The following is a 276,870-nucleotide window of genomic DNA, read 5'->3' as shown; positions in this document are numbered from 1 at the left end:
TCGTGACCTCACGGATCTCCAACGATGAGGGACTGTTCATGTGAGCAGATGTGAGGAACCATGTGACACAATCTGCTTTCTTGAGTCCTACTTCCTGTTTATTTGGGTTCCTGATGGTTTTTTTTCTCTTTCTTTTCTAAATCAATTGTTTCATTTAGCTATTCATGGACCCGCATGTGTGCTCTCCATATGCAAATCGGGTGATGGTGAAGGAACAGAACCCGCGCATCTGCACAGCAGAACGGTTCCACGGGTTTCAGGGGAACCGTCCTCCGCCGGCTCTAGTTCGCCCTCCGGGAACCTCAGCTGCTACCTGCCGGCCGTTCGGCGCTCAGAGGACCGACGTGCGTTAAGAAAGCGGCAGAAAACAAATTAGCTAGCGGGCTTTCTGGCCGCACACCGCGGGGCTCCACTGACTTTTCCCCGCATGCAAAAACATGCAAAAGGTAAATACCGAGGCGGAGGGATACAAACACCAGTACAGAACATGGCCGTCACCTCCGTCATGTCCTCTCCCAACACCGCCCCCTTCAGACCTTCTACTCTGTGATTGGTCCAGCCATTCAACGCCAGTTTCCTATTGGATTAGGGACGTGTCAATCACAGGGTGACGTCACTGACGTCGATCGTACAGTGGGAAAGCTGTGTCGCCTGGGTGGACAGTATAGTTACATCAACAAAAGTGGAATAAAATGCCGCGGATTTGTGTAAATAAAGAGGCCACTTCAGCGTTTTTATTTCCCGCCTTTTGATTGAGTCGGCTCGTCTGTGGAGTGAGCGGCGGCGGGTCCAGTGTCCGTGTTTCTCAGGAAAATATCGGGTAAGTACGTGGAGTGATATCAGTGATACATTTCCTTCCTGCGTCTTCTGTCCTCTCAGGGGCGCAGAGCCGCTTAATTATCCATGTATAACAAAGTCATGAACAGCATTTGACAGTTTAGTAACGCGGAGGCTCGTTTTTGGTGGTGAAAGCAGACGCTGGGTGTGTGTTCGGAAGTGTTTCCCGCTCGCCTCGCCGGGTTACAGTCGGACGGTAATGGCTGTCGGTCGGACCCGTAGAAAGCGGTGAAAAGGCCTGCTGCGTTCAGTCGCGCGGGCTGCTGCCTCGACGCTGTGAAGCGGCCACACGTCAGCGTCTCCGGGACGTTCGTTAGCTGTGACGGGGACTCGCGACGTGTCGGCTGCCTCCGACATGTCCGGCGGGACCGTGACGGTGCCTGTCCGCCGTCAGAGGGCCTGCCGTCCGCCGCGCTGTCATCCCGGCGGAAGGATGCGGCCGGATTCCGCCGCGCGGCTCTAGCCTCGCGCGACCTCCGCATAGCAGATCTGACAGACGCCGCCGCTAGCTTGATGACAGGAGCCGTCCTGCTCCGACAGGGCCGTCGTTCCGCCTCCCCCTGCTCCCGGGGGTTCTCCTGAGGAGACCCGGAGGAACCAGCGTCTCCTCCGCCTGTAGTTTGTGGACGGAAAGTTTTTGGTTTCCGGGAGGTTTTGCGGGAGGTTGCGGGGACTCGCGTCCCGGCAGCAGAGATGCGGGGACTTAAGTAGGCCACCTGACGCGGAGATCCGCGTCTCTGCAGACGGATTCATGTCAACATCTGGAGCATCTGCAGACCCAGATCCGAGCATCTGCGGGTCCTGCACTAAGCTCCCGCTTGTTGGAGCTAAACCTTCGTTTCTTCCCTTTAAATTCAGGTGACTCCCCTGGTCACCCAAAACCTTAATATCAGTTTTAAAATGGCACAACAGCTTGTAGCGTTTTCAAAGATCGTTCCTCATGTTCTGCAAAGGTTCTGCAGAGGATCAGGTCCAAATGAAGCAGAGCATCCGGCTGCCATCATCTCTTGATCCAAAGCCTCCCGGTGCTCTTTTCATGACGATGATGCTGTTTTTAGACAAAATCTAAGAATCTGTGTCGTTTTCTAGGACATAGTTTCTGCAGAGCGGCAGGAGTTCAGTAGAAATTCACCTCTGAGCTGTGGGACTGTTTTCATGGGCAATCCCGCACCCACTTCCCATCATCCATCTGTTTACATGCCCTCTTGCTAGCTTACAGCCCCTCACTCCCTCAACCTAACATTAGCGGAGCAGCGAGAATGGCAGCAGTATCGGATCTATCCATCCGGACTGGATCCAGACTGGAAAACCAAGACGTTCATGGATGTGTCTGCAGGTGGATGATCAGAATGGAGCAGAGCAGGAAGCTCAGTGCTGCTGCTGTAGGTCTGACGTCACACCTACAGCTTACCTCACCTGCCCCCCTGATTCACAACCATTTAAATGAAGAAATACTCACAAATGTACTTCATCCATTGTGAGAAAACGCTACAAGAAGATGTTAAAACACCGGAAAAACAAGAGGAGGAAGGCTTTGCATTGTGATTGGAGCGGCTTAAAGAAATCTTGGTCCAGTTAACGTTGCAGTAGCTGAAGACGTTGAAGCTGAAATATTTCCTTTAATTTCTTTAAAATGTACACAAAAGATTTGGGCAGGCTTTCATTTCCTGTTAACCCGGATGTCTAGAACTAGTTTCCCGTCACTGCTGGTTCCAGATCAGAGGGCTGGCCTTGAATGTGGACCGCCTGCTTTGACCCGTTCTCACCTTTGGTTCTGCAGCATCTACTCTGTCTTCATCTGATTCTTTTCTGTCAAGCAATTTCAAAAAACCAGAGAGAAAAAGGACGATAACATTGAAATTTAAGCTTAAATCAATATGTATCTATATATGTGTTTAAGATATCAATTTGTTACGACCCCTAGTAGTTGTCTGCTTGTCTTGTGTGTGCGTGTGTGTATGCATATGTGTTCTCAGCTCCTGTAGAAGTCCAGCTCCTGCACAGCTGCTGACTCCGCCCCTCTGCAGAGCTGATTGAGGCTGCTACCTATCGCCTGGCTTGGAGGGAAGCTTAAAAGCTCCGAGGATCCTCTGCTCCAGGGGCGGCTGCATTCCTGAGTGGGAATTTGTTCTTCAGCCTGCCCCTGCTGTCTGCCTGGCCTTAGCTTGAGAAAGCCTCTGGTTTCCCGCTTAGCTTTGATTCTGGTTTTGTCCTTTTGTTACATTTACTCTTGTGGTCTTTTGTTTGCATTTTGAGTAATTTGGTGCCTTGCTTTAAAGCCTGAGAATTTAAGTTATCCCATTATTTATTGCACCTTTGGTGTGGAGTTGATTATTTCTCTTTTAGTCCCCTATGAGTGTTATTTGTCACTGAATAAACGGCTGTGTGGCCAACTTTAACCCCGCCCGGTTATCATAATTTTCTTTATGTTACACATTTCTCCCTCCTCTCTGAAGAGGGACGTAACAAATTCATAAACTGATATGAATAAGTTAACAATATCAGTTATGTCAAAAATATGAAGTGAAGCGATTTTGAAGGTGTCTTTGATGACCCTGGAAGCATGTTTTGTTCGTCAGAGTCACGGGGTCGTCACGTGACCGAACAGCCCGATCCACGTCTGACAGGCGGACATGAGTCATGACAGCTGTTCAGAAGCCCAGTTCAGGTTTAGGTCTTCTCCTGGAACTCGTGTTGACAGAACCAGACCGTTTGTGTCAAGGTTGAAGAACATTTAGTGGTTCTGTTTCAGAATTTGGTTCAATTTCAATTCGATGCAAATTTTTAATTTCAAAACTAACTTTATGACAATCAGTTTTGACCTAACGGGAGATTTAATTTAAACAACAGTGTGGCTTTTATGATTGAAATGATGAAATATTAAATCCGGATCAAACTTAGAAATCTGCTGAACATCACAGCACAAAAAAAGAGGAATAATTCCCTTTACTGACCTCTCACTCTTATGAAAAATGATTAAAGGTTCCCCAAATGATTCATTTTAAGGTTGGGTCATTTACGGAGAAACATTTGAAATTGTGAGTCATGTGATGCTTTTCAAATGTCCTCCAGTCACTAAAATTCTGCTGTGACTGTGGAATAAACGGCATCATTTTCCTCAAACCCGTCAGACTGAACATTTGGTAAACCAACCCAGGTTCATGTCAGTGACATTCCCATGAGCTCGCTCAGTTTCCTCTGACTAGTTCCTACACGTCTGTGCTGGATGGTAATTGTAGGCGAGGAAGTACTAGGAATGGAAGCCACCATGTAGTACGCCCCCTAGTGGCTGCACTCTTTTAAATTTGAGTGTAGCCATACTGCTGAGCCTGCGCTCATGGAAACCCACCATAAGTTCCAGATCCACAAATCTTTGGCTGCAGTTTGGCAGCGATGACGTTTTTACCAATGACTGACTGTATCAGAGAACTGGAGTAAGCCAGTGTGATGAGTCAATTTAGTCGCCATTTCTTTTGCAATATGGAGACCGCCACGTTGGAGCCAGACGTTGTCGGTAAGCAATGATTGGTTCAAGCCAGTCTGGGCTAATGTTTCTATGGCCACCACTCTGGCCAATTAGGAATGAGTTTGTTGGAAAGCCACACCCCTACCAATTGAAAGCTGGCTACAGGAAATCTGTCAAACGTTTTGAATGTCGGACTTGGGGGCCAGCAGGCTCCGCCTACTTTCATTGAGGCATCTGATTGGTCAGTTTATAACATGAATAACTTGAACTACAGAAAAATATAAAAAAGAGGATTATTAAGAAGATTTAAAAAAATGTGTCAGATCCAGAATGGTTGTTCTGACCAATAGAATGACTGAGGAATAGCTGTTTATTTCTCTATAGAAGTCTGCAGGATTTTGGCTTCTTGGAGCCACTTCCTGTTTGGAACACCAAGAGGGAGGGGCCACAGTCCAGTTCTAATATACACCCATTGGTTTGAACATTTAGTTGTTGGTGGCACTGCCGTTTTCCTGAGAACAAAAGCTGAATTTTGCAGTGAAGATTGGCATGACGTCAATAAAGCTTTATGTCCCCAGAGCGCGGCTAGCCTGCAGCTCACCGCTCCCCCCAGGGGATGGGTCAAATGCGGAGAAAGAACATCCCCATTGTGGGATAAATTAAGTAAAAATATTATTATTATTATTAAACTTTTGGGCTTCCAGATTCCACGTTAACAATGAGGAGCACAATTAGTTCAGGATCTGGAAAAGTCCCTGTCCACCCCAGGAGAGAACCTCATGCCAGCGGTTCCTAAACGGGTCTTCTCAGAAAGGAGGAGGCGGTGTCTGTCTCCCCAAACCCCCAGTCTTCAGGATGGACGAGTAAACCCGTTTTTTTTTCCTGCCCTCCATGTTAGCCAAACCTCATTACTTTTGTGTCTGAGCAGTCCTGAGGCTAGCTCTCATCTGAGCCGTCACACCCGTAAGGGGGGGGAGGGGGGAAGGACGTGTCAATTACAGTAGTGAGGGGGGTGAGGTGGGGGGGCAGAGAGGAGCCTTTTAGCTGACCCCCCCCCCCCCCCCCCCCTGTCATTTCAGGACTAATCAAACATTTTGTGGACCAACAGAAGTTCCCCTAAATGATTAATCTACTTTTAATTCTTGTTCTTTTTCCGCCATCATCACAAACCGATCTGATGTCATCATGTCTGGGAGAAACTCTCCCTAAAACACATGATGTAGGCTACACGACCCCCCCCCCCCCCCTCATTTTCAGCACAGCCAATGGGAAGTCTGAGGTGGGATGGGGGGCTGACCTTAGTTTGGTCCATTCCTACCTGCCAATCAAAGAAGGCGGGTCCTAATGTGCATAAGTGGAAAAAATCAAACAACTGATCCGCCTCTAACGGCCTGGGGGGTATTCCAGGAAGCACGTTTAAATTAGCCTGACTTTAACCCTGAACTCTGGCTGAAATCTGCCTGAACTTGCTTACTCTGGGTATGTCGGTTCCAAAAGACCAGATAAGAGTTAGCGTAATTACGCTCCACTTGGTAACCCTGGGTTAATGCATGTGCACAGCAGGTACATAAAGACATTCTCAATAGATCACAGACTTCTGGAGTCACCATGGAAACGCGTGGTGAAAAAAAAGAGAGCGGTATACTTTAGTGAGACGGAGTCTGAGATTTTAATGACGGCGTATGAAGATTATACGTCCATCAAAAAAGTAACATCATCAGCAAAAGAAAGAGTTTCTGCTTGGAGAAAAAGAACAAAGTAAACACACGAGTTTCTGATCTTATTTTCATTGTGACGCGTATATATATATATATATATATATATATATATATATATATAACTTATCCAACTTAAATTAATTCAATTGGTAACAAGTAATTGAGTTAAATGTATTCAACCTAATTTCTTACGTCTATCCAACTAAATATTTTTTTATGACTCAAATTTACATATTTATCTAACTAAATGTTAAATTCCTCCAATTCAATTAACGTTTTTCCATCTTAATTTATTGTAATTCTTGAACTCATATGTCCAAGTTTGAACCGGCAGATATACTCATTTTTATAACAATAAAATGAATGAAACAAAACAGATCTGAATTATGTAATCATAAAATATATCTCTCTGAATTTATCATAACATCACTACACAGTAAGTGTGCCAAATAATCTCATCCTCCACCCTCTCACTCATGGTGCAGAAAGAATTAAACATAACAGGACAAATAACTAGACAAAACACAGTGAAACAGCTAAACAACTAAACACATTTGGTCAAAAAGCCACACTTAAACCCAAATCCATCCAGACAGGCAAAGGGAATGGTATCCCACAATCCCTTGCGGTGCCGATCTAACAGCAGCACCAAAGTCACACCTACTTAATTGAATTAATGTGAATGAAAGTAAAATAACTGTCTGAAAACTACGTGTTATTTTTAAGGTGACTTAACAAAAAAATGATTTATTTTAACTGAAGCAAATAATGAAGTTAGATCAAAGTATAAAGTTTATCTTTCCAACATCCATATATGGTCTTATCACCCTCTCATGGTGGAAAAAGTATTATCTGAGCTTCTTCATCCACTAAATCATCTTCAAATGGACACGCCATGCTGCTTCACCTCTCTGAAAACAAACTAACCTTCAACTAAACCTGCTCCAGAACAGGTTATGTTCAGAGCATGAGTTGCCATGGCAACTTGACCTACCCTGAAACATACCTCCATTTCTGGAACAGAAAGCTGAGGTTATCAACTTCCTTAGCCTCAAACTTACCGTGGGAGCTAGCAGAACCTGCTTTCTGGAATATATACCCCCCCCCCCCCCCCCCGTTCTGTTGTTTTTATTTACTGAACTGAAGTTTCAGCTCTGAGTGGGATTATGACTATTTGAACTGATCTTCCTTTTATTGCTTATCGATTTGGCTTTTTATCATATATAAATAGAACATTTCCAGCAGATTTTCTCCTTGATTTTACATAATGAATTAGTGAAAGCAAAAGTGTTATAAATAACGGACGTCAGCAGCTTAAATCTTTGATGGAATGAGCGGTTGATTCCCTCATCTGAACCGTTTTTTTGTGGGTACAGCTCTAAATGTCTGATTCAGACTCATCCAGGTCAGATTAGTGTGGGACTACAAGCTCACCTGTTTACGCAGCGCCTGAAGCTTTACGTCCTGTAGGCTGAAAGAGCTGGACGCTTTTAGTCACGTTGATCAGGAAGCAGTTTCTCCAGCTTTCACGGCCGTCGTCTGAGGTCATGCGGTCTGAGTTTGTCCGGTAAATCTGAGCTAAACGTGATGACGCTGGAGCGGATCCAGTAATGTTTTTTTCTTTCTTAATGAGGTAGAGATGAGTATCGTGTTAGTAAACCCAAATATTCAACATTAAAGGAAGAAGTCCGGTTGTGTTCATGCGTTCGTGTCGTTGAGTTTGGGTTGGGTTAGGGTTTAGTGGATCCTGCTGCTTCCTCCAAAGCTGAAGTTGGGGTTTGGCTGGGAACATTGGTGGATGGGGGGGCTTGAGTCAGTATGTTTGAATGAGTTCTAGATCAATTGAGGAGAAATGTGATGTTGGAGAAGATGGTTTGCCAGTCAAATGTTTCTGCAGACGTCATGGTTCATTTTGCATGCATAGCAATAAGCTGGAGATAAAGAGCCGTGTTCTCTGATTTCTGTAGAGGAACACTGACGGCTGCGTGTTCTGCCTGAGTTTAGACGCTTTAACGGCTTTAACGGGAAGTTAGACAGCAAGCCTCAATGTGGGCGGAACCGACCAATCAAAAGGCTTCCCTTAAACTCAGAGACCGGGTTCGGCTAATCAAAACAGTGCTGTTTGTGTTTCATGTTACAGTTCCTCTTACTCTTTCAAATTAAAAGCTTGACTGAGTAAGTTTAGATTCAATGATTAATTATCAAAGCCTTTTGAAATCTAAACACTAAAGCAGCCAATAATAAAGCTGATATTTTGGTATTTTAGAAAAAAGCAGTAAAGAACGGTGGTTCTTTCCTGCTGAGGTTAGCAGGTCATCTATGGTTCTCTGCTCTTTGGGTTTGCTGCTCTTCTGCTGTGTTTTCAGGGCGAGAGTGCAAAAGCTGGAAGTGGTGAAGGCAGCGGTTTGTGGTTCACAAGTCTTCTGAAGAGTCTGGCCTTTTTGTTCTTAATTTCAAAAATGTTTGTATCTGAACTTTTTTTGCTTTTACTTTCTAATTTTGTTGTTTTCACTGATTTAAATTTAGTGAAATATATAAATGTCTTGAAGGGAAGTCCTGAAGTCTTTTTTTCTCACTATGGTTTTGCTTTAATGCAATAAATCTTTATTTCCTTTATAATATTTGAAGTTGTTATTTGCAACTAAAAACCAACTATTGTTTTTTTCTGTTCATTATTTAATAAACACATGTATCAACATTTTTTTTAACAAATTATTTCAAAAATGTCTTTTAAGGTTCAGATTAGGCTCTGATTTAGCTTTGAATTAGGGGTTTTAAATAATAAGTTTGTCCATTTGTCGTTCACACTGGAATAGTTGAAAATGTTCAGATGCATTGTGGGTCTGTCAGTCTGATCACCTGAGGTAACGGCCATGACTCACCTGTGTTTTGTGGTAACGGAGCTCATCAGACGGGAGGCGTGTTTACGTCGGCAGTGTTTGTAATGATCCCTTTCACTGGAGGCTGTTTGTTCTGGTCAGGATGGCGGATGTAAACAGACAGCAGGTCAGAGTCATTCATAAAAGCTGCAGTAAACATTCACGCCGTCATTAAAACACACATTTGCTTACGCCTTAAGTGCCCACTTGAGATCCAATCATTTACTCCGTGTGCACACAAACATGAAGCTCACTCCAGTTACAGTCAACTATTCCAACAAATACAAACACGTTAAGTAACCTGTTTGTCTTCAGGTATCCTGGATTAAATGTTTCTAACCTGAAGTATTAAAAACCCAATTCAATAAAAATCCTGTTTTTGGTGTTTCTAACAGGTTCTTGTTGCATTTTTCTGATGATGGAAGAGATTTAGAAAAACAATTATTAACTGCATTTCTGAGCATTTATTTATTCAAATCGTGAATCAGGATCAGACTAAAAAATGCAGTTTGACAGAGATCGTATTTGTGGCGTGGAAAACACGCTGGGCGGCGCCACAAGCTCCATTCTGCAGACGAATAGATCCGTCTTTGTTTTCCTCATCTGAGCTGGAACCTCTACGGCGGGATAGCTCTGATATCGCTCGCCATTTCTGCTGCGCCGCTAATGTTAGCGTTGGCAGATGGATGATGGGAAGTGGGGGAAGACTTGCCCACGACTCAGAGGTGAATTTCTGATGAACTCCTGCCGCTCTGCAGAAACTATGTCCTAGAATCTCCATGGAGAAATTCCATTATTGTAAACAATGGAAAAAGAGAATGTCGGAAATTTGAACGCAAATGGAGAAAATTTAAACTACAGGTAGATTATGACATTTATAAAGAGAAACTTCACTTATATAATTTACAACTGTGCAATGCAAGAAAGTCCTATTTTTCTGAAATTATTAGCAAAGACTCCCATAATGCTCGGGTCCTATTTAATATAGTCGACAGGTTGACAAAACCCCACTTAACTAGTCAAGTGGACCGGCGGAACGCGGACTTACAGCTTTGTGTTTGAGGGGAAGGGGGGGTTGCTTTGTTACGTGAGTGGTATGTGGGAGATTTAGAACTGCGATCCGTTCCGCAGCTCTAGGGGTACAGAACGGGCTACCGAACTCAGAACCGGGTCTAAAAGTGTGTGTTTGAGCAGAGGATCGTGAGCACACACACAGCGCTTTGTTTGGGGCGGTGTAAGCTTCAAAGCAGAAAGGCCGCTCAGTCCTTAGAAATCGTTCAAACAATCACGTGGATTTGTGTTTCGAGTCGTGTCCCGACTAAATAAAGGCTGATGTTATTCCCACATGTTTACATGCAGCCAAGATGCAGATTGCAGCACCACCCAAAGCTAATGCTGTTAGCCCGTGTTAGCATACTGCTAATTCAGGCTTCTTTCCGGCTCCGTTTTCCAACAGAAAAAGCAATGACCACACGGATTAAAAATAAAACGATGAGCGAACAGGCGTTTCATAATAATCGTAACATTATTAAAAGCACGTTTAGAAGATCGTCTTGTATATTACCGAGCTGACATATCAATGTATAAAGCCCCTCGGCAACATTGTTTTGTATTGAATTGTTCAATAAAGTTTGAGAAAAAAATAGCCGCTTGATAGAGTCGACCATGCAATACTACTCAGACGACTGGAAGGCTGGGTGGGTCTCACTGGGCCAGTATTAAACTGGTTTAAAGCGTACTTAGAAAACAGGAAATATTTTGTGTCCATTCACTTCTGAGCCAATAGAAATCACATGTGGAGTACCCTAAGGCTCCATCCTGGGACCACTTCTATTTAACATCCACATGCTCCCACTGGCCCAAGTGATAAAGAACAACAACATTAGCTACCATAGTTATGCAGATGATACACAGATATATATTAGACTGACACCAGGCGACCAAGGCCCTATACAAGCTCTTGGTAAATGCATTGAGGACATTAATGACTGGATGTGTCATAATTTACTTCAGCTAAACAAAAACAAAACTGAGGTTATTGTCTTTGGGGCTTAAGAAAAAAGGTTGGACGTCATTACAGAGCTTCAATCCATTCAACTAAAAACTACCAACCAGGCCAAAAACTTGGGTGTATTGATAGACCCAGACCTAAATTTTGATAAACACATTAAGGCAGTTACAAAATCAGCCTATTATCATCTCAAAAATATCTCAAGGATTAGAGATCTGATGTCTAAGCAGGACCTGGAGAAACTAGTGCATGCTTTCATCTTTAGTCGACCTGATTACTGTAACAGTGTGTTTACAGGACTGCCAAAAAATCCATCAGGAAACTGCAGCTTATTCAGAACTCTGCTGCCCGGGTTCTCACAAGGACCAAGAAAGTGGACCACATTAGTCCAGTTCTGAGGTCTTTGCTGGCTACCTGTCTATCAGAGGATAGACTTTAAAGTTCTGTTACTGGTTTATAAAGCTTTGAATGGTTTAGCACCAAAATACATGGCTGAACTCCTGACCCAGTATGTACCAGCCAGACCTCTCCGCTCTTCTGGATCCGGTCTTTTATCAGTCCCTAGAGCCAGAACTAAGCATGGAGAAGCTGGATTCACTTTTTATGCTCCACAGATCTGGAATAGACTTCCAGAAAAGATCAGATCTGCTGAAACACTTAGTGTCTTTAAATCCGGGTTAAAAACTTTCCTGTTCTCAGCTGCATTTAATTAATATGTATTCAAAAGTTTATGTCCGCACTGTTTCTCTATTCTTTTTTTAAATTCAAATCTTGTTTACTATCTTTTAATTTTATTTTAATGATCACATTTGTTTTTAATTGTTTTTTAAAATTTTTTATGTAAAGCACTTTGAATTGTCTCTGGACAGGAAATGTGCTATATAAATAAACTTGCCTTGCCTTGCCTTGCCTAAAAAAAACACAAGTTTTCGGATTTTGTCTTAAAAAACGGTATCATCATTAATAGAAAACCTCTGGGAACGCTTTAAAAATGGAGCAGAAGATGTTCGGAGCAGGACTTTAGTGTCGCAATGAAATCTACTTTTCCTTTCAGCTTTTCAGGGGTTGTCTCAGCGAATCAGCTTCCTCCATCTAACCTAGGTTAATACAGTAATTAAATAGTTTATCAATAAAAGTGATCCCTTTGGCACTAATGCTTCAGGCTGACGTCTCCTCAGTTTTATGCTGTGCTTTTATTTTCTCAAAACAACAATGGCGTCCTTTGACTCGGTTTCCTCTCGTCTCTACGTTCTGTAGGACGGACGTTCCCACCGCAGCAGCTGCTGGAAAATTGGTCTCAAGTCCCTTTTGAATAAGCGACGAACTAAGGGCCGCCGCTGTCCGCCTCGGCTGGCTCTCACCTGTGCTGCACCTGTCTTCACTGCTGCCAAGCGGTCTCACCTGGAGAGAGAAATGCGTCTGACAGTGAACCCTCAGATGGTCGACTGTGCCTGAGTTTCTCCTGCATCTCCATTCTCATCTTCATCAAGGACTTCTTCACCTGACCCACATCAACATTTGTTTTAGCAACTGCAAAGCATCATGGGTAGAAAAAAGATCCAGATCCAAAGGATCACAGATGAAAGGAACAAGCAGGTGAGTCAGAATGAAGCATCAAAGAGTTTTTTCTTAGGTAACAAACTAAATTCTGCTTTGTTTTGTCGTCTGGCTTTACTGTCCTCTTCACTACCTGAGAGTGAAATGTTTGTCCATTCAGACTCTTTTAAATCCTCCACTACAATTCCCAGAGCCTGCCCCTTCACATTTCATCATTGATAAATCCCAACAATCTTCTGTAGAAACCATGTTTAAATGCTATTTTTTCCTGTCACAAACATGTGAATGTCGTCGTTTTGTGTCCCAGGTAACATTTACTAAACGGAAGTTTGGGTTGATGAAGAAAGCCTACGAGCTGAGCGTGCTGTGTGACTGCGAGATCGCGCTGATCATCTTCAACCACGCCAACAAGCTGTTCCAGTACGCCAGCACCGACATGGACAAGGTGCTGCTGAAATACACAGAGTACAACGAGCCGCACGAGAGCCGGACCAACGCAGACATCATCGAGGTGAGTCCAGCTTTACCTGAGCTTTACCTGAGCTTTACCTGAGCTTTACCTGAGCTTCACCTGAGCTTCACCTGAGCTTCACCTGAGCTGTACCTGAGCTTCAACTGAGCTTTACCTGAGCTTCACCTGAGCTTTACCTGAGCTTCACCTGAGCTTTACCTGAGCTTCACCTGAGCTTCACCTGAGCTGTACCTGAGCTTTACCTGAGCTTCACCTGAGCTTCACCTGAGCTTTACCTGAGCTTTACCTGAGCTTTACCTGAGCTTCACCCGAGCTTCACCTGAGCTTCACCTGAGCTTTACCTGAGCTTCACCTGAGCTTCACCTGAGCTTTACCTGAGCTTCACCTGAGCTTTACCTGAGCTGTACCTGAGCTTTACCTGAGCTTCACCTGAGCTTTACCTGAGCTTCACCTGAGCTTTACCTGAGCTTCACCTGAGCTTCACCTGAGCTGTACCTGAGCTTTACCTGAGCTTTACCTGAGCTTTACCTGAGCTTTACCTGAGCTTTACCTGAGCTTCACCCGAGCTTCACCCGAGCTTCACCCGAGCTTTACCCGAGCTTTACCTGAGCTTTACCTGAGCTTCACCTGAGCTTCACCTGAGCTGTACCTGTGCTTCACCTGTGCTTCACCTGTGCTTCACCTGTGCTTCACCTGTGCTTCACCTGAGCTGTACCTGAGCTGTACCTGAGCTTCACCTGAGCTTCACCTGTGCTTCACCTAAGATTTACCTCTGTTTTACCTGAGATTTACCTGATTGTTATCTGAGATTTACCTGATTTTTACTTACTTACTTACCTGTGCTTCACCTGAGCTTTACCTCTGTTTTACCTGAGATTTACCTGATTGTTATCTGAGATTTATCTGATTTTTACCTGAGATTTACCTGATCGTTACCTGAGATTGACCTGATTTTTACTTACTTACTGACATGTGCTTCACCTGAGCTTTACCTCGGTTTTACCTGAGATTTACCTGATTTTTACCTGAGTTTTACATGAGTTTACCTGAGCTCTCTTTGGGCTCCCCCCTTAAGCTGGTTCAAGTTTCAATGAGATTTTCCCCAAAATAAATGTACAAAACCTCAGAAAACCATGAGTTCTTCCCAGGTGAATCACTCTGTGTCAGAGATAATCAATTTTTAGTCTTTAATCATTCCTTTCCTCAGTAAAACAGATATATCTAATATTACAGTGTCTGCAGTTCTACAGGATACAGTCCGCTGACTCTTTAGCTTGAACATGTTCTCTATATTTTTAGGAGTTCCTCCATAAGCGGCATTAACTTCTGCTCTTCCCACAGACTTTGAGAAAGAAAGGCTTTAACGGCTGCGACAGTCCAGAACCGGACGGAGAAGACTCTATCGACCAAAGTCCGCTCAATGATGACAAGTTCCGCAAGACCACAGAAGACCTGGACGTTCTCTTCAAGCGCTATGGAGTAAATAGCTTCACCTACACAACAATAGCTTAGATGTGGCTGTGTGGAATCACAGCGTGATCGCCATATGTTTTATTTATTTATGTTTAGGAAAAGAAATGCGGAGGACCAGAATACTCTGAGTTATATAGGAAGTTTTACATTACCGGTACTTTGGTGCTGACTTGAATACAAAATAAATTAGATTTTTTCAGAAGGACAGTACTGTTATTGTTTTTAATTTTTGTCTGTATTTTAAGCTATAGCACTGCATCCATAGAAGTCAATAGAGTTATGAGTTTTTGCAAAAAATAATATAAAGTTAGCAAAGTACAACATTTATGTCAGTCATCAAAGCTGTTTTTACACTTTTGTTTATTTAGCGAGAAGTCGACTTGCTCATTCCAAGCTAACTGGCTCACATAGAGTCTGATGCTTTTATCGTCACTGATCTAACAGCGACAGATTCTTCTAAACTGATCAAACTCTTAAAGTACACGGCGATAAATGTGGTTAAAACGTCTCATCTTTCCGCAGCAGTCAGCAGCTCCGCCCCAAACCTTCTCCATGCCAGGTGCAGTCCAGGCGACCAATCAGAGCCCGCTGCAATTCAGTAACCCTGGCAACGCGCTGGTAACTACCTCCTACGTCACATCATCATCGCTCACGGAAACCCATCTCCTGTCGCCACAGCAACCTGCACTGCAGAGAAATACGGTCTCTCCTGGGTTACCACAGCGACCAGCCAGTGCAGGTGAGCAGGACATTCAGCCAAGTCCAGGTGTGAGGAGAACCACCAGAAACCCAGTCTGAGGAACTTTGGTCTGTTGATAGGTGCTCTTCTAGGAGGTGATCTAAACAATTCAAACGGAGGATGTCCAAGTCCAGTCCGTAAGTGCTTTGATTCTCTTTAATCCGTTTTTTTCTCACAGCTGATCGGTTTTCTGGGATCTAAAGATCCAACATCAGCTGACATGATTAGAAGTTCTTCTGGATCAGCTGATCCGATGTCTCACATCTGTAAAGTCAAATCAATAAATGTGCAATAAAGTCTAGAAAAGGATGTCAGCATGTTTTTAAATGGTGGCCCTGAGTCTCAGCTGCCTTGGTGTGACCTCCCCCTCTTTGAGTTCTTGGTTCTGTGAGCAGAGGAACCACCAGGAACCCGTGGAGTCTTTTCTGCCTTCACCTGCACGCCGTCTGCTCTCACCTGTTTGATTTTTTTTATTGATTTCCTTTCACCTCTCCCCAGCTAATGGATACACCAGTGCCAGGGCCTCCCCAGGTCTCCTCACCGTTTCCAACGGCAACAGTCTGGGAAAAGTAGCCCCAGCCAAGTCACCACCGCCACCTCCCAGCCCCCAGATGGTCAACAGTCGCAAGCCAGACCTCCGAGTCATCACCTCGCAGGGCGGGAAGAGCCTGATGCAGATGGTGAGGAGCAGCCCAGCACACATCTTCATCCTTTTAGCAAAGGCTCTTTATGCAGATGAGTAGTTCAGGTTCATGAGAGGAAAGAGGTGAAACAAGAGGAAGAAATGTTCTTCAGGAAAGAACGTTTGTTGCTCTTCAGACAGAAGTATCAGACAGAAACCAGCGGCAAATGTTTTATTTGGATTGAAGCTTTTAGATGAAACTCCTCAGGTGTCTCAGGATAATAAAGGTTTGAGGTTCAGTATCAGCACAGGGGAAAACAGCCCTTACAGTTCAGACAAATTAGGCTTTTGTGTTACAAGCTCCAAATTAGCCATGAATGTACCTGAAGATCCTTTCGCTACAAGGAAATCCACGGCAGCCATTTTTAAAGATGGCTACCAGACAGTGAATAGTTACAAACATGTTTGATTTCTATTTGCTCCAGTTTAACACTATGAGCTGTTCATGGACAAAATACAATGTTTTGACTTGAGGGGTACCCACAAAGTACTATTATATTTATACTAAATATACAGCCTAAATACTGCATTGTCCACACCGCACTGTCAGTGAATGGTCTATTTTCAAAATAGTCGTATATAAGACGCACCAAACAATAATGCGCGTGAAGCGAGACAAAAGAGTCAAATATGCTCAGACTGTATTATAGTAATTCTATATAGTTTGTGACACGATAAGTGGAAGCCTTGTTAGTCGTTTTAGCCGTGTTTGTTGTTTAAGCCTGGTTTGTTGTGTGAGTCGTGATAGCTGTGTTTATCGTGTCAGCCATGTTAGCCGTGTTTATCCTGTTTGTTGTGTTTATTGTGTTAGCCGTGTTTATCCTGTTTGTTGTGCTAGTCGTTTTAGTCGTGTTTGTTGTGTTAGTCGTTTTAGTCGTGTTTGTTGTGTTAGTCGTTTTAGCTGTGTTTATCGTGTCAGCCATGTTAGCCGTGTTTATCCTGTTTGTTGTGTTTATTGTGTTAGCCGTGTTTATCCTGTTTGTTGTGCTAGTCGTTTTAGTCGTGTTTGTTGTGTTAGTCGTTTTAGCTGTGTTTATCGTGTCAGCCATGTTAGCCGTGTTTATCCTGTTTGTTGTGTTTATTGTGTTAGCCGTGTGAGTCGTGTTAGCTGTGTTTATCGTGTTAGCCGTGTGAGTCGTGTTAGCTGTGTTTATCGTGTTAGCCTTATTAGTCGTTTTAGCCGTGTTTGTTGTGTTAGCCGTGTTAGCGTATTCACTATGCCTGCAATTCCCTGCCCGTGTACTCATGGAAAACACGTGAAAAAGAGACAGATTTTAGTCAAACAAAAGTTACTGTGACTCTCAACATGTTCAGTAACACCTAAAAAAAAGACAGTGCGACACGCTGCATGTTAGCCGCATTAGCGTATTTGCAATAAAACCCAAACTTGTTTACAGCCCGTAAAACTGACAGACATTTTGACAGAGCGCCATGAACCTCTCAGAATCGCTTCGACATCAATAAACACAACCAGAATGAATCCATAAAGAAGACGCTCCAGGTTAACACGCACAAAAATGCGGAATTTTAGAATTCTGGATTTTCTCGTGGCAAACGTGCTTTTCTGAAACGGAAACAAATTTGGTGCTTGTACCACGAAATGAACAAATTGTTTAATAATCGGTTCCATTATTGGGTAAAGGATGGAAATGCTTGTAAAAAGGCTGCTCTCATTGGCTCATGAAGGTCACATGACCGCTCACACTTTCAGGTGAGTTTGAAGCCGTCCGTATGGACGTCCTGTTGTTCCTGTGAAGTAAACAACAGCAAAGGCAGGTTCGTTGTGGTTGATGTCACTTCTCTGTTACGATCTTTGCAGACAGAGGATGAGCTGGAGTTGGTAAATGAGGTGATTTGTTCCCACCAGTCTGTGGCATGAGTCCATGGAATCAACCGTCCACACGCTGTAGCATGAGAGAGAACGGCGTTTGACCTCACGTCTGCGCCTCCTCCTGACTGCATGGGCTCACAGTTGTGTTTCTGCATCGATTATTCCAACCTTTATCAGTCATTTCCAACAAAGATGGTTCCGTCCCCCACGCGCTAGCAGAACCTTCTGGAGGTTCTGAGAAGGTCCATTTCCTTCATCGTACCGTGTGGTGCCTCTTTCAGCATGGGTGTCCTCCTCTCACCTCCCATCGTGGTGCAGAGCTCTGCAGAGCATGTTTCCCTCCACCGACACGCGTGTCCTCCATCCACCGGAAAAGGCGCCTCTTTAGGACTAACCGGAATTACATTAAAGGCATTCCACCGTTTCATGGAGTTTCTTCAAGCAAAGTGCTTTTAGAAACGAAAACACTAAACATGGATTCTTTGTTCTTTATGAAAAATGGTTTATTTTAAAGAACCACTTTTCAGGAAAAGCACTAAACTAGATAAATGGGATTATTTTAAGAGCTGCTACCTTCATGAAATCCTAACAGCAAGAGCAGGAAGGAGGGATCCGGTCAGGAAAAACATCTCATTTGAATTTCAGATTAATTCACTGAGGAAGGATCAAGGCCTCGTCTTCCTCCCCGTTTCACGCCTCTCAAAGGTTGACAGGCAAGATTCTCATTTTCCTGAAGATGGTGATTAATTTTCATCCCTTTCACCTCGCCGACCTCCTCACTTCTCCTCACAGGCAGTTAATTCAATCTGGCCAATCCTCTTTGGCGACGGCTGCTCCTCGCTGTTAAAGCGCCGCTGTTTGCCGTTTCCTCGCCGTTTTCAGCTTCTCATCACTATAACAGCGTATATAATGAAATGAGACTATATAAGGAATGTAAACCTTTCCATTTTACTGCAGAGGGACGTCATTAGGTCAATCAGGTATTATTTTCTGTTGCTGTGGATCAGAATATTTGATGATCCGATTCATATTTCCTTTTTGTCATCAGGTTGGATTAAAGTTCTTAGAAAACTGGCTTTGAAATAAACGTCAAACTAACGAGGATCACATCAAAAACGTGTTTTCTGCTTAAAAAAATACAAGTAATTACACAAAAGTCTTTCATTCAAATAAAAATCTGTTTAAAAAATGTAATTTGATCATTTTGTCCACATAAAACTGCATTAAAACTAGAATGCATTCACTTTACAGGTGGACCACTTCTGCTTTACATTCCAGTCTGAGAAATAAAATGTTAACGGAAAATACATTTAGAACTCACACGCACGCACACACACACACACACACACACACACACACACGCACACACACACACACACACTGAAGGAGGAGGGTTTGGGGAAGAGAAGGAGGGAGGTAAGAATGTGGGCCCTGTCTAGGCTACCCCACCTTGGTGGGACACAGCCTGGGTCTATAGATAGACATTAAGATCTGCACCACTGTTTTGTTTGGTTTTCCGCTAAATGAAATACTTACATGTTGACATTTATAAGTTAGAGTTGAAGACTAGAATCCCAAAAACCTTCAGAGACTCCAGCATGTTCCAAACTACCATAAAACACATCAGCTCATCATGTTTTGCAGACATTCTTGTCATGTCAGAACCGCAGCCCGATTGCCTTTGATGTAATTCTCCCACGCGTGTTCCATCCAAACGAGAACCCTGTTGTGATGCATGACGGCGTCCTGAGATCCACTCGGCGTGAACGTCACGGCGAAGCCATCGTCATTCCCAGCATGGAAGTCCTCTGAGCGCGGCTCACCTGGAAGACGCCCTCTGTTAACGTGCTGCCTTCCTCTCCGGCAGAACGCCCAGCGGCTGGCGGCTGGAGCGCAGGCGACCCAGACCCTCACCACGCCGGTGGTCTCCGTTGCCACGCCGAGCCTCCTGGCACAGGGGCTGCCCTTTTCCGCCATGCCCACGGCGTACAACACGGGTGAGGAAAGCGCCGCCGCGAGCGGAAATACCTTCACGTTCCATCGAGAAAACAAAACTGAATCGTTTTTTTCTTCCTTTTAGAGTACCAGCTGACCAGCGCCGACATCAGCGCGTTACACGCTCTGGCGTCTCCTGGCGGCTTGCTGCCGACCAACGTGTCAACATGGCAACAGCAGCAAGGCGTTTCCCAGCAGCCTCAGCAGCAGCAGCAGCAGCTCAACCTGGCGTCTCTGGGAAACCTGGTGTAAGTCTGTCTGCGGCTGCGGCATCCGATCCATACCATGACCTTGAATGCGAGCAGCTCACATCCTCTTTCTATCCTCCAGCGGCTCGCCATCGCATCATGGCGCCAGCAGGAGCAGCTTCCTGTAGGATTAACACGGATTTAGCTTTTGGAGATTTAATTTATTAAACGTGCTGTAAAACAGTTTCATGTCTCAAAAACATAAATAGAAAGTTACAATGAACTCAGAAATTTTAGTATAAAACGATTCATTCTAAGAAATGTAATTATTTCATGGAGTTTTTCTTACTGACCCGGGCTCCAGCCACGCCCTGCAGCGCTTTAGGGCCGCTGCTGCGCTTCACTGCTGTTGTCCTCCAACAATCAGCGACCGTGGAGGAGAAACGTCTGCCCCCCAGTGGAGAAGACGAAGGGGCGGGAAGGCTTCTCCTGCCCCTAACCCTTGTGCTATCCTATGACCCTCCCTTACATTGACGTGTTCTCCCTACCACGACAAAGGTGGAAAGATTTCATGTAACATCAGTGAGGATCACAAATCTTTGAAGAAAAAAGGTTCAGAGCACTGTCTAGTGGGTCTAGATGACCCCACTCCCAATGTTAACGGGGCTAGGATAGAACAAGGGTTACAATGTTTTTAAGGGGTTCAGAGGGAAAGTATTTGATAGGAAATATTAGTTGATTGGATAAAAAAAGTGCATCCGATGTTTTACCATTTGCATCAGCAGCTTCTGTAAAGGCAGGAAGCCCCGCCCCTAAAATTAAAACTTTATTGATTACTCAATATCCAGACAACACGTGAAGACATGAGAGTGCAGAGTTCATAGAAGTGGATATGATGAGAAGCACTTTGCTCCAATAAACCAAACAAAAACACGTTTAAGACCAAATAGTTAAGACCAATAAGAGAAAGGGGGAGGGGCTAGTAGTTAGACGTAATACATTCAAAGATTCTCTACAGTCTAATTATTGTTGATCATTTCCTGTTACTCGCTTTTAATTTTCTGTGGAGACAGAACATGTTTGTAGAAGCCCCGCCCCCTGAAACGCCGGCGGCGTGGGCGGAGCTTGGGGTTCCGGGTCAGCAGCAGATCCTGAAGTGTGTTCTCTCCTGTCGTCCGCAGCATGTGGGGCGTGGACAAACAGAGCAGCGAGCTGTCTAGCCAGGTGTCCAGTCTGGCTGCCAATCTCAGGTGAACGACTAGGGTGTCAGAGGTCACCGGGGGGATCCGGCCCCCTTTGCAGCACATACACTCGGCATGAGCCACCAACACGCTCTTATTTTGAAATTCTGTCTGCTGAAGTGGATCGTTTTAACCAGAGAAGGACGGTGGCCCTGAAGGCCAAATCACATCAGCGCAAAAACATTTTAAAGATCAAAACCACAATTAAAAAATAATTTAAAAAACAACATTTGTGGTTCAAATGTAAGAAAATAAAAAGGAAAATCTAAATCAGGGATGTCACTGATGGCGAAACTTCATTCTATCAGTGACATCCCATAATACCTACTTTTTCTGGTTTCTTGTTTCATTTATTAACATTCATTTTGATTTCTAAAATGTCTTTTTAAATGATTTCTTTTGCTCTTTTAATTGTGGATGTGATCTGTTAAGTGATTTGGACTTCAGGGCCACCGTAGGAGGGCAGGGATGACTGGCAGCAGCTCCTGAGCCGCTCAGGCTCTGCTGCTTGAGTGACAGCTTCCATGTCAGGCGTTGAACCTGCACCTTTTCATGCATCAGCTGCTCTGACGTCTGTCTGCTGAGACGCAGACAGCAGCTCAGAGGAAGCTGGTGTGTTAGGCTCCGCCCCCTCCACGTTCTGCATGTTTGTGGATGAGAACCGTTCTTCTTCTTTGGTTCCGGCTCCAACCTGTCGTTTTCTCCCCACAGTGTTGGTTCGCCGTCCAACCTGCTCTTGGGTAGAGATGAATGGTTGGGCCGGTACTGTACCTCACTTCCTGTTCCTGTGTGTCTGTGCTTCTGGCTGCCCCCCCCTCCAAGCATGCCTGTCTGCAGTCAAACAGATGTAGTTCCGGGTTCTGCCGGGTCCTCTGTGGCCCGGGTTCTGTTGGGTCTTCATCGTGTCCCACTCGTCATCTCGTTTCCGGTTCTGAGTGAAGCTGCTGTGGAAGCTCCTCCCTGTCAGTGCTCTGCTGTGTCCCGTCGGGTTTTGTCAGAACCGTCTCCGGGTTCTGCAGCTTTCTGACCTGTGTTTCCCCCCCCAGGCCGGTGACCCACATCCCTCAGGGCGCCATGCTCACCGTCAACACCAACTCCGGCGTGAGCATCAAGTCCGAGCCCGTCTCTCCCGGCCGGGACCGCAGTACGCCGTGCACTCTTGCTCCATCGTCCACCACGCCGTCCTCCACGTCGGGGGGGGCCACCATGACCGCTCCGCCCCAGTACCCCGGCTCTCTGCTGTGCCTGGAGCCCCCCACCGGCCGCTCGCCTGCCGACAGCGTGAGCAGCAACGCCAGCTCCTTTGACGGCAGCGACCGCGATGACGCGGGCGGCAGAGCTGGGGGGGGCGGCGGGTCGGAGCTCCTCAGGGCGGCGGGCGAAGCGGAGCAGGACGGAGGAAACGTCAAGCGCATGAGACTGGACTCCTGGGTCACATAGAGGCCCCGCCCACACCAGCTTCTCTTGAACTCCTGGAACACGCCCCTCACTCCTTCTCCACCCCCAGCTGCCCCAACACCCCCCCCCCCACCACCACCACCGCCACGTGACACTATCATCACCCCCCACCCCCACCCTCAGCCGCTAATCCCAGACTTTTCAGGGCTTTGCCAAAAAAACTTGACGAAGTAGAGAGAATCTGGCGTGGAGGCGGGCGTCTGGCGTGGAGATGGGCGTCGCCCCGCTGTATCCCGCTGGATCCCACTGGACCCCGCTGCGCTTCGTTTGGAGGACAGGAGATTTTTACCTCCTTGAAGAAACTCCTCTGTTGTGATTGGTTCTGCTGGTAGGAATGTTTTCTACTGCAGTCACATCAGGCCACGCCTACTTTCACTTTTCACATGCTTTATGCCTCGGGTCGTGACCCGCCGCCGTCACTCGCCGCCTCCCGCTCCTGCCAACCTCCTGTAATATCAGTGACGTCCATTTTCACCGGAGCTGCACTAACGGAAAGAACCGGGAGGGTCACGCCGACCGGGCTGGACGAACTCCGCCTCTGCAGCGCTGGAGTCCAGCATCCGAGCCGGGCGGCGGCGGGCCTCCCCGTCTGCGGGGCGGCTGCTCCTCCTCCCGGCTCCGGAAGCATCAGAGCTTCTCGCCAGGAGGAGACGCCATTCTTTGTACCCACAGGAAGTTGAGGAGCCTTTTGGCTCTTTCAGTCTGAACTTTCTTTATCCGTTGATGTTTTGAAAATCGTCCAGAAGCAGAAACTCTGAGTCTGTATGAAGCTTTGATGTCCTCTTCAGCTCCATCTCTCTGTAGCTCTCGGTGTTTCTCAGTGAGAGGACGGCGTTTTCTATATTTGTACCGCGTCCAGTCGGCGGGACGCTCCCGTAGCTTTTCAGCGTGTGTACATATGAATCTAGTGGTGTAGGATTCGCTCGTCTCCATACAAGCGAGCGACGTGTTGATCTCAGTGGATCTGTTTGCATATTTGAGTGTGACTTTGACGTGTCGTGCTGCGGCGCAGGGGCGCCGCCGCCCTCGGTAGTAACGCCAGACCCTCTAGTTTCTATTCTCGTGTTGATGGTGTGCACACGGCGTCCCCGGCGAGGCGCCCTGCTTGTGGACTCGTCTTCTAGCCACAGGTTTTTTACGGCCCACAATCATATGGAAGCTGTACGCGGTGATGTAGTCCTTCTTCTTCTTCTTCTTCTTCTTCTTCTTGACGCTCTTCTTTAGGACACTGCTGGTCACTTAGTGTAGTTATTTAGCCATGAAACTCACTTTAAGGTTTCACGCTGCCACGGAGCAGACGGAGGCGCCGTCTTTAAAATAAGGTAGTCACGTGATGTGTTTAGGATTATTGTATCTTCTCATGAACCATTTGGAGTGTATGACCCCCCCCTGAGTGGAAGCGGGTCGCCCTGACCCGGGCTCCAGCCACGCCCTGCAGCGCTTTAGGGCCGCTGCTGCGCTTCACTTCTGTTGTCCTCCAACAATCAGCGACCGTGGAGGAGAAACGTCTGCCCCCCAGTGGAGAAGACGAAGGGGCGGGAAGGCTTCTCCTGCCCCTAACCCTTGTGCTATCTTAGATGACCCCACCCTTACATTGACGTGTTCTCCCTACCACGACAAAGGTGGAAAGATTTCATGTAACATCAGTGAGGATCACAAATCTTTGAAGAAAAAAGGTTCAGAGCACTGTCTAGTGGGTCTAGATGACCCAACTCCCAATGGTAAAGTGCCTAGGATAGCACAAGGGTTACAAACGTCACATCTTCAGGTTCTGGTCCCCTTTTCAGCGGCAGTCGTGGTTCTTCTCCTGAAAGAGGAGCCGCTGTGTTCCAGACGGCAGCACGCCGTTCCGCTGAACGGGTCGACTGGATGGAGGCAGAACCCAGCCGGTGTCATCGAGGACCAAGGGACTCGCGTTAGAGAGCAGAGCGTCCGTCCGGAGAGACGCCGTCGTCCTCCGTTCAGCCGCAGACAATCTGTGGAGTGCCGGGCGGGCGCCGGGTGGGCGCAGGGCGGGCCCCTCGTTATCCGTGGTGTTTTTAGACTCACTCTTTTTGGGTTGGTTTGTGCCGGTGAGCGTTTCTTTGTCCATTCTTATGCTGATATTGTTCTGGAGCTTTTCTCCTGGATGTTGGAGCAGGACGGCCTCCAGGCCCGGTTTCCTCTCATCACAGACGTGTAGAACTGGGTTCCTCCATCCGTTCTTGTGATGTTCGCAGATGCAATGAAGGAAACACCGGTTTATGCTGCAGTTTTGATGAAGATATAGAATATATTTATAAAACAACAGAGTCATTCATGGAATTTGAAAACACGCATGGGATCAGCCATGATCAGATCATCAGAAAGCGCTCAGATTCATGTAGCATATGAAATACTAAAGATGAAATTTATAGCTAATATATTGTGTTGAGCTGGTCTGCTTTGGGTTTTATTGTAAAGAATTTCTTTTCTTTTCGTTTTTGAGGATGATATACAGTTTGTGTATATTTTCATATTACAGTATGCACTGATATGTTATGAAATTCTATACCGCTTTTACAAAAAAGTGTTTGTTGTACCAAAGTATCCAAGTCCCTTGACTCCTCCTCCTTTTGCGTATGTTTTACCGTATTTTATATATTAAATAGACAGATGGAGTGAAACGACTGGGTGACTTCCTGTCGTTTTGTGGCGTCGTAACGGTCCGTGTTCTCTTCCCGTCGCACGTTCTTGGGGACGGAACCGTTCTTCTCCCCACGGCTCGGTTCTAACTTCCACTTTTGGGTCTGGATTTGAATTTGTTTCCTACAGACGGCTGAAAATTCAGGAAAATCTTTTTTTATGGTCTAATTGGGAAGAAACATAGAAGAAAAGCTTTCTGCTAGATCAAACTATCAGGCCATGTGAAAACGCTGCTACGCAGCAGGACGAGGTCGGTCCGATTCGGATCGATGTCCACGTGACCTCTGCCCGTCCGTCTGCAGGAATCTCTGAATCTGTGTGTGGAGCAGAACTGCTTTCAGTTCCTGTCCATGCTCTGAGTGTGGTGTGCCACAGGGCTCTGTGTTTGGGGCCTCATATCTGTTTCCATGTTTCAGCGTCACAGGCTGCTGGAGCCTATCCCAGCTGCTTCGCCCTGAACAGGTTACCAGGACTCATCCACTCGTCTTCAGACACACCAAGGAAGCCGGGAAAATCCACACCTGAACCAGGAGAACCTGCCAACTCCACACAGGAAGGCCCGAGTCCTGGGATTTGAACCAGGACCTTCTCCCCGTGAGGTGCTAGCCACTACACCACAGAGCAGCCCTCCCTTTGCTAATCACAGTGAAGTGAGTCTGTGTACTGGACCTCCCGCTCGTCGTCACACGACAGAAAACGCAGTTTTATCTGCTCGCCTCGTTTGGGTTCTCTGACTCCGCCCCATCGAGGCGTTTCTTTCTTTCCATCTTTTCCTCAACAATCTGACTGATTCTTCCACCTCAGGCGTTTCAGAGTCCATGATGTCTTCATGGACGTTCATGCAAAGGGATTCGTGCCGCCGACGTTCCGCCCTTCATTTGCTCAAAAGCAGCACAGAGGAGTTTGGGGCGAACACAGGTGAGCCTTTATTAACATGACAAAGATGCATTCAGGAACCCCCTTTCAAGTGGGAAAAGTTGATTCTCATCAAATAAAAGCGACTCAAAGTAAATATTTCAACGTTTGAAAGGAAAATCAAACAGGATTTCTGTAAACGCCATCGTTCTGACGAGGAGAGTCAGAAACAGGAAATCATCGTCTGGCTGAAGATCCGTCAGGAAGTCCAGCTTTCACGTCCAGGTCCAGGACTTCAGGCGGACCCTGGACCTCCTCCAGAGTTTCACGAGCTCAGAACCCATCAAGGGATCCTGGCAGGTCTGACGAACGGCGTCCTCTAAGGCGTGGCTAATCCAGCGCCGAGCTGCTCTCACCGCCGTTTACCAAATCAACCAGAACCAAAGAGTTGAGGGTTCAAAACCACCATCGCAGTCTGGGAGGGGGCGGCGTGGTGGGCACCGCCACGTCGAAAATGGCGTCCTGCCCGACAGACGAGCACATGTAGTAGAGGTTGGCGCCCATCATGACCACCGTTGGGAGAAAGGAAAAGGCAAAGCCCAGCCCCCGGATGCTGCTGTCCAAAGCCAGGCAGAGCCAGTAGATGAGCCTGAGGAGACACCAGCACACGACTGAGGGACGAGTCCATCCGGGACGGATGCAGGACCGATGCAGCTGCAGCCGCTGTCCTGCAGCCGCAGTCCTGCAGCTGCAGTCGCAGTCCTGCAGCTGCAGCTGCAATCCTGGACTGAAGGAGCAGATGAAAAATTCTTCTGTCTGAAACTGAATATCAGGACCTTTAACCTCTGTCACAAATGACCCCCCCCCCCCCCCCCCCCATCTCATCAACGTATTGCTGACCTTTGACCTCAGGAAGAGGTCTGGATATCCCCAAAAAATGACCTCAGACTGGACCAGGGACTTTTATTTTGTTAAATCCTGGTCTACTTCCTGTTGTCAGACTGACGTCACATGACATGCTGGATCACGCTAAACCCCAGCAGATCCAGAGTCGATCGTCTGTGGGTTCAGTGACGACGTTTCAGTGGATTTAACAGAACCCGATCAAAGGAGGAGTGTCCAAAGTTTGACGTTTTTCAAAATAAAAGTCCCTAAAGATGAACCAATCTGTGGATTTCAGGATTCATGAAGGTCGGGTCACTTCAGACAGAAGAACCGTTTCTCCTAACCTTCACCCGCGGCCAGAGACCAAAGGTGGCGACCTTTACGTACCTGCCGAAGACAAAAATGATGGTCAGCAGCGGCACCAGCTTCACCAGGTCCTGGCTGATGTACGTCGCCAAGACCGCCAGCTGCAGGAAGTAGAAGAGGAAGAGCGCCAGCGACTGGCTGACGTAGTGCTCGTGCACCTTCACCTCCCTGTCCACCTGACCGTTCAGGTATAGCGGCTTCAGGGCGCAGTGCCGCAGCCGGGCCACGCCCTGCACCAGCACGCCTGCAAGCAGCCCAAGGTCACGGTTAGTGCCCGCCCCCTCAGCCGCCGCCAACAAAGACGCCCGAGGCTCACCCAGGACGACGGGAACGACGCCGAAGAACGCACAGCGGAGGCTGTAGATCACCCTCAGGGCGGGGCCACCCACAACGGGGGGGTCGAAGGGCAGCAGGGCGTAGCCCCCCCACACCAGCAGCGGGAACAGGAGTCCTCCAGCCAGAATGGAGAAGAGGAGGCCCAACTTCTGCTGGTCCACGTGGTCACAGAGGTCTGAGGAGGAGGAGGAGACGGCTTCAAGGCTCGGGGCCTCCAGCAGGAGAACAGGGAGAATGTGGAGAACAGGGAGAATGTGGGGAACAGGGAGAACGTGGAGAACAGGGAGAAGGTGGGAAACAGGGAGAATGTGGAGAACAGGGAGAATGTGGAGAACAGGGAGAACGTGGAGAACGTAAAGAACAGGGAGAATGTGGGGAACAGGGAGAATGTGGGGAACAGGGAGAATGTGGAGAACAGGGAGAAGGTGGAGAACCAGGGAGAAGGTGGAGAACCAGGGAGAAGGTGGGGAACAGGGAGAAGGTGGGGAACAGGGAGAACGTGGAGAACAGGGAGAATGTGGGGGACCAGGGAGAATGTGGGGAACAGGGAGAACGTGGAGAACAGGGAGAATGTGGGGAACAGGGAGAACGTGGAGAACAGGGAGAATGTGGGGAACAGGGAGAATGTGGAGAACAGGGAGAAGGTGGAGAACCAGGGAGAAGGTGGAGAACCAGGGAGAAGGTGGGGAACAGGGAGAAGGTGGGGAACAGGGAGAACGTGGAGAACAGGGAGAATGTGGGGGACCAGGGAGAATGTGGGGAACAGGGAGAACGTGGAGAACAGGGAGAATGTGGGGAACAGGGAGAACGTGGAGAACAGGGAGAAGGTGGGAAACAGGGAGAATGTGGAGAACAGGGAGAATGTGGAGAATGTGGAGAACAGGGAGAACGTGGAGAACGTAAAGAACAGGGAGAATGTGGGGAACAGGGAGAATGTGGAGAACAGGGAGAAGGTGGAGAACCAGGGAGAAGGTGGAGAACCAGGGAGAAGGTGGAGAACCAGGGAGAACGTGGAGAACAGGGAGAATGTGGGGGACCAGGGAGAATGTGGGGAACAGGGAGAATGTGGGGAACAGGGAGAAGGTGGAGAACAGGGAGAAGGTGGAGAACAGGGAGAAGGTGGAGAATGTGGAAAAGAGGGAGAACGTGGAGAACGTAAAGAACAGGGAGAATGTGGGGAACAGGGAGAATGTGGGGAACAGGGAGAAGGTGGGGAACAGGGAGAAGGTGGAGAACCAGGGAGAAGGTGGAGAACAGGGAGAAGGTGGAGAATGTGGAGAAGAGGGAGAACGTAAAGAACAGGGAGAATGTGGGGAACAGGGAGAATGTGGGGAACAGGGAGAAGGTGGAGAACAGGGAGAAGGTGGAGAACCAGGGAGAAGGTGGAGAACCAGGGAGAACGTGGAGAAGAGGGAGAACGTAAAGAAGAGGGAGAACGTAAAGAAGAGGGAGAATGTGGGGAACAGGGAGAATGTGGAGAACAGGGAGAAGGTGGAGAACCAGGGAGAAGGTGGAGAACCAGGGAGAAGGTGGAGAACCAGGGAGAATGTGGGGAACAGGGAGAACGTGGAGAACAGGGAGAAGGTGGAGAACAGGGAGAACGTGGAGAACAGGGTGAAGGTGGAGAACAGGGAGAAGGTGGAGAACAGGGAGAGTGTGGAGAACCAGGGAGAATGTGGGGAACAGGGAGATGGTGGAGAACAGGGAGAAGGTGGAGAACAGGGAGAAGGTGGAGAACAGGGAGAACGTGGAGAACAGGGAGAACATGGAGAACAGGGAGAATGTGGGGGACCAGGGAGAATGTGGGGAACAGGGAGAACGTGGAGAACAGGGAGAAGGTGGAGAACAGGGAGAAGGTGGAGAACCAGGGAGAAGGTGGAGAACCAGGGAGAATGTGGAGAACCAGGGAGAATGTGGGGAACAGGGAGAACGTGGAGAACAGGGAGAAGGTGGGGAACAGGGAGAACGTGGAGAACAGGGAGAAGGTGGAGAACAGGGAGAAGGTGGAGAACAGGGAGAACGTGGAGAACAGGGAGAACGTGGAGAACAGGGAGAATGTGGAGAACCAGGGAGAAGGTGGAGAACGTGAAGAACAGGGAGAATGTGGAGAACAGGGAGAACGTGGAGAACAGGGAGAAGGTGGAGAACAGGGAGAACGTGGAGAACAGGGAGAACGTGGAGAACAGGGAGAATGTGGAGAACAGGGAGAACGTGGAGAACAGGGAGAAGGTGGAGAACAGGGAGAAGGTGGAGAACAGGGAGAAGGTGGAGAACGTGAAGAACGGGGAGAATGTGGAGAACAGGGAGAACAGGGAGAAGGTGGAGAACAGGGAGAACGTGGAGAACAGGGAGAAGGTGGAGAACAGGGAGAACGTGGAGAACAGGGAGAATGTGGAGAACAGGGAGAATGTGGAGAACAGGGAGAACGTGGAGAACAGGGAGAATGTGGAGAACCAGGGAGAAGGTGGAGAACGTGAAGAACAGGGAGAATGTGGAGAACAGGGAGAACGTGGAGAACAGGGAGAAGGTGGAGAACAGGGAGAACGTGGAGAACAGGGAGAATGTGGAGAACAGGGAGAACGTGGAGAACAGGGAGAATGTGGAGAACGTGGAGAACAGGGAGAAGGTGGAGAACAGGGAGAAGGTGGAGAACAGGGAGAAGGTGGAGAACAGGGAGAATGTGGAGAACCAGGGAGAATGTGGGGAACAGGGAGAACGTGGAGAACAGGGAGAAGGTGGGGAACAGGGAGAACGTGGAGAACAGGGAGAAGGTGGAGAACAGGGAGAAGGTGGAGAACAGGGAGAACGTGGAGAACAGGGAGAACGTGGAGAACAGGGAGAATGTGGAGAACCAGGGAGAAGGTGGAGAACGTGAAGAACAGGGAGAATGTGGAGAACAGGGAGAACGTGGAGAACAGGGAGAAGGTGGAGAACAGGGAGAACGTGGAGAACAGGGAGAATGTGGAGAACAGGGAGAACGTGGAGAACAGGGAGAATGTGGAGAACAGGGAGAACGTGGAGAACAGGGAGAAGGTGGAGAACAGGGAGAAGGTGGAGAACAGGGAGAAGGTGGAGAACGTGAAGAACGGGGAGAATGTGGAGAACAGGGAGAACAGGGAGAAGGTGGAGAACAGGGAGAACGTGGAGAACAGGGAGAAGGTGGAGAACAGGGAGAACGTGGAGAACAGGGAGAATGTGGAGAACAGGGAGAATGTGGAGAACAGGGAGAACGTGGAGAACAGGGAGAATGTGGAGAACCAGGGAGAAGGTGGAGAACGTGAAGAACAGGGAGAATGTGGAGAACAGGGAGAACGTGGAGAACAGGGAGAAGGTGGAGAACAGGGAGAACGTGGAGAACAGGGAGAATGTGGAGAACAGGGAGAACGTGGAGAACAGGGAGAATGTGGAGAACGTGGAGAACAGGGAGAAGGTGGAGAACAGGGAGAAGGTGGAGAACAGGGAGAAGGTGGAGAACAGGGAGAATGTGGAGAACCAGGGAGAATGTGGGGAACAGGGAGAACGTGGAGAACAGGGAGAAGGTGGGGAACAGGGAGAACGTGGAGAACAGGGAGAAGGTGGAGAACAGGGAGAAGGTGGAGAACAGGGAGAACGTGGAGAACAGGGAGAACGTGGAGAACAGGGAGAATGTGGAGAACCAGGGAGAAGGTGGAGAACGTGAAGAACAGGGAGAATGTGGAGAACAGGGAGAACGTGGAGAACAGGGAGAAGGTGGAGAACAGGGAGAACGTGGAGAACAGGGAGAATGTGGAGAACAGGGAGAACGTGGAGAACAGGGAGAATGTGGAGAACAGGGAGAACGTGGAGAACAGGGAGAATGTGGAGAACAGGGAGAACGTGGAGAACAGGGAGAAGGTGGAGAACGTGGAGAACGTTCTCCCCAGACTAATCAACAGCCAGAAACCACATGACATGAATCCATCAGGTTTGTGGGCGTGGCCAACATGGAAACCCAAACGTTTACTTTGTGGCGTTGACCCGTCTGTCACCTCCAGCCCCGCCCAAACTGAAACTGGTTGCCATGGAGATGAACCCCACAGAAAAGCTGTTTTTTGTTACGTGAAACGGCCAGTGAGGGCGGGTCAAAGGGGGGTCAACGAGGGCGTGTGGCGCCCGGGGGTCAGACGGTGGCGCTCATTCTGTTCTTCCTCTTTACTTTACTGAACTTTTCACTGACTTTGTTCTGACTCTGACACCGTTAAGGGTTTCTGCAGGTTGACCTCTGACCTTTCTTTGTAATCACTGAAACACTAACAGCAGATATCTGCAGTTTGACGGTGAAACGAACGCTCCGGTTCTGCAGAACCGTCCGGTTCTGCGTGTTAAACTCACAGAGCTTGTCGTTCTCGTCCCACCGCTCCGGTGGAAACGGTTCCTCCCGGCAGAGCTGGACAGGATCCTCCACCTCCTCCTCCGGAAAGGCCCGGACCTCCTCTGGGTTCTGGTTCTGATTCACGATGGTGACGTGTGGCGTGAACTCCGTGGCGGGCTTCACGCTCATGGCGTCGTCGTCTTCATCCTCCTCCTCATCGTCAGCCAGCCAGCAGTCCTCCTCCTTGGGCTCCTCGTCTCTCCACTTCTCCCCCTCCGGCATGCTCTCCCTCCACCTGGACCTGTCCGTCACCTCCACCTCCCCCTTCTCAGGACCTCCGCCCCCCTGCTCCAACAGGATCTTCCTGTTCAGGTGTCCTGACCACAGTAAGGTGCTGGACTTCTGCAGGGCAGAAGGAGACCTTCCTCCTTCCTCCTCCTCTTCCTCTTCCTCCTCCTCCTCAGAGTCTTGGGCCTCCTCCTCCTCCTGGCTGCTGCTGTCTTGCAGCTTTTTCCTTCCTGGGATTTGAGCGGCCGGCGAGCCGCTCTCCAAACCTTTGGATGGTTCCGTCATGTTTGGGTCAGAACCCTGCGGTTCCTCCTGCCGGTCCATGTGGAGACGTTCAGCAGGAGCTCCTCCAGGTGTCAGCAGACATGTCCCTGTGGACGACAGGTGAGGTTAGTCTGCTATGGAGGGATATTCAGGCCTCCACAAAACTCTCTAAGTTGCAAATGAAAATATTAAATATTTGCGTTCAAAAGCTTAATTTTTCAAAAATATCTTTTTGTGTTTGCAACACAAATGCTTTTGCATGCGTTGTGTCTCATCACCCTTTTTTCCTATCTTTGATTTTCCTCACATAAATTTCAGTTTAGCTGCCATCAAAGAGCTGCTGATTGGTCCAGATTGTAACCAATCAAATGCCTGTATTTACCTCACATGGTGTCTGAGGCTCAGAAGCTGAAGCAGCTGTTTTTATCATGGATTTAGTCTCTTTGGATGAAGAACATTTACATTTTTAATCTTTGTTACTTTTTTAGTATTGAATCATTTTTATTTAGTCAGATTTGTGAATTTATGGCTGAGGATTTCCTGAAACTGTAAAGTTTATCTGCTGACATCAAACCAACATCAACCTGTGTGTGATCTGTGAATCCAGAGCAAAATATTAGTAAAAAGGTCAGAGGTCAACCTGTATGCTGCTCAAGTGTCTTGGAAGCAGTAACAGCAGTAAAAAGCAGAAGAATGACGGCTCACCACAGCAGATGGATTTAACAGAAGAAGCATTTTTTCCTTTGTTCATTTTCACAGCGTCTTATTTTTTTCAAAGTAAAAAAAATACTCATGAAAAAATGCTATTTTCTCTTCATATTTAAAAATGTATTGATGAAAATAAAACAATAGTTCAGAATCTCAATGGTAATAAAGTGTAACCTCTGGCTGCAGACATTTTAAACACGCTGGTTTCTACACTGACGTGAATAAATAAACGGGTTGATTTTAGCTGCTTTGCTGCTCAAACGGGCCAGAATGGTTGAAAACGGCAGAATCCTGATTGAACAGAACCGACACAAAGTCCAAAGTCAGGCTTTCTTTTTAATAAATATTTTGTTATTCGTGGCTAAATTCCATATTCACCAGAGTAAATATGAGACGGAGAAACCTGATTGGTTAGAATCTGGACCAATCAGCAGATGTTTGATGGCAGCTTTGTCACGCTAAACTGAAACTTGTGTCAGTAAGATCAAAGATAGGAAAAAAGCGAGATGAGACAACGAATGCAAAAACATTTATGTTTGTAAACGAAACAATATTTTTGGAAAAGAAAAGAAATTCAAAGAAAAAGGAAAATGTGGAAAAAAAGTTTTGAGAGCAAAAATAAAAAAAATGTGAAGGCAAAAACATTTTTTCGCAAATATTTAATATTTTATTTGCATCCTAGAGGTTTTTTTTTTGTGTGTGAGGTTTTGTGTGCAGCGTGGACCGTGGAGGCATTCACATCCTCCACACCCCGCGGGGTCCAAGGTCCATTCTTTATCTCTATCGGTCACAGAACAGATTCGGTTCTTTATACGAACGAATTTCAGTTCCGGAAGAGAAAAACTTGTTTTTGCTGATTCTGGTTCTACAGAACCGGAAACTTCCGGAACACGGAGCGTTTCTGGGTTCCGCTCTGGAACTCGGGAGAACTTTGAACAGACGGTCCTCGCGGCCTGAAGGTTCTGCGTTCTTGTGGCACGCGGGGACCGTGAACCGCTTCTGTGAGAGGAACCGAACCGACAAAGAACCGCTGAGGGTTCCGAACTACTCACAGCCGAACTTCCGGGTTGACAGAAACTTTTTACAGAGTTTAGACTTCGCTTACCTGACAGGTGAGAAGACGCAGCGAAGTCTCGCTTTCCGTGTCAAAGATCAAAAACACAGTGAGAGGTATCACTCCGCCTTCAAAATAAGAGACCAAACTGACAACAACTTAAAGAGGCTTCTTCTCCAAACAATAAAATCAGTTACAACTATTGCTATTAAAATGTTGTTTATCGGCCCTTTTGCTGCATCTCACCTCCTCTAAGTTCACAACAATACAGAATCAGTAAAGAAATGTATCTTTATGGATCTTTTTTTAAATCAAATAAAGGTCTAAAATAAACAGGAAGATTCTATAAAACACACTTAAGATCTTTCAAACATTTCAACACTTTTTAATAAAGTATTCAACAATCTTTCTTACGTCAAACACAAATCTAACTATTTTACCGGATTTTATTGTTCTGCATTATTAGGAAATATAGTTTATGTCTGTAAACATTGGAGATATGTTAACATAAAGAGAAGATGCTTTGACATGTTTTTAATCTTCATTGGCTTCACTTCTCTTCTAATGTTACCAACACAGTCAATAAAAATAAACCATTTTAACACATTTTAATTTAAAACATTTTAATTAAAATGACAGAAACTTTGGATTTCCTATAGATTAGAAACTGAATCAGTGCCATCCCAGAATAATCAGCAGTAGTTTATTATACATTACTGCTGCTTAAACGAAGATGCGGATCACAAATCTAGAAGGAAAGCGCCGTGGGACAAAGTAGAGAGAAACTTTTAAACAGGCCGGAGTGACTCATCTTCCTGAACACACGATCTTTGTGACTCAGTAGGACGATGACGTCAACAGGGCGAGGTGGGTGGCAGGTGTCCTCACCTGGTCTGACCCCGCCCTTGAAAACATGTACCGGATTCTGTTCAAAGTAAAATGTTTGTTTATTTAAAAAAACTGTTGAAGTTTCAAAATAAAAGCACTAACTGATGGAAAATAAGATCCACCATTTCTTTAAATGGAGCCAGATCTGTTCAAAGCTTCAGCTCCTCCGCATCAAAGTCTACGACGCCGTTCTTCCTTTGTCAAACCCAAACATTCATGTCAACAATAATACGGTCACATTTACAAAGAGAAACATGTTTGGAAACCAAAACATGTTTACATCCATAAAATGACAAACATCAGGGGCCTGTTTCAGAAAGGAGGTTAAGTGTAAACTCTGAGTGCATTAACCCTGAAATCAGGGAAACCCTGGGTTTTCCGTTTCAGAATGGGAGGTTTGTTAAACCAGAGAAAGCAGAGTAAGTCAAACCCGTTTCTGAAAGAGAGGTAACTTATACTCGGAGTCAGTGTCCATGGTTACTTATGCTGTGAACCTAACCTGGTCGGGAGCAGGTTTTATTCTCCAAACTCAAAGTTTCTGCCGGTCCCCTCCCCTTTTTAAAGACGAAGCGGTATTTTTCGCTTTAACCTTCATTGCCCACATGTCCGTCACACAGAGACGGTCTAAGTGACAAGAATGGCTTGTCCTTTTTTGGAGGACCCAATAGATGAGGAGGCTGCATTAATTCGTAGAGAATTACATTTACGTCGTACGAGGATTTTGAGAAGACTCGATTTCTTTTTCATTTTTAGCTGCTGCCATGTTTCTTTTAATTCCTGCAGGATAGCATCTACGTGAAAATGAAATCAGGGACATTGAATTAGATTAATGTAACAATTACTTTATGGAAACACAATTTTCTAGCACTGCTTACTTTCTTAATCCCATATAAACCTATACCACTTGATCAATACAAGGGTAGTGTTGCAGCGTGTGTGTGTGCTGAGCGGGGTGCGAGCCACGAGAGACAAGGGGAGGGGCGAGTGCAGGTGCAGATGGGGGGGGGGGGGTGCGTGGTATATATTGTGTGTTCGGAGGACGGAGCACTTAGTTAAATAAAGAGAAGGTGTCATTCCCAGAATAACTGTTTTGGAGTCATTCTTAATCCGCTCTGGAGGTTGAGGGTTTCGAACGGGAAGTGAACCCCGAAGGAGAATTCCCTTCAGCCCTGAAGGAAACCTCCCCTGCGCTTCTGACCACGGTCGGTCGGAAAGACGAGAGAAAAGAAAGGAGAAGTCTTCGCGCAGCGAAAGGTTCAACAGTAGACAAAAGTTCACTTTTAAAAACACAGTTGCATGTATTAATATTAAACTGACCAACGTTTGCAAGAGGGGAAGGTTAACAAAAAAGTCCTCTAAACATTACCGACGTTAAATGCATTTCCCCCCCAGATTGGTTCTGTACACTATGCAGCATTTCATGCATTTACACCAGGAATAACACTTCAAAAGTACACCTAAATATCGCCATTTTTTATTTCACACCGTACGCTATTTAAAAAGTTATTACAGCCAATATTTTATACCAATGATTTAAATGCAAACTTACGCATTAACTTGAGCAGCTATGTTTTCCACGCTAACTGTCTCTGTTTTGCAGATGCAGCGGTGTTGCTTTTCTTCTGGAATATGTGCTCATATTCACTGTAACTCTGCAGCAGCACGTCAAGTTCAGCTGGAGAAAAATACGCAGACCTCTTTTTTTCACGGTTGCCATGGTGACTCGTAATATCTGCGCTCCATTGATAATGGCTTCTTATAGTCGCGGTGCGCACGCTCACCTCCGAATCAGTCCACTCAGAGTTGATTGATCTAACTCAGATCAGCTTCTCTGAAACAGAAAACTCAGAGTTGTTAATCTCCCGATTGACCAACTCAGAGTTCAAGTTCAACCTCAGAGTTGGTCGAACCTCCTTTCTGAAACAGGCCCCTGAGGAGAAGCAGGAAATGACAGGACATGAAAGCTAGACCTTTCACAATAAGACAAAAAACGAAATACAAGAGGATGCTGATCCTCCAAACAGGAAGCTGATCCTCCGAACAGGAAGCTAAGGCTGATCCTTCCATCATGAAGGTTTCATCGGGACAGACACGTACCTGTTTGGGGGGGGGGGGGGGGGGGGGGGGGTCACTCGTGATAAAGTTACAGAATAAAAATCATTTGAAGAATATTTGGCAAAAGCTTGTTTTCCAAATGTTCAAAGGACCTTTCACAGCTTCTTCAGCAGATTTCTGGTTCATTAATGAAAACATGGAAGATGATCGTCTGCGATCTTCCTCAGGATTTGTCGGATAAATCCGTTTCGGTTCACAGAAGAAAAACTTCCTGGTTTTATTTTTACGGCACTTTTACAAATAAATCTGAAGAAAAAGACAGAAAATAAAAACATTCAACGTCTTCTCTGTCTAACAGAATCTACCATCTTTTTTTACCCATGATGCCGGGAATCTCCACCTGAAAACAGGAAGGGTCCTTTCACAATAAAAGAATCCAAGAACAAGTTGACATAAAAGCTGCTGAAAACCAAGAATAAGAGTTCAAATCCTGTTAAAAAGATCAAAGTTCTTCTTTTTAACAACAACCACGGAGACGTGGACCCGTCCAACCAGACGGTTCAAGTCACTGCTGTCCTAAGGAAGAGTCTCCGCCCCTTTTCCTGCTTCACCTTCCTCCCCAGCCGCACGGGAATCGTTTGAATGGCTGGGGGACGAGGGGGCTTTGTTTTTGCTGACTGACCCTTTGGGACGTCCCCTTTGTTTGGGGGCGGCCCCTTCTCTCTTAGCGTCATTTGGGGGACGGCCCTTTTTCCTCTGAAGTCCGTCGCTGGGACCGAGCGGCGCCGGCGGGCTGGTCGCTAGACTTTTGCGTAAATGAGCCCCTTTCTTAGACTCGGACTTACGAGGCCGCCCACGGGCGCGGCGGGGGGCTGCCGGGGCCCCCTCTGGGGGTTCAACCCGAGGATACTTCCTTGGTCTTCCAAGCGGCTTCCAGACTTTGGGCTTGTTTAACTCCTCGGGGGGCGGCAGGGGGTATTTCCGGGGCCTTCCCCTTTTGGCGGGCTGCTGGCGCGGCCTGCCACGCTTTTTCCCTTTTCTGGAAAGGGCAGATACTTTTGGGGGGCGCCCTAACTTTCTGGGCCCCACAAAGAGGGGGGGCTTCTTGTTCAGAGAGCCTTTAGGCCGACCCCTCCCCCTCTTCTTTGGCGAGGAGCCGGCAGCGAGCGGCTCCTGGTTTTTCCTGGGCCTTCCTCTCGTCTTCGTCATGCCATTAAACGTAGTTTTTGTAAGCCCCGCCTTCCGGGGTCGACCCCGCCGTCTTTTCTGAGAGTTTTTTGTTTGGTCAGACCCCCCCTCCAGCCTGGGCTTCTTGCTGGGCGAGCCCTTGGGGCGACCTCTTTCTCGCGGCGTTTCTGAACTTCCGCCGTTCTCCACCGCTGTCTCCGACTTCCGCTTTATGGATCCTATGGGGCGTCCTCTCTGGGGGGCGCTGGGGCCCCCGTTGGGCAGGTCTCCAGCTGAAGCGTCCTTCTTGGGTCTTCCTGGTTTCTTAGGGAAGTGTTCTGCCGTGGAACCGTTCTCACTGCTGGCTGCCTTCTTGGAGCCTTTGGGCCTTCCTCTGCCCCTGTGGGCCTCCAGGGGGTCGCCCCCCAGCCTTTGCTGGCCCCCCTCCTGGGGCTGTAGGGGTGAAGCGAGGTTTGTCCAGTTGAGGTCTGTGATGCAGACCTGCAGCTTCTTGGAGCCCTGAGGTCTTCCTCCTGCGGCTTTAGTGAAGCTGGTCTCTGCAGCAGAAACCTCCTCCTCCTCCATCCTTCTGTCCTCAGTCTGGATCTGTAGCTGTTCCTGTTCAGATCGAGCAAAACGACGAGTTTATTGATGCTAAAACGCAGACAATCACTTCATTTGAAGCATCTGAGGCAAAAACGAGCAGTGGAAACTGATAATAATAATCTGCAAATGTGCCAAAATGGACAAAAATAATTCCTGTTTGATTGTAACGATTTATTATTTTTTTACACGATCAGATAAAAGTTTCCAACTCAAAATAACTTTTTGAACAATTTTTTTCAAATATTTTACATTTTTCAGTGACTGAAGCTTTTAATTTGAAAGTCACCTCGAGCAGGTGAATGTGGAAACACGAGTTATGTGTGACGTCACAGACAGGTGCAAAGCGTTTATTTGAAAAAAAGATCCCAATTATTTTACATTTATTAAGCCCAAATGAGATTTTATTTCCCCAGAAGAAACAAAAAAGCAATTCAAACAAGACATTGAGCTCAGCTTCATGATTTAATCTTAGTTTACTTTTGACTTTGAACAATCAATGTAGAGTTTAATGTTCTTTGTTTTTAACTGTTTGTACCTGTTATTTGGATAAAACAAGAACCTGAAGGGGAACAGTTCCAGACTGATCTAGTGTAAATATGTCTCGTCTAGTCGTTCTAGTCTCAGACTGAGAACGGCGCCCTCTACCGGCCAAACGGATCTCTGCGGCAGACCGGAAATTTGGAACAAAAACATCACACGGCTCCGTCTATTTCCTGGATTCCATTCTGGTTAACGGTAGGAAAGTGCTCCGCGGTCACGCATCAATATGATTCATAAATAACATGAACGCGGGGCTGTTCAGACACGCTTCACCGATTCAAATGTGTGAAACTTGGCTGATTATTATTTACGCATTTATACGTCAATATTTACAGCCAAATTACCCTGGTTAGTCCTTAGGTGTTAAGTATTTGTAGTCTATATCTTATTGCTTTCCAGGTAATAGTCAGCGTCACAATCGACGGCGCCCAACACAGAAAGCGGTGGGGAGAAAAAGGCAAATCGCGGCCCGCATCCTAACCCCCCCCCCCCCCAGGCCCACCGACGTGTTTATGACATTTTTATATCACATTTTAGAGCCGCATACGTACCGCAAACTGAAAGAAGGGCTTTTATTGTTGCTCCAGACTCTGTTTAAACACCGCTTCCGGCCGTCCGTGCCGTTAATGACGCTCTGCCGGAAACAACAGCGCAGCGTTTCAGTTCCGCCGCTTTGATGCTGAACTTCATGTTCCTACTTTCAAATAAACACCTCAACAGTCTAATGGATCTGTTTTCCTTTGTATTTCCTCATTTATTTCATACATTTCAGTCAAACTATAAAGAAATTTGCTCAGTTTTAAAGAACAAATAAAATCAGAATGTAATATTTATTTTTGAGTGAATGCGTCACGTCAAACCGCTAACATCCTTTACATCTGCTCTCCTCTCAGCTTAGAGACAGTTTATGGGAATGAAGGCATTTCTGCTGTAGAACTGCTGTTTATCCCGTTTTTACATCATTTCTGCAGCGTACACGTCTAAACATGGCAGAACAACAGACATTTGTATTTACTGGTAACTAAAAAGTGTTTATTCATCTTGTATTTTACTAGAACAAACTTGCATTTAGTGACATTAGTTGTGAAAACTTTAATCTACATTAAATGATTTTGCTGCTTTAGCTTTACATCATATTTAAGTATTTAGATTATTTTTAGAAAGCGACATCACTTTTGGACTTAGCTTCATTTGAAATGGTTGATCCTGTTTAACCTCATCGTAGCTAAAATGTGACTGTCGTGTTTAAAATTTGTTTTTTTTCTTCAGTGTTCCTCTAGAAACTAAACAGCAGAGTTCATGACGCGTTAGGATTATTGTTTTATGGAGGCACTTTGCTCATAAGCATTTCTTTATGAGAATGAACTTTATTTAAAGTCTTTCAGGACCTTTAGGACCAAAAACCTCCAAACTTCAGTCTCCGCTAAATCAGAGTCGCCTCTCAGATCTCAGGGTTTTCACTGAAAACATTTTCTTCAAGTCATCTTGCTGACGAAGAAGAGATGCATTGTGGGTAGGCGGATAGGAGGTGGGGGGGTGAATGTGAACGTGTTTGTGTGTGAGGACAGACGGAGAGGCTGAGACAATGACAGACGTGGCCGCGGGAAAGGAAAGTGGCGTTTGAGAAAGACGACCCCTGAGAGGCTGAACCCGCTGCCCCGTCCCAGCCCCCCTCCTCCTCCCCTCCCCTCCTCCTCCTCCTCCTCCTGGTTGCTTTGGTTACCAGACAGAGCTCCCAATGCAGCCAGTAATGTGTTTTTGCTGCGGCATCGAGCTGGGTACTAATGTGCCGCAGTCTGTCTCCCCGCACAATCAATGTCAACCATCCTGGGACGAACAAACCCACGGAGGGCGGAGAGCCCGGGAACACGGAGCCCCCGGCTGGGAGACGGGGCAGCAGCCGGGCAGGACTGCACATTAGTCCCATTTATTGCCCCTGGGCGCAGAGGAAAGACGCAGCCTTCTGATGAAAACCACACAATCATGACTGCATCCAGGAGATGTGAAACTTCCCACAGTCATGAAGGCAACACGACAAATCCTTTTCACACTCTTTATTTTTACTTTTTGAATAAATAATGAAAATTGAAACATTTCTCTTTATTTAGAACAATCCCAGTTTTTCACATAAATATGAAAACATCTCCAAGCAAAAGAGAATCAACAAAGTATTAAAAACAATAAATTGGACACAAATATAGATTTAACCCTACGTGCCTATTGATGCAAATCTGCATCAAACCACTTTGGCTCCAGAATTCCCGTCATTTAAACATGAAAGCAGAAACAGGGATTTTTTTTCATAGCTGGAAACAAATTCCGGCTTCTAGATGCTCCTGAAATGAGTCCGACAGAAGTGTTCCTCTGCTGAAAAAGGGTTTTTGCTTTCCTGGATCTTCTTCCCACAAAGATCCTGCAGTGCGACATCACACTCTGTCTCAAATCTGACACTGTCCCGCTTCTGTGGACCGTTCGGATCCCCACAGTCTCCTGTATGATGTCATCGAGTGACACGTTGTTCCCAAGGACCTCACCTGTGACCCTTCATTCATCGCAGGTTAAGGGTCTCAGGGACAACGAGGCACACCGAGGTGGGGGCTGCCAGCTCCAGAAACGTCCAGCTGGAGACGGTTTGCAGATGCTGGCGTTTGGTTTGCTGAATGGAAACGAAGCGGCGGCGGCGACGGCGATGCTCTCCTGCATCTCGACGGATCTGGAGTCTGAGGCGGATCCTTTAAAGAGAAAAGCAACAGTTAGAGTTCATCCTTCACTATCCCTTCCAGCAGAACTGTTGACTTAAAGGCACATCTTCATCTTTTGAGGACTCTTCCTCCTTTTTCCTAATGTAACTTGCAGCTTCAGTTCAGCGGTGGTCTCTCCTGTGAGACTGCCCCCCCCCCTGCCGGCAGACAGACGCTGCTGCAGATCTAAGAGGGAATTAAAAATGCGATGAATGTGTAGCATTCCAGCAGAGAGATTACGCATGCATGCAGCCTGTGCAGCGTGCATGTGACGCTCAGACAGCTGCGCCCGGAGCTGCAGACACTGTCGTCTCCTATTTCCCACAGGCCCTGTGATCTCACAGGATTATGCAACCGCTCCCCCATGACAGAGATGTCCCGCCTTCAGGGAGCATCTCTGATTTACTCTCCCAGGACAGAAATCACCTCCTCCAAACGTGACACTGCAGAGGAGGAAACATCCGCCGGGGTTCAAACGCAGTCCTGCCTCCGTCTGTCCGGACGACGGCGCCGCCAAACACACGGCACAGGTTCTGCGCCGCTCTGCCCCGCCGCACGCACGCAGACAAAGACCTCACAAAGCCTGCAGCCGTCTGTGCGTGAAGTCACACGCCGGCGTCCTCTTTGTCTGCCATGTTTTCCCGTGATGCTCCCATCAGAGACAAAGACGCAGGAAGAGCCAGAGGCCAGCTCGCTTCAGAACAAGCCCCCCAACACAGACGAAGCTGGACTAAAACCCAGAACGATGGCGGTTTCTGTTGGTGAAGCGGCCCGTTTAAGGAATTCTGAACTCCTTATATAAACCGTACACGCATTCGTTCACATGTCAGCAGGAACACGCATGCAGCAAGTCTACCAGCGTGGAATAAGCACGCAAAACCGCAAAAACACCAGGAGCGGCGATGAATCCGCCTGATCAGAAATCAATCCGTGTGCTGACACGGTCCTACCCCGTCCTCAGCCCGCCTTCTCTGGGAGTGCAGCACGCCGTGGCGAGCAGACGAGCTTTGGCTGCAGCTCCATCTCTCCTCTATTTGTCCTCTCTGCTATCCCTCTCTCCGCCGGCTCAGCCGTCTGCCAAGTCACATCGCTAATTCAGAGTCCGAGCGAGCGGCCGCTGGCTACCAGGCAGGTACACTCCACGCACAGACGTGCACACACGCTGGAACACGCACGCACACACACATTGATTCCATTATCTAGTGCTCCACCAACACCCTCACTTCCCCCAACAATCAGCAGCAGCAGTGTGACATCGGTGTCACCTGCACACATAAAACTCTGGCGTGTTCACACACACACCGATGTGTTAACCGCACACACTAAAAGGCGTGTTCACACACACTCCAAAGGTGATGGCGCTCCCGGTCCGGATCAGAACCTGCCGTCACTTCATTCGTCTGTCTTCATGTGAAAAACAAACTGTTTTGGTTTGAATCTAAAGATTTGATACATTTTTACTCCCAACTAAATCAAAACTCTTTAAATCCGCCCCTATGTCATGGATACATACATTAGAGCATGTGTGTGTGTGTGTGTGTGTGGGGGGGGGCTGTGCATCTATAGGAAACAGCAGCTCCTGCCACAGATTGCTGATACCCCCCACCCCCATCCCCCCTCGAAGCACTGCAACGCAATGCGGAAGCTGAGCCGCCAGCTAGACAGACTGGGATGGGGGGAGGGGGGATGCAGGGATGGTTAGGAGGCAGGGGCAGTTAGCGGGTTCATGTACGGACGGATCCTAATGTTTGTCACTTTGATCTACCCTTTAGCACAGTTAATCTACCCTTTAGCACAGTTAATCTACGCTTTAGCACAGTTAATCTACGCTTTAGCACAGTTAATCTACCCTTTAGCACAGTTAATCTACGCTTTAGCACAGTTAATCTACCCTTTAGCACAGTTAATCTACCCTTTAGCACAGTTAATCTACGCTTTAGCACAGTTAATCTACGCTTTAGCACAGTTAATCTACGCTTTAGCACAGTTAATCTACGCTTTAGCACAGTTTATCTACCCTTTAGCACAGTTAATCTACCCTTTAGCACAGTTAATCTACCCTTTAGCACACTTAATCTACCCTTTACACAGTTAATCTACGCTTTAGCACAGTTAATCTACCCTTTAGCACAGTTAATCTACGCTTTAGCACAGTTAATCTACGCTTTAGCACAGTTAATTTACGCTTTAGCACAGTTAATCTACGCTTTAGCACAGTTAATCTACGCTTTAGCACAGTTAATCTACGCTTTAGCACAGTTTATCTACCCTTTAGCACAGTTAATCTACCCTTTAGCACAGTTAATCTACCCTTTAGCACGGGTTATCTATGCTTTAGCACAGTTAATCTACCCTTTAGCACACTTAATCTACCCTTTACACAGTTAATCTACGCTTTAGCACAGTTAATCTACGCTTTAGCACAGTTAATCTACGCTTTAGCACAGTTAATCTACGCTTTAGCACAGTTAATCTACGCTTTAGCACAGTTAATCTACGCTTTAGCACAGTTTATCTACGCTTTAGCACAGTTTATCTACGCTTTAGCACAGTTTATCTACGCTTTAGCACAGTTAATCTACCCTTTAGCACAGTTAATCTACGCTTTAGCACAGTTAATCTACGCTTTAGCACAGTTAATCTACGCTTTAGCACAGTTAATCTACGCTTTAGCACAGTTTATCTACCCTTTAGCACAGTTAATCTACCCTTTAGCACAGTTAATCTACCCTTTAGCACGGGTTATCTATGCTTTAGCACAGTTAATCCACGCTTTAGCACAGTTAATCTACCCTTTAGCACACTTAATCTACCCTTTACACAGTTAATCTACCCTTTAGCACAGTTAATCTACCCTTTAGCACGGGTTATCTATGCTTTAGCACAGTTAATCCACGCTTTAGCACAGTTAATCTACCCTTTAGCACAGTTAATTTACCCTTTTGCACAGTTCATCTACCCTTTAGTACAGTTAATCTACGCTTTAGCACAGTTAATCTACCCTTTAGCACAGTTAATCTACCCTTTAGCACAGTTAATCTACGCTTTAGCACAGTTAATCTACGCTTTAGCACAGTTAATCTACGCTTTAGCACAGTTAATCTACCCTTTAGCACAGTTAATCTACCCTTTAGCACGGGTTATCTATGCTTTAGCACAGTTAATCCACGCTTTAGCACAGTTAATCTATCCTTTAGCACACTTAATCTACCCTTTACACAGTTAATCTACCCTTTAGCACAGTTAATCTACCCTTTAGCACGGGTTATCTATGCTTTAGCACAGTTAATCCACGCTTTAGCACAGTTAATCTACCCTTTAGTACAGTTAATTTACCCTTTTGCACAGTTCATCTACCCCTTTAGCACAGTTAATATACGCTTTAGCACAGTTAATCTACCCTTTAGCACGGGTTATCTATGCTTTAGCACAGTTAATCCACGCTTTAGCACAGTTAATCTACCCTTTAGTACAGTTAATTTACCCTTTTGCACAGTTCATCTACCCCTTTAGCACAGTTAATATACGCTTTAGCACAGTTAATCTACGCTTTAGCACAGTTAATTTACCCTTTAGCACAGTTAATCTACCCTTTAGCACAGTTAATCTACCCTTTAGCACAGTTAATCTACGCTTTAGCACAGTTTATCTACCCTTTAGCACAGTTAATCTACCCTTTAGCACAGTTAATCTACCCTTTAGCACGGGTTATCTATGCTTTAGCACAGTTAATCCACGCTTTAGCACAGTTAATCTACCCTTTAGCACACTTAATCTACCCTTTAGCACGGTTAATCTACCCTTTAGCATGGTTAATCTACGCTTTAACACAGTTAATCTACGCTTTAACACAGTTAATCTACCCTTTAGCACAGTTAATCTACCCTTTAGCACAGTTAATCTACCCTTTAGCACACTTAATCTACCCTTTACACAGTTAATCTACGCTTTAGCACAGTTAATCTACCCTTTAGCACAGTTAATCTACGCTTTAGCACAGTTAATCTACGCTTTAGCACAGTTAATTTACGCTTTAGCACAGTTAATCTACGCTTTAGCACAGTTAATCTACGCTTTAGCACAGTTAATCTACGCTTTAGCACAGTTTATCTACCCTTTAGCACAGTTAATCTACCCTTTAGCACAGTTAATCTACCCTTTAGCACGGGTTATCTATGCTTTAGCACAGTTAATCTACCCTTTAGCACACTTAATCTACCCTTTACACAGTTAATCTACGCTTTAGCACAGTTAATCTACGCTTTAGCACAGTTAATCTACGCTTTAGCACAGTTAATCTACGCTTTAGCACAGTTAATCTACGCTTTAGCACAGTTAATCTACGCTTTAGCACAGTTTATCTACGCTTTAGCACAGTTTATCTACGCTTTAGCACAGTTTATCTACGCTTTAGCACAGTTAATCTACCCTTTAGCACAGTTAATCTACGCTTTAGCACAGTTAATCTACGCTTTAGCACAGTTAATCTACGCTTTAGCACAGTTAATCTACGCTTTAGCACAGTTTATCTACCCTTTAGCACAGTTAATCTACCCTTTAGCACAGTTAATCTACCCTTTAGCACGGGTTATCTATGCTTTAGCACAGTTAATCCACGCTTTAGCACAGTTAATCTACCCTTTAGCACACTTAATCTACCCTTTACACAGTTAATCTACCCTTTAGCACAGTTAATCTACCCTTTAGCACGGGTTATCTATGCTTTAGCACAGTTAATCCACGCTTTAGCACAGTTAATCTACCCTTTAGCACAGTTAATTTACCCTTTTGCACAGTTCATCTACCCTTTAGTACAGTTAATCTACGCTTTAGCACAGTTAATCTACCCTTTAGCACAGTTAATCTACCCTTTAGCACAGTTAATCTACGCTTTAGCACAGTTAATCTACGCTTTAGCACAGTTAATCTACGCTTTAGCACAGTTAATCTACCCTTTAGCACAGTTAATCTACCCTTTAGCACGGGTTATCTATGCTTTAGCACAGTTAATCCACGCTTTAGCACAGTTAATCTATCCTTTAGCACACTTAATCTACCCTTTACACAGTTAATCTACCCTTTAGCACAGTTAATCTACCCTTTAGCACGGGTTATCTATGCTTTAGCACAGTTAATCCACGCTTTAGCACAGTTAATCTACCCTTTAGTACAGTTAATTTACCCTTTTGCACAGTTCATCTACCCCTTTAGCACAGTTAATATACGCTTTAGCACAGTTAATCTACCCTTTAGCACGGGTTATCTATGCTTTAGCACAGTTAATCCACGCTTTAGCACAGTTAATCTACCCTTTAGTACAGTTAATTTACCCTTTTGCACAGTTCATCTACCCCTTTAGCACAGTTAATATACGCTTTAGCACAGTTAATCTACGCTTTAGCACAGTTAATTTACCCTTTAGCACAGTTAATCTACCCTTTAGCACAGTTAATCTACCCTTTAGCACAGTTAATCTACGCTTTAGCACAGTTTATCTACCCTTTAGCACAGTTAATCTACCCTTTAGCACAGTTAATCTACCCTTTAGCACGGGTTATCTATGCTTTAGCACAGTTAATCCACGCTTTAGCACAGTTAATCTACCCTTTAGCACACTTAATCTACCCTTTAGCACGGTTAATCTACCCTTTAGCATGGTTAATCTACGCTTTAACACAGTTAATCTACGCTTTAACACAGTTAATCTACGCTTTAGCACAGTTAATCTACCCTTTAGCACACTTAATCTACCCTTTACACAGTTAATCTACCCTTTAGCACAGTTAATCTACGCTTTAGCACAGTTAATCTACGCTTTAGCACAGTTTATCTACCCTTTAGCACAGTTTATCTACCCTTTAGCACAGTTAATCTACCCTTTAGCACGGGTTATCTATGCTTTAGCACAGTTAATCCACGCTTTAGCACAGTTAATCTACCCTTTAGCACACTTAATCTACCCTTTAGCACGGTTAATCTACCCTTTAGCATGGTTAATCTACGCTTTAACACAGTTAATCTACGCTTTAACACAGTTAATCTACGCTTTAACACAGTTAATCTACCCTTTAGCACACTTAATCTACCCTTTACACAGTTAATCTACCCTTTAGTACAGTTAATTTACCCTTTTGCACAGTTCATCTACCCCTTTAGCACAGTTAATATACGCTTTAGCACAGTTAATCTACGCTTTAACACAGTTAATCTACGCTTTAACACAGTTAATCTACGCTTTAGCACAGTTAATCTACCCTTTACACAGTTAAATTTACACTTTACACAGTTAATCTACCCTTTACACAGTTAATCTACCCTTTACAAAGTTAATCTACCCTTTACACAGTTAATCTACCCTTTACAAAGTTAATCTACCCTTTAGCACAGTTAAACTACCCTTTAGCACAGTTAATCTACCCTTTAGCATGGTTAATCTACGCTTTAGCACAGTTAATCTACGCTTTAGCACAGTTAATCTACGCTTTAGCACAGTTAATCTACGCTTTGGCACAGTTAATCTACGCTTTGGCACAGTTAATCTACGCTTTGGCACAGTTAATCTACCCTTTAACACAGTTAGTCTACCCTTTAACACAGTTAGTCTACCCTTTAGCACAGTTAATCTACGCTTTAGCACAGTTAATCTACGCTTTAGCACAGTTTATCTATGCTTTAGCACAGTTAATTTACCCTTTTGCACAGTTAATCTACGCTTTAGCACAGTTAATTTACCCTTTGGCACAGTTAATTTACCCTTTAGCACAGTTAATCTACGCTGTAGCACAGTTAATCTACCCTTTAGCACAGTTAATCTACCCTTTAGCACAGTTAATCTACGCTTTAGCACAGTTAATCTACCCTTTAGCACAGTTAATCTACCCTTTAGCACAGTTAATCTACGCTTTGGCACAGTTAATCTACCCTTTAACACAGTTAGTCTACCCTTTAGCACAGTTAATCTACGCTTTAGCACAGTTAATCTACGCTTTAGCACAGTTAATCTACGCTTTAGCACAGTTAATCTACGCTTTAGCACAGTTAATCTACCCTTTAACACAGTTAGTCTACGCTTTAGCACAGTTTATCTACGCTTTAGCACAGTTTATCTATGCTTTAGCACAGTTAATTTAACCTTTTGCACAGTTAATCTACCCTTTAGCACAGTTAAACTACGCTTTAGCACAGTCAATCTACGCTTAAACACAGTCAATCTACGCTTAAGGACAGTTAATCTACGCTATAACGCAGTTAATCTACACTTTAATCTACGTGTGCCTTGTATTACGTTTAGCAAGAGTTCTGCAGAAGAAGCTGCTCGTATTGAATTGGATTGATGGATTATCTGGACTTTCACAGCAAATCCAGTTAAAGATAATCATCTGTATTGGATCTAATGTCCAAGCCTGAAACGCTGCACGGATTCCTCTGTCGTCAGGATTACAGGCCTTAAATCCCATCCATGGAGCATTTATCCTTTAATCTGATAAAAGATGTGATCATGAGATCAGAATCTTTGCCTTAAAGATCCACCTGATCCACATAGAAATAAGATCAGATAAGATAGAACTTTATTGATCCCCGGGGGGAAATTAGGTTTTCACAGCAGCCAAAAACAAGAAAATAGCAGTTGGAAAAGTACGAAAAACAAAGTGGCAATGAGTAAGAATAAAAATAGTAAAAGTGTAAATAGTAAATAAAGTAAAGAGTAAGTAAATAGTAAAAAGTAAATAGTAAATAAAAACAAGAATACCGAGTAGAATAAAAAGATTTACAGGAATGAATATTTATTCTGAATATCTTCACACTCACCTTTGGAGGTGGGGGCTGAAGGCACTGGTGAAGTGGGGGTGACTCCGCAGGGAAAGCTAGAAGGTTGTACAGTTATCTCCAGGCTGTTTATGATGCGAAACCATACAACCAACTACCTCACGCTGCAGAACACCAGAGCAGGTCAGTCTGTATCCGTCCAGCCTCCAGTCGTCTTCTTCCTGGTCGGTCTGTCCTCCTCTGTCTTCTTCATTCATGCTGACATTCATTCATTTTTAACTAAACTATGTTTCCTACAAACCCTAAAATTATATTCCAGCATCTCCTACCTGTTCGAGATCATAAATCATTGAGATAGTGTTGCTATCACACCACAGTTTAGTGAGGTGGTGCTGGAAATGCACGGCTGACCGGGGAAATGTCTCCCTCTGGTGGGCATGAAGGAAAGTGAAGCTCCTTCTCCAACAGAAACCGTGGACCCGCAGCTGTTGACGCCATGGGTCAGGCTGACCCGCTTCTACAGGATCCGAGTGGAAGACCGGGAGGTTCTGATGCCTCAAAGACAGAAATCCTCAGTGCTGAGAACACCACAGTCCTTTAAGACCTTCAGGTTCAAGACCTTCAGGTCCAAGTCTTTTCGGTTCAAGTCCTTAAGGTCCAGGTCTTTTAGGTTTAAGTCCTTTCTCCAGATCCAAGTCTTTAAGGTATAAGACCATTTAGGTTCAAGTCCTTCAGGTCCAAGTCTTTCAGTTTCAAGTCTTTCAGTTTTTCGTCAATCACTCTTCAATTAAAGTCATTTGTTGTTCTGTTTCAGGCAGAATAAAAATATTTAGTTCTTAAAAAATGTAAGAAGCTATAATTCAGTAGATAAAGTTCCCTTTTTAGTAAATCAAGAGGTTAGAAAAACTGTTTTTTAGAACCAAACAAAACATGTTTTAGATGGAAAAACAGACATTTATGTCACGGTGGTGGGGCTCGAGAGCCGGTTGGACCCAAATGCAGAGGCGGAGGCACACGGTTCAAGGGCAAGGGGTTTAATAGAAACAAAAGACGCTGCAGAGCAGGATGACAAAACCAAAAAACAAAAACTCACTGTGACGTGGCATGAGACAAGGAACAAGGAACGAGGAACATGGCATGACATGAACACCGGAACAGGAATAATGGACCAACCCAGGAGGAAGGCAGAGACAAGACTTATATACAGACAGGGCAGACAAGACACAGGTGAACACGATCAGGGCAGATGGGGACCAAAGGAAGTAAAACTCAAGAAAACAGACAAGACAGGAGACTTTCAAAATAAAACAGGAAACAGAAACAAGACAGAACAAGGACCAAAAACAAGACAACAAGTTCAAATCATGACAATTTAAAGGGCTTATTCATGAAAAATCCTCTTTTTGAGCTTTTAAATGCATTTAATGTCAATTCCTCACTAAAAACAAAAGCTGCTCTCTGAGCACCAGCCCCTCCCAAACCACGAAAACGAGTGGGTTCTCACATTGTGACATCACAAAGTGAGGACCCGCCCCTTCCAGGAAGAGTCTGTGATCCCAGCTTTATGACAGCCCAAAGCTTCCTTCCATAACACTAAAATGTAAATAATGATGGTGACGGTGATGGAAAACATGCGTGCGTTGAATTATTGCCACCTTTCTAAAGGCGCAGCAGAAATAAACGCTGCTTCGCTTTACGTCAGGAAGGGGAAACTCGATTCCAGCTTCCTGCAGACGTGCAGAACATCTGCAGCAGATCCATGGAAACCACACCCATCAAAGAGGAGAAGCACCTCCACGCCGTAAACGTGGAGGTTGATGACGCCTCCTGCCTCCTCCATCCATACATATGGACCAGAACCTGAAAACGCTCCATTCCAGGGTCGTTTCTGCACGCCTCAACACATCAAAGCGACGGCGGGCTTGTTGGATGATCGTTTGGACAAAGAGCAGGATCCACTCGATCCTGTTGTCCTCTAGCAATAATGGCGCGCGCCTACGTGTTCGCCATCCAGCAAAGGTCATTTGAAGCAGAACAGTAAAGTGGCTGTTGTCGGCGGCTGGCGGCCGTGTTTTGACACTTCTCCTGTGAGCCTGAACCACTCATTGATTAGTTGATAGCTGCTGCAGAGCGGAGCTGCAAGGCCGTCCATTCAGACGGAGACCGGCGTGCCGCTGGAGCCCGTGAGGCTCAGGAAACACACAGACATTTCTCCTATTTAACCAAATGTTTGGGGTTCTTCATCGCTTTTCTAGCTCTGAGCTTCCGTCCAGAAAGTCGGTTTCAAACGTCTGACTTGATCAGAAACCAGTCTAAAAGCAGAAACTCGGATAAAAGCTTCATGTTTTTCTTGCCTTATGCTGTTTTTTTGGCTGCTTTTCAGACACAAAGCCATTCTCTTCCCTCTCTCCACTGCCTCTTCCATTCTTCCAGCCCTGGCCCCGCCCACCCGTCATTTTCCCTCTGTGGCCGTCCTCCCACCTCTCTTCCTCGTCCTTCATCACTTCAACCTGTAAAAAGCTTTATGGTCGTCTGCTGCTTGCAGCAGTTCCTCGCCTCACTCCGACCCCGTCAGCGCCGTGGCGGTTCTGGTTCCTCTGCCGTCTGGGTTTCTTTTCAGCGCCTTATTGGAAGTCGGGTCACGCATGTCTGCGGCACAGCTGCACCGACGCCGGCTCTGGGCCAGCCCACCCGCCTGGATGCCACAGGGATTCTGGTGGGAACCAGAAGGTCGCCCAAAACCTCATGAGAGCAGAACAACCTGAAGTCACCTGGTTCTCCCAGACGCTCCGATTTCTGATGATCCTGGAAAACAACAGCAGGTTTTCTGCTGCCAAACATCTAAATGAGACAAACATTCTGATCCAAACCTTTCCACCTCAAAGAAAAGACTCTGCAGACGAAGGCCTGAGAAGCTGCACAGCATCTAAGGACTCCTCCTTGTCCGGCTTTCTTCACCAAACCAGCAGCAAACATTTGCTTTCAGCTCTTGTTTCATGACAAACGCTTCAGATTAGTTCTGTAAAGGATTTCTCCGATATCACTCAGAAAATAAAACCAGCAGTCAGACTGGAGAAGCAGGAACTCCAAACATTTCCTGAGAACTCCAGCTGATGGAGATACGAGGCAGAAAAAGAGGATCTCAGAGTTTAATGAAGAAGATTTTTCCTCCAAAACTCAAATCAGTTATGAAACATTTCAGACATGAAAGAAAGGAAGGCTTAGGATGAAGAGCGTGGATAAACAAAGAGATGAAGATGCCTCTGTCTGATGGCACAGCTCAGTTTGCTAAACTCTGAAAGCTCAGCGGCTATGAAGCTCCGCCCCCACATTGTAAGGGGCGGGGCTCAGACAGAAGAGAAGCTAAATGTTCCACAGCCCTCAGAAGCTAAAGCATAAATCCTGAAGCCGTCGTTACAGTTTTGGTTATAAATGCTGAAACTTTAAGTCCAAACAGGAAACAGACAAACCTTTGGCCGGCAGTTTAGCTCAGGCGGTAGAGCAGGTCGTCCAACAACCAAAGGGTTGGTGGCTCGATTCCCACTCTCCCCAGCCAGCTGCGCCCCTGAGTACGGCTAGTCTGCAGCTCACCGCTCCCCCCAGGGGAGGGGCCAAAATGCAGAGAAAGAGCTTCCCCATTGTGGGATGAATAAAGTAAAATTATTTATTATCATTATTTCCTATAAGCACAACGTTTCCAGATACATATTTAACAATAAATTCCTCCAGAACCAAAGACTGGGATCAGTCCTGTCACTGAACAGACGTTCCTTCAGGAGTCCTGGGATCTCCGCTCTGAGGAACCTCTGAAGAACGTTTGCTGAAGGGTCAGCCCCGTTCCTAAGACTGGGAACAGAACAGAACACCAAACTGGAGAGCAAGTCCTCCCAAACCCCCACTTTCACTCTGCTCTACCTTATTTACAAAGGCAGAGAGTGTTGCCATGGAAACACAGTACCAGGCAACCTCCATGGCTTGGCATGATGCCCACTGGTTGCTAGGGCTGTGCTGTCAATGGCTATTGGGTTGTGTGTCTGTGTGTGTTCCTTTGACTGTGTGTGTTTGTGTGTCATGGCATGTGTTTGCATTAGTGTGAGTGTTTGTCTGTGTGTGTTTGTCTGTGTGTGTGTGTCGTTCCATGTGTGTGCATTGCTGTGTGTGTGTGTTTGTCGTTCCATGTGTGTGCATTGGTGTGTGTGTGTGTGTGTTTGTGTGTCGTTCCATGTGTGTGCATTGCTGTGTGTGTGTGTGTGTTTGTGTGTCGTTCCGCGTGTGCATTGGTGTGTGTGTCTGTGTGTCGTTCCATGTGTGTGCATTGGTGTGTGTGTCTGTGTGTGTGTTTGTGTGTCGTTCCATGTGTGTGCATTGCTGTGTGTGTGTGTGTTTGTGTGTCGTTCCATGTGTGTGCATTGCTGTGTGTGTGTGTGTTTGTGTGTCGTTCCATGTGTGTGCATTGGTGTGTGTGTCTGTGTGTTTGTGTGTCGTTCCATGTGTGTGCATTGGTGTGTGTGTGTCTGTGTGTGTGTTTGTGTGTCGTTCCATGTGTGTGCATTGGTGTGTGTGTCTGTGTGTGTGTTTGTGTGTCGTTCCATGTGTGTGCATTGGTGTGTGTGTCTGTGTGTGTGTTTGTGTGTCGTTCCATGTGTGTGCATTGGTGGGTGTGTCTGTGTGTGTGTTTGTGTGTCGTTCCATGTGTGTGCATTGGTGGGTGTGTTTGTGTGTCGTTCCATGTGTGTGCATTGGTGTGTGTGTCTGTGTGTGTGTTTATGTGTCGTTCCATGTGTGTGCATTGGTGTGTGTGTCTGTGTGTGTGTTTATGTGTCGTTCCATGTGTGTGCATTGGTGGGTGTGTCTGTGTGTGTGTTTATGTGTCGTTCCATGTGTGTGCATTGGTGGGTGTGTCTGTGTGTGTGTTTGTGTGTCGTTCCATGTGTGTGCATTGCTGTGTGTGTGGGTGTTTGTGTGTCGTTCCATGTGTGTGCATTGGTGTGTGTGTCTGTGTGTGTGTTTGTGTGTCGTTCCATGTGTGTGCATTGGTGTGTGTGTCTGTGTGTGTGTTTATGTGTCGTTCCATGTGTGTGCATTGGTGTGTGTGTCTGTGTGTGTGTTTATGTGTCGTTCCATGTGTGTGCATTGGTGTGTGTGTCTGTGTGTGTGTTTATGTGTCGTTCCATGTGTGTGCATTGGTGGGTGTGTCTGTGTGTGTGTTTGTGTGTCGTTCCATGTGTGTGCATTGGTGTGTGTGTCTGTGTGTGTGTTTGTGTGTCGTTCCATGTGTGTGCATTGGTGTGTGTGTCTGTGTGTGTTTGTGTGTCGTTCCATGTGTGTGCATTGGTGTGTGTGTCTGTGTGTGTGTTTGTGTGTCGTTCCATGTGTGTGCATTGGTGTGTGTGTCTGTGTGTGTGTTTGTGTGTCGTTCCATGTGTGTGCATTGGTGGGTGTGTCTGTGTGTGTGTTTGTGTGTCGTTCCATGTGTGTGCATTGGTGTGTGTGTCTGTGTGTGTGTTTGTGTGTCGTTCCATGTGTGTGCATTGGTGTGTGTGTCTGTGTGTGTGTTTGTGTGTCGTTCCATGTGTGTGCATTGGTGGGTGTGTCTGTGTGTGTGTTTGTGTGTCGTTCCATGTGTGTGCATTGGTGGGTGTGTCTGTGTGTGTGTTTGTGTGTCGTTCCATGTGTGTGCATTGGTGGGTGTGTCTGTGTGTGTGTTTGTTTGTCGTTCCATGTGTGTGCATTGGTGGGTGTGTCTGTGTGTGTGTTTGTGTGTCGTTCCATGTGTGTGCATTGGTGTGTGTGTCTGTGTGTGTGTTTGTGTGTCGTTCCATGTGTGTGCATTGGTGTGTGTGTCTGTGTGTGTGTTTGTGTGTCGTTCCATGTGTGTGCATTGGTGTGTGTCTGTGTGTGTGTTTGTGTGTCGTTCCATGTGTGTGCATTGGTGGGTGTGTCTGTGTGTGTGTTTGTGTGTCGTTCCATGTGTGTGCATTGGTGGGTGTGTCTGTGTGTGTGTTTGTGTGTCGTTCCATGTGTGTGCATTGGTGGGTGTGTCTGTGTGTGTGTTTGTGTGTCGTTCCATGTGTGTGCATTGGTGTGTGTGTCTGTGTGTGTGTTTGTGTGTCGTTCCATGTGTGTGCATTGGTGGGTGTGTCTGTGTGTGTGTTTGTGTGTCGTTCCATGTGTGTGCATTGGTGTGTGTGTCTGTGTGTGTGTTTGTGTGTCGTTCCATGTGTGTGCATTGGTGTGTGTGTCTGTGTGTGTGTTTGTGTGTCGTTCCATGTGTGTGCATTGGTGTGTGTGTCTGTGTGTGTGTTTGTGTGTCGTTCCATGTGTGTGCATTGGTGGGTGTGTCTGTGTGTGTGTTTGTGTGTCGTTCCATGTGTGTGCATTGGTGGGTGTGTCTGTGTGTGTGTTTGTGTGTCGTTCCATGTGTGTGCATTGGTGTGTGTGTCTGTGTGTGTGTTTGTGTGTCGTTCCATGTGTGTGCATTGGTGTGTGTGTCTGTGTGTGTGTTTGTGTGTCGTTCCATGTGTGTGCATTGGTGTGTGTGTCTGTTGTTTGGTACATATTTCACATGTTATTATAATGTTCATCTTTCAGCATATCACCACAGCCTAACACAAGCCTGTTTTTCCGGGCTGGGGACCGGCACAGGTCATGGCTACTTAGTTAGACTTAGTAAAACGTCTAACCTAACCGAAGGACCCACACCGCATGAGGCCCATCGTGCCGCCTTTGGGAACCGTTTCCCATATGCCAGTCCTGCACTAACCCTTTGGGTTTTTTTAATGTTTATTTGTTTATAAGCACATCCAAATATTTAAATCTATATTAAAATGTAAAGTCAACATTTGAATGTGCGTGTGACAAGAAAACATTTGGTTTGACGCAGAGGAGGACAGAGAGCGTGTTCTAGATGTGAGCAGAAGACAAAGAGGGAGCGAGAACAAGCCAGGGGGGTATTCCAGAAAGCAGGTTCTGCTAGCTCCCACGGTAAGTTTGAGGCTAAGGAAGTTGATAACCTCAGCTTTCGGTTCCAGAAATGGAGGTATGTTTCAGGGTCGGTCAAGTTGCCATAGCAACTCATGCTCTGAACATAACCTGGTCCGGAGCAGGTTTAGTTGAAGGTTAGTTTGTTTTCAGAGAGGTGAAGCAGCATGGCGTGTCCATTTGAAGATGATTTAGTGGATGAAGAAGCTCAGATCATACTTTTTCCACCATCAGAGGCTGATAAGACCATATATGGATGTTGGAAAGAGAAACTTATTACTTTGATCTAACTTCATTATTTGCTACAGTTAAGATAAATCATTTTTTTGTTAAGTCACCTTAAAATAACACGTAGTTATCAGACATTTATTTTACTTTCATTCAAATTAATTCAATTAAGTAGGTGTGACTTTGGTGCTGCTGTTAGATCGGCACCGCAAGGGATTGTGGGATACCATTCCCTTTGCCTGTCTGGATGGATTTGGGTTTAAGTGTGGGTTTTTGACCAAATATGTTTAGTTGTTTAGATGCTTTACTGTGTTTTGTCTAGTTATTTGTCCTGTTATGTTTAATTCTTTCTGCACCATGAGTGAGAGGGAGGGAGAGGAAGATGAGATTATTAAACCACATTGTGGTTTAAGAACTACAGTTACAGTCAGAGTTATGATATTACCTGCATGGTAAATATTCTAAATCCACACTGCATTATTTATTTTAATTTTACAAAAATGAGAATATCTGCAGGCTCAAACTTAGACATATAAGAGTTCAAGAAGTACAATAAATGAATATGAAAACCATTGAATTGAATTGAATTGGAGTAATATGACATTTAATTAAAAAATATGTAAATTTAAGTTTTAAAAACAACTATTGAGTTGGATAGACATAAGAAATTAGGTTGAATAAATTTAATTCAATTACTTGTTACCAATAGAAGTAATTGTTATTTATATACACAAGGAAAATGGAAATAAGATCAGAAACTTGTGCGTTTACTTTGTCTGTTCTTCTACAACAAACAGAAACTCTTTCTGCTGATGATGCAGCTGTGTTACTTTTTTGATGGTCGTATAATCTTCATACACCGTCATTTAAATCTCAGACTCCGTCTCACTGAAGTATAGCCTCTCTTTTTTTTCTCCACGCGTTTCCATGGTGACTCCAGAAATCAGCGATCCATTGAGAATGTCTTTATGTACCTGCTGTGCACATGCATTAACCCAGGGTTACCAAGTGGAGCGTATTCATGCTAACTCTTATCTGGTCTTTTGGAACCGACATACCCAGAGTAAGAAAGTTCAGCCAGAGTTCAGGGTTAAAGTCAGGGGAGTTTAAATGGGCCTTCTGGAATACCCCCTGAACTTCACAGATCCACCTTCATCTGAGTTCTTTTTAAAGTATACATGAAGAAGTCTTTACCTCATGGCCGGAGACAAACCGCGCTCTTCCGCTTTCAACAGGAAGTCCCCTACGTTTCCTGCAGCGTTCCTAAAACCGGGATCAAAAAGAGGATCAATAAACGCGCAGCAATAAAGATGCGCAGACGGAAAATAGAAGACAAACGCCTCGATGAAAGAACAAAGGTCTTCTTCTAAATGCAGATTTCAATGAACATCTATGGAAAATGTTTGTATTTCCTCCAGAGAAAACCTAGAAGGAGTTTATGATCCGGACTGTCTGGTTATGAAATAAACGAGGAGGAGGACGGTTCCCGTCATCAGCAGCTGAATATTGGCCGTTATTGTAAACAAATCTATCCATCAACACGGAGAACCAGCAGCAAACAGTCTTCCTGCGCTCTGGTTCTCCATAGTTGGAGCTGATCCCTAAGTGCTGTCAGTCATGTCTCCACCTTTGATGGAGCACAGCTGACAGACCCACTCCAACCCTGTTGCTGTCGTCTGACGGCTGACAGACGGTAGAACGTCACGTATGACACGTGGCTGAGACACCTTTTCTGAACTCAAACTCCCGGCAGACCAGCAGATCCTGGATGGAGGTCAGAGGTCAGAACAAGCAGTCTGCTGTCATGGCAACCGGATGCCATCGAGCAGAAATTTGGAGTGACAGGTGGAACCACAGAGGAAACTTTGGCTTGTTGGGGGGAAACAAATTTTCTTCTTTGCTGAAACGAATGAAAGAACTCAGATAAATAAACTAGAAGTCCATAAGTAGGCGATTCAAACATAACTTCTGTTCAGTTATTCAATGTCAGCATTTTCATTAAATACACGCTTTTATTGTGAAAAACCTTATACAATGATGGCAGATGAAAGAGTTAGTTTGTTCTTTCACTTACTAAAATGACAGAAACAGACAGAAACAGTCAGATCGTTTCTGTTGACTTTGATGGACTTCCTGCTACATTCTCTGTTGGTGACGTGGATGACATCACTTGGCGTTGGGCTCCGTTCTTACTACCGGCGCTGCTGGCGAGCGTCAGGAGGAGCTGCGGCTGTCATCGGCTATCATCGGCTGTCATCGGCTGCCATCGGCTGCCCGCCGTCGGCGCCTGAAGGGCCTCATTTTCAGCTCGATGTTCAGTGTTGATCAAAACAGAATCCACGTTCCTCTGGACGTCATTGGCTCGCTTCAGGCTCCCTTCTTCAGAGAGGGGGCGTGGCCTTACAGGTGAGTGTGTCTGCGTGCGTGGAGGAGGTCTTCACGTGCACTTAGGGCCCGGACCAGACGTGCACGTGCTTCATTTGCAGGCTCTATGCGTGCTCTGTGCGTGTCCTTGTATGTGCTCAATGCGGCAAAGGGTGGAGCGGCAGATCAATAGGAAGAAAATTAATTCAGATCAATAAAAAGAGCAGTGAAGGAGAGATGGAGGGGGGGGGCGGTGCACCGTAGAGGAGGAGGAGGAGGGGGGGGCCTGTTGTCAGACTGTTTCCAACTGCACACCTGGGAGAAAACGCCTCAACAACGGCGCTCGGAGGTCAGGGATGCTTAGGAGGGAGGGGCGGTGAAAACAGAAAACGACAGGGGAGGGGGCAAAGAAAAGCTTCATCACTGCAGCTCTTTGACATCCTCTGATATCCGTCCATCCGTCACTTAAGTTACCTAGTAACCTACAGCCATTTAGCTTCAACGGAGGTAAAAAAGCTTTTTCCACATCAGAAACGTGGATTGCTTTCTGTTCAGTTTCTGATCATTAATAATACGTAAAATAAGCACAAAGCTTAACTGCATTTACATGAAATTCTACCAAAAAGACAAAAAGTTTCTATGTTTTGAATCAAATCTGTCAAGAAGTGATGCTAAACAGAAACCAGCGGTTTGGAAAGTTGGAGCTTCTTCAGGGGAGAAAACTGCCTCTCAGCTGTGAAACAGTTTGGTTTCGTGTCATAAAGAACGACAGCTATGACCATCCCAGTCACCGCCATTATCTGACTGCACAACACAAATCTGTAATGCCCATGAAATCTCTACAGGATCCTTCTGCCGTCGTTCTGCTGTGACACAGGAGACGCCGGCGGCTCCTAAACGGGAACCGGATCGTCTGGCAGTACTTTTGCCGTGGCGTCTGACATCATCTGGCTCAGACGGACAAACCTAGACAGCTTCAGCAGGAACGCAGGTCTGCCTGTCTGAGCTGTGGACACGTTGATGCCCTGTAGCACGGAGACAAAATGCTACATCAAAGAACCAGAAGCTCCTTCTCTCATCCAGGAGTTTAGGCAAACAGCCTATGAGGCCGTTGAGGAAAAGTTCTTCTTCTCAGATTTTCTGGGTTCTAGCTCAGAAGCTGAAAGGTCTGGACGTCAGTCTCCTGTTCCTCACAGCGTTCCTCACAGCGTTCCTCCATGTTCCTCAGCGTTCTTGTTCGTTGGGGCTCATTTAAGGTGGATTTGTTTGGACACAGGCCAAAGGGAAGTCCGGTTCCATGCTTGGAACCAGAAGGAATCCAACAGAAAACCTTATTCCTGCGTCTTCAGTCTGACCACTGATCAGCGACCACGGAGGCGCAGAGACTGAAAATGCTGAACTTCCAGACAGCGTGGAGGGAGGAGCAACCATTGCCTCGTCTGTCTGTGGTCTTCTCCCTTCTTAAATCTGCCCCCTTCTCCCTCTAATGTGTTTTGGCGTGCGTTACCCACGGCTGTTCGAGCAACGCCACCAGCCAGCAGTGCGACACCATCAGTCACTTCTGTTTGTCACCCCCCCATCTGCAGCTGTCTGCGCTGCGGTGGCGAGCTCAAGAGACACCAACCAAACGGGACGGAGTTACGTCAGACGTTTGGGAAGTGTTCAGAATCCAGATTCAATATTTGAGTCTATAGGATGGCGTCCAGATTCTGTTTCTGTAAAAACATCAACGGATGGAAATGTTTGAATTCATGACAAAAGTCACACTGCAGGTCTGAACCTCCATTCAACCGCGTTTGTTTAAGGAAAAAACTCATTAAAAGCAAAAACAAATTTTCAAAACAAATATTAAATATTTTCGTCTGCAACTAGAAAGTTTTGCGTGCAACGTGTAAATATCCCTCCATAGAGGGGGGGCTACAGATCCCTGGAAAGACTTCAGACCTCTCAGTCCAGAAAAGAACAGGAGCAGCTTAGATCCTGCAGGACCCTCAAGCCCCCAGGCCTCTGGGAGGTGGATATAAACGTATACATCTGTGGTTCATGTATGTAAAGTCTGTTAGACACACGTGGAATGCTGGTGGAAAGACACAGATTTGCATCTCGCAAACACCACGCCCAATAGCGTAAGACTTCCACAATTAATGCATATAAACTAGGCGTAAAGTGCGTACGTTCAAAACCGAATTCACGTCAAGACCTGTCGGCCGAAACCCTCGACGGACGTCTGCGCACATCGACGAACGCAAGAAACACACATGAGTGACGCGGCCTGTAGTTCAGTGTGAAAGCAGAAAGTCTTACAGACACCAGAACACCGGCAGGAAGACCGCCGGACCTCCCCTTTGGAGGAGGAGAACCGCTAGGGAGGTCTCCAAGGAGGAGGAGAAGCGGAGCCAACTCCAACAGTTCAGATGGCTGGCGTGACGGCCTGCAGAGCGGGAACTCTAAATCATACGGGGATTGCCCCACCAGGCACCCCATGCATGAAGTCTGGCTGCCATAACCACAAGCATGCTGGGAAGTCTGAGCCCCCCCACTCCTCACACATCCTCCTGAAAACACCTGCAGGACTGAAGTCAGCAGAAGGTGAGAACACAGAAATAGAGAAATGGGTGGAGGTGAAGGGTTGCTAAGCAGACCGAGCCTGGAGGAAAACGAGGAAGAGGAGGAGTGAAGAATACATGAGGCTGAGCAGCTAGACTCCACAAGAACCAGAGATGGAGAAAGCCTTTGGCTGACATGGAGGGGGGGCAGACTGTCGTGAAGGACGGAGGAATCCCCCCCCTGACCCAGGCAAATTCCTGCAGTCGTCAGGAATTAACCGTGCCGGGCCTTCACCGCGCTCCACCGCCACCAAAAGAATGCTCTCATTCCCACCGACGGCAGTGCTGAAGATCTCTGAGCAAACTGCATCCACTGCTCCATCAGCCGTGAACCCGCAGAGGAATGTGCACACGTGTGTAGAGGGCACTGTCACATATCAGGGTAAGAAGGGCTGCATTGTTCTGAGAGGCAGAATGCCGCTCTTATTCTGAAGGAGGCTGACCTCAGCACAACGGCAGGAGCCGAACTCTTCAGCCGCGTCCCAGTACGCCGCCACAGCCGTCCGACGACCTCTCCACCTGTTTCTGGGTAAGGCTTCACCTACAAGACTTCCCCAAACTGAAACCGGCGCCCGACCAAGCCGTTGGCGGCTGCACATTCGCCCTGGGAGAACAGAGTTTCCTCAGGACGGAGTGCCTCAGGAGCAGTCATTCAGTTACACCGACGGCGCTCGGACACAGACTGAAACGACTCTCCGGCTGCCGAGAGCCGATCGGGGCGGCGGGAGTTGCACCAACGACCAACAAGCACAGGGATCCGCCTCCACGTGAACGCCGTAACCAAACCCAGAACAACAGAAAAATGAGGCAAAGGAAGTTTGTTTGAGGACAGACTTTAGACGAGTTAGGAAGAAAGATTTAGAAAAAAAAACACGTAAAACTGTTCGTCTTCTTTGAAAACTTGCACTAATAGTTTGAAAAAGACAAATTCCTAATAGAATCAAATTTCCATTTCAAATACCAAAGTGGATCCATTTTTGCTTCAAACGTTGAAGGAATTTTCAGTTTTCTTTGGTTTAAACTTTTTATCACCAAACTAAACGTTTGATTTTACGGTTTAGACTCAAAATCTGAGAACTGAATTGATATTTAACCGAATCGTGTCCAATTATGATACAGATGGAGGACAATGCCGTCCAGTCAGTGGTTTGTTCATGAAAGCAGACGCTTTTCTTTCTTAGATCTTTGTTAACTTATAGATATAAACGAGACCAACGCTTCATTCTCCTATACATTCATTCTGTGACATCACTGAGCCCAACGCTCTTCCCTTTGGGATTTTTCCGGATGTAAAACTCGTCCTTCAGCCGCTTCCACCCGTCCCTGACCTGCCGGTATCTTTTCCCTGTTGGGCTCAGACTGTGCAGCAGAAGTTCTGCTTCAGACGGCGGCCGTGATGGAATTCCTGCGGTCTGTTGGGCGCGTGAATGTTTGCTGCGGCTGAACGTCATCAAATATGAATGAGAGCGGCTGCTGTAGGACTGTGGGAACAGCAGCGGCGCTCCGCCGTGTCTTTGGAGCTTTTGGAGGAAAACAGGTTACGAGCATAAACTGAAAAAAACAGAGTTGGAATTCTGCAACCTGAGAAAGATCTGCGATGTGAAAGCTCTGGTTTGGATCGGATCCTCGGAGGAGGTTTCCAGGAGTCAGTGGGTTTCTGCCACCAGCAAACCCATGGAGCTGCTCCTCCTCCAGAGCTGCTGCTCCTCCAGAGCTCCTCCTCCAGAGCTGCTTCTCCAGAGCTGCTCCTCCTCCGGAGCTGCTCCTCCTCTAGAGCTGCTCCTCCAGAGCTGCTCCTCCTCCAGAGCTCCTCCTCCAGAGCTCCTCCTCCAGAGCTGCTCCTCCAGAGCTCCTCCTCCTCCAGAGCTCCTCCTCCAGAGCTCCTCCTCCAGAGCTGCTTCTCCAGAGCTGCTCCTCCAGAGCTCCTCCTCCAGAGCTGCTTCTCCAGAGCTCCTCCTCCAGAGCTGCTCCTCCAGAGCTGCTGCTCCTCCAGAGCTCCTCCTCCAGAGCTCCTCCTCCAGAGCTCCTCTTCCAGAGCTGCTTCTCGAGAGCTGCTCCTCCAGAGCTCCTCCTCCAGAGCTGCTCCTCCAGAGCTCCTCCTCCAGAGCTGCTCCTCCAGAGCTGCTGCTCCTCCAGAGCTCCTCCTCCAGAGCTCCTCCTCCAGAGCTGCTCCTCCAGAGCTGCTGCTCCTCCAGAGCTCCTCCTCCAGAGCTCCTCCTCCAGAGCTCCTCCTCCAGAGCTGCTTCTCCAGAGCTGCTCCTCCAGAGCTCCTCCTCCAGAGCTGCTCCTCCAGAGCTCCTCCTCCAGAGCTCCTCCTCCAGAGCTGCTGCTCCTCCAGAGCTCCTCCTCCAGAGCTCCTCCTCCAGAGCTCCTCCTCCAGAGCTCCTCCTCCAGAGCTGCTCCTCCAGAGCTGCTGCTCCTCCAGAGCTCCTCCTCCAGAGCTGCTTCTCCAGAGCTGCTGCTCCTCCAGAGCTGCTCCTCCAGAGCTGCTGCTCCTCCAGAGCCTCCCATCACAGCCTGCAGCTGTTATGTAATCTTATGTAACAGCTGGTCTGTCTGAGCGGCGTTTCATAACTTGGAGGTCCGCTAAACGACCACGGCGGCGAGATCCAGTCCGTCGAAGCAGAAACCCGGATCCACAGATCCGTTGGGAGGCTGTGGACTGGAGCGGCTTTCTTCTGAGTCTCTGTGGAGGTGATGAACCGTCTGACACCATCCCCCCCCCCCCCCCCCACGGCGCGTCACAGAGCTTGGGCTGTCTGGACATGAAGGGGGCACAAACGAACAGAACGGTCTGCTTTGAGCTTATCGGCAGAGGAAGAACACCGACAGTTCGGGTCAGGGCTGCAGGACATGAGGAAGACTGGCAGTGTCACTGATCCATGACGATACATGAACACACAGCAGAACCACTAAACCCATCTTTTCCATTTCACTGCAACAGCTTCATTAAGACTCAACGGAACTTACTCCAAAGGCCCCTCGTCTACATTGGGGGCAACATCTGACATAAAAGAGCTCCATCTGATTGGTCAAATGCATAAAGGGATTTATTTGACTCCTTAAATACTTCCAGCTAGCATGAGGTCATCTTAGCATATTTAACTGAACCATTTATTGCGATTTTCATCGTCTTTTGCCAAATGCATATTGCACAGCTTGATATCGCGATAACGATAAATGTGCGATTTATTGTGCAGACCGAGTTCGGATTCAGGTTCTGCAGGTCTCGATTATCCGACCTCCAACACACAAAGCTCCTCCCACAGACCCTATCCAGGTGTGTCCGTCACAGATGCACCTTCACACCTGGATCACTGCAGGTGTGGGCGATCAGGAGATGTCCAGCAAGCATCCGAACGACGACAAGAGGAAGATTTTCTGCTTCAGGCGTCTGTCACCACAGACAGGCTGGAAACGTCACACCGTCTGTGTCAATAAAGCTTCGCTGCTTCAAAATATTCCATCTACCTTCCAATGGGAAATGTGCAAAAGCTGTTGGGATTGACTTTAGCTCCACCCTGGGGGGCTGCAGGCCTCCTAAAGGAGCAGAGCCTCCATGACTGGAGAACCTTCTCTTTAACACCTTCCAGATCATTTCTGTGCGCGTCCCGACGAGCCGGGCGGCAGAGTCCAGCCCAACACGAGACCCAATTGTGAAAAAGGCCAGAAAAGGAGGTGCAGAAGGAGAGAAATGACCCAAAAAAAAGGAGGTGTGAGCAGAAGTCTGAGAAAAGGAGGTGCAAATACTCACCAGTGAATCAGAGCGAGAAGGCAGGAGTGATGAGGAAAGGTTAGGAAACAGAAATCTGCAGCAGCGCCGATCCGAACGCTCAGACCACGTTCTGCCCATCCGACGGTTTTTACTTCCTCTGTAGACGTTCTCCTGGCTTTCACGGCTCTCCTCCTCTTTCCCTCCTGTTTTTCTGGAGAGTGCCGGTTCTCCTGCAGACCACGCTCTCCGCTTCTCCTCCATTAATCCAACGCCGTTTCCTTTCTTCAACCCTCAGGTTGCATTTCCGAGTGCAGATCGGTTCTGACGATCTGGTCCGAGGATCTGGTCTGAAGATCGGGTCCAAGGATCGGTTCTGAGGATCGGGTCTGAAGGAAACAGTTCTGCTTTTAGGGTCCATATCTATGTCGAAAACATGGACAGAAAGAGGAGGAGAGAAAAACTGTTGACAGGAAAGGACGAGCGCTTTGTGGCGTGCAGCGTGATGCGGGGCCAATCCTCGGCCTGCGTGGGACTCGGCGCCCCCCAGCATGAGGACAGAGGCGAAGGCGGCCAGCAGAAAAAAGAGGGAAAAACTGAGCTCAACCTCCAGCGAAAGTGAACGGAAGGGAAAGGAGTGGGAAGGAGTCCGGGGCGTGTGCATGAGTGTGAGGAGGTGGGAGGAGAGAAAGAAAGAGGCAGGAGGTTAATGGAGAAATATCCAGGAGGGAGGGATAGAGGAGGAGTGTGTCAGCGCAGAGAGGGAGGGGGTCGTTTCTTCCTCGGTGCTGGAGGGGTTCGAATCGGAGCTTGGTTCCTCCTGGAGGACGCCTCCACACGTGAGGAGCAGCTGGAGGTGTGCAGACGGGGAGCTTTGTCCTCCTCCGTCGCTCTTCCTGCCCTCCTTTCTGCTCCTTTTCTGCACTTGAACTCTAAATCCTGTCTGCCCCCCCTCCCCGCTCTCTCTGCGCATCTGTGTCTGCCTCGCTCGCCCGCACTCTCTCCTTGGCAGAGGCTTGAAATAGCAGGCGGGGGGGGGGCAAGGGGGGGAGAGATGTGGATGGGGGGAGGGGAAGAAGCTCAGGCGGGCTGAGAGCACAGAGCTGCTGTGTGTGCACGTGTATCTGAGTGTGCACGTGTATGTTTGTATGTCTGTGTTTGCATGCGAGTGTGCACGTGTGTGGGTGTGTTTTCTTACATGTCTGTATGCATGAGTGTGTGTGCATGTGTATGTCAGTGTGCACGAGCTGTTTGTGCGCACTCATATGTGCACGCGTGTGAGTATATGTGTGTGCATGTTTGTGTGTTCATGTGTGTGTTAATGTTTGTTCATGTGTGTTAATGTGTGTGTGTGTGCGTGTGTGTGCATGTGTGTGTTCATGTGTGTGTGTGTTCATGTGTGTGTTCATGTGTATGTGTGGTCATGTGTGTGTTCATGTGTATGTGTGGTGATGTGTGTGTGTTTTCATGTGTGTGTTCATGTGTGTGTGTTCATGTCTATGTGTGTTCATGTGTGTGTTCATGTGTATGTGTGTTCATGTGTGTGTGGTCATGTGTGTGTGTTTTCATGTGTGTGTGTGTGCATGCGTGTGTTCGTGTGTGTGCATGTGTGTGTTCATGTGTGTGTTCATGTGTATGTGTGTGCATGTGTGTGTTCATGTGTATGTGTGTTCATGTGTGTGTGTTTTCATGTGTGTGTGTTCATGAACCCAGAAAAAACTGAGGTCATTATACTAGGTCCTAAAAACCTCAGAGATGCTCTGTCTGCTCAGATAGTCTCCCTGGATGGTATAAGTATAGCCCCCAATTCCACAGTTAGAAACCTTGGGGTTTTATTTGACCAGGATTTATCATTTAAGGCTCACATATCTCAGGCGTGTAGAACTGCCTTTTTTCACCTGCGGAATATTGCTAAGATCAGAAATCTACTTTCTAAGAGTGATGCTGAAAAACTCATCCATGCATTTGTTACGTGGAGGCTGGATTACTGTAACTCCTTGTTAGCAGCGTGTCCTAAGAGTTCCTTAAGAAGTCTCCAGCTTGTTCAGAACGCAGCAGCTAGATTGTTAGCTGGAACCAGCAGAAGAGATCACATCACTCCTGTGTTAGTTTCACTTCACTGGATCCCAGTTGATTCCAGAATCCAGTTCAAGATCCTCCTGTTAACCTATAAGGCCTTACATGGAATGGCCCCGTCCTATATTAAGGACCTCATAGTCCCTTACCATCCAATCAGAACACTTCACTCACTAAATGCAGGACTGCTTGTGGTTCCTAGAATTAGTCAAAGTACGGTTGGAGGTAGAGCGTTTAGCCACCAAGCCCCTGTCTTATGGAATAAACTCCCAGCTCATGGAAGAGAGGCCGACTCAGTTTCTACATTCAAAGCTAGACTGAAAACATTCCTCTTTGGACAGGCTTATTGTCAGACTAGTTAGTATTCAGAGATTATTTAACTTAATGTTAATTTGTTTAAATTAAACTTAATAACTATTTCTTTTAAAAGGCTGCTAGAAGTTGAAGCTGGGGTAACTATGGTGCACTGGGGTTCTGTCCTCTTTCCTTTTTTACTTCTACTCTTCCTCTCCTCTATTCTTGATCATAATTTATCATTTAGTTCTCCATGCCTCTGTTTGGTGCAGTGATTCATGTATTGTCCCTCTTTTCCTCTCCCCTCCTGGGGAGTGGGAGTGCTTCCAGACTCCAGTTGTTTCATCCGTGCTCCAGTACCTGACCGAGTACCTCGTCTTTGCTCCTGCTCCTACACCTGGCTGTGGTTCCTGTCTCCGGCTCGACTCGCGCCCCTGACTGTCCCCCCAACCACGGCTGGATGAAGCTCGTCTGCTGGACTTTTATATATGTAGTTGTAGATTTAGATAAGTTAATTCTTCTCTAAGATTTCTGGTAAATCGCCTGTCCGTCCTGGGGGAGGATCCCTCCTTCATGTGGGCACCCCTGAGGTTTCTTCGTTTTTTCCGGAATCCGTTTTTTTTGGGAGTTTTTCCTTACCGCGAAGGGGGGTCTAAGGGCAGGGATGCCAGTATAGCTTAGTCAGTTTGTTAGTTCATTTTAGTATTTTTCTATTGAACTCTTTGTATTCGTGATCCTTTTGATTTCATGTTTTACTTCGAAGCCCATCGAGACGACTGTTGTTGTGATTTTGGGCCATACAAATAAAATTGAATTGAATTGAATTGAATGTGTGTGTTCATGTGTGTGTGTGTTCATGTGTATGTGTGCTCATGTGTGTGTTCATGTGTGTGTTCATGTGTGTGTGTGATGTGTGTGTTTGTGTGTGTGTGTGCATGTGTGTGTTCATGTGTATGTGTGTTCATGTGTATGTGTGTTCATGTGTGTGTGTTCATGTGTGTGTGTTTGTGTGTGTGTGTTTATGTGTGTGTTCATGTGTGAGTGTGATGTGTGTGTTCATGTGTATGTGTGTTCATGTGTGTGTTCATGTGTGTGTTTGTGTGTGTTGGTGTGTGTGTGTGCATGTGTGTGTTCATGTGTATGTGTGTTCATGTGTGTGTGTTTGTGTGTGTGTGTTCATGTGTGTGTGTTTATGTGTGTGTTCATGTGTGTGTGTGATGTGTGTGTTCATGTGTGTGTGTGTTCATGTGTGTGTGTTTTCATGTGTGTGTGTTCATGTGTGTGTGTGATGTGTGTGTTTGAGTGTGTGTGTGTTTGTGTGTGTGTTCATGTGTGTGTGTGATGTGTGTGTTCATGTGTATGTGTGTTCATGTGTGTGTGTTCGTGTGTGTGTTCATGTGTATGTATGTTCATGTGTGTGTTCGTGTGTGTGTGTTCATGAGTGATGTTTTAAACTCTGATTACCGTTTAAATGATCTGTTATTATATTTGATGTCCATAAATCTCAAATGTTGTCAAACTGCAGCTGAAGAAACATTTTGTGTTTTTGAATCTAAAGATTTCCCAGAATCCCTCAGGAACTTCACGGAGGCCTCCACGTTTATTGGTTCTTTTTGGTCTGATGACACAGATTGTCCCCTGATATCCTTCAGGCGGTTCTGAGTCCGATGACAAAGAATCTACGGAATTCTCCTAAAAATTCAAATCACGTTTAAATTCTAATTTTAACAAACCAAAAATAATATTTCAGAACTTCAACCACAAAAAACAAGAAATAAAAGTTTCCAAACGGACCTTTCTAATGAAGCTTAAATGTTCTCAATGAGGTTCTAGTGGTTTCATGAAGCCGGTTTGTTCTGGAACATTTCCCTCCCGGATCATCTTTCAGAATAAAACAACGGCGTGTTGCGCATCACGTCACGGGTCAGTTTGATCAGAGTGTCTGGACACAATCGGATATGGATCATAAACCGGTTTGTCGTCACACAGAAACTGATCAGTAAAGTTCTGAACAAAGTTCTGAACTTTTTAAAGCAGAACCAGAAAAAAAAGATAGAAGTCGCGTTAATCATTTTTTTTTTCAGTTCCTGACTTCTATAATCTGCAGGTGTTTCTATACTTTAGCTCCACGCTGTAAAAAACTACTCATGTTGCTACGGCAACCATTTCTGTCTTAGAAACAGTTAACAGTCTTAAAATAAATACAAATAGTAAAACTTTTTCAAGTTGACAGACATGAATGTATCTCCTTTTCCTTTCTCCACAGCCAATCGGCTTCCTCCGTCTGTCTTCTTCATCCTCTACCAGTAGCTACCTTCATGTCTTCTTCATCCTCTACCAGCAGCTACCTTCATATCTTCATCATCTGCCAGTAGCTACCTTCATGTCTTCATCATCTGCCAGTAGCTACCTTCATGTCTTCATCATCTACCAGCAGCTACCTTCATGTCTTCATCATCTGCCAGTAGCTACCTTCATGTCTTCATCATCTACCAGCAGCTACCTTCATGTCTTCATCATCTGCCAGCAGCTACCTTCATGTCATCATCATCCTCTACCAACACCTACCTTCATGTCTTCATCCTCTACCAACACCTACCTTCATGTCTTCATCATCTACCAGCAGCTACCTACATGTCTTCATCATCTGCCAGCAGCTACCTTCATGTCATCATCATCCTCTACCAACACCTACCTTCATGTCTTCATCCTCTACCAACACCTACCTTCATGTCTTCATCATCTACCAGCAGCTACCTTCATGTCTTCATCATCTGCCAGCAGCTACCTACATGTCATCATCATCCTCTACCAACACCTACCTTCATGTCTTCATCCTCTACAAGCAGCTACCTACATGTCATCATCATCATCTACCAGCAGCTACCTTCATGTCTTCATCATCTGCCAGCAGCTACCTACATGTCTTCATCATCTACCAGCAGCTACCTTCATGTCTTCATCATCCTCTACCAACACCTACCTTCATGTCTTCATCATCTGCCAGTAGCTACCTTCATGTCTTCATCATCTACCAGTAGCTACCTTCATGTCTTCATCATCCTCTACCAACACCTACCTTCATGTCTTCATCCTCTACAAGCAGCTACCTTCATGTCTTCATCATCTGCCAGTAGCTACCTTTATGTCTTCATCATCCTCTACCAACACCTACCTTCATGTCTTCATTATCTACCAGTAGCTACCTTCATGTCTTCATCATCTACCAGTAGCTACCTTCATGTCTTCATCATCCTCTACCAACACCTACCTTCATGTCTTCATCCTCTACAAGCAGCTACCTTCATGTCTTCATCATCTGCCAGTAGCTACCTTTATGTCTTCATCATCCTCTACCAACACCTACCTTCATGTCTTCATCATCTACCAGTAGCTACCTTCATGTCATCATCATCTTCTACCAACACCTACCTTCATGTCTTCATCATCCTCTACCAACACATACCTTCATGTCTTCATCCTCTACAAGCAGCTACCTTCATGTCTTCATCCTCTACAAGCAGCTACCTTCATGTCTTCATCATCTGCCAACACCTACCTTCATGTCTTCATCCTCTACCAGCAGCTACCTTCATGTTTTCATCATCTACCAGCAGCTACCTTCATGTCTTCATCATCTACCAGTAGCTACCTTCATGTCTTCATTATCTACCAGCAGCTACCTTCATGTCTTCATCATCTACCAGTAGCTACCTTCATGTCTTCATCATCTGCCAGTAGCTACCTTCATGTCTTCATCATCTACCAGCAGCTACCTTCATGTCTTCATCATCTGCCAGTAGCTACCTTCATGTCTTCATCATCTACCAGCAGCTACCTTCATGTCTTCCTCATCTGCCAGTAGCTACCTTCATGTCTTCATCATCTACCAGCAGCTACCTTCATGTCTTCATCATCTACCAGTAGCTACCTTCATGTCTTCATCATCTGCCAGTAGCTACCTTCATGTCATCATCATCCTCTACCAACACCTACCTTCATGTCTTCATCATCCTCTACCAACACCTACCTTCATGTCTTCATACTCTACAAGCAGCTACTTTCATGTCTTCATCATCTGCCAGCAGCTACCTTCATGTCATCATCATCCTCTACCAACACCTACCTTCATGTCTTCATCATCCTCTACCAACACCTACCTTCATGTCTTCATCCTCTACCAACACCTACCTTCATGTCTTCATCATCTGCCAGTAGCTACCTTCATGTCTTCATCATCTACCAGTAGCTACCTTCATGTCTTCATCATCCTCTACCAACACCTACCTTCATGTCTTCATCATCTACCAGTAGCTACCTTCATGTCTTGATCATCTACCAGTAGCTACCTTCATGTCTTCATCATCTTCTACCAACACCTACCTTCATGTCTTCATCATCCTCTACCAACACCTACCTTCATGTCTTCATCCTCTACAAGCAGCTACCTTCATTTCTTCATCATCTACCAGTAGCTACCTTCATGTCTTCATCATCTGCCAGTAGCTACCTTCATGTCTTCATCATCTACCAGCAGCTACCTTCATGTCTTCATCATCTGCCAGTAGCTACCTTCATGTCTTCATCATCTACCAGTAGCTACCTTCATGTCTTCATCCTCTACCAGCAGCTACCTTCATGTCTTCATCCTCTACCAGCAGCTACCTTCATGTCTTCATCATCTGCCAGCAGCTACCTTCATGTCTTCATCATCTACCAGTAGCTACCTTCATGTCTTCATCATCTGCCAGCAGCTACCTTCATGTCTTCATCATCTGCCAGTAGCTACCTTCATGTCTTCATCATCTACCAGTAGCTACCTTCATGTCATCATCATCCTCTACCAACACCTACCTTCATGTCTTCATCCTCTACCAACACCTACCTTCATGTCTTCATCATCTACCAGCAGCTACCTTCATGTCTTCATCCTCTACAAGCAGCTACCTTCATGTCTTCATCATCTACCAGCAGCTACCTTCATGTCTTCATCCTCTACCAGCAGCTACCTTCATGTCTTCATCATCATCTACCAGCAGCTACCTTCATGTCTTCATCATCTGCCAGTAGCTACCTTCATGTCTTCATCATCTACCAGTAGCTACCTTCATGTCTTCATCCTCTACCAGCAGCTACCTTCATGTCTTCATCCTCTACCAGTAGCTACCTTCATGTCTTCATCATCTGCCAGCAGCTACCTTCATGTCTTCATCATCTGCCAGCAGCTACCTTCATGTCTTCATCATCTGCCAGTAGCTACCTTCATGTCTTCATCATCTACCAGTAGCTACCTTCATGTCATCATCATCCTCTACCAACACCTACCTTCATGTCTTCATCCTCTACCAACACCTACCTTCATGTCTTCATCATCTGCCAGCAGCTACCTTCATGTCTTCATCCTCTACAAGCAGCTACCTTCATGTCTTCATCCTCTACAAGCAGCTACCTTCATTTCTTCATCATCTACCAGCAGCTACCTTCATGTCCTCCTCATCTACAAGCAGCTACCTTCATGTCTTCATCCTCTACAAGCAGCTACCTTCATGTCTTCATCCTCTACAAGCAGCTACCTTCATGTCTTCATCATCTACCAGCAGCTACCTTCATGTCTTCATCATCTACCAGCAGCTACCTTCATGTCTTCATCATCCTCTACCAGCAGCTACCTTCATGTCTTCATCATCTACCAGCAGCTACCTTCATGTCTTCCTTCTCTGCATCCAGAATCCTCCTCTCTGGTCTTCCTCCAGACCTCTGGCAGCTTTAGACTCAGCATCCTTCATTCCCAACCATTTCATTCTGACTAGATCTCCAGAACCTCTTCTGTCACCCTGATGTCCTCATTCCTGATCCATCCTTGTCCCTCCCAGAGAGACCCTCAGCATCTTCATCTCTGCTTCCTGTCTTCCTCAGTGTCTCTAGGAAACAACATAGCTGCTCTCATCACACTTTTCTCCACCTTTCTGTCATGACTAGCTTTAGTGAAGCAGACCCAGACGCTGGAACCCAGACGGAAAACGCAGGTGAGTGTTGAGGTAAGTAAAAGATTTATTTCTTTTCTCCGGTGAGGTTTGAAGTTGTGACAAGGCAGGTGACTGGATCGTGACTCGTGGCCATGACATCAGTAACAATTCTTTTTCTTCAATATTCTTACTCTTTTTCACCAACTTTGATGATTCAGCCTCACCTATGTGGAGGCATAGAAAGCACTTTGTGAGAAGTTGAGTTCATTTTCGTCTCCATTGATGTGGCTGTGCCCATCAGCCACCCAGCTGCTGCAGATCTTTTCCAATGGCGGCAACCATGACTACCACTAGCTTCCCACGTGGCGCAGACAGGTCATGTTTTGATTTTTAACTAGAGCTACTCCTTAAGCTCTTTAATCTGATCAGAAAAAGCCACGCTCCACGGTCTCTTGGTAGTTTTTTTTCACCTAACCAAACAAATCACAGTGAAAGACTACAGAAAGAAAATCAAATGACACTTTTCAGAAAACACGTTTAAGATCTACAAATGTACAATAAAACAATATTACCGTGTGCCCTCTGCTCAGACTTTAAGGAGTTGCTAATGCATGCTCTGTTCCGTCTTCTTCCAGATGTTCTCTCCTTTTTTTGCTCGTTACACTAATGCTGCCCCTCCTGGTTCATTATGATCCATGAGCGAGCATGGACAGTCCATTTTTAAATTCTAATTTTAACAAACCAAAAATAATATTTCAGAACTTCAACCACAAAAAACAAGAAATAAAAGTTTCCAAACGGACCTTTCTAATGAAGCTTAAATGTTCTCAATGAGGTTCTAGTGGTTTCATGAAGCCGGTTTGTTCTGGAACATTTCCCTCCCGGATCATCTTTCAGAATAAAACAACGGCGTGTTGCGCATCACGTCACGGGTCAGTTTGATCAGAGTGTCTGGACACAATCGGATATGGATCATAAACCGGTTTGTCGTCACACAGAAACTGATCAGTAAAGTTCTGAACAAAGTTCTGAACTTTTTAAAGCAGAACCAGAAAAAAAAGATAGAAGTCGCGTTAATCATTTTTTTTTTCAGTTCCTGACTTCTATAATCTGCAGGTGTTTCTATACTTTAGCTCCACGCTGTAAAAAACTACTCATGTTGCTACGGCAACCATTTCTGTCTTAGAAACAGTTAACAGTCTTAAAATAAATACAAATAGTAAAACTTTTTCAAGTTGACAGACATGAATGTATCTCCTTTTCCTTTCTCCACAGCCAATCGGCTTCCTCCGTCTGTCTTCTTCATCCTCTACCAGTAGCTACCTTCATGTCTTCTTCATCCTCTACCAGTAGCTACCTTCATGTCTTCATCATCTGCCAGTAGCTACCTTCATGTCTTCATCATCTACCAGCAGCTACCTTCATGTCTTCATCATCTGCCAGTAGCTACCTTCATGTCTTCATCATCTACCAGCAGCTACCTTCATGTCTTCATCATCTGCCAGCAGCTACCTTCATGTCATCATCATCCTCTACCAACACCTACCTTCATGTCTTCATCCTCTACCAACACCTACCTTCATGTCTTCATCATCTACCAGCAGCTACCTACATGTCTTCATCATCTGCCAGCAGCTACCTTCATGTCATCATCATCCTCTACCAACACCTACCTTCATGTCTTCATCCTCTACCAACACCTACCTTCATGTCTTCATCATCTACCAGCAGCTACCTTCATGTCTTCATCATCTGCCAGCAGCTACCTACATGTCATCATCATCCTCTACCAACACCTACCTTCATGTCTTCATCCTCTACAAGCAGCTACCTACATGTCATCATCATCATCTACCAGCAGCTACCTTCATGTCTTCATCATCTGCCAGCAGCTACCTACATGTCTTCATCATCTACCAGCAGCTACCTTCATGTCTTCATCATCTACCAGTAGCTACCTTCATGTCTTCATCATCCTCTACCAACACCTACCTTCATGTCTTCATCATCTGCCAGTAGCTACCTTCATGTCTTCATCATCTACCAGTAGCTACCTTCATGTCTTCATCATCCTCTACCAACACCTACCTTCATGTCTTCATCCTCTACAAGCAGCTACCTTCATGTCTTCATCATCTGCCAGTAGCTACCTTTATGTCTTCATCATCCTCTACCAACACCTACCTTCATGTCTTCATTATCTACCAGTAGCTACCTTCATGTCTTCATCATCTACCAGTAGCTACCTTCATGTCTTCATCATCCTCTACCAACACCTACCTTCATGTCTTCATCCTCTACAAGCAGCTACCTTCATGTCTTCATCATCTGCCAGTAGCTACCTTTATGTCTTCATCATCCTCTACCAACACCTACCTTCATGTCTTCATCATCTACCAGTAGCTACCTTCATGTCATCATCATCTTCTACCAACACCTACCTTCATGTCTTCATCATCCTCTACCAACACCTACCTTCATGTCTTCATCCTCTGCAAGCAGCTACCTTCATGTCTTCATCATCTGCCAGCAGCTACCTTCATGTCATCATCATCTTCTACCAACACCTACCTTCATGTCTTCATCCTCTGCAAGCAGCTACCTTCATGTCTTCATCATCTACCAGCAGCTACCTTCATGTCATCATCATCTTCTACCAACACCTACCTTCATGTCTTCATCATCCTCTACCAACACCTACCTTCATGTCTTCATCCTCTGCAAGCAGCTACCTTCATGTCTTCATCCTCTACAAGCAGCTACCTTCATGTTTTCATCATCTACCAGCAGCTACCTTCATGTCTTCATCATCTACCAGTAGCTACCTTCATGTCTTCATTATCTACCAGCAGCTACCTTCATGTCTTCATCATCCTCTACCAACACCTACCTTCATGTCTTCATCATCCTCTACCAACACATACCTTCATGTCTTCATCCTCTACAAGCAGCTACCTTCATGTCTTCATCCTCTACAAGCAGCTACCTTCATGTCTTCATCATCTGCCAACACCTACCTTCATGTCTTCATCCTCTACCAGCAGCTACCTTCATGTTTTCATCATCTACCAGCAGCTACCTTCATGTCTTCATCATCTACCAGTAGCTACCTTCATGTCTTCATTATCTACCAGCAGCTACCTTCATGTCTTCATCATCTACCAGTAGCTACCTTCATGTCTTCATCATCTGCCAGTAGCTACCTTCATGTCTTCATCATTTACCAGCAGCTACCTTCATGTCTTCATCATCTACCAGTAGCTACCTTCATGTCTTCATCATCTGCCAGTAGCTACCTTCATGTCATCATCATCCTCTACCAACACCTACCTTCATGTCTTCATCATCCTCTACCAACACCTACCTTCATGTCTTCATACTCTACAAGCAGCTACTTTCATGTCTTCATCATCTGCCAGCAGCTACCTTCATGTCATCATCATCCTCTACCAACACCTACCTTCATGTCTTCATCATCCTCTACCAACACCTACCTTCATGTCTTCATCCTCTACCAACACCTACCTTCATGTCTTCATCATCTGCCAGTAGCTACCTTCATGTCTTCATCATCTACCAGTAGCTACCTTCATGTCTTCATCATCCTCTACCAACACCTACCTTCATGTCTTCATCATCTACCAGTAGCTACCTTCATGTCTTGATCATCTACCAGTAGCTACCTTCATGTCTTCATCATCTTCTACCAACACCTACCTTCATGTCTTCATCATCCTCTACCAACACCTACCTTCATGTCTTCATCCTCTACAAGCAGCTACCTTCATTTCTTCATCATCTACCAGTAGCTACCTTCATGTCTTCATCATCTGCCAGTAGCTACCTTCATGTCTTCATCATCTACCAGCAGCTACCTTCATGTCTTCATCATCTGCCAGTAGCTACCTTCATGTCTTCATCATCTACCAGTAGCTACCTTCATGTCTTCATCCTCTACCAGCAGCTACCTTCATGTCTTCATCCTCTACCAGCAGCTACCTTCATGTCTTCATCATCTGCCAGCAGCTACCTTCATGTCTTCATCATCTACCAGTAGCTACCTTCATGTCTTCATCATCTGCCAGCAGCTACCTTCATGTCTTCATCATCTGCCAGTAGCTACCTTCATGTCTTCATCATCTACCAGTAGCTACCTTCATGTCATCATCATCCTCTACCAACACCTACCTTCATGTCTTCATCCTCTACCAACACCTACCTTCATGTCTTCATCATCTACCAGTAGCTACCTTCATGTCATCATCATCCTCTACCAACACCTACCTTCATGTCTTCATCCTCTACAAGCAGCTACCTTCATGTCTTCATCATCTACCAGCAGCTACCTTCATGTCTTCATCCTCTACCAGCAGCTACCTTCATGTCTTCATCATCATCTACCAGCAGCTACCTTCATGTCTTCATCATCTGCCAGTAGCTACCTTCATGTCTTCATCATCTACCAGTAGCTACCTTCATGTCTTCATCCTCTACCAGCAGCTACCTTCATGTCTTCATCCTCTACCAGTAGCTACCTTCATGTCTTCATCATCTGCCAGCAGCTACCTTCATGTCTTCATCATCTGCCAGCAGCTACCTTCATGTCTTCATCATCTGCCAGTAGCTACCTTCATGTCTTCATCATCTACCAGTAGCTACCTTCATGTCATCATCATCCTCTACCAACACCTACCTTCATGTCTTCATCCTCTACCAACACCTACCTTCATGTCTTCATCATCTGCCAGCAGCTACCTTCATGTCTTCATCCTCTACAAGCAGCTACCTTCATGTCTTCATCCTCTACAAGCAGCTACCTTCATTTCTTCATCATCTACCAGCAGCTACCTTCATGTCTTCCTCATCTACAAGCAGCTACCTTCATGTCTTCATCCTCTACAAGCAGCTACCTTCATGTCTTCATCCTCTACAAGCAGCTACCTTCATGTCTTCATCATCCTCTACCAGCAGCTACCTTCATGTCTTCATCATCTACCAGCAGCTACCTTCATGTCTTCATCATCCTCTACCAGCAGCTACCTTCATGTCTTCATCATCTACCAGCAGCTACCTTCATGTCTTCCTTCTCTGCATCCAGAATCCTCCTCTCTGGTCTTCCTCCAGACCTCTGGCAGCTTTAGACTCAGCATCCTTCATTCCCAACCATTTCATTCTGACTAGATCTCCAGAACCTCTTCTGTCACCCTGATGTCCTCATTCCTGATCCATCCTTGTCCCTCCCAGAGAGACCCTCAGCATCTTCATCTCTGCTTCCTGTCTTCCTCAGTGTCTCTAGGAAACAACATAGCTGCTCTCATCACACTTTTCTCCACCTTTCTGTCATGACTAGCTTTAGTGAAGCAGACCCAGACGCTGGAACCCAGACGGAAAACGCAGGTGAGTGTTGAGGTAAGTAAAAGATTTATTTCTTTTCTCCGGTGAGGTTTGAAGTTGTGACAAGGCAGGTGACTGGATCGTGACTCGTGGCCATGACATCAGTAACAATTCTTTTTCTTCAATATTCTTACTCTTTTTCACCAACTTTGATGATTCAGCCTCACCTATGTGGAGGCATAGAAAGCACTTTGTGAGAAGTTGAGTTCATTTTCGTCTCCATTGATGTGGCTGTGCCCATCAGCCACCCAGCTGCTGCAGATCTTTTCCAATGGCGGCAACCATGACTACCACTAGCTTCCCACGTGGCGCAGACAGGTCATGTTTTGATTTTTAACTAGAGCTACTCCTTAAGCTCTTTAATCTGATCAGAAAAAGCCACGCTCCACGGTCTCTTGGTAGTTTTTTTTCACCTAACCAAACAAATCACAGTGAAAGACTACAGAAAGAAAATCAAATGACACTTTTCAGAAAACACGTTTAAGATCTACAAATGTACAATAAAACAATATTACCGTGTGCCCTCTGCTCAGACTTTAAGGAGTTGCTAATGCATGCTCTGTTCCGTCTTCTTCCAGATGTTCTCTCCTTTTTTTGCTCGTTACACTAATGCTGCCCCTCCTGGTTCATTATGATCCATGAGCGAGCATGGACAGTCCATTTTTCAGTTCACCATAACAGCTAGGCAAAGAGACACAGTAAATGTAAAGTAAATGTAATGATTAATGAGTCGTGGCAGAGATGTGAATGTATCTGCTGTAAATTAAAGTATTGTTCACATTTGTCGCCGTGTTTCTGAATGACTTGTTGGATTGTGTTTATTCCCATAATTATAGATAGATAGATAGATGACTTTATTAATCCCACAATGGGGAAATTTCATTTCTGTGGCAGCAACACGACATTCAGAAATAATCACAAGGACATCACAAATGACATTTATGTCAAATAATTAAAAATATTACTAAAATTATTATGAAAAGTTATTATCAAAAATGAGATTCTTATTAAATAAAGAAATAAATATTAAATAAATACAGCTGCAAAAGTGTAAAAAACATGCGGTCTGCAAAACATGTAAACTGTAAAAAAAACATCACAAGTTCACACCAAAAACAAACAACTGTTCAGGAATAAAAAACAATTTAAAATTGAAAAACAACAACTACAACAAAAGTAAATGAATAAATAAATGAGTGAATGAAAAAACACCCTGGGACCGTGGAGTGTCACTTTGACACGGTGTTGTACAGTCTGATGGCTGTGGGGAGGAATGACCTGCGGTAGCGCTCCTTCTTACACTGAGGGTGCAACAGTCTTGTGCTGAAGGAGCTGGTCAGCGCCTCTACAGTTTTGTGCAGGGGGTGGGAGGGGTTATCCCTGATGGATGTCAGCTTAGCTAACATCCTCCTGTCCGCCACCTCCTCGATGGACTCAAGTGTGCAGCCCAGGACAGAGCCGGCCCTCCTAACCAGTTTGTTAAGCCTCTTCAAGTCTCTGCCTGCACTGCCCCCCGCCCAGCACACAACTCCATAAAGGACCACTGAGGCCACCACAGTGTCATAAAAGGTCCTCAGCAGCTGTCTGCACACGCCAAAGGACCTCAGTCTCCTCAGCAGATGAAGGCGACTCTGGCCCCTCCTGTACAGAGCATCCGTGTTGTTGGACCAGTCCAGTCTGTTGTTCAGGTGAACACCCAGATATTTAAATGTGTCCACGACCTCAATGTCTGAACCCTGGATGTTCACCGGTGACTGTGGTGGTGAGGACCTCTTGAAGTCCAGGATCAGCTCCTTTGTCTTGCTGGTGTTAAGCAGCAGGTGGTTAACTTCACACCAGCTAACAAAGTCAGTGATGACCCCCCTGTACTCCTGCTCATCCCCCCCTGATACACAGCCCACTATGGCACTGTCATCTGAGAACTTCTGCAGATGACAGTGGTGGGAGTCGTAGGTGAAGTCTGATGTGTACAGGGTGAACAGGAATGGGGAGAGCACAGTCCCTTGAGGTGCCCCCGTGCTGCAGACCACCACATCAGACACACAGTCACGCAGCCTCACAAACTGTGGCCTGTCTGTGAGGTAGTTGATGGTCCAAGCAACCAGATGTTGGTCCACACCTGCAACCTCCAGCTTCCTCCTCAGCAGTGATGGCTGAATTGTGTTGAAAGCACTGGAGAAATCAAAAAACATGACTCTCACAGGGCTCCCAGGGGCCTCCAGGTGAGACAGGGCCCGATGCTGCAGGTAGATGATGGCGTCATCCACCCTGATGCCTGGTCGATATGCAAACTGCAGCGGGTCCAGTGCTGAGCTCACCTGAGTGCGGAGATGGCTGAGGATGATCCTCTCCATAGCCTTCATCAGGTGGGAAGTCAAGGCGACAGGTCTGAAGTGGTTTGGTTCCGTAGGACGAGGTACCTTTGGAACCGGAACCAGGCAGGAAGTCCTCCAGAGGACTGGTACCTTCTCCAGTCTGAGGCTCATATTAAATATGAACAGCATCACCACACAGAGCTGGTCTGCACACTCCCTGAGGAGCCTGGAGGTGATGCTGTCAGGGCCTGTTGCCTTCCTGGCCTTTGTTCTCCTTAACTCCATCCTAACCTGATTCAGGGTGAGGCAGAGGGGGGTTGGAGGGTGGGTGGGCGGTGGCTGGTCTGGTGCTGTGAGTCGTTGGGGGGGTCCCTTTGCTTTTGTTGGAAGAAGGGAAGAGTGGACTGTTTGGTGCTGAGGTGGTAACAGCTGCAGCTGGGAGGAGACGCCTGAGCTGGAAAGGTGTGAAGGGGGGGGCCGTGTGGGTGGAGACTGGGGGCTGGGCAGAATCAAATCTGTTAAAGAACAGGTTCAGTTCATTTGCCCATGCTTGGTCACCTGTGACCTGGCGACCATTTCCAGCCTCAGCATGTCCTGAGATGTGTTTTAGACCCCTCCACACATCACAGATGTTGTTCTGTTCCAGGCGCTGCTCCAGCTTCTTCCTGTAGCAGTCCTTGCACTTCCTGATGTTGTATTTCAGGTCCCTCTGTACTCTGCGTAGCTCCTCCTTGTCCCCAGAGAGAAAAGCCCTCTTCTTCTCATTCAGGAGGGTCTTCAGCTCAGGAGTGACCCAGGGCTTATTGTTGGAGAAACACTGCACTGATTTTGTTTGCACTGTGTTTTCCACACAAACATTCACATAGTCCGTGATGCAGTCAGTAAGACTGTCAATGTCCTCCCCGTGTGGACTGCAGAGAACGTCCCAGTCTGTGGTGCTAAAACAGTCCCTTAGTCGCTCTGTTACCTCCTCAGTCCAGATCTTCACCGTTTTAACTTGTGGTTTCTGCTGTTTCACCACTGGAGTGTAAGCAGAGGAGAGATGGACCAGGTTGTGATCAGAGCGTCCTAAAGGGGGGAGGGGGGCTGAAGCATATGCATTCTTGATGTTAGCATAGAAAAGGTCCAGAGTTTTTCTGTCCCTCGTATGACAGTTCACATACTGGGTGAAGTTGGACAGGGTGGCGGAGAGGGGGGTGCATGCATGGTTAAAGTCCCCAGAAATCAGGATCAGGGCCTGTGGGTGTTGTGTCTGCAGCTGGGACACGGTGCTGTGCACGCGCTCACAAGCGACAGCAGCGTCAGCCGACGGAGGGACGTAAACAGTCACCACCAGCACATGGGAGAACTCCCGTGGAAGGTAGTACGGCCGAACGCTGACTGCCACCAGTTCAATGTCCTTGCTGCAGTGCTGTTCTTTCACAGTGATGTGGTTCGGGTTACACCATCTGTCATTCAAGAACACCGCCAGACCACCGCCTTTCTTCTTTCCGCTCTGCGCCGCGCTCCGGTCCGCCCGCACCAGCGTGAATCCAGTAACTGAGACCACAGAGTTTGTCATGTCCTGGTTGAGCCACGTCTCTGTGAAACACAGCAGGCTGCTCTCACGGTACACCCGCTGCTGCAGACGCATGAGCGGACGTTTCCATAGTAACGGATGGTAAACATGGCTTGTACCTCCGTCTTCTCTCCCGGCGTTTAACTCCAGCTCTGCAGCCTCGACATTTTCTCCGTATTTCAGCTGGAACATCTGGCTTTCCAGCGAGGAGAATCTCAACTCGACCAAGAGCTAACAGCTGATCTCAAGTGTAAACAATGGAGCTGCATCCTAACGCAGTGTTTTTCAACCAGTGTGCCGCGGCACACTAGTGTGCCGTGGGAGATGGTCAAGTGTGCCGTGGAGAAATTGCCCTCATTAATCATTCACTGATCTAAAAACATTTCCCATCTCCAGGATATCAGCTCTTTGTCTTCAATCACCGCCTCACCGTCACTTTGTGTGCTTGGTGACATGAGTGCCATCGATATAGAAGAAGGATTAGCATCTATCATTTTCATAACTCTTTGTATTGCCAAAAAAACTATTTTAATAAATTGGAAAAACAAGAAAAATATAAACATAAGTCAACACCGAAATCTGCTGTTTGATCATATCAGCTTGGAAAAAATGTCAGCCCAAAGTTCAAGTAACTTTGAAAGAATTCAGTCTCTCTGGTCTCCTGTGGTTGACTCCATGACTTAGGGGGTGGGGGGCTTGGTCGTCGCTGCTCCTTGCCCTTCTGCCGTGGTTTGGGGTGGGGGTCGGGGCTTCCGGTGCCTGGCGGGGGCGGTGGGGGGCTCCGTTGGTCGGGGGGTCGGGTCCGGTGCCTGGGTGGGGCGGGCTGGGGCGCTGCGTGGTCCTCTGGGCTTGGGTGTGGGGGTGCGTGGTGGGGGGGTGGTCTGGCTTGGCTTGGGGGGGGGTGGTCCCTTTGCCTGTGCTGGGGGGGGTTGGCGGGGGGCCCTGCTCGGGGGGGGGGGCCAGCGGCGCCGGATGGGCTGCCCATCTGCACCTGGGGCTGGGATCGGCCCTTCCCTGGCTCTGGGACGGGACGGGACAACCCTCTCGGGGCCCCCGGTCGCTCTGGGTGTCACCCGCTTCGGCTGCGGGGTCTGGGGTGGGGTGGGGTGGGGGGCTTGTCGGCCCTGTCCTGTGGGGGGGCGTTCTGGGGGGGAGGGGGGGCCCATTATTGGTACGGGTCGGGGGGGCTAGCGGGTCGGGGTCTCCGCCGAGGCAATCAGTGGTTGCCTCGGTCGGTTGGCCTCCTCGGTCCCGTCGAGGCCTGACCAGAGCTCCTCTAGGGCCGGCGTCTGGGGGTGGGGGCCCGGGCTTGCTCCGGGGGGGGCGACGCTTTCTGGCTCCTCTCTCTCTGTGTGGGGTGGGTGGTGCCGGGCCTGGGGTGTCGGCGCCTCCGAGGGTGGGGCCCCTGGGCTGGGTGGCCCTGGCCCCTTTTTCTGGGGGTGGGCTGGGGGACGGCTGTTTGACCACCGGGGGACAGTCTACCAGCTGTCCCCAACTTACCCCCTTCCTCATATAACCTCATATTAGGGTGAGGGGGTGGGGGGTCTAGCCTGCGATGCGCCTTGGGGGGGGGGCTACTTGGGAGTGGCCCCCCTCCTATGGTTGCTGTATGGAGTGGGCCCCCCCTCTTTCGGTTTTATTTGCACCTTAGACATGTAGGGTCCTTGGTAGGGGGGGTGCTTGGACATCACTGCAAGCAAGCAGCAGATGTCCTCCTGGCACCCTACCCGCCAATTTTAACCGCACCTTAGACATTTAGGGCCCCTTGGTGTGGAGGGTGAGGGGACATCACTGTGAGTAATCAGGAGATGTCCCCTTAGTGCCCTACTCGCCAATTTTAACTGCACCCCCCTTAGTACACACACCCCTCCCCCTTCAATATATAAATTCCAACATAAACACACACACATGCACACAAACACCCTCTCAAACACACATACACGCACACACATTTTACAAGGAAGGTGGGACCTAGGTCCATCTGTCCCCTACCCCTTCCCTGGTGGGGGATGCGGGCCCCTTGGCGATGGCGGCCGTGTCCCTTGGGTGCCGGCTCCCTGGGCCCGGCGGTGCTCTCTCCGCACGGTGGGGGGGGTTCATATTACACCTGAGCCGGGGGTGTTCGTGTCCCTGGGGGGTGGGTCCTGGTCCTTGCCCCTGGGCGCTGGGCCCCGCCAAACTTCCAACATGGCCGAGCCTGGTTGGGCCATATTTATAACACCCCTTGTGGGCCGCCCTTTTTTCCCCGGGGTTCCCCCCTCCTGGGCGGGGGCGGCGGGCCCCTGCCTTGCTCCTACCTGGACCAACCGTGGGCCGGGTGGGTGGCTGCCTGGAGTGCGGAGCGGGTCTCCCTTGGGGGGTCCTGGCTCATACCTGGGGTCGGGGCGGGGGAATGCCCGGAACTCCTGGGTGGTGGTGGGGTGCTCGTCAGGGGCTGTGGGCGTCCCTCTCCGGTGGGGCCCTGCGTTGGGCTCTTCCGGCGCGGCGGGGGGGCTGCTTTCCTGGCTGGGCTGGGGCGGCGCTCTCTTTCCCTCCGCGCCTCCCTGCTCTCTGGCTCTGGGGGCCTCGCGGCGGTCCTGCTGGCCCTGGCCTGGGTGGCGGTCTTGGTCGCCCGGAGGGCGGTTGTTCCCTGCCTGTTCCCGTATGGCGTTGGGGGAATTCCGGCTGCCGCTGCTGCTGCGGCGGGGGTCTGGGTGTGGGGGTGGCTGGGCGCTCCTCCTCCTTCTTTTCACATTCCACCATCCATTTTAGAAGAAAATAAACACTCACTTGAGCACTGGTGTTAGCTCACCTTTGCACTAATAGTTTGCATGATTGAATGAATGTATGAATGAACGTGTGATTGCGGGCGGGCGGGCGGGGGGGGGGGGGGGGGGGGGCTGTCGATCAATACAGCCCATGAATTTCTGTTTTTTTTTTTTTTTGGATGCTGGTGTGCCGCGGGATTTTTGTCAAGGTTAAAGTGTGCCGTGGCTCAAGAAAGGTCCCGAGGCCGGTTCAAAAAGTTGAGTAAAAATAAAAAAACAAAAAGCAAAAGTAATAATGTTCCTGTCCTTTGTCGCAGAACTTCGTAATAGTTGTTGAAAAATACAAAAAACACAAATAAGGTGGAAGAAAATATAAAAAAGTCAAGGCCCGTTCACATCGGGACGAATATTCGCCAGGCGTTTTTCGCCACGTTTTTTGTGTTCACACCCAGGCGATTTTCGCTAACGATTTCATTCCCTGAAATTAGATGGCGCTTAATGTAAACAGAAATACTCCTGTACACAAGGTGGCGCTGTGCAACTTTACGCTTCTTAAAGTCGCTTTTCACTCAGAAGAAGAGAGCAAGTATTTACGCGCTTGTCAGAATCAAACAAAGAAAACATGAATATTTCAAGCACCAGTAGCTCCAACTGGTGCTTGGTTCGGGGATATTTAAGAATGTCCGTCATTATTTCTTCGCGGCAGTGTAGACGCTACTTGGCGTCTATCTTCTTCGCTGGTATGTGTGCTCAGCAAGGCAGTTTTGTGTTTGAGCGCCCCCAAGTTGTGTTTTACTGTAACTTCAGAAGCTCCAGACACGTGTGCAAAAGCGCCGTTCTCATTGGTCGAATAGATTTCGACGCGACGCGTCAAAAAAACAAAACAAACCTGAGGCGTTTTTTTTTTTTGACGCTTTGACATGTGGCGTTTTTTCGCGTCGGTGTGCACACTCTCATTGGTGCCCTTTGTTTAGTCACGAGGCGTTAAACGTCGGCGAAAATCGCAGGCGAAATTCGTCCCGGTGTGAACGGGCCTTAAGGAACACAAAAAGGTAGAGCTGCCCAGATAAGCTGCCACACACGCGGCGCCATGGTAACATATATGTATAAATAATATAATAATAATAATATAATGCTCCTTTGTTGTGACACATTTGTGGTTAGTGTCTATAACGTCTCACTCACCCCTCCTCTTTTGTCATCCGGGCTTGGGACCGGCAGTGAGTTTTTTTCCCCCTTTTTTTTTCTTTTTTTAATGTTTTTTTCGTGAAACAGAAAATCATAATGAGAACATGAGTGAGATAGTCAGAACATGGAACAGTTCTTTATGCCCAGAGCCGAGCTTTTAGTCTGCACTGCTGTACACAGGAGAGAGTTGGTGCATGCTCCTTGCAGACATATTTCTTGCTAAGTGTGTGTCCCAGCAGACATACAGTCAGCCATGCTGAAGACAAAGTCATTATTTTAGCTCTTCATTTGAGAGATGAGATGAGATCAAACTTTATTTATCCCACGATTCTCCGGTTCCGGGTTACAGCGGGCTGCGTGGGGGCTCACGGGGGCGGCTATACAACTATCTTCAAATGACTTAAAAAGTTGAATTCTCCAAAAACGAGAGCTGACCATGGCCCCCAAGAAAAACCAGGAATACGAAGACCTTAAAAAGATTCTTGATGATATCAAAGTTACGTTGTATCTTTGTTGTGTGCTTTATTGATACTTTATGATTCTTTATTCTGTCTGATAAAAGCAATGAACCGGATGTTGATAAATCATGTACTAAAATGGTTATAGTATAACGGGATGGGATTATATGAGTTCACTTCCTTCCACTCCCTTTCAAGCAATATTTATTAATATGTCTAATTATCCTAAGTTTGATTAGTTACTGTATGAATGTATAACTGATGATTATATTGCTTTGTGTATTATTTCTATTTAATTGCTTGAAATAAACCATTTCAAATCAAATTTAAAATCAACAAATGATGGGGAAATTCTGTTGTCTGCGGCAGCAGCAAAGTGACGTTCAGCAAAGTAAAGTGACTTTCAAGTGTTACAGTTCAACATTATAATATATAAATAACATAAAATATATAACCATCGATTGAAAATATTTTACTTGAGATGATCATTTTAGAGGGGAGTCATGTTTAGTTGGAAAGACTTGGAAGTGATCAACTCACAGGACTACATTGGCTTCCTCATTTTGGCAGGATTTCACACCTCACCATGAGAAATATCAAAGTTCCGGTGGGAATACAGCACACCGCTCCCGCGGGAGATGGTCAGCTGAGGAGAATAAATGTCCCACACCTACATGCGTGACAGCTAACGGGGCTGTAACATTAAACACGTGTGAGCAACAACACGATTAAGACGTAGATACACTTAAAACACGTGTGGAAAATGCAACGATAGACGTGTTTAAGATGAACCAGCGCCCTGGGGGTGGGGGGCATGAAGGTGAAGCTGCAGCGAGACTGAAGGAGAACAGGAATTAGGAGTTGTCCTTAACATTCAATTTAGTTTTAATATGCCTCTCCCCCTAAGTATGATCTGTGATATTACATCTTTTATAATTGTCTCAATGTTTTGTGATGGATGTAGCCTTTTTTTAATCAGTTGGTATTTTAAATTATTTTAATTGATCAGGAAGCATGTCCCATAATGCATTGTTTTGTAGTCTGTAGGGCAGCTTTCAGTCAGTTCAGTACTAAATTTCCAGCTGTGTTCGCTCAGGTTGGGGTCTTGCTTCCGCCCCTTTCTGGTGATATTTTTGTTTTGATTGACAGGTGATGTTAGAGCAAAAATATGTCTCACACCAGGTGATCTGTGCAGCGTTGCGTCCATCTGGGGGATCTCAAATTATTGTGCATCTTGGCTGCACCTATTTGGTGTCACCAACATGAATTTCCATCCCCTAATATTTACATACATTTAAGTGTTGTTTGAAACAGCACATTGTAATTTCTGCATCTATTATTAAAGTATTTATTCGTAATACAGTGGAAATGATTAGATTTGGTTAGAATGTTGATTTACGGTATGCGCCCCTAAATTTTCCGGTTGTGCCCCTAAAATTTTCAGTTGGGGGCCACTTTGCTCCTAGTGAAAAAAGTTAGTCTGGAGCCCTGGAATAGCTGCAAAGGTCTGGCAAGCCAAGAAAGCAGCTGGAGTTTGTCAGTATTCAGAAGGTTAACCTGCCCCCTATTAGTGCAAAGTAATATCAGCTGGTATAGTCCTGATTGATGCCTTTTAAAAAGGTTTCTCACCAGCAAGGTGTTAGACAAGAAGCATTGCATGATGGGTAAAAGCAAAGAGCTGTCCAAAGACCTACGCAACCTTATTGTTGCAAAACACACTGAAGGCACTGGTTCCAGGCGCATTTCTAAACTTCTGAAAGTTCCAGTGAGTACCATTGGGGCCATCATCCGGAAGTGGAAAGAACACAGCATTACCATAAACCTGCCACGACCAGGTGCTCCTCGCAAGATTTCAAACAGAGGAGTCAGAACAATCATCAGAAGGGTTCTCCAACAGCCCAGGACCACTTGTGGAGAGCTTCAGAAAGACCTGGAATCAGCAGCTACCGTTGTTTCAAAGAAAACAATAAGTAATGCACTCAACCGCCATGGCCTCCATGCACGCACACCACGCAAGACATTTTTGAAGAAGAAGCATGTTGAAGCTCGTTTGGAGTTTGTGACATATTTGGATAAACACATGACATTCTGGGAGAAGATACTCTGGTCAGATGAGATCAAAATTGGACTCTTCGGATGTCATAAGACACAACATGTTTGGAGGAAAATGGCACCGCACATCATCCCCAAAACACCATCCCAACAGTCAAGTTTGGAGGTGGGAGCATCATGGCGTGGGGCTGTTTTTCAGCATGTGGTACTGGTAGACTTCATATCATTGAAGGAATAATGACTGGAGAAAAGTATGGAGACATTCTTGATCAGAATCTGCTGTCATCTGCCAGGCTGCTGAAGATGAAAAGAGGGTGGATCTTTCAGCAAGACAACCATCCCAAGCACACAGCCAAGGTAACACTCAACTGGTTGAAGAAAAAGAAAAGAAAGAAAGCTGCTAGAATGGCCCAGTCAATCACCAGACTTGAATCCAATTGAAAATCTTTGGAAAGAACTGAAGATCCGGGTTTACAGAAGAGACCTCCGGAACCTTGAAGATTTGAAGGCAGTTTGTGTGGATGAATGGGCCAAAATCACACCTGAGCAATGGATTCCACTGGTTTCTCCATACAGGAGGCGTCTTGAGGCTGGAATCACCAACAAAGGTTTTTGCACTAAGTATTAAATACATTTCAGTAAGCGTGTGTAACACTACAAACAAAATTTGAAAGCCTTACAACCCACAGGTCCGTTAGTTCCTTCTTAAATGCTGATTATAGTGGATTCTTTAGGTGTATATGAAAGAAACAAAACCAGGCAGACCGAATGGGATTCCACTCGCCTTATTCACAAATATATATATATACACACAACATACCCCAAAGATCAACAACCCTTCACCACCCTACACACATACACCCCAGTCTGAATGTTCCGTATTCCCCTGTGTTTTTCAACCTTTTTTGAGCCACGGCACACTTTAACCCTGACAAAAATCCCGCGGCACACCAGCATCCAAAAAAAAAAAAAAAACAGAGATTCATGGTCTGTACTGATCGACCCCCCCCCCCCCCGTGCAATCTCACGTGGATTTTTGTGATAATTGTGGCAGAAAAAGCAGGAAGTTGCAGCTGTTTTTTTCTAAGAGATGAACCACCAGCTAAAGACGAGCTCTAGCTGGTATTTTTGTTAGAACTGAGCGACTTTATCAGCAGAATTAAGAACAAGGAAGTGAAGACTTTAACCACTTCTGATTGGTCAGACTGATGACATGTGATTAAGCCTTCAAGAATGATTGGTGGAGACAGTTAAAGGGGCGGGACTTTTCCTTACACAGTTATAGCTGCAGCTAAATCGCGGTACCGTGATTCTTATCAAAATGTCTTTAATAGAATTAAATAAACACAAAGAAAAAGTAATTTTAAGATCTTTTATATTCCTAACTACTCAGTGTTTTATCAGGGCCAGTTTTGATGAACAAAGAGCTGATTTCCTGGAGATGGAAAATGTTTTTAGATCAGTTAATGAGGGCAATTTCTCCACGGCGCACTTGACCATCTCCCACGGCACACTAGTGTGCCGCGGCACACTGGTTGAAAAACACTGCACTAGGCCACCAAGCAACCTCCAAGACTCGTAACAGGGTTTTTAATTGACCCAGATGGCCCCCAAGCGGGTTGTCGTGGAAATATCTGAGGAACTCTGCTCTCAGGGTTTTGGGAACCACCAACTGGTACTTCAAGCCTTGGTCTCTTAATGGTGCTCGCCGATACAACACTCCTTGATGGGTTTCAAAACCTATACGATCTGGAGGATAACCATTGAGGTAAGATTGACGTAGGTCACAAACTGTAGGATCTTTGTCCTGTTCTTCTGCGATTTCTGATAAGGTGGCAGGTAAGTCGGAGAAAACTTTGCTCGAAATCTTTAAACACGGTGCTGGGTTAATGGTAACAGGTGATATCTCCGGGCTAGGTCTGATGACCAAAGGTTCTATGGCTTGGGATAATGCGTCAGGTCCCATATTAAGGCAGCCTTTCCTGTAGAGAACCCTGAATTGAAACTGCTGGAGACGGTAGTGCGTAGGGTTTTAGGGGGGTGGCTGTGGCTGTGAGTGCGTGGCGATCCCTGGGTTGCTTAGGTCGCGTGCCTGGGCTGGCTTGCGGAGACGGGGCGCCGGTCGGGGGGTGGCCGACTCATGGGTCCCGGGCTTCTGGCCTGGGGGGCTCTCCTCCCCTCTCCTGGTCTGGCTGGTCTGGCTGGGTAGGATCTGGCTCCCTTTATGAACACACGGTTCACGTCGGCAGCATGCATGTATCTCCACCCCCACGTGCACACTGCCACACTCCCTGTCTGCTTCATCCCTCCTCCTTACCTACAGTGTATTGATGGACAGTTTTTTTTTTTCCGCTCATCTTAGTGTCAGATTTTCACCTTTGATGTAACATTCGTCTTTCCAGCAGATCTGGTATAATTGTTACAGCTTAAATTAATAACTTAGTCAAATCAGTGCTTGTATCCCCCACCTTTTCACCTTTCTTCCTTTTACTCTCTTCCACCCTCCCCTCACATTCTTCCCCTCTCCCTCCCCACACACACTAAATGTAACAAATAAATAAAAAATAATACGACAAAAAGGGGCTTATACAAATCTACACTCTAGTTTCTTGAAGCTATATAACCTCTTTTTGTGATAGTAAAACTTGTCCAACACAAAAAGCCTTCAGCTCTAATCTGTTTGCTCAGCTGTTGGACAGAACAAGTTAAAAGAAAAAAAAAAAAAAAAAAAAAAAAAAAAAAAAAAAGAAACTGCTGGAGACATAGTATCCATCTCGTGAGTCTTGATGACGTTTTAGGGCAATTGAAGGCCCAGGATAATGCTGCATGATCTGTATGAACTGTAAACTCTTGTCCTTCCAGATAGTGTCGCCACTTTTCTACGGCCCACACTACTGCCAGACACTCCTTCTCTGATGTTGAATAGTTCTTTTCCGGACCCTTCAACACCCTGGACGCATAGGCTATCACCTGCTCTCCTTCAGGGGCTTCTTGTGTAAGAAAAGCTCCTAGGCCCACCTTGCTGGCATCAGTATGGACCTGAAAGGTTAGACGCCCATCAGGTTGCGATAAAATGGGAGGACTTTTTAATGCCCGTTTTAAAGTATCCATACTGGTCTGACACTCCTTTGTCCAACACCATTCAACTCCTTTCTTTTTCAGGTGGTTCAAAGGAGCTGCTATATCGGCAAAACGAGGGATGAATTGGTGATACCAGCCTGCTAGACCCAAGAAGCGTTGTAGCGTCTTGATGTCAGTCGGAGTAGGGAAGTCCGTCACCGCTTGGGTTTTCTCCGGATCCACCTCCACCCCTTTTTCAGACACCAAATGTCCCAGGAACTGCAGTTGTCTTTTAAAAAAATGACATTTGGTCATGTTTAAGCTGAGGTTAGCAGATTTGAGTTTGTCAAACACAGCCCCCAGGTGTCGCAGATGGTCTTCCTTTGTTTTAGAGTATACGATAATGTCATCTATATAGACGAAGCACACCTTTCCTCTCAGCTCAACCAGGACCTTCTCCATCAGCCGCTGGAACGTTGCAGCTGCATTTTTCAGTCCAAATGGCATGCATCTGAATTGGTATAGACCCAAGTGTGTGGTGAATGCAGTATATGGGATTCTGTGTTTAGACATCTCCACCTGCCAGTATCCTGCCTTCAAGTCTAGGGAGCTGAACCATGAGGCGCCTTCCAGAGACTCCAAGATGTCGTGGATTATAGGCATAGGATAGGCATCAGGTAAGGTCTTAGCATTCACCCTCCGGTAGTCTACACAAAAGCGGTAAGTGCCATCAGGTTTGTGTACTAGGACCACCGGGGACGCCCAAGCGGACTGGGATGGCTCGATGATGTTATCACTAAGCATTTTGGCTACGTGTTTCTCGATGATTTTCTTTTTCATAGGAGAGACAACTCATCAACATTCTGTAGGTACAAAGAACTTAATAAAGAAGATATTTCTCCAGCTGAATCCGACCGACGAGTAACAAAAGGTCCAGCAGTGAAATCTGGCTCTAAATCAGACGGGGCATTTGGTGAAATCCGGGTTGGTGACGCTTCATTACTACCCCTGTCACCCTGAATTGCCATTTTAAAGAAATAAACTTAAATGTTCCAAAAAAACAAAAACAACAACAAATCCACTATTTTACAAAGAGTGTCCCTGTTCAAGTGCCATATGTAACACTCTACAAACAAAATTTGAAAGCCTTACAACCCACAGGTCCGTTAAATTCCTTCTTAAATGCTGATTATAGTGGATTCTTTAAGTGTATATGAAAGAAACAAAACCAGGCAGACCGAATGGGATTCCACTCGCCTTATTCACAAATATATATATATACACACAACGTACCCCAAAGATCAACAACCCTTCACCACCCTACACACATACACCCCAGTCTGAATGTTCCGTATTCCCCTCCGCTCCTGTTGGCGTCTTCCACCCGTACCTGCGGAAGCAGTCTCAACTAGCGCGGGGTTTTTGAAGGTTCCGTCCGCAAGTCAGAAATCATAAGCCTTACCGGCTCCGTTGACCCACGATCGTCCCCCTTAAATCGGAATGTCTGGGGCCTCACCCCCAAGGCAGAAATACTCCCATAGCAAAGATACACAATCCGATATGGAAAGTTGAGGTGCTGGGCTGAAGTCGCGGTTATGTGGCTCAAAATCCTCGTGTTGCGGCTGATGCTGACTCGCTCTGAGCATGCCCTCCTCTCGAGCTCCTGCCCGGTCTGGTGTTTCTTTGCCGCGTCACGTTTTCCCATCATTCCACACCTTTTGTGATAGCCCAATCAACCGTCACCTAGGTGACGGTACCACCATATTTGTAGTCCATGAGCTTTACATGCTGCAGTCCTCCACACGCCCACAAACATTAAATCAATCAAGTAAACAAACACAAAACACTGGACCATTAAACTTAAGGGCTATCATACGGAAGGTATACCTTATTTTCTCTTTTCCCCACAGTAGAATAACCATCCTAATAAATATGTGGCAATGCTACACGTGTTCAATACTTATTCCCTGTGTCATTTCACTTTATTACACATAACTTCATTTATGGACATAAATGTTTGGATTTCTTTCTATGTGTGCATTACATGGGTTTATGCCGACATCTGGTGAAAATTTAATGGCAATAGCTGGCAATAGCATAGAGAAATGATGACACGTTCAATACTTATTTTCCCCGCTGTAAATATATTCATATCTACACATTCAGTGCAGATACATATACGTTTAGCAGTGAAGGTTTGGTCAGTGTGCAGTAAATGTGCAAATGCTGCTGAGATCATTTCCCTTTCTAAATAAAAATGTGTTATTTCCTCTCCCCTTCTAAACCTAAATATAATTCTTCCCAAGAGTCTTTCACAGTTCCATTTCTTCAGTAAAATGTGTTTTTTTAACCCTTGTGCTATCTCAGATGACCCCCCCCCTTCCATTGACGTGTTCCCCCCACCATGACAAAGGTGGATAAAGGTGGAAAGATTTCATGTAATCCATGGACACCAGTGAAGATCACAAATCATTGAAGAAACAAGATTCAGAGTACTGTCTAGTGGGTCTAGATGACCCAACTCCCAATGTTAATGTGCCTAGGATAGCACAAGGGTTACAGATGTATTTTTTAAACAAGACAGCACTTGCTTTATCATAGTAGTAGGTTTAGGGGATGTCATCTGGACTTGGTTTTTAAAGTTAGAAGACGTTTCACCTCCTATCAAGAGGCTTTGTCAATTCTGAATTAGCTGGTAAAAGAGCTGGTATATACAGTATGTGCTCATGGGGGAGGAGTCAGACCTGAAACTGGATGGTTTTGTCAACTTAGCCTACATGGTTTCTGGTCGTTAAGAGTCCTTTGTCCTCAGCTGGGGGTTGGGGAGCCAGTGACTCCCTCCCCAGACTGGTCATCTCTTTCAGCTGTTAACGACCCAGGTGGAACTGGTTCGGTTTGTTTGGGTTTCAGAACACTGCTGTAGATGGATGGAAGAATAAACCTGAGACCACCATTCTTATTAAGAGAAGGTTTCTCCTTCTTGACAACGATGGCTTCTTTCACTCCTCGCTCAAACCATCCTTTCTCTCTGGCTAGAATTCGGACTTCACTGTTCTGGAACGAGTGGTTTGTGGCCTTCAGGTGGAGGTTTCTGCAGACTCAGGTCCACTTGGGTTGGCTCTGCCATGTTGGTGAAGCCGCTTGTGTAGAGGTTGTTTGGTTTCTCCTATATACTGTTCATTGCAGTTCTCTTTGCAGTGGATAGAGTACACAACATTACTCTGTTTGTAGCTAGGAATGTTGTCCTTTGGATGAACCAGTTTTTGTCTGAGAGTATTAACTGGTTTGAGGCTCGGTTTGGAGGGCTTGTGGACATCCCAACTGGGCTTTCACCAGATCCCAACAAATAAGAAAACAAGACAAGAAGGAACAAGAGTCTAAAGGGAACAATATTTCCATTTCTTATGTCTCAGGCCTGTCTGAAAAACTAAAAAGGATTTTCAGACAACATAACATCCCAGTTCATCTCAAACCAGACCAAAAAGTCTCTTTATGACACATTTACATTAGCTTTGTTTTTTTCATGAAAAAGGAAACGATTTTGAAATTCACAGGATAGTTTCAAAACGTTCTTGTGAATTGAGTGTAAAGTCACGTGTAGCAACAATTGCTACACATTGCTACTCCTCAACAACTCAGACTTCATTTTTGTCTTTCACCAACATTTCAAATAAATGTTGTGATGGAACAAGTTTTCCAATTCTAGTTTTGTTTTAAGTATAAAGAGGTGAAATGATGGTTAATTAGATATTGACAGTCGGCCAAAGTCATATTTCTTTATTTTTTAATATTAAAGGTGACATAAAATGTTATTATGTTTTTATCATTGCATATTTAGTTTTATTAAAAATAGGCATCTGCAATCAAGTCTCCATGTCTGGTTCTGGGATCATTTAGAATCTCTCCTGCAGCGTCCTTCACTCCTGCGTCTGGACGTGACGGTTTTTACCGTTACTCCTGTCAGTCCAGGGATCAGTTCAAAAATTTCAGTCCCACATGGACTCACAAGCTCACTATGCTGTCCACCGCGCGGCTGGCTAGCGTAGCGGGCGCGATCGCTCCATGGGCTCTGCGACAGGCTAGTGACCTGTCCAGGGTGGACCCCCTGCCACATTGACTCAACAGTGAAACTCTTCTCCCCTGATGTGTGAATGACATCTGGAGTAAATGCAGCATAAAGCTTCAGTTCATGCACCCATAGAGAGGTCAACCCGTACAGGTGCTGCAGGATTTTGTCCGAGCCCGTGGAGGGTCGTGGAGCAACTGCATCTGACAGTGAACCCATGTCTGTGATAAGTTTACCGTGACGTATTTGTTATTCAATGCAATTCAGTTTTATTTATACAGCCCAAAATCACAACAACAGTCGTCTTAATGGGCTTTGTACCGGTAACTATAAAGTAAACCTAGAATGATAAGGATCCTGAAAACATAGAATTCAATTGGAAAATACTAAACTGAAGTAACTAAACAGACTAAACTAAACATCCCTGCCCTTAGACCCTCCTTCTCTGTAAGGAAAAACTCTTAAAAAAACGGATTCTGGAAAAAAGCAGAAACCTCAGGGGTGTCCACTTGAAGGAGGGATCCTCCCCCAGGACAGACAGGTGACTACCTGAACTCATGGAGAAGAATTAGCTTTTTTAACTGTACAACTACATGTTTAAAGTCCTGCAGACGAGCTTCATCCAGATGGAGTTGGTGGGTAAACGCTCTACCTCCAACCGTACTTTTACTGATTCTAGGAACCACAAGCAGTCCTGCATTTAGTGAGTGAAGTGTTCTGATTGGATGGTAAGGGACTATGAGGTCCTTAATATAGGACGGGGCCATTCCATGTAAGGCCTTATAGGTTAACAGGAGGATCTTGAACTGGATTCTGGAATCAACTGGGATCCAGTGAAGTGAAACTAACACAGGAGTGATGTGATCTCTTCTGCTGGTTCCTGCTAACAATCTAGCTGCTGCGTTCTGAACAAGCTGGAGACTTCTTAAGGAACTCTTAGGACACGGAGTTACAGTAATCCAGTCTAGACGGAACAAATGCATGGATGAGTTTTTCAGCATCACTCCTAGAAAATAGATTTCTGATCTTAGCTGTATTTGTAAGGAGAATAGTTGTATCCTTAACATGTGTCCTCCATTGTTAGAAAAATGCCACAAGAAACACAATTTTTGTCAAAGTGGTTCTTAAAAGAAGATCTCAGTCCCTGATACCACAAACTTTGCTTCATATCCTCCGGTCCTGAAAGTGTCTGAACCTTAAACAGATATTATGCTTTTTTCTGTTAGAACAGGAAACTTGTAGAGTCAGAAACATCTGAAATGAGCAGCACAGCTCAGAGTCTCCGGATATTCTTATTTGAGAAACAGATGCTGGAGCACAGATAAAATCAACCGGAGGAAAAAGTTTAGTTTGTTAATGAAACACTCAGAGATCTCAGCTTTCAACAACTAATATGAAGCATGTCACAACACCAAGCTGAGTCACAAATGTGACTTATTCTGTCTATAAATCAAGAAAACAGCATTGAAAGACAAATGGATACATTTCTATTCAAATCATGTACATTACATATAGTTGATAGTAACTGAATGTTTGTGTTGAAGTTGTTCCAGTGGTTGTATTGAATTGAATGGGAGTCTCTCTGCAGCATCAGTGCATGAAAGAGTGAATGACATGAGTGGAGTTTGTTCTGCTGCTACTTCCTGAATGTTTGCAGTTCAGAGCTGACTGCTTTCATCAGGAAACAGTGAAGTCTGCTCAGTTAGTTTGATCTCTAAAGATGTCCACACAAACTGAAGCTGCAGCAGATTGGAGAGTGAAATTTAGCAGAAATCTTCATCCAGATGGAAGAGAACAAAGTGAGGTGGAGATGTTAGATGATGAAGAGCAGCACTCTGATCATGGATTACAACAAACTGGTGAGCAGAAAAACTTCAGACTAAATACTACAATATTATGTCATACCAACCTCAAATCATTTGGACCAAATCACTGTTATTTCTCTGATATTTGGATTATTTAGTGAAACAATGACATTTGGAAATGTAGATTCTAAATAATCATCATGTTCAAATAAAGAACTTCCCTTTTTGTCCTTCTAGAAAGAGACATTGCTGCAATACTGTTCAGTCAGGAAGAAATTGTAGCATGCATGACAACGGTTTGAATAGAATTCTGGAAATAAACTAAATCTGCTTTTTAGAAAATCAGAAGCAGAAGAATCTTCAAGCTGAGAGAAGAAACTGTTTCAGAGTTTTCAAGTTTTCTCTGGGAGTTTTCTATTTTCTGATTCTGGCTGGACTCATGACTCGCTGTAAGAATTCAACATTTTATTTTTAACATCTAATATTCAGTTTTTAAGGTCATTTTATCTTTTTGTGGTTTTTAAATGTTTTTGTTTTTGCCAAGTCAGTTTTCTTTAGATACAGAAGAAAAACACTAACAGTAATTGTATTGTTACCATGACAACATCTTGTAAAAATCATGAAATAACTTCTATTGGTTCATTTCAAAGTGATTCTGTTACAGATCTTCTGGTGTCTTTGGAAAACAATCACCTGCAGACTGAACCTTCAGGTAAAACTTCTCCTTTTCCAAATGTTGCATATTTGTTCTGTGTTCATGTTTTCTAATGAGTTCAAAAATTCTCTGCTGACATCCAGACTATGACTGAGACGCCTTTATCATTCGTGACGACAGAAAACCTTTGATCCAACAGAAACACAATTGTGTCTCCACCTCTGTCTATGTGATGAGAAAAGCAACAATTTGATCAGAAACAATATTATCATTCCAATATTGAACACAGACTTTCAGACTGTCTGTAGTCAAAGCACGACTGCAAATGATCAGATTCATTCTGTTAAGGAGCTGAATAACAAACTAAGATAAGAATCTTAGAGAACCATCAACACCACAATACTGAACCCTTTTCCTTCATTTCAACTCTTGTTCTGAACCTTTTTCTCTTCATAGATCCTCCTGAATGGACTACAGTTAAAGTTAGCTTATGTCCAGCATGTGGTGGAATTTATCCAGACTACTTAAGGTTGATATCCGGCTTAAGTCCAGCATGAAATACGGTGCAGACAAGATGCAGAATGCATTGAGAAAAGCCTGGATACAAACCTGCAGCTGTTTCAATGACTTTCCTGATACCTTCCTGCCAATCAGGTCATCATTGGTTTAAATTGTTGGATTAATATTCAGTGATTTTCCAGTTTCCTTCTAGAACCACTATTTCTTACAGATTTGACTCCTTTCATCCATTTACACAAACTTTCATGCACCCATGGAAAGAGGAACCTGCAGACAAGATGGTTCCTCACATCATTTCAGGAAGTAGAAATTATACAACTTACAAAAAACTGTTAGGGTTACCAGTTGAACTAAAGTTGTTTTGAGTGAGGGGGGTAATTCCAGTTCTGGTCCAGGACTTCTGGTTCTGGACGTTGATGATATCTTTGAGCTCAACCTGAAAGTTTTAGTAGAAAATACAGATGAAACCAGAAAGTAAACCCTGCAGTATTTTTGTATATCACCCCTTAAAGGTGAACTGTGTCCGGAAGGATGGAAGAGATTTGGATGCAGCTGCTACTATAAATCTACTGAGTGGAAATATTGGATGGACAGCAGGAGTTTCTGTCAGAATAAAGGATCTGATCTGGTGGTGGTGAACAGCAAAGAGGAACAGGTGGGTGTGTTCACACTAGTTCCTTCCAGCTTCTTGTGTCTTGGATTCTCCACCTGTATGTGTGCTGCTGTTGTCTGGATGCTGATGGATTCCAGCTGAAATTCTCCTCAACAACTCAGATTTCATGTTTGTCTTTCAGCAACATTTCAAAGAAACGTTGTGATGGAACACAGAAACTCTTTTTCCCACTTCTAATGTCTTCAATTCCAAATAGGCTAAAGTGGGATTCAGTAGAAATGGACTGTTGGCCCTGAAGACAAAACAAGAAGCAAAAACTAAATGAACAGAAATCTGACAAGGCAGAACACAGGACTGGACTCAGATGCAGAGCTTAAGGAAGTTTTAATTCTTGGACACAAGAGAATGGCTAGCTTTGACAGGTGATAGCATATGACAAACAGGCACAGGACAAAGGGAAACAGGCTATAAAAATACATGAGGAGGGGAAACACAGGTGGGAATGATCAGGGAGGATGAGGCAGACTCAGGTGTGGGGGAACAGACAAGGCAGGAAGGGGAAAGTCTGGAATGAGAGGTAGGTTAGACTTTCAAAATAAAACAGGAAACCCCACACGGGACAACAGGAAACTTGATGAGACATGACAGAACCCCCCCCTTAAGGACCGACTCCTGACGGTCCAGGAGCCCCAGACCCAAAGAAGTCCGTCAGGAGCGACCTGTCCACGATAAAGCGTTCCGGAATCAACTGCCGCTCCACCGGGCCATAACCCTGCCAGTCCACCAGGAACTGGCGACCCAGACCCTGCTTTCGGACAGCCAGAATCTTCTGCACCGTGTACACCGGACCACCACCCACCATTCTGGGCGGAGGAAGTGGCTCCGAGGGAGGCATCAGGGGACTGTCCACCACCGGCTTCACCTTGCTGACATGGAACGTGGGATGTACCCGGAGGGACCGGGGCAGCCGAAGGCGAACCGCTGCAGGGTTGATGATCTTGGTGACGGGAAACGTACCCACAAACCTTGGAGCCAATTTCCTACTCGGAACGTGCAGGTTGAGGTCCCTGGTCGAGAGCCAGACCTTCTGACCGGGGAGGTAGGTGGGGGCAGGATGCCTCCGGCGGTCAGCAGCTGCCTTGACCCTTTCCTGTTGCCAAACCAGGACTTGCCAGGCAGCCGCACAGATGCAACGGCAGCGGCGGACCAGGGCGTGGACTGACGGAACCGCAACATCTGGTTCCAAGGCCGCAAACAGGGGAGGCTTGTAACTGAAAACACACTTGAAAGGCAAGATGCAGGTAGCCGAAGTGGGCAGGCTGTTGTGTGCATACTCAACCCAGATCAAGTGCCTGCTCCATGTCGAGGGGTTCTGAGAGACCAAGCACCGGAGGCCGGTTTCCAGCTGTTGATTGAGGCCTTCAGTCTGACCATTGGATTCAGGACGGTATCCCGAGGTCAAGCTCAGCTTAGCACCGATGAGCCGACAGAACTCCTTTCAGAACCGGGACACAAACTGAGGCCCCCGGTCCGACACAATGTCCTTCGGGAAACCATGGTACCTCACAATTTGGTTCATGATGATTTCAGCCGTGGCTTTAGCTGAAGGCAGTCTAGGCAGGACGATGAACCTGACCATCTTCGAGAACCTGTCCACGACCGTTAGAACAGTGGTGTGTCCACGTGAGACGGGTAGGCTGGTGACCAAGTCCATGGAAATGTCAGCCCACGGTCTGGAAGGAACAGGAAGAGGTTGTAGGAGCCCCATGTGACGACTGGTGGAAGACTTGTTCCTGGCACTGACTGAACAAGCAGGAAAGCTTCTTACGGCTGTCAGGTGTCAGCCAGTCATTCACCCCGCTGACCTTGGCTGGATCCATCTTTACCGCCCCTGCTGACACAACAAAACCTAGGAAGGCGACGGTTGAGACGTGGAACTCACTCTTTTCGGCTTTGACGTAAAGGTGGTTATCCAGAAGTCGCTGGAGGACGCCAACGACATGGGAGACATGAGAGTCCAGGTCCGGGGAGTAAATCAGGATGTCATCCTAATAAACATACGAAATGATCCAAGAAGTCCCGGAGCACATTATTGATCATGGCCTGAAAAACGGCGGGGGCGTTAGTGAGTCCAAAAAAGGGCATGACCAGGTGTTCATAGTGGCCTCTTGGTGTATTGAACCCTGTTTTCCACTCGTCCCCCTCTCTGATCCTGACCAAATGATATGCGTTACGGAGATCGAGGTTAGTGAACATCCTGGCCTGCTAGAGCTGGTCAAAAACAGAGGACATAAGCGGCAATGGATATTTGTTTTTGACGATTATGTTGTTGAGCGCGCTGTAATCTATGCAGGGTAGAAGAGTCCCATCTTCTTTCCCCGACAAAGAAGAACCTGGTGCCCGCTGCGGATGAGGAAGGACGAATGAGACCCGCTGCCAGAGTTTCATCGATGTATTTATTAAGTGCCTGGCGTTCCAAAGCAGTTACAGGTGTCCTTTAGGAATGATGGATTCCGGAACCAGGTCGATGGCGCAGTCATAGGGGCGATGGGGTGGAAGGCTCAGAGCCCGGGACTTATTGAATACCTCGGCCAGATGATGGTAACAGGAGGGTATCGTGCTTAGGTCTGGGGCCTCTGGACCTGAAGCAGGACGAACAGGGACAGGGTCATTGTTTATGGCGGTTCGTTTACCTCCGGGATGGGGAATGTTTTGTCTGGCACATTCTGGCCCCCACTCCAGTATCTTTCCAGTCGCCCAGTCCACCCAGGGACTGTGCTCTCACAGCCAAGGAAATCCCAGAACCAGCTTCACAGAGGAGCCCTCAAACAGGTGGAAAGACATGACTTCTGTATGGTTATCTATGGACAGTTTGAGAGGTTCTGAAACATGAGTGATATTAAAGAGGCCCCTCCCATGAAGCCCCCGGGCCTGGATGGGTCTGTTTAGACTCTAGAGGCTGTGGCTTAAGACCTAAGCCGTCTGCCAGCTTCCAGTCCATTAGGTTGAAATCAGCCCCGGAGTCAATGAGGGCTATGAGAGCCGTAGAGAAGCCGTGGGTGGGTTACCACTATTGTCGTGAGGCTCCGTGTGCATGTGTCCATAGCGGTGATCTGACTCAACGTTGTTGCTTTTTTCATGGGACAGGAGAAAACGGGATGACCGATATCCCCACAGTAGAAGCACCGACCCTCCTGCAGGCGTCGCTGACGTTCTTCCGCTGAAATTCGTGTCAGTCCCACCTGCATGGGTTCTTCATAGCTTTCCGCAGAGAAGAAGGGATGCGGGTCGGCTGAGGAGCGGCGGAGATTTCGTCTTTCCGCGGAATCGGGCCCGCGAGAAGGCCCGCCTCTTTATGATCCGCTCCCGCGTCGGGAGACTAGTTTGCGGATGGCAAGAGTGATCAGGGAGTCAAGACCCTGACGTAAGTCCAACGGAATGAGCTGGGTAGCTACCGGCTGGGTAGCTCGGTTGGTAAGGTGAGAGGCTACCATGCAGGAATCCAGGGTTCGATACCCGGAGGGGAATGAGCAATGGTTCTGGGGGCAATTACCATATCAATGGCGAGGAATTAACATCACTCAGTGAGGGTCCGTAGGCAAGACCTCATAAGAAAAAAAAAAAAAAGAGCTGCTCCTGATTGCGCGGAGCTTGATTTCCAGGCACTTGGCAGGCATGGAAGTAGGAAGAACCGGGATGGACGCAGAATGTCCTGGAGGAGGGTTGGTCCGGGGTGAATTTGAACGGAGGTCTTGAACTTGGGTAGAGAGCTAAACCATATGGTTCAGCCTTTCTCAACCCCAGGGCCTTCTGGCCCTGGGGTTGAGAAAGGCGGGCTTCCAAGCGTTGCAGAATAGATGTTAAACTACTGCTCTCTGCTGAGTCCATTCTGGCCTGTTTGTACTTACAAGGCAGAAGAACACAGGCTATAAATACATGGGGAGGGGGAGCACAGGTGGGAATGATCTGGGATGATGAGGCAGACTCAGGTGTGGGGAACAGACAAGGCAGGAAGGGGAAAGTCTGGAACGAGAGGTAGGTTTGACTTTCAAAATAAAACAGGAAACCCCACACGGGACAACAGGAAACTTGACGAAAGTCAGATTTTGTTCCTCAGATGAACTTTCTCTCAGTTTTTAGGACAATTATCCAGATCAGATGAATCCTAAAGACCAGACATTTTTTTACTGGACATTTAGTGTGAAAGGAAACCAAGATGGAGAGAATGTATTAAGAAAGAACATTTTCTTTGGTTTATAGGAGTTTGTTTCTACATTGAATCAGAAAGCAGAATCCTGGATCGGTCTGTTTACTGATTGGTCATCACAGAAACAGAAACCTGAATGGAAATGGGTGGATGGATCACCACTGACAGAAACGTAAGACTTTGTTTCTTTTCCAACGTTACTAAATTCATTCTTTATGACTGAGCCTGATTGTAAATGTGTGAAATCCTTTAAAAAATACAGAAAATGTTTGTAACATCATAATTCAGACCAGTTTATGAACTGAATTTAAACCAGAGGTAAACAGAATGTTTTATCACAGGTTCTGGGATGAGAGGATTCCAAAAGATCCAGACACCTACGGCAATGTATGGAGTCAATTCAGTCTCAATAATCAGAAATGCACACAACATATTTCACAAATACACACGCTCTGATTCACAAATGTCATTTTATGCAAACGTGAAAAATAAATTCGGAAATACACACCCTGTGTTTCACAAACACACAGATTGTGTTTCACAAATGCACACTAAATGTTTTACAAATGCACAATAAGTGTTTCTCACAAATATGCACACTGTGTTTCACAAAAAACATTTTAGAAATTCACAATAAATGTATCAGAAATACACAGTAGGTGCTTCACAAACATGATTTTTAGGTACACATGTGATGTGAACTCACAGATCATTCGAACTGCAGACTGTGCATTCAAAATCCCGTTCTCGTTTGTGAATCTCCCCGTGTGTGTGAGAGATTTTTCTACGAGACTCATCTGACGGAGCAGGTCAACTAATGTCACCATTTGGCTAGTGAATCTGTCAATCAAACTCATCGAGAAAGCAGGCGGGTTCGCTTTTAGCCAATCGTATGGCCCCTTACACTTTCTGCGGGTGGCAAAAGCCCCGCCCATATTTGATTCTGTACCAGTCGGTCGTTAGCGTGTTAGCCTTAGCATGGCTTGTCGGTTTATTGCCTTCGGTTGTCAAAAATTACTGGCTTGTGCAACTTTTCAGTGGACCTAAAAGCAAGGCAACAGTGGTTGAATGCAGTTGACAGAATCCATCGAACTCTGTACTGTTCATGAGATTTACAATGAACGTTTCACTCGGGATTGTTTGTACGTTATTCTCTTAGCTTTCATGCTAGCGTCATTTCAACACTCAGACACGGTTTTGATCATATGAAGGTGGAGGAGAAAAATCTTCAACTTCCACAGGTTTTGTGGAGAAACTGGCATCACTTTGCTCCGTACCACGCAGTGGGACTACATTACCTCAAGTTCATCTCACTGTCAATCACAGACGCCCAATATACACCTCCCCTGCTCAGCCCAAAGTCACTTTGCTTGACCTTAATTTTATTTTTTTAATAACTCAAATGTCATTGATTTTATATTGTAACCATATACATATACACCTCTTGGCCAGGTCACCCTTGCAAAAACGATCCTCATCTCTCTGGGTTTTATAGCTGGTTAAATACTACACAACAAAAGATGGTCATAGAACAACAAAGTGCAAACATTCACCCTTTATTGCAGAGTAAAATTCAGAGAAAACATGGACAGATTAAAACATCAAAATTTAAGCAAATGTGGGATCTCTACTGATTTGAATTTTATTTAAACTGGAACTAATTTTCATAACATCCTTACATACAATGAAGTCCCTTGAACATTACAGCAGCATTGATTTGAACTCTGTCTTCCTCCCCTCAGTCTCTCTTCTTCTGTATGTAATTATGTCGCCTAAATTAAGTTCTAAACAAACGGGACAGTAAAGATATAGGTCCACTCCCAAACGGTCTGAATTCCACAATGGATTGATGTCGTCTTGCAGTTCCAACATTTGTGGACCCAAAAGAGGACTGTCCCATACCAGGACATTGATCCCAGGATGAGGTTCAGTCATGGATCCACTCTCCTCCCATTCAATCTCTGGAACCAGCATACCCTGACAAAAAAAAAAAAAAAAAAAACTGTTTATGAACAGCACTGTTTTTTTTGTGTTTTAGATTATGTAGGAACAGTGACCGACTAATAATAACTTATATTGTTGCTTGCAGGCAGACCTCATATCTCCATAACTGTTTATAATTTGCAAATAAGTGAACCTTAACAAAGTAGTGAGATTAGTACAGCTGATGGCTCATAAGGCCATGCATTGTGATGCATTTTGAACTTGGAGATGTGCTATTCTTCCTACAAACAAACAATTTAGGGAAATTGTTTGCACCACACAACAATAATCCTTTTCATTCATTTTCGATGAAAATTCACTGTAGTCATTATGATTTCATGATACTCTTCTTGATACTTTCCACTTTAGTCAAACTGCACACAAATCAGTTGTCCAGTACAGTGAGATTAAATAAAGCATTTACCCGGGGATCAGAAACAGGGTTGTGGGTCAAGCCCAACTGCCACAGCTGATTTGGTGTCATGCTTTGCTCCGTCCTGATTGGATGGCTGTCCCACGCGTCACTAAAGACATCCAAACTGGCTTGAATGCGTGGTAGAAAAATGTAATGGCAGCAGAATACGTGATGTGACTGATATTGAGCAAGTCTTGGTCCTCAGGAGAGTGCAGGATGTTGTAATATAAACCAGTAACACTCACGAAGACATCACACCAGAGGAGCTCAATCCTGTATTTGGAAAAAAGCAAAAAGAAATATTATATTGTCAGATTTATTTTTAATACATCATTCACTTTTATGTATCAGGGCTCCAGACTAACTTTTTTCACTAGGAGCATAGTGGCCCCTAACTGAAAGTTTTAGCGGCACGACCAGAAAATTTAGGGGCGCATACTGTAAATCAACATTCTAACCAAATCTACTAATTTCCACTGTATTACAAATAAATACTTTAATAATAGATGCAGAAATTACAATGTGCTGTTTCTAATTCAGTGTCATATTTTATTCTGCACTTTTGAAGATGCAACATGAAGGTAAACTGACATCACCATCGCTGTCACGACAGTACAACTAAGTAAAAATAGTAAAAAAAATACCATACATTTAGAATAAAAAAAAGTTTTTAGTAACAAGTGATTACCGTAGTAACCTTTCGTAATTTCACAGTTTCAAACAATACTTAAATGTATGTAAATATTAGAGGATGGAAATTCATGTTGGTGACACCAAATAGGTTCAGCCAAGATGCACAATAAGCGTGTTTGAGATCACCCAGATGGACGTAACGCTGCACAGATCACCTGGTGTGAGATGTATGTTTTTGTTTTTGCTCCAACATCACCTGTCAATCAAAACAAAAATATCACGAGAAAGGGGTGGGAGCAAGACACCAATCAGAGCGAACGCAGCTGGAAATTTAGTATTGAACTGACTAAAAGCTGCCCTACAGACTACAAAACAATGCATTATGGGACATGCGTCCTGATGGGTTTTTTGTAGTTCACTGATCAATTAAAATAATTTAAAATACCAACTGATTAAAAAAAGGTTACATCCATTACAAAACATTAAAATAATTATAAAAGATGTAATATCACAGCTCATACTTAGGGGGAGAGGCATATTAAAACGAAATTGAATGTTAAGGACAACTCCTAATTCCTGGTCTCTTTCAGTCTCGCTGCAGCTTCGATTTCATGCGAGTTTGAGACCCCTGCTGTACACTCTGTCACTGGTACACTAGCTGCAGGTCGGAAAAACGAATCAATAGTTCGCTTGCTCATAGCTCAGACGCACATATCAGGTTGTGATGATATTTGTCTCCGTTTCCTTCCCACGGATGTTTAAGCGCGCTCGATTATCTCTAGGCCCCGCCCCTCCACATATTTTAGCCACTTGCAGTGACTTTCCCTATTCTTCTCACACGCATTGGCCGCCTCAGGCATCACTCAATGAAACGCGAGTGTGTGCTCCAGTCTCATGAGTATTCGCGCGAGTGTGTGTGTCTGCCTGCGTGTGCGCTCGCGTCTCATTGATGATTTCATCTCTCATTTCATCGATCATTGACGTGCTCCTTTCATGTTTAATGTTTAAAAAATACGGAGGGTGGAGGAGGCAAATTTACTGGTAGCACATGTGCGACTGGGTGTAAAATTCAGTCGCACACTCTCAAATTTTGGTCGCAAAATGCGACCAAATGGACGCAGTCTGGAGCCCTGTGTATATATTAAAGCTTCTAAAACTAGGTTCAACTCACCGTTGATTGTGTGTACACTTTTCCCACAATGAAGCCGTTTGTGTCAGTTCTACGTACTGTGAGCATTTACTCGGCTATGCCCACATTTTCTCCTCCGTGATCTCCTCTCACCCTGACAATAACATGAAAATCATGTCTCAAACACATAATTACAAATGCATCGCCAATACGGTACACATCAGTTTAAAATGTAATGTTCTTATGTATGATGCCAATAAGTAGAATTTCTAGGTTAAAAAAATTGCAGGAGTGGGTTACATGTATCACTGGGGAAAAAAATGAGGTGAGAGAGACTGTTAAGGGGGGGTAAAATGTTATTCATGAGGGGAAAGAGTTTTAGAGTTGCCTTTGTTTTCAGAGAGGAGTCTAAAAAAAGTTATTTTATTTTTGTACAAATAACCAAGTACTTATACTACCTGATATGTGAATAAAATATTTCTTTATGAATAACATGAATACCTCAGAGGTAAGCCATACACGTTCACAGCGTCACTGAAGAAGGCCAAGTGGGTGTCTGCACAGTTGTTGTCTGCTATCTTCAGGTACAGGATACATGGAATACAAGTACAAATACTTTCAACTGACAGATATTTACAGGGGCAAAAATGCTAAATTCCCAATTGACAGGTAAAACAGTAATACAACAGGATGATAAAATATGAAATAGAATAGAAGGGTATTTAATAATCCCTGAGGAAATTTTTTAAAAATGGCCATCTTAAAAAAACACATAAACACACATGCATTACAAATAGAAATATCACAAAATAAAAAGATTGATAAAAAAAAGGTAAATAATTGGAAAATCAGTGGGTAAAATTAAAAGAAATTACTTGTAAGATGCCCTGCCAGAGAGTTGTGTTGCCTGATGGCACGAGGAACAAAAGATTGTCACGCTGTCACGCTTCAGTAATTCCTAGAGAATAAATAAAAACACAACAAACATGGATTAGATAATTTAGCTGTCTGATCTTAAATTACATAATTTTCAAATATATGAAAGGGGATTTTTTTTAAAACACTCTTGCTATGATTACTTGAGCTTGTAGTAAAGAACACCTTTAAAAAAATCAGAGACAAGACACTGATCACAGGAAGCCTGTGTGTAATACTTACAGTAACTTCTACTCTAATCACTGTTGACAGCTGATTTCTCCCATCCACCCTTTCTGTGACTACTTATCGACTACAAAACAGCCTAAAAACATAATGTTTGGGATTCTTGTCATTACGTCATTGGAAGTAAAGATACGGGGATTTTAGTGGCTGTCACTCTGACACAATCTCACAGGGCTGGTCATCCCAATGAATGCGGGTTCTAACGTTAGAAACTTAATGAGGCTTCTTTCATTCAACAGTGGATTCATGTCTGTTATATTTAAAAAATGCCGTTTTCATGAATGTCATATGAATTAACTTTGTTGCACAGTCCACCCCGTCTTAAAGTCTGGGTTGTGAAAATCATGTGTCTAACTTTAACCCGGATCGCGTTTACATAAAGGCAGCACACGGAACAACTAGCTAGTTAGCATAGCATAGCATCAGTGTTTAAACAAATCGCCATCTCCAAATCAATACTTTTTATTAAACTTTCTTTGCTGCTGTAAATCCGGCATGTTTTCCCCTTAGTTCTATCTGAATCATGTTAAGAACCTACAGAAAGTAGCTTATGTGGGGGACCACAGATGACCACATGTGATCTGATGTCATTTAAGAATGTAAAGCGCACAGATTATAAGATTCAGGCAGTTTTGGACAGCTAAAGGGGTCCTGAAATGAGGTCCTGAGATGCTTTTTGGGTGTGAGCGCTGGGGGCGAGAGAGAGAGAGAGTGACGAGAGAAGCACGTGTGTGATGGCGAGAGTCGTGAGGTCCGAGTAAAGATTGTAAAAGAAAGACGAATTAAAGAAAGTTCTACAAACTCATGCACGCCTGAATTATCATCATTCAAGAGTGTGCAACAAATATTGGAGGCACCGCTGGGATGATTAACGCCGCGCACCTGCTTTAAGTGAGACCCGCCGCAGCACAGCGACACACGGGAGCGCTCATCACGCACGCGGCACGTGCACAAGGCAGCGGGGCCCGCAGCGTCAGAGACTCGCCTGCAGCATGGATCTGGAAGCCTTGGCAGAGACTGTGTCCCAAAGATTGTGGAGCCTGCAGCTGGATCAGCTCAAAGAGGTGTGTGCACAGACAAAAATCCCATTCGGAAATGTTGTGACAAAGCGCGCGTTAATCAAACAAATAACAGAATCTGTGGACAATGTAATCAATGATGAAGAGGATGATGTCGCAAACTGTTACCTCCGTCGGATGATGAAAACAGTTGACAAATCCTTAGTAATGAAGAAATCACATGTCATGAAGATGTAAGGGAAAATACCCTAGACACACAGCCAGCAGCTGCAGAAAGCACATTAACAGACAAGTATACCCAACTTCAGCAGAGCAGCCAACTTTTACAGGAGGAAGTTAACAAGTTAAAAGAACAAGTTGACCGAGCATCCCCTGTAAATACGCCAGTTTTCCCAAATGAGTTGTCCCTACAGACTCGTAGACTCCCGGAAGTAACCATACGGAAAGATTTTAAAATCTGCGGGCAGATTGGCGAGAAAGGACAAAAAGACAAGCTCTCATACACAAATCTGATGCACCAGATTGAAAGGGGCCTCAGTCGAGGGCATAATGAATCTGAAGTGGTTGAAGCTGTAGTAAAGTCAATCAGTCCTGGCTTGAGTCTTCGTGATATGCTTGAAGTGAAACATGACCTTAGCTTGTCGCAACTAAAGGTCATATTAAAGGGACATTTTAAGGAGGATAACTCAATAGATCTCTACCACAAGCTAGTAAACATAACCCAAGACAGTCGAGAGTCCCCTCAGAACTTCCTGTTTAGGGCTATGGAACTAAAAGAGAGGTTGTTGCTTGCATCTAAAGAAGTGGGGTCTGATGCTCAGTACAGTGCTCAATTCATTCAGAAGAAATTCCTGAGGTCAGTAAGTACTGGTTTGTTAAGTGATCATATCAAGTTCCAGCTAAAGCCTTATCTTGATGATCACACAGTGACAGATGAAATACTTATTGAGAAGATGAATGAAGCAGCAAGCGTTGAAACAGAAAGACAGTCGAAACAGAGGAAGAGCATCAGCAGTAGGAGCCCTAAAGTAAGTGAAATACAGTCTGAAAACCTGAATAGTCAGCAGAGCCAAGGTGTCACTGATGCCCGAGTGAAGGTGCAGGAACAGACAACTGAGGTGGTGAAACCTAAAAACCGCAGACCGGCGGCGGCTGTAACCAGTGCTGGTGAGTCAGAGCTTGTTGAAACAGTTAGGTTGCTCAGAGAAGAGATTTCAGAAATTAAGAGAAGCTTATCTAACCCTCAGCCAGTTCAAAGAGTAAGAAGGGGTGTTAGGAGAGGATGTCGAGTTTGCAGAGAACAGGGCAAGGCTGACCAATGTGAACACTGTTTTAAATGCGGGCACTCAGGGCATTTCTCTAGAGGCTGCAGAGCAGAGGCAGAGAAAACAGATAGGATGAAAGTAAATGTTCAGACGGCAGCTTCCCCAAATCTACCAGAAGAAGATAGCAAGGTGCAGGAGATGCTTTTTGACCGAATTAAACAGCTAGAAGCACAGTTGGATAAGGACAGAAATCAGGAAGAAACTGTAGGACGCACCTATGCCAGCCACTTGTCCTTAAGAAATCAGGCGAAGCTGAAGGCTCTGATAGGAAGAAAGTGCATGGTGGATTGTTTCTTTGAAGGGGTACTAACACAGGCTTTGTGGGATACGGGATCCCAAGTTACCATCATAAATGAAAGCTGGAGAAAGTCTTTTCTTCCACATGTCAGGTTACATGGTACCGAAGAGCTCCTAGGGCCGGGTGAGACCCTGGTTGGAACTGCAGCAAACCAGACACCTATACCATTTGCAGGCTGGGTGGAATTAAAGTTCAGGCTTAGAGCGGAGACCCAACCACAAATAGAGTTACTTGTGCCAGTTCTGGTGTCTAGCGAGCCTGGAGTTGCTGAACCCCCAATCATAGGCTACAATGTAATTGAGCTACTGATTAAGAATGGAATGGAGCAACAACCGGAGGTGACAAGCAGGGCAGTTAGGGAAGCATTCTCTATCACTTGCAAACAAGCCAGAATGCTGATTCAGATTGTGAAACATAGTGACCAAATCGACAGGGAGGGCGTGGTCAAGGTCGGAGGTTTAAAAACTACTGTTCCTCCAGGTCAGACCAGAGAGATCAGGTGTTTTGTCAGAACAGGTCCACTTTCCTCAAAACAGGATGTGCTTTTTGAACCTGAGAGCACTTGTAATTGGCCTGAGGGTCTGAGCATAAACGAGACAGTGGTTGTTTTGCAAAGAGGAAATCATTCGAAATTGACAATTCCGGTAACTAACAACAGTAGTCGTGATATTACAATCGTGCCTCGCACAGTGTTGGGACGACTGCAGCAAGTGAAAGCAGTTTATCCAGTAGCTGTAAGACCAGTCAGCTCAAGTGAACAGACCATAGGAGCTACTAACAAGGTGAAAGATGGTGATACTGACATCCTGGAAAGTGTCACAGGTGAGCAAAGACAGCCCGAACTAGATAAAAGTGAGTTGTGGGATCCTCCAGTTACTATAGACCACTTGACCTCAGACCAACAAGAAAAAGTGAAACAAATGCTTCGAGAAGAGTGTAATGCATTCTCCAGAGATGACAGTGATGTAGGATGTATACCTTCCTTGCAGCTAAAGATCAGGCTGAAGGACACAACACCAGTGAAGCGTACATACACTTCAATACCGAAGCCACTGCTGAAAGAGGTGAAAGAGTATTTGGAGGACCTATTGAATAGAGGATGGATCCAGAAATCTAGATCTCCTTATTCATCACCCATTGTCTGTGTTCGTAAAAAGGATGGAGGCTTGCGTCTGTGTGTGGACTATCGCGAGCTGAACCAGAAGCTGATACCAGACCGTCATCCCATTCCTCGAGTGCAGGATATTTTAAACAACTTGAGTGGAAGTGCATGGTTCTCAGTTTTGGATCAAGGAAAGGCATACCATCAGGGCTTCCTAGAGGAGAATAGTAGACCACTCACAGCCTTTATTACACCTTGGGGACTATATGAGTGGGTTAGGATCCCCTTTGGTCTATCCTCAGCACCAGCAGAGTTCCAGCGCAGTATGGAAGAGTGTCTTTTGGGACTTAGGGATGAATCATGCCAACCATACCTCGATGATAATCTAGTTCATAGTAAATCATTTGAAGACCATCTGAATGAGGTGAGAGAGGTGCTGCGTCGGTATCAGGCACACGGTGTTAAGCTAAAGCCGACCAAATGTGAAATATTTAGAGATCGAGTGAAGTTTCTGGGAAAGATCGTAACCAAAGATGGCTACTGCATGGATCCAGCTGAAGTTGCACCTGTGCTAGCTCTCAAAGACCGCAAACCAAAGACAGTGGGTGACCTAAGAAAAATGTTGGGCTTTTTGTCATATTATCGCCCTTACATTCCAAACTTTTCACGCATTGCAAAGCCACTGTATAGTTTGATGACCATTGACAGGAAAACTTCCAGTGAGATTAAACGCGCGATCTCAAATCAGAAAAAAGGGAAACGGAACAAAGCTGAGCAGTTACTATCGAGCACACCAATTAATTGGTCCAGGCAACATCAAGATGTGCTGTGTGAACTAATCGAATACCTGGTTTGTCCCCCTTTACTAGGATATCCAGATTTTGAGAGCCCGTTTATATTGCACTGCGACGCCTCTCAGGAAGGTCTTGGTGCAGTATTGTACCAAAGGCAGCATGGAAAACTGGTTGTCATCGGTTACGGCTCAAGAACGCTAACGGCTCCAGAGAAAAATTACTACCTGCACTCTGGAAAGCTAGAGTTTCTAGCAATGAAATGGGCAATTTGTGACAGGTTTAGGGAGTATCTGTACTATGCACCATCATTTGTTGTTTATACGGATAACAATCCCTTAACTTATGTGTTAACCACAGCAAAACTAAATGCTACCACACACAGATGGATCGCAGAATTAGCTGATTTCAACTTTTCGATAAAATATCGGCCCGGAAAAGTTAATGGAGATGCAGATGGCCTCTCAAGGATGCCACTTGACATGGAAACATACATGCTCAAATGCTCACAAGAAATGGACCCAGAAACACTTACGTCAATTACACAGGCAGTGCAATTGAAATCGCAAGAGTGGGAGCCATGGTTGTGTTCTGCAACAATCACAACAGCATGTAGTGATGGAGAGTATGAGAAAGCATTGAGATCAGTGGCAGAAATTTCACTACAAACTATAAAAAAAGCACAAGAAGAAGATCCAGTGATTGGCAAAGTGAAAAACTATGTTGTGAAAGGACAGTGGCCTCGTTTTAATAAGAGAAACTGGCGGGATGATATCTCTGTGTTAACACGAGAGATGAAAAAGTTGTTTGTTGATGAAGACGGCATCCTGTACAGAAAGTCAGCCACTAAAGTTCAACTCGTGCTACCTAAGGTATTCCATCAAGTGGTCTTTAAGGAATTACATGAAGAAATGGGGCACTTGGGGGTGGAAAGAACACTTGGATTAATCCGTGACAGGTTCTATTGGCCTTTTATGAAGAGAGACACAGATCACTATGTGACAAAGGTCTGTAGCTGCCTAAAGAGGAAACGACCAAACAAGCCAACAAGAGCTCCACTTGTTAACATAGTCACTACATACCCATTTGAGATGGTTTCGATTGACTATTTGCACTTAGAGAGTTGCAAAGGAGGCTACGAGTACATCTTGGTGGTCATTGATCATTTTACCCGTTTCGCCCAGGCGTATGCATGCACAAATAAATCAGCAAAAACAGCTGCTGACAAGATTTTTGGGGATTTTGCTCTCAAGTTTGGATTTCCAACCAAATTGCACCATGATCAAGGCAAGGAGTTTGACAACAGACTGTTCTCTGAGCTTGAAAAGTACAGTGGAATCCAAGGTTCTCGCACAACACCATATCATGCTGCAGGCAATGGTCAAGCGGAGAGATTTAACAGGACGCTCCTGTCTATGCTGCGGAACTTAACAGAACAAGCCAAGTCGGACTGGAAGAGCTCATTAGCCAAAGTCGTTCATGCCTATAATTGTACGCGAAGTGAAGCGACAGGATATGCGCCGTACTACCTCTTATTTGGCAGAAGTCCCAGATTACCTGTAGACATCATGTTTGGTTTGACTCCTGGGGATCAGAGCACTTCTCACAGTGAATATGCACGAAAATGGAGAAAGCGGATGCAGGAAGCCTACAAGTTGGCAACAGAGACAATGCAGAAAGAACAAAACAGAGCTAAAGTAATGTATGACAGAAAGTGTCATGGGGCAGAACTGCAGCCAGGATGTAGAGTGCTGGTACGTAACTTCAGAGACAGAGGTAGGCCTGGAAAGCTTAGGTCTTACTGGGAAGAAGATGTCTATGTGGTCACAGAACGAAAACACAAAGACAGCCCTGTCTATGCTGTGCATCCTGAAAAAGGTTCAGGAAAGATAAGAGTTTTGCATAGGAATTTGTTATTGCCATGCGACTTCCTACCACTTGAGAAAGAACCTGATAAGACAGTGCAGACAGAAAATAGAAAGCGAAACAAAGACAAAAGACGAAAGGAAGCTGAAAAAAATGGAGATTCTCACAGTGATTCAGAAGATGAGAACACTTGGAGAGCCATCATTACAACCCGAGCGGAGCCAGCTGAACAGGTTGAACATCAACCAAGACTTGTTGAAGAGGAGATACAACCAGAATCAGCTGACAAAGAGCAAGAACAATGCGAGACAGCGATGGAAGCAGTGGCTGAGCGGGAGTCATTTTCTGATGAAGCGGATGACAATGAAGGTGGGGCGGCAGCAACCTCCGATGAAGCAGATGAGAGGGGAGCTGAAGCAGGATTATCATCTGATGAAGAAGACGAGGAGCACCCGGAGGGGCAGTCATCTCCTGCAAAACTATATCCTTTCAGAAACAGACATCCACCTAAGACACTCACATATGATAGATTAGGTCAGCCAAGTTTTGTGACTAGACCATAGTAATATTTTGTTTGTTAAAAGGAAAAACATTGTTCATTGTGTCCTGTTCAGTTAAACACAATACAGTTGAAGTAAGTAGGCAGTGTTTATTATTTTTTATTTCCGATTAGGGTGGATCTGCAGAGCTGAGACCATAATCACATTCAATAGTACTATGGTGGAACGTAAAGCTTATAGTAATATATGTGGGTCTGAGTAAATAGTGAAAAGGTTAAAATAGGTTAACACCTTTCCATCTGAGACACATCACCTGCAAATGAAGCAGAGTATTCTTTCAGATATTGCCTGGCCAGTGATATCTACTTTTTGGAACGTGGTGTGAAGAGGGAGATGCATGCCATGTTCATGAGTGTGAATGTGCACCGTGTCTTGTATGATTGACTCCCAGAAAATACCTTGGACTATCTAAAGATTGGACTGCTTCAAGATTCCTCGATGTCGGGACGACATTTCTTTTTGGAGGGGAGAGTGTGGGGGACCACAGATGACCACATGTGATCTGATGTCATTTAAGAATGTAAAGCGCACAGATTATAAGATTCAGGCAGTTTTGGACAGCTAAAGGGGTCCTGAAATGAGGTCCTGAGATGCTTTTTGGGTGTGAGCGCTGGGGGCGAGAGAGAGAGAGAGTGACGAGAGAAGCACGTGTGTGATGGCGAGAGTCGTGAGGTCCGAGTAAAGATTGTAAAAGAAAGACGAATTAAAGAAAGTTCTACAAACTCATGCACGCCTGAATTATCATCATTCAAGAGTGTGCAACACTTACCATCACCAAGTATGAATGAGGAGTGAATGAATAATGGACATAATGTAAGCGCTTTGGGTGTCTTGAAAAGCGCAGAGAAATCCAATCCATTATTATTATTATTATAGATCATTGGCTATAGACGCTAGCTTGAACCGACACCGGCTTGAACTTCACTCAAAGGCAGACACAACTTGCACAGGCTAAGCAAAACAAAGCTAAGCTAATTTGCGGTGGGGGTACTCTGCAAACGACTCGGCTGCAGTGTTCATAAAGCATTCACACATGTCACTTGGCAAAGGAGAACGCTTCAACTTAGAATTCAATAACATTACAGGACGTACAACGAGGGAATGATCAAATAAATGCATTACTTACGGGCTGAGACTGATCCCGTTCAGAAGACCTCTCCGCCATGTTTGCCGCCCGCGTCCTTTCAACTGCTGTGCTGAACAGCTCCCTCCCTCGTCACTTTGAAAGTGAGGAGTGTAAGGGGCCATTCGATTGGCTAAAGGCGAAGCCGCCTGCTTTGCCGATGAGTTTGATTGACAGATTCACTAGCCAATGGTGAGATTAGTCGACCCGCTCCGTCAGATGAGTCTCAATATTCACCGTAGAAAAATCTCTCACACACACGGGGAGATTCACAAACGAGAACGGGATTTCGAATGCACAGTCTGCAATTCGAATGATCTGTGAGTTCACATCACATGTGTACCTAAAAATCATGTTTGTGAAACACTTACTGTGCATTTCTGATACATTTATTGTGAATTTCTAAAATGTTTTTGTGAAAAACAGTGTGCACATTTGTGAGAAACACTTATTGTGCATTTGTAAAACATTTAGTGTGCATGTGTGAAACACAATCTGTGTGTTTGTGAAACACAGGGTGTGTATTTCCGAATTTATTTTTCACGTTTGCATAAAATGACATTTGTGAATCAGAGCGTGTGTATTTGTGAAATATGTTGTGTGCATTTCTGATTATTGAGACTGAATTGACTCCATAGCAATGCAGTGTCCTTAAATGCTGACGGGAAATGGAAACAACTGTATGTAGGAAACTACAAAAACTGGATCTGTGAGAAAAACAATTCTGAATCTTTCTGTTCCTGAGCTGTTCATAGATTTAACTGTTTAGTAATGTAACTACAAACATGTTTTATCTTTTCTACTTCTTTGTGTTTACTTCTACAAAATAGTGCTTAGAGCAGGGGTGTCAAACATACGGCACTTCCATGCGCCAGGTGCTTTAGTTCGGCCCACACATGAAGAGTAAAAATCACAAGAATGTTTAAAAAAGAAAGCAAGTTTCTAGTCCATTCCTGTGGCGAGTTATGATTTTTTAAAGAAATAACCGAAATGCGCAATTCCGCCACCAGGGGGAGCAAAGGAACAACATAACTCTGCATGTGCCAAAAACGAAACCTAACAGCTCTGTGTCTGGGTAGGCAGTAGTTTGGTTCCCTGTGTATGAGGTTCCATTTGTGCCAAAAATCTGTTTTTGTGTCCACTGTCTATGTCTTTGGTCGTCCCACTTTGTCGTCAGGACTTAGCAACCGTTGCTACTGTCGATAGCTACTGTCGATAGCTACTGTCGATAGCTATTGTCGTTAGCTACTGTCGTTAGCTAGGGTGTTTGCTGCTGTCGTTAGCTACGACGTTTCCCCGTGTTTTGTCGTTAGATGTTCTCGTTTTTCAAATTTTGCCAAAGTCGTCAGAAAAGTCCTTTGTAAGGCCGGTAAATTTTTTCCTTTACTACCACGGAACGAAAAAGAAATGTTTATCAAAGCAGACGTCAGGGTTAACCATGACAACACGTTTTTAAGATGAACTTTATTTTGATATTCCCTCAAACGCGTATTGCCAGAAAGGGGGGGGGGGGGGGGGGCTTGCATACAACGCTTGAAACGAAAACAAAGTGGCGCATTACCGCCACCACCTGATCTGGAGGCGAACTACTTCTATTTAACGCGGAGAATGACACATAATAAATATGAACATTTTACGAAGACTATTTATGAATGTGCTGTGTTCTGATCATGAAAAACGTGGTTGATTTATTAATAATAAAATTACAAACACATTGGTGTTGATTTAATGTATTTGTTCAGAAATAAACCCTCAAGTCATTAGTCCATGGCAATATTTATTTTTTTGCCGCTGAACGATTTACGGGGGCCTTGCAAGGAGGCCTTTAAAATATCTTTGATGAGTTACCTTCTCAAATTTTAGTGGGTCGAGTCACTAATTATGAATATAACAGTCAAAAACTGACTGGTTTTTGAGCTTTTCTTTTTAATCTATTTATGTGACCATGAGATGGCGCACTCGGGACCACATAAGGCTCTTATTAGCCCGTCTGATCCTCGTTTATCCATCAGATTTGTAACAACATATTTTATAAAGATCAGTCATTTTTCAAAATAATTTGAAATAATAGTTTCATCACAAGATTAAATTAAAGCCATACTCTAAATAACTTTAAACGGGAACGTGAAACCGTTGTACGCTGCACCCCCCCCCCTTTCTGGCAGTGCGCGTTTGCAGGATTGTCAATAAAGGTTTTTTTTTTTTTAAAGTGTTTTGTTCCGTGATAATACGGGAAACAATTTATCGACCGTACAAAAGACTTCTCTGACGACCTTTGCAAAATTTGAAATACAGCAAGATCTAAGGACACGACATGGTGAAAGAACGTAGCAAACGACACTAGCAACGGTTGCTAAGGATCTTCCTGACGACACGTGAAACGACGTAGCAGACGACACTAGCAACGGTTGCTAAGGATCTTCCTGACGACATGGCGAGACGACGTAGCAAACGACACTAGCAACGGTTGCTAAGGATCTTCCTGACGCCGTAGTTAGACGACATGGGATAAGGACAATGACAAAGATAAAGTTTAAGGATAAAGCAAGCATATACATCACAAAGTTAATACAAAGTAATAATCAAAGAATCATGGGCATGCAGAAGATATTGCTTAGTAATACATAGACATGAACCAATGTAAAATGAACTCGTTCAATAGACATAGACAATGAGCCCAAAGCATAGACAGTGGACGCAAAAACACGATCAGTGGACATAGACAATGGACCAAAGACATAACAGTAGACGCAAAAACACATTTTGATATTTTTGGCACAAATGGAACCTCATACCTGTGAGCCTCACCACTGAAGAATGATCAGTAGTGACACCCTAATGACCAAAATGTTGTCAAAAAGAAAAAAAAGGTTGAAGTGAAGTCCTGAGCTTTCCAGGAAAATGGAAAGCTTTTTATTTGTTCACGGAGCTGAATGCAAACCTGCAAGCTTGGTATGTCATCAACAGGTTCTCCAAGAATATAACATTCAGCACCACAAAGAAAAGTTTCACCATTTGCAGTTAAGAAAAAAGAAGATTTAGCAACTATTAGCTGGACCCATAAATAAGCATCTGGATTTACTGCAGCCGTGACGTCAGTGATGGAGCAGTGAAAGCTAGCTACCTTATTGCAGACAAGTTGGAGCAAACATCCGAATCATTTTCTGATGGTGAACTTATTGAAAAATGCTGAAGGCTGCAGAAGTCTTGTTCCCAAAAAGCAGTCGACCTTAAACACGAGTCTGTCAAGAATTACGATCAGATCCAACATCTCTGAGGAAACATGGGCAGCCATATGAAGGAATCCAGTCATTTATTGTATTTTCAGTCACTATTGATGAAAGCACCAACATCACAGATATGTACAGCTGTGCATATTTATTAGAGATGATGAAGAGACGTCACAGTGGAGTTTCTGGAGTTGATGGACACAACAACAGCTGATGACATAGTCAGCTCTCTAGTTACTGTGCTGGACGATGTTGAAGTGAACTGGTCACATGAAGTAATTTTGGTCACTGATGGCGCTCCATCAAAGGTCAGGAAGACGGCAGGAAAAGATTCCTATAATAATAATGGACATTTCATTGTGTTTTGCACACTTGAATGACAGTAAATGTGTTTCTGCAAGGAGGATAACTCCAAACTCTTATGTTCACAAATGTTTGCAAGTTTAATTTAGTGTAATTTTGTCATCGTTTGGACGTTTACATTTTAGGAAGATGTTTCTTTTTTTTTTGTAGCCCCTCTTGAATTTATTATCAGGATTGCTTCAGTATCACATTTAAAATATTCAGTCTGTAGTAAATTGAACAAACCAATATTTTTTAAAGTGAAATTAATTTCATTTAAGATCCATTGACCTCTGTGAATGAATGTGTAATAAGAAATGATTAGGCTACCATGTTGGTTGAGGCATCTTTTTCAATTGGGTAAAAAAACAAGAATAAAGCTGTTATTTTGCCTTTACGCTACTGGTCCGGCCCACTTGAGATCAGATGGGTTGAATGTGGCCCCCGAACCAAAATGAGTTTGACACCCCTGGCTTAAAGGAAGGTTGTATTTTAGTTTCTGGTGAATTGTTCAGAGAAATGAAGGTGTCATCTGTCAACAACTTCATCTCATTTAAATATCAGTTAAAATGACTCAGATAAACAGGAAACTGTAATAAATGACATGAAAACGAGCTAACTTAGAGCAGCAGTTCAGACTCAGGTTTGGTCTGTAGCAAATAACAAACAGCTTCCACAAAGTCAACTGAAAAGTTACATCTAGAAAGGGAAGTCAATGTTTGGAACATTTTTCTGTATTTTCTCATGATTTTGATGGAATATTAAAAGAATTTATGATGGAAAAGTGTCTTTTGTCTGAATATATTCCTGGTTCTGTTTTGGGTCTCTGTATTATTTTAGAAAAATGTAATTACTGATTTTTCTTTGCCACAGCTGCTTATTTTTAATTATTTATATTTGTAAAACTACATATATCAGAGGTTGCATGCATGTCCAATCCAAGTTAGTTTCTTTTTTCAAGCTGGGGTTCTCTCCCAGAGGCCTGGGAGCTTGAGGGTCCTGCACAGCATCTTAGCTGTTCCTAGCACTGCCTTTTCTGGACTGACATGTCTGAGGTTTTTCCATCATCTGCTGTAGCCACTCCTCCAGATTAGAGGTTACCATGGGAACCTATCTATATACCCAGGCTGTGTTCCACCAAGGTGGGGTAGCCTAGACAGGGCACACAATTTTAACTCCCTCCTTCTCTTCCCCAAACCCTCCTCCTTCAGTGTCTGTGTGTGTGTAGGGTGCAGTTGAAATCAGCAGGTAGGCATTGAGAGGACATCACCTGTTTGGTGGCAGTCATGTCAGCCCCCCGCCCCTACCAAGGGTTCTACATGTCTAGGTACAAACACAACAGAGAGAGGAGGGGCCAAAATCCATGCAGCAACAATGGGAGGGGGGTCACTGCCAGCTTGTATTGTGTGTGAAATCCTCTTTAGTGCTTCATGCTTCACTCTAGCAGCAGCAAGTTCTGACTGATTCATTAAAGCATCAATTGAAACAATTGGACCCAATTTCTCTCAAGAATCTGAATTTCTAGTTTAGTCTGTGTTGCTTCTACCTTTAAACACAGTTCAGTAAATAAATAAATACAAATTCTGTAAGATTGTCACAGAAAATCAAACTTCCATGTCAGTCAGTGGTGATCCATCCACTCACATTTTTCTGTTTGTGGAGACCATCCAGCAGACGGACCCATCCAGGATTCTCCATTCTGGTTCAGGTTTATGGAAAAAAGTCCTATTTGGAAGAAAGAAAAAAAGGTTTACTTTAGTTTATTTAGCATAAGTGAGTTTATTTACTCATGACAAACTAGTTTTACATTGAAAACATTTCTACAAGCCCTAAAGTCTTGAATCAAAAATGTTCTTTATGATGTTTTTGTTTCATTCTAGATACTTTTCAGCCTGTTTGGTTCTTTGAGTCCTTTACATTTTCTGAATCTGACTCTCTACTAACAGATAACTGGTTTATTTTTATTTTTAATTGAGGCTTTTTTAATTGAAAGAGTGAAAAAGAAGCAAACATTTAACGTGTCTTTTCATGTGATTGAGGTCTTTCTGCAGAGCTCCTCCTTTGACTCTTCATCCTCCTGATGGCTTCAAATCTCCTCTGGGGAGTTTCTGCTTCACTTCTGCTAAACAGTTGAAGTCAAAAATCAGAGCTTTGTTCCAAGATCATCTGCTTTCTGTTCCATCAGCTGCTCTTTATTGGCCTCATGTAACATCTAACATTGAATGGAGAAAAGTCTGGTCTTTACCGCAAACTTTCTTCCAAACAAACAAAGTCAAAGAAATCTGATTCCAACTAAGACTCAGATTTGATCCAGCAAAGCATCACTGATCTACATTTAAAGTTGACTTCAACAGCAGCTGGACTTTTTCAAACATGCTCTCTGTAAGTGTCACTAAATAGGTTACAAGTTTAGTTGATTTTTGGTTTAAAGGAAGAAATACCTTTGGTTGAAAATTGTGTTATTAACCCTTGTGCTATCTTAGATGACCCCCCCCCCCCCTTCCATTGAGGTGTCCCCCCTACCATGACTAAGGTGGATAAAGGTGGAAAGATTTCATGTAATCCATGGACACCAGTGAAGATCACAAATCATTGAAGAAAAAAGGTTCAGAGCTCTGTCTAGTGGGTCTAGATGACCCAACTCCCAATGTTAAAGTGCCTAGGATAGAACAAGGGTTACATGTGTAAATTGTGTTTTATTTGATTTTATGCTGTTTAATCTTCCACTTTCGGCTTCTCCCATCAGGGGTCGCCACAGCGAACAAGTCGCATGGTAAATTTGGCAATGTTTTACGCCGGATGCCCTTCCTGACGCAACCTTCTCAAACCGGGCTTGGAACCGGCAGAGGTAGAGAAGGGAACAGGGAGCAGCCCGGAGTCGAACCCTGGTTTCACGAACGGAAGGCGCCGCAAACCAGCACGAGCTAAACCGGCTATTTTATGCTGTTTAATACTAAGTTATATTGCAATGTGATATGAAGTTGTGCTTGACGCTAATAACGCGAGAGTTCCTGAGAACTCGCGAGATTTGATTTGGGCTGAGGAGTTTATTCTCACATCATAATAGACTTTGAACCAAGATCCATGCAAAAAGTAGCTTGGAAAAGGAGTCAACCGGCTGTCAAAGCTGGTTATTCATCTAAGACGTCCGAAGTGACAGGCAGCCACGAGGTAGTTAACTTATTATCTATTTTCTGGTAGAACTGTAAATGTCAAGTCTAACTGTTTTTGTACAACTCTGTTCTGTAGTTTTCACAGCGTTACATGGAGTGAAGACATTAAAATGCGCCTGTTCTCGAGAATACCGTGTCCAGCATTGTCATTGAGGAGGAACAGTGAAGAAAACTCTACAGTGAAAAGTCTTCCAGCCAAGCGGCGGTGAGAAGCTCGAGAGGCAGTTGGTCAATAACCGCCGAACACCACAAGAGGGCGCCGTTGATTAAGGAATATTTCATAAAGTAAAGTAAGAATCAAGAAAAGAATTGTGCTCTAAGGAAATAAGGGTGGTTTAAAAGAAGTTAAACTTCACAAAGTTATTTCAGCACATTAAGCCAAAAGCTAATTATTGTCTACTGAACTTTGTGGTAATTTGTTTATTCTAATTAGTGAAGTTTGTACATTTTGTTGGAAGTTAAAACCATATTCGAGGTTAATTGAAGTAATATAAGTGAATGTATCCTATTTATGTCAAGAAGTTAAGTAACTATTGTTATTTACTAAGAAATAACAATTTGAAGGTAATATTTGAGTCATTTGTGATCAGAAGTGAGATTATAACTATAGGACTCAACTCACAAGATGTCTGACGTATCTAAGGATCCAGATACTCAAACAAATTTTCGCAAAAGTGTAAGAACAAGAACATTAACTGAAAAAGGGAAAGGAGCTTCAAAAAGAAAAGCTCAAAGCTCTGCAACGTAAAAACAAAATTTCTTATGAAAAATAGAGATATGAGGCAAGATTAAGCAGAGTAATATTGACTGACACAGCCACTGAGAGCGAGTTAAGAGAGATGATGAACAACACAATATTTACTTGACAAAATGTTCAAGCTATTTCCATTAAGATCCGGCAAATACAGACATGAGGTGCAAGGTTGATGCATGCATAAGCCTTTCAGAATTCATTGTTCAAAGAGCTGAAAGGTGGCTAGAAGGAAATGCTGAAGAGGACCATGGCCAGATGTTGGATCATGTTTGGCTTCAGAAAGATCTAATTCCAGGTCAAAACCACAAGAGTCAAATAGCTCATTGCTGTCATGCACAGTCAATCAAAAAGGCTGAAGCAGCAGCCGATGCAGCAGCATCTCAAGAAATCTTAGCTGTCATGGAGGAACTAGAGGCCAAGCCAGCAAACTACAAAAACTTGAAGTTGAAACTTTAATGAGACAACAAGCAATGGAGGAACAATGCAGGGAAATGGTTTGAAAAAAATAAAAAAAACTTCATGCTGCTAAAGCCAGAGTGAAGATCTATAATGAGGCTGAAAGCAGCTATGAAAGTTACACTTCCACAAGCAGCAACAAACTGACGGGTGAACGTAATGAAAGTCCTGTCACACCACTTACACTCTTTCAAGCTTCAAACACAGAACCACTTCAATATGCTACAAGCCCTGCATTTGTTCCACTTGCTAACACAGTGGTCACAAGTCAAGTTCTTCAAGAAGAGCCATTTGTTCCTACAGAAGTGCCAGTCCCTGAAGCTGCTTCACAGCTCCAGCAAAACTCTGGCACATTTAGCTTCTGCCAAGATGCCCATAAGTCAATCAGCTTCCAACTCTAGAGCTCGCAGTGTTTACTGGACACCGTCTGAAGTTTAAAGACTGGCAGTTTTTGTTTGAAACATTAATTGAAAGAAAAAATAGTCCCAAAAACAATCTTCTCCTCTTGACATTCTCTGGATGAGCTTCTAGAGGTCGTCACCTGAAATGGTCTTCCAACAGTCTTGAAAGAGTTCCCAGAATGCTTAGCACTTGTTGACTCTTTTGCCTTCACTCTGCGGTCCAGCTCACCCCAAACCAGGTCATCTGGTGCAGCCCCCCCATCACCCCCCTCTTGGTCACATAACCCTTCCACAGCCTGGAGGTGTGTTTGGGGTCATTGTCCTGTTGACAAATGAATGATGGTCCAACTAAACTCAAACCGGATGGAATAGCTGCTGCAAGATGCTGTGGTAGCCATGCTGGTACAGTATGCCTTCAATTTGGAATAAATCCCCAACAGTGTCACCAGCAAAGCCCCCCCACACCATCACACCTCCTCTTCCATGCTTCACAGGGGGAACCAGGCGTGTAGAGTCCATCCGTTCACCTTTTCTGCGTCGCACAAAGACACGGTGGTTGGAACCATAAATCTCACATTTGGACTCATCAGACCAAAGCCCAGATTTCCTCTGGTCTGATGTCCATTCCTGGTGTTCTTTAGTCCAAACAAGTCTCTTCTGCTTGTTGCCTTTCTTTAGCGGTGGTTTCCTAGCAGATATTCTAGCATGAAGGCCTGATTGACACAGTCTCCTTTGAACAGTAGAGCTGTGTCTGCTGCTAGAACTCTGTGTGCCATTGACCTGCTCTCTAATCTGAGCTGCTGTTAAGCTGCCATTTCTGAGGCTGCTGACTCGGATGAACTTATCCTCTGCAGCAGAGGAGACTCTTGGTCTTTCCTGGGGGGGGTCCACATGTGAGCCAGTTTCTTTTTAGCGCTTGATGGTTTTTGTGACTCACTTGGGGACACTTTCAAAGTTTTCACAATTTTTCAGACTGACTGACCTTCATTTCTTAAAGCAATGATGGCCACTCGTTTTTCTGTACTTAGCTGCTTTTTTCTGGCTATAATCCAAATTTTAACAGTCTATTCAGTAGGACTATCAGCTGTGCACAACACAACTGATGGTCCCAACCCCATTTATAGGGCCAGAAATCCTAATTATTAATTATAAACCTGACAGGGCACACCTGAGGAGTGAAACACATTTCAGGTGACTACCTCTAGAAGCTCATCCAGAGAATGACAAGAGTGTGAAAGCAGTGATCGAAGCAAAAGGTGGCTACTATGAAGAACCTACAATATGACATATTTTCAGTTGTTTCACCCTTTTTTGTTCTGTATATAATTCTACATGTGTTCATTCACAGTTTTGATGCCTTCAGTGTGAATCTACAATTTTATAGTCATGAAAATAAAGAAAACTCTTTGAATGAGAAGGTGTGTCCAAACCTTTGGTCTGTATATTAATCTAATAATGACTGACATCAACTAATAAACCACTTCTATGAACTAATAAACACTCTAAACACAAAGCTCAGTGGAATTGTCCTTTAGTGCAGAAAGTGTGCGTTGCTTCCTTTAGCGTCTGTGTGGACTTCCTGTTCAGAAATGACTTTGGCGGCACGTCAGCGGTTCTTCCTCCCAAACTGCTGTTCATCAGACAGGAGGAGCTGCTGGTTTCCCTCCTGCAGCTTCAGCACCAGTGGGATGTGATGTACACGATGCGTCTCATCAGAGTCTTCATCACTGCTGCTGGTTTAAAATCAGTTGAAGAGCAGCATTTTTATCTATTCTATGTCTTTATATCGTTGCACAAGGGACGTCTGCAGTCGCGTTTGAATTAGCTGGATGGAGAAGTATCACCTCAAAGTGGGAGGCCTGTTGCTTAACCACCAATACACCAAATGAAGAAGAGATGTGAGGTGTTGTTCACAAGTGAGAAGGGCATGGCATGTAAGATTGACAGGCTTAGCCTCAGCTGATAGTTGCAGAACGGTTTTTAGAGAAAAGGAACTGAAGAAAAAAGCAAAGCTCTTCTGTTATGGTCACAAACAGAACTGCCACTGGGGAGGCATCAGCATTTCATGATTTCTGTAAAATGATTGATATGGTCATGAATGTAGACGGGGGAGTCAGGCAGCCTCTTTGTTTCATAAAAAATCGATTGTCTTCAAAAGAAACCGGCTGTTGTGTTTATTGTCTGTGATGGGTTTGAAAAATAAAGTGTCCTTGTTTAGGGTTGAACTTTAGGAGTTTTATATGGTTTTGTTAGTTCTCACTGAGGTCTCATGATGGATAAAACACACAATAATGGTCTGACACAGCCAAGTCAACATCAGAGGACACACCAGCAGACAGGCTGGAGGTCCAGTGGTGTCCTCTGTTGTGAGTCACATGTTGGGTTAAAGCCAAACTATTTAAATATTTATAAACTCAGAGGCAAAAGGTCATCCATGTTATCAACATGAAGATTAAAATCTCCAGTTATTAAAATCCTATTATGCCTGAGAAGAATGACAGATACAAACTCAGAAAATTCCTGTAAGAAACCGGAAGAGGACTTGGTGGTCTGTAGACAGTCTCTGCTAAAATAGGTGGGATGCTGAACAGGAAGGAAGATGCTCAAACGAAGGATAATTGGTTAAAGTAACGGTTTCAGTTTTTCTACCTTCTTGAGCATTTGATGCTGTTCCACCACCTTTCTTACCTTCCCTAACAGAAAATAGAAATGATATCAGGTGGAGAGGCCTCAGTGAGAATAGCTGGAGCATCAGTTCCAAGTCAGGTTTCAGTCAAAAACAAGTCATTCAAATCAGATCATTCATTCTAAAAGACTTGTTAGAAAGAGATCTGATGTTGAAAACAGCCATGTTCAGTGTAGCAGGTGAATCCAGTGATTTTTCAGTTCATTTGGATTCTGAATCTGATGCTATGTGTGTAGGATGGAGACATCTGATGGAAAAATGTGACGTCTGTGATCTCTGCTTTTGATGTGTACTGGAATGAAGGATATGGAGGGAATGTGAGTGCTTTGGTCCAACCGTCAGCTGGAAGGAGCAGTGAGGGAGAAGAGCATGAGATCCATGTTCATGCCGTGGTGCAGCGGTAGGGCGCTCGACCCAGTGTTTGCCGTCAGTGTGTGAATGTGTGTGTGACTGTGTGTGTGTGCATGGGCTGTGACTGTAAAGCACTTTGGGCCTTCATAAGAAGGTAGGAAGCGCTATATAAGTATACCATTTCATCCTGAGATGAGAGCCTGGATGTCAGACGTCTGGTTGGAAAAGGTTCTATGATAAAATGTGGTGAAATTGTCAATGCAGTGGATGTTTATGGAGTGGCAGTAACTTTATTACCAGATATGGAGCTGAGGGATTCCAGAGACTTTGATGTCTCTGTAACGGCGTGAAGGTAGTGGTCCAGATTGATGCTTTGTAAGTTTAAGTGCTGGATGTGATGAATGAGGTGGATGAAGTCTGTTTTCAGAGTCTCAGACTGCTGGAACTGCTGGTAGGATCCTGGTCTTCCCCCACACCTACCAGGGAGTCCTCATCACACTTGCCACCCATCTTCTCATCAGCCTGCAGCCTTCATATGGACTCCTCACCCGTCAGCCGACGTCAGTCCGTCTGCTTCATGCGGTAGCGTTCAGACCCGTGTTACGCTCCACGTCTACGTTTAGTTCTATGCCGAGTGGCTCATGCTGCAAGCTCATCCTCTCCATGTCTGCCTCTCCAGGAATCACCACCAGCTCCGCCTCCAGCTTTGGTCACCGTTTGACACTCTTCAGGACTCCAAGCAAGGTTCAATTCTGCCACCTGTCAAAGCCACAAATCATCCAAGCCTGAACCCCCCACCCCCACTGGGACTCAATAAAGAGCACTTATTCAGCCACCTCCTGTTTCTGTTCTGCTCCTGGGTCCAGCCACGCTCATAACAATGTCATTGGTACCTGCATGGATTATGACGGTTAAGGCAGGGGGGGGGGTACAGGTGAGATGATTGTGGATGTCCTTGACTGATGCTTCAGAGATGGAGTGTGTTGCACCTCCTAATGTTCACTTCCCTGACAACGGAGTCTCCCAGGATGAGAACTAGGCGGCGCGATGATCCAGGGTCCGGTTCCTAAAGGTGGAAACCAGCCTGGTCTCAGTTGTGTGTTTGCTGTGCTGCTCTAAAGGAGGAAAACACAACTTCTTCTGGTACTTTTGGAAACTTCTCTGTCATTCTGAAAGCAGCACTGAGAACAAAAGAGGAGGAGGAACAAATGTGGATCAACATTAGAGGAGGTGGGATCATCAAAGTTCACCTCCTCCCTTTAGAAACTATTCTAGAAACTTTTGGACAAACTTCATATTTGATGGATTCAATGTGTCATGCTATCTATTTCAAAGTACAAATATGTCTGTTCATGATTCAGAATCATTCTAATGGCATCATTTACATGTGAGACTGGATACAAATATGTCAAATAAATAAAAACTAAATATTCTGAAATGATATTCATGTCATAACAAAGTTAACTGTAAATGGATGTTAGTATTGAAATTCTTCCAGTCTTTGTAGATTCATTTACAGCAGAACATTCAAGTTCCCCCAAATAAATGATGCAGCAGATTTACTTGCAGTTCAGAAATTGAAGAACTTTGTTTCTGAACAGGAACCAAGAACTGCTGTGCATGAAAAAGATAAGAATGTGTTTAAACTTAATGATCAACAGTTCTGATAATAGATCTAATAATGATTTTACTTTGTCATCTCATGTCTGCATTTGGGAGGATTGATAAAACACAAAGACCCCCTGAATGTGGTGTCATGTCAGGAAAATAGTTTACTATTAAAAAAAAACTTATTAAAAATAAACTTAAATGACAAGATGTCACAAACAAAAACATTACTGATACACAATAAAAAAACGAATCAGGCTACTTAAAGCTAAATAAAATATATTAATTTAATAAAGAAGTTGATAGTAACTGAATGTTTGTGCTGAAGTTCTTCCAGTGGTTGTATTGAATTGAATGGGAGTCTCTCTGCAGCATCAGTGCATGAAAGAGTGAATGACATGAGTGGAGTTTGTTCTGCTGCTACTTCCTGAATGTTTGCAGTTCAGAGCTGACTGCTTTCATCAGGAAACAGTGAAGTCTGCTCAGTTAGTTTGATCTCTAAAGATGTCCACACAAACTGAAGCTGCAGCAGATTGGAGAGGGAAATTTAGCAGAAATCTTCATCCAGATGGAAGAGAACAAAGTGAGGTGGAGATGTTAGATGATGAAGAGCAGCACTCTGATCATGGATTACAACAAACCGGTGAGCAGAAAAACTTCAGACTAAATACTACAATATTATTTCATACCAACCTCAAATCATTTGGACCAAATCACTGTTATTTCTCTGATATTTGGATTATTTAGTGAAACAATGACATTTGGAAATGTAGATTCTAAATAATCATCATGTTCAAATAAAGAACTTCCCTTTTTGTCCTTCTAGAAAGAGACATTGCTGCAATACTGTTCAGTCAGGAAGAAATTGTAGCATGCATGACAACGGTTTGAATAGAATTCTGGAAATAAACTAAATCTGCTTTTTTAGAAAATCAGAAGCAGAAGAATCTTCAAGCTGAGAGAAGAAACTGTTTCAGAGTTTTCAAGTTTTCTCTGGGAGTTTTCTGTTTCCTGATTCTGGCTGGACTCATGACTCGCTGTAAGAATTCAACATTTGATTTCTAACATCTCATATTCAGTTTTTAAGTCATTCAATCTTTTTGTGTTTTTTAAATGTTTTTGTTTTTGTTAAGTCAGTTTTCTTTAGATACAGAAGAAAAAACACTAACAGTAATTGTATTGTTACCATGACAACAATGTCTTCCAGAAATCATGAAAAAACTTCTTTTGATTCATATCAAAGTGATTCTGTTTCAGATCATCTGGTGTCTTTGGAAAAAAACAGACTGAAAACCAGAAACAATCACCTGCAGACTGAACTTTCAGGTAAAATAGTTTCTAAATATTTACTCAAAATGTTGAACAAACTATTTCTAAAAATGTCTTTGGGTTTTTTTTGTTCCTCTTTTATTTAAACCTGCTTGAGTTCAGCCTCACATGGACTGTGATCACAGTGATCACGGTTTCACACATCTATCATCAGTTCTGAACTAAACTGATCCAGGAGGAGAAGAAACATTTATTCCCTACTTGGGTTTGTTTGTAGATGTTTAGTTTTCAGATTTTGACACGACTTTCTCAGCCAACAACAGTCGTTTTCAGGATGAAATGAAGCAGCTGAAAGATGAAAATGAAGGTCAGACAATCTAACAATGAAGGGAGTCGTTTTTCACGTTTTTCCATTTTAAAAAGAGTTTTAGGTCTTTGTTTATCTTCTTTCTCTTTCGGCTTTTCCCATCAGGGGTCGCCACAGCGAATCATCCTTTTCCACCTCACTCTATCATGAACATCTTCTACCCTAACGTTAGCCAACTTCATGTCCTCTGTTAAGACATCCATATATCTCCTCTTTGGCCGTCCTCTTGCCCTCCGGCCAGGCAGCTCCATCTCCAACATCCTTCTACCAATATATCCACTATCCCTCCTCTGAACATGTCCAAACCATCTCAGTCTGGCTTCTCTGACTGTGTCGCTAACACAGGCAACATGAGCCGTCCCTCTGATGTACTCGTTCCTTATCCTGTCTAACCTGGTCACTCCTAAGGAGAACCTCAACATCTTCATCTCTGCTACCTCCATCTCAGCCTCTTGTCTCTGTCTCACTGCTACCGTCTCTAACCCATAGAGCAGAGCTGGTCTCACCACTGTCTTGTACACCTTTCCTTTGAGTCTTGCTGGCACTCTTCTGTCACACAACACTCCTGACACTTTCCTCCATCCGCTCCAACCTGCCTGCACTCGCCTCTTCACCTCTTTTCCACACTCCCCATCACACTGAACTGTTGACCCCAAGTACTTAAACTCCTGCACCTTCTTCACCTCAGCCCCCTGTAACCTAACGCTTCTACCTTGATCCCTCTCGTTCAGACACATGTATTCTGTCTTACTACGACTGACCTTCATACCTCTTCTTTCCAGAGCAAACCTCCACCTCTCTAGCTGTTCCTCCACCTGCTCTCTACTCTCACTGCAAATTACAATGTCATCCGCAAACATCATTGTCCAGGGAGATTCCTGTCTTACCTCGTCTGTCAGCCTGTCCATCAGCATAGCAAACAAAAAAGGACTCAAAGCTGATCCTTGGTGTAGTCCCACCTCCACCTTGAACTCCTCTGTCTGACCTACAGCACATCTCACCACCGTCATACTTCTCTCATACATGTCCTGAACTACTCTGACATACTTTTCTGCCACTCCAGACGACCTCATACATACCTTTAGGTCTTTGTTTATATGATAATAAAAGAGAAAACAGGTGTTAAAATATAAAATCAGTGGAACAGCTGGACTTGTAGGCAGAACAGCTGTTTGCTAAAAGGTTTATCAGAGGTTCATATTGATGTTTAAACTTCTCCTTTTCCAAATGTTGCATATTTGTTCTGTGTTCATGTTTTCTAATGAGTTCAAAGATTCTCTGCTGACATCCAGACTATGACTGAGACGCCTTTATCACTCATGAAGACACCAAACCTTTGATCCAACACAAACACAATTGTGTCTCCACCTCTGTCTATGTGATGAGAAAAGCAACAATTTGATCAGAAACAATATTATCATTCCAATATTGAACACAGACTTTCAGACTGTCTGTAGTCAAAGCACGACTGCAAATGATCAGATTCATTCTGTTAAGGAGCTGAAGAACAAACTAAGATGAGAATCTTAGAGAACCATCAACACCACAATACTGAACCCTTTTCCTTCATCTAAACTCTTGTTCTGAACCTTTTTCCCTGCATAGATCCTCCTGAATGGACTACAGTTAAAGTTAGCTTATGTCCAGCATGTGGTGGAATTTATCCAGACTACTTAAGGTTGATATCCATGACAGCAAAACATGAGGCTCAGTGTTTTACCAAAGGACACTTGAACACATGTGCAGGCAGATTGGGAATCAAACCTGCCTAAACTGCTCCCCCTCTGCATCATGACCAACCCCCCCACTAAAGTGAAGATTGCTTGGTATCTGTTGAAGGCCATGTGATTGTTCATTTAAGTCTGTGATTTTCAACCAGCGTGCCGCGGTACACTAGTGTACCGTGGGAGATGGTCAAGTGTGCCGTGGGAAATTGCCCTCATTAACTGATCTCACTAATCAGTTAATGATTCTGATTGTAAATGTGTGAAATCCTTTAAAAAAATACAGAAAATGTTTGTAACATCATAATTCAGACCAGTTTATGAAGTGAATTTAGACCAGAGGTAAACAGAATGTTTGATCACAGGTTCTGGCATGAGAGGATTACAGAAGATCCAAACGACTACTTCCATGCAGTGTCCTTAAGTGCTGACGGGAAATGGACATGACTGTATTATACAAACTACAAAAACTGGATCTGTGAGAAAAAGAATTCTGGATCTTTCTGTTTCTGAGCTGTGCATTGATTTAACTGTTTAGTAATTTAACTACAAACATGTTTTATCTTTTTTATTTCTTTTTGTTTACTTCATTGACATTTCAAGCCTGAACTGTTTTTCCTTGAACCTGGTAGTCATATCAGAGAAGTTGTGTAGAATGGAAAGCTGGAAACTGGTTTACTGAGGTTCAGAAAGGTCTCAGTCTCTGTTCTCACTAACTTTGCTGATGTTTTCTCTGGTCCTGAAAGAGTTAACACCTCTGACAGATGCAACACTTTTTCTGTTTCTAGTCTTTAGGGGAGAACAGGAAACTCATGGAGAGTCAGAAAAGAAGAAATACATAAATGAAATTGTTTTAAACTAAACGTATTAACACACCCAAGTCCATCCTCACACAATTCACATTTATCTTCAGAAATATTTAGCCTCAGAAAGGAGGAAGACAGAGTGAAGACACACAGGACATTCACTGTCCAGACTGTCTGAACCTCTGGTCCAGTGGACCCAAACAGCCTGGATGGAATATGAATGTGTAGGGGGGGGGGGGTGTACAGCAGGGGGGTCAAACTCCAGGTCTGGAGGTACGGTCTCCTGCTGATTTTCCAGAAATGCTGTCTCATCTACTTCTAAAGATCTTAAATTTGGTATTTTATGTTGCTTTAGTGGTCTAGTATAATAATAATAATAATAATAATAATAATAATAATAATAACAATAATAATAATAAAGCTCTCTACCCCCACCTGGTGGTGACTTATAGGGAATGTTTTCCCACGTTTCCATAAATGTCATCTTGGTCCAACTCCTCAAAGATCAACCCACCTTCACCAGATCTGAACCAGTAGTGGGTTGTGTGTGTTGCTAAACTCCAACAAACTAAACTCCAAGCAGCTTTTATTTGTTCCAGTTCTTTTTTTTAACGTGTCCAACAGCTGAGCAGACAGATGAGAGCTGAAGCCTCTAGAGTTGGACAGATTCTACTGTTACAGCAGGGGGGGGGGGTCTTCTGACACATAAGATGTATATTTCTTTAAACCCGTTTTGTACTTTAAGCTAAACTTTTTTAATATTTAATTTATATTTGTGATCGTTTTTTGTTATTGTTGGACGGAAAAGAAGAGGAAAGAAGGGAGGGATGTTAGAGGCAGGGGGTAAGGGCAAAAATGAAAGGGGGGGTAACGGAAATCTGGAAGATGCTTACAGAAGTGGTGGTGGGGGGGTGGGGGGGGGGTCCAATCATTAAGTGGCAGGATACTGGAGGATTATCATCACTACAAAAGGGGCGGGGCCTGTCCACACACACTCAAGTGTTACAAACACACCTGGTGGCTCCAAAGATCTTCACATACAATCATGTCAACATGAACTCAACACAACTACACACACACACACACATGCACACAAACCAACACATCTTTGTCTGCATTTCATTCTGTCACACAAACTATAGTGCAAATGTTCTGCTGAGGTGGATGATGGGATGTAAACAGAGGGAGGGAGCCCGGCCGCCCCCACACCAAGACCCCTGCAGAGGCAGCAGTTACCAGAACCCCCCTGACACCGGCACGGTATAGCAGATGTGGGGACTCCCCCCCAGCGGGCAATTCAGCCAGACACCCAGAACAGGGCGAGGGGGATGGCTGCAGGGGCCCCCCAACACCAGAGCAGGGAGGCACAGGAGCCCACAGAGTGCTGCCGTAGCCCAGCCAGGAGGATAGCCCCCACTGTGCCAGGAGGACCCCCCTCCAAACAAACTAAGGCTACGTTCACACTGCAGGGCTTAATGCTCACTTCGGATTTTTTGAAAAAATCTTATTTGTTTGCTAGACCGTTCACATTTCCAAGTAAATCCGAACTTTTGTGATCTCCAGTGTGACCGTGACACGACCCAAACGAGACCCGCATGCGCAGAAGCCAGAAGAATACTCAACGGTGAACGACGTCACCTGTTTGCGGAGCAGATGTCAACAACAGTGTTGTCAAAAGCGGAGCTCTTTTTGTAATATTAAATTTATTTTCACGAAGGAGCAGCACAATTACAATCTTCTCATTTTAAGAAGGCAATGGAGTCGGGATCGTCTGTACCCACTGTTGTGGAATGGAAATGTGTTTGTGTTGGGGCCGCGCGCCCCGTGTGTGTGCAAGCGCGTGCCGCGATAGAGAATAGGGGGGGGCAGTGTGTGCGCGCATTCATGTTGTGTGTTACGGAGGACGGTAATAAAAGAAGGTTTCCCCCAAAATAAATGCTATGGACTCTTTATTAACCCGCTCTGGAGAATCTAAGGATCAGAACAGGGAGGAGGAGGAGGATCGCCTCGGGTCCTCCGCGCTTCTGAGCACAGTCGGAAGGGGAGAAAGAAAAAAAAGTTATCGCGGGAAAGGTTCAACACCACGCTCTGCCATTTATCTGGAATTTTTTTCAAAAACCGCCCAGCCCTGGAGTTTGGCCTGAAAAGAGCGATCAGCCCAAATATTAATCCAATCAGTGACCTCCCTTCTCTTCCACTGACTGATCTCAGCAGCATCGTCCACCATGGTTGATATTTACGTTCTCGTTCCCGCCTACTTTAACGCAAAATGATGACGTTTGTTGCGTGTCGATGACGTACAGTTCGGAATCAAGTCGCCTGGCCGGTCAGACGGCGGTCACAATTGAAAAGAACGGCTACAATTCGGAATCAGGACGGCAAACCCACGGGGCCTGGGTCGCAATTGAAAAGATCGGATCTGTGTCATTCAGACTGTCATGAAAAGATCGGAATTGGGTCGTTTCAGCCTGCAGTGTGAACGTAGCCTAACAGCCTTCCAACACCTGGGAGTTTAGGGCATCCCCCCTCCCCGACCCCAGGCATGAGCCAGGGCCCCCCCAAGGGAGATCCGCCCCACGCTCCAGGCAACCACCCACCAAGGTCGGGGAGAGAGCCAGGCAGAGAGGGGGAGGGGTCCTTGAAGAACGTAGTAAACATTGTCCTACTAGGCTCACCCACAGTTGCAATTTTGGAGGGGGTCAGCGCTCAAGTCAAAGATCCCCCCCCGTGGAGAGAGGGCTGCCTGGCCCCGGAAGCTGGCATCCGAGGGACACGGCCCCCGGGCTAAGAGCCTGGCTCCCCCCAGCAGGGATGTGGTAGAGGACAGATGATCAGAGGTCCCACCTTCTTGGTGTAAAGTATGTGTTATTTGTGTGTGTTTGTGTGTTGGTTGTGTGCATATTGTTGAGGTTTTCATCTCTGGCTCATAGGAACTTCCTGAATCATTTCAAATACCAACTTCTCTATGACATCATCAGCCAGCTTGTATTGTGTGTGAAATCCTCTTTAGGTCTTCATGCTTCACTCTAGCAGCAGCAAGTTCTGACTGATTCATTAAAGCATCGATTGAAACAATTGGACCCAATTTCTCTCAAGAATCTGAATTTCTAGTTTAGTCTGTGTTGCTTCTACCTTTAAACACAGTTCAGTAAATAAATAAATACAAATTCTGTAATATTGTCACAGAAAATCAAACTTCCATGTCAGTCAGTGGTGATCCATCCACTCACATTTGTCTGTTTGTGGAGACCATCCAGCAGACGGACCCATCCAGGATTCTCCATTCTGGTTCAGGTTTATGGAAAAAATCCTATTTGGAAGAAAGAAAAAAAAGGTTTACTTTAGTTTATTTAGCATAAGTGAGTTTATTCACTGATGACAGACTAGTTTTACATTGAAAACATTTCTACAAGCCCTAAGTCCTGAATTAAAAATGATCTTTATGATGTTTTTGTTTCATTCTAGACACTTTTCAGCCTGTTTGGTTCTTTGAGTCCTTTACATTTTCTAAATCTGCCTCTCTACTAACAAATAACTGGTTACATTTATACATATTTTATCTAGATGTGTTCTTTTTAAATAGAAGAAAAAGAAGCAAACATTGAATTTGTCTTTAAAGTTCTAAAGCTGTAAAGTTCAATCCAGATTTCTGCAATAATCCGGATCTGAAATCAGTTCCATCCATCAGCATCCAGACTGACAGCAGGTGGAAAACATGAGTCACAGAAAGACAAGTCCCAGACATGAAGCTCCTCATGTCTGATGTCAGGAACTGCCTGGTGACTGGGGCTCTTCCGACGGGCCCCGGTCGGGCCCAGCTAGAAGGAACGTGGAACCACTCTCCCATGGGGGAGACCTCCAAAGGGGCGGCGCCATGTGGTTCTGGTGGCTGCTGAGTCCACCTGGAACAGATGCTCAGTGGAACATCAGTAGAGTTTGATGCCGTAGCGTCTGGGCTTTGCATGTGATTGAGGTCTTTCTGCAGAGCTCCTCCTTTGACTCTTCATCCTCCTGATGGCTTCAAATCTCCTCTGGGGAGTTTCTGCTTCACTTCTGCTAAACAGTTGAAGTCAAAAATCAGAGCTTTGTTCCAAGATCATCTGCTTTCTGTTCCATCAGCTGCTCTTTATTGGCCTCATTTAACATCTAACCGTCTGAAGTCACCAAGCTTAGCCTGGAAGTACCAGTATAATGACCCGGACGGGCCTTGGGAGCACGACGTTCCTCTGCCTCTACCACGGTGGAGGAAGGCGGGAAATTCTTGGAGGAAAGGTGCGTTTCTGACCACCAAGATGTCCATTCAGCAGCCTGGAAGGACCGGTTCAGTTGGGCGGGAAGCTCTCAGTCGGTTTCCTCTGAAGTTCTTTTCAGCATCATGAGAAGCTGCTCATGAAGATGAAGATTAAAAAAACACCAATTAGGTCATTCTCACGTGACCACAAGGACTGACGTCACCACAAGTGTTGTCAGTCACGTGAGGTGAAGGACAGACAAACAGTGATGTCACCAGAGGGCGTGGCAGTCAAATGATGTCATCTCCAGACACCTACAGAAAAATGATGTCATAATGATGTCATAATGATGTCATTTCAGAGGAATTAAAATGATTAAAATGACATCATCTGACATCATTTAACATCCAGTTACTTCCTCTCCAAAGTTTCTAAATACTCCATCTTTCTGAGTCTTGCAGCATTTTAAAGATCTAAAGAGAGATTTCCAAGCATTTACAGAAACTCCTGTTTCCAAAAACGTTCAAGCCTTCAGCTCTTTCACAAATTCACTTCAATCCAGAACCAGCCATGTTCCACAACAATGTGTTTAAAGGTCTTGGAGCTACCAGCTCTTCAACTGAATCCCTCTGGGATTCGGACAGCCAGATGCCAGACCACTCCAGAAAGCAGGAGCAGGGATTCAAAGGATTCACTCAGAGAGCAAAGCAAAGTGTTTGGAAATGGTTCAAACGCGGAAATAAAACCCCCAGGGATCAGATAACCTGGGAGGACCTGTACAAGGACAAACAGCAGGAACTGGATTATTTGGTGGAGCAGAACAATTCTCTCCGGACAGCTCTCCAAAACCTGCAGATGCTCCTTAAGGAAGCTGAGAAGCTGAGAAACGATTCCATCTCAGCCAACCTCACTGACAGAGCTCTGAACTTCACGTATCTGACACGTGAGGCTGAAGGAGTTCAGGAAGATCAGCCTGGATTTCAAGCAGAAAGTCAACACCAACACGATCAAACCAGCATCTTGGACTTAGAGCTGCAAAATGAGGAAATGGTCCAGGAACTTGAAAAGCTTCAGGACAAACTTCTTGTTTTGTCAGACAGAAAAGCCAAGTATGAGCCTGCAGGAGACCACCTCAAAGCTGCCCAGGACCAGAACTCAGTCCTCAAAGAAAAGCTTCTGCAACTTCAATCAAAGATCCAACAAGAGGAAGCTCTGCTGATGATGACTCCGGACATTTCTCCTGAGGATCTGCAGGAAGAATACCGAGATCAGATCCAGGCCTTAGAGCAGGAAAATGCAGTTCTCCAGAAGGACTTGGAAGATCTCAAGAAGAAACGCAGTAAAGAAGCAGCAATGAGGATCGATTTGATATGCATTGAAGCCCAAAAAAGCCACTTGGAGGACCAATGCCAGCACATCCGGGAGGTCATTCAGATCCACAGTGAACAGCAGGATGGAGAACTCGTCTATCCTGAACAGATCCAGGAGTTAAAATGTCAAATAAATTCCCTTGAAAAAGAAAAGGAAGACCTTCTGGAAGAACAAAGGAAGGTGGAAAATGCAGAATCAGACATTAAAATGCTGCTAAAAGAATTCCATCAGGTGGTAAAAAATGTAGATGAATTGAAAAAGAAAAACTGCCACCTGAAATGGGAATTCATGGAGCTGAACGTGGATTTCTTTGAGAGACAACGAATACCGGCCAAGCTCGAAGCTTCTACAAAAGAACAGGAGTCTTTGAGGAAGGAAAATGCAGTTCTGGCTGAGCAGGTTTCAGAATGCAGATCCAAGATCCACCAGCAGAAATCTGTTCAGAACCAGCCTCAGAGTCCTGCTAGAAACCGGCCAAGTCTGATCCCCAGACCCATGTCTGTGAGAAACCCAGAACATAAGCAGGTTTCCATGGATACTGGAAGGACCCAACAGCCTCAGAGTCCTGCTAGAAACCGGCCAAGTCTGAGACCCAAACCCGTGTCTGTGAGAAACCCAGAACCAAAGCAGGTTTCCATGGATACTGGAAGGACCCAACAGCCTCAGAGTCCTGCTAGAAACCAGCCAAGTCTGAGACCCAGACCCGTGTCTGTGAAAAGGTCCGAACTACCAAAGAAGGTTTCCAAGGTTCCTAAAAAGACCCAACCTAAGAAACAACAGAGCCTCAGAGAGCTAGAAAGAGGCTGGAGAACGTAGTGGATCTAGAAATCTTTATTTAGCTTGTAGGATGTTTGCTGGGATTAGATCCAGAAAATCTAGTGATGCTTTATCTTTTTAGTATTTAGTTATTTATTTGTTAGTTGATTATTAATTTATTGATAAGTTTATTTATTTAGATTGTTGTTTATTAGTATTTGTGGTAGGCATGTATTTAAAAATTTTTTTTTTTCAATTTTACTCTGACAGCAAAGAAAAAGTCAAATAAAAGTCTAGAAATCTGTTCAAATGTGTTCATGTGACTCTTCTAAATCATAACTGGGGTTTTAATGATGTTATATTTTTCATCATAGACTGTAAATGTTTTTAAAAAACTGACTTAAGGTTGTAAAGAAGTTCAGAAAAGATGGGTTTGGAGTTTAGGGTTAGTATAGTTATAGTTCAAATGTCTAGTTTTTATGTCACATGGGTTCCCAAAATAAGCTAGAAAAAATGGGGCGGCACGTTGGTTTGTTGGGTCAGTTCTGGTTCCTGACGGACCCGTGTCTGCGTGGGTTTCCTCCGAGGGCTTCGGTTCCCCCCACCTGTTTAGAAGAACCATTCTGTGGTTCCTGATAGTTTAGGATCTACTAGAAGAGTCACAGACGACGACTTCCAGCTTTTTGTTGTGCAGGACGACTCCCCAAAAATGACAACTAAAACAAAAAAAAGATGAAATTTGGCCCCAAAAAATCAGTCCCACTAAATTCTTAGTTCCACATGAAAAGAGCGGCCTGTGGGTTTCCTCCCAGGACTCCGGTTTTCCCCCCTAATTGTAAGTGATTGGCTTGTGACTGAAAAATTCCCCCTCCCTGAATCGCCACCTTATCGTGGTGGGGGGATTTGAGTGCCTGAATTTACCCCCAGGAGCAACTTTGTCAAAGGCATCTGCCCTGCTCCTAACAGGTGGGGGGGCAGATGCCCCATCAGAAGAAGGTTTGGACTTCCAGTGGGTCCAAGCCTTCATCTGATGGTGCAGCTCCTGGGGGGGTCAGGCAGGACTAAGGGCGATTCAAAGAAACCTCATGAATACAGAAACAGCAAAGATCCAGTTTCTGGGTCAGAACCACAGAACTGCATGGCTGTGGACCCTCAGAGAGAATGATCTGAATCTACAACTACATGTTTAAATTCCAGCAGATGATATTCATCCAGATGAAGTTTCCCTCCACTTAGAGAAGAAAACAAACTACTGTTTTTTTCTGAATTTTCTTTTTTTTGGTGACAAAATATTAATAAACGGTTAGAAGTTCTCAGGAGTTCTGGTCCTCCTGCAGGATCTACCTGAACTGTCACTAATGTGACCCGTTCTGTTCAGAAGCAGCTCCACACATTAGACTGTGAGGGCGGTTCTGATGAACCCAAAGTGACCAAGGAGAAGCTTCTCAGCAGAACCAGAATCTCAACCTGAACAGAGAAGAAAAAGTTTGTGTCTGAATTTCATTTATTAAATACAATCTGAACTGTAAAAAACCGGCAGGACAAAATCTTTACGGAACATAATTTAGAAAAGTGACGGTAAAAAACAATCCAGCAGGTTTAGAAAGTCTGTACAACTATTTACAGGCTCCAGCAACGAAAACGTCTCAGGAGGCGCCGCTAGAACCCTTCAGTCAGAACACAGCTGACCTTTGACCTCTGACCCTTAGCTCACCCGTGACAGGTAAGCAGCGCCGTTTCTCACCTTTTTAAAAGCTCAAAAGCATTTATTTCAAAATCCACATTTATTGTTTAAATATAAGAAAAGACTGAAAGGGGCGGAGCATAGTTAACCCCGCCCCTCAGAGCTTTAAAACACGCTATAGTTAAAAAAATATCAGACAAATGCAGGAGAGCAGACCGAGTCGGATCAAAGACAACAGATGAAACAAAAAGGAGGTTTTTCAGAGTGAGGGAGGAAAACGGAGACGCCAACGTTCCAGGAGAACCTGCTCTGCTCCCCCATGTGGAGGTGGGCTCCAGAGGAGCCCCCGGGGATCTGGGTTCTTCTTATTGCTTCATCTCCCAGAATTCAAAGCGGCGCCTTCAGTTCAGGAAGCGGCGGCATCGCCGCGTCCCACAGTTGCAGTGCAGCTTGTTGTCTTCGTCCTCGATGGGGAACTTGTAGTCGTAGGTGAGCTCCTCCCCCCGGTAGATCTTCCTCAAGGCGAAGATGACGATGTGCTTGCGGCCGTCCACGTTGATGACGCGGGAGTAGCAGTTGGGCTCGCACGAGTGGTTGATGAAGCGGGCGGCGTTGCCTTGCATGGTGGCGTCCACCACGTCGAAGTCGTCGATGCGGAACATGTAGCAGCCGATGCCCTGCAGGAGAGACGCAGGAAGCAGAGGTGAGCCGTTCTGACCGCCGTGAGGCGGGGGGCGTCCACTTTCACTGTCAGAAACGCCACCGTGAGGCGGGGGGCGTCCACTTTCACTGTCAGGAACGCCACCGTGAGGCGGGGGGCGTCCACTTTCACTGTCAGGAACGCCACCGTGAGGCGGGGGCGTTCCCTTTCACAGAGAGGAACGCCACCGTGAGGCGGGGGCGTCCCCTTTCACAGAGAGGAACGCCACCGTGAGGCGGGGGGCGTCCACTTTCACTGTCAGGAACGCCACCGTGAGGCGGGGGGCGTCCACTTTCACTGTCAGGAACGCCACCGTGAGGCGGGGGCGTCCCCTTTCACAGAGAGGAACGCCACCGTGAGGCGGGGGGAACGCCACCGTGAGGCGGGGGCGTCCCCTTTCACTGTCAGAAACGCCACCGTGAGGCGGGGGGGCGTCCACTTTCACTGTCAGAAACGCCACCGTGAGGCGGGGGGGCGTCCACTTTCACTGTCAAGAACGCCACCGTGAGGCGGGGGGCGTCCACTTTCACTGTCAGGAACGCCACCGTGAGGCGGGGGGGCGTCCACTTTCACTGTCAGGAACGCCACCGTGAGGCGGGGGGCGTCCACTTTCACTGTCAGAAACGCCACCGTGAGGCGGGGGGCGTCCACTTTCACTGTCAGGAACGCCACCGTGAGGCGGGGGCGTCCCCTTTCACAGAGAGGAACGCCACCGTGAGGCGGGGGGCGTCCACTTTCACTGTCAGGAACGCCAGCGTGAGGCGGGGGCGTTCCCTTTCACAGAGAGGAACGCCACCGTGAGGCGGGGGGCGTCCACTTTCACTGTCAGGAACGCCACCGTGAGGCGGGGGCGTCCACTTTCACTGTCAGGAACGCCACCGTGAGGCGGGGGCGTTCCCTTTCACAGAGAGGAACGCCACCGTGAGGCGGGGGCGTCCACTTTCACTGTCAGGAACGCCACCGTGAGGCGGGGGGCGTTCCCTTTCACAGAGAGGAACGCCACCGTGAGGCGGGGGCGTCCACTTTCACAGAGAGGAACGCCACCGTGAGGCGGGGGCGTTCCCTTTCACAGAGAGGAACGCCACCGTGAGGCGGGGGCGTCCCCTTTCACAGAGAGGAACGCCACCGTGAGACGGGGGGCGTCCACTTTCACTGTCAGGAACGCCACCGTGAGGCAGGGGCGTCCCCTTTCACTGTCAGGAACGCCACCGTGAGGCGGGGGCGTCCCCTTTCACAGAGAGGAACGCCACCGTGAGGCGGGGGCGTCCCCTTTCACAGAGAGGAACGCCACCGTGAGGCGGGGGCGTCCACTTTCACTGTCAGGAACGCCACCGTGAGGCGGGGGCGTCCCCTTTCACAGAGAGGAACGCCACCGTGAGGCGGGGGCGTCCCCTTTCACAGAGAGGAACGCCACCGTGAGGCGGGGGCGTCCCCTTTCACAGAGAGGAACGCCACCGTGAGGCGGGGGCGTTCCCTTTCACAGAGAGGAACGCCACCGTGAGGCGGGGGCGTCCCCTTTCACAGAGAGGAACGCCACCGTGAGGCGGGGGCGTCCACTTTCACTGTCAGGAACGCCACCGTGAGGCGGGGGGCGTCCACTTTCACTGTCAGGAACGCCACCGTGAGGCGGGGGCGTCCCCTTTCACAGAGAGGAACGCCACCGTGAGGCGGGGGCGTCCCCTTTCACAGAGAGGAACGCCACCGTGAGGCGGGGGCGTTCCCTTTCACAGAGAGGAACGCCACCGTGAGGCGGGGGCGTCCACTTTCACTGTCAGGAACGCCACCGTGAGGTGGGGGCGTCCCCTTTCACAGAGAGGAACGCCACCGTGAGGCGGGGGCGTCCCCTTTCACAGAGAGGAACGCCACCGTGAGGCGGGGGCGTCCCCTTTCACAGAGAGGAACGCCACCGTGAGACGGGGGGCGTCCACTTTCACTGTCAGGAACGCCACCGTGAGGCGGGGGCGTCCCCTTTCACTGTCAGGAACGCCACCGTGAGGCGGGGGCGTCCCCTTTCACAGAGAGGAACGCCACCGTGAGGCGGGGGCGTCCCCTTTCACAGAGAGGAACGCCACCGTGAGGCGGGGGCGTCCACTTTCACTGTCAGGAACGCCACCGTGAGGCGGGGGGCGTCCACTTTCACTGTCAGGAACGCCACCGTGAGGCGGGGGCGTCCCCTTTCACAGAGAGGAACGCCACCGTGAGGCGGGGGCGTCCCCTTTCACAGAGAGGAACGCCACCGTGAGGCGGGGGCGTTCCCTTTCACAGAGAGGAACGCCACCGTGAGGCGGGGGCGTCCACTTTCACTGTCAGGAACGCCACCGTGAGGCGGGGGCGTCCACTTTCACAGAGAGGAACGCCACCGTGAGGCGGGGGCGTCCCCTTTCACAGAGAGGAACGCCACCGTGAGGCGGGGGCGTTCCCTTTCACAGAGAGGAACGCCACCGTGAGACAGGGGGCGTCCACTTTCACTGTCAGGAACGCCACCGTGAGGCGGGGGCGTCCCCTTTCACAGAGAGGAACGCCACCGTGAGACAGGGGGCGTCCACTTTCACTGTCAGGAACGCCACCGTGAGGCGGGGGCGTCCACTTTCACTGTCAGGAACGCCACCGTGAGGCGGGGGCGTCCCCTTTCACAGAGAGGAACGCCACCGTGAGACAGGGGGCGTCCACTTTCACTGTCAGGAACGCCACCGTGAGGCGGGGGCGTCCCCTTTCACTGTCAGGAACGCCACCGTGAGGCGGGGGCGTCCCCTTTCACTGTCAGGAACGCCACCGTGAGGCGGGGGCGTCCCCTTTCACAGAGAGGAACGCCACCGTGACGCGGGGGCGTCCCCTTTCACAGAGAGGAACGCCACCGTGAGGCGGGGGCGTCCACTTTTATGTCAAGCACGCGATCAGAGTCCCTGCGGCGTGTTTACAGCCTCAGGCGCGGCGTGATTCTGTAGCCCAGGTCCAGGGCTGCATTTCCACTGCAGGTCTTGATGCCCAAATCCGATTTTCTGACTATATCCGATTTTTTTGACGACCCGCTTCCATCATCTTTTAAAAGTGGCCCGTATCTACACTACACTGCTGAAACTATCAAACGTAGACGTTCTGAGGACGACGTAAACGTAGCATTTCCGCCTTCCGTGGACCTCAGCACTGACATCATAACAGTAATAAAAGCATATTTAGAAGATGCGTGTTGGTCCAAACGGCAAACGTTTAGCATGGCGTAACCCTCCCCTTTATGTTGTGTTTCTTTTGTGTGACTGCGGTTGTCATGGAGGCAACACAGCGGGGGAAGGAGGCGTTGCCTTGGGTGTTCCAGGATGAAGCAGGAGAGGGGATGCGTGGGAGAGGAACAAGGAGGGATGCTGGGCCGGCTTATGGTCTCTCTCTGAGTTTTGAAGGAGGAAGTGTTTGCAGACGTTTGATTCAAGCAAAGATATAACCGGCTTCTAGCCTGTTCCATAGCAACGGTGTCCCGCGTGATTAGTTACCGTTTGTGTCCCGACCGGGACCGGACCGGGAATGACAGCGGTTTCCGATTACGGTCTGAAGCCTGAGGCTGAGAGGTAACAGCTGATGGGGCTCCAGCTGTCCTTCAACAGCAACATCAGCACAAAAGCACCTTAATGAGTCATGTGATCTCAGTGGGTGGTGTCCTGAGTCGACGTCACTGACGTACGACTCGTATTTACTCGAGAATATCCGATTTGTCTGCTTACATGGCACACGCAAATGCACGTATCCGATTTATTTCCACATATGAATGAGGCCTGAATCCGATCTGAGAAAATCAGAATCCATGCGCTTTTGTCCTGCTTCCACGTTCACCGGTCATATCTGATCTGTGCCACATGAGAGGAAAAAATTTGAATTGGGTCACTTGAACCCTGCAGTGGAAATGCGGCCATAGAATTCATGTCACCTCAACCAATCAGGACCTTAGCGTGTGGGCGGAGTCCAGAACCAACATGAACTCAGAATATTCTTCTTATTTGTATGGAGACCAAAACGGAATCGTCTCGTTTTATTCTCATGTTTCCCTCCACGGAGTAACGCGGGAAGTCAAACCGGGTCACAGAGACACAGAAGTACCGCCATCCTTCAGGTGCCGCTCCTGCAGCGGCGGTGAAGCTCGCCGTAGCGGTAGAGTCTCTGAATGATGTCATGAACTGGACTTGGAGGCGGGATTACCAACGCCTTAGCAGAAATCAACCCGGGTCTTCTCAAAACTTTGATTGTAGCTCCTCCCACACATGCTGGGAGAGGCGTGAACAGAGGGGGCGGGGCTAGGACTGACCTTTCCGTCGTAAAACTTCTCTCTCTTGTCCGTCAGAACGGAGCGGATGACCGTGCCGGCGTACTCGATCACCATCTCTCCGGCCTCGATGTTCCTCTTGCAGAACAGTCCGCGACCGTGAATCAGGGATCTAGGGAGCGCAGACGGGAAACCTTCATCCTCCTCATCTTCATGCAGACTGTGTAGTCATCGCTGCACACAAACGTACCTGTACACTCCCACCGCCTCCTTGGAGGTTTTCTCCAGGTGTCTGAACCTCATGGCCATGGGGAGCTCGGTGCTGGTGGCGCGTCTGAACGCAGCAGATGGGTTGTTACCACGGAAACACACGCATATTTTTCTACAACAACAGAGGCCGGACAAACCTGGAGGCTTTCAGCGGGAATTCGTCTTCATCTTCATCAAAGGGGCCGACCAGGTCGGGAAGCTGTCGGTGCTGAGACGCCAGGAAGTTGAACATGTCAAACGTCGCTTTCCTGGTGGGAGGAGCACAGGGAGCATCAGCGCCGCGTCACCAAGGGCTGCGGTGATGCAGAGGGAGGGGTCCGCACCGCGTGTAGACCTCCGCCCGCGCGCAACCGCTGGCGTTGAGCGGCGGCTCCTCCTCCAGCGCGTCGCAGCGGTGGAAGCGGAAGCGGTGGCGTTTGCAGTCGGCCGCGCCCTGCAGCTGCTCCAGGAGGAAGATGACGGCGTCGTGGACCACGCCCAGGACGCGCGGGCCGCTCATCACGCCCAGCGGGAGCTGCTTCAGGTGGAAGGCCGCTCGCGCCTCGAAGACGCCGTCGATCACGGCGCGCCACGCCACTGAAGGGAAGCGGATCAGAACCACAGCAGTCAGAGGAGACGTTCAGGAGAGGAGGCGATGCTCTGAACATCTCACCCTCGATGCTGTTGGCCTTCACGCTGAAGCCGTCCTCGCTGGTGATCTCGAAGCGCAGGTGAGGCTGGTTCATGTACGTCTTCCTGTGTTTGGACGCCGGGGCGTCGTCCTCGGAACTGAAACCTGCAGAGACCGGGTCAGAGGAGAACCTGCAGGGACTTCCCGGTCCAAACGGCGGCCTCAAACCTGTGCACGGCCCCCACTCGGAGAGGTCGCCATGGCGAGAACTGATCCACGTGTGCGTCTTGACCTGTGGCTGAGCGCCGCTCTGATCCGCAGCAGGCGGGCCGTCCACCCGAGAAGACCTGAGATGGAAACGCCGTTTTCATTTACATGACGGACAGAGAGAATGAGGATGGATAGACTGGAACAAACCTGCGGGGCGGAGGAGGAGGAGACGGAGCAGCCATCTTCAACAAGCTGCCTTTCTTATCCGGATCCAGGTTCAGAACATCTTTACTGCTTGGAGCTTTCATCCTGATTCCACCGGTTCTGTTCAAAGATAGACGCCGTATTGGACTCTGGGAGATGATCTGCCGTCCACAGAACGCGGCGGCTCGGGTTCGCCCATCATCCTGATGGGGAGTTATTGTCATCCTGATGACAATAACTCCCCATCAGGCGTCACCATGATCAGTCTTTTTCAAAACCAACGCCATATGCCCAGCCGGTGCTTTGGAAACGTCCAAACGGTGATTTAGAAACGGTACCAGTACCAAACCTGGACTTTTGAAACAGTCTTCTTTCTCATTCAGGGGGTCGCCACAGCGAAACAACCCACCCTTCGAGGAGGAGTCGCATGGTAAACTTGGCAATATTTTACGCAGGATGTCCTTCCTGACGCAACCCCCTCAATTTATCCGGGCTTGGGACCGGCACAGAAGCAGAGAAGGGAATAGGGAGCAGCCCGGATTCGAACCCTGGTTTCACGGACGGAAGGCGCCGCTAACCAGCACGAGCTAAAACGACACCTGGACATTTGAAACAGTGCTGCTGCTAAAACAGTTTTCCTGAAATGGTTTTGGAGCCAAAATGGAGTTTTTGAAACAGTTCAGGAAACAGTTCACGGCTCATCGCCATGACAACAGTCTTTCTGTAGAGCGTCGTAAACGTCACTATTATCCATCGGGTCACTGACTTGGAATCTTTTTCTGTGAAGCTTAACAGAACCTCCACACTGGCTCTGCCTGTGCACCCCGTCTGAAGCTCCGCCCACCCATATTAACTCGCCCACAGTCTCTGGAAAGATGAAACGATTGCTGGATCTGTGCAGCAGGACTGATAAATAGACCGACAAGTTCTAAACGAAGCACCAGAACCCGTGATTTTATGCGGTACCAGTGGTTCTTCAGGCATCAGTATCAGTACGGTGGTTCCGAATACACCGGTACCGGTACCATCCCTACTAATGAAGCTAATGGCGTTAAGCGACCGGACTCCTACCTGCTCTCCTGAGGTTCCTCCGACTCTGCCGAGTCTTTCAGGAAGTCCATCCTGGCCTTCTTCCTGCTCGGCCTGTCCGTGACCGTGGACACCCTCTTCACCCTCGCCTGCCGGATGACGTCATCGCCGCTTGGCTCAGGGGAATCCTCGGCAGGTGCAGCTTGGGGCGGCACTAAAAGTCTGGGGGCGACCTGCGGCGAGCCGCTGAGGATGATGGGCTTGGGCCTCGCCGAGCCGGCGGGAGGGCCCGTCGTTCTGTTGATGATGACCCGAGCGGCGGCGCCGTCTGTTGAGGTGGAGGAAGACGGTTGGAGAAGCGTCTGCACGGCGAGCGGAGCGGCGGGAGCGGGGATGGCCGCGGTCTTGATGGGAACCATTCTGTAGATGATTTTCTTCTCTGCGGCGGCGTGGTTGGGGGGGGCATTAGGGGGCGGCTGGCTGGGGCCGGTCTTAAAGATGAGGCGGGGAACCGAAGACTGCACGCCGCCGTCCCGGTGCAGAATCTTGGCTATGCTACTGATGCGGTGGTAGCTGGGGGAGGTGGTGGGAAGCTGCTGGAAGGTGTTGGATCGGGGGTCTTTGACCAGAACCTGTCCGTGGCGGTTGACCAGCAGGACCTGGCGGCCCGGAGCCTGAGGCGCCGCCGAGTTCGTGGCCGGATTTAGTGGAATCTGAACTTGGGGTTTGGCGTTTTCCAGGCGGACAGCGATGGTTTTGCTCTGCGCGGCGTGAATGGGTAAAGTATTCAAGCCGTTGATGACGATCGGGGAGGTGACGGGTCGGGGGACCGTGCAGAACGTGACAGCAGAAGAAGAGGCGGACCTGTTGGCTAGAGCCGGTTCAGGTCGGCGAGGCAGAGGAAGACTGAGTTTAGGCTTAAAACAGTCCTTTGGTAGGCCGATCCCGGTAGGGGGGGGCGGTCTGGCCTTCACGGTGAGGGTCTTCATCAGTGCCACGGGACTCTTCTTGATTACAGGCTCTGGGGAGTAATCGGGGTCGTTCACGTCATCCTGGAATCCTTCCACGGACTCCCCAGACGAACTATTGTCGTCTTTCTCCAGGACGCCGCTGACGCCCGGGCGGCCCGCGGAGGCGTCTTCAGTGGGGACGAAATGACCCGTTTCTGAAGACAAGATCAGATCTCTCTGGGACGTGTCCGGGGTCACGGACACCTCTTCCTCGTGCAAAGTCAGCTCGCTGTTGGACAAGCCTTCCTGAAGCTCCGCCTCCATCTGAGGGACCGCGCTCGGCTTTGACACGCTAAAAATGGACTCCAGCCGCTTCAGGGCAATGGTTAGCTTTTTTGTGGGCGTGTTCTGACGAGCAGGACTTCTGATTTGTTCGTCAACGACCTCGCCGTCGTCGTTCTCCGACCCGCTGTCCGCCCCGTCCAGCTGGGATATGGACGGAGCTGACGGCGCCGGAACGGAGGAACCCGCGCCGCCAACCGCGTCGCAGACGACGGTCCGTGAAAACTTCAGGTAGCGGCCGGAGTCTTCGTCCTCGGAAGCGTCTGCTCCGAGGTCCTTCTGCAACCCGCCCTCTGCTGCCTCCCCCTCCTCTCTGACGCCGTGGGGTCCACAGTTCAGCGCCACGTTCTCGGCCAGGAAAGCCTCGTCAAACTCCAGCTTGGCGTTCAGCATGGAGGCCACCGCCACCTCCGTGTCGGGGTCGAACACGCTGCAGGGCAGCTCCTGGGACATCAGCTGGGCCACCTCCTCCTCCAGGTTCTCCGGGGACAGGGAGATCCCGTTGGTCGTCGCCACCGCTGCATCTTCGGCCTCAGACGAGGCCAGAAAGTCCTGAGGGACCTCGGCAGACACCGGGGTGGTGATTTTAAAGCTCTGCCTTCCTCCTGGGGAGTGAGTGAGCGCCGCTCGCTGAGGAGAGAGACCTGCGGGGAGGCTGGAGCTGGATCTGGGGGGAGAGCTCCAAACCGGAGACAAGGAGTTCTGTCTTGACAGAGGAGGAGAGCCTGGGCCCACGTTGGACAGCCTGGGGGGGGAGTTGAACAGGCTGCATCTGGCGGCGGGCCGCAGGGACATGGGTACGGGCGGATCACTCTCCGTCGGGGAGGAGCTGCAGCGGCTCCTGGAGGAGAGCCTGCGTGGGCGACGGGTGTCCTCGAGGTCCCTGAGGGTCAGGATGGGATGAGGTTTCTGTGGAGCCGAGCCTGACGGCAGCAGAGGGAGAGAGCGCCTTCAGTGTACAGCTCCATGCACGCACGAGTGCGGCCAGCAGAGTGGGCACTGACCTGGGGATGGGAGGGGCCGGGACGACCCCCCTGCAGGTCTCCGGGTGTGCGAGTAACCGGGACTCTTGGGTCCAGGCGTGTGGTGGACTTTGGCGTTGGGTGATGGCGTGGTGGACGTCACGGGGCTGGGCGATGGGCTCAGACAACCTGGAGACGGCATGTCTGGAAGAAGAGAAGCTGGTTTTAATTAGGGGGGGGGGGCAGATTCTGGCGTTAAAAAGGAATTACTAACCACAGAAAAATGTAGGCTTTTTAAATCGCTTTAATCTCCATTTCTCTTTGTAACTATTGTGGTGTTTTCTGTTTGATCTGAAGTCGGCTGAAAACGCGTCTTTCTTGTGCGGATCCATTTTTTGCCAGTATTCCAAATGCATCACTCACCATTTTGAGCATAAAAGTAACAATTCTGTGTTAAAAACGATTTCATACTTAAAACAGGAGAAAGCAAGACAATTTTACTAGAGAGAAACTCTGGAAAGAGAACCGGGCGCCGCGTCACAAAAGCCGACCAATCACAGACGAGGACATGAAGGTCATGCTGTTCTGTTTCCAGAATTTCTCTCTAGTAAAACTGTTTTGTATTTTTGACTTTTAAGAACAAAAAGGTTTTATGAGCACACATTTCTTACGCCCAAAACTGCGTGTTGCGCTTGGAATGACGGCACAAAAATCCCTCCGTGGCTCGGTGTCAGAACAGAACAGAAGTGATGCAAACCTGAGACCCGACTGTCATCTGTGAAGGGATGAAGCTGACGAGCTGCTCCAACCGGTTCATGTGTTGACTTGGAGCACGTTTTATGTTTGGTTCTGGTTTTTATTCTCTTCATTGTTGGAGATGGAAAATAAACCTCTGATGGTGTAATCGTCTGTTCTGTCAGCTCAAGTTCTTCAAGTCTGTTTTTAGTTTTAATTTGATATTTTTCTGCCGCACAATGTCACAAATTTTAAAGAAAACACCTCAAAATGAGGCTTTTCATCACGATTGTTGAGCTTGATTAAAAATAGATAAAATAAGATGAATTATTTACAAATCAGGATTAATTAATTGCACAAAATAATAATTGCATGAAAGCTCTAGCTTTAATATTGGAGTCAGAGATGAACAAAGTGATCATTTAAATGAAGGTTGCAGGAGAAATTCTGCAGATCAATCTGCTCAAAGATCAATGGAAATAAATTAGGAAAAATCTCCAAAATCCCAGAGCCCCGCCCCTTTAGATTGATGAGAAGCCCCAAATGTCCTCCGTAGACACCAAAATGTGTTCACCCAGCGGCAGCAGACGTCTACAGACGACACATCTGCACTGCTGGGGGGTCATGACCACTGATAATGAGCTTTAAAATATAATCCAGTCGTGAGCCAATAAGACGTGGAATAACCTGAGAAGTCCTGACCGGGACTGTGGACTATAGTGTGGTTCTGGTCCTTGTCCCATCTGGGGTCCTGTTCTTCGCCGGGGAGCGGCGTGCTGACCTCCGTCACCTTGCAGGTGTACTTACAGCGCCTCCTGGGATCTACAGTGCTCCAGTACAACCGAGAACATCTGGAGAGGACAGAAATGAAGATCAAAGCAGCTTTTTAGTCTCTCATCCTGGACTTACTGTTCTATGAAGGTATGAAAAGTGTAAAAATGTTCATGTCTGTCTGAGAAAAGGGGATAAAGTGTGCAGTGGGGAGTTTTACCGCCTAAAAACATTTGAGTCCTACTTCCCAGACTTCAGCCCTCACAGCAACAGAGGAGGAAACGTATTTTCTCATCTTTCTGAATAAAGCACTGTGTTTCAAAGAAAAAGGCAGAGCAAAGGCGGGAAGATCTTACTGATAGCCCACAGGATACAGCATCCGACCGTTGGAAGACAATTCGGACAAAACGCCGAGTTTTTGGATCTGCAGTGAACCTGCAAAAGACGAGGATTTCAGGAAAATCCCAACCTAAACTAGAAACAGGAAACGGGAGATTGAAGGTCATGTTACCTATGGTCATAGTTATGGTTTCCGGCTCCAGGCCTGTGAGGAACTTCCTCCTGAGGTTGATTCCGTCAAAGTCCACATACATGCGGCGGTGGACTTCAAAGGCCGCCCCAGAAACCACCTGAAAAGGATCAGCAACAGCTACAGACTGTGCTTTACGGTGAAGCGTTGGAGCACACGACTCCAACAGGAAGTGAAAGCTCCCACAGGTGTGCTCTTCCTCGGTACCTTTGTGCTGACCAGGTCCCGGTGCATGCAGCAGTACACCTTCCTGTCCGCCTGGAACACGCAGCTTTCGGCGCGAGCACACATGAAGTGGAAGTTACTCTGGCAGGTGGCGAGGCAGCAGCCCACCGTGGCCCCCGACTGTCCACAGCGGTCGCAGCGCTGGACATGGAGACGGGACGGCTCAGAATCGCACTAGAGAGTTCTAACACGAGCGGAGAAGGTACGGTGGGTTTTACCAGATGGCGCCCCCTTGAAACGGCGCTGTGCACTTGCAGCAGAGCCCCGTTCTGCTCGTAGACCTCTGCAGACCACAGGCAGCAGTTCACGTGCGCCCACTCGTTCTGACCCAGGTACAGCAGCCGGCCCGCGTCCTGTCCGGACCAGACAAACAGATGTTTAGTAGAGGAGTTCCCTCTGAGAGGACGACTGAGTACATCAGTCTGTGGACGCAGACAAGGAGCCGACCCCATAGATCACATCTGGACGGATCCTATACCAACAAATAAAGTTTAAGCAGCTGCAGACATTTAGAAACTTTACCCCAAAAATGACGAGAACCCGAGAGCTAAAACCCAGAATCAGACGTCTGCTTCAGCCTCAGACACGTCTGAAGGAGGCTGGAGACCTCTGCTCTACACACAGGCCTCGCCACTGCAATGCCCTTATATGGGCATCCAGTTCCTATGGTAACCTGCTCTACACAAAGCTTTCATACACGTCAATCAGACACAAACGTGTCACTTGTTTAGTGAAAGTGGACTTTTCTGAGGTCTGTTAGAAACAATGATTCCAGATTAATAACCAAAACAAACGTACACTGGTGGGAGAGTCTCCGTACTGCTGGCACAGGACGCACTGCCGCACATCTCTAGTCTTGGTGGACTCTGGGAAAGTAAAGTGAAGCAGAACTTCCTCACATCTGCTTCTCAGGTCCTGACAGATCAAACTCAGAGCAGCAGAGAAATCCAGGGTATTTGTGTACCGTGTTGGTGTAGGGGGAGGACGTGAGGGGACGACCGCGCTCTGCCTGGCGGCGGCCCGCCGTCGCTCTGCGGCGCTCTGGGCTCTTTGGCCTGGTACGTCCTCTCCAGCCACTGGGCGTAGCTGTGCTCCTGAGAAGGCGGGAGGACTGCGTCTGGGAGCATGCCGCTGAAACAAGACGACAACCGGAAGCTGTGAAGGCGCTGATGGATTATGCAAATGAGCGGCGGCTTGTGTTTGTACTCACGTGGGAAATTCTTCTGAGAATGAACTCCACTTTTTGAAATAGCAAGCAGGAAACCAGCTGAAAACTCTCTTCATCACCTGTTGGGAACCAAAGCTCAGGTGAGATCAAACAGAAGCGTGGAGCTCTGAGCGGCGATAACCGCCTGTGGGGGAGGAGGGGGGGCAGCTCACTTGGACATAGTGGGCCCGAGCCTGAGTGGTCAGTTTCTGGTCCTCAGGAAGAAGTTCTTCCTCCTTCAGCCTCTTCCTCATCACAGCAGCAACGTCCGTGTGGAACGCTTTCTGAAAGAGGAACAAAATCAGAGAGAGCAGCTGTGCTGGGACCAAAGCATCAAAACAACAAACATTTTCTGGATTTCCTCAGCCAGACAACAGCTGGCTGACTTCTAGTCATCGTCGTAGAAGACCAAAAAGAGCCAGAACTCACGATGGAAGGGTAGCCCCGCCCCTTGGACTTCTGCTGCACTGCCTGCAGGTCACAGACGGGTCGCTGCTCCCTCGCCGCTGTCGTTTCCAGACACTGAAGGACAGAAAACCCAAAAAGGTTCGGCTGGTCCCTCAGGTGAAGATGATCCGAGTGTTTTCTGCTGACGTACCGCTTTACAGAGCAGGAGGTGCTGCGTGCTGCTGGAGGAGAGGAGGTCAGAGAGCACCTCCTCCAGCCCAGCCATCAGCTTGGCCTGCAGGTCCTCCTTCAAAGTGTTGTCTGCTGTTCCTCTGCAAGGCGTGCAGGTGAAACCTCCAGAGTCTGGTAGGGTGGACATCAGACCACACAGCTCCTCTGCATGGCAAACATGAGCAAGGTGACCTCCAGGTGATCTTCATCAACAGCACCGTCAGACGTGATTCCTGTACCTGAGAGTCCTTCACATTTGGGATGAATCCAGTGTCTGCACTCAGAACACTGGATCATCTGCAGCGGCCGGCTGCCGTCCTCGTAACACTTCTGACAGACGGTGCAGAAATGACCTGCAACACAAAATCCTCCTCTTCATCACTCTGTGTGTCATTGAAGAACCAGCTCACATCTTCTCAATCGTGGACAGACGCCCACCTTTCTTGTTGAGAATGGTGCATTCTGGGCAGAGATCCTGCTCGTGGTTCCAGGCCAGGTCCCAGGTCTTTCCAGGAGTCACGCCGCAGCTTTTACAGCGAATGCAGGTCATGCACACCTACGCAAACGCCAGGAGGAATCCATCAACACCCGAAACCATATCCATATCAAATCCAGGCTGGGCAGCATCTTTCACAGTTTTTAGTGACTTTATAAAAACAGATAAATTATATTTCATGTATTTCTCAGACTCACACTGTGTGGTTGTAGTTATACTGAACAAGAGCATCCAAAGGACATTTCTAAGCAGGTTTGGCTTTCACGCTCAATTTTCTCCAAATGTTTGCGAAGCTAAAAAAACAAATGTGCTTTTCATCACTTAGCAACCTCGTTTCCACATATGGAAAGAAACTTTTGGTGTTTTTCTTTGGTGATGTGACGGCAAAGGATGGTCTGAGTTTAAACTGTAAACATGTTTAATTTACTTCAAAATGTGCAAGAAAAGAGTAACAGAAAGGAACAACAGAGAGACCTCAGCTTCAGGACGTTTGTTAACGTACCTTAAACTGCTGTTCTGTCGACACCTCAATGCCCCTAACACTAGATAAAGGGTCTGGGGTCTTACCCAGGGCAGGCTGCAGTTCACAGGTTTGGGGTACGTTGGTCCCAAGCAGGAGGGGTGGTAGCAGGTCTGACATCTTCGGCACTGCAGCACCGGCTGGAGCGAAGGCCAAAAACACAGCGGTGAACCTCCACCCATCTATTTACTACACCCGCTGAGTCCTGTTCAGGGTGGCTGGAGCCTATCCCAGCCACCAGAGGGTGAAGGCGGATTGACCCTAGCAGTTCCGCCGTCACAACAGAGAACCCCCCCCACACACACATTCACATGTAAGGGACAAGTTAGAGTCACCGGTTCAGCTGCAGAGGCCGATTTGGACTGTGGGAGGAGTCTGGAGCAAACCTACAGCCTGGGGGGTTCATGTTTTAGTCAGCATCAGCCTCCTAGTTCAATGTCGTGACATGAAACCCTTTTTAAATATTATTGTGATTTTAAAATATCAACATAAACTGTGGGAACTAAGATTCGCTCCTTGGATCAGTTTTCAGACAAAAGGCTCTTTGAACAGAGGGAGGGGTTGACGTTCCTGCCGTCGTTCATATCCTGCTCCCCTGAACACGCTGCTGCTCACCTTTGCGCTTTTGCTTCTCCGGCCGCAGACGTGACAGAATTTGCAGCGCCGACAGCACCAGTTCTCCTTGGAGTCTTCCTGGGGGCACTCCTCTGGAGTGAGGCAGAAGCTGTGGAAAGGTTCACAGCAGATCTGGCAGAAAATCATCTGTAGAGAGACGGACACGAGAACGGTCGGTTAGCTAAGCTGCTCCAGGCAGAGGGATCCACGCCGACCGGAGCGAGCGGCCGTACCTCATGCCGTCCTTTACTGGCACAGAGCAGACAGACCGGCAGAGGAGTGGTGGGGATGGAGGTGAGAATGCTCAGACCGCCCATGAGCCAGACGTTTTGGACAGCACAGTCCTCCTGCAACAAGACGGGAGTCCAAACGGTCAGGGGAGTCCGTCAGAAACTACAGAAGTGACATTACCCTGAACTTCCCTATGGGGTAACACATCTGTCAATAAGAACAGTATTTCATAAGACACAGTTATGCACAGATGACAATACTTTGTGCACAACTTTGTTTTTGTGAATACGTTTCTTACGGACAGATTTCTTACCCTACTTTCCTTTCTGACAAATAAATGCAAGCAGGGATACAACAGCATTGACAGAACAACGTTCTTCACTTCTGGAAGGTTTGAACCATCGACTGTATCAGAGAACTGGACTGAGTGGCCCCGCCCCCCTGGTGTTCCAAACAGGAAGTGACCTCAAGAAGCCAAAATCCCACAGATTCCACAGAGACATAAACAGCTGGTCAGAAAAACCTTCTGGATCTGATACCTTTTTTATTGTACATCTTGATAATCCTCATTTTTTTCACGATATTCAAGTTATAAACTGACCAATCAGATGCTTCAGTAAAAGTGGGCGGAGCCTGATGGCACTCCCATTCAACATTCAAAACATTTGATTGAGAGACTTGGTGTCGCCCGCTTTCTAGTCACGGGAGGGGTTGTCTTCCAACAAGCTCACTCCTGACTGGAAACTGGTTGCCATAGAAACATCGCCTCCAATCACTCCTTCCTAGTGACATCTGGCTCCAACATGGCGGCGTTTGTTTCATGATAGATGACGTCCCACTCAGTCCAGTTCTCTGATACAGTGATTGGGTGAAGAAAGGTTTGCTTTTTGAACAAATCAATCTTTATTTAGAAACCCTTTATTTACCTGCTAACACACAGAGGCTGTGCACCCGAACAAATAAGGTCATTTAAAAATGACTGGATAGAGTTGATTAAAGAGGCTTTTACATTCATCCATTGTCTCAGGCTCTGAACAGAAACCAGGATGGAGCAGAGGACGTACCGTGATATGAAAGATGAGAGTCTTTGTCAGCACAAACTCACCTTAAAGTCGACTCGGATCTTGTGCTTGTTCTGCAAAAGGCCCTTTTGGTTAAAGCCGTTACTTAACCCCGTCAGGGTGTTCACGGATGCACACTCTGCAGGAGTCTGGGAACGAAGGACACAGTGTGGGTCAGAGGTCTGACAGCTCGGCAGCACCGTCTCTTCTACAGAAGAGTCTTGCTTTTCCTCTTCATGCTGCGTCCCACCAGAGTCCACCTCCTGCTGCTGCCGTTCTTGCACCTCCTCCTGTAATTCTGCGGCTAGACCGTCGGTCTGAGGGGGCCTCGCCACGACCGTGCGCAGACTTTTACCGACGTTAGTCTCATCAACGCAAAGTTCTGCTGGGTGCTCCACGGACGGCTCAGCTAATGATGGGGGCAGGAGTTTGCTCAAATGCAGACGGTGCAATCGCAAGACAAGATTTTTCCGTGCTGCGTTTGTAGGCGCATGAGGCCGCTGAGGGGACGCCGAGAGCGTTTTAGGCTGGGACGGTTCTGGGGTAGAGATCGCTATCGGACAGGACGGCCCTGAGAAGCCAGGCTGCGTTACTGGCAGGGACAACGGTGGATTGGTTTCTGCAATGCACCCATCCACACACGGCGGCATCTGATGAGGCAAACAAAGAGCGGCGGACTGCAGGACATGATCGGGCAGCCGCTGTAAGCGTATGCGCAGCTGCTTCTGCAGCTTCGCCATTGGACTTCCGCTGGGTCTGGACTCAGCCAAAGTTTCTCTGGACTCCATCTTCTCCGTGTTCTCCTGAGCCTGTGAAGGAGGGAACTGCCTAAGCCAACCAGCAAGACGAATGCCAACGTCACACTGACACCAAGAGCATGCAGAGGCGACAACCGGCGGCAGCCGAAGGGAGGGTGAAGGGAGAGGCAGCGTGGCTGACGACTGTTAGAAGGAACAGGAAACCACCGACAGGAATGGAAATATTCAGCAGCGATACGCTAAGAAAAGGCCTCGGATTGGTTGGTGCACATCTCACCTACGTACAGCAGCCAAAACAAGCTACTAATACTTATAGGTGTGCCTGAAAAAAGACAAAAACTAACAACACAATCGTGACGACGTCCACGCTAAAAGTCTAGACGTTCTGGATTCAAAGCAGTTGATATGGATGAATGAATGAAAAGATCACAGCAGCTCTGCTAGAGGCTGGAAGGCTTCTTAAAGTCCCACTCTGATCATCTTCTGATCTAAAGCGTCCCCAGTGCTCCTCTGATGACCACGGTGCTGTTTTTAGCCAAAACCAAAGAACAGTATTGGAGCAATCCAGCCGAACAGTTTGGATGCAGATTCCAGCTCAGAACAGGAAAACAAAGACGTCTGCTCCTGATTCACAGACATTTTCAGAAATGCAGCTTTAGGCTCAATTTTCTCCAGATGGGACCCCCACCATCAGATAAATGCCACAAGACCTTCTTAAAAACACCTTTTTTGTTCATCAGAGTGGGGCTTTAAAATCCTGAAGGGCTGAGCAGAAAAGCAGAAAAGAAGGAAAAGTTAAAAGAATTGATTTGTGAGTAAAATAAGTAAAGCGGCGGCACAAACACATGAGGAAGTCGTGTCAACCGACACCAGCATCTTCTCCCAAAATGGACTTGATTTATGTGGCTCATTTCTGACTAAATTCAGGACAAAATTTAAAACCATTTTATTTCCCAACTGATTAGCTTTTATGAAAGTTCATGTGATCAATGAAAATGGGTTAGAAAGACGTTAGTCTGTTTTCCTGATCGTCTAATGACTTTATGAAATGAAAGATGAAAACTGGAATGAGAGTGGCGGGTCACATGACTGCCTGCATACAGACTGAATGGAGAGCTGAGCTTTGGCGAAGAGCGGTGAGAAACATGCAAAGAAATCCACGTGAGAGAAGAAAACGTTCAGATTCAAAAAACATTAAAATAAATGAACAACTGTGCTACAAATGGTGAGTGAGTTAAAGGCCTGGGCAATGTATTTTCTGGAAATAAACTTTTGATGTCATACGGATACAAAAATAGAGGCTTTTAGGCTGATTCTTGACTCTTTCTGACCTTTTAATCAAGTCTTTGAATCGTCCGACTTTAAATCTCCTAATATTTTAGCACTCTGCCGTATTCCCAGCTTAAAACATGAAGTCTTCAGGAATATCACCAACAATAAAAACTAAAGAATCATTTAGAAAACAAAATACCCTTTTACCCAGGCTTCATCAGATAAGAGGATTGAACAGGTAACACCGACAGGTGAGCCAGAAAACCTGATGGCTTTTTACCTTGTGAGCTTTCTGTTTACTGCCGGGAAATCTGCCCAGCAGCCGGCGATGTTTTCCCGCCTCCGCCTGCTCGTCCACCGGAGGAACGCCGCTTTGAGGACTGACATCTACGAAACACAAGAGGTGATTCTTTCATGAAACATCTTTAAACATTTGTTCTGTAGGCGTGGAATAGACGAATGTTTACGTTTGTTTCCATTTTCATCATTGTTCAAATGTATATTAAATGCTAACTCAAACAGACCTCTTTACCTTTTCAGAAACAGTTCTGTGTTTTTTCATCTGCTTGTTACCCCAGCTAGGATGGGGGGGGGGGGGGGGTGTTAAGACACACTGTCCTCAGCAGATAAGGAAGAAATGCTGTTTGAACTGAAACCCCCAAATGCTTCATTATACGACACCCTAATGACCTCTTTGACTTTGTCTGTTGGAAAAGTAACCTCCTGCTGGGAATCTGAATGAAAGGTCAGAGGAGAAGAGCTTTGAAAGACAGAGAGGCTGCTGGGAGTCCTCCCTCACCCCTTTGTCTATTCCCCCTTGAATACTAGAAACTTACTTCTTGTTGTGGTTTTCTTTATCGTCTAGATGCATTAATTGGACAATTTACTTAGCTTTTTAACACGCCACAAACTAAAAAAACCCTAGAAGCCGATGAAAATGATCAGTGGTTTGAAAGTGGATGGATTTCTAGTGTAGAGTTCACAGAAGTCTTGGTGTTTCATTGCTGGAATATCTGGAAACTGATATTCATGAAATGTTGACTCAACACGATGTAACATATAATAATTAATAAATGATTAGTTACCAATCTAAAGATTTACTTTTGCCAATTCTTCTAAAAATGACAACGACCTGTTCACCCCCCCAGGAGACCGGAAAATAAAATGGTTGCCATGGAGACAAACATGAACAAAAACAAAATGAAACTGCTCTGACCGGGGTGGCAGGGGCAGACGGGGAGAGTGAGGGTGGGTCGGGGGGGGGGGGGGGGGGGGGGGGGCAGCAAGGGCGGGTGGCACCTGAGAGCCGCACAATGCTGCTCGCCGTTTTTATTCTGTCTGCATAAACTGAAGGGGTAAACAGATGAGGTCCACACAGAACCAGGTACTTCAACAGAATGGGTTGGGGGGCTTTAGGAAAAGGTCATCCGGTAAAACGGCTCGTTACCGTGATTAGACGAAGCGGCGGCTGATTTGCCCGACTCTTCCTGTTCCTCCTCTTCAGATTCCAGCAGATTGCTGAAGGAGCGCCGCTTACGGTTACGCAGAGGCTGTTTTCTGATCCCAAGCCCAGAGGAGGACGCCTTCAGGGAGCCGGACCAAGGCCTGGGCCGGACTGGAGAGAGAAAAAGGAGATGATTCTATGATCATGTGGAGATGCCTTTGTAACTGATTGATAGCTTAGGTTTTCAGAATGAATAAACAGAGACTGATGTTTCTGAGGGGAGCAGACACTCTTCCTGCATACCTTTCAGGGTTTTTCCAATACGATGGAGCTTTGCTTTTTCAATCCGATCACACCGTCTGTATCTGTAGAGAGGGAAGCACAATCCTCAGGGGACCTCTATAACTGCAGCAGTCAACATGCTTTCAACTCAACAGGAGAAGTTCAGTGCTTCTACAGCCAATCAGGACGCAGATTATACAGTGTGCTGTAGAAAAGACATCTGTGAGTTCCACTTGAATCTTTGCTTGGACTGCTGCCCCGGTCGGTCCAGGACTTCAGTGCCCTTTCCCTCTGTGCGTTCAGGTGGGACACTTACACGCAGCACTGTCTCTTGGTGTTGGGGCCTCCAAACTTTGGTTTATCCAGGCAGTTGATGCACGTCCCACAGTCTTCCAGCACCGAGCAGCCCTCACAGACTCCACAGCGCCGAGAACGGATCCCTCCTGGTAGGTACGGACTCAGAACTTTCCTCCTCTTGAACTTTCTACCGCGCCTCTTGCGCTGGATGCTTTCTTGAGAGACAACCCACTGGGCTCTGCTCTGATCAAAGATGTCATCATCATCTGCCACATCTGCAGGCGAGACACACAGAGGTTGGGCAAAAGGGCCAAAGAACACCTCGCCCAGGGTTATGTGCAGTTGATGTGTGGGCGGCATCTTTAGACGCCACAACGTAGCCGTCAGTCTAGTGGCTGTGATGGGAGGATGTTACTCTAAATCAGAGGTGGGCACTGAGGGCCGCATTCCTGCATGTTTTCCAGCATACCCTGCTCTGGCATGTTCTAATTGGCTGGACACACCTGAACCAGGTAATCAGTCATGAGTAGGGCAAGACTATCTGGAAATCATGCAGACACACCGGCCCTCGAGGCCTGGAATTGCCCACCCCTGCTCTAAATGGACTTCTGTCCAATCGTAAAGCTTGCTTCCTCTCTCAAGGTTAAAGTACTTTGTTCATGAAAAAGTCCCAGACAGACCTAGTTGGATGTGAAAGCTCCTCTACCCAACATTTGTGACACGTCTGCTCTGTATTAATGTTTGACTGTAAACAAGCACATTAAACCACTGCTGATGTTCAGCTAAAGCATCTGCCTGAGCTTCAGCGTCGGCTCTAGATGTGTTCAGTGAGTCTATTTGTCAAACAGCACTTCCTCACCTCATACTGAGTGATGCTCGTTCGACCAATGTTGGGTATAGCTTTCCAACAGCGATGGCTAATCTGTGTGTGACAAAAGATATTTTTGCTGGCAAATAACTTAATTACATTGATCTAAAAATAAAAAAACAACTTTTGTTTTTTTGTGTTATGTTTTTTTTGGCTGATTGTGGTAATTTGGGTAAATGCTAATGAAAGTGTTGACTGACTGAAACCTTTTCTCTGCTGCTTTTGATGTCGGCGTCATTTTCTCAAACAAAAAGTGGAAATGTTCTCAGCTTCTCATTCAGCTCCAGATTATCCAGAGGTCAAGGGTCAAATCTGTGGTCATTAAAGCTACAACTGCTAAACAAAAGTAGTGACAGGAACGGAGCTTTTTTTTTTCAATGCCTCCAGCTTGACTGAATCTTTAGGGAAAACATAAACCTACACGGGTTAAATCCTCCCAAAATATGCTAAGAGAATACAAACAGGAAAGTCATACTTTTTCATATCAGCAGCTTTCAGTCGTGGAGCAAAACTTTGAGATTAAATGAAATTACATGTCTGTCCATTCAATTTTCCTTCTCCTTTAAATTAAAAAAATTAAAAACTGGAAAAATGCTGAACAGATAGAAAGCATCAAAAGAAATGTTCCAGAAGTCGGAATGATGGGATTATCGGGTGATGCAAAAATTCCCAAGAATAAACCTGGAACCTGTATTGAACTTTAAATGTACAAGAGAAAACTGTGGATGTTCTGCATTTATAGGAGCAAAACAAATATGGCTTATTTATAGTGCAGAAGTATAACTTCCATCAACAACTAACATCCTTTTCTCTGAGCTCAATAGCAGATTCTGCGTCGTGTTAACATCGTTTAAGAACGGCTCCAAGGACAACTTCCTGTCTGGACATTAAGTTATGCAAATAGTTCACTGCATTATACAAACTATGACTTCATCATCACCACTATCCTCCACTTAACTTCCTTCAAAGCTGTAGTCAGACACACCTCACATTTTTTCCATGATGACGAACCCTTCGTGTCCAAAACTTGGTGCATTCGAGAGTTTAGCATTTCTCCCCCCACCCTCACTTATGCCCATCATCCTGTCCTGACATTTCTGAGAGGGTTCTCATGACCTAGTTTCTGTGTTTTGTAGAATTTGAGATGTTTGTGCTGAGAAAATCCAAGTAAAATTCAGTGTACACTGTAAAATCTGCTTTTAAAATCCTTCAAAAACGTGTTTATTGGAACCTGTGTGTGTGTTTGCTCATGAGCACATAAAGCCCCGTCAGTCCCACCTAACAGTTGTGACCCCTGTTGTGCAGCTTCACTTCATATTTGCTGCTTCATTTCAATCTGAGAGAGTTTTAAGCCCAGCAGCTGCAGAGCAAGTTTTTCATTTTTGTTCGTTCAAAAGTGTCAATTTAAGCACAAACTCAGCGGCGAACAGGAACCAGAACCACTTTGACCTTTGTGAATCCGGGAAATTAACCAAAGTTCAAAGGACAATAGTCTACAAACCTTTTGCAGAGTACCAACCTAACACAACATATTGCGTAATAACCCTCTACTCCCCCTCTGAGAAAAAGTAACCGTGTAGACTAAAGATTTCTAAGTTTGTTTTTAGATTCTTTTAGGAAGCAGATTCTCCTGCAAATGAGCAGCTATAAGCTGCTCTGAATGGGGGGCCCGTTCAGCGGGACCCCACGTGCTGCAGGGAGGCAGCCAGGGCAGCGCGTGGGGGGGGGGGGGGGGGGGGGGGACTGGGGCTTTAGCCGCGCCCCATCACATCCACCAATCTTCCTGAAAACCGCGTTTGTCGGTCGTTAAGCCGTGTGCTTTTTAAAAGGGAGAATCTGAGCATTTTGAATGAAATCCATAGAAGAACAGACCAACCAGCTGAAAAGTTTGTCCTGACGCCATCATTGACCACAGCTGCACCTCATTTCACCCTAAATGGAATAAACCATTACCGTGCTAAAGCACAGGAAGCTGAACACTGCAAAACTGTAACATGCAGCTCCAGAGAGTCAGCCATTTTATTCTGAACTGGTTAGACGTTGAAACCAAAGCTGAGCGTACCTTCTGTTGCAGGGGAAAAGGTGATGCCCTCCCTCTCGTGAAGCGGCAGGGCGCTCAGCCGGGGAATGTCGTCGGGCACCATGGCGCGCGGCTGCCCCAGAGCCACTGCTGCAGCTCGACACACATGTTTGATCCTGGGGCCTCCAAGCTGCTGTTCCTACACAAACACACACACAATCATGAGCCACGAGCACACAACGGGTCATAGGGCGGCAAAGCGAGTGAGAAACAACAGACTGTTGCGTTTCTGCATAATCATCATACAAAACGATTATGTTCAACTCTGCTTTACTGTTTACCAATTAAAAAAAGAACCAAAAAAAAAACACAAACTGTCATAAATTTCACCTGTGGTGCAAGGTCTTCTCCAACTCTCCTCTTCCTCCTTCTCCTCCTCCTCCCACTCACTGGAACTTGGGTTTCAATAGAGCTCAACTATTGATCCAGACAGAAAAAATAAAGATTAATACAAAATAAAGCAATTCTTTTACAGTGCTTCAATCATTTCAATGCATGGATGAATTCATTTCTCCTTTTTACTTGACTTTTTTTTTTTTACTTCTTTGACAATTTATGTGGTAATGTGCACTTTTAACCACGTGGGGATGTACTAGTGTTTCTTGTTAAACCCCCCCACCACGTACCCGTGTCCCCCACCTCATCCACCCCACTTTTCTCTGTTTTCTTTTTTCTGCTTTCTCTGTTTTATTTTTCCAAAATACGAATAAAAATAGAGTTCAGCCACAAATACAAAAGGGGTTTATACAAATATACACCTCCTGTGTCTGAAGCTACATAACCCCCCTTTGTAACAGTTACATCCGTCCACCACTAGAGGTCCTCAGCTCTGGAATGCTCAGTTTAAAAGTAAAAAATATCCATCTATCTATCTATATCTATATATATTGTTTTTTATTTTGCTTTCTTAAACTTGTAATTCCCAATAATGATTCTATGGTTCCAACGGTTCTTATTATTGGTCAACTCACACATTTCACTAGTTCACACCTGTTTGCATATATTCTTGACACAAAGATCCCATGTTGACATCAGTGTAACAGACAAACATCTAAAGCCTGTTCTGTGGTATTTCCCACAAAGTTCATTCATTCAGAGACAGGAATGTGTTCTTGCCTGCGATAACTTGAGCTGCTTCTGCTGGTCGATCTTGATGAGCTGAACCTTGGCTTTCTTCAACAGGTGGAGCATCCGTTTATTTGCTCCGCTCAGACCGATCCGATAGCTGGGCCCGCTGGCCTCCAACGCCTCACTTCTGTCTCCGCTCGCACACTTTCCTTCAACTTCATTAGACAGGACACAATGAAAACGGTTTACACCAAGAACTGATAAAGTCAGAAAACGCGTCAATTTACATCCTCATTTCTACTGAGATGCCATAAAAATTAAAATAATGACAATAAATAGAGAAAACAGAGACTTTATCCTCATAAAATCAAATGTGGGTAGTTAAAAGGTAGAAAATCAGTTTGAAATATCAGAAACATGCAAAAAAAACAGCTGTGTGCAGAAATGACACTAAATTACAAAACTCTGCTAATCTTTTATAAAATGTCTTACTGCTGTGGCAAAAAAAAGAAAAGATGTTTGTCAAATGGGGATTTAAAGAGTACAGAAAAGAAGAAGTGGTGGAAACATTTCAGCTTTCGTGTATTTTGAAGGCTTTTCTCCTAAGGCTCTGGTCCAACAGTGACATCTAGTTGCAAACTGAAGCTAAGCGGCGTCTCAATGTCACGACCAAACGTTTAGGCTCCATGTCAGTTATTTTAGTAAGGGTTAAAGGTCGACGAAGTCTGCATTATCAGAAATGAACGCACTTTGTAGAAACTTCAAAGGCCATTAACCTGCTTATACCATGGTCACTCCCAAAAGGAATAAATGTTCAACCAGTTTATAGTCCTTTATTGTTGTTATTTTTTTGGTTTGGACCGCTTTATTCACAAAAAGTGAACTATGTTTTACGTGTGCGGCATGTTGTCACGGTAACGTGTCAACGCGCCGCACCACCGCTGCAGTCAAGATTCGGCGATATATATATATATATATATGCTGATCGTCCCTTTTTAACGCACACCCAGCAGCCAATCAGAATAGAGTATTCACCTGGACCGTGGTATAATCCAGGTCATGACAGACAATGAGGAAAAGGTTTAAGCTGCAGATTAATGGAGACAAAAGTGTGGTCTTACTGGCTGCCGGGTCTTGTGGGGGGGCTTCTGCACTGGTGTTCACAACCACTGCCAGCTTTCGAACGACTCCGGGGGAGTTCAGCTCCTCCATGGTGATCTTGGGTCTCTGTTTCCTCCTGAAGTGAGAGTTGGGGGGATCCTCTGGATCCGTCAGGTCGTCTGGACTGTCAGCTTGGCCTCTCTTTTTCTCTGCCAGTTTTAGTGTCAGTTTCTTGAGGTTTTTGTAAATCTCCACATGGCTCGCTCCCGGACTGCTCCCGGATGAGACCTTGGACACGCTGGACGAGCTGTCGAGAAAAGACTGGCTGTCGTGGCGTTGGTACTGGGACTCCTGAAGGGATGCTCCTGGCTTTCCATCTTCTCTTTGTTGGCTCTTCAGCCATGTTGACAAGGAGCCCTTCGGGAATGGGATCATTTCCTCATCCAGGAACCTCTTTGGAGTCTTAATGACACGGGACGAGCGTCCTGAAGTAACAGTTGTGGAGGAACTCGCTGAGCTCTGGCGTAGCTGCTCTGGAACTAGCCCCGGATCCTCTTGTGACTGGGGGAACTTTTTACTTTGGAGCTGTAACTTCTTCTCTTCCGGCTCTGTTGTGGGTGGAGGAGGTTCTGATACGTGAGTGGAGAAAACGCGCCGTGTGTGAGCCTGTGTGGGCCCTGGCATCTCTACTGGAGGCTTTCTTCTGCAGCCATACAAAGCGCCTCTTTTCTGCCGTTTACCAGACATCTCCACCGTGGTGAAGTCGAGCGGCATTGCTGCTTCTTCTCCTCGGAAAGCTCCGGCCTCTGCTCCGGCCTCTGGAGAGGCGCCCATGCCTTTCGCCATCCTCCTTCTCCGCCGTTTACTGAAGGACGTAAAAGACAGAGTGACGGCTCTGGACGGGCGGCTGGAGTGACCAGCTCGAAACCCAGCGACGCGCCTCACAGCTTTCAGAGTCGGGTCGGAGTCTGGCTCTTGGTTTTCCTCCTCGATTGTTCCTGGAGTTTCTTCTACGCCGGTTTGGTTCTGCTTGCTCCCTGAACGGGCCGGTTCTGACGTTTCACTGACACCACCCACAGGTGTTGCACATGGCTGTGTACCAGCAGCGTCCCTGGCAGCCTGCTCAGCTTTTTCAGTGAGAGCTACCTGCTTGTCATCGTCTTTACCTGCAGCCTTTGGCGTTTCTTTCCGTTTCACTTGGCTTTCCTTAGCATCCTGCGCCTCTTTGGGAGGCTTTGGTACTATTTTCCCAATCAGCCCTGGCTTGAGGGTTTTAGGAATGACTTTTCCAAGCCCAGCCTTTGCTCCTGATGACTGTTCAGAAGACGGCGATGGCTTGGCTTGACCTCTCCGAGGGGCAGCGGCGCCAGCTTTCCGTTGATGTACTCCGGTGGCTCCAAATCCAATGAAATCTTCCTCCTGATTAAAAAACAGATTTCCATCAATTTAATCTGATTATTTATTGGTTTCTTTTTTCCACCAAGTCAAAGGGCAATAATCCAGAACAAAATATCATGTAAATCTGTGTATAATAAAAACACAATTTAGAAAAATTGCTATACTGAAATAGCTGTGCAGTCCTGAAAGAAGTCCAACTCCACCGTCAGACTTCCTTTATTCCCTCCCTCAAGTCACTTCTATTTCAAACTTTTGTTTATTGATATAACGTCTTTTCTTTTATAAAAGATTCGTAACAAAAATGCCTTACAATTTTTTTAGACAAATCTCAAGCAATTCTAAGACAAGTTCTCCAAATTCCATCATACAGAGCTTTTCCTGCAATAACTGCAGCAACTATGACCTTTTATTTATGGAGAGCAAATGGAATCTGTGGATTTGTGTGCGTAATTCTTGATTTGTAATCATACAATACATTTTGTGCGCAACTATGTGAAATGTTGTATTCACATGTACACTTGAATATCGCCTCAATGATCTGTTTAAGAAAATGGGAGAAATGTCCAGTTTTTACTAAATATTATTCACAGTCCAACTTCAAAGTGGTTGATAAAAAAACTCTGATGTCCCAGCATTCTAGCAGCATATAAACACATCATCTACGCACAAATCTGGAGATGTCTCACAGCCCCTCCTGCACTAGTAACTGATCTGTGTGTATCAGGTGTTTTGTCTGTTTAGTTCTAGACATGAACGCAAAGGAGCCGTGTGGAATTCTTTACATTTAAGCTGCTGTCATTCAAGTTGAGTCGGTGTCAACTGTATTTTCTACTCGTACGTTTTTGATATTCGAGTGTCCGTGTGAACAAACAGTTGCAAGTACACACAGTTATGTACAAACTGTATTGTCAGAAATAAACACACACAAATCTAAAGCTACACACAAAAAGGCAGGCAATAGTTACAAATCATGAAGAATGCACATGCAAATCCAGTGAGTCTATTTTCTCAACTTTAAGTTTCCATTTGAATAAACTAACAAAAACATATTCTAAAGAAAACAAAAGGAATTTATGTTTGGTAAAATATTTGCTGTAACTATTTTCTTTGCCAATAAACCTTGTACAGTTTAAAAAGCTATTCATTATCTTTTTAATTTTAAATAACACGCATTTGTTACATGCACATGCGGTTCGCTGTAAAATCGTACAGATTTGTTACAACAACAAAATCTACTAGCAATACATTTTAACCGATGTTGTAGTCTCTCTCTTTTTATTAAAGTTTTACTAAAGTTATCGCTGTCCCGACGCCATCAATTATTCAGCTGTTTATGGTACTTTACACATCATATACATCATTTGAACAAACATTAAAAAACTGTGGAAGAAGTGGTCTCTTCTTATTTTGCTCCATTGCAAAAGTGTGAGTCAATGACAGCAAATCAAACTTCTGTTTCTATTTATGAGTAATAAATGTCTAAGTCTACATATAAAACCATGGAATAGTGGAGGATGTGTCAAAAACAGTGAGCAATACTAAATTAGCTGCAAACTGTTTGTTGCTGAGGCTAAAATGGACCAAAACCTTGTTTTTAATTTAAGGTACCAGTTTACACACAACCCAAACAATGCTATTTAATGTAAATCAAATTACACATGAATTTAAATTACTTTCTGCAAATGCCAAGAAGGAACCTATGATCGTCCAGACAGGACACTGGTGGAAATGATGACGTGATGTGCAGAAGCCGCCATAGTGAGAGCGTTCTGCTGAGCAGCATCCAGCAGCTTCAGGCTGAACATGTGACAGAGTCGCAGTGACCGAGAGGATCATTGCATCAGAGAAGTTCAACTCATACCACACTCTACAAATCCTTATTTGTTCTCTAAATCATCTTTAGATCCAACGTAGGACTGACTCGTCCATACAAAACCTTTGATCAAGAACTAAATATGACATCAATTCATCAGCAAATTATAAAAAAGAAGAAAGAAAGTACCACTTTGAGGGAATCAAGTGCATCAACATGAAGTGTCGCTCAGCATCTGATGTAAGGTTTCATAAACATGCCTTTCTGCTCTTTGTTCAAGGATAAGCCTTAGAATGGAGATTTAACTGTTAAAAAAGTCATTTGGTGTTCAGCAACTCAGTTTCACTGAACGTTGACAAAACGTTTGTCTTGATGCTGAGGTGACGCAAAAACACCGAGCAATCAGCTGACAGCGGCTCCATCCTAATGTAATCCCCCCCGGCTCTCACAAAACAGGCGGACAGAGACTACGGGAGCTGGGTGGGAACTTCAGCCCACCGAAACACGAACAAAGAAAGAGGGACACCTTTTTCTTTCACTACAGGATTCATCCGTGGCTTTGAACATACCGCCAAAGTTTCCACTTCAGCTTTCTGTGCAACCAACCACTCCGCGGGACAGATATTCCACCCCGGATTACCTTACGGACTGCGCTACTGCAACATGACGAATTCCTATAAATGTTAATAAACTAAAAAAAAAATTATCTTCGACACAAACCCTGCAAGAAAACGTCTAACAGAGGATACCAGTGTTGATGGTTGCAGAAGGCCAGCCGCTAGCTAGCTAGCTATAATTATTCCGAGCTAGAACATCCTCTGCAACGAACTAACAGTAATTTTCCACAAACGTGTTATTTTTCGTGTTAATACACTTCCCCGTCCAGTCGTGACCAAAGACTGACGGACTCACCTCCTCGCTGTTGCTAGAATCGAACCCGACATCTCTCTGCCGCATATGCTTCTCCACAACCCCCAGCAAGCGCAGCAGGGACGGGTCCTCGCTTAACGCAAGGCCGATGTTCACGGGCCTCGGCCCTGCAGCAGCCACATCGCCGCGGTCAAAGCCCAATCTTCCGCGTTTTGTCCGTTTTTCCGACCGCAGCTTGCTTCGGGTTGTGCACGGCCGGCCCGGAAAACGGGCTTTCGCTGGAGGAGCTTGTGTGCTAAAGCCCGCCGCGGTGGAAGAAGATGATAATCCGCCTCCCGAGGCCGCCATTATTCGCGACAACAACACTGAGGGCGCGCTAGCAGAGAAGACCGCAGCGACGCGCGAGGTAAGATGGACTGCCGCGAGGCAAAGGCGCGCGAGAGAACCACAGGTGCATCATGGGAAAACAAACTTCACTTCCACAGCTTTCATTGTTCCACACCACACAGCTGCAGATGGAAATGCCTGAACTTTTTGCATGAATTGGTTTTAGGAGACTTCGCTTACGATGGTGAGCTAAAGTAACACTTTAATGTAGAACGTTTTATGAAAAACCACTATTTACATCTGGATCCTTAAGTTTGAAACCATTTAATCCCAAACCCACTCAGTGTAACTGAGTTATTTTGAACCATTAAATTAAATAGTACACATTTTTATACTCATTAACTTTAATTGACCTAAAGTAATTTAATAAATAAAAAAGGTGAATTTAAAATGACAATAGGGACCAGAAAACCAATCATATAATCACACCAGTGTTTCCACATGAATCGTTTCATTGTCATTTACCTTTTCTGTTCCAAAGCGACACGCTTCAAAGCAAACAAAGTTAAAGAAATGCGTTCACCTGCACCACCATCCGGTTGTTTTTCCAGAAGTCATTGCATGCAGCCTGATGCTTCAAGACATCTACTCTGTACATTGTGCTCCAGATATTTTACTTTTAACAGGTAGCACTTTTCCTGACAAACCTCTGAAAAACGAAAATCTTCAATTAATCTACATTTTGAAACGACACTTTTCTTAACAATAAACAGCATTTCAAATTTGATTTTATTCTCTTAAGGCAGATTTTCAACAGAAACCAGAACTTCTTTGCAGAAGTCTTCAGAATTCATTAATTATGAATGGTGTATAAATGAACTTTTTAATTGTTTCAACCATTTTACATCACTTACTGACATCACTTAACAATATAGCAACATTGCAGTTTAAATTGTGCACATTATTTAAAAGGGTCAAACATCAGTCCATCACAAAAACCATAAAAAAAAAGACATTTTCAGGAAAAAAGTAAGAATTATAAATACCTGTGGCCTTTAATATCTCTACATTTTTGATGTTAGATGTGTATTTTCTATAAGAGACAAAACCTAGTTGGGTTCAATGAAAAAACGCTCCTACAGTATTCATGAAAAAAGAGCTTATATATAAAATAAAAAATACAATAATGTCTCGGATGATAAAAAATAAAAGCGTGGACCACAAAACATGCACATCCATCGACATACAGGGAGGAGTTTTCATCAAAACCTATTGAAATGAGCACCCAGGGTAACAAAACCTGCATGAGGGGTGATTCTTTCTTGAAAAATCTGGCTCCAAATGTTATAGATAAGATGGGAAATGCTGCTCTACAAAGCCAAATATTTAATGAATGATTCACTTTTTTTCTAACAACACAATCTTTCCTTCATCTTTTTTTAACCTCACAGTGCAAAGCCTGATGACTTTTTAGGGTGCTTTGTCCTGCAAAAGTCTTTCCACAGTTGGGACAGTTGCATTCAGAGCAGATGCCTGTCTGAAGAGGAGGAGCATGCTTGGTTTTCTTATGCGTTCGCAGAGCTTCAACAGAGGCGAAAGTGCAATCACAGTCTGCTGCAGGACAGGGAATGTTGAGCTCCACCGATGTGGGACCATCAGTTGAAGATTCCCTGCTTCTTTCCCATTTTGCTGCTCCACCTCTTTGCTCGACCTTCTCATCACTCAACTCTTCATTTATTCCACACTTGGGTTTTTGGCCTTGTTCTTTGTCTTGTGGGTTGGCGTCACAGTTGACAAAACGAGCACAAATCTCTTGATGCTGTAAAAGCTCCTCCTCTGTTGGAAAACATCGGTTACATTTGCAGCACTGGGCGCTGTCACCGCTCCCTTTATCGAGGTGAGCCAAGTGCGTCGCCTTTCGGTGAGTGCGGAGTCCAGAAGGACTGGGAAATGAAGCACCGCAGTCTTTGCAGAAGCGTCCTCGCAGTGCGCACTCATACCGTCTGTGTTTGGTAAACTGTAAAACGTTCAGCAATGAATACAAATAGTTCTTCAAATGTTCACATGATTTAGTACATATGAAGAATGGATGAAGAATGGATGAAGAATGCGACCTCACCTCAGAAAAGATAGAAAATGTTTTTTGGCAGTAAGTACAGACGAAGGGCTTTTCATCGGCTGTATGAGTAACTTGATGCTGTCTGAGCTCTTTAGGGCAGAAGAAGCACTTATCACATTTGTAGCAGATGAATAATGTATTAGTCTGGAAAGAAAAAATAAGCAAATTCAAATGATTATCGGTCTGAAAATCCTCAAACTGCACATCGTTCTACCCTACAATACACTAAAGTCAGCAGGGAAAAATAGGAGGAATAATTCTTATAGGCATGTTAGGCATAAATATAACAGTTTAAAGTATATTTGGAAAAGAAAAAAGCAATAACTGTGTTTACAATAGTATGTTGTGAAAGACTTACAGAAAACTTAAGAGCCCTTAGATGCAACAAATAAATATACAATCTCTGATAAAACAATTTACACAATAAAAAATGAAATAAAACAGAAAAACATTTGAAATATAAAGAAAATAAAAAGGTTGTCTTATGAGATTTTTAGTTTTCTTTTGCACTTGGGAGGTAAAATTCATAGACAACAACTCTTAATAATAAACATGACACAAAATGTAAAGATCTATTTGTGCTTGATGAGCTTCTTTAATTATCATAATAATGTTTCATGGCAAAAATAAAATGAAAAAGAAAGTTCTGCTGTGACATTGCTATTAACTCTTGTTATAACAGAAATAATCTACCAAACATTCAGTTCCCAACGTTCCGTTTCAACGTAGGAAGCTCAATTCAACGTAAACGTAATAAAAGCTGTACTGGATCTGGTTCTGGTGTTGTTCTGTCGGAGTATTGGTGTTACCTGCTGAAGATGCTGCATGTACTGTTCCCGGTGACTCTTCCTCATGTGCCTTTCCTTTGATTTGGAGTCGCTGAAGGTGATGAAACACTGGAAACACTGCAGACTCTCTGCTCGGTCTGCATCACAGAAAGACAACAGACGAACCAAAGCAGCTTTGATGATGATGATGAGGATGATGGGTTTGTTTTCATGCAGATGATTGAAAAAGTCACGTTATTTTTGATATAACCACACAGTGATAGCTTACATGTGTGCAGGGGCTCACACGTGTTAGTTTTACGTCCGACAACCACCTTCTCGATCTTTATCATCTCCATGCTGCTGCTGTTTGCTGCTGGCCCCGCCGGCGATGATGGACTCCAACACAAACACTGACACACAACCAGCAACAAACGAATTACCACCTTAAAACAGCAACACTAAACACGGCTTTAAATTGACCAAACCGTAAATAAAGAGGTCGTCCGGCAATAAGACAGATAATGCTGACATTTTGGAAGGCATGATATCAATAACAAGATGCTAGCAGGGCCAGACCGTATGCTATATATGCTAACTGTGTGTAAATTGTACCACCTAACATCAACAGAAAACGACTGAACTCTCGTCTTTTAAAAGAAATATTTGAACAGGACCTGCACTGAAATATGTTTAACATATTAACAATTTAGAGAAACGAGCAATAACGATAATTTTCACCTGTTAAAATAGAGAAATACATCTATTGTTTTACCTTTTTCAGAGCTAACCGCCAAAGAATTCTTTCAGATCACGTGACATAAAATGTTTTATCGCGAGACTTTACAACAAAACAAACTGCACATACATAGCCCTGACAAGAAACATTACGGTACTTTAACCAATATGTATAACGAAATTTTATGCATATTTGCCTTTAATATGTTTAAATAGTTAATTTTGTAATTAGTAGAGCATTGGTTTTATTAGTTACAACACATATTCAACAAAGTGTTTTGTAAAGAAATTGACTAAAAACTAAATTCTCTTGCAGATCTCACTTTAAAAGGCAAAGCATCAAAATTGTATTGTGTAATTTTTAGATTCAAACATCCTAAATTAGGTAATGTTAGTTCCAGCTGAAAAGCATTAGAAGAGACTTCTTTAGTACAAAATAACCTTTCAGGAATTACAGGAAAAAATCCCAATGTCTTTGAAAAAAAGAAGATGACATTTACAGTTAAAGACAGACACATTTTTTTTCAATTATTATAACTTTATTGGCATTTTAGTAGAACACCGCAGTTTTACCAATGAGATCAGAGGATCAGACGGTCCATCTATGTTTAAATATTTTCAGAATGACAAGCGAAGGCTCAGCGACAAACGATGCAGGGAAAAAGGAGCGCAGTAGACGTTTAAGCTCTGGCTTGCTTCTGTTGCTGGAATTCAGCGATGCGACTTTCCATCACGGGTCTGAAGTGTCTGATTAATCCCTGTTGACAAAAGATAAATAAGTCAGGAACAAATCGGTTTGCTGAAAATCTTACATTTAATCACAGAAATAACTATATTTTAGTTGCTATGGAAAAGCTTTGCTTTAAATTGGAACAATAAAAACTTCTTTTAAAGGGTATGACTGTCACACAAAGAACCAGAACCTGTTCTTGTGAGCTGCAAAAACAAACGTTCAGCAGAAAAATCTGGAAAAGAGTTTCCATTAATGTTTAATGTTAAAATCAGCCTTAATGAAATCTGGTGTTTTTTAGAGCAATCTTTTCTTCTGGACTGACTGGTCTGCTATTTTCAGTCCATTTGAATCCAACTCATCAATTGTAATGTGTTCCCAAAGCAACATATCTAAATATGCAGGTATTTTCACACCCCATCCTTACTTGCACGGGCCACGCCGCACCGTCACCGAGAGCACAGATGGTGTGGCCTTCAATCTGCTTGCTGAGTTCCCAGATCATGTCGATCTCTGCTGGCCGTGCGTCGCCGCGGACAAAACGCCACATCATCTTATTCATCCAGTCAACGCCTGAACATCGCACACCCAAAGAAAAGTCTGTTAGACGTGAAATGAAAGCTGAGGAGGCGGATCCTGGAAGAGCCTTTACCCTCTCTGCACGGCGTGCACTGGCCACAGCTCTCGTGTTTGTAGAACTCAATCAGACGTGCGATGGCTCTGATGATATCAGTCTGAAGAAAAACAAGCCATTACTCCACGTAAAAGGCGTCTGCTGGTGGCTTTGATGCTGCAGAGGAGAGACACTCACAGATTTGTCCATGACGATCAAAGCCGCCGTGCCGAGCCCCGTCTGGGCCTGGATGAGTCCATCAAAGTCCATCAGAACCTCCTCACACACATTCTTGGGAATGAGGGGAGTAGAGGATCCACCGGGGATTACGGCCAGGAGGTTATCCCAGCCTCCACGCACACCCCCTACCACACAGATGTCGATTTTAATCAAGACAAAAGAAAACATGTGCTTACGTTAAGCTGTATTAACCTTTGGGGTGGAGCAGATGCATGTCAGACTGCAGGCCTCAACCATCCAGCTACGCTTTCAGAAACCTGGCCCTACCAGCTGCTGATTACCTGCTCCAGGTGTGTTTTGCCAATACGAAGCTACAACACTAGTGAGAAAACATGTTGGACACTGACCCTCAAGGCCGGGGGTTTGACACCTGTCCTGTCCCAGTCGCAGTGACGTACATTTGATACACGTAGTGAAGAACCTTCCATAATTGTCCCAGTGTTAAAGAAACAAATGCTACTTAAAGCATTAATAAAGCCCCATACTGAATGTCAGACTGGATAATTCTGAAGCCACTAGGGGTCAGCAAATGTCACCGGGTTTCCACATTACAGGCAGAAACCACTAGACAGGAGAACAAAAGGTAAAGAGGAAAGCTTTTGGAAGAACTACAGTAACTTGAGGTAGATTACTTCAGAGTGACTGACGAGTGTCTTATTGCAGCAGCCCTGTTCTCACAACAAGAACCGTTCTCCGCTTACAGATCCATTCCAGTTAACTGACTGGCTTTTATTTGGTATTTTTTATTCTGTGTGTTTGTGTTCAAACGTTCAAAGACGTTCCAATAATTTACCCCTAGATGCCTGAGTTTATGAAAAACAGAAATCATCTAATTACATTGTTTGAATTCATTTGAAAAATGACCATAATTGGATTTTTGCCCAACAGATTAAATGGACAAATACTTTGTGTAATCCCCCATAATGCAGCGGGACATCTGTGGAGAGGAAAAGCCTGAGGAAGGGCATTCCTGTAGAAGCAACGTTAATTTTGACGTTAAACCTGCACACGAGCATCACCTGAGCCTTTGTCCTCCGGTTTAACAGCCATGGGCATAAAACTAGGAGTTTCTGGCTGCTCTTTAAATCCATGGTTTTGAAACTGATGAGCCATAACCAGAATCACAACAGAACTGGGTGCTGCAGTCAGAGGAGACTGGATCATTCCCTTCAGAAAAAGCGTTTTTTGGTCAGACTGCTTCTTCTGTTAGAGCTGCTACTGAGGGGAACTTCACACCCATAATCAAAACACATATCATTTATTTAAGACACAGTTAGAGAAATGACTCATTGACACTCAGAGCTGTCATCACTGAGTAAACCTCCTCTCACCGATCCTCGTCTTGTCTTTTATGTCTGCATAAGTTCTGAAATTTGTCTGATTTTGGTTTGTTTTATCACCAATTTGTTTTTAGGTTAACTGTTAATGTTATTGAATGTATTGTTTAATATATGTATGTAATGTTGTGTAAATATGTCATTTTATTTGGATCTTTTAGGGGGATTTTAACATCTACCCAGGGCCTGCAGATGAACAACAGCCCTTTGGCTAACTCTGGCATATTGACAGAAATGTTTGTTAATATGCGCTGTCCTTATATTAAATAAATAAATAAAAAAAGAATAGACTTTCCTTCTGAAAAGCTCATCCCAACCTAAGAGGCTCATAGTGGTCTCCCGTCTAGAATCCCAGTCTGACACTGACCTGCGTGTCTCTCGATGAGCTCCTTCAGAGGGATGGACATCTCCTCCTCCACGGTGCACGGGTGGTTCACGTGACCAGAAATGTTGAACAACTTGGTGCCAGAGTTCCTTTCTCGACCAAAGCCTGCAAACCAAGTGCCCCCCCGACGACAGATGGTGGGCGCCACGGACACGGTCTCCACGTTAGCAACAGTTGTGGGGCAACCGAACACACCTTCAGGACCAGAGGAAGAGAGAATCCTGGGAATTTAGGTCTGGATGACATCATTTTCACTGTGTGTGTGTGTGTGAATATCACCGATGAAGAAACAGCCTGAGCTCAAACCCATGAGCGAACGCTTTTACCTTTCATGGTACTCACCCACATCAGCAGGGAAGGGGGGCTTGAGGCGCGGCTTCCCCTGCTTTCCCTCCAGAGACTCTATGAGAGCCGTCTCCTCGCCACAGATGTACGCGCCGGCGCCGCGCATCACAAACACGTCAAAGTCGTACCCGGAGCCACAGGCGTCCCTGCCGATCAGCCCGGCGGCGTAGGCCTCGTTGATGGCGACCTACGATCCGAGAGAAACCACAGACTTAGAAGAAGGTCAAAGGGAAAACGTGACTCATTATCGACACTAAAGAAGCAGAAAACATCAAATTATAAAGACATCGCTCCTGAACTGTATTTTTATGACACCACTATATTTGTAAAGGTCAGAAATCAGCGATCTTGGACGGCGCAAACATTCGTACTGGAATTTCAGGAGCAGATCGCGAGTATCCGAGGTCTAAGATACTCGTTACAGCCTTAGAAGCAGAGTAAAGTTACTAAATGGTTCTTTGTTTAAAGCGCTTTTTTCCTAAAGTAAATTAAAGTTAAAGCACTGAGTTTCTGCTGAAGTCTGGTTGACCTGCAGGTTGGAGGACTCGTTGTAAAACTCTCCTCGGATGTAAATGTAGGCGGCACGCGCCCCCATGGCCCTGCCAGCAATCAGACAGCCTTCCACCAGCTTATGAGGGTCGTTTCGCATGATCTCCCGGTCCTTGCACGTCCCCGGTTCTCCCTCGTCTGCATTCACCACCAAATACTTGGGTCTGAAAAGAAGAAATGCGGTTGAAATGCAGTTTGTTGTAGGCAGAAGAATCTCAAACAGCCTTAAACAGACGCACAAACAGAGCAGACAAGCCGAGAAGCTTTGGACAAACCACAGACATCAGCACTCACTACTGCACTTCTATCCCTTTGAATTTAAACTAAACTGTAAGATAATCAACGTGGAAATGATCAATAACACGTCAGCGTTTTAAACTAAAGACAATAAATGTACAGTGGTTCATGTCTTTCTGGTTTGTACCTCATTCTCTGACGTCAAACTGACAGTAAAAACAAACAACAGGCTGGAATAAACGAGTTTGAATCCCGACTGACCGGCCATCGCTGGGTTTGTTCATGAAACCCCACTTCATGCCGGTGGGGAAGCCCGCTCCACCTCTGCCACGCAGACCGGAACCCTTGATCTCATTCAGGATCCAGTCCACCCCCTTCAGGAGAATCTCCTTGGTTTTGTACCAGTCCCCCCGTCTGAGGGCCCCCTTCAGCCTGAACGGAGCAAACGGTTCACACAACACTTCTATCTGCATGACATCCGAATGGTTCTGGGTTCTTTTCTTTATTACCTCCAGTCATGACGACCGTAAAGGTTTGTGAAAATCCTGTCCTCATCTGCCAGCGGCCCAAACTTGGTTTTCTTAGGTGTCCCCTGAATCATCGTAAAGGAGAAAATGTTTGTGTGATTGTCAAACACAGATCTCTTTTATAGCCTCCAGGTAACACACCTGAGCCGTGCTGTTGAAGCGAGTGATGACGGACACCCCCCCCTGGCTAACAGCAGCGGGGGCGCGTGCCAGGCCGCAGACGACCGAGCGAGACACGGACAGCATCACTCCTGGAATAAATAGACAAACGCAAGTTTAAACGGAATCAGCAACAGGAAGTGTAGATGAACTAAAGGGAAACCTTTGAAGCAGAGAAACAATTATTTAAAGGACATTTAAACTTCAGCAACTTTACTGAAACATCTGACCTCCAACTTCATTTACATCCCTGACTTCAGTTTGTTTGAGGTGAGGTTCTAAATACGTCCAACAAGAGTAGAAGAGGACAAAAGCTTTTGATCTGAACATTATTTTCATGCTGGCTTGATTGTGTTTGTTTCAATATATTTAAATGCTTCATTTGAATTCCATCAACTCTCCTTTAGAAATCACTTCCTCTGCATTTCTACATTTCTTTACACCATCATGTTTGTTTAGATTGCTTGAAAAGTCCTTTACGTTTCATTGGACGCGAGCAGCACCAACAATGAATATAACTTCTCATTAACAATTCACCTTTACTGTATTCAAATGAGTACCTAAAAAATAAAAATTATAAAATAAAACCAACTCCGGAAGTGAGTTTCACATTAAGAGCTCAACTTTACTGCCAAATTAAGAGCATTGTAAAGACAAATTTTTATTAGGTTCAAACTAACACCCGCGTGGAAACGAGGAGGGTGGTACACCACTCTGCAATAGAATTATCCTTCCTGTGTTTTAAGTTGGATCCGGGTTTGTAAGATTCTTGTTATGTGATGCTGTTACGTCAGAGACGTGAAAACCTGATCTAAACATGGTGAAGAAGACTACACCTTTAGTCCCCGTTAGTCCTCTAGACATTCCACCGCGTCAATACCTTTAGCTTAATAGGAGTATGGATAAATTATGTTTACATTCTCCCAAATATGTCAGTTCTCACTGACCTCAAGCTAGCGTCTGTAGCTTCAAGCTTGAAGAGTTAGCGGCGCTGTTTAACCTTAAAGTCGGAATAACAATATATAGGACGCGACTGACGGCACGACAACTGTTCGCTTATCAACATCAACAACAAGAAAACCAGCATAAAGACGATTTAAAGCACTGATATGCAGAGAAAAACGACCGTCCCAGCTTACCCTGTGTGTTAATGTTACGGGTTTATGAAATGCAGCTTCACCGGAAGCACAAGGCTCTGCCCGGAAGCAGTCACGGAGCAATGCAGCCAATCCCCGCCAAGGTAACCGAGTGGGACAGCCAATCACTGTGGAGAGTCTCGGAACGACGCAGCCAATCACCGTGGAGAGTCACGGAGCGAGTCAAGACATTTCATAACACGTTTCGTCTTACAAAAGAGGTTTTTAACATTTGATGTCGTTTGTGTCAGTTTAAGATGTAATAATAAAAGAGTTTTTTATTCCTGACCAACAAATCAAAAATAAAGTGATTTCAAAGTTTAATTGAGGCCATGCTTTCTTTTACATCCTCCCCACAGGATTGCCGGTGAATCTTTTGTAACAAAAAGTTCAGCAGCTGGATGACCACAGAGATCTTACAGATGTAGAAACTGAACATTTCTTCTCTAAATACGTTTTTGTGAATCAGCATCCTAATAAAATCTATTATATTTATGCCATGACTCTATGGTTAAACACAGTAATAACATAAACTAATAAAATGGAGACTTTGAGTTGTCATTTGTAAGAACTATTTTTAAAAACAGACACAATTCTGTTCTCACCTAAACTCCCATGACTGTTAAATTACCATCATTTTATCAGGATTTCAAATAAATGTATATATATTACAATAAAAATATCTAACATTATCATTAATATAATTATAATGGTACATATTATGTTAATTTATTTTACAATCATAAAAACTGTATGTTGCAGATATTAAAGTGAAATGTGTTTTGAGGTTTGCTGCATAAAAATATTTCTCTAGCTGAACAACATATTGACCTCAGAAAGACACTGAAATAATAACAGGTGAAATTGACATAATTTAAACTTTGACAAAATGTCTTGTGTATTATTTCTATACAGGTCTGTACATGTTAAACTGGAGACTTGTACTAACGTTAAGGCATGTTCATATATCAGGAATGACAAGACGAACAGACGAGTACATGCAGAAGAAGCGAGATAGGAGAAAATAAAAGTATATTTATGTTTTCTGGGCATAAATATTTATATGTACATGACTTCATAAAAAGCATTTTAGCTTTAAACAAATGTGATTTACAAGAGTCTTTAGAGCTGAACACATTCACAGGGATTTCAGAAATACTGCTGCAAAAAACAACCAGGTTTACAAGTTTATGATGATAGATCCTAATGCCAAAACAATAACAGAGTGAATAGAAAAACTGTTCATTGATATTAGTTATCAGTAAAAATTATTGGCTGCTAGTTGTTACAGAAATGCAATCACCCATTTTAATATAGTTTCTTCAGGTTTAAAGTTAAACAGTCTGTTTTAAAAAGCATAATTCATGTAGTCTACAAATGATATACACATTTTTATGGAGCTTGCCTCAGAGAACTTTAAATATTTCTGCATAAATTACTAACTATAAACAGAATAAACGTGTTGACACTTGAGACAAATAGTGATCAGTTTTAGGGTCAGAACAAAATCTTCTTTTAAATTATATTTAAAAATTAAAAGATGTAACAACAATATAATGGGAATATAAATAAGTAAACAATATGAATAAACACAGTCAAAGTTACATTTACAGCTAATTTTCCGCATCGACTCTCATCAGACATGAACTCCTCTGAATAGCAGAGGCGAGTGCTGAAGATGAAGATGCTGCTCCTCACCTTCAGCCTGGTGGAGCCGAACTGTTTGAATTTTTCAGAGACGTCAAACTTTATCGATGAAAAGAGTTTGTGAAATCATCAAAATGGTCAACTGCACAGGATTCTTCTCAGAGAAACGCTTTGACTGAAAACCCATGAGCAACAAAAAGACAGGCGCCAGCATTTAACCACAGAACATAAAAGAAAAGATCATATATTAATGAGGAGAGAAGAAAATTGTGCAATTATTAAAAAAAAATTAATGTTCTAAAATTGTATTTCAAAAAGTCGTAGTTTGAGAAGGAAAAGGTCATCCTTTTTTTAAATAAAATGTTATATTTAGCTTTTAAAATGTTTTAACAGAGACAATAAATCATTTCCTGTTTAATTTATGTTGCAGGGAAGGGTTGTTATATTCATAATTATTATTCTAAATAATCAATATGCGACTTCATGAAGTACATTTTGACCTTTTTCTTACGATTTTAGGATTTTGTTCTCCTGTTTATCTTCTTTTATGGTGTCCTTAATACTCCCATAAAGTCTGATCCCATTCAAGTAAATAGAATCGACAGATTGTGTCCCATTTTTTAACAAAATTCATATTCTTCATAAGCGTTTGGGTTTCTCTGTGCACTAAAGTTGTTATGGTATGTTTGAAATGAATGGAGGATTTCTTTCTTATTGGATGGATTTTCTCCAAAGCCAAAAGCTGGAAACTGGCGTTTGTGACAGTTTTTGGGGGGGGGGGGTCACTCGGGGTCGGTTGGGGGCTGATAGCTGGACCGTCGAGAAACCCTGTCCAGGCGGTCCACCGCCACGCTCTCAAACGCCCTCCTCATCAGAGGATGCTCCTCCAGGACCTCGTTGAAGTCGTCTGCACTCAGGGAGTAGAGGCGGCAGTAGGTCTCTGCCTTCACGCTGGCCGTGCGGCGTCCCTGAGTCAGCAGGCAGATCTCTGGAAGCGACACAAACATCAGCCAAGAGAATAAGAAAAAGGTCCAGTGAGGATACCTGTCATGTTCTGTTACTGCCGCTCAAGCATCAGCGCCAATGGATAAAAGCTGCTGCCGTCAGGTAAACGTGTCTGTCAGAGTCAGACTCAGCATTTCAGGAAGTGAAGACATGTTGGTCCACATCAGCCATCGCTGATCGCAGATGACATCACAGAAACCTGTTCACTCCAACAGTAAGAGGTGTTTCTGTCTGTAGTGGATTACTACGGTGGCCCTGAGGGGTCACAACACTTCAGATTCACAACACAGCACAAAAAAACACACTACATTAACTCACAACACTAAAAAATTAACTCACAACATAATAACTCACAACACAATAACTCACAATACAACACTTTAACGGTAGTACATCTGCAACTTACATTGTTGTAAGTGTTGTGAGTTATTGTGTTTTGTTGTAAGGTGTTGTGTTGTGAGGTATTGTGTTGTGTTGTGAGTTATTGTGTTGTATTGTGAGGTATTGTGTTGTGTTTTGAGGTATTGTGTTTGTGAGGTATTGTGTTGTCTTGTGAGTTTTTGTGTTGTGAGTTAATTTTTTCAGTGTTGTGACGAATTGTAGTGTGTTATTTTGTGTTGTGAAATCTAAAGTGTCGTGCTGTGACCCCTCAGGGCCACCGTAGATGACCTGGTCTGCATGATCCTCTATGGAGAGCTGGGGACAAACAGCAGCCGTCTCTCCTGTGCGTTTAATGCGTCTCCATGAAAAAACCTTCACAGTTGGATTAATATCTGGTTTTTCTAACGCGACCTGAATGTCCTTAATCTTTTCCAATCACGTTTTTTAAGCTCTTTTGAATACAAACTTGGATTCTTGTGAATCTGTTTTCTTCATGTCCAAATACCAGAGTAAGAAACAAATGGGAGTGGATGGGGTCACTTTGATCTTTCTGCATTTGAATGTTTTTCATTGAGAAAACCACCAACCGTGCATCCAGCCTGATCCACTTATGTGCTGAAAGCAAACAGAATAAACTGCTGGGATCTGGAACTACACGCGGTCAGCAGCAGATTTGGTGACGGTTAATCAGCGACAAAGGAGAAGCTGAATCCTAGAGCCTCTTATGAGTTTGATAGAGAGCAGGATGAAGGGGCAGGTCAGTGGCAGATGATTTACCCCCGAAATATGCTCCATCGCTGAGTCTAATCTCCTTGCTTCCGCGTGGAATCACCATGACGGTGCCGTGCTGGATGAAGTACATTTTGCGGCCCAGCGTTCCTTCTCGTATGATGAAATCTCCGGGCTGAAAGACCTCGAAGCGAAGCTTGGTCAGGATTACCGTCACGAAATGAGGGTCAGTGTTGGCAAAGAGCGGCATGTTGGCGACCAGCCCGCGACAGTTATAGCTGACGATTTCCTGCAGACGACAAAGCAGATGAGGAGAGGCTCAGTGGAGGAGACGCAGACGTATGCGGGGCAAGGGGTCGTTTGGGGGGTAAAAGAAGGAAGAGGTCGTCAAACAACTGCATGTCATTAAACACCGTTTTTCCTCTAAACAAGTGTTTTTCAACCAGTGTGCCGTGGGAGATGGTCAGGTGTGCCGTGGGAAATTACCCTCATTAACTGATCTAAAAACATTTTCCATCTCCAGGATTTCAGCTCTGTGTTCATCCAAACAGTCCTGATAAAACACTGAGTAGTTAGGAATATGAAAGATCATAAAATACTTTTTACTTTGTGTTTATTTGATTCTACTAAAGACATTTTGATAAGAATGACGGTACCGCGATTTAGCCGCAGCTTCAGCTGTTTTTGGAAAAACTGTCTCCACCAATCATTCTTGGAGGCTTAATCACATGTCATCAGTCTGACCAATCAGAAGTGGTTAAAGTCTTCACTTCCTTGTTCTGATTCTGCTCAAAGTCTCTCAGTTTCAACAGAAATACCAGCTAAAGCTCGTCTTTAGCGGTGCAGCTTTCCACAGAATCCGGTGTCAGACCGTGGAACAAGAGAACAAAACAATGAGTCTGTCTGCCATCACTACATCTCCCATGATGCATTGGGTTAAAGTGACAGCGTCTCAGCGTACAATGAGTCGTCGTTAAACGTCTTGAAACAACAACAAACATCTTCTATCTTAATAATAATAATAATAATGGATTGGATTTATCTGCGCTTTTCAAGACACTCAAAGCGCTTACAGTGTGTCCATTATTCATTCACTCCTCATTCATACTTGGTGATGGTAGCTATGGTTGTAGCCACAGCTGCCCTGGGGCAGACTGACAGAGGCGTGGCTGCCATTTCGCGCCTACGGCCCCTCTGACCATCACCAGGATCATTCATGCACATTCACACACCAGTGGAGCCACACTGGAGGCAAGGAGGGTGAAGTGTCTTGCCCAAGGACACAACGACATTTTGGCTGGTGGGAGCGGGGATCGAACCGCCAACCCTTCGGTCATTGGACGACCTGCTCAACCACCTGAGCCACTGTCGCCTCTTCTAACTTAACTTTTATTCCATCTTTTAGAAAAAACAGCAGCAGCTTCCAGCTTTTTCTGCCACATTTATCACTAAAATGCTCGTTAGATCATGGAGGGACTGTAGATCAATACAGACTATAGAGTTTCTGCTTTTTTATATTTTTGGATGCTGGTGTGCCGCAGGAATTTTGTCAAGGTTAAAGTGTGCCGCGGCTCAGGAAAGATTGAAAAACACTGATCTAAACAAATCAATCATCAATCCATTGGATCAAACAAAAACTCTATGATTTCACATGAAATTAAAAAAAGGAAGTAATGATCTTATATTATTCTCACCTTTAAAGTAGTTTAGAACAAAAACTAATTATTTGGTTTGATGATGAGAAAAGTCAAAGTGGCTCCTTTGAAACTCTTTAGAAAGATTAATGTCTTATCAAACAAGTTTATATAATTTACTCAAACATTTTAGGACGTCAGAATTAAAGGTTAAAACATGTCTTTCATTGTAAAAATACAGGTTTCTGAGGATGAATGAAACATTTCACCAGAGTCCGAAAACACGTTTGTGGAGGTTTTTACAGAAATCTAAAGATTATTATAAGAATTTAAACGACAAATTAGATACAAGCAACATGTTTTATATCCAATCAATTCTTTAAGGAGCTTTTTCCATTGATAGATTAACATTTTTCCCGTCTTTTTCATACATAATCAGCTCTTTAGATGAAAATAGAAGTAGCCTGTGTGACACGTAGGAACACGTTTTTCTTTGTTCTTTGGAAGGTTGCACCATAGTTCATTTCTGAAGAAATTTACAGGAAGATAAACTTTTTTATGTTTAATTAAAATCGTTTTTTAAGCTGTAACAACAAAGAAACAATTTGAACCCTGAATAACCCAGGAGCAGTTTCCTTCTGAGCTTTTAAAGTTAATCGGACAACTAATATTTTTTTCCTTTGAGGTAGCTGCACTTATCAGTGTCAATCAGAAAATGAAATAAAATAAATGAAAACCGTTAAAAAATAAAGCAAAATAAAAAAAATAAAAAGAAAAGAAAATGAAATAAAAAAAATGAAAACATTAAAAAAAAAAAAAAAAGATAAAATAAATAAAAAAAGTATGAAAGATCAAACAAATAAAACAAAATAAAAATAATAAAAAGTTAAAATAAAATAAAATCTAATTGAAAAAAATAAAAACATGATAAAGAATAAAAAAACAAATAAAAACGCACAAAGTTAAATTTAAAAAAATGTAATCAATATTAAAAATAAAATATAAGGGAAAAAAATATATACATACATATAGATTTTTTATTTGGTAAATCAGACGTCTGTTTTACTTTGACATTTGTTTCGTTCATATCAGGACCTGCTCACATTTAAGGCACTCTAGTTCTTAGGAAGGAGGGAGATCGATTCCTAAGATTTATCTGTGGTTAAGAGAAAGCTTTATGAAAAAACAGTGTTGAACATTTACTGTAAAGTTTGCCTTTTTTCCAGTGAAAATTAAATTAAAAGAATGTGGCAAAATTAAATTATATTAAATGAAATTAAATAAAGAAAATAAAAAAGAGCGGCCACATTTGAGCCCATAGGTTGTCTGAGGTTAAGACCCGATTCTAGATTTCCTCCTGGCAGGTTTGGGCGGCGATTCCAGCTAACTCATCTGTCAATCACAGCGTAGAACAGGTCCCACCTCCTTCAGAGGGTCGCTGAGCTCTCCCAGGATGCTGTCCTCGTCAAACATCTTTCCTTGGAAGCGATGCTCGTAATAGTCGTGGATTCTCTGCCTCACGTCTGCGGGCAGTTTGTGGAAGGACATGTACTGCTCCACCTGCTTGTACTGGGAACATTTGCACAGAACAATGGGGATTTCAGAGGCAGACATCTCCCAGCATGTGTTTGCTGAACGGTTACGCAGCAGGGGGGGTTTCTGCTGGGGGCTTATTTTTCTCTCATTTTAAGTGGATTACAAACTCATTTGCAAAAGCCATCAGCAGACAGTGATCCAAACAAAGGTGCTGCCATTTGTCATCATCTGTTCAGATTTATCTTGGGGAAAATCCCCTGAAAGGGTCAGCGTAAGGCCAAAAAATCCATTAGATTAGATAATGTACATACTCCATTTGGCTCAGGCGTCCTGCATGAAATACAAGCAAGTACGCAAGACCATGACACAGACGTGGCTGGGATCACGCCAGCCGTCATGTGAGGCTCGTGGAACATGTTTGGGGTCTCTACCTTCTCCTGGTACTGCCGATGCGACGCGTCCAAAGACTGCACCAGGTTGGCGGCGTGACCCAAGAACATGGCGTAGCAGGTGGCTCCCACCACCATGCTGACCATGGTGAGCCAGACGTCACTCATGCCCTCGGGGGGGTTGGCGCCGTATCCTATGCAGAGCATGTGGCTCATGGCCATGAAAAGGGCGTAGGAGTACTGGATGTGCCAGGTGGCATTCTGGGAAAACGACAGGAAACGGCGAAGAAGGTCAACTAGAATCATTGGAAGATCAAAACATCGAAACATCCTTAGGTAGAGAGTGAAACAGTTCAAGCCTTCATTCCTTATCATTTTGGTGATTATGATCATAAAAGCTGACAGAAAGAGCGGCTGGCTGCGTGGCGGGAAGCTAGGGTTCGATTCCCAGGGGGTGGAATGAGCTTCCTCCAGTGTGAGACCCTTCACGCTACTGCCTAACCATGAAGTCACCTGTGGCGGCCCCCTGCCCGGATTAAATGCAGAGTAGTGTTGGGGGGGGACATCCTGCATGAAGTCAGCGAAGGCTGATTGGCTGATGTGCTGAAGGGTGAACAACATGATAATCCTACAGCTCAGAGTCTCAGAAAGCGTTTCTGTTCATCTCCTCTCAGGTTGGAGCTCCTCCTGCATCCATGATGCTGCCTTCAGCTCTAATCTGGTGTTCCTCCTCTTCCTCTTGACATCAGTCCGTGGATTTTCTGTTTCTGCTTCCATGCTCAGTATCTTATTGAAAAAACTACGAATAAGTTATGAAAGCTTTCCCCCAGAAGATATTTAACAAATTCTGGAATTTTACTGCAAAGGAATTATCTAATCATTTCTATCTAGAGGTTTAATTACCAGTAAAATATGTTAACAAACATTTATGAAGCTGAATATTTTAGTTTTTAAACCGTTTTTTTATTTGATCAGTTGAAATGTTTACATGAAAACCTTCCCTTTCTGTTCATTTTTTCTATGATGCTGTCACGACTTGTGATCCTTCTGTGAGAAACGTGCCGGCGGGTAATGTAAAGTGAAGAAAGTTATCCGTTTGAGGAGCTGATTTGTCCCTACGTGTAGATGAAAGGGAATATTCCAGTCAGTTTCTTCAGAACATTCTCTCCCTTTAATGATGAAAGCGGAATAATCTGATTAAAGCAGATTTCCACAGAATCCTTAAGCTTCAAATATACAGACTAATAATGAAGAGTTGTACCAAACAATAGTAACAACAAACTACAGTGCCTTGAGAAAGAAAGTATTCCGCCTCCTTGAACTTTTCAACCTTTTGCCATATTTCAGGCTGAAAACATGAAGATTTAAAACTTTAATTCTATGTGACGAATCAACAAAAGTGGAACACAATCATGCAGTGGAACCACATTTATTGGATGTTTCAAACTCGCTCCTGGATTTGGCTCCATCCATCATTGCATCAATTCTAACCATCCTCCCTGTCCCTGCTGAGGAAAAGCAGGCCCAAACCATGATGCTGCCACCACCATGCTTGACAGTTGGGACGGTGTGTTCAGGGTGAGGAGCTGTGCTGCTTTATGCCAAACAGAACGCTTTGCATTGTTGCCAAAAAGTTGGATTTTGGTTTCATCTGAGCAGATCAGCTTCTTCCACATGTTTGGTGTGTCTCCTAGGTGGATTGTGGGTAACTTTAAACAACACTTTTTATGGTTGTTTATGGTTAAGAAATGGCTTTCTTCTTTCCACTCTTCCCTAAAGGCCAGATTTGTGCAGTACTGACTGATCGTTGTCCTGTGGACAGACACTCCACCTCAGCTGTAGATCACCCAGACTCATCATTGGTCTCTTGGCTGCATCTCTGATCGTCTTCTCCTTGTTTGAGCTGAAGGTCTTTGTATATCTGCAGTGGTCTGATCCTCCTTCCATTTCAGTATTATCACTTGCACAGTTTTCCTCTGGATGTTTAAAGCTTGGAAATCTTTTTGTATCCAAATCCGGCTCCAAACTTCTCCACAGCAGAACCTCAGACCTGCCTGGGGGTCCTTGTTCTTCATGATGCTCTCTGCACTTTAAACAGAGCAGCAGCATTTATACGGAGACTTGATGACATCCAGGTGGTTCTGTTGTCATCATTAGTCATTCGGGTCAATTTTTCTGTTTTTCATTTGTTAAACTAGTTTGAAATAAATTCGTTCCACTGCGTGATTGTGTTCCACTTGTTGTTGATTCTTTACAAAAAATACAGTTTTTTGTCTTTATGTTTGCAGACTGGAATGTGGCAAAAGGTTGAAAAGTTCAAGGGGGCAAATACTTTCACAAGGCTCTGTATCCTCGTGAATGTATTTCTTTAGGACTAGCATGAACTCACCACCATATTGTTTCTATACACCCAGCAGTCTGGAGGGAAGTCCTGCAGCATGGGCACCATGAAGGTCAGGCAGCCGTCCCAGTGGCACAGCAGCAGCATCATCCCGATCAGGTTCACGATCCGGACCACGGCGCTGGCCAGGTCATACGTCATGTGGAAGATCTGCCAAACGGAGAGGAAGGTTGAAACAAGGCGTCTGTTGTTTGCATCTGTTGAAGGCACGGCCTTGTCCTGCGTACCTCCTCCCACTGATGGATGTATCGTATGAGGCGGGACAGGCGGAGCAGGCGCAGCAGGCTGAGGATCTTGGTGAAACGGACGATGCGGAGGGCGCGGGCGGTGCGGTACACGTCCGACGACTCATGCCGCCCCTCCAGATCAACGACCAGAAAGATGTAGTCAACCGGGATGGAGGAAACGAAGTCGACCAGAAACCAGGTCTGGATGTAGTGCATGCGGATCTCTTTGGGGTCCAGGATGACGTGGCTGTCCTCCACCAGGATGCCGGTGCGGAAGTTGAAGATGAGATCCATGAGAAACAGAGTGTCAGACAGGACGTTGAAGACGATCCAGGGCAGCGTGTTCTGGTCCTCAAAGAAGGTGATTCCCCAGGGCAAAATCACCAGGTTGCTCATCATCAACAGGAGCATCACGATGTCCCAGTAAAACCTGGAAACAAGACCACGGTGCTGCCGTCAGACGCTGAGGGAAAGGTTCAGGCTTCACTTCAATTTTCAGGGACTGAGAAGAGCGTGGAGGAGACGTTTGGACGAGGTAAAGGAAGGAACAGGAAGGAAACTCCTGGACAGAAACACATCCATCACAGGAACTGCTAGCATCACATGTCTGAATCCTGGATCCACTTTTAGTTTACAAAGCTTAAGATCCAAAATCTTCTGCTTGTGACTGCATAGCAGCGCTGTGTTCCATTCTGGTGTGAGTGGTAAGTTTATCGGGAAGTATTGGTAAGGATCATGGAAGTAAAACACGCAGTGTTGACGATGCGGTCGTATGACGTCCTTTCACCACTCTTGTCGTCAGTAAGGTGACTGCTTACTGACCACACAGATGGGTGTGCACGTGATCTGTGAGTGGACGTCCACGCTAACTACACTCTGATTGGCTAATTTCCTCACCTCAAACAGTCAGACTGAGCGTGCACGGATCACGTGAACAGCTCTAATGGGTCACACATTCCCTTCATTCCAGGATCTATTTCCAGTCATTGGCTGATAAAATGTTCCTTTTGATCTTAAATACAGTGGAGTCCTGGATGAGATGCTGTGAATCTGCGCCGTACGCCGTGGATCGGTTCATGCAAACACCACATGAAGACGTTTCACTGATTCAAAACACCAAATCCGTCTGTGATTGAAAAGTGGCGTCTTCTGCGTTTGATCACCGACTGGAATCCTACACGCCTATAGGCTGCGTGAGCATCAGCACATGTTAAAGATGCAGGACCGGAAACTTCTACCCGCCGCAAATGAGGCCGTTTCATTATGAGGGAAGTGTGCCACGCAGCACAGGAGCCCTTTTCTTTCTTCATCTTCATTCAGAGAAGCCATTAACTATGAATGCTGATGGCCTCGTCCGGATGGCTCTTCCATCTAAAATGCAATGAACAAAAGAAATGACGGCCTCGTCATGGGCGGGACTCATCAGCGTCTGCGCACACACATCCCATGTTCCTGCGTGTCTGCAGTGACCTGCAGAGGAGCGCGGTTTAGATTTCTTTACAGATTGTTTACATCACCTGTCAATCACCCTGGTCTTTCCCCCGCTCTGTCACTGCCGCTTCATTCTGACAGAGAACCTTTGGGGATTGAAGCCACGCCAGATCAAACATTCAGTTTGGTCTTTCTGCGTCCATCCCATATCATGTTCCTCCCACCGTTCATTCAGGAGGCATCTCTGTCTCTTCTGTTCCTTTTGTGCCTCACTGACCTCCTGCATTCACGACCGACCACTACGGGAGCAGAGATGGTCCAATAATAATAAAACTGTACTTTTGTGTTGGGCTTTTGCTCCGGTGTTTTGCCCCCCCTTCCAAAGTCTTCTGCCCCCACCTGCTGAAGATGCAGGAGTCACTGCTGTGCACGAAAACAATCAAAGTATGGATCCTCTGTGCCCCCCCACGAAGAACAGCAAAAAGATCAGCGTCTGCAGCCCTAAAGAGGGACTTTCCCAGAAAAACATCTCTAAAAATCAGGAATTCTCTCATTTCTGATGACACTTTGCTTTAGAACCTCATCAAAACTCTGTTTTCCAGAGGAGGCTGGTTTAAGGAGAGCAGGTCCTTTGTAAACCCCCCCCCCAGCAGTGTTATTATTGCATAATAGAACAAGATGGGAATTATAGGGATTCTTATGGGCAATAATCCCCACGTTCGGCTTTATCCTTCCTGTCTGCTCCGGCCTGATGGGGGAAAATTGTTTAAAGTTGATACCAGCCGTTCTTCATAACTAGAACAGATTTCTGCAGAACAACATGTTTCTGTTTGAACCTCAATAAATGCTGTAAAAGTGAACTTTGACCAGAACGCTTTCAGCTGAAACAGAGAGACCCTCAGGATGGTTGTGCTCTCCGTATGCGGGTGGCGTGCTATGAGTAACACGGAGGATCATGTCCTATATTCTGCATGGATACTCAAATCCCTTCATCTCCTTATCACTGCTGTGACATCAGCTTCTGTCCTTGAAAACCGGATCTGAGCGCTCAGTCGCTCCCCGGTTGGAGAGGAGAAGCTTTAACGCTTTCAAGGAAACGGCATGGAGGACAGGGAGACCCATGGACGCCCCCGGTTACCTGAAGTCACTGTAGGGGTGGATGATCCACACTCCAAAGCTCTTGACCCTCTCCTGCTCAGCAGCAACCCCTTTGTGGCTGCCAAACATGCGCAGGGAGAACTTATTGATGCCGGGCTGCAGCAACGAGCCCAGCTGCTTCTGGAAGTAGGTGGGCTGGTCCTGAAGGATCTCGTCCACGCCACCACCTTCGCCCTCGCCGTGGACGTCCAGCAGGCCGTCGGGGTCGGCCGTGTAGTCATCGTTGTGGGTCTTGACCAAGGAGAAGAGCGTCCTGGACACGTCGGCCCTCTTTTCTGTCTTTGGAGAAGGGGTGGCTGGAGGGGTGGTCCGCTGGGAACCGCTCCTCCACCTGGAGAAGCGGAGGCTGCTCCAGCTGCGGTACCTGGAGATCTCCGGTTTGTGGGACGGACTTTCCCCGACGACCTTCTGCTCCTCTGCGGCGGTCCTGGCCGGGCTGGTCATGTCTGGACTTTGAGATGAACCTGAACGGAAAGATGGATGTCTGCAGCAAAGTTCAGCTGCTGACGCCGTTTGATGCAAAAGACATTTGATATTTGACTAAAAAACCACCTTAAAAACCTTCACAAGCAGTTGGTCCCTCTGACAAAAAGAAGAGAAATGTTCTTCACCAAATCCCTTAAAAAGTCCACGCTGTTTCTCCACGAAAGAGTTTGTAAAGTTCAGAAAATCTGCGCAGATCTGCGCATCCTGCAGCGCAGACGCGCAAACATCAGCCGCAGCTGTGGCCGCGCGGTGTGAGGAGCGGCGCAGATTGCGGCGGAGGCTCGGTGGCCGTTCCTAATCGGCTTGAGCGTCCATTCACCCCCCCCCCCCCCCCCACTCACGTGGTGCAGCCCCCTCCCCTCCCGAGGAGCGTGCAGAAGCAGCAGCTTCATGCTCTCAGGACCCGCCCGGAACCAGAACCAGGACACAAAACCTGAGGACTGGAACCAGAACCAGAACCAAAACACCCGAGGACCCATTTAATTAAGCTCACTTTATTTATTTACAGATAAACGAATTAAATATATTCTAAATTACCGTAAGTAAATGCGGGAAGGTATAAAAGTTAAAAAAAAAAAAAAAGTAAAATGATTTTAATTTATAAAACTGGGAAAAATAAAAACAAACATTTTTTGCATTCCATTTTACTGGATCAAAAGGAGAGTAAAAAAATAGGCAAATAACTCAAAGAAATGTGGAGTTTTGTCTTTAAATGTAGTTCTATGACTGTAAGGATAAAATTTAAAAATAATTAATTTTCACAGTCAGAAAAAAACAAACAGGAGCTTTTTCCCCGTCAGGAAGAAATCTGAGTCATTTTGCTTCCAACCTCTTTACACACCTGAGGATCCCAGGTGCGCAGAGGAGCAACCCCCGCGCATGCGCAGATTCCCGTTCAATGCAAACTTTTTGTAACCAGTTATTTTATAAGCAAACGTTTTGTTTTTTCGTTTTGTATAATTTTTTGTGAAAACTTTGTTTGCAATTTAGGAAATTTCAAATTGTGACTTTTATTCTAAAATAAATCATCTGTTGTTTTCACTTGCATTCAATGTAAATCAACGTAAATCAATGTGAACCAAAAAAGAAACCTGCAGAAATGTGCTCGTTTGAAACATCAGACTGAAAGAACTGCTGAAGGGTTTCAAGTCAAAGCGGCTTTTATTTTGAAAATATTTATGGAAAGACACACACACACATATTTACATATACAGTATTGATGTGGAAAAGTATAAAGTCATTTTTTCAAACCTCTTTTAAGACTTTTCTTTTGGCTTTTCTGTACAAATTGATCCCACAGGAGACATTTTTTCCTGCCAATGTGAGGATTTCCACCTTAAAAAAATGAGGTTTTTATCCCCCAAACCGTCCCTTTCGGGGTCATGGCGTTGCTGGAGCCTATACCCCGTGGGCGAGGGCGGGGTGCACCCTTGTTCTGGTGGTGCTGGTCTGGGTGAAGCATGACGGTGAACGGAAAGATGGGATCATGAAAACGCCCTGGAGGTGAAGCTCTGTCTGACCTGATTCAGGCCACGCCCTCCTCAGATCACCTTTCACTATTGTCACGTCTGTTTGCTCCTTTCGCAGCGTTTAGCTGCTGCACCTGAGAAGCTGCCGGCTCCGTCACGGGTCGCTGCACCACCCGCCGGGTCACTGGGTCGGTCGTTCATTATTCAGCAATCAATCAACAGCGAGCACACATTTGTTTGGATTCCTTCAGAAAGATGAACCTGCTTCTTACCTGCAGGGGATTCAGGACAGGTAAAGCAAAGGCAGACAGTCACTTCCCACTCTTTTAATAATAACACAACAGTGGCGTTGACATCCAGTCCCCGGGACAGCAGGACATGTCCACAGAGACAAGAGTCCCAATCTGCCGCCTCTGCTTTCATTTCAATCTGGGATGTGAAGCAGGATCAGCTTTAATGTCGCCTCCGGAAGCACAGATGTGCCTCTTAAACCCTTCATTTACTAAAGCTCTTACGGCTCTAAAAAACTAATCAGTCACTTAAAATGTCATCAATCATCTGCAAACTGTTGCAGCAGGAGGTCAGTTATGAATTCAAACGTTTGTTTTGTCTTTAGGTTTGACAGTGAACTTCAGCCTGATTGGTTGGTTTGGGGATTTGACGGGCTCCTGATGTCCGGAGGGTCTTCAGCGCAGATCACAGGAGGACAGATGTGCGTCCGCTCACCAGAACCACACCGGATCAAAGAAACCTGCAGTGACGTGTCCACCGTCACGCAGATGTTTCGGGTCACAGAGGTCAGTCTGATCTCAGAACCATGAAAGTCTTGGAAGAACCGAGACAACCCGGACTCAGCAAACAGCGCCATCTTCCTCGTCTGGGCTGTGCTCTGAACTTCTCCTTTTCAGCTGGATTTGTTGCCACATAATTGCCTGAAACTGAAGATGGCGTGACGGTTACTCCCCACTCCCCTAAAAGCATCTCCAGGTGTGTTGCGTCACTCACCTGGGCGCCGTGCCGTTCTTCAGGTATTTGCAGATGGGTGCGTATCCGTTCAGAAGGCCTTTCACGTTGGCGAGCTCCTCCTTCCAGCTGTTGACCTCTTCCTTGAGGGTCCCTGAGGGGCAGAAACACACGTCAGACTTGGGTGCAGTTCCCGGCGCTACCACGTGGTGGCAGCAGAGCACTGGCAGGTTTGGTTCTACCTAAAGTCTGCTCGTGAGCTTGTTCCATGGATGCCAGCTCCTCCGTTTTCCTTTTCTGCACAAAATGAGAAAACGAAGGAAATGTCAGGTTACACCACAAAGATTCAGATTATTTTGAGATGATTCAGCTCCTTTGGGTCAGAAAATGGATTTGTTTGATGGAAATATGAACCTGAAGGTGGCAGAACCTTCATCCTCACCCTAAAGTAGTCTGTTTAAATGTACTACAAGTACTTGATACTAAAAGTGAGACGGTATGATAGAGGTTTACTTTATATAAAGAATCCATATATTGTAAATTTGAAATGTTCCAATTTAGTCTGAAGAAGTATTCAGTTACTTCTCGTCCTTCACATCCATGTTTGCTACACTTAAACCAAAATATACTAAACTTTTTAAGTGTATTAGTTTTCTATCATTTTTATTTAATTTTATTTTAATTTTTTAGCTGCTGTTCTTCATAACAAGCAAACCCCCCCCAAAAATGGTCGATTTCACTCTCAAAGCCCAGAAGAGAAGGGTTGTCAGTTCTCCGGGGTTCCTCCTGGAGCAGTCTTCAGATCTGTGGGATCCGTTAGTGTTTTCTGGACCGACCCTTTCATCAGAGCGTCACAGCATTTCCACACATCAGCAGCACATCTCCTCCAGGTTCCCCATTTGTTTTCAGTTTGGGTTTTTAGAACTCTAGTATTTTTCTTCTTCTTCTCGTCTTCTGGTGTCACAACGTGGATGTGGGCCGTGACTTCCTCCCACAGGAAAGGCTTTTGTAACAGGATCAGCTCTGTAACAGGAAGTTAACTTCTGTTACACTGAGCTCTCCAAAGCTGGTTTTGAAAACCCTGGTCTCATTTCCAGGGGAGTCCTGAGCGGGGGGCAGCAGAGCGGGGCAGTTTCAGACAACAACTGCACTCAAAGCAACACAGCATGAATTTAGAAAATATCATGTCTGAAAAATGACAAAAAACACGTTTCAAATCACTTTTTTCTGAAGCATTTTAAAGTCAGAGACAAACGGACCTTCAGTCTGACGGGTCGTGGTTGTGTGATGTGAGGTAAAGACAACAATACAGAATCAGAATGAATTTAAACATCAGAGGAACAAAAAGAGCTCCGGGTCAAATAGCTCACAAATTGACTTCAAACCTGATCTGAAATATTGCTTCCAGTAGAACCCGATCTGCTGGTTTTCTGATGTTCAGTCAGTCGTATCTGGAAAACCGTCTGAAGGAAATTCTGTAACCGGACGGGGTTTTCATTGAAAATGAGGCGTAGAGCTGCCGTTAGAGACGTGCCGGAGCTTCATCAAGGAAGATGAAGCCCCATGAAACCAAAGCAGCTTTTAACCTCACGATTCGCTTCAGAAAGAAACATTTATCCTGTTTTCCGTTCAAACACGTCTGTGTTCAGTGAATCCCTGCTGATTTTTCTGGAAGTGAAGCTCTGCAGAGATGCTGAAAGATCCTGATGAAGACAGAATTACGTGAAAGATGTTTCTAGGATCTGTCCAGTTTGAAGGGAAAAACAAAAAAGTAGAAAAACTTTGAGCAAAACGAGTGAAGAAAATCAATAAAAGTGGATCCAGAAGCCTGACAGGAGGCGTGCTGCTGAATTTCTGAGCCATCAGAATGAAATATGATACAAACAAACCTATTATTCACAACAGATTATTCCATAAGAGCCAGTTGTGTCTGGCCAAAGCCTTTGTCTGTTCTCCAGAGGAGTGATGTTCAAGGACAGGAAAAGCAAACCCTTCCAGTTTGGTTTGACCCTTTAAATAAACTCAGCCAACACACAGACAGTCTCCTGAAGGACCAGGACGTCTTCTTTTTACCGTTTCTTCCAGGCAGTTGTCTTTTTCGGCTGTCTTCTGCTCCAGGTTGAAGCTGGCCACAGAGCCTTCCAGGTCCTTGGCCGTCTCCTCCCCCTGAGCCACCAGAGCCTCCAGCGAGCGTCTGAAGCCGGCGTCGTACTCCACGACTTTCTGTTGGTCCAGTGCGAGGGCATCGAGGCTGCGGCGCTTCTCCATTATCATGTTCATTTCTTTGTACTGGCCCAGGAGAACCGTGAGCAGCCCGAGGGAAGCCAGCAGGCAGAACAGGAGGAGGATCCCGTACACCTTCATGGTGCTTGGAGCAGACAGACAAATGAAGGCAGGTGAAGGCGACCAACCTAAAGCTCTGCAGGAACCAGACAAACCGGTTCCAGACACCATTTACCTGACAGCTGACGTCTGGGATGCTTCTCTGATGCTCCTCCCCTCCGATGTTCGGGTAATTGTTTGTCCAGGACTGTAAACAGCAGCCATGAGGATCAGATATGATGTAAATTAGGCTTTGGTTCTGTGTGATAACGTTTTATAATCTTATTGTTGGGAACCAAACAGAGAGGCTAGAGGAAACGACAGAACAAAAGAGCAGAGTTTTATTTACCCACAAATAATATGAACTTCAACATGAGGAACCTGCAGGAGGTTTTTATAGAGGGTTTTTATAGAAAAACAGGGTGGATGAGTTTTCTCCCAGAATGAACCCTCTACAGGCTTCACTGCACGGCCTTAGTCTGGTTAAATACGTCAGAAGACAGCCTCACAAACACAGGAAGAGCTGCCCGCCTGCCTGCCCACCTATCTACCTGGCTCGGCTCGGCTTGGCTCAGCTCAGCTCGGCTTGGCTTCAGCAGCAATCAGTGAATTCTTCCACAGAGAAGCAGACAAACCTACAGTGGCTGGAGGGCGTGATGGACTGATAAAGGTTGTCTGATTGCATGCAGGGCAGGTGCGTGTGACCCCGTCCTCAGGCAGGTGTGCGAGGGCGACCCCGACACCTGACACGCTCCAGGATCTGCCCCGGTGATCCCTGCAGGTTCTGTCGGAGAACACAGCAGAACCTTCTGTCAGCATGGAGTGACTGCATGCTGTGGAGGCGGTCAGAAGGAATGTGGACGTCTTTGTTATGCGTCTGCATGGAGGGTGGGGTGGGGTGGGGTGGGGTGGGGTGGATGCTGTCATGCAGGTCCTGTGAGCTGCTTTGCTGCTTTGCGTTTGAGGATCTGAAAGTGAAGCAAAGTCTGCGTCTCTGCAGCAAAGATCCGTCTGCTGATCCTTGGTCCAGCAGGAACCCCCTGGAGCAGATCCACGGATTCAAACCTTTGTCTGCCACAGAAATCCCTGCTGCTCTCCTGTCAGTAAAGTCCGATGCTCCAGAGGAGGACCAGAACTTTCTGGAAACGTCCCGTTTCACGATTATTGAGACTGAAATGTGCTCATGAGTTTGGCACGTCTGTGTCTGTAACTCTTTACAGGCTGCTCTGACGGAAATGAGCTGTGGAACAACGTCCGGCCAGTCAGAAGAAAACAAGGTTAAACTGAGCCGCAGTTTATCTCCAACAGATGATTAGTCTGCTGGCATATCAGAAAAATCTGTCCGCAGTTTGGTTTGACAGGAGGATGAGGAATCAAACGTCTGTTCCTCCTCTGTGAGAACCTCCCTCTGATAGGAGGCACGAGGTCAGACGAGGTGACCAGCAGCTCCGTTTGGGGAGTCAGATGGGAGCGTTTCCGATAACCGCATCCGCCTGCGTCACACTTTGCTCCGTCAGCTAAGATAAAACAAGCTGGGATTTTTCCCTCTTTAATTAAAAAACAAACATGGATTTGTTTTCCGGAACGTTCAGCCTGAAAAAGGCTTTTCCAGGAGGGAATTTCTGACACTGATGAAGCACATCGGCAGCTTCTGACCCCCACTGTGAGGAACATCTGCAAGGACCGAGGTGTCCTGCAGCATCTCACAGGTGTGGGGGGAACCACCACAAAAGGAGAATTTCTGTGGAGTTTCAAATGTCTTTGCATGAACTTTAACAGGAATTCCTTGTTTGCTTTGACATCTCAGGCTGTTTTTAGTCAATCCCCGCAGGCGGGCTGTGAGCAGAAATGGAACCAAGAGTTTTTGCTTCAACATGAGAGCACTGAAGGGACCGAACGGTGATGTTTTCTCTGGAGAACTCATGACCTCCATGACCTCTACAGTAAAAAGGTCAAAGTTGGATTCTGCTCACGGTTTTTTGAATCAAACTTTTCACATTTCTAAAATATAGAAAAGCCCACAAGTGACCGGGATAGGCTCCAGCAGCCCCGTGACCCCCAAAGAAAATTAACAAATGAATGAATGAATGAATGAATGAAGCAGAAAAAAACTCAAAAGTGCTAAAAAAGGAAAACAGGACTGGATCCTGCAGAAAGCTCGTCATTGGGGCTCCTTCCTCAGTGTTCTGTGTTTGACAGGAGCTGACCTTCATGAGGTCTAGTAGAGCAGTTTTGGGTGAGAAACAGAAAAAAGGGGAGCAGTTGTTTTCATTATTACGTTCATTCAACCAGGAAGTTTATTTTTCTTTCACAAAACCCTGAACTTTAGATAAGTGGAAGAATTGATGAGTTTGCATCGTCCGGACCGCAGGCGCTATCGGACTGACTGCAGATGTTTGGATTTCTGGTGGTTCAACCGTGACGTGACGCCAAAACAGCTGCTGAAGATTTTCCTCAGTTTTTGTTCAACTTTGTGTTTGAGCAGAAACGGCACTTTAGGACAAAAACACAAGTTATTTTTGGAGAAAAGAAATCATAGAAACAGATGAAACGCAGCATTTTCCTAGAGCACAATTTCACAGAGCACGACAGCCTCAGCGCTCAACTGTGCTTTACATATACACAAATACTCACAAATACACACACGTAGACACACATAGACACACACATGGCTCCTCTGTCTGCACTGATGCCGCTTAGCGTGCAGAGCAGGATCAGAACTCATGTGACCTTTTTTCCTCACAGTTGAAGGATTCTTGAGAATCCCTTTTGTGACTTTAAACATTATATTAATTTAATGAAATACACCAGCTCCTTGAGAAGGAAACAAGTCCCCGACCATGATACTGCCACCCCCATGACCTCTATCATGGACTCTCTGAGGTTCTCAGTTTTCTACAAAATATATATTTTTTAATCCTTATGTCTAAATAGTTTTTTTCTATTTTTTTTCTAAGTTTCTTTGTTTTTTTCCCCCTCCTCAGATCTCAGAGAGTGTTCTTAAAGTGAACCACCGGATGGTTTGTAATCAGAACCAGGAACATCCTCTGATCTGAGTTCAAGATTCATCGGTTTGAGGTTTTATTTGCAGTTGCTTTAGCTTGCAAGAAAAAGAAGACATCTTCTCCAGGGGTCTTCCTCCACCTGCCACAGGTGTGGCCCTCCAACCTTCTCCAGGGGTCTTCCTCCACCTTCTCCAGGTGTCTTCCTCCCACCTGCCACAGGTGTCTCCCTCCACCTTCTCCAGGTGTCTTCCTCCACCTTTTCCAGGGGTCTTCCTCCACCTTCTACAGGTGTGGCCCTCCACCTTCTCCAGGGGTCTCCCTCCCACCTTCTACAGTTGTCCTCCTCCAACCTTCTCCAGGTGTCTCCCTCCACCTTCTCCAGGGGTCTTCCTCCCACCTGCCACAGGTGTCTCCCTCCACCTTCTCCAGGTGTCTTCTTCCACCTTTTCCAGGTGTCTTCTTCCCACCTTCTCCAGGTGTCTCCCTCCACCTTTTCCAGGTGTTTTCCTCCACCTGCTCCAGGTGTTTTCCTCCACCTGCTCTAGGGGTCTTCTTCCCACCTGCTCCAGGGGTCTTCCTCCTACTTCTCCAGGTGTCTCCCTCCATCTGCTCCAGGTGTCTTCCTCCACCTTTTCCAGGTGTCTTCTTCCCACCTTCTCCAGGTGTCTCCCTCCACCTTTTCCAGGTGTCTTCCTCCTACTTCTCCAGGTGTCTCCCTCCACGTGCTCCAGGTGTCTTCCTCCACCTGCCACAGGTGTCTCCCTCCACCTTCTCCAGGTGTCTTCCTCCACCTTTTCCAGGTGTCTTCCTCCACCTTCTCCAGGGGTCTTCCTCCCACCTGCCACAGGTGTCTCCCTCCACCTTCTCCAGGGGTCTTCCTCCACCTGCCACAGGTGTCTCCCTCCACCTTCTCCAGGTGTCTTCCTCCACCTTTTCCAGGTGTCTTCTTCCCACCTTCTCCAGGTGTCTCCCTCGACCTTTTCCAGGTGTCTTCCTCCACGTGCTCCAGGTGTCTTCCTCCACCTTCTCCAGGGGTCTTCCTCCCACCTTCTACAGTTGTCCTCCTCCAACCTTCTCCAGGGGTCTTCCTCCACGTGCCACAGGTGTCTCCCTCCACCTTCTCCAGGGGTCTTCCTCCACCTGCCACAGGTGTCTCCCTCCACTTTCTCCAGGTGTCTTCCTCCACCTTTTCCAGGTGTCTTCTTCCCACCTTCTCCAGGTGTCTTCCTCCCACCTGCCACAGGTGTCTCCCTCCACCTTCTCCAGGGGTCTTCCTCCCCCTTCTCCAGGTGTCTCCCTCCACCTGCCACAGGTGTCTCCCTCCACCTTCTCCAGGTGTCTTCCTCCCACCTGCCACAGGTGTCTCCCTCCACCTACTCCAGGTGTCTTCCTCCACCTTCTCCAGGTGTCTTCCTCCCACTTGCCACAGGTGTCCCTCCAACTTCTCCAGGTGTCTCCCTCCACCTTCTCCAGGTGTCTTCCTCCACCTGCCACAGGTGTCTCCCTCCACCTTCTTCAGGTGTCTTCTGCCCACCTGCCACAGGTGTCTCCCTCCACCTTCTCCAGGGGTCTTCTTCCCACCTTCTCCAGGTGTCTTCCTCCACCTTCTCCAGGTGTCCTCCTCCACCTTCTCCAGGTGTCTTCCTCCACCTGCTCCAGGTGTCTTCCTCCATCTGCTCCAGGTGTCTTCCTCCCCCTTCTCCAGGTGTCTCCCTCCACCTGCCACAGGTGTCTCCCTCCACCTTCTCCAGGTGTCTTCCTCCCACCTGCCACAGGTGTCTCCCTCCACCTTCTCCAGGTGTCTTCCTCCACCTTCTCCAGGTGTCTTCCTCCCACTTGCCACAGGTGTCCCTCCATCTGCTCCAGGTGTCTTCCTCCCCCTTCTCCAGGTGTCTCCCTCCACCTGCCACAGGTGTCTCCCTCCCCCTTCTCCAGGTGTCTCCCTCCACCTGCCACAGGTGTCTCCCTCCACCTTCTCCAGGTGTCTTCCTCCCACCTGCCACAGGTGTCTCCTTCCACCTTTTCCAGGTGTCTCCTTCCCACCTTCTCCAGGTGTCTCCCTCCACCTTTTCCAGGTGTTTTCCTCCACCTGCTCTAGGGGTCTTCTTCCCACCTGCTCCAGGGGTCTTCCTCCTACTTCTCCAGGTGTCTCCCTCGCCCTGCTCCAGGGGTCTTCCTCCACCTTTTCCAGGTGTCTTCTTCCCACCTTCTCCAGGTGTCTCCCTCCACCTTTTCCAGGTGTCTTCCTCCTACTTCTCCAGGTGTCTCCCTCCACGTGCTCCAGGTGTCTCCCTCCACCTTCTCCAGGTGTCTTCCTCCACCTGCCACAGGTGTTTCCCTCCACCTTCTTCAGGTGTCTTCCGCCCACCTGCCACAGGTGTCTCCCTCCACCTTCTCCAGGGGTCTTCTTCCCACCTTCTCCAGGTGTCTTCCTCCACCTTCTCCAGGTGTCCTCCTCCACCTTCTCCAGGTGTCTTCCTCCACCTTCTCCAGGTGTCCTCCTCCACCTTCTCCAGGTGTCTTCCTCCACCTGCTCCAGGTGTCTTCCTCCCGCCTTTTTGTTTTTTAACAGTTTTGCGTGGATCCACACATGAACATAATAATACTCAAACATATTTTAGGAAGTATAACGGTGCATAATGAAAACAGGGCTGTTTTTCTGACAGAATCATCAGCTTTATTTAGTCATTTTTAATATCATTCAGGATTTTTTTGCTTTGAAAGCATCCGGATGGTTGACCAATTCACAAAAACCAGCAGGAGGCAGATTTGGTTTTTATCTGAAGTCTCTCCGTCAGACACGCTCACCACATTCCTTCCGTCTCTCCACTCCCCCTGTCAGGCCTGTTCACTCCCTGAGCGTGAATATAAGCTGCTCCGAGAGGCGTCTCCGTTCCAGATCAGCCTGAACCTCCTCCACAGTCATGGCTCCTGCAGGAGAACTCACGGCCTTTTGGATCACAGCACTGCTGACCTGCCTTGGAGCACAGCTGGGAGGTAAACATCTCTGACACACACTTCAGTCTGCCGGAGCGTTCACCAACCTGTGCTTTTGCGTTTCCATAGAAACCAAAACAGTCTTCCCGTACGTCCCCTTCCCACCCGCTCTGCCCATAACGGAGAACCTCGCTGCCATTTGCCAGGAGGGGAGCGGCCGGCCCAGATACCCGGACAGCTTCTTTCCTCCGTCTGGTTACAGCCACGACCGCCGGCGTGGGAAGGCCATCAACCGCCTGGAGTCCTGGTTCAGTCTGTGCTGCAGCGGACTCGTGGCGCAGCAGCCCAGCCAGATCCTCTGCTGCGCCCAGCAAGCCGTGAGTCGCTGAGGCTGTTCAGAGTCGGAAATTCTGATTTATGTTCCAGCAGAGCAGACGCTCAAGGTCAGGATTACAAACTCTGGAGGGAAATGTCACCGTGACAGGAAGTGAATCTGATGAGTTCATTAAAAGGGTAAATGTCACCTAGGTGTGTGACGTTTACTCTCCACGTTTGACCCCCTGTCCTGGGGGGGCGGTTAGCTGCAGACTCAACCGCGCTCAGGGACCATTTATCTGGTGGTTCAAATCCCCAAAAACTAGGCAGATCTTTTCTAAATTCAAACTAAACAGTCACATTCAAATATGCAAAAAAGCTTATTTCCAGTTATGAAAAGTTTGGCAGTTGATACATTCAAGATGATAAAAGTTCATCCATGACCTTGGACGGCCTGAGCAGCGTGAACCCTGCCTCCCCCCAACAGCAACCCTGGAAGGGATCGAGCATTAACACTAAGAAAGCTTCAGTGTTAGGACTGATAATTATAACACAATAAAGAAATACATGTTTTTTTCCTCATGAATCAGTGGAAAAACAATCCTTCAGAAACTTCAGATAGCAGCACATTGCATATCAGGAGGCAGAATACTCTGATTACAGTTGTCTGGGAGTTTGTTCATTCAGGTCAACTCTTTTCCTCCAGTGGATTCAGGCCCTGTCCCAGTTCTGTGAGGAGGAATACTCCACTAAGACGATGGTGTACGAGTGCTGCGAGGACAAAGGGCCGGCGCGGTGGATCTGCTTCAACAGCGAGCTGCCCAACCCCGACTACAGCCCCAAGCCGGGCTACACCGCTCCAGCCATGCCTCAGGAGCCAGGATTCAGCTTCGACCCAAATGTTTGCTAGAGATGATGGCCGACGCATCCTACAGAGCAGAACCTTATCCACCGAGTTAACTCCTTTCCATATATCGTGTTTTTGTTTCAGACACACTATATCAGCATAAGTCCCTCTAACTTACTCTGTCTGTTCTCCAACATCAGAAAATGCATTTTAACACCAGTTTGTTTCCTTCTGCACAACATTTGGAGCCCAACAGGGACATTAAAGCAGTTAGTGTCTGAAAACATGGATTTGAAATGAAAACAGTTTGTCTTTTGTGAAAGTAAAAAATGTAATCACTAAAATGTTTTCGGTATAAAAATGTAATAAATATGTCTCAAATAAACACTTTAAAAGTCTGAGTTTTGCTTAGAGTCATCTTGATCCAAAATTACGAAGGTGCTTCTCACCTGTTCAGTGTGAAGGTGAGAAGCGACGTTCATTTCCTGTCTTCAAGTGGGATCTTCAAAATAAAACTTGGTTGTGCCATTTTTTGTCCATACGAGTCTTTTGATATTTTTTCCCCTCATAATATTTATTCTTTTAAAGGCTTATCAATAATCACCAGCAAGTGCATCATTTGATCGTTTATGGTAGAAGAACTTGTATCATAATTTTTATAAATTCCAGTTACGATAAATATTAATATTATTAAAAATTTGAATTTCTAACACACAGTAAAGGGACTTTTATCTGTTCTTTGCTTTTTGTCTAATCAACTGTTCGCTGGAGCCTTTTATGAATTCATAATCCTGTTATTCACGTGTTTTTGAAGAGACGTCAGCTCTTCAACTTATTTTCAGTCAAAGTTGTTCTGTTGACGGTTGTGTCAAATCACAATGATGTGGTCTAAATGTGTTGTCATTTTTGTTCATTACATTCATCACGATCCAGTTCGTGTTTGTTTGTTTTCTGTTTTCTTCCTGAAATAAAGTTTGGAGGCTCCTCCATCAAGTCTTTGAAGGCTTTTATTGTGAAGGCGGAGCGGAAGTCGCCGTCACGCCTTCGCCGCTTGATTCCGGGTAAAACCCGGAGCGTGAAGTCTTCCGGATTACTTCCGTGTTGGTTTGTTTTGGGGCAAACATTGGACCTTAAACCCGTTTTTAGATTCCCCTGGGACCGTCCTGCCCTATCCTATAGACTTTAAAGTGAGTCTTGAACGTTCCGTTGCGTTTTCGGGTGTTCCGGTTGTAGTTATCGTTGGTGATGAAGACTTTTTCGGTTCGTGAATTAACGTCGCGGCTCAGTAGTCAGTTCGGGCGAGTTTCTGCATTCGTGACATGCTCCCTCCATGTCACCACGAGCCTCTCCACGGCATCCCGGTCCCTTAAACGGGCGTCTACGTGCAGATTCATCGGTCGCCGCGGGGGCTGCTGGGATCAGGGGGTCACGTGGACCCTTTTGTTGATGCGCCCGTGTTTTCTCTGAACAGATCCAGCCTCTGGACCGGATCGGAACCCGAACCTTCTCAGTGGGAACAGACCGAACGAGGGGGCGGAGTCTGAATGGCCACAGCTGCAGAGGAGCCGCCAGGACTTCAGGATTACAGTAGGTCCTGGTGTTCCGCTGGCTGGTTCTGATCCACAGGGTGGTTCTGTGCCGGAAGAGCCCCACCCCGCCCGCCTTTTGTTTTTGTTTAGTCTCGCGTTTGATCTCCCTTTGATCTTAACCCGCATTTTTCTCTAGAATCGTGTGCTCATGGAGGCGTTTTTCCAGAACCACCGGGGACTTTGCAAGTCCAAACAGAACCTTTCGGCCGGTTTTGGGTCAGGTGGTGGAAAAGACAAAATAATCTTCTCAAGATATTTACAGCTGCGTTGTTTAAACTCATAAATGTTGGCTGAACAGCAGTAGACGTCTACAGAGCAGGGGTCAGCATTCTGGGGCACGCGGGCCACAGCTGGCACGCTGAGGGAAAGTCGGTGGCACGCGGGGGGGGGGGGGGGGGGGTGAAAGCAACAAGCATTTAATCTGTTAGTACTTTTAGGATTTGAAATAGAGACAAGGAGATATTTTTCCTCCACGGGGTTTTAAAGAAAGGAACCAATCAGCAGCGCTGTTACTGTGACTCCGCCCACCTGTATAAATACTGGCCACTTTCCACATCAGCCTTCAGAAACGGGCAGTTTGAGTTAATGTAGGAAAAAAAACAAAGTTTACCATGGAGACATGAATAGGTGTTATTAAAAAAATGAAGAATGACGCTGCTGAAGAGATATGTGACTGTAGTTAGCGTAATAAACATAAAAGTGAACACATTTAGTTTTGCATGCAATAAAAGCCCTGAATGACCTGATATTGTGTCATAATGTAACAGAAGAGGAATAAACCAAAATAGGCTTTTTTCATGTCAATGGTTGTGAAGTTCTTAGAAATATTGATGGTATTTTGTTCCAAACGCTGCACCATGAATGCACTACTGTTTAAACAAACATAGTTTCAATATTATTTTCATTTTGACCTATTTTCTTTGAGCCCTGGTGTTATGACAGCATTTAGATTTTATTGCCAAAATAGGTTTAAAAAGCGAAAAGACCTGCTGTTAGGGAATGGAATAACATTTCAGATCTACTGGAAATGTTTTTGTATTTCTTCATATTTGAATTGGCATTTTAGTTGGTGAAGGCACAGCTGTTGAGGAGAACATCTGGAACTTCACGTCACAAACGCTGCTGAGGGTCCAACGTCTGAGCTGCTGTGACCCTTCTGGGCCACCGTAGAACCCAAACGCCTGCTTTATTCTGTCGGATCAGCACAGATGGATTCTTGCTGCTGCCACAGAAACGATGACAAAGATGGAAACCATCGTGAAAGATGTTCTTCATGTTTATTGGCTCCAGAGATTCTATTTTCTATTGTATTTTGTTCTCTAACTCTTTTTTTTAAATTTGCTTTGCTTTAAACATAACATGAGGTTATGGATAATTCTATAGAATAACCAGGAAACTTTCAGTTTTTTCCTCTTGCTTCGCTCTGGACTGATGTGAAGTCATGCGATCCTGATCCTCTGGGACCTGTTGAGTCAGTTCTAGAGAACGCCGTCCTCTCTGAGCGGGAAGAGCTGGAGGCGCCAAACGGAGCGGGGGCCCCGTTCCCTCGTCTGCCGTTCACGTGTAACGCCTGGTTTTCTTTGTGTCTCCAGATTCACCGGCTCCAGCCAAGAATGCGACAGCAGAGGTGAGAGAGGACTTTCTTCTGACTTCAGCAGGAAATGTGTAACGTGGCCTAAATGTGTCGTCAACACCAAAGGAGTTGAGCAAGATTCTGCTGACGGGACGTCTGGTCCTTCCTGTTTGAAACCTGAGAAGTTCCATGTTGCCTCTGGCGTGCCAGTCTTTAACCTCGTTGTGTTTGTGGTTCCAGGGTGCGAGCGGCGGCGGCAGGGGCATGTCCCAGGCCGCCAAGAAAACCATCGGCCATCGTGGAATCGACCCCCAGGGGGAGACCACGTACAAAAAGGTGAGGGGTTCACTAAATCCACCAGAAGCGGGGCGTGTCCTGGTCTCATGCTGGCCTGTGGCATTAGGAAACCCTCTGATGGCGCTCTCACGCGGCAGAGTCTCTCCTCTGCTGGCGGAGATGATGGGGGTCCACCCACCCCCCCAGAAAAACTTCTCCGGCTGAAGTGAAAAATCAGTGGGATCTCCTCACGACACAAATGCAGAATCTGTGATCATGAATCCCATTTTATTTGGAATAGTCCGTTTGTCTCATTACGTCATGAACATTACGAGGTTTTTTCTCGCATAATTACCAGAGAAAAAAAAGTCAATTTAAGAGAGAAAAACTGGTAAACATAAAAAACATTCTCATAAATCTGAGTTTTTTTCTCAATAATTTGAGCTTTATTCTCATAATTTAACATTTTTTCTCATAAAATTATGATTTTTTTCTCCTAAATTAATCAAAAAAAAACTCTCAACTCTCAGAAAAAAAAGTACATTTAAGGTTTTTTTTCCCATAAAAGTATGATTTTTTTTCTTTCTTCTCATAAATTTACACCTTTCCTTTTTTTTTGTGGCCCTAAAACTCTGTGGTAATGAATTGCTCCAAAAAGGAGTGTGAGGACGAACAATGGCGTCCTTCCATTTCTCCATAAACATCATTTCGTGGTTGTTCACGTATGGAAAAAGCCTGAAGGTGTGAAACAGCCTCACAGTCTGTTTGCTGTCAGACGGGTGAGGCTGACGTTCTCTGTGCCGTCATGACCTTCCTCCTCTGAAACCTCTTCTTCCTCGCCCTGCCAGACCTCCTCCTCCACCCTGAAAGGCGCCATCCAGCTTGGCATCGCCCACACCGTGGGGAGCCTGACCCAGAAACCTGAGCGGGACGTCCTGCTGCAGGACTTTGAGGTGGTGGAGAGCATCTTCTTTCCCAGGTGGAGACGGGCCTCTTTTTTTTCTGCTTCTCTCTGACGCGACGAGCGTGTCGGCGTCTCGCCGTGGCGTTTTAACCAACCTCTGCTCCTTTGGCAGCGAGGGCAGTAACCTGACTCCGGCTCACCACTACGGAGACTTCAAGTTCAAAACCTACGCTCCCGTGGCTTTCCGCTACTTCAGAGAGCTGTTTGGGATCCGGCCCGATGATTACATGGTACGTGTTGTGGTCGGATCTGGAGGACGCCGCGGCGTGTTTGAGAGGCCGGGGGGGGGGGGTTCTGGAGCTGGTTTTCAGGTTCTGCTGGTTCTGGTTGCAGTACTCTCTGTGCAACGACGGTCTGATCGAGCTCTCAAACTCCGGCGCCAGCGGCTCTCTGTTCTACGTCTCCAGCGACGACGAGTTCATCATCAAGACGGTGCAGCACAAAGAGGCGGAGTTCCTGCAGAAGCTTCTACCCGGATACTTCATGGTGAGACCGGAGGCCGGCGTCTCTGCTGCCGTCGCTCTGACAGAAGATCTGACTCCTCTTTAGCTACATTCTCATTTTGAATTGTCTGGGGTCCTCAGAACCTAAACCAGAACCGGCGGACCTTATTACCAAAGTTCTACGGGCTGTACTGCGTCCAGGCAGGAGGCAAAAACATCCGCATCGTCGTCATGAACAATCTGCTGCCGAACACCGTCCGCATGCACAGCAAATACGACCTGAAGGGCTCCACCTACAAACGCCGAGCGTCCGCCAAAGAGCGGGAAAAGGCCATTCCCACGTTCAAGGACCTGGACTTCATGCAGGACATGCAGGAGGGGCTCCTGCTGGAAGGGGACAAGTACATCGCTCTGTGCAAGACCATCCACAGAGACTGCCTGGTGAGCGGAAGCTTTAACCGTTCAGTTGGGATCAATCGTTTGTGACTCTTGTGTTTGGCTGCAGCTCCTGCAGAGCTTCAAAATCATGGACTACAGCTTCCTGCTGGCCATCCACAACATGGACCAAGCCTGTCGGGACCAAGCCAGCGAGGAGGCCGTCGCGGGGACCCCGGACCAGAGGAGGCCGCAGGGCCAGAAGTCTCTGTACAGCACGGCCATCGAGTCCATTCAGGCCGAGGGCGGAGCCATGGCGTCCACGGGCTCAGCGGACGAGTGAGTATCCGCCCGGTCCAGGAGGAGGTCTGTGTGGTAACCGACATGCTGACCGCCGGCGTCTGTGCAGGACGGGAGGCATCCCTGCGTGGAACTCCAGGGGGGAGCGGCTGCTGGTGTACATCGGCATCATCGACATCCTGCAGTCCTACAGGTAAAGCTGAACGTGATTCTGAGCGTGTGGATGCGTCGTCTGGAACGAAGAACGCCGTCCGCTTCACTGAGCCCGAACGAAGCCGCTCCAGAGGTGGTCACATGATCTGCTCTGCAAAGGCGACGCCCACAAACTTTAGACATAAAGGAAAATGTCCTCATCTGCAGAACAACACGAGATTTAGCTTTAAAACCACCTTTTCTGATTTTATAACCCGTCCTCCAAGAAAAGTGAACACATTTAGAAAAATAAAAGTTAAAAAGGCAACATTTTATATATATTTACAATTTAAAAAGTTCAACAATCATAAAAATTATTTCCAGAATAAAGAGGTAAATTTTTGCTGTGAGTTTCCTTTTGGTGAGGAGAAAGTTTTAAATGTGAAAACCAAACATTTCAATTCTGATGTTTTTAAAGTTGATGTTCAACTTTAAAAACATGATTTTATCTTTTTAAATCCTAAATTTACTTCTACATTTTTTTTAAGGTTTTTCTTCTTGCTTTCAAACGGATTTTGTCTTCTTTATTTATGTCATTTTTTAGATTTGTAAAGAAGCTGGAACATTCCTGGAAAGCTCTGGTTCATGATGGGGTAATCAGCTGTTATTCATTTATGTCCCTCATGCTTTCAAAGAGAAGGATCTGATGTCAGACGTCTGTTTCCAGGACACCGTGTCGGTTCACAGGCCGCGATTCTACGCAGAAAGATTTGAGAAGTTTATGTGCCTCAGAGTCTTTAAAAAGATGCCACGTAAGTCTGATCTTCAGTCGGAGCCCGGACGCTCGGTTGCCCGGACGCCCGGACGCCCGGACGCTCGGTCGCTCTGTCGCCCGGTCGCCCGGTCGCTCGGTCGCCCGGACGCCCGGACGCTCGGTCGCCCGGTCGCCTCGTCGCTCGGTCGCCCGGTCGCCCGGTCGCTCGGTCGCCCGGTCGCCTCGTCGCTCGGTCGCCCGGTCGCCCGGTCGCCCGGTCGCTCGGTCGCCCGGTCGCCCGGTCGCCCGGTCGCTCGGTCGCCCGGTCGCTCGGTCGCCCGGTCACGCTCTTCTGTTTTGAATCCAGTGAAGAGCTCCCCGTCTAAGAAGCGGCGTGCCAACGGTCCTGTGAAGAAAGCCGTCGGCTTCGGACCGTCTCTGTCCGCTCAAAGCAGCATCAGTACCCAGCAGCCCCCCCTCTCGGCCCAAGTCAGCTGCGACGGCGTGGAGGGCGGCGAGTCCGATGGCGGTGAGCAAACATCCAGCATCACGCCAAGTGTTTCCTTCACAACACAGCTCTGACGCCTCCTCCTGTCCTCCTCTCTCCTCCTTCCAGCGATGCAGTCGGATCGCCCCGACCTCCTCCCCAGGACGCCAGCTCCCAGCGGCGCCGCCGCCGGCACTCCCACAGCCTCGCTTCACTCCTCCCCGGCAGCAGAGCCGTCTCCTCCAAATCCAGCCCACCCAGCGGGGGAGGGGAGCGGCGGACCAAAGGATCAGGAGAACAGCGCCGCCATGAGGTCAGAAGTGTCACTGCACTAACGGGCCACATGCAGACGAGTCTGTTGACCAAAGGAGAACCTTCAGAACTCATCAGACCCGATCAGAAAATCCGCAGAGAGACCAACACCCCCCCAAAGCCCCGTTTCTCAGCTCCAGATGGTTCTTCCTGTTTCCTTTCTGCCGTCAGAAGCTGCAGGCGGGCGTGACGAAGCAAACGGAGGTTTGGGGTTGTTGAAGCTTTGCTTCTGGGTTTTTCAGGCCTGCTGGGAGCGGCGTTCTCAGTGACACGGGCCTCTTTGGGAGTCCAGGTCTGGCTTCTTGTTGCTCCTGAAACTCTCTTTTTACCAGCCGTGTTAGATGTGGCCTCAGTAGAACCAAAAACGGATGTGGAGAACATTCATCCTGAGAGGGTCCTGCCCCCCCGGCAGAACCCCCCCCACTACGGAACAAATACTAATAAAGTCTTAAGTGTGTAAGTGGAACCAACTGCATTTTAAAGCTATTTTGTTGCTTCATTCATGACAGAGCAGGCTGGTATCTGTGGAACTAAGCAGTGTAGTTATTAGTGGGCGGTTAACACTATCAGTGATCCCATTAAGCCGGATTCTCTTCATGTTCTGACTGTTTTTTAATCAATATTATTATTATTATTATTTTTAACTTTAGTTTATTTTTCTAATTTGATTCATTTCTTTTCTTCTGACTTCCTTTTAATCTTGGTTTTTATTTTTACTCTGGGTTTAGTTTGTGTGCCTTGCTTTTGCTTTCGCCTTTGCACACGGTTCCGGGGGCGGGGCTAAAGTCGGAGGACGTCCGTCGCTTTGAGCCTTTTTTGCTGCTTTTCTCTGCTCGGCCTGAACGGACGGCGCCTGAATCCTCCATTCCATTCTGCCCGTCAGCAGGAAAACGCTTGAAACGCAGCAGGAAGTGAAACTCCCACGGCACCTTCTGCTCCGCCGTCTGTCAATCACCAACAAAAACTTTCACACTGATGTTCTTCCTGGGGAAGTCTTTAAAAATCAGCTGATCGGAGGGACGGCGTCTCTGCTCGCTTCTCAGCGTCACACATGGAGTGAGACTTTGCTGACATTTGCCATCCACGTCAGTCCAGTTTGAAGCCACGCCTCCTGGAGTTGACCTCCAGCTAAGGTCACAGTTCTGAGGAAATCCCTGCAAAGTGAGGTTCTGTCCCAAACCAGCCCGTGAAAAGCCTTAAAGAGATGTTCAAAAGTGAATGACAGGAAGCGTGAGCGACTGAAGGTTTGCACATTTTCAGAGAACATTGAATGTTTTCATCACAGATCAAAGTGTTCATGAATGAATTAATGATCATTACCGACGTTTTTTTCTCCGGTTTGATGTCCGCTGGGCGCGGCGTCAGGAGGAAACGGCGGCGTTCGGTGAAGCTGCTCCCTTCATGGGACGGGCCTCTTCTGTGGTGCAGGTTTTCCCTGGGGGGGGTCTAACTGTCTGCTTTAATCATCAAACTGCGGAAATGTATTCACATTATTCTAAATGTTAGCTTTTAGGCTATTTTTTATGTTAAAAACACACAAACTATGCAACCAAATCCTTCAAAAATGACATTTGTGACCAAATAAATGAAATGTTTCAGGTGGACGAACGCAGAAACTCTCCCCGATGCTTCAGATGTACATTAATAGTATGGAAGCTTTTTCCACGCCGTGTATGAACCAAACAAGTGAATGTATTCATATTTATTGTGATATTTATTGTCTTGGGCTTAAAGGTTCATTTCTTTAGGTAAACTAACCGTTTTTCTCTTTCATTGATGAATTGGGACGATGTGAACAGCTGGAACGTCTGCTTTTCTTTGTGTTTCCTCCAGAATGAACATAGAAGTATGTAACGGTAGAATCACAGCCGTGCCTTTCTATCACACTATGGGATGCTCTATTTTCTAAAGTTATTACTGAATAAACAGATTTGGGTGGATTTGTTTCTTGTTTTGCATGGAACTGCTTCTAGCTGCAAAAATGAATTTGAAACGCAAAACTTTCCCATTTCTTTGAACTCCAGCAGTCAGAGATGATCTGGAGGTTTGGGGGGAAATTGATCAGGACAATTATGCAGATAAAGAATAATAAAAACTTTATTGATCCCACAAGAACATTGCTTTACTTAAAAAAAAAAGAAGCAGATAATGACTAAAAATGTGAATAAATTCATTTGAATATAGGAATGCATGTCTGCATATTTATAAACATTTACAAATAAACTCACTTTTTTGGGATCCATGGGTTGTTCTTCTGAATCAGTGATGACAGAACAATCAGATTTATTCCAAATATTCCTTTCAGTTCCTATTTTGTTTCATCCAATACCAGATGTTTGGAAAATAGAACAAAATACAAAGCACTTTTTAATTTAGTAAAGAACTTATGTAATTGTACTGAAATTCTATAGACTCGGGTCCAGCAGATGAAATATTTTAGGTTTTCAGGGAAGTTACCCAGAAGGCCACTGGATATTAGCAGCCATTGAAATTAGCCAGCAAGTCGTCATTGTGCTGACTTTATACGGTACAATAACAAAAGACAAAAGAAGAATCTGTGGGAAAAACTAACTTAGATGTTAGTAGAATGGAAAAAATAGAAGCGTCTCCACTCGCTGAACATAAACACGTAAACTTAGACTAAATGATTTATTTAATAAGGAAATCCAATCAAATATATCTCAAATTTTTGTGAAGAAAATTGCAATTTATTTTTTCCCCAAATTAAAGAAAACATCCAAAAGCCAGAAGACGATGATAGAATTAGTTTAGAAGATGATGTAACGATATCAGAAACTGAAATTGCATTGAAAAATATGAGTAATGGTAAATCATCAGGAACAGATGCACTGACTCCAGAATTTTTAACATTTTTCTGGCAGAACATTAAAGATTTAATGATGAATGTTTTCAATGATTGTATCCAGGATGGTTTTCTAAGTCCATCTATGAAAACTGGACGGATAACCGGACTCCCTAAACCAAATACGGACTTGACAGAATGAGAGAACTGGAGGCATCACTGCTGTGTAATGATTAGAAACTATTGGCTCTGGTTTATGCAAACAGGATTAAACTGCTTCCAGACAAAGTAGTGGATAGTTTTCAATCTGCCTTTATAAAAGGAAGAAACATATATAATAATGTTAGATTCATTCTGGTCATACATTCTAGTCACACATATATATATAGTGCAGATCTTTGTACATTAACCTAAAGAATATTTTAAAAAATTTTACTCAATTATTTATAAATTTGCTTGGAGGAATAAGACCCATTACATCAGAAAATCTTAACTAATTGAGGAATATAATTTAGGAGGTATGAAGACGATTGATTTTGAATCAATGGTTGGAACCTTTAGAATAAAATGGTTAAAAGATTTTATAGCCAACCCTGACTTAATATGGTTTAATATTCCCAAAGACATCTTCAAAAACGTAGGTGGATTAGATTTTTATGTTGATGTGACTTTGAAATCTTCAAACTTCCTTTAAAGATGTCAGAATTTCACCAACAAGAACTTTTCCTCTGGAAAATGATATTTAGTCATAATTAAACCCCTCGCTGCGCCCCCCTGTGGAACAACAGAGTAATGACCACAAACAGGAAGACAATGTTCCATCAGAATTAGTTTGACCACAAGATCATTTTTGTGTTATTATTGATTTAAATGGAGAAATTCTTCAATTGAGTAACTTCAAAAGCAAATATATTGAATTTTAAACAAAGGAATTTTGAAAACCTGCACAGCAATTCTAATTACTTTAATGAGTACTTTACGCTAATTACTTTAATACATTTAATAGAAAATACAATTTTGTCTTCCAATGTTTAAGTTAAACTACCAAATTTAGTAATAGGCTAAACAAAACTAACTGAAAATAAATATGGGATAAATAAATATAAAAACAAACCCTTTAAAGGTCAGTTATACGAGGACTTTAACAGAAAAGTTAAATATAAAATAACAGACACCTGTCAGTCACATCGGGTGCTAAACTATAGAAATTCATCAAATGGTCCCCAAAGATTAAAGAAATGCAATTCAAACTAATAAACAATTATTATCCATCAGCAGAACCACTGAGGAGTAGATTTGACTTTGAGGTTTATAGTCGACAAGATAAATATCATAGTCATAAAATAAAATGGAAAAAACATTGGTCAAATTTTCTGTGCTTTAAAAATGAAGTCAGAGTGTATTTATCCTCAATAAATATATTCAGAAGTCAAATCCTTTATTGGTGACATTTGTAAGTCTGCTACAGAATCCAGGCTCCAGATTGTTACGTGCCTGGAAACGTAATTCATGCTAAAATATATATAGGTACACATGTTTGGTTTTTATTTTTTTCTGTAGAAAGCTGTGACTTGCATAATTTTGTAGTTGAGTCGGAGAGAGTTTGTAATTATATTTCAATATAAAAATAAAAAAAAGTTCTGAATCAGTGAAGACTGACCAATCAGATTTAGTCTTGCTGGATCTCCGTCCAATAGCATAACGACTTTTAAAATTACGTCAGCAAGCAACAAGAAGTTTCCAAAATGGTGCTGGAAAGTACGATGGTCTGGTAAGGAAGCTAAAATGTATTTTAAAACAGTGTTTACCTGTCCGGTTAGTGTTTATTTTAGGCTATGTCTGTCAATCACTGAATATTGATGTTCCGCAGCCTGAAATGAGGGACATGATGGATATTCCGGACTTATTATGGGCTGTTCTCGTTAGCCTGCTAGCTCTGGGGCGACCGGCTGAGTCATGTAGCCCTCGTTAGCATTGAGTTGATGTTTTGCAGCAGCGGCGCTTTCATCATGGGGTTGTTTTTAGGCGTTTTGAAGTTCTGATGTGACGTCACAGAAGCGGTTTGGGGTCAGTTGTGGTGTTTACACATGTTCACTTTAGCCGAGTGGTCCCTCCCAGTGTTAAAGCTGTTCAGTTGCTTGTTGTTGGGACGTGCTGGCGGTGTTCGCGCAGCAGAGCAGCTCTAACGGCCGTTTTCCCGCCAGTGTGGACAACAGTGAATACATGCGGAACGGAGACTTCCTACCGACCAGACTACAGGCTCAGCAGGACGCGGTCAACATCGTCTGTCACTCCAAGACCCGCAGCAACCCCGAGAACAATGTCGGCCTCATGACCATGGCGAAGTAAGACCTCCTCTGTTCAGGACACGCATGCGTGGTGACGTCACGGTTCCCAGCTGTGCTGTCAGTGGAATTCAAACGGTTTCTGTGTTTTTGTCTTTACCTGGAACAGCAACTGCGAGGTCCTGACCACTCTGACCCCGGACAGCGGACGCATCCTGTCCAAACTGCACGCCGTTCAGCCCAAAGGGAACATCTGCTTCTGCACGGGCATCAGGGTCGCTCACGTGGGTATCCTGCAGGTCATGACCTCTGGCCCACATAGGACGGCTTTGTTTCAGGGATATCTGTTCTTACCTGCCGTTCAAGTCTAAACTCGGTGGTTGTCAAATCCGATTTGACTGAATCAAACATGGAGGTCTTTGTTTACATCCTTGGTACCAAGACTCCACCAATATCAGCCGTTTAGTTAACTTAAAAAAACATTAAAGGATATATAGCCTCTATGAATAATACCTTTGTCAATGAATGTCTTTCATAGAAAGCTTTTGTCATCTCAGAAATAGTCAACATCATTTTGAGACTCATTGAATTTACTTCCTGCTGATCTGACGTCAGTTTGAGGACGCCGGTCTGAACGGCGTGTTTATCCTTAATGTGCTTCTGCGTTTTATGAAATGTTTTAGCATCAACTGTTTGTTATTTCAGGGATTTGTTTCTTGTTCTTTGTGTAAAAAAATGGACAAAAGCTGCAAACCTGCTTCTGCTGAAAGCGCGGTGATGTGGTTCTGCTGCTCGGTAGCGTGACGTCACGCGTCCCTGAAAGCAGGCGGCAGTTTTCCTGCAGGTTCAGGTTTTGTTCTTCTCTTCCTACAGTTGGCTCTGAAACACAGACAAGGAAAGAACCACAAAATGAGGATCATAGCGTTTGTTGGGAGTCCTGTGGAGGATAATGAAAAAGATGTGAGTTTGAGGTGAAACTTCTGCGGGGAAAACACGCTTCCTCCCGTGTTTAGGAGCATCAGTTAGCGTGGAGGGCAAACATGCGCCGTCCTCTTTAACCGCCTCTTCCCTCTTCCAGCTGGTCAAGTTGGCGAAGCGCCTAAAAAAAGAAAAAGTGAACGTGGATATCATCAACTTTGGAGAGGAGGTATGGGAGCGTGAGAAGGTCCGAACACGCGGGGAGGGGGGCGGCTCCCTAATGAAACGTGTTTGTCTCCCGTGAATCCAGGAGGTGAACACGGAGAAGCTGACCGCTTTCATCAACACTCTGAACGGGAAGGAGGGGACGGGCTCCCACCTGGTCACGGTTCCCCCGGGGCCCAGTCTGGCAGACGCTCTGCTCTCCTCCCCCATCCTGGCGGGTGAAGGAGGCTCCATGATCGGACTCGGTGCCAGTGACTTTGAGTTTGGTGTGGATCCCAGTGCCGACCCAGAGCTGGCCCTGGTACGGAACCAGAAGTTTTTCTAGCTTCAATGTCTTCCAGTTTCTTGGAACATGACTCTGGTCGGCTTTGCACACGTCTCACCAACTGTCGCTCCCGTCAGGCTCTGCGCGTCTCGATGGAGGAGCAGCGGCAGCGGCAGGAGGAGGAGGCCCGGAGAGCGGCCGCCGCCTCTGCGGCCGAGGCCGGCGTGCCGACGCCCAGTGCAGACGGTGAGAGCAGAACCATCCATGAAACCCCCCAGAGGAAATTCTAGAAACCAGACGTCCGTCTCCTTCACACTCAGAGTCCGAAGACGCCCTGTTGAAGATGTCCGTCTCTCAGCCGGAGAGCGGCTCGGCGGCGCTGCCAGACTTCAGCAGCATGACCGAGGAGGAGCAGATCGCCTACGCCATGCAGATGTCTCTGGCTGGGGGAGGTGGGTGTCTGCTCTGATGCTGTCAATGCTGGTTACTCCACATCTGTGAAAGTAAGTCCATGTTCTGACGTCAACAGAGTACGGGGACATGGACACGGGAGCCCCCATGGACACGGGCGAGTCGGCAAAGGCGAGTGATCCCGTCTGAAAGGATTTATGGGTCCAGCGTGACGCTGCAACCAGCTGAGGGCTTTTCATAAGAACTGCAGTGACTCCACAGAAAATGAAGGAGGAGCTAGTTTTCAGGAGAAAAGACTCTCAAAGGGAAATGTTTGGAAATCGATCCTTTACTAGTGTTTTTGTCATTTTTAAAACGTTTTATGATCAGAGAGATTTGAAAAGTTCAGGCTGACGCTGAAAAGTGAACAATTCTTCAGCAGAATTTCCTCAGACATCAGATCAACAAAGGGTGGATGTCAGGTTTTCCTGGATGTTTTTGGCCTCACTGGGCTGCCGTCTGCTTACGCTGAACCGGCGATTCTGGTTCTGTAGGTCCGTCTCAAGGGAAAGAAGTCCAATCGGGATCATCTTAAAGAGAATGAAAAACCAGATTAAACATTTGAAAAAGAAAGAAAATAGCTGTAAACCTGAAACGTACCAAATGACAGAAACAAAGTGTATTTCTCACGTTTGTACTTTAGTTTGTTTACGGCTGTAATCTGGTTTTTGCTTCACTCGGAGCGGATCTGGATTCATTTCTTTCTGTTCCAAAGTGCCTTCCAGGCCGGTTCCTGGTTCTGTGATGGATGGCGATGCTGTGTGTCGTGCCGTGTGCGACCGCGTCGTCCTTTCATGTCATGTGTCTGTTGTTGAACAGGACGAAGACGACTACGATGTGATGCAGGACCCGGAGTTCCTCCAGAGTGTGCTGGAGAACCTGCCCGGCGTGGATCCAAACAACGAGGCCATCCGGAACGCCATGGGCTCCCTCGCCTCCCAGACGGGAAACAAGCCGGACGACAAAAAGGAGGAGGAGAAGAAGAAATGATGGGAGGAGGAGGAGGAAGGTTTCAGACATTGCTGATGCTCCTGCAGGACATGAGACCCAAAGACCTCCAGACAGTTCAGAGGCCCGGTTCTCTTTATAGCATCAAATAAAAAAGTTCTGCCCTCCATCCCCCCATAGATCAGTCTGTGGTTGGTAGTTCGACTCCCTCCGGTTCTGTCTGTTTTTGCAATAAAAGCCGTGTGTCAATCTGCCGCCTGTTGCTGCCTTTCTGCCTCTCCGGTGCCGGTAAACCGACCGTAAAGGTCTGACATGAGCAGACTGCGGGATCCCGCAAACATAACAGCATCAAGTCGCCTGTAGCAGGAAGAATCACGCGTGTTTGCGGGATCCTCCGTGAATTTCCCAGCGCTGCCGGAGCGCGATAGGATGTCCGGAGTCACGTGATGGGAAGAGAAGCATTTTCAGCTGAAAAGCAGCTAGGATAGTCGGGAATCGCACCTCCAGGTAAACAATCAAAATGCGTGAAATGATGACCGCAAAGCCACGTCCTTGACCCCCTTTCTGTGACGTCATCGACCCAATAGCCAGCGGCCCGTGATCGCTGTGGGCGATCCGCTCCGGTGGCTTTAACTTAACGGCGAGCGTTAGCCGGCTAGCTAAATGACCCCTCCGTCTCGGCGGGAGCTCCGCGGCCAGCTAGCCAGCCGCCAGGCTCTGCGGGGAGGAACGGCGTTAGCACCGACACCAGGCCGGCTCCGGCGCCACGGCTCGGTGGAGGCGGACGGTGACCTGCCCGCGCGCTCGCAGCTGGCGCGTGCTCGGAGGAGGATGAGGGAGCGTTTCCCATTCATAGCGACGCGCACCGGGAGGGGCGGCCGCCGCTAGCGGCGCGCGGACGGGCTAAGCGGAGCTACCGCGGCGCTGGCGGAGCCGTCCTGACAGCCGGGGCGCGTGACGCGCGGGGTTCCGAGCGCGTGCTGGGGTTGAAAATCGTTCCCGTTCAGCGTAAACGCCCGTCGGAGCCTCCGGGCTCGTCACGGCAGATTGTTGGTGTGTTTTCTCTGTCACCGATGCTTCCCGTCTGCTCGTCCGCAGGAGAGAAGCCCGCTATGGGGGACATGAAGACCCCCGACTTCGATGACCTGCTGGCAGCCTTTGACATCCCGGACATCGACGCCAAAGAGGCCATCCAGTCCGCCCCGGACGAGGCTGAGGGGCCACACGTGGCCCCAGGAGCGTCCCTGGGAAAGCCGGAGCCCGTGGCGGGTGTGGGGTCATCCCTCAGACCCCCCAGCCCCTCAGACCCCCAGACGGACCCCTCCCTCGTGAGTGTGATTGTGAAGAACAAAGTCCGGCACGAGGCGGTGGACGGCGGCGATGGGGATGCAGACCAGGACCCCATCGATGTGATCACGGGGGCTGTGGACGTGGGGCCCAGGCTTGGTGCCTGTTCTCCCGGGATGACCGAGTCCGAGTCGGTCAACCACAACGGGTTTGGATCTTCTGGAGGCCCGCACCCCCTCGGTCAGGCTCAGTCCAATGGCGCTCCGTGGTCGCTGACCATCCCCAAAGTGTCTCCAGAAGCAGTGAGCTCCGGCGCCACCAAAGCCGCCAAACAGGGCGGCAACATCTTCAACAGACTCAAACCTCTGGTGGCGCAGGGGTCGGGGGACCCGGTGGGCCGCGCCAGGAAGATGCAGCTTCTGCAGCAGCAGCACCAGCAGGATGCGGGGCAGGAGAGGGCAGACGAGGTCAAGGCGTCCTTACCGTCCTCCTCCTCCTCCTCCCTGCCCGCCGGCTCGTCTCCTCTGGTTGCGGGGGGGCCCGTTCGACCGGCATCGCCCTTCTTCCCCCCCTCTAAGCCTCTGCTCTCGGCGCCTTCGTCGGTGCCCTCATCGCACCCGCTGCACTCCTCCCAGCCTTTCAACGGCGCCTCAAAAGGAGGCCCTGCCGTGTTCCAGCAGCAGCAGGGGGAGGAGGAGGATTCTGACCCGGATCTCGGAAGTCCGCTGGTGATCCAAGAGAATCCGGACTCCCCGACGAGCGCTCAGATGACCAGAAGGTACAAGTCCAACTCCGTCTCAGCACAGCCCACCTCCTCCTCCCTCGCCTGCCAGCCCAAACCCGGAGACACTCCTTCAGGCTCCTCCCTGACGTCATCGAGTCCCCAGTCGGGGTCCACAGAGAGCTCCCAAGTGGAGGACCGACACCCGGAACACGTCATCGAGGAGCGAGACTCTCCAGAGAGTCCTGAACCAGAGGTTCCTGTTTCATCAGCCCCTGTCCCGTCTAAGAGATGCTCCAGCCCCGCCGTGGCCTCCACGCCGCCTCCCTCTGAGATGAGGGAGCCTAAAGAGGAGGAGGAGGAGATGGAGGTGGGAAACGGGGCGGACGGCCTCGCTGAGAGTAAAGCAGACGAAGGACAACATGTGAGCGCGAGCGATGATGTCATGGAGGTGAGTGATGGGCGGCCCAAGCCGGCGCCCACAGACGGAGGAGGAGGAGGTGCTGCTCCTGCTCCAGCCGGAGCTCCATCCCGACCCCTCAAAGTCCGGATCAAAACCATCAAAACCTCCACTGGTGGGATCACCAGAACCGTCACCAGGGTGGCGCCGAAGGGGAAAGGCGCGGACGCCAAAGCTCAAAGCGGGCAGCGCAAGTTCCTGGGAGGCCAAGCCCAGAAGGCAGACGGGTCTCCGGGTCCGACGGCGGGAGCCTCACAGAAAGTCAGCGCCCTCGGAGCTCTTCCCGCCTCCACTCTGGCGGCCAGCAGCGTGATGCTGGCCGCCGCCACCAAAGTCCAGAACAAGATGGCGTCCTCTGAAAAGGCCAAGGTTTCTCCGACTGCAGTGAGCATCACCAAGGCCGCCGCTCTGCCCGCCACCCCCGCCGTGTCTTCCTCCCCCAAGTTCTCGGTTGCTGCCGGCGGGATCAGCGTCCGCACGGGCACCAACAAGACCGCAAACGGCGGTGGTGGCGCCATCATAGGGGCCTCCCTGCAGCCCAACAAGCCGGCGTCCATCGTCAACAGCACAGGGGCGGTCATTTCCAGGAGCCAGTCCAGCCTGGTGGAGGCCTTCAACAAAATCCTCAACAGCAAGAACCTCCTGCCCAGCTACAAGCCCGACCTGTCGGCCCCGCCTCCGCCCGAGTGGGGGCTCCCGCTGCCCGCCGCCGGCTACCGCTGCCTGGAGTGCGGGGATTCCTTCGCCCTGGAGCGCAGCCTGGCGCGGCACTACGACCGGCGCTCGCTGCGCATCGAGGTGACCTGCAACCACTGCGCCAAGCGGCTGGCCTTCTTCAACAAGTGCAGCCTGCTGCTGCACGCCAGGGAGCACAAGGAGCGGGGGCTGGTCATGCAGTGCTCGCATCTGGTCATGAGGCCCGTCACCGTGGAGCAGATGATCGGGCAGCAGGACGTGACCCCCGTCGCAGGTGAGGAGGCGCTCCTCTGAGGCTCCACGCCGTCGACTTTCTGTCCATTTGATCAGCTTAAAGTCCCACTCTGATCATCTGTTTTCCCAGCATTCCCGGTGAGTCCGACGTTTTTAACCAAGAATCCATGCCGTTTTCTAGGACGTAGTTTCTGCAGAGCGGCTGAGTTCTTTAGAAACCACCCTCTGAAATGTGGGCGTGGACCAACCTCAGCCCACTTCCCAGAATCCACCTGTTTACAATTACCTGCTAGCTTACAGCCCCAAGCTAACAGTAGCAGTGCAAGAAGATCCGTGCAGCCGTCGAGTCTAGATTGATGGGAAAACAAAGACAGATCTGTTTGTCTGCAGGTGGATGATCAGAAAGGGGCAGGGCTTGGAGACTGTGGCCCCGCCCAGCAAATTAATAACGTCCTTTTAAATCTACATTTTGAAAAAAGATAAATACATTTTCTTAACAAATTATCAGCAAAAAGCCGGAAAACAGAGTTTTTCATCAGAGTGGGTCTTTGAGACGACTCGTTTGGTTTGTTTTAGTCGTTAGAAAAACAGCAAAATGTCACGAAAAGAGTTTTTTTCTCCGACTCATCTTCATCCCTGGTCTGTCTTCCTCTGGTCTTCATCCTTTTCATCCTCGTCAGGCCTGCTCTCCTCTTCGTCCTCTTCTCCTCCAGTCTCTTCTCCTTCTGTCACACCAGGGGGCGCCACCACCAACTCCAGCCCCATGAAGGACGGCTCCTCCCCGGCGGCTCCTCAGCCCCGCCCGGTCCGCCGCGCCCCCCAGGGCCCGCAGGCGCTCATGCCTCTGCCCTGCAAGAAGGCGGAGTCGCTGCAGTACAACAACTTTAAGTGTCCGGAGTGTCAGACGCAGTTCTCCGGGAAAGCCGAGCTGGTGACCCACTTCCAGCAGATCCGAGGAGCTCCCAACTCGGTGAGTCCCGGTCGGGGGCAGAACGCCACACCATGCCACGCCGCCGCCGCTTGTTGTGCTAAGCTTGTCTTTCTGTCCAGACGTGCACGCAGTGCTCCCCTCCCATGATGCTCCCTAACTCGTGTGCCGTGTCCGCCCACCAACGGGTCCACAAACACAAAGCCCCCCACGTGTGTCCCGAGTGTGGCGGGATGGCGCGGCAAGCGAGCTTCCAGACTCACCTGGAGGAGGCGTGTCTGCATTTCGCCAGGCGTATCGGCTACAGGTGAGACCACAAAGAGCTCGGCCAATCAGAAGCCTGGCTGTTTTTCTGATGCTGTGGATCCCTGAATGAGTAAACTGATGTTTAAGTCACTCCTCTGCAGGAAGCCCCGCCTCTCTGTGTGAGAGGGGGCTGCTGGGATTTGTAGTTCCTTAACTTTACACCACAGAATATCTGACGGTCCTCTGCAAATGTTATGTTGATAAATATTATGTTGATAAATATTCCTCGAAATGATGAACAGTTTTAGCCGTTGGGCCTCTGGGGAGGGAGAACTCCTCTAGAACAGAGTGGGAGGTGGGATTTGTAGTCCAGACCAGAGGTTTCTTCTGAAGACTGATTTGTTCTCTCAGGTGTTCGAGCTGCCAGGTGGTTTTCGGAGGTTTGAACTCCATCAAGTCCCACATCCAGACGGCCCACTGCGAGGTTTTCCACAAGTGCCCCAGCTGCCCCATGGCCTTCAAGTCCTCCCCCAGCGCCCAGAGCCACATCAGCTCCCAGCACCCGGCGCTCACTGGAGGACAGGCCAAGTACCTGCAGACCCTTTGGGAAGATCCCCCCCCTCTTTCCTGGAACTCCCATCATGAAGGACGTCTGTCTTTGTCTTTCAGGATGATCTACAAGTGCGTGATGTGTGACACGGTTTTTACCCAGAAGCCCCTGCTGTACATGCACTTTGACACCCATTTAGCCAAGCAGAAAGTCCACGTCTTCAAGTGCCCCGACTGCACCAAGCTCTACGCCCAGAAGGGCTCCATGATGGAGCACATCAAGGTGAGGGTGCCGCCGCGCCTCTGCCCCGCTGCCTTCAGGTGTTGCCCTTTCATTGCCCCCCTTGATGAAAGAGGCGTCAGCAAAGGCAAACATCAAGTCTTGGGGGTCGGCCTCTGACCGGTTCCTCAATGGTGACCTGGTCAGAAGCTCCATACCAAGAACAGAGCTGACTGTTTTGTTTAAACACCCCCCCCCTCCAAGTCCTGTCAGTGTTTTCCTGATGAGGGACGACAAACAAACAAAAATAAGATAAAAAAAATCATTCCTGAGCCTCTCTATTCAAATCACTGTGAATCAGGAGAAGACGAGAAATGCAGAAAATGTGCTCCCTGCTCTGAGGGGAAGGGGGGCGGGGCTGCCCCGCCCACAACTGAACTTCTACTGAAGTCCTGTCGCTCTGCAGACACTGTCATGGATTTGGCTAAAAACAGCATCATCGTCAAGAAAAGACCACCGGGAATGCTGGGAAAATAGATCAGAAGAGGGGGGGTGGGGCTGTGAGGTCATCATATGGCTGTTGGTTAACGCAAAAACCATTTTGAGACAAAAATGATGGAAAACACGACGCCTCGCATTAAAAACAATCTGAAGAAAAGCTCAGCAGCAGTTTGATGGCAGCTTAGTCGCTAAACGGAAACTTAAGAAAAAAACCAGATGAGACGACGTGTGAAAACATTTGTGTTGCAAATGCAAAAATATTTAAGGGAAGAAATGTTTTTGAAAGCAAAAAGAATTGAAAGCAACAAAAAAAATAGAAAAAACGTTTTTAGGAAAAAAAAATTCTTGAAAAAATGTTTTTGAAAGCAAATATTTTCTATTTTCATTTGCAACGTGGAGGCATGAATAGTGAAAAGTGAGCATCACAGGGTGAAACCGGCAGAACTGGGTCCCGTCGCTCCTCTTCCTCTAGAAGAACTCTGAGGAGATGAAAGTTTTCAGTTGAAAAAGTTTTATTATTAGTTATCTCATATGCAGGAAGGAGCAGCTGCTCCCATCCGTTCTGATCGACACTCAGACGTTTGATGCAGAACGTTTCCATGGAAACGCATGAGGGCATCTTTACTGTTTGTGAAGATGTGTCTCCGTTTTTAATAGAATAGAATCGATCAGAACTGACGCTCTTCTGCATTTGGATTCTGTTGTTGATGGCTTTGACCTTTGACCTGATTCCCTTCCCCCCCCCAGTCTACCCATAGAGGCCCGGCAGCCAAAGCAGAGTCTCAGCCCGACGCCTCCAACGCCGTCCCCGCCCCATCCAACCCGTCCGGTCCTTCCGGCCTCAAGGCTAAGCCCTCCACCAAACCGGACACGTCCGACGGCGAGGACTGGGGGCGGGAGCAGGAGGAGGAAGAGGAGGACGAGGAGGAGGAAGACGACGACGACGACGAGGGGGACGAGGACTACGAGGCTCCGGGGGGCCACTCTGCCGCCGGGGGCGATGGCGGCCGCGCCAGCGCCCCGACCGAGTGGACGTGTCCTCAGTGTCAGACCACCTTCACCGACAATGACGACTATCTGAGTCACGTCAAGACGGAGCACGGGAAGGTGAGGCGCGTTCCTGTAGGACGCCACTTTGTCCAGAGAGAAGCTGAGAGAATGACGTCTTTGAACGCTTTTACTCTGAAGTTCCCCTGTCGAATCTGTGGCGGGACGTTCAGCACGTCTTCCAGCCTGCGGCGCCACGAGCGCGTCATTCACGAGGGCAACAAGAGAGTCTTCCACTGCCAGTAAGTCAGAGGAGTTGGTGGATGAGGCCGCCATGACACGCTGCGGCCACCAGGGGGGGCGGTCTCTCCCACTGAAGACTTTCTCTTTGCTTTTCAGATTTTGCACAGAAGGTAAACGGACCTTCGGGAGTCGGTTCCTGCTGGACAAACACGTTCGCCTCCATCACAAAGCCGCAGACGTGAGTCCGCCGCCGACGTAAGACGTTTGAATCCAATGTTACAGTCTGTGCTGACAAACGCCTCTTCTGGCCCAAGGGTCCCCCGCTGACCAGGAAGCGTGCAGCCACGGGAGGGGAGGGGCCAGGCAGCTCGTCAGAGCAGGACGGGGAGTCTGGCCCGCCTCCGCCCCGCCCCGCCCCGGACGATGAACACGCCCCAGAAGAGGGAGGCGGTCCCGCCAAAAGAACCCGGGCTTCCAGGCTGTCCGTGTCCTCGGCGCCCGGCGAGCTGGAGGAGGAGGACAGCGTCTTCCGCTGCGTCCCCTGCGGTTTCTCCACGGAGGACGGGGCGGAGTTTCAGCGGCACATCCCGCAGCACCGCGGCGACGCCGCCTCCTTCCAGTGCCTGCAGTGCGGCGTCTGCTTCGCCTCGGCCGGCTCGCTCGGCCGCCACCGCTTCATCACCCACCGGGTGAGGGACGCCCCGGGCGAGGCGGAGCGCGGCGCCCCCCACACCCAGGGCTCCCCGGCCGGCTCCCCCACCGCCTCCCCTCAGGCGCAGGGGGAGGACGGCGACGGCAACACGGGTTGCAAGGTGTGCGGGCGCCGCTTCGACAAGGCCTCCGACCTCAACACCCACTTCAGGACCCACGGGATGGCGTTCCTCAGCGCACACAAGACAGACAAGCCCTGAGGGGGGGGGGCCGCCCCCAGGGTATGAATGTGGAGGAAACGCAGCTGCAGTTTTTTAACACAAACATTTAGCCCCTCCCACCGCCACACCTTTGTGTGCAAACTGCATGTTTGATCCTGTCACTCTGTGACTCCGCCCCCTCCTCACTGACAGTAGCCTGCCCTCAAGCCCCTCCCACTGGGCTGACACTCCATGTCACATGGTCATGCTGCTGCTTGCCTGGACTCCGCCCAGCATTTCTGAGGCCACGCCCACTTCAGCTCCTATTTATTCCTGCAGAACGACTGCTTTTGGAGACGATGAAGGCCTTTGAGTGGGGTGGGTGGGTGGGGGCCGAGGGTCAGCGAGGTCCGTAGCGTGTCGTGAGAATCATGTGACGTTAATTGTAAAGCTAAAGGGGGGGGGGGGGGGGGGTAGATGGCATCTCCGTGTAAATACCCAGAACCACCCGGAGTCCAGCAGACGCCCCTTTTAGTCAGTCGCTACCCGTGAAAACGTAGAGTATTTGTGTTGTTCCCTCTGCCCCCCTTTTCTGATATTTAAGAGAAAAAGCCCCCCCCCCCCTCCTTCCTGAAAAAGCTTCATTGTAATTACAAAGCAGGGGGGGGGGCTGCTGAAAACTGGTTTCTCTTCCCCCCGTGTCCGTGCTGCAGTTCCGACGGCTGCCGCACGGGGGCGCCCGTGCTTCTCTTTTGTCATATTTATATCCTAGCTGCCTAGTGGACGCTTCCTGTCTTTTCCTTTTCCATGCTTGTGATTGGCTCGCTGTGACGCCATACACTTTTGTGCTGTTTGGAAATAAATGTGTCAAAGTGAAACAACCACAATCTCATTTGGGAGTCCTGCAAAAGCCTCTTCAGAACCTTCTAGACCCAAACGGACCTCCATCTGGCGCTGTGCGGACAGGAGGGAAGACGGTCCAACCGCAGGTTTGGTAATGAAGACTGCGTCTTCCTCCTCCTCCTCTTCCTCTCTGCTGCACTTTGCTCTTGCAGGGACGTCAGAACCAGAACTGCTGGTTCAGAAAAATCGGGTCATGGTTCTGGACGCTCATGCTGTTAATGAATAACTCAGGAAATAAGCAGAGTCAGCTGTTTATTCCTCCAACCATCATTTTCCTGTTTCTCTGTCTTTATTCTAGTATCTTCCTCCGTTTTTGCTGCTTAACTCCTACAGTTTTTCAGCTATTTGAACTATTCAAATGTTCAGCTCTTTCATATTTTTACAGCTTTGACTTTTGTTTCTTCAGTTCAAATCCTTCAAATTTTCCAGATATTCCAGGATTTCTGCCTCCATGAAATCCATGGGGAATCCTTGGTGCAGAAGCTCGCTGGTTCGATTCCCGGCTCTGGCATTTTTCACAAACTTATCTTTTTTGTTATTGTGCTGTTTTCACTTTATTTATGGTCAACTTTGATCATTTCTTTATTTTGACCCTTTAAGTTTCATTTGCATTCAGTAATAAAACATTCCACCTGCCTTTTCTCCTGGAAAAGCGGCTCCTTGTTCTAAAACATTAACTCTGGAGGCCCTGAGAACAATCCGGGTCTTTAAAGTCAGGTTGACCCGCTTTTCTCTATTTTTAGGTTAACAGCATCAAAACATAAACAACCGACTCCCCCCCTCAGAGTCGATGACCTCATAACTTCTGCTGCGTCTGTGAAACCCAGAAGTGCAATAAAAGACGACGTCCTCGGCTCTAAAGGCGTCTTTTACAGTCTTGTAAATTTCCAAACGTCGTTTAAATAATTTTCATTCAGGGAAAGTGAAAAGTTTCAGCTTTTATAGATTTATATTTATGGATTCTGTCTGAACAAAGATGGGATTCAAACCTCCGTCCATCCACGTCCTGAACTCACTGGGGCCCACTGTTTGTGGACAGTGGGAGGTCGGGGGACGGCCCACAGGGTGAACCCAGCTGGGATTTGAACCGGGGCCTTCTGAAGGTGCAAACCGCTGCACCACGAATCCAAACCTTTAAAATCAGAATCTGTGCTTTCCTGGAAACAGAGTTTGATGGGAGAACTCCTGATCGGAGACCCTCCGTCTCCCGTTAAGGGTCATGGGGGCGCTGGACGACGCCCACTCCTGTCAGGGGAGGGGCTTCACCGTGGACAGGTAAGGGGCCAATCGCGTGAACGCACAGCTCTAGAGTCAAAGTGACGCAGGTTTCTGGACTGTGGCTGCAGAAAATGACTTTAACCTCACGGCTTTAGTTCTCCAGAACCAGAACCAGTGGGGGGGGCTGCCTCTCCCCCCTTTTCAGCAGCGGCTCTTTAAGTATGACTCCGCCTCCAGCTCCATCTTGGTTTCCGTGGCTTCCTCACAGGAGGTCTGGCACTCGGAGGGAAGCGGAGGATGGTGGACTCCAACCATCAGCTGGTAGATCAGGGTTCCCAGCAGAGCTCCGGCACACGGTCCCACTATGGGCACCCACCACCAGCCCCCTCCAGCCCTGAGGAGACCACACCAGTGAAGCCCTTTCAAAATAAAACACTCAAACCCAGGGACGCCTACTGACTTGAAGACATCCGCTCCCCAGCCAGCGATGTACGTGAACAAGCGGGGGCCCAGGTCCCTGGCCGGGTTCAGAGCGTATCCACAGTTCGAACCCATGGAGACGCCGATGACCAGCACCAGTAAGCCCACCAGGACGGGCTGGACGGCGTCAGGGACGGGGGTGTTCCTCTGGTCCCCGAGAGCCAGGAGGCACAGCAGCAGGGCGGCGGTGCCGACCACCTGAGGGAGGGGGGGGGCAGAACATCTCGGTCCAACTTCTCCCTCACAAACAGAACCCGGCGGGTCCACTGACCTGGTCGACAACCCCGCCCCACAGGCTCAGATAGTCTGCCGGGTAGGTGGAGAATATTCCCGCCGTGGCTCTGGGGCCCGTCACCGTCAGCTGATCTCCTCCGTACGTCCTGATGGCGTCTGCAAACATCAAAGTCCGTCACTCTGGAACCCGAGGAACCCGGCTCCGCCCCCACGGGTGGAGGACGACCGCCCACCGTAGTACTGGAGGCCCACAGTCGCTGCAGCCAGAAAGGCCCCGAAGAGCTGAAAGGCCACGTAGAAGGGCAGCTTCAGCCACGGATGTCGGCCCAAAACGCACAAGCTGAGAGAAACGGCCGGGTTGAGGTGGGCCCCTTAGAGGAGAAGAACAGAGAAGATCAGACCAGAACCAGAACCGCTGCTGGCTGATGCATCCCAGGAAATACTTCAGAAAATCAAAGGGAGAGAGAAATGTGCCAAACTGGACTCATATTTACTTTTTAAGAGATAAATGCAGATTTATCGTTGGACTTTTGATGGTTATTTTAAATAGAATCACATAAAAATGTCAAATATTTAACATTTAGGAGAGAAAACAGATTTCTATGCTGACTTTGCTGACCTGAGACGCCGCGAGACACAAAGACCCCGAATGTGACGCCCAGAGCGAATCCCAGGTTGATGGACAGGTAGTGGCCCCTCCTCTCTTGTGACGTGGTCACCTGTGCAGCAGAACCACATCCAAAAAGCTGCAAGCAGAACACAAAGCTTTCAGCCGCTCGTCCCACTGAGGAACATCACCTGTAAATGTTTGATGAGGCTGACAAGAAGCTCATTACAGATAAGGCAGCTGACCCCCCCACGCCCAGCCTGTGGATCAAAGTCCCTCAAAGTTTGCATGTTTACTGACGGTTCTGGTTTATTAGCCAATCAACAGATTTTCTGCGATCCGGGATAAAAATCAAACAGCCAGAGTCAGACTTACAATCAGAACGTAGACCCCCAGACATTCAGCCAGGCACTCCCGGACCAGCTGGTTCTGGATCCGGATCTTCCTCAGGACCGCCTCCATCCCTGAGCGTTCCTCTGGACCCAGGCGTGTTGCCACCCTGCAGGTCGGACCCGGCGAGATCTGCCCCTTCGCCCTGCAGCTGACGTCACACGGAGGCGCTGCCCCCAGGAGGGGGGAGTCACTGACCGCGGAGGCCCCCCTGACAGGCGTGCACGCCCCCCAGGACGCCTGCATGACGGCTTGTTCCACTGGAGGACTTTAGATCCACTCAGGAAAGTGAAAGTTGTTTTTCTGAGTCTGAATCCTTTAGTTTCAAACGTCACAGCCAGAAACAGAATCACAAAAACTATAAATAAATCTGCAGAAAAGAGGAAACGAACCTTCATTCATCCCAAATACATTATTGACAGCTAAAACTAGAACTACTCAGCTTCAGAATCCATGAATCTGTTTTCTGACTCTGATGAAGCAGCAGAACAGGAGGAAAAAGCTTTCCCTCCTGGACCGGATCAGCCTGAACGGGCTTTCTTTCCACCACCTCACCAGTCTGACTGAAAGGTTCTGGAGCCCCCCCCCCTCCCCCCTGTGGGACGGTTCGGATCCGTTTCTGCAGATTGTGATGAGGACTGTGTTCAGGGGAAGAACAGTCCAAACGAAGCAGCTTGTGAATAAATTAGGTCTTTATTGGGTTCGTATCTGTGCGGCGCCAAGACGACGGTAGAAAAATAGATCGTCAGAGTTTCCTCTCCGTCCTGGGATCACAGACGGAGGCCAACTTTGGACAGAAATAACACTTTCTCTCAAACAAGACGGCGTGGATGGATCCAGACGGGTCTGAAGGTTCTGGAGGTTATTTGAAGCCTCCAAAGAACCTGGAGAACAGCGAGTCGTCATCTCGCAGGTCTGAGGAGCCCTGAGGTCCACCTGCAGCGACACAACTGTGAGGTTTGCAGCAGCTGCTAGAATGGTGAGGCGGGGGGGGCGTAGACGTACCTGGCAGCACCGGTCCGGTCTGCCCGGGTTCTTCCAGTCTCCCGGGACCTCCTGAGCGGGTCACGGTGGTCTCCTCGCGTCCCTGACCGTCTCTGACTGTCCGCCTCTCCTCTACAGTCTGACATCAATTATTTTATATGAAAACAAGCTAAAAAACCCAGAAAAGCTGCGTAACGACACCCACCCCATCGGGCCTCAGAACCTTAGAGACCACCACCGACTGGAAGAAGGACCTGCTCCTCGGCTGGTCTGGTTTCTGACCTGAAGGGGGCGCTAAAATCTGATCCAGGCCACCAGAGGACACTGCAGAGTCCAGATCTGGATCAGACCAGAGGGAAGAGTTTTTTAGACAGACAGGGGGGGGGGGTCACACTGCAGAACCGGGTCGGGTCCGTCTCCCACCTCCGTCCCGTCTGAGGTCTTCGTCTGCAGATCTGAGCGGCTCCTGCATCCAAACACAGAGGATGAGAGGGTGAAGGCATCACAGGTCTGAGCAAGAGGTCTCATTTACTTTGGAGAAGGGGGTCCAGCCGTGAAAGGGCGCGTGCGGGGGCCGAGGGGACCCGTGGGGCGGGGGCCGAGGGGACCCGTGGGGCGGGGCCCGGTCCGGGTGTTTGAGCATGAAGTCCCGCAGAGGATTCCCGCCTCTGTCCGGAGCTGCTGGGGGAGGCATGACCCTGGGGAGATCTGCAACACAGAGAGGGGGCGTGTGAAACCAGAACCAGAACCAGAACCAGATTGGTGAGCAGCTCAGACTGACCAAAGTGTCCAGACTCCAAGCGACCCATCTGGGAGAAGATCTCCTCCATCTCCCGGAGAATGTGGCCGAATACCGGGGGCTCCTGGACCCTCATCCCGTCCGGACCAAAACTGAAACCAAACCTGAAGGCGCCATCGAAAGGGTCCTCCTGACCCCCCATGAAGCCATCGTGGTGGAAAACATCTTCATCTTCATCGTCGTCCTCCTCATCGCGGGTCATGGCGTCAAAGAACGGGTCTCTGATGAGGAGGATGAAGCGAGCGGTGAGACCCGGTAGACCGGTACCGGCGAGCGCCGTAACCCTTGTGCTATCCTAGGCACTTTACCGTTGGGAGTTGGGTCATCTAGACCCACTAGACAGTGCTCTGAACCTTTTTTCTTCAATGATTTGTGATCTTCACTGGTGTCCATGGATTACATGAAATCTTTCCACCTTTATCCACCTTTGTCATGGTAGGGGGGACACGTCAATGGAAGGTGGGGGGGGGGGGGGGTCATCTAAGACGGCACAAGGGTTAAACTGAAACTAAGAAAATAAAGTGCGCGCGCGCCGCGGGACCCCTTAGGTTTCCTAATCCAGAAGGTTATCTAACAACCTCCGACCCGAAAAACTCACCTTCGACCGTGAAAATTACCTCCAGGAACCCCGAAAAACCCGCGAAACAAATCAAAAACGCTCATTTAGTGACGGTTAGGGCTGAAACCGAACCGGAACCTTTGCCGGACCTTAAACTCTCCGGTCCGAACGGATGTCAACAGTGCCGTAAAGCGTTCGGAATGCCGTAAAGTGTCGTAAAGACGGAGCCGTAGTGAACAAACGTGTGACGCAGAAAGGGATTTAAACCCGAATCTGTCAATTATGAAATAAAAAACGTTAGAATGTTTATGAATATTGTAAAGATAAAAACGTTTCCACCACGTAGGAAAAAAACCAAAACACGAATAAAGTCATAAAAGAAAAACAATAAAACAAACCCGTAAACTTATGAACTCCTTATTCTACACGGAAAAGACTTTTTAGAATGCTACATTTAGTTTTTCCAAACGTTTCAACAAAAAAATCCCAAATTAACTAAGAATATTTTGTAGGCAACTTGAGAGTAATAAAAAATATCTAAATAAGACGATTGAGGTATTTAAACCAACTAGTTCACAAACAAATGCAGAGATTTGATACAAGCAAAATTAATAAAATCATTTTAGGTTTATCATCATCTTGTGTTAAATCATATAATCCACCCATCATTTTTGTTTATAATGTTGGTTTTCTAAATACAAAAACCTTAATCAAGTTTATTTTGTAGTCATGTGCAAAATGGTTTTTAAACAGAAAAAAACAATGATGGACATTTGATGAGACTGAATCCCAGACGAGTTCAGCAAAGCAGATCATTCAGCCTCCTGTCGTCCATCATCTCTGCTGGAAGGAGAGAGGATGAACCCCCCAGCAGAGAAAAGCCTCCAGAATAGAGACAGAGTCACTGCAGGGGATTAAAAACATCATCCTGTCCCACTTAATTCACCAATAATCATCCTTTTCTTGATCAAACTGGTTTTAGGAAAGAAATCTGCTGATGTGAAATGAATCCAGGATTCTGTTAAATTCACAAACCCCAAAAAAGTGAAAAACATTCAAAAATGATGAAAACGTCTTTGTTTATTTACTTAATATTTATATATTTTTACAAAATAAAAAAAATATGAAAACAAAGCTAACAAGTCTGCAAGGATTTGAGAAGGAAAGAAAAAGCCATGGACAAACGGGGACTACAGTACTTGTGTTTTTATATGTACAAGACTAGTTTTTCTCCATTTAGATTTTGTTTTAAAACGCACAGTACAAAAAAAAATAAAAATAAATCACTGAAAATGAAACAAAACCCAAAATACAATTCTGTCCATCAGTATTCAACGCTGCAGGGTTTCCTTTTATGTTAGAAGACAGGAGGAGGAGGAGGAGGAGGAAGGACGGGAATCCGTCTGTCCTTCCGTCCGGATGCGGTTAGGATTCATGGGAGGAGTTACTGTACAAACGCCGCATGCCCAACCGCCCTGAGCCCAAACGTTTCTGATCACAATCCCCACGTGTTCAAACACGCACGCCGTCACATGACGCGTTGTCCCCACAGCCTCTGTATATAGAATAGATCTAGATTTGGTAAAAAATAAACTTCACGACTCTACCAACTGCTTCTTCAAACTTAAAAATGACATAAAAGGGGGGGAAAGCATTCAACAGCAACTTATTTTGGGATATATTGTATGGGGGGGGTCTGGATGAAAGCACAGGTGAAGGTGAGAATATGAAACCGCCCCCCCCCCCCCAGTCAGGTTTTCTCCCCTCAAGCCAAAAAAAATGGAGGACCAAAGAAAGGAAACAGAACCCATTCAGGAAATGTTGGTTCTTTTAGAAAACAGTTCTATGTTACAGGCGAGGGGGAGGGACGGGGGGGTCTGAAAAACAAATTCCTGTTTCATTTTATAAAACCCTTTAGCCTCCATGCCCCCCCCTGCTTGTCCTCCCCCCGACCACGGTCGAGGCTGCAGGAGGAGCAGGGAGTTCACGTGAGGAGACGGTTCTGCAGGAAGGGCGTCGAGTCCTGCGGTCCGGCCCACCGGCGATGTGGGGGGTGTCCCCCCTCTGGACGTTAGTTGGCCCCCCAGCTGTAGCTGTTGTACGCAGACTTGTTGATCTGAGACTTCTGTTGGATGGAGGCGTTCTGGCTGCGCTGGCCGCCGCCGCTCTGCGGGAGGAACACAGACGTCCGTCAGCGTCAGGCCACGCCCCAGCGGGGGAGGGTTCTGAAACACGCTGCCAGTTGGTACCAACAGAACTGTTCTACTGGTACCGGAACCAATCTTGGTAGGTACCAAAGATCTTGGTACCAAGATTGGTTCCATTACCAATCTGTACAATATCTACCCAATAGAAACATAGAGGTTGGTACAGTTCTATTGGTACCAAGATTGTTACCGGTACCAATAGAACTCTTGGTACCACTAGAACCTAACAGAACAAAGGCTTCTATTGAAGCAAGAGTTCTATTGGTACCGGTACCAACAGTTCCAAGAGTTCTACTGGTACCCAATAAAAACAGATGTTGGTGCCTCGTTTCCAACATGCCAATCACTCCAGTTTTGCCGTAGACTTTCAGCCAATCATTTGAGCTTTCCAGCAGTTGTGGGCGGGCTGACCTAAGAAAGGGTGTGGCCATGAAGTGGGCGGAGTTTTAGTCAAAAGGTGAAGCGAGTGAATGTTCTGAAGACTTCATGTCAACAGGTTCTAATTCAGCGCCCTGTTGGGTCAGAGTTGTGTTTAGCGTTGCCGTGGCGACTGGCAGTGAAAGACGCGTTAGGTGAGCGTGTGTGAAAACGGAAATGCAGCGCTGAGCGTCAGAAAGCATCTTAGACACAATCCTGCGTTCTCCTTCATCCCATAACACCATTCCTGAAGAACCGGTTTGAGAACCCGTCCCTGCACCCGAGAACGCCGTGGTTCCGGTACCGCCCATGATGAAGCTCCCCACAGACAGTTTTCCTGCACAAACATTTTCCGGCTGGAGCGCTCACGTTACCTGCCCGTCTTGCTGCAGGTGGTGGTGCAGAATCTGGGAGTGGGGCTGTTGGTGGGGGGCCAGGATGTGCATAAAGGGGGCAGGGGCGTAGCCAGCGGCGGCCGGGGGGTTGATGGGCCCTCCACTCCCCAGGGCTGACGGCAGGCTGAAGGAAGCCGCCGGCGTTCCCGCGTGGAAACCCTGCTTGTCAAACGACTGGAAGACAGAGCCACAAGCAGGACGGCGGCGAGTTTACTTTACGCTTCAGACGCAGCAGAAGAAGAAACGTCCACGCAGAGGACGGTCAAGGGCGTGTGACCACAGGCGTGTGACCACAGGCGTGTGATCACAGGCGTGTCTCTGTAATTACCTGTGTCTTTGTGTAAACAGATCCGGAAATGTCAGGAACCCCCGTGTTGCTCGATGTCACCGACACACCTGCAGGAGCCAGAGGAACAAAGGTCAGAGAGATCCGGGATCCGTTTGGATCCACTGACAGAAGACGTCTGTGGGACCTCCGAGTGTCTGAGGGTCCCCACGCCAAACGACCCCCACCGACGTGTTTGTGAAAACTACAGAGTATGGGAGGAGATGAAGACGCTCCTGACCGGGTTTCAAACTTCAACACTTCCAGGCCACAGACCATAATAATAAACAAAAACCGCCAGCAACAGTTCTAATCCAAAGCCAATAATGCAGGTGGGTCAAAGAGACCCGAGAGCTGCGGGCAACTTTAACCAACGGGAGAAACTCTGAGCTGCAACACACAACAAAGGAACAACCACTGAGTGGTTCTGACCCGTGTCACCACCACCGGACTCCAGCTTTACACAAAGCTTCAACAGGAAGTGATGTCAGCATTAAAGAGCATCAGTGAGCACTGAAGGTTCAGCCGACCGGTCCGGTAAGAACCGCGAAACCACGTTTACACAAACTCAAGAGGAGATCAGCAGGTGGGAGTTTGTGTCCAGACTTGTTCTGGAGAACATTCTAGAGGGCATTGAGAAGTCCGTTCTTGAGTTCTGGAGTCTGTTCTAGAGTTCTGGAGTCCGTCTGAGCTTCTTGACCACACAGTGAAACCCTCATCAGCTCCATCGGGACGCCCCGCTAAACCTTTATTGACACAAAGAACCGTGACGGCAGTGAGAGCCAGACTGAACCGACGACAAGTTCCCCAGAAAATGACCATCTAACAGAAAGAAAGAAGAAGAGATGCAGGCTAGCCGTGGAATTCTACAGGTGTTTGGGGGGGTGGGGTTATGACACCAGAGGGCCCCCTCCCTCTGCTCCACTGAAGCTTGCAGCAGCACTCACCGACTCCAGGCCCGGTGACGGAGCTGGCTGGCTTGTTTTGTGCGGAAGCGGCGGCGGCCACGGCAGCGCCGTATCCGCCCTTACAGAAATCCCCACTCCCTGAAGCCTGGCCCACATCCTCATAGCCTGCAACAGTCAGACACACAGCCGCAGCCCACAGCGTTAGACACACCGGGCAAGGGGGCCGACCCGGACCACAGCATTTGCAAACTCTGCAGCTTTTTACGGAACCAGGAGGGGCGTCCCGATCCAAAATCAGGCCTGATGGTGTGGTTTCAGAAATCCGGTGTTGGGTCCCGATCAGAGAGGATTTTATTCTGATCAGCGCTAAACATTTAAAGTTATTATTACAGATAAATAATCTACCAGATCATGAACGCATCACGACGCTTTGCTGCTGTAAAACGCAGCTGAACACGGCTGGAGGCAACAGAAACGGGTCAGAACGGTGAAGGAAGTCCACAGATTCCTGCATCAAACGTTTGCTTTAACACAAACAGCCATAGTCACCTAGCTTTTCTGGTTAATTGTTGACGTTAACCCACAGAACAGCTGATTGTGTTAAATGAAGGTTCATGACATCATGAAAACTGGGGAAAAGACGGTTCTGTTCATCAGTAATTATATTATCCGATGGGAACTTTCTTATCAACAGTTTCTCAAAATCAGATGAATTGGATCGGGACCAAAAACCCGGATCGGGACCAAAAACCCGGATCGGGACCAAAATCCCAGATCGGGACCAAAATCCCGGATCGGGACCAAAAACCGGACATCCCGAGTGTCGAGTCCTCTGTGCTGCAGCAGGAAACCGTGCGCCCGCTGCGACAAGCTGCTCCGAAATTCAAACATTTGCAAATACTTTGATCCACGTCTTTGGGAGGGGGGTGAGTGGGGGGGGCAGACAGTGAGAGTAGCAGCAGAAAGCAGCAGATGGTGCAGCTTTAAACAGCTACGTGTTATGGAGGAGAGCGTTACCATAGCAACAGAATACAAACTGATGTCTGACCCAAAGGGAGCTGGGAACGATGGGATGGCGAGAACTTTACGTGAAGGTGTTAAGGATTAAGACGCCGAAGGTGAACCCCTGCAGACACTTGAGGAAAAGCAAAGCCACAGAGACCCGCAGCAAACAGAGCAGAACCCAGAGGTTCAGAACCCAGAGGTTCAGAACCCAGAGGTTCAGAACCCAGAGGTTCAGAACCCAGAGGTTCAGAACCCAGAGGTTCAGAACCCAGAGGCTCAGAACCCAGAGGTTCTGCTCGGTTTGTCTGGATTTCCCACAAACACACGAGAGGTGAGAACAAACATGGAGGCTCAGATCTTCTGCTGGATCCGGGTCAAAGGTCATCCTCCCCGCACGCCAACGGGAAATCAGAACTGACCGAACAGAACAACACGGGCGTCCTCACCAGTGCTGTATCCGTGGGAACCGTAGCCGCTGGCCTGTGGGAAGGGCGTGGCCGATGCGTTGACGCCAACATTCACGCCGTGCTGCTTCGACGAGGTAGGAGCCACCTGGGCAAACACGGACGCCGTCCACGTCGTTTTAGAAAATGTTCAGCAGGTCATCATCACATGTAGACATTTCTGTTCCTTCAATCAGATGAGGCTGAAGTTTTTTCATCTTCCAGTTGCCTTTTGAGGGAAAAGTCTTCATCAAATCTTCATCCTCTGCTTCGTTTTATTCTAATGGCTTCTAGATTTTCCCTCCTAGTGGAAGATAAAAATCAGCCTCATCCTAAAATAAGAAACGTGAGTTCAACGTTTAAATAACTTTATTAGCAGCATCCTCATAACAGCCAGTAACAGCTAGTATTATGGTCTGTGTGAACAACTGTCACAATAACTCCATATTTGGAGGAAAGACTGGTTTTACTAGTCAGATAGGAGCAAATGGATTTTTGACACGGAGCGACTCGACATTCGTCAAGTCCGAGTCGGACGTGGAGGAGAGAACATAGTACCTTCCTGCGGAATCAGAAAATAAATAAAACTTAAAACGCGTAGGTCAGGCTTTTTTCTCTCTGCGGTCCGGTACCGATCCGCGGGCTAAACTGGACCTACAGACAGGAGAGCAAGGAGGTCGGCGGTTGTTCTTCTCACCGGAAACACGGCGGGTCCGTACTGGAAGGTGTTGGGAAGGCCCGGCATGCCGGTGTAATAAGGGAGGCTGGGGTAGCTGTAACCGGGGGGCAGGCCCGGGTTGAGGAAGGGCTGCTGGGTGGTGTGGTGCGTCTGGGTTTGACTCTGCTGCGTCTGGGCCAACGTGGTCGCGGGGGCGGGGGAGGAGGCGTCGCCTCGCCCAAATTTCGCCAGTTCACCTGAAAAAACGGGAATAGAGGTTTAAGAAAGTCCCCTGACGGGACCGAGAGCGTCCTACATCAGACATGGCGTTGGTGTCAGCAGCTGACGGACCAGAATAATGGTTGCTGGTTAGACTCCCCTCCCTTCCGGTCAATGCTGTCGTGGGGGTCGGAAACGGGATGCTGTAATAATCCTGGAGAAAAGACAACATGAACAGAATCCAGCAGGAACAGTTTGGCGTTTTGAAGAGTGAAGGACTGACCAGTGGGATCCTGGTCTGCAGCATCTGGAGGTCGTCGTAGCCGTACACCTGAGGCTTCACACCACGCAACACGGTTAGAGCGGCAAAAAGCACCCCCATCATGCAGACGGCACACGGACACTTACAGGATAGGCGTGCAGCAGTCCAGGGGCCATTATGTACGGGTTGGGCAGTAGAGGGGGCACCCCCGGCGGCAGATTGGGAGGGGCTTTCCCTGAATTCAAAAAACACCAAAAAAGATTTAATTTAATTCCAGAAAAACGGTTTGTGTCGATGAGAATCAGAGAAACTCGGTTTTACTGCTGGAGAAGCTTCAGGTGAAAACCAGAAAAAAAGGACGTCACGGAGACATTTAGGCAAATTAGAACCATTTAAAGTGAAATTTATTCTCTGAATTAAAGAAAACCCAAAAGTCACAGTGGGCGGAGCCAAGATATCAGCTGAGTGTCCATAACATGAGGTGCAGACAGCCCAGGGCCTTTTCATCCCTGGCGTCCCGAGGTCGCCCTGACATCAGCATAATGAAACCATGACAACTATAAACTTCAACGTGTTCTGATTCTCTGTGACAGAGATTTAATGCAGTTAAAAAGAGAACATGTGTCTTTTCTGGATAAGAGTAATTTCTTTTTTAGTCCTTCAAAAAAAATGAGGGAGAAGATGAACATCGACCAGACGCTCCAGCAGATTTTACAGACTGAGGGATGGGCGACGGCTTCAGAGAGGGAGGAGTCCATTGTCTACGCCAAAGACTGCCGCGGAAGTGAAATAGCGGCAGCTTGGACGCGGAGAGATCCCGTTTGCCACCGGCATGGGAGGCGGAGCCATCTGTCAGCTGTTAACCCGGAGGACGAAGTGAAACTTTTTAGGGAAGCTGAAGCCGCACAGACAGACTGAAGTGCAGGAAGAGCCGGGAGGAGCAGGGGGAAAGCAGGGGGGAGCAGGGAGGAGCAGGGGGAGAGCAGGGGGGAGCAGGGGGAAAGCAGGGGGGAGCAGGGAAAGCATAAAGGGGCATGGAACATGGAAGAGCAGGGAGGAACAGGGGGGAGCAGGGAGGAACAGGGGGGAGCATAAAGGGGCATGGAGGAACATGGAGGAGCATGGAGGCTCAGGGGGAAAGCAGGGGGGAGCATGGAGGAGCAGGGAGGAGCAGGGGGAAAGCAGGGGGGAGCATGGAGGCGTGTGGCCTGAGATGAGCCTCCACGTGTTCCACTAAACAGAAACGGTTTATTTTTGGGGCTCAAAGAAGTCTGTGCAGATTTTCCTGCATTTTCATTCAAAAACATGTGATTTAGTTTGTTGAAAACATTTGTTTTTCCTGTTTATTTTGTAAATTCCTTTTAAAACGTTAATTGTTTGTTGTAACATTTGTTAATGAACATTTTTGGGGGTTTTCTGCAGCAAAATGAAACTTTTCTCCTGCTGGAATTTTGTGTATGATTTTATGTCTAGAGTGTGAATAAACATGTTGGTGCCACATGTGAGGTGGCGCTGGTTAAAATGTTACCAGGTAAGCAAACAAGCTTTAAATAAAAATACAGATGTAAATTTAAAAAATAAAGAGACACATTGGAGGTGAAGGTCCTACAGGTTCCAGAGGTGTAACCAGTGCAAAATGCTTCAATGAGCTTCATCCATGACGGAACCACACGGCACCATGAAGCTGGATCCGGTTCTCCTGATGGCTTCAGAGCAGGACTGGCACTGAAGTGAATGTTGAGGAGAAGAACTGACAGTCCGGCCGTCTCACCTGAGGATGCTGCAGAGCTGCGTGTGGAAGAAGACGCCGCTGACGAAGGAATGCTTGGTGACGCCGCAGAAGCTAAAACGGAGGCAGGGCCTGCTGCGGGGCCGCCCATAGAGGCGGGGCCGAGGCCCATGGCCAAACCAGTGACGGGGCCGAGACCAGAGGGAGCGGAGACTGTGGCGGGGCCCACGGAGGAGCCCTGAGGGACGCCCAACGACGCCTGTGCAGCCGCCGCGGAGGAAGAGGAGGAAGAAGGGACCGATGAAGATGGCACCGCTGACACAGAGGAGGGGAAAGAGGAGTGTAGGTTGGAGTCGGCGTCTACGCCGGGATGCTGCAGGAACAGAGGGAACAGACGTTTAGTGGAGGCCTCCAACAGAGCAGGAGACGCCGCTTAGACGCTCCTCAGAGAGGAAACCTCATAGGAGGCCTCACAAGAATGCTGGAGTTGGATGTCCTCCCTGAAGATGAAGGAAGGTTGTTCTGTTGTGACGGGTGAGCGCTGCGGAGGGAGGGAAAAGAAAACCACAGGGAGGTTGGAACGTCACGGCCCGTTAAGGAAGATGCTGCTGTAAACGCGGCGTCGTACCTGTTCTGTTGAGGAGGGGGAACGGCGCTCGGGGGCAGGTCTTCACTGTGGCCCAGAACGCTAAGAGACGCTTGGTTGGACGTGGTTAACAGCGAGGCGGGGCCGGAGCCGCCGTCTGCCAGAGAGCCCATGCTGGAGTCCGAGCTCTTGGCTGAGGCTGCAGGGCCTGCTGCAGCTGCGAGGACAGACAGGAAGACGTCAGCTGGCATGTTCTCCTGAGCGGGAAGAGCAGGAAGAAGATCCGTACCTTCCACAGACGGAGACGCCTGCATAGAACTGAAGCCGTTCTGGAAAACAAAAGCAGAGCGGTCTCAGGTTTGAACACGTGTCCATGCAGACTTGAGTCCAAACGGAGGTGAGAATGAGGCTCTGATGCGTTTGCAGGAACATTCCTGTTCACTCGTTCCTGAGTTGTTTCTCTAAAAAAAAGCCTCCCAGCAGCAGGGACTCTGTCTTCAGCTCCCTTTCCAGAGCGCTAACCGAGGGACGATAGACGGCAGTTTTACCATCATATTCCAGAGGATTTGTAATCCCGCTCTCGTGTTTACATGGTGGTGATCTTTGGGCTCTTTAACCTCCAACCCAACCCTTGGTGACCACAATTCTTCAGTTTTTCATGTTTTCTGACTAATAGGACAGCAGGAGAAGCCACCAAAGGGCTGGAATGTAACGTGTCGACTTGCTTTAGTCCATTTTGACTTTAAATCAAGTCTGTAACCCAGAAACCATAAATGACTGAACTTCAGGAGCAGGTTTCTGAAATGCTGAGGTTCTAGCAGGCTGGACTTCTCCTGTGAGGATCACATCAGTCTAAAATTGGAAATGCACAGTTGAGGGGAAAGCTGAGCCTTACTTTGGGCTGCATGTCCTTCTGAGGAGACGAGGACACGGAGGGGGGGTAACGGCGTGTTTGAGCAGCTCTCTGGTCGTACATGTCCATCTGGTTGGAGCTGGAGAGAGCTGAGGTGGGCTCGCTGCGGGACGTGAAGCAGAGGAGGTTCTGGATGTCATGAAGGTGAAGAGGATTTTGGTGCGAACATACATTTAGAATCGTTACGAACGTGGACCCAGACTTCCAGCACGGTTCTGCCCTCAGGTATTAATGAGGTGATGACAAATATATTTTTACCCTTTTAAACATTGATCTCGGTTCCTAAAACCAGTGGAATCGTCACCAAGTGACCATCCACTGCTGCTGCTGCTGCTTTCAGGGCTTCCCCCCTCCCTCCATGTTTTTTTAATTCTTAGAACCCTGTGCGTCCCGAGCAGAAACCCCAGCATTGTGCTGCTACCCACCTGCTGGGGGCGGTGTAGAGGCTATTCTGAGCCTGGTTACTCGGTGTGGTCGTGGCCGGGCCGGTCTCGTATTCTTGTAGAACTGGTTCTGAACCGAACTGCAGAGCTCCAAACTGCAGATTGAGGCCTGAGATGTCTGTGGATCCAGGCATCTCCACCGCCATGACTGGAATCTACGACCAATCAAGAGTTCTGTTGACCTTCTAGAACAATCGGAACAGAAACGGACGTCTGCGCCAGCAGCTGGATTCTCCTCCGTCTTACTTTGGTCGTGAGGGACGTCCTCTTCTTCTGCTGCTTCAGCTTGTGCTGCTGCAGAGGCAGCGGACTCGAACCCTGGACGTCCGAGGAGCTGGGAGAGACTTGGTGACCGACAGAAGCCATTGATCCCATTTTGGGAAGGGAGGAGGATGTGGAATGCTGCGGTAAAGAGGAAGAGGAGGAGGAAGCCGACAGCCCTTTGTCCTGCAGGAAAACATCCAACATGGATGAGGTCGAGGTGGCCGCCTGGTACGGCTGCCGCTTCGTAAAGGGTGTGTGGATCCCAGGCTCTGCCGGAGCTTTCATGTCTGGAGTCGAGACAGAAACAGAAGATCAGTCCCCCAGAGAAGGAAAACATTCACAACTTTATTTATCTGAACGAAGTAACAATTGGATTTTTCTCAGATTTCTGACAAGGATGAAGCTGCAGTGGATTCAGATTCTTTAGGAAGTTGAAAACTGAAGCAAAACAAATCCAATCTTCTAAGGATGAACCAAGCGTCTGAATGTTATTGACCTGCTGGACTCTTCTGGACAAAACAATACTTTGATCAAACCAAATAAAGACAATGATTCCTATTTTATGATGAAGAGTTTCAAAGGACAACAGCGCTACCGAACTGTCCCAGCGGGCCGGCGCCGGTGTCCCAGGATGAAGGCGCCGTGTTGGTCGGTCCACTCTGGGAGTGCTGAGCGGCCAGCTGGGCCAGCGCCTGGGCCGTTTTGTACTGTTCCAGAAACTGGGATCCGGTGGTTCCGGTGCTGCCGCCTTTAGGGTCGACGTCCCCGAAGCCTTTGCTCAGCATGCCGCCCTGAAGGGTCGGAAGAATTCGCAGAACCACTGAGCATCAGGAAGCTCAACATACATGATAAAAGAGCTGCAAGCCGCCGTAACAGCAGGCAGACCCGACCCCCCCATCCCATCCATCACTCACCATGCTGTGCTGGGCGTAGGGACTGCTGGAGGAGGACTGGGACAGCGAAGCCCCTTGCTTGGAGTTGCTGAAAACCAGTGACAGGGAGGGGGTCTGGGGGGGCTCCATGGGGGTGTTTTCTGTCTCAGAGGAAGAAGAAGGAGGAGTTTTTCCCAGAAGCACCGCGAGATCGATCCTGAGGAGCACAAACGTTCACAGCGTGAGAGTCGTCGTCTGATGACCGTCAACCAGGCTTCAGATAAACTATTTACTGATTTACAACAACAGTCTCCTCAAATACAACCTCCAAAGGTTTCATGTTCATTGTTTGCTAAATGAAAGCCCATCTTTGATCAACACCAGTGTTCATTTTTCCCCCTTTTCTGGATTTTTTGTGAATAATTTTGCCTTTTCTTCTTTTTTTAGAGCATTGTGTTCTGCGTCCTGATTGGCTGGAGATCTTGTCAATCAGTCTCTAGTACAGAAAGTGTTCAGCTTGTCAAATCAGATCTTTGCTCTTCATGCCAAAATCCTGGGCTTATCTTTAACAGTTATAATTACGGATTTTCTGCCCTTTTCCAGACGCTCAAAGCGACCACACTCTGAGTGTCTGCATTCACGCAACAGTGGAGCAATGCTGGAGGTAGAGGGTGAAGCGTCCAGCCTAAAGACAACGGTTGGCTGGGGGGATCGAACCGCCGATCCTTCAACCATTGGCCGGCCTCCTCAACCGCCCGTAACATTTGGATGAAGGTTTGAACTTTGAGAGTTTAAGCCAGACAGAAACGCATGAAAACGTTCGTGTCCGTCTGAGAGACGTGTGGGAAACGTGTGGTGAGGAGTTTTGGCGCCTTCAAACACGTAGACCTGTTGTTGACGGGTCATTTTTAGCATTAACGAGGATCTACTGTAGACCAGAGAGGCCTAGATCAATAAGACTCCTTTTTAAAATAACCCTCAGCATTGACTGAGTGTGGCTGAAGGCCCACCTCTGTCCTTTGGTGATGGTGACGTTCTCTTGCGGCAGAGGCACTGATGCCACACTGGAAGCTGTGAAGATTTTAGTCTCTGAAAGCTGCAGATAAAGAGGCGGGAGAGAAAAAGACAGAAAATAAATACTAAAAGGAAACGGCAAACTCTTTGGCTACGATAACCCTTCATGGTAAACGGCCTCACATCTTCATTCCAGTCTTCGGTCCCCCACTCCTCCGTGGCAGAACGCCAGGCACCTGCAACGGCCAGAACCACATTCTCACGCTGGACAGAGAAGCTCCAACAGAACAAAGGGGGAGGAGCTTACCGGGGGCAGAATCAAACTTTGGGGGGTAATTGGTTCCCTCTCCTCCAGGGTACTCCAACCCTAAAAACACAGTTCAGCCAGTCAGAGATCCTCTATTGAGAAGACGCAGTCACTCACAGAAACATCTGAATGCAGGAGGACCAAACAGAGAGCAGCACTGCGGCTCCCATCAGAGAATCCCAGTGAAGCACATCTGTCCTGCAGGAGACGCCAACGACAAGCTACAGACATGAGGTCAGAGGTTAAAAAGGGACTGACGTGATCCCTCCTCCGGCTCCACGCTGCCCGTGTTGTTCCAGGTGCTGCTGCCTCCTCCGTAGCCTTCCTCTGTCTGGGCGGGTTCTGCATAGTCTGCTGGGTTGAAGGTTCTGGAGGAGACAGTTTAAAAAGGGAGAGTTTGAGGAGAACATCTACCCTCTGACAGAAAAATTCAACACATTCATAAAATGAGACGGTAAACATATTTCCTGCAGGATTACGATGCGTGTTAATAACCGGATAAAGCTCTGAAAAGACCAGTGAAGGAATAAAAAGACCAGCCGCAGAACTAAGGGACCCATCAACGTGTGCGGCGCTTAAAGCTGCAAAACGTCTGAAAGGAACTCAGTTCCTGCTCATTACTGCTGCTTGGCTTCCTGACGACCACAGAAAACGGATCATGTGAGGGTCTGTGACTGTGGAGAAACGGCCTCAGCATCCATGTTTACCACAGGATGAGGCTTTCAAACTGGAACAATTCAAGGTACAAACAGCCCTTTAGGCAAAAAGTGATTTTAAAAAAGGGTGTAAAACTAAACATTTCAAAGAAAAGCCACTCTGTTGCTGCACAAAAGCTCAAAAGAATGTAAACAGCAGCTCAGGTCTTTACTGGATAAATGAAGGTTAACTCATGAAACGGACACCTTCATCCAAGATCAGTTCAAACTGACGGCATTTAGCCGTTTTATTCACATCCGGTCATTTTGTAACATACAGTGGAATATACTAAATATTTATTTACATAAATACTGACATTTTATGCGACTTAAAAAGACAGAAAAGTGAAAACAAGCACAGACGGCGTAAAGAACTCACCTTCCACCTCCTGTTATATCATTTCTGGACTCTTTACAAATCTGGCTTTAGGGGAAAAATAATTGCAATAATTACAAAACAAAAGAAGAAATTTGAAGCATAAAGCTGCCAGTGAGTTTGCTCTCCAACTGACGCTGCTGCAGTTTTCACTCACTGCAAAAAAACAAAAGCAAGCCAATCTGCTTTAAGCCAGCAGGTCCCAAAATGTGATTCCAGACACCCAAACCACACGTCAGCTGCACAAACGCTGCATTTCTGCAAGAACCAAAGCAGAGAACCGCCGTCCGAGGATCAACACCATACAGAACGGAGACGGACGCAGCTGCTGAAGACCAGCAGAAACGATCTTCATCAGTCAGAAACCATGAAAAGCCTCAAATCTAGCTGCAGGTGATCAGCAGGACTCTGTCACGAGAAACCTGCTGCATGAAACCAGAAGGATCTTTAGCGGACTGGAGGCACTTAAAGCACCACCAACCACGGCCGTTGGACAGAAGAGGAAACGGCAAACATGACAGAAAGCAGAGAAGTTGGGGATCAACTCAAGCATGACATCTGGTTTAGTGTTAGCCTGCAGCTTCTTCCTACTGCTGTACCTGAAAAAGCTACTTTCATGCAAACACTGCAGGAGATTCCTGGTTGGCAAAGGAAAGCATCAAGACTCAAACGTCACAGCAACATTTCATGCAAGTCAGTGGAAGAGAAGTCAACATGGTTAGCAGAGCATGCAAACGGCTTTGGAACAGATGAATGAACAGACAGAAAACTCTGCCATGAAGAGAGAAATCCTTTAAAAAAAACACCAACAGAGAGAATTCTGCTGCACTTCTGAAAAACTACAGACGTAATAAGAGAGGAATACGGGCACAGCGTGTAGGAAGGTCTGAATGTAAACAGGGTTTACCGATGACAGATGTGCCTGCTTTAACATGAATCCTTTCTTTGGCTGCACTTACATTATCATAAACAATGGAACCAATGTCACATACGTGTGTTTAAGTGCAAATATGTCTATGATTAGGAGCAATTGTAATGTCAGAAATTGATTTTTCAATCAATTTATGAACAAATGTCCTATATGTTCAGGGACTTTTATTGTTCTTGTTTTAGCCAGAAACCCAGGAAGAACCGGATCAGCTGGGTTTGAAGCTGATGCTTAAACAGAATAACTGATGTTGCTTCAGACTTTTTGTGAATCTAAAATGTTTCCTGCAGCATCATCCACTATTCTAGGGAGTCACTGGGTTTTATTCAGGGAAATACTTCAAGCATCTTTTTTTGGAAAGAGTTGGTGCTGTTTATTTTTTTGCATAAATTAAGTTTGCTTTGATTTGTTTCCTGTTCCGGTGAGGTCAAAGCAGAAAAAAACCATGCGACTGCAGCTGAGAGGTGACTGCTTCTGTTTTCTACGTCACAGTGAATGGAAATAGCACATGGGTGAACGGAGAATCCGTCAGACTAACACTTCCTCCTCCACTAATGAGCCCAAAGCACAGATTACTGCCAGGAGCCAGAGAGCAGGAGCCGTGAGGCTGAGGGTTCAGATCCCGTCTGGATCTACGCCAATGTGGCCCATGCAAAGCTCTGGAAATGCTCTGATGTCTGCCCTGCCTTCTGTTATCAAGGCAAAAAATAGACTGGGGGTCCTGCTCTCTGGTGACCATGGCAACAGGTGGGAGCAGAACAAAAGCTCTTCTGCAGGCGGTGCAGGTATTCCCTTACCCCATGCCCTGCGCCGAGAATCTGCCTCCTCCTCCTCGCCGTCCAGACAGCCCTGGGGAGACCAGGAGAAACCGTTTCTTAGGCTGGTTTTGGTTTCTACTACAGAATGACATCATTCCAGTCCATTAAATGGGTTACCAACTGCCCCCCTTCCTCTGCCCCTGCCCCTCCGGCCTCGCTCCGCTCCTCTTCCTGCGACTGCAGCTTTTCCTCCGTCCAGGCCGTTTTCCTGGCTGCGAACTGCGTCATGGAGATCAGATCCAAGCATGAAACCTCCAACTTCTTCCCCAAATGAGTGAAACTTGACAACAAACTCACAGAATGAACCTCCTGCATTATTTATACGATTTGGGAAAAGGACGTTTATGCTTTGAAGAATCTAAACTCAAGAGTCTGAGTCGAGTCGTGACGGAGAATCTTCATCCACTCACAGACCAAGTTAAGAATAAGGATTTCACGCTGCATTCTAAACATTTAAGATGTACAGAAGCGACTAGAACGACCCGAGGAGTCCTTACAGTCCCGCCCTCTGCTGGTTCCACGGCTTCTCCGCGGAGCTCCGCCCCGACGGCGTGCGGCATCTTTCTCTGCTCCTTTCTCCCGGTTCTCCTTTCCTTCCTCGCCGGTTTCAGCCTGGCTGATCTCCTTCTGACCCGATACTCCTTTTTTCTTACCCACCATTTCCCAGGAGTCCTTAAAAAAGAAAAAAGAATGGAGTTCACACTGAAGTTGACTCTCCACTAGAGAAATACGTTTTCCATGGTTGTTTCTGGAGGGAGAACCGGATGAACCACGCCGACCAAAGACAACAGAGGAATTTCTGTCATCTCCATAAACCACATGTTGCCCCTTTTTACAACATTTACAGTGAGACTTTAGCCTTTTTGTGGTTTTTAATGCAGTTCTTCACATAATTTTAACATGAATGAAGCAGAAGACAGGGGGCGCTATTTTAATCCACAGCAGAGTTTCTGAGCAAATATCCGCGAAAATTAAACTTTAAATTCAATTATTTCATTTGTTAAACTTAAATCAAAAAGGAACAATCACATTCTTTGAGTCTGAAGCAAAGACAAAAAACTAAAAATTATGTTTAGCAAAAACACCTGAAATCATCCGATCACCTGAAATCTACACACATGCATGTGCCTAAGAGGTGAGAGGTCAATCCAGAGTTTACATTCTTTAAATGTCACTCTTGTCCAAAAAGAGAGGACCCGAGCTGTGAGGCGTCAGTGAGGCTTACGGTGTCAGGGTTGCCCTCGAGCAACACGTTGATGGCTCTGTTGACGTCTCCGTTGCAGTCATGCAGGGCAATCATGGACTCGTCCTGATCCTTGCCTGTAATGTCAACCAGCTGAAAAACAAGGAGGCCGGTTCACGTCCCAACATACGTTTTCAAGGTGGAGTCAGTTTTCCTCAGCAACACCATCAGAACCAGCAGTGATTTAAGCACGCGGTTCTTTTGGAGAGACCTCAAATCACCTCCACTTTTAATTCATTATCAAATAAAAAATGTCCCGTGCACACGTTCGAGCACCTCAATCCATAAATCTGAAGCAGTGTTTTGATTGGAGCGTCAGTTAACAAATAACCGCTGCTACAGCAGACAGGAAGTGAAAGACGGAGCGGCGTGCGAGGGGGCGGAGCAACATCCTCACCTGTTTGACCTTCTCTTCAAAGTCTGCATCGTTGTGGTCTGAAATCATCTGCGCCAGTCGGATCTGCTCAGCGGTCGCCTGAAGAGAGGGAGGGAGAGAGAGGGAGGGAGAGAGAGTCACGGCAGAGAAGAAAAGCATCAATGAAGCCAAAGCTTCTGTTCAAACGCTGCTGTTGCTCTTCTGCAGTTATTGGAAATATTTGCCTTTTTAGAAACATATTAAAACAATTAAGTTTTTATTTTTAAATCCCATAAGAATATCAGTATAAATAGTTCTGAGGGTGTCGGTTTTTTTCAAGTCAGTAGTTATAATTAACACATTTCTAATTAACATCTAACAAAAGGAAACTTATTTAAAATCCAAATGAGAAAACATGTCAAATATTGTTGGTAATTAACTCTTGTGCTTCAGAATATGACAGGAACCCTTGTGGTCCCAACTTCCTCTGTTCAGTCTGAGTCATTTAAGGACAAAGGCTTCAGCACACGTCTGAACGTGACCTTTTGACCCCCAACAGCCAGTCATCTCAAATAATCCGCCAGAAATCAACAGAAACACCCAAAGTGCATCATAGTTTATTGTTTATAGATGTTTTATCTAAAAGCAGACGCCAGTTTCTATGACGACTTAATAATTAACACAGACTGAGTTTGGTGAAAAAGTGAAAGGTATGGAAGTGATTTTAAACATAGAAGATTAGAAAATCTGAGTTCAATCACAGATGAGAAAGTTGGGAAACCAATAGAGCAAAGCAGAAAATGATGGTTTTCCCAGAGTTTTAACTTTGATAGTAAAGATGAGCAGACGACAGACAGCTGGGAAATGTCTGTTTATCGTTTCATTCAGTTTGAAATACAGTAAAACTTACAGTAGAACCCAGTCTGTACATAAAGCAAACAACACTAAAACCTATTATAAGTATTTCATTCCTGAATGGTTGATCGCTCACCGGTTAGTCGATTTTTGAGTTTCTTCTTCTACAAGAACATAGAATATCCTAAACTAACAGAATTTGACATAATTTCCTAAAATGTTGACTAACTTCTTTTTTTTTAAGCTAGAGCATCACAGAAAAGGATCTGTAGAAGGCAGTGCAGGTTTTGTAACCTCGTTATAGTGCGACCTCTTCTCTGGGTCAAAAAATACAATAGAGTGAATCAAACTATCCTCACGAAATGCAATACAATTGAAGTAATCCGAGGGTTACTGTCACAAATGCAGCAGGTTTATTAACACAGCTAAAGTCCACAGAGCTAAATCAGGGTCAGGAGGGTCAAAAACGAGCATCAGGAGAAACTAGAGTAGTCAGGATCCAGGTGAGATTCTGGGCAGACAAACCGAAATCAGGTCAGGATTCAGGGCTCAGTAACGAAAGCAGCATGGCACAAAGAATACGTCGCACTGAGTGAGGCTCAGTGCATGAATAGACTGAGAGTGCTTGCAAATGAAAGTCAGGTGTGAAGCATCCAGAAAGTGTGTGCTGGGGTTGCTGGGAGATGTAGTGCGTCTAGAACTCTGGAGACGTCACCCGCCGGTGACCACAGGGGGAGACAGAGCTCCGCCTCCTGACAGTTAACGCACCTTTAAGAGAATTTATTATTTTTTTATAGGTAAAAATGTTCGTCTGTCCACTAAGGAGGCAGAAATTCGGCTTTTTCTTGAAGAAAGTTTGTGTGTTTAATTTTAAGTCACCACGAAGACTTAAGATGTTTTAATGACCAAACAATTTTGTAACCAATTCCAGAAGAATTTTTACATTTAAATCATTGTTTATTTTTTTCTGCTTGAGTCTTTTTGTTTCCCTATGAGGACAGTAATTTCCTCTGTGTCGTAGGTTTAAATTTGTTACACATTTGACATTAAATAGATCTTGACGATAAAAATCTTGACATTTTACAGATTTATCAGGCCTTGAATTTAAGAATCAAATCGATTTGGCTGTGATGCTCTGGCCAGTTATGGGATATTTTTTATTTGCATTTCAATATAAATTTGCACGGTAACTAAAAGCAGATTTCAGAAAAGAGTCAAACTAACTATAATGAAAATTGTGTTTTTGGTGTTTTTAACATGTTTCTCTGGCATTTTACAGATGATGGAGGACATACTTTAAGAAAATTAAGCTTAAATGAGAATTTCTGCTGCCATTTTTGTTGCATCACTGACGTTAGGTTGGGGGTGTGAGGGGCTGGAAGCTAGCAGGAGAGAGTGTAAACATCTCAGATATAGGTGATGGGAAGGGGGGGTGAGGCTGCTCCACACCGATGGTCCTGCCACAGAGGTGAATTTCTACTGAAGGCCTGCCGCTCTGCAGAAACTACGTCCCATAATACGATCAGAAAACTGTGCGGCGTCTTGAGCTTACCTGGGGCCTCTGCTTGTGCTGTGTCTGGCTCTGTGTCTGCTCCCAGCTGCCCCGGGCTCGGTTTCCGCCCATGGATGTCATCATTTACAGTATATACAAATAACAGTATTTACAAAGAAATAACACCTGAGAAGACAGGAGGAGAGGAGCGTTAACACCCACATCTGAGGGTTACCAGATCTCCTGGATGTGAGCTGCTCTTCCTTATTATTGCTGTTTGTTTGTATGTGAGGGAAGCAGAACACGGTGAAAGGTTCGAAACCGGCTGGAAACCCAATGTTTCCCCTGACCTCACTGTCCATCCAAACCGTTTCTGGGTCAACCTTGATGAGCCAAATGCAGATCTTGCCCCGGAAGCAGATCCTCTGACTTATTATTTACCTATCAAAACACCCCGTAGCTTTACATCCTGCGAGGCTGCACGTCGATCCACTTAAGGCTGGATCAGACTTATGGTCTTCGTGTTCTGGATGTTCCAAAACATCAAGAACCCATCACAGTACAGACTAAAAAACAGCGTCACGCACTACTCTGTCCTCGCGAGCCAACAGCTAGCCCCGCGCGGGCGTTACGTAAAACCGTTTTCGACGTGTCCACAAACACAAACAGGGCCGAGGCTCGTCGAATAAACGTCTCGGGTCACTAACCGGCCACATGGCCAGAATGTTACCCCCCCCCCCCCCCTAATCCAGGGGGGTCTGGTGTCCCCCGGTGGGCTTCCTGATCTCACGTCTTCACCTCATGGCGACAACGAGGCTAACGCTCGGAGCCGCTAGCTAAACAGCTAACTCAGTTCCGCTGGCCGTCCGTCCGCACGAACGCGCGCGGCTACAGTTAGCCCGCGAACCTTAGCCAACAGGTTAATTAGCCAATCATTATCTAACAGGCGGAAACAAGAAAATGCTCAAACGACACAAACACCATGCTAACAACTTCTACGCTAACGAAGGAATAACGTTAAACTGGGCAGCCTCGGCTCAGTTAGCTAAGTTACCGGAGTACCGCTGCGCCATTGTAACGTTTGCAACTAAACGTAACTCCGCATAATCTGATGCCCCGGCGCTCGATAGTCAAGCACCGATGCTAAAGGCAGGCCTGCAGGCCGCTCGGATGAAAATAAATAACAGGCAGTACTGACCAGAAACCCGCTCCAATGTTACACTTTGATTCTGAGGGGAGCGAAAATTTGTTTGGTTGTCGACCCTTTCTTCGGATGCAGGACAGCGAATACTTCCGGAATTCACATTTCACACCAGTAAACTGGACAGAACCCCCTGAAAGAGTCGCGTCGCTCACACAATAAGTAGCAGGGTGTGAATTTACCTGTTTCTTTTCCACTCTGACACCACGGAGAACTGCGTCACGTGGTTCAGAGCGCTTCGAGGAAACCAGACCCACACCACGTGACCACTCACAGATATAGTTCCAGATATTCAACTCCACCGAGAAAAGGCAGAAGGTTCTCAGCAGCACAGAGATGAATGAAGCAGCAGCGAGGGAAATAAATTCCGCTCCATTCACCATCCATAAAGACGAGAGCTCCGAAATGACCTCGCACGGCCACCGTAGCAGGTAGCAACAGAGTCCTCCACAGGAATGGAAGAATCTCATTCACTTTTCAAACGATCACAGAGAACATTTAATTAATTAACTCTTTATTATGGCTAAATATTATATACACACGTGTAAATATGCTAACAACAAGCATTATTTGTATGTTTTTCGCAAATACATGATACATGTATGTAAAAAGTATGGAATTCTGCAATAAAAGAAAAACTGTTTAAACACTTAAAACTTGGCATCACTTGAAAGAAGAGTTTTAAATATATATTTATTTTACTAATGCACAGTTTTTCTTTATTAAAATGAACCTTTAATAAGATAAAAGAGTGGCAGAACTAGAACACATAACACCAGATTTACAAATAAAATGGAACATTTCTAGATCCAAGAGAGAAAGAAAAATGTAAAAGTTTATGAGTTTTTATTTGTTATGTCAAAACACTGAATGTATCTAAAGTCATATATGTGTAGTGAAGCTAAAAGTTGAGTTTTACACCGTAATGCAGCTAATATTACATATTTTTTAATTAAGGTCAGTTGATTAAAATAGTAAAACCACCTGTTCAGAAACAACTGGTGGAAACTATCATTTAGGGTAGGTCTTGTGCATTTTCAGAGATGCTTTTTAATGTGCAATGTCCATGTGTAAAACAAACAAGCACATAAACAAAAACAACATTTTATCATAATCATCAAAACCAAGCAGTACGTTTCCACTAGAAAACGAATTCTGCGTGAATATAATCAAACTCAAATTAAGCTTCTATTATTTTTTGAGTTCCTACATGTTTCTATAATAACAAATACAATGTTTTATTGATAAACCTCTGAAGTGATGCCTCTGAGCGCAGCAGCACTATATCTTGCGGTGTATTACGGTGATTTGGACATTCACAAGTGTAAATATGGCAACAAAAAAAATCAACATTTCAGGTTTTTCAGAAAGAAATGATACTTTATGTAAATAATATTCAATCCTGCACTAACAGAAAGGCTGTTGGAACATTTGAAACTTTAACAGATTCCTTTAACTTTATGATTTCTATTTTCTGCTTTTATTGCTATAATTATGGTTTGTTTTGACATTTTTGTTAATTTCGCTGGCAAATGTGAAAATTTTGTCTTTTGCACATAGTATGGAATGTCAATGTTTGGCATTTTGTATTTGCAGTATTTGTTAATAAAGTTTATTGAAAAAGTATTTTGGACTTCCGGAAACAGCGCCCCTGCTGGTCAAAAAGAGAACCGCTTGTTGTGACCGGAGCGATGCGTCCTTTCCTTTATCAGGTAAATTGATATGCATCGATCAGATTTCCTGAATTTAAATTAGCTTGATGGTTTTTCTGCGGAAGAACATTTAAATGATAATAAGCAATAACCGTGTTTCAACAGAGAGTCAGCAAACGGGCTAACGAGGTGAGTCACGCGGGTTAGCTCGCTCGCGGCATAGCTGTCCGGAGGTAAACAAACATCATGGCGGAGTCGTCGCCTCTGTCGGGCGTCAACGTGGTGCTGGTGATGGCGTACGGGAGTCTGGTGAGTCCGCGGCGCGGGGCGACGCCGCTTGTGGCGGAGGGGAAGCTAACGTCCCGCCGCTCCGTCCGCAGGTCTTCGTGCTCCTCTTCATCTTCGTCAAAAGGCAGATCATGCGCTTCGCCATGAGGTCCCGCCGCGGGCCGCACGCGCCCATCGGTCACAACGCGCCGAAGGTCAGGACAGGTGACCCGAGCGGCCCACAGGTGCGTCGGTCCGGAATAAACGCGCGGATCTGCCTCTTTTTCAGGGTCTGAGGGAGAAAATCGACTTCAGCCTGGCGAAGGTCCAGGAGATCCGCTTCGAGCCGCGCCTGCTGTCGGAGGAAGACGACCGGCTGCTGCCCCGATCTCACATCAGTGCGTCCCTGAAAGCACATTCTGGGGTTCCCTGCCTCCTAATGTTCTAAAAGTCCGCTTTTCTTCCCCTTTTAAAGGTTGTTATAACTATCTGTTCCGAATGAAAGCTCTGGACGCCATCCGGGACTCTGGTGAGTTGACGTGATCGCAGATTTAAAGCATCAAAGCGCAGAAATGTTAGGAAATAACAGACACTACTTATTGAAATGTCAACACATCTCCAACATTGAAATTTGTGATCTTCTTCAATACATTAACAGTCTGACTACAAACTTTATTAATCCCATAATAATCCCTTCTTACATAACTCTGATAATAGCACTAAAAATACATATCCCAGAATGCAGTTGGTCCTTTTCTTTCATTACAAAAACACATCGTATTATTTGGAGCCGTTTCTGGTGATAATTTATCTGATTTGGGATTTAATATACTATTAATATCTGGGAGCAGATTCTTAAGAAATCAAACTGTTATTTAATACATTTCATAAAAAAGATCTTTTTATATTTTCAATCACTGAAGTTTGTGAAAAATGAAAATGTTTTCATCAAAGATAACATTCTGTGTGACAATCCCTAGTATTGTTTTATATTATGACATTTGCATTAGGCTACAATTCTAGTTTTATTATTTTCTTCATTTGTTTTTCTTTCTGTTCTATTCATGTGAACGTGTCCGTCATCTTCTGAAGTTCTAGTATAAAATCTCCACAGCAGTTTGTCAATCTCCTTCCTGTTCCTGTCAGAGGGCAGGTGTAACCACACCTTCAGAAAACCCGAAGGACCTCCGTCTCCTCCGCTCGCTACTCTGTCGGCCTTTGGTTGTTGCCAAGCAACAGCAGCTGATTGTGTAAACAATGCGGCCGCAGACCGCCGCAGACCCAGAACCAGTGGGAAACGGTAGCAGCAGGCAGCCACTGCACTCATTATGCGTAAAAAAAGTCCATGTTTGTGAAAAACGGGTTAATAATAAGAGAGGAAAAATACAAAATAAAGGTATCCTGCTGTGGCATTGGTTAAAAAAAAGACGGTAACTTTGGCTGAATTCTGTAAAAGTATTTACTGCACTACTGCTTTTCAGGTTCTGGTGTTCCGTTGCTTTGATCCTTCACACATTTTCTTTGCACCGTGATGGCGATCAGGCGTCACGGTTTCCCCACGGCGGGATCAATCAAACTCCTCTCATCTCCCATAGCGACTCAGCTTCATCCTGTCGTTTTTCGCCCACCAGGAATTCCGCTGCAGGACATAAGCCGCAACCCCAGCGGCTTTACGGGTCGGAACTTCAGGAATTGGCTGCTGGAGCTGCGGAACTCCCACTCCCTGATCAAAAGCAGCCGCAGCGCGCTCATCGACCGCCTGCTGGAGGGGTACGACGACGCTCGCCATGGAACGGGGGTCGGTAAACGCGGCGTGATGTGGGAAATGATGACAGGGGGGTTTCGGCTGTCCTGAGGTGACGGTGGTTCTTTCCTCGTAGGTGTTCGGGGAGGCCGAGTTTCTGGAATACCAGCAAGCTCTTAACGAACTGGCTGAAGTGTAAGTGTTGCCGGGCAGGTTAAGGATGTTTTCATGACCCCAGCTGAAATCTCTGTCGTCCCCCAGGGTGAAGGCCTATTCCAGTAACACCAGCCTGGACCAGTTCCACCAGTCGGCAGCTAAAGACCTGACGGGGTCCCCCGTCCGTGGCGCCCCGTCCACCATCCAGGTGACCTACCTGCCCTCCGCGGGCCAGCGCAGCAAGAGGCCCAAACACTTCCTGGAGCTGAAGAGCTTTAAGGACAACTACAACACTCTGGAGAGCACGCTGTGAACCCCGACTGAGGGGGCACGGGCGGCGGTGCGTTCAAGGACATCCCAGAAGCTGTAAATTTGACTTTTAGAGGAGCTTTACTATCCGGAGGAAAGCGGCTCCGTATGCTGGTATTTTTTTTAAATGTTCTGTTTTTTTGTTCAGAAAACTGAATTGCTTTAACGTACATTTAGACTTATATTATGAAGGGGAAAAAATTCAGAAGAGGAATTTTTTTGTTTGTTTTTGTTTGAAACAGCTTGATATTTATTTTTGGTGTTAACTTATTTAATTAATGCTGATGACTTATTTTGTTTGTATTTCATTAAACTATGTTTTAAAGAATCCATTAAATTATGTTTAAATGTTAATTTTTGGAGCTTTGTCTGCTCAATGGAAAAATAAAATACATCCTGTATCCACTAGGTGGCACTGCAAGGCTTTAAAATAAAAAAGACCTGAACAATTAAAGACACTTGAAATTACACCTATACTTATGTATTTTTGGTTTTAAAAAGGTTTATTCTAAATTTATCATGAAATACTTGCAACCAAACTTCAAAGTACTGAAAATTTAAATCACAGTAAATTAGGATTTTGTTGATTTAAAGTGAAACCCAATCCGAGCTAATTATTCACAACACTCTCCGACAGAAAGTCCACGCTACCGTTCTGATGTGTTAAATATATTTATATTAGAACGTACTCAGTTTTTGATAAATAATTAAATGTCATGACCTTCATTGCTCATAGATTAACCAATCCCTACAGAGAACCAGGAGAGGGAACCAGAACTGCGCAGAATCCAACTTTATGGCGTTCAGACGCGTCCTGCTGCAGCTCTCGGGTGTAAAACCTTTAGGAGGCAATAATTCTGCAGATTCTGCTCAACTGAGAGAAACATCTAAGAACATCGATGTTTCCATGCAGGAAAAAACGCCGTTCATCCTTTCTGGGAAACACTGTGAGCCGTTGTCCTGGAAGTGTCCATCATTTTCATTCCTGGCCTGCAGAACCAGAACTGTCGGGGTTCTTGCAGAACCGATTCAGAGTCTGAAGGCTGGAAGAGTCTGCCAGAGTTCCAGCCGCACAATGACAGCGTCTTCATCGCCATGCGTCCTCTTCAGGACTTCCTGCTGTTCTGGATTCAGGCGACCGCCTGCAGCTCTGCTGAAGCAGGACTGCGGGCGGATAAATACATATTTACAGGGGTCATCTCTGCGGCCGCTGCTCCAGTCAGGACCGGATCTCAACCACTTTGATGAAGGGCAGAGGTTTGCTGGTCTGTGTGGTCGGTGTCAGGGGTTTGCTGCACCGACAGAAAACCACACGTTAGTTCATCGTTCAGGTGATTTATGAGGAGGGAGGCAGAAACAGGTAAGTGCCCGCTCACCTGTAGACGACCTCTGGCTTGTTCTCAGCGGGAGGAGGAGGAGGAGGCTGCTGTCCGTTCAGGAAGAAGTCCATGTGATCATGAAGTTCTCGGTTCTGCAGACAGGAACCAGGTGAAGGGGTTAACTCCCACACCTGATGTCATCGCTGAACACAACTTTAGGTAGAAGTCGGACATTCAGGTCAAAACCATTATTTGAAAAGCAAAACACAAAAACAACAAAGTTGAGTGTCATGAAATGTCTTTCAAGTAAAGCAGCAGCAGCTTCACTCAGAAGAAGCTTCTCTTGGATTCAGTAATGACATCAAACACAGATGATTGGATTCTGCCGACCTCGGCGTCCAGGAACGCCACCCTCTCCTCCAGATCCCGGATGACCCGATCTCTGTCCTGCAGCATCGTCTTTGAGTTCTGCACCTGGAAGACGCACAAACGTGTGACGTGACAGCAGAGCTCCAGAAATCCTGGAGCTTCTTCCAGAACGCAGAGGATCTCATCTTCCTGCTGCGTCTCCGTGGGCCCTCGGGGGTGGGGGGCTCATTTGCATGTTGTGAAGCACCTCTGTACCTGTTCAATCATGTTGCGAACCTTCCTCTGATGACTCTTCAGCATGTCATCGAGGAGACGATTCTTCTCCTTCAGGACAGACGCCTCCTCTGCACGCCTGCAGACAAACGCCAGGAGCGTCTGACTCAGGACATTCCAGGAAACATCTCATCTCTATCAAATGGCGCAGAACTTTCAGGTTGAATGTTGACCTCCTTCCTCCTCACCTCTGCTCCTCCTCCTCGTTTGCTTTCAGCTTCAGCAGCTCCGCCTCCTTCTCAGCCACCCTGTCTTTGAGGTGGCTGCTCTCCTCCGCCATGCTCTGCAGCAGCCTCTGCAGCTCCTCCACCTGCTGCTCCTTCTGCTTGGACTCCTGCTCCGCTTTCCGCAGCCGCTCTGTCCGTTCAGCCAGAAGAGCCCGGAGCTGGTTGGACTCCGCCTGGAGGAAGGAGCGCGGCGTGAGGCCTGAGGCTCCGTACGCATGTATACAGTGGTGGAACCGGGCCGGGCAGAGGACCAGAGACGTGTCCAGACTCGCAGCAGAAACGCTGACATGTTAGCCACAAACGGAACCACACCTGCAGTCTGTCCGTCTCCTCCTGATGCTGCTTCTCCACCTCCTTCAGCCGGCCGTAGAGGCGTCCGCTGACCTCCTTGAGCTTCCCGCTCTCCTGCTCGTCATCCCCAACCTGACAGCGAGGAGAGAACGACACGTCCAATCAGGCTCAGCGTCACTGAAGCGAGCAGGAGGAGGTTCACAGGACAGAGGAGGACGTGAAGCGGTGGAGATGCTCCTGTTTTAGCTCCTGTTAGGAGGACAGAAGAGTCCTCCTCCCAGACAAACGTTGACATTTTGAGGTAAACGCTCAGCCGCCTCTCTGCCTGCTACAGACAAGCTTTAGCGTTCCAGCAAACATGCAGACGAATGCAGAGAGATGTAACAGAAGAGCTGAATGTAACCCAGCCGGTGAGGAGGAGGAGGAGCCTCTGCAGCAGCAGGAGGAAGAGAGGAGGAGGCTGAACCTGCAGCACTTTATTTCATTAACAAATGATAAGCTTTGAATAAAACCTAAAGACATTCAAATGAGAAAGTCTTACATGAGCATCAGAGACCGCAGCGTCAGCGGAAACAGGCGGGACGCCATCAGGCATCACTCTGAGGCCGCCAGCTGGAACCTGAGGAGAGACGAAGGTCACTTCCTGTTTTTTTTTTAGTGAGAAAAAACACAAACAAACAACAGGGATTTGTAGTTTCTCACTGTTTACGGTGAAAGTTTGACTTTTCTTTGTGAATTTAGAAACAGATCGAAAGTTAGAGACTAGTTATAGAACATGATGCAGCGCTGTGACAAATGCAACCACCAGGGGGCAACGATCTGTGTCCCAAGTCTGGGTAAATTCAGAAGGTTGAGTCTGGAAGGAGGGATCAGGAGAACGGAAGGGGAGGACCAGGAAGAGGAAGGAAAAAAGAGAGAGGGAGAGGAGGAAGGTGTGTTGGATGACGGAATGGAAAGCATGAAGGTGGAGGACTCCGTCCAACAACATCGAATCCATCCACTGATCAACTGTTCCAAACCGGAAACAAGAAAAACCATTAAATGTAAAGCGCAGATCAAAGTGGTGGGAGGGGGAGGAGTCTAGATCAAATTTGTGGGAGGAGTCTAGCTAAGATCAAAGTGGTGGTAGAGGGAGGAGACTAGTGTAGAGCAAATTGGTGGGAGGAGAAGAGGGAGGAGTCTAATTAAAAACATCAACTACTTTCTTTAGTCTGTTTCAAAATTATTTGTTATTTTTTTTCGTTTTCGTGTCAAACCTATTTAAAGATTTGGTTTGATTAACTTAAACCTGAAGCAGGTGACCCGTCTGGCTGTTGGGAGGGGCAGTTTGTTTTTACCCCTGCCCTACATAAACGTGCTCTGATGCCCCCAGAACTGCCCACAGACTGCATGTGTGCTGCGTCTCGCTGTATTTCTGTGTTTGCTGGCGGCGGTCTTTAGTGTGCGTTCCCCCCCCCCCCCCACCTGCACAGGTGTGATGGAGGTAATGGCAGACCATTGGGACAAATAACTACGGCAACTAGAAACTGTTCTGCCATTCAAAGGAGGGTAAGGTGCTGTGCAGCAGCGTCCAGCCGGCTTCAGCTGAACTTTCTGATGGGAGTCCTCAACGCACCTTGTTGTTGTTGTTGTTGTTGTTGTTGTTGTTGTTGTTTTGTCTGGCTGCCATCTGCTCCCTCAGAGTCTTCAGACAGTATCTCACCTGAGCACAAAGCACAGAGCGTCAGTGCAGGTCTGCAGGTTTCTGCGTCCGAGTCCCGGCTCCCCCTGAAGACCACTGACCTCCTGAACCTCCGACTCCTCATCTGACAGCATTCTGACGCTCTCGGGCCTCCTGAGGCGCGACCCCAGAAAGACCTTGGTGTCAACAACACAGGAAGGCGTTACGCTCCCACAGTCCTCACCAACTCAGCATTTCAGCACCCTCACCTTGATGACGTCAGCGGCTCCTCCTGCAGGACGGGTGACGTTGGGTGTCAGCGTCTGCTTCTGAAGACTCTGTGGAAGAACGACCGCGATGCTGCTCTCCTGCTTTTGATAGAAAAAAAGAGTCACGTGTGTGAAGAACCAGAGTTCTGTAACCACGGTTCCTTGAATCCCGGATGACTGCCAGAGGTCCCGTTCTCGTGAGAAGACTTTGGGACCGCGCTCCTGGTGCCACTTGACTATACAGCCTCGCGTGGGCCACCTGGAGGTCACAGGTAAATTCTGCGCCAGAAGGATCCTCTGGCGGTCAGGAGGGATGAAATAGAACCAGAGGAAGGTTCTGGACGGGGTACCTGGTGTCTGGGCGGTTCTGAGGGGCAGAGAAGCGGTTCCTGAGTCTGCATGGGGACAAAAAGACAGAGGAAGTCAGCAAAGCTGGAGCTGAAAGTCAGGAACAAGAAGGTTTTCTAGAAAGTTCTGAGGCTGCTTCATGCCTGAAGCCGAGCATGTCACCATTGGTTGTTTTGCGGGCTGGCTGTGACTCCGCCCACTCACCTATGGATAAAGCTGCCGGCAGTTTGCCGCGTTTAAGGAACATTCTGTCTTCAGATGTTGCTCTAAGCCCAGCTCTCTGTGCCTCTGCATGTTTTGTTAAATTCCTGGGTCCGTGTTTTTATCTCTGCTTGCGGTTCTTTCCTGCACCTGCGTTCTTCTCCCCCGTTTACCTGACAGAGACGGAGCAACCACACCTGAAGGGTTTTCCAGCCTGGATCTGCTCGTTCTGACCAAATCAGTAAGAAAACACGGATCGTTTGGGAAATAAAAGCAGTTCAAACTCAGAACATCCTTCACTCCCGGCTTCATCCGTCTCCCAGGGAACCGACACGGGAATCTTTGGTCACGCCTTCTTTTAAAACCATTAGCAAACCAGAAATTCAGGAGAATGATGTCATGAATAGATGTTGTTTACTGCAGTGCAGCTTCCGTAAAGGGACGCATTGATGGGACATGCATGAGGATCCTGCTCCAGAGGAGGGGTTTTGGTCTGTAAATCCTCATGGATCTGAGGAACTGAAATGCCTTCATCTGGATCCCCACCTTCCTCCTGTGTCTGTGCATTTGTGTGCAGGTTTGCGTGCGTGTTCTTGTGTTGTGGTTTAACCGTATAACGTTGCAGTGAGTCAGTGGTTGAACCTGTGAGTCCGGATCAGTTCTTCTTTTTAACGGTTGTTCACTGGAACACAGAAACCACAAACGAGTTTCTGATCATCGGTTTCCAGCTGACTGATGATGAAGTCAGAACCGTTTCATCGCTGACGTCCTGCAGGTGCAAACAGGAAGCAGTGCTGGTTTCCTGCCGTCTCATCTCCTGCCAGACAGGTATTCTTATGAGGGGGGGGCTCCACCATCCCTACAGATGTTCCCCTTTCCCTCCACGTTCCTCCTCTGCTTGACCCAAAAGATGCAACCGAACCTGGACTGGCCGTCACTGCCACACCATCATGATCTGCAGGATGTGGACGGCTTCAGGTTTCATCCATGAACGTTCTGCTCCTCTCTTTGAACGGCTCAGTAACATCCGGGTTTCATGGCTGCTCGTGCTGCAGCACATTCAGACGCCAAAATTAGACGCGATGCTTCCTCTGCTTTGATGCGTTCGTGTGAGGACTCTTCACAGAGCGTCACGTGACGGACTCTTTAGACGCACATAAAGGAACATCTGCCTCCGTTGTTGAAGCCAAGAGTCATGCCCCTCTAGGTCTGTCCAATCAGCTCAGGAACCGCTTCAGTTTGACATGACGGGGCGCATTCTGCAAGGACAAGAGCCCTTTAAGTCTTTCCAGCAGAACAGATAAGATCAGCGCCGCCGGCTGAGCAGCATGAGTGAAAAAAGCCTCCCAAGTTTGAAGCCATGCGATGCAGATGGAGCCGGAAGCACGCTGAGCGTCCTCACAGCTTAATGGTTTGATAGGGAGGGACGTGTCGGAACAGAAACCTGGTTTTGGTAATGACATTTAGAAAACGGTAGAGCTGGGGATGCGGTTATCAGTCCACCAAAGCTGCACAGATGGTTGTATTTCTGCCTCATGCCACCCCGTCCCGGCCTGATGGAGTCAAACCATCGTCTAAGGATCACACTCACTCCAGTTCTCATCTACAGTCAGAGGCTCATATACTGGTGGAAATGGACGAACCGTAACGATCAGCGATGTTCCTACTGACCACATGTCTAAAAGTCTGCTGGAGAGGTTCTGGAGTCCCAAACACGCCCCACAAAACCAGAACCGGCACCTTTCCACCCGATCTGGAAGCTTCCAAATATTCTGATTTCAGCAAGGCTTTCTTTTCCAATCCGTGTTGGGATTCAGAGCTGCAGGACGGTGGAAGGAGTCTGCAGCCTGAAGCACAGGTTGGTATTTATCTGAACTTTTGGCTCTTTGTACAGACTTCTCTCTAGTTCTGGTTTGGATCGGTGGTCCGGACTCCCTCCTCAAAGCCTGGAGGCTCCGTCTTCAGATTCCCTGCTGGATCAGACCACACAGTTCTGTGCACGAGAGCGTGCACGTCACACCATGTTCCCAAAGCCATGGAGCTGTTCACAGATTTATTACCGACGGAAGTCGTGAAACCAGCAATTTAGGGTTTAGGACTCGCCGAGTGGAATTTCTTATGACCTGAAGCAGATTTGTGTCAGAAATCTGTGAAACTCGAGACCCAGAATGCAATTCTTCCAATAAATAAAACGTAACTGAAACACAGAAGAGAAAGTAAAGCCTAACGGATTTAGACATGTTTCCAACCCAAATCCTTCATCTTTATCCAGACAAACCCAAATAAAACCAGAAACCACAAAGTTCGTACAAACCAGAGGGAACAACCGCAGAACCACAGACCGCCTCTCCAGCCTCAGGGATCAGCACCAAACAGCCTCACAAAGTCCAAACCTGAGCAGTCCGGAGATGATCGGCCCGCCAGGATCCAGGCGCTCTCTGAGTGACTCAGCGTGGGTGAAGCTGTTTGCCTTTCAGGGCGGGGCGAGGCTCCAGCCGCCGCCCAGCCCATCCTCCTCGGGTTACAGAGCTGCAGTGCCAGTCCAAGCAGCAGCCTGATGCTGCTGGTGGAGCAGAGGTTTCCTCTGAAACTGCGTTTGTTTATGACCTGATAACTGCATCCAGCGAGGTGAGGAGGTCAGAACCTGGGCAGGTAGCAGAGCTGTGAGGAATGTGTCCTGCAGGTGGATGACGTCAGAGCGATGGATGAAGCCTGGTTATGTAACGGCGGCAGAGGGAGAGTCCTCAAAGTAAACAGTCAAACTGAAGCCAGAGCTCTTCGTGTTCCTGCTTGTTCTGCGGGATTCAGACCGAATGTGCGTCTCCACTTTCAGACTTTCATCTTTTAATGGCGCTCTTCCGTTTTTATTTATCCAATGACGTTCATCATTTGTTATTTATTTTAGCGTTTTATTCAAACAGGCAGGAGGCAAAACTGCAAGAAACAGATTTGATATTTACAAAAGGTGTGTTTGTTTGTTAGGCAGCTCTAAAACAGCTGATAGATTCTGTCAATCACAGTGTGGAGCTGCAAAAGGGGTTTGGATCCGATTTGGGGTTTGGATTTGAATTTAGTGTCCTGTGGAGTCCTGCATGAACGTTTGACTGATTGGATTTGAAACCAACAGAAATCCAGTTTTAGAATCAGCATTAAATCTTCCAGAAGAGGTCCGTTTCTGCTCTTTGGTTTGGGTTTTTGGAGACGTCTCCTCGGTTCTGTTGTCCCGTCAGTCAGATCGGGTTTAGCCGTCCTGACCGTGTCAAAGACCCGCTCTGAAGAAGATTCAGTTTTTGGTGTCTTTTTCTGATGATGGAACACACACATTATGAAGAGTTTAGCTTACAATTACGTTCTGAGCTTTTCTTGTTCAAATGAATCAGGAAAAGATGAAAAGGAAAAATAAGTTTGTAAAGGATTGCAAGTGTGGCGTAGAAAATACGCTGGGCGGGGCCAAAGTATCTCTGCCCCGCCCCTTTCTGATCATCCACATGCAGACAAATGCATCCATGAACGTCTTTGTTTTCCTGGTCTGAGCTGGAATCTGGATCAGAACTGGACAGATGGATGGATGGATCTGATACTGCCGTCGTTTTTGCACCGCTAATGTTAGCTTGGGGGTGGGAGGGCTGTAAGCTAGTGGGAGAAAGAGTAACAAACGGATGATGGGATATCAGCGGAGGGATATTTCCACGCCTCCAGCCCCGCCCACAACTCAGAGGGGAATTTCTAATGAACTCCTGCTGCTCTGCAGAAACTATGTCCTAGAAACCGACAGGTTTTTGGATTTAGGCTAAAAATGATGAAAAGACCACCGCTAACGCGTTGAAAACGACGATGGGAGTGGGACTTCAGAGCTTTTAAACATCAAATTTTCCATTTTTCAATGTCAGTTCATCCTTTTTGCTCCATAGTTTCTGTCATGTTTCATATTTATTTATGAGATGTTAAAGTTTCTGAAGCCAAACCGGTCTCCTTCAGGACCGGTTCCTGACAGAGTCCAGAAAGTACTAGTAACTGTTGTCATGTTGTATTACAAAAATATATGTATAACATTTGTTTTAGCAAAGACAGTGAAAGAAATGTGAGAAACACAAACATACAATTTTTTTTTTAAATCTTTCTGATCCAAATGAATCCAAAACATGAACACTAAAATGCTAAATAACATAAACGTCTGTCACATGAAAACGTTTATTCAGCTTTTTGGACCTTCATGGATCAGAGACGATAAACTTCCAATGTTTGGTGTTTTGGGTTCCTCAGCTCGGAGTTATGATGACGGCAAACATGAAACACAAAACCGCCTCAGTTCTTCTCTGAACATGGAAATACCCGGATCCTGGGCAGGAACCACACAACAACCACCCTAAGCTGCTCACTGAAAAGACGTCCCCATTTAAACGTGTCCTTCTCCACAATGAGAGCAAAAATAGCAGGACGGCTTTTAGAAGGACTGAGGCGTCTCCTGCCATGAAAGAAAGAAACCACAACAGAACAATCCGGTTCTACAGACGCGGCAGAGCCGCTGAAATCCCCTGACGTTTGTTTCCACTCATTACAACCTAATGAGCCGCAGAACATCTATGAGAGCAGAGATGAAGAGCAGGAATACTCAACCAACCGGTCCGGCACATTCCTGCACCTCGCCGGATTCCTGCAGCAGACTAATGGTTATGCCGGAGAGTCGCCTCGGGGGAGAACTGAAGGGAGGCTTCGTTGAAGTCAAGAGGCGTTTAAAAACCAGGATTTCCCTCAAGGCTGCACTGAACCCAGAAATATTCAGAGTTTCTGAGCTTCATCGCTGATTCTGATGGGTTTCTGGATCTGTTGGGTTCTGATCTTTTATTTGACATCTGTGACCCCAGAGGTTCTTCATCTGAGAGAAACATGACGAACCTGTAGATTCTGGACCTCTGGATGACCCCAGAGGTCCAGAATCTACAGGTTCTTCATGTTTCTCCTCCTTTAGAGGTCTGGATGGAATAAAGGACCAGGACCAGGACCAGGACCAGGACCCCTCTCAGAATCACAGCAGATCTCAGGTCTAAAGCCGGTTGGACCTCTCAGTGTAACCTCAGCGCCGCAAATACATGCTGACATGGAAACGTCACTCACCCCCCTGGTTCTGGTTCTGGTTCCGGTTCCGTCCCCTCCTCCATTTTCCGCTGACAGCCGCCGGACGCCGCCGCTCATCTTCTCATCACAGAGTGAAGCCAAAGCAGAGGAGACTCAGTCAGAGCGGAGAGAAGTTCTGCTGAAGTTTGGACAACAATATGAGGAGGAGGAGCAGCAGGAGGAGGAGCAGGGGGAGGAGGAGCAGCAGGAGGAGGAGCAGGGGGAGGAGGAGCAGCAGGAGGAGGAGCAGCAGGAGGAGCAGGGGGAGGAGGAGCAGCAGGAGGAGGAGCAGGGGGAGGAGGAGCAGCAGGAGGAGGAGCAGCAGGAGGAGGAGCAGCGGGAGGAGGAGCAGCAGGAGGAGGAGCAGCAGGAGGAGGAGCAGCGGGAGGAGGAGCAGCAGGAGGAGGAGCAGGAGGAGGAGCAGCAGGAGGAGCAGCAGGAGGAGGAGCAGCAGGAGGAGGAGCAGCAGGAGGAGGAGCAGCAGGAGGAGGAGCAGGAGGAGGAGCAGCAGGAGGAGGAGCAGCGGGAGGAGGAGCAGCAGGAGGAGGAGCAGGAGGAGGAGCAGCAGGAGGAGCAGCAGGAGGAGGAGCAGCAGGAGGAGCAGCAGGAGGAGGAGGAGCAGCAGGAGGAGGAGCAGGAGGAGCAGCAGGAGGAGGAGGAGCTGGCTACCTTTTGTGCTGTTTGCAGCCGTACAGGAGCGTCACAAAAACAACAAAATATTCTATGTTTGGCATTTTGTATGTGCAATATTTGTTAATAAAGTTTATTTAAAAAGAGAACAACAAAACATGAGCTAAAGAGTTCATGAAAACGACGGTCTGACAGAGGTTCAGGGCCAGTTTACACACTTCTTTTTTTAAATAAATTATCACTTTAAAGTCCTAAATTTACAGGAAAAAAGTCATAATTGTTAAATTAGGAGAATAAAGTTGTTTATTTATGACTAGAAAAGTCGTAGGCTAAATTTATTGCTTTTTCTGGTAAATGTATGTGTTTTAGTCATAAACTTACGACAAAAAAATCATAAATTAATGAGAAAAACACTAAGTTGCTTTTATTGGAGACAAAGGAGCCTTTTGTGAAGCTTTATTTCTGGATAAGTTTCAGAAACAAAGAAATTCTGAAACTTTCAACGACTCAAAACTAAATGATTGTGGGTTTAGATGAAACCCACAATCAACAAAATGAAAGTTTTAGAAACTTGTTTTTACTTTAATGAGCCTTCATCCTTTTTCTCTTTTACCATATAAACAACTTTGCTGTAGAATCTGTTTCTTTTATTAAATAATGGAAAATGCACTTAAAAAAATACCAGATTACTGTTTACTTATTATTTCTGCCTTTACTCCATTTTGCATTTGAACTTATCGTGTTTTTATGGTCTATTTTGTATTTCTTCCTGCATTTGTTCCTTCTGCAGTGAGAAGTTGGCTTTTCTGGCGTTTGAATCCGTCTGAACAACAGTCTAACTGCAGACTGTTGTGCAGCAGAAGATCAGAAGATCAGTCTGTGCATCGTTTGGCTGACATATTAAAAATCTAAAGGTAAATAACTTCATTTATCTTTAGAGGAATCCCATGTGACTCGGCCTGCAAACCGCTGAACCACATGTACGCTGGGCTAAAGGTCTCATTCAGCCACGAAGCTCCAGCTACAATGTGTGTTTTTATCACCGGGTAAAGAAAAGCTAAATATAACAGGAAGTCAATTTACTTCATGAGACATAAGTAAACAAATTCACAACAATAGAAAATATAACAAACCACAAATTCTTCTTACAGTCTGACCTCAGAGGAGCTGAAGACTCCATTTCCCAGCAGCCCCTTGGTGTGAAGGCTCCTGATCCCCAGCATTCAGCCCCCCCCCCCGTTCGGTACCGCCGGGTTCTCCACCGGGCTTTGTCTGATCCCACTCAGCTTTGGTGGAAACTCGGTGACATCCGCTCTGACACAGCAGCCCAGAGCTGCTGTAAGCATCAGACAGTCGCCGTGACAACGTCAGAACATCCTTGAATAATTCAACTGCTCCCAAACATAAAAAAAGTCTATTTGGCTGAAAGCTGGAAAAACACAAACCAACTTTAAAATCCTGAGGAGTCGGCAAGAATGACGACATTTGAAGAAAACTGACAAAAATGGAAAGCCTGGAAACTTTGCAAAGACCGAAATGATTATTTTTTTTACTCCTCAATCTGTTGATTTGTTTCCAATGTTCCAAAACTCTGAAGTTCAGATCATTTCTTCTTATTCGTCACTTCCAGCAGTTCTCACAAACACGTCCTGACCATAAGAGCTGCCGTCATTTCCTACATTCACGCCGTTTCTCTGCATGGAAGCAGCTCGGACTGGATGAGTCTAAAGACATCAGTCAAGCATCTTTATGGTTCCATCACCCAAAGCGTCAGAGGAGGCGTGGCCTCTGCTCAGGCCACTGTCATTACAGTCAACCACCAGAGGATTGTGGGTGTTTGTACGACGCCGCTCAGCGTGAACCTGGCTGAGCTTTTGAGGAATTTCAGAAAAGTGGCGTTTTCGTTTGATGTGGTGGTCGCTCAGAAGATCCGGTCCGATGATCCAAACTTGTTCTGCGATGTTTGTCTCAATAAAGATTAGAGTTGTTTGAACAGCTTTTATGCCATTTGAACAGTTTCCAATGACTCCCAATTCCTGCAGGCCCTTCACCTTTGACCTCCTTATAGTGACTGTCAGTCGAGCCTGTGGGCTCTGTGGAGGAGCGGCCCGCCCTGACCTCTCATTCTGCCTCAGGTTGGTTTGACATAAGACGCGTTTAAACTTTCGTTAAAGCGGCTGTCAGTCGTCATTGCTGCCTGCAGCGTCTCTGGGTGGGAGGAGCGCTGCACGCCAGCAGATTTTTAACCACGGCGGTTCAGGGCCAGCAGGTTTCTGTGGAACCGGCAGGGCGGTGACGGGAGGCGTAGAGATGTTCTGAGTAGATCAAGCTGCTAAGTAAACCGCGCAGAGAAGAAAGGATAGAACAGACACGCATTTGGTCCAAAAACAACCAAATTCTGAAAACGCTTAAAGGAAACAGAATTTAACCAAACGTAAAACATGAAAGTCAAACCGTTGAAACAGAGTCAGAAACCAACAAACTAAATCCTCAGATAATTCATGTAAGAACAGTGAAGCCCATGAAAACGTTGGGCATAGATTCTGCTTTCATCCTGACTGCTGAGACGCTTCACTGCAGACGAGCGGCTCTGCAGACAGAAAAGAAGCAGAACTTTGGACCGACGGCAGAGTGGAAGTTCCAGTTGAGTGACAGCTGGGGCGCCGGCGCCTCTTTCCTCAGAAACCTCTGAACGTTACCGACATGCTGCAAGTTTGGAATTCCTCAGAACGTTGAAACGTCCCTTAGAAAAGTCTTTAGAAGAAGACGGAGAGATGCTGCTGGATCTGAATTCATGAACTAAAGTGAAAACAAAACCAAAAGCACGTTTATTAAACTGCCTTAAAGCCGAGTCACGCATTTCAAACACAGTTTGAGCACAGAGGCAGGATCTGCACACATTTTTCTTTTGGATGACCCGAAGGTTTCTGAGCGTTTGGTTCCGTCTTCGTCTTGGGTTTGGGCCCCTGTGATGGCAGAACCCGTCAGCCCATGCAGGCGGGGCAGAACGGTGCTTCAGGACGGGGCCACAGCCTAAAGACAATTCTGCATTTTTGTAGCCGCTCCCATCATCTTCTGATGCATTTTCCCAGCATTCCCGGTGTTTTTTTTTATAATGATGATGTCGTTTTTAGCCACAATCAAAAAACCTGTGTTGTTTCCTAGGACAGTTTCTGCAGAATAAAGAAATGGAGGGAATTTTAAGCTTAATTTTCTTTTTCTACATCCTCCATCATCAGAGTGAGTCTCTCATCGATGACATAAAGGTTCCTGTCGACAGTTTATCTGCTGACCTGCAGCAGCAAAATGAATGAAAGGTTTGAAACCAAAGTGTCGGGTCCAGATTTTACAGCCAGTGAGTCCATGTTTCCCATGAAAATTCAGCATCGAGTCTCGTTTTAAGCGAACCTTTGAGCTGAAATCCTCTTTTCTTGATGCTTTTAAACAGAGGACATGTTCTGAGGAGCTGCAACCTCATGAGGTAGAAAGAAAACCAGG

The 276,870-nt window shown here is 46.5% G+C and overlaps 16 protein-coding genes, 7 long non-coding RNA genes and 1 other non-coding gene across 73 annotated transcripts in view; 10 read left to right on the top strand and 14 right to left on the bottom strand.

Moving 5' to 3' along the window:
- Positions 1-298, top strand: part of LOC144995467 (uncharacterized) — a 514-nt gene extending 216 nt beyond the window's left edge. Inside the window, exons 2-3 of the long non-coding RNA XR_013658991.1 lie at positions 1-50; positions 159-298. The exon at positions 1-50 is cut by the window's left edge and continues 10 nt beyond it. This is a non-coding gene — a long non-coding RNA (uncharacterized LOC144995467). The remainder of the gene's footprint in view (positions 51-158) is intronic.
- A 304-nt stretch (positions 299-602) lies between these two features.
- On the top strand, positions 603-25,195 carry LOC101170731 (myocyte-specific enhancer factor 2D homolog). 14 transcript variants are annotated; one of them, XM_078955179.1, is made up of 13 exons: positions 603-820; positions 12,169-12,507; positions 12,776-12,979; positions 14,282-14,419; positions 14,939-15,152; positions 15,233-15,289; positions 15,651-15,832; positions 17,654-17,683; positions 19,533-19,662; positions 19,746-19,908; positions 21,030-21,098; positions 21,801-21,851; positions 22,136-25,195. In XM_078955179.1, the coding sequence occupies exons 2-13, from the start codon at positions 12,454-12,456 to the stop codon at positions 22,527-22,529; spliced, it is 1,686 nt and encodes a 561-aa protein (XP_078811305.1). In that variant the 5' UTR covers positions 603-820; positions 12,169-12,453; the 3' UTR covers positions 22,530-25,195. The 14 variants fall into 14 exon arrangements, with proteins under 14 accessions (XP_078811305.1, XP_023816035.1, XP_023816034.1 ...); XM_023960267.2 differs by having other exon boundaries at positions 14,936-15,152; positions 17,654-17,674; XM_023960266.2 differs by having other exon boundaries at positions 14,936-15,152.
- A 924-nt stretch (positions 25,196-26,119) lies between these two features.
- tmem79a (transmembrane protein 79a) lies at positions 26,120-40,221 on the bottom strand. Its single transcript, XM_078954533.1, has 8 exons — positions 40,105-40,221; positions 37,820-39,025; positions 37,619-37,640; positions 34,296-34,346; positions 32,004-32,642; positions 27,634-27,828; positions 27,339-27,561; positions 26,120-26,715 (listed from the first exon to the last, which is right to left on the bottom strand). The coding sequence occupies exons 2-8, from the start codon at positions 38,990-38,992 to the stop codon at positions 26,523-26,525; spliced, it is 2,496 nt and encodes an 831-aa protein (XP_078810659.1). The 5' UTR covers positions 38,993-39,025; positions 40,105-40,221; the 3' UTR covers positions 26,120-26,522.
- An 11,007-nt stretch (positions 40,222-51,228) lies between these two features.
- Positions 51,229-66,587, bottom strand: LOC144995465 (uncharacterized). The gene is made up of 3 exons (XR_013658989.1): positions 65,995-66,587; positions 58,465-58,533; positions 51,229-52,888 (listed from the first exon to the last, which is right to left on the bottom strand). It is a non-coding gene; the product is annotated as an uncharacterized LOC144995465 (long non-coding RNA).
- Positions 66,588-80,195: 13,608 nt separating this feature from the next.
- On the bottom strand, positions 80,196-94,586 carry LOC144995469 (uncharacterized). Its single transcript, XR_013658993.1, has 2 exons — positions 94,451-94,586; positions 80,196-80,363 (listed from the first exon to the last, which is right to left on the bottom strand). It is a non-coding gene; the product is annotated as an uncharacterized LOC144995469 (long non-coding RNA).
- Positions 94,587-98,128: 3,542 nt separating this feature from the next.
- On the top strand, positions 98,129-122,686 carry LOC144995460 (uncharacterized). 2 transcript variants are annotated; one of them, XR_013658987.1, is made up of 6 exons: positions 98,138-98,985; positions 99,270-99,380; positions 99,596-99,643; positions 100,618-100,760; positions 104,979-105,097; positions 105,267-122,686. It is a non-coding gene; the product is annotated as an uncharacterized LOC144995460 (long non-coding RNA). The 2 variants fall into 2 exon arrangements; XR_013658986.1 differs by having other exon boundaries at positions 98,129-98,985; positions 100,618-105,097.
- On the bottom strand, positions 106,466-122,714 carry LOC144995459 (uncharacterized). Of its 2 annotated transcripts, XR_013658984.1 has the most exons (7): positions 121,126-122,713; positions 118,334-119,425; positions 109,961-110,043; positions 109,587-109,663; positions 109,128-109,239; positions 107,333-107,596; positions 106,466-106,902 (listed from the first exon to the last, which is right to left on the bottom strand). It is a non-coding gene; the product is annotated as an uncharacterized LOC144995459 (long non-coding RNA). The 2 variants fall into 2 exon arrangements; XR_013658985.1 differs by lacking the exon at positions 109,961-110,043 and having other exon boundaries at positions 121,126-122,714.
- A 1,141-nt stretch (positions 122,715-123,855) lies between these two features.
- LOC144995461 (uncharacterized) lies at positions 123,856-135,701 on the top strand. The gene is made up of 4 exons (XR_013658988.1): positions 123,856-125,073; positions 125,152-132,370; positions 132,589-133,031; positions 134,053-135,701. It is a non-coding gene; the product is annotated as an uncharacterized LOC144995461 (long non-coding RNA).
- A 7,641-nt stretch (positions 135,702-143,342) lies between these two features.
- kmt2ba (lysine (K)-specific methyltransferase 2Ba) lies at positions 143,343-173,777 on the bottom strand. Its single transcript, XM_023959671.2, has 36 exons — positions 173,368-173,777; positions 169,265-170,663; positions 168,192-168,358; positions 167,406-167,492; positions 167,058-167,214; positions 164,147-164,402; positions 163,852-163,913; positions 163,552-163,719; positions 162,385-162,491; positions 160,119-160,223; positions 159,016-159,129; positions 158,783-158,929; positions 158,215-158,307; positions 157,590-157,707; positions 157,391-157,504; positions 157,132-157,316; positions 156,963-157,055; positions 156,707-156,817; positions 156,537-156,613; positions 156,291-156,457; positions 156,125-156,192; positions 155,545-155,679; positions 155,309-155,467; positions 155,084-155,201; positions 154,929-155,007; positions 154,489-154,652; positions 153,109-153,270; positions 150,855-153,027; positions 149,787-149,903; positions 149,598-149,716; positions 149,412-149,534; positions 149,083-149,335; positions 148,897-149,007; positions 148,740-148,823; positions 148,532-148,661; positions 143,343-144,217 (listed from the first exon to the last, which is right to left on the bottom strand). Exons 1-36 carry the CDS (start codon positions 173,671-173,673, stop codon positions 143,942-143,944), a joined length of 8,304 nt encoding a protein of 2,767 aa, XP_023815439.1. The 5' UTR covers positions 173,674-173,777; the 3' UTR covers positions 143,343-143,941.
- Positions 173,778-174,422: 645 nt separating this feature from the next.
- LOC101157464 (uncharacterized) lies at positions 174,423-177,446 on the bottom strand. The gene is made up of 5 exons (XM_020706906.3): positions 177,314-177,446; positions 176,828-176,951; positions 176,581-176,696; positions 175,772-175,915; positions 174,423-175,669 (listed from the first exon to the last, which is right to left on the bottom strand). The coding sequence occupies exons 2-5, from the start codon at positions 176,895-176,897 to the stop codon at positions 175,082-175,084; spliced, it is 918 nt and encodes a 305-aa protein (XP_020562565.1). The 5' UTR covers positions 176,898-176,951; positions 177,314-177,446; the 3' UTR covers positions 174,423-175,081.
- A 347-nt stretch (positions 177,447-177,793) lies between these two features.
- Positions 177,794-183,667, bottom strand: ndufv1 (NADH:ubiquinone oxidoreductase core subunit V1). 3 transcript variants are annotated; one of them, XM_004073692.4, is made up of 11 exons: positions 183,538-183,667; positions 182,381-182,490; positions 182,222-182,304; positions 181,974-182,144; positions 181,456-181,639; positions 180,924-181,113; positions 180,564-180,776; positions 178,818-178,984; positions 178,659-178,740; positions 178,434-178,579; positions 177,794-178,034 (listed from the first exon to the last, which is right to left on the bottom strand). In XM_004073692.4, exons 2-11 carry the CDS (start codon positions 182,483-182,485, stop codon positions 177,957-177,959), a joined length of 1,419 nt encoding a protein of 472 aa, XP_004073740.1. In that variant the 5' UTR covers positions 182,486-182,490; positions 183,538-183,667; the 3' UTR covers positions 177,794-177,956. The 3 variants fall into 3 exon arrangements, with proteins under 3 accessions (XP_004073740.1, XP_078811286.1, XP_078811285.1); XM_078955160.1 differs by having other exon boundaries at positions 183,346-183,542; XM_078955159.1 differs by lacking the exon at positions 183,538-183,667 and adding an exon at positions 183,235-183,277.
- Positions 183,668-184,549: 882 nt separating this feature from the next.
- On the bottom strand, positions 184,550-196,828 carry hcn3 (hyperpolarization activated cyclic nucleotide-gated potassium channel 3). Its single transcript, XM_004073708.4, has 7 exons — positions 196,053-196,828; positions 193,484-193,913; positions 193,245-193,406; positions 190,898-191,116; positions 190,353-190,499; positions 187,345-187,585; positions 184,550-186,169 (listed from the first exon to the last, which is right to left on the bottom strand). Exons 1-7 carry the CDS (start codon positions 196,514-196,516, stop codon positions 185,964-185,966), a joined length of 1,869 nt encoding a protein of 622 aa, XP_004073756.1. The 5' UTR covers positions 196,517-196,828; the 3' UTR covers positions 184,550-185,963.
- An 872-nt stretch (positions 196,829-197,700) lies between these two features.
- Positions 197,701-201,638, bottom strand: LOC144995454 (uncharacterized). The gene is made up of 5 exons (XM_078955173.1): positions 201,449-201,638; positions 201,064-201,358; positions 199,233-199,287; positions 199,033-199,144; positions 197,701-198,965 (listed from the first exon to the last, which is right to left on the bottom strand). Exons 1-5 carry the CDS (start codon positions 201,535-201,537, stop codon positions 198,932-198,934), a joined length of 585 nt encoding a protein of 194 aa, XP_078811299.1. The 5' UTR covers positions 201,538-201,638; the 3' UTR covers positions 197,701-198,931.
- Positions 201,639-207,157: 5,519 nt separating this feature from the next.
- Positions 207,158-208,817, top strand: LOC101175246 (extracellular matrix protein 1). Its single transcript, XM_004073693.4, has 3 exons — positions 207,158-207,314; positions 207,384-207,631; positions 208,276-208,817. Exons 1-3 carry the CDS (start codon positions 207,242-207,244, stop codon positions 208,477-208,479), a joined length of 525 nt encoding a protein of 174 aa, XP_004073741.1. The 5' UTR covers positions 207,158-207,241; the 3' UTR covers positions 208,480-208,817.
- A 646-nt stretch (positions 208,818-209,463) lies between these two features.
- Positions 209,464-217,561, top strand: LOC105355004 (phosphatidylinositol 4-phosphate 5-kinase type-1 alpha). Its single transcript, XM_023959695.2, has 14 exons — positions 209,464-209,603; positions 209,888-210,003; positions 211,598-211,632; positions 211,819-211,914; positions 212,703-212,833; positions 212,931-213,048; positions 213,152-213,304; positions 213,403-213,702; positions 213,767-213,975; positions 214,046-214,129; positions 214,673-214,721; positions 214,796-214,880; positions 215,190-215,351; positions 215,439-217,561. The coding sequence occupies exons 2-14, from the start codon at positions 209,961-209,963 to the stop codon at positions 215,642-215,644; spliced, it is 1,671 nt and encodes a 556-aa protein (XP_023815463.1). The 5' UTR covers positions 209,464-209,603; positions 209,888-209,960; the 3' UTR covers positions 215,645-217,561.
- A 2,441-nt stretch (positions 217,562-220,002) lies between these two features.
- On the top strand, positions 220,003-223,769 carry LOC101157953 (26S proteasome non-ATPase regulatory subunit 4). 2 transcript variants are annotated; one of them, XM_011480603.3, is made up of 10 exons: positions 220,003-220,195; positions 220,629-220,769; positions 220,879-220,993; positions 221,583-221,669; positions 221,788-221,856; positions 221,938-222,153; positions 222,255-222,363; positions 222,438-222,569; positions 222,647-222,699; positions 223,387-223,769. In XM_011480603.3, exons 1-10 carry the CDS (start codon positions 220,170-220,172, stop codon positions 223,555-223,557), a joined length of 1,119 nt encoding a protein of 372 aa, XP_011478905.1. In that variant the 5' UTR covers positions 220,003-220,169; the 3' UTR covers positions 223,558-223,769. The 2 variants fall into 2 exon arrangements, with proteins under 2 accessions (XP_011478905.1, XP_078811298.1); XM_078955172.1 differs by lacking the exon at positions 220,003-220,195 and adding an exon at positions 220,381-220,491.
- LOC110015834 (uncharacterized) lies at positions 222,837-223,387 on the bottom strand. Its single transcript, XR_002291093.2, has 2 exons — positions 223,198-223,387; positions 222,837-223,097 (listed from the first exon to the last, which is right to left on the bottom strand). It is a non-coding gene; the product is annotated as an uncharacterized LOC110015834 (long non-coding RNA).
- Positions 223,770-224,391: 622 nt separating the features above from the next.
- On the top strand, positions 224,392-232,319 carry znf687b (zinc finger protein 687b). 3 transcript variants are annotated; one of them, XM_078955144.1, is made up of 10 exons: positions 224,392-224,523; positions 224,614-226,953; positions 227,594-227,883; positions 227,964-228,148; positions 228,499-228,675; positions 228,757-228,919; positions 230,105-230,464; positions 230,546-230,646; positions 230,744-230,825; positions 230,902-232,319. In XM_078955144.1, exons 2-10 carry the CDS (start codon positions 224,628-224,630, stop codon positions 231,496-231,498), a joined length of 4,281 nt encoding a protein of 1,426 aa, XP_078811270.1. In that variant the 5' UTR covers positions 224,392-224,523; positions 224,614-224,627; the 3' UTR covers positions 231,499-232,319. The 3 variants fall into 3 exon arrangements, with proteins under 3 accessions (XP_078811270.1, XP_023815440.2, XP_023815441.2); XM_023959672.2 differs by having other exon boundaries at positions 224,394-226,953; XM_023959673.2 differs by having other exon boundaries at positions 224,447-226,953; positions 227,651-227,883.
- LOC111948271 (small nucleolar RNA SNORA13) lies at positions 228,949-229,085 on the top strand. The gene has a single exon (XR_002874227.1). It is a non-coding gene; the product is annotated as a small nucleolar RNA SNORA13 (small nucleolar RNA).
- On the bottom strand, positions 232,190-235,833 carry aqp10b (aquaporin 10b). Its single transcript, XM_004073710.5, has 6 exons — positions 235,256-235,833; positions 234,893-235,019; positions 234,507-234,644; positions 234,311-234,429; positions 234,020-234,237; positions 232,190-233,953 (listed from the first exon to the last, which is right to left on the bottom strand). The coding sequence occupies exons 1-6, from the start codon at positions 235,514-235,516 to the stop codon at positions 233,761-233,763; spliced, it is 1,056 nt and encodes a 351-aa protein (XP_004073758.3). The 5' UTR covers positions 235,517-235,833; the 3' UTR covers positions 232,190-233,760.
- A 111-nt stretch (positions 235,834-235,944) lies between these two features.
- hax1 (HCLS1 associated protein X-1) lies at positions 235,945-237,841 on the bottom strand. The gene is made up of 7 exons (XM_023959711.1): positions 237,652-237,841; positions 237,036-237,274; positions 236,787-236,962; positions 236,678-236,720; positions 236,460-236,593; positions 236,276-236,393; positions 235,945-236,206 (listed from the first exon to the last, which is right to left on the bottom strand). The coding sequence occupies exons 1-7, from the start codon at positions 237,714-237,716 to the stop codon at positions 236,133-236,135; spliced, it is 849 nt and encodes a 282-aa protein (XP_023815479.1). The 5' UTR covers positions 237,717-237,841; the 3' UTR covers positions 235,945-236,132.
- An 833-nt stretch (positions 237,842-238,674) lies between these two features.
- On the bottom strand, positions 238,675-258,898 carry ubap2l (ubiquitin associated protein 2-like). 16 transcript variants are annotated; one of them, XM_023959675.2, is made up of 30 exons: positions 258,725-258,898; positions 257,402-257,527; positions 255,037-255,114; positions 254,622-254,732; positions 253,894-254,068; positions 253,514-253,615; positions 253,376-253,427; positions 251,654-251,698; positions 250,838-250,947; positions 250,580-250,639; positions 250,456-250,508; positions 250,269-250,354; positions 249,301-249,475; positions 248,982-249,177; positions 248,369-248,673; positions 248,105-248,277; positions 247,662-247,782; positions 247,056-247,095; positions 246,809-246,983; positions 246,655-246,721; positions 246,223-246,553; positions 244,598-244,686; positions 244,473-244,526; positions 244,322-244,403; positions 244,010-244,227; positions 243,316-243,421; positions 241,904-242,029; positions 240,960-241,027; positions 240,611-240,805; positions 238,675-239,779 (listed from the first exon to the last, which is right to left on the bottom strand). In XM_023959675.2, exons 2-30 carry the CDS (start codon positions 257,483-257,485, stop codon positions 239,684-239,686), a joined length of 3,573 nt encoding a protein of 1,190 aa, XP_023815443.1. In that variant the 5' UTR covers positions 257,486-257,527; positions 258,725-258,898; the 3' UTR covers positions 238,675-239,683. The 16 variants fall into 16 exon arrangements, with proteins under 16 accessions (XP_023815443.1, XP_078811272.1, XP_023815442.1 ...); XM_078955146.1 differs by having other exon boundaries at positions 244,473-244,520; XM_023959674.2 differs by having other exon boundaries at positions 258,540-258,749.
- Positions 258,899-260,170: 1,272 nt separating this feature from the next.
- Positions 260,171-263,140, top strand: LOC101175489 (protein C1orf43 homolog). The gene is made up of 8 exons (XM_004073694.4): positions 260,171-260,254; positions 260,360-260,503; positions 260,575-260,676; positions 260,751-260,859; positions 260,937-260,990; positions 262,093-262,259; positions 262,342-262,400; positions 262,467-263,140. The coding sequence occupies exons 2-8, from the start codon at positions 260,441-260,443 to the stop codon at positions 262,672-262,674; spliced, it is 762 nt and encodes a 253-aa protein (XP_004073742.1). The 5' UTR covers positions 260,171-260,254; positions 260,360-260,440; the 3' UTR covers positions 262,675-263,140.
- Positions 263,141-263,323: 183 nt separating this feature from the next.
- On the bottom strand, positions 263,324-274,737 carry tuft1b (tuftelin 1b). Of its 15 annotated transcripts, none has more exons than XM_078955163.1 (13): positions 274,530-274,737; positions 272,743-272,878; positions 267,429-267,473; positions 267,079-267,180; positions 266,932-267,006; positions 266,765-266,851; positions 265,691-265,768; positions 265,171-265,281; positions 264,820-265,031; positions 264,614-264,710; positions 264,380-264,463; positions 264,047-264,141; positions 263,324-263,962 (listed from the first exon to the last, which is right to left on the bottom strand). In XM_078955163.1, the coding sequence occupies exons 2-13, from the start codon at positions 272,818-272,820 to the stop codon at positions 263,890-263,892; spliced, it is 1,137 nt and encodes a 378-aa protein (XP_078811289.1). In that variant the 5' UTR covers positions 272,821-272,878; positions 274,530-274,737; the 3' UTR covers positions 263,324-263,889. The 15 variants fall into 15 exon arrangements, with proteins under 15 accessions (XP_078811289.1, XP_078811290.1, XP_078811292.1 ...); XM_078955164.1 differs by having other exon boundaries at positions 272,743-272,881; positions 274,530-274,719; XM_078955166.1 differs by having other exon boundaries at positions 267,079-267,177; positions 272,743-272,881; positions 274,530-274,719.
- Between the last annotated feature and the right edge of the window lie 2,133 nt (positions 274,738-276,870).

This window comes from Oryzias latipes, chromosome 11 (assembly GCF_053564925.1).
Source record: "Oryzias latipes strain Hd-rR chromosome 11, Olatipes_Hd-rR_3.1".
In the NCBI taxonomy this organism is placed as follows: Eukaryota; Metazoa; Chordata; class Actinopteri; order Beloniformes; family Adrianichthyidae; genus Oryzias; species Oryzias latipes.
This window is presented reverse-complemented; position numbering and strand designations above follow the sequence as displayed.

Excerpts from the sequence above, each read along its gene's own strand:
- LOC101170731 (XM_023960266.2), top strand. The coding sequence starts at position 12,454 with ATGGGTAGAAAAAAGATCCAGATCCAAAGGATCACAGATGAAAGGAAC. Across the intron at positions 12,980-14,281 it reads CCAACGCAGACATCATCGAG|ACTTTGAGAAAGAAAGGCTT; the intron begins GTGAGTCCAGCT and ends CTCTTCCCACAG. Across the intron at positions 21,852-22,135 it reads AGAGATGAATGGTTGGGCCG|GCCGGTGACCCACATCCCTC; the intron begins GTACTGTACCTC and ends TTCCCCCCCCAG.
- hax1 (XM_023959711.1), bottom strand. The coding sequence starts at position 237,716 with ATGAGCGTTTTTGATTTGTTTCGCGGGTTTTTCGGGGTTCCTGGAGGT. Across the intron at positions 236,394-236,459 it reads AGGTTCTGAGGCCCGATGGG|ACTGTAGAGGAGAGGCGGAC; the intron begins GTGGGTGTCGTT and ends AATTGATGTCAG. Across the intron at positions 236,207-236,275 it reads GACCGGACCGGTGCTGCCAG|GTGGACCTCAGGGCTCCTCA; the intron begins GTACGTCTACGC and ends GTGTCGCTGCAG.
- ndufv1 (XM_078955159.1), bottom strand. The coding sequence starts at position 183,262 with ATGTCTAGAGGACTAACGGGGACTAAAG. Across the intron at positions 182,145-182,221 it reads TACGGTCGTCATGACTGGAG|GCTGAAGGGGGCCCTCAGAC; the intron begins GTAATAAAGAAA and ends TGCTCCGTTCAG. Across the intron at positions 178,741-178,817 it reads TGATCGTCATGGACAAATCT|ACTGATATCATCAGAGCCAT; the intron begins GTGAGTGTCTCT and ends GTTTTTCTTCAG.
- LOC144995454 (XM_078955173.1), bottom strand. The coding sequence starts at position 201,537 with ATGGCTGCTGTTTACAGTCCTGGACAAACAATTACCCGAACATCGGAG. Across the intron at positions 201,359-201,448 it reads TCCCAGACGTCAGCTGTCAG|CACCATGAAGGTGTACGGGA; the intron begins GTAAATGGTGTC and ends GTCTGCTCCAAG. Across the intron at positions 198,966-199,032 it reads AAGAACGGCACGGCGCCCAG|TTTCAGGCAATTATGTGGCA; the intron begins GTGAGTGACGCA and ends CGCCATCTTCAG.
- LOC101175489 (XM_004073694.4), top strand. The coding sequence starts at position 260,441 with ATGGCGGAGTCGTCGCCTCTGTCGGGCGTCAACGTGGTGCTGGTGATG. Across the intron at positions 260,860-260,936 it reads GCTGCCCCGATCTCACATCA|GTTGTTATAACTATCTGTTC; the intron begins GTGCGTCCCTGA and ends CCCCTTTTAAAG. Across the intron at positions 262,260-262,341 it reads ACGCTCGCCATGGAACGGGG|GTGTTCGGGGAGGCCGAGTT; the intron begins GTCGGTAAACGC and ends CTTTCCTCGTAG.
- LOC105355004 (XM_023959695.2), top strand. The coding sequence starts at position 209,961 with ATGGCCACAGCTGCAGAGGAGCCGCCAGGACTTCAGGATTACA. Across the intron at positions 211,915-212,702 it reads GGGAGACCACGTACAAAAAG|ACCTCCTCCTCCACCCTGAA; the intron begins GTGAGGGGTTCA and ends TCGCCCTGCCAG. Across the intron at positions 213,305-213,402 it reads TTCTACCCGGATACTTCATG|AACCTAAACCAGAACCGGCG; the intron begins GTGAGACCGGAG and ends TGGGGTCCTCAG.
- LOC101175246 (XM_004073693.4), top strand. The coding sequence starts at position 207,242 with ATGGCTCCTGCAGGAGAACTCACGGCCTTTTGGATCACAGCACTGCTG. Across the intron at positions 207,315-207,383 it reads CCTTGGAGCACAGCTGGGAG|AAACCAAAACAGTCTTCCCG; the intron begins GTAAACATCTCT and ends GCGTTTCCATAG. Across the intron at positions 207,632-208,275 it reads TCTGCTGCGCCCAGCAAGCC|TGGATTCAGGCCCTGTCCCA; the intron begins GTGAGTCGCTGA and ends CTTTTCCTCCAG.
- kmt2ba (XM_023959671.2), bottom strand. The coding sequence starts at position 173,673 with ATGGCGGCCTCGGGAGGCGGATTATCATCTTCTTCCACCGCGGCGGGC. Across the intron at positions 170,664-173,367 it reads ATTCTAGCAACAGCGAGGAG|GAGGAAGATTTCATTGGATT; the intron begins GTGAGTCCGTCA and ends TTTTTTAATCAG. Across the intron at positions 167,215-167,405 it reads GAGAAGACCTTGCACCACAG|GAACAGCAGCTTGGAGGCCC; the intron begins GTGAAATTTATG and ends GTGTTTGTGTAG.
- hcn3 (XM_004073708.4), bottom strand. The coding sequence starts at position 196,516 with ATGACCAGCCCGGCCAGGACCGCCGCAGAGGAGCAGAAGGTCGTCGGG. Across the intron at positions 191,117-193,244 it reads TGTATAGAAACAATATGGTG|AATGCCACCTGGCACATCCA; the intron begins GTGAGTTCATGC and ends TCGTTTTCCCAG. Across the intron at positions 190,500-190,897 it reads ATCGGCAGTACCAGGAGAAG|TACAAGCAGGTGGAGCAGTA; the intron begins GTAGAGACCCCA and ends AAATGTTCCCAG.
- LOC101157953 (XM_011480603.3), top strand. The coding sequence starts at position 220,170 with ATGGTGCTGGAAAGTACGATGGTCTG. Across the intron at positions 222,570-222,646 it reads GATGTCTCTGGCTGGGGGAG|AGTACGGGGACATGGACACG; the intron begins GTGGGTGTCTGC and ends TGACGTCAACAG. Across the intron at positions 222,700-223,386 it reads ACACGGGCGAGTCGGCAAAG|GACGAAGACGACTACGATGT; the intron begins GCGAGTGATCCC and ends GTTGTTGAACAG.
- znf687b (XM_023959672.2), top strand. The coding sequence starts at position 224,589 with ATGCTTCCCGTCTGCTCGTCCGCAGGAGAGAAGCCCGCTATGGGGGAC. Across the intron at positions 228,920-230,104 it reads CCATGATGGAGCACATCAAG|TCTACCCATAGAGGCCCGGC; the intron begins GTGAGGGTGCCG and ends TCCCCCCCCCAG. Across the intron at positions 230,647-230,743 it reads AAGAGAGTCTTCCACTGCCA|ATTTTGCACAGAAGGTAAAC; the intron begins GTAAGTCAGAGG and ends TTTGCTTTTCAG.
- LOC101157464 (XM_020706906.3), bottom strand. The coding sequence starts at position 176,897 with ATGGAGATGATAAAGATCGAGAAGGTGGTTGTCGGACGTAAAACTAAC. Across the intron at positions 176,697-176,827 it reads GTGTGAGCCCCTGCACACAT|ACCGAGCAGAGAGTCTGCAG; the intron begins GTAAGCTATCAC and ends TCTGTGATGCAG. Across the intron at positions 175,916-176,580 it reads ACATGCAGCATCTTCAGCAG|ACTAATACATTATTCATCTG; the intron begins GTAACACCAATA and ends TTTTCTTTCCAG.
- ubap2l (XM_023959675.2), bottom strand. The coding sequence starts at position 257,485 with ATGATGACATCCATGGGCGGAAACCGAGCCCGGGGCAGCTGGGAGCAG. Across the intron at positions 248,674-248,981 it reads CGGCCCGCTGGGACAGTTCG|ACATGAAAGCTCCGGCAGAG; the intron begins GTAGCGCTGTTG and ends TCTCGACTCCAG. Across the intron at positions 244,228-244,321 it reads AACCAGCAACCATTATTCTG|GTGAACTGGCGAAATTTGGG; the intron begins GTCCGTCAGCTG and ends CCGTTTTTTCAG.
- aqp10b (XM_004073710.5), bottom strand. The coding sequence starts at position 235,516 with ATGCAGGCGTCCTGGGGGGCGTGCACGCCTGTCAGGGGGGCCTCCGCG. Across the intron at positions 235,020-235,255 it reads TGGGGGTCTACGTTCTGATT|CTTTTTGGATGTGGTTCTGC; the intron begins GTAAGTCTGACT and ends TTCTGCTTGCAG. Across the intron at positions 234,238-234,310 it reads GGGGCGGGGTTGTCGACCAG|GTGGTCGGCACCGCCGCCCT; the intron begins GTCAGTGGACCC and ends CCCCTCCCTCAG.
- tuft1b (XM_078955161.1), bottom strand. The coding sequence starts at position 274,595 with ATGCTGGGGATCAGGAGCCTTCACACCAAGGGGCTGCTGGGAAATGGA. Across the intron at positions 267,474-272,742 it reads CCAGAACCAGAACCAGGGGG|ACTCAGGAACCGCTTCTCTG; the intron begins GTGAGTGACGTT and ends GTCCCCATGCAG. Across the intron at positions 265,769-266,764 it reads ACAACAACAACAACAACAAG|GTTCCAGCTGGCGGCCTCAG; the intron begins GTGCGTTGAGGA and ends GTCTCTCCTCAG.
- tmem79a (XM_078954533.1), bottom strand. The coding sequence starts at position 38,992 with ATGGAGGAGGAGGAGGTTTCTGCTGCAGAGACCAGCTTCACTAAAGCC. Across the intron at positions 27,829-32,003 it reads GGACGAGAACGACAAGCTCT|ACCTCTGTGACCACGTGGAC; the intron begins GTGAGTTTAACA and ends CCTCCTCCTCAG. Across the intron at positions 26,716-27,338 it reads ATCATTTTTGTCTTCGGCAG|GCTCATCTACTGGCTCTGCC; the intron begins GTACGTAAAGGT and ends GTGTCTCCTCAG.